Raw genomic sequence first — 253,052 nt, 5'->3', positions numbered from 1 at the left:
ATGATGGGTACAATATTTTTTAAACTATTTTTTAAATGCATGGCTGAACCTGGTAGAAAAGATGAAGTAATTGTAAGCGGCCGGAACCTATGAAAAGAAGATCATGCTATCCCCCCAGAGATCTATATATTAAACTGGATTCCCTGGTAAGGTGGGACTTAGGATTGTTTCCCCTGGGGAGGGTCAGTGTATGTATGTTCTTTGTGTGGTAAAACAGATACTCACTGATGAGAAGAACAGATTATGACAGAGGCAAGACTACATGGTCGCCAAACTATATTTTCTTTTCCTCTGGGGCACCAAACTATCCACATCTTCAAGCCTTCTTTGCAGCTAAATGTGGCCATGTGAGTGGGTTCTGGCCAATGGAATATGGGTAGAGTTGATGTAAACTGTCTCCAGGCATGGCCCATATTTAAAAATCTCCCACATGATCCTTCACTCTCTCTCTTCCTTTGTTTGCCAGGTACAGCAGACCCAGAGAACTCTGAGGTCCTAGGGGATGATAGACCTTCTAGAATGTAAGAAGTCTTGATCCCTGAGTGACTGTGAGGAGCAAAGTCTTCCCCCATCCCAATTTATAACCCATACTGGACTATGAGCAAGAAATAAGTAAGAGATATGTCTTTGTAGTGCTGAGCCACTAAGATTTTAAGTTTTTTTTTTATTCCATAGCTATTGGCTTATCCCAAAACTACAGCAATGCTAAACCAAACCATCCAAAGAATGAGAAAAGAAGAAACATATGTCAAGCCATCCTGTGATATCAAAACACAATAACAGTGCAATAGGGAAAATCCTAAAGTCAATCTCAACGACAGGTAGAACTGTTCAAGTCCCAATTGCAGACCCTAGTAACTTGTAGAAAGGAATGATAAATTCTAATTTAAGGATATTGTGGACATTTGAGAGTGGCAAGATGGCTTTTGAGAGGAACTACATGAGTAAATGCATGAAGGCTTCAAAGAGGAGCTTGAGTTTTGAGTTTGTTCTATAGGCAATCAGGACTTGGCACAGGTTTCCATAAGAACATCTTAGGATTAACTGTCTTATCCATTTGTTATAGTAAATATAAATTTCCCATCAAGTCTTAGTTAAATAAAAACCTCAGAGCATAATAATTCAATTCACTCAAATCTAAACTTAATAAAATGAGCAAATATTTTCTTTGTAATACATCATGAACTAAGCAGACAGAAAGCCACCTCATTTTACCCCTTAAAACGATAGTGCTGGGGCACTTGGGGGGCTCAAGTCAATTAAATGTCTGCCTTCAACTCAGGTCATAATCCCAGGGTCCTGGGATTGAGTCCTGCATGGGAATCTTTGATCAGTGGGGAATCTGCTTCTCCCTCTTTTTCCCCCTCCATAGCTCCTCCTGCTCCTGCTTTCTCTTTCTGTCAAATAAATAAATAAAATCTTTTTTTTAAAAAAATTGGTGCTTGGCTTATCACTGTTTAACTTATTGGCTCCTAAGTAAATAGCGGCTTAGTGAAATTTTTACATCTAAAAAGCAATGCACTCTTCATCTGAGAGTCTCATAAATCTCTGTGAGAGAATAAAATTGACTTTAATGTGCTTCTTATATCTAGCATCTAACCATTCTAAAGTGTCCGTTCCCAGGACACCTGTATGGCTCAATCATTTGAGCATCCGACTCTTGGTTTCAACTCAGGGGTCATGGAATGGAGCCCCTGAATTGGGCTCATGCTCTGCAGGGAATCTGCTTGGGATTCTCTCTCTCCCTCTCCATTTACCTCTCGCCATGCATGTGCTCTCTCTCTCTCTCTAAGATAAATGGATAAATCTTAAAAATAAATAAATAAATAAAATGCCTGTTCTCTAAAAAAAAAGAAAAAAGAAAAAGAAAAAAAGAAAAACCAAAACTGAGATCAACTAAAAGAGCGAGACTAAGGAGAATCCTTAAAAAGTGGATGGTGGTGAGACTCTGATAATCAGGTCTGACTGCACTTGAGCTAAGGGCTGCCAGTCATAGCTGTCTCGCCCAGTTGACAACACTGAACACTCCACCAACCAGAGTAGGAACACATGGGGCAGAATTCTAGGATACATGGGAGTTTTCAGAGAAGAAAACTTTAAGAAGTGAGAGTAGTCTGACTGTGACAGCTATCAACCTAATTAACCACCAGCCCTGATTAACCTTATCTACCCGGTCAGACAGCTTCCCTGCTGCCTCACTGATACCTCTTCAGATCTCCAGAAACTCTGACCTCAGAGAATAGCTTTCTCAGTTGGTTTCAGTTATAACTTTAATATAAAAAAATTTTTAGCCTGCTTTGAAAAAGGCTGACAGACAAGGATAGACTCCCGAAAATAAGAGTAGTGTCTAAATCTTATGCTACAAAAAAAAAAAAAAAAATTAGTATTGTTGTCTAGAAGTTAGTCAGTGTTAGGGGAAAGGACAGCAAAATCCATAGTATGGAACTCAAAACTTCCCCAAGGGTAAAAGTCATCTATAACATGCATACAAATAAGAAACGTAGTAATATGTAACTTTTTTTAAAGATCTTATTTATTTATTTGAGACAGAGTGCATGCGTGATAGAGAGCCTTCCAGTGGGGTAGGAGGGCAGAGGGAGAGGGAGAAGCAGACTCCCTGCTGAGTGGGGAGCCCAATGCGGGGCTCGATCCAGGGACTCTGGGATCATGACCTGAGCTGAAGGCAGATACTTAACCAACTGAGCCACCCAGGGGCCTCACTAATTCCTTTTTAATAGCTGAATTGTTGGGCAACTGGGTGGCTCAAGTCGGGCCCAGGTCATGATTCCAGGATCCTGAGATCAATTCCTGCATCAAGCTCTCTGCTCAGCAGGGAGTCTTCGTCTCCCTCTGCCCCTTCTTCATTCCCACTTGCGCTCTCATGCTCTTTCTCTCTCTCTCCCTTAAAAATAAATAAATAAAATCTTTTTTAAAAATAGCTGAATTGTTAGGTTATAATGTATTTAACTTGTCTCTACCAGTGGACATGTATGTAGTTAAAATTCTTTGCTTCCGTAAGTAATGCTTAAAATAAAATTAATTTTCTTCTACATATGTCTGTAAGTACATGTGCAGTTAAATAAAATTAATTTCTAGAAGTGGAGCTATTGAGTAAAAGAGTATTTGCATTCAAAATTTTTGTGTATGTTGCCATATGATGGTATTTTTCATGCCAAATTACTTCATGTGTCACTGTCTAGACTATGGATTGACTGGGTAAGAAATTGGATGTGGAAGAGAAATGTGGATATGGGAGCTCCTAGTTTTGGGGGTCTTTTCTCCTGTCCATAGACAGGAGAAAATTGATGTCCCAGCTCAAGAACAGACAAATAAAATTTGCCCCAACATCAGCTTTTTGTTCCATTTGGACCTTCAGTGGACTGGACAATGCCTGCCCACAGTGGTGAAGGCAGACCTTCTTTCCTCATCTATAGATTCAGATGCTGGTCTCTTCCTAAAGCATCCTCACAAACACACCCAAGAATAATCTGGTCTATCCTTAGCCCAGTCAGGTTCATATATGTAAAATTAACCATGTTAATTGACAGGGCTTGGGATGGCTGGAGACTCAATGTGGGGGTGCATGTTTGGAGTGAGGGGTGAGATCGAGCAGTTGACCATATCAGCATCCCTATGCAAGGAATGTCCTGGGACCCACATTCTCTGCAAGTACTATGGATACCACAGGGACTCTGTTTGAATTATTCAATGATATTTTAGATGCAGGGAAGTTAGGTCCTGTCTTGAATAGCCTAGAACATACGTAGAGAAAACCAGAAAACATATTCTTTGAAAGAATGAGGTTACTCCAGGCATAATCACGGGGCCAACTTAAAGCTACTTCAAGGTGAAGTTTCCTTAGGCAGGGTCAGAAGAAGAGTAGAGACCTGTGTGTTTAGTCAGCTTTGATTTTTTTATATTTGGAAAATTGCATTTTTAAAAACCAGTTTATTTGAATTTACCTGTTTGTTGATTTTTATAGCTATATTTTTAAAATGTCTAATCTGCAGAAATATAGTGAAAGAAGAGAAGATAAGGAAAGATTTTGAGCAAAGCAAGGCAACAGACCAAGGAAATAGAAAGCTGATTGTGTCCAGACATAACAGTGGCAGGAGCAACAAAACTTTGGGAGATTTGGAACACTTTGTGATACTGACTGGTTGGCATAGTGGTGAGTTAAATATTTAAGGATGAAGAGAGAAAATTGGGATTTGTTTCTCTCACACAAAAGTTTCTTAAACTCTCAGCAAGATACAATTTATTTTGCAACTGATGATCTTTAATTGGAGAGTGTTTAGGAAAAAAATACAATGATTTAATTTTATACATTCAGTTAGATGGAAATCTAAAATTTCTCTAAATAATGCTCAACAGTTTTCCATGTAGAACCCTCACATCGCTTTAGTTAGATTTATTCCTAGGTGTCTGATTTTTTTTTTCATGCTGTTATAAATGGCATCATCTTAAATACTTCATTTTCTAACTATTTTTTATTGTTGAATAGAAATGTAAACGGTTTTTTATGTTTGCTTATATCTAGTGATCTTAATAAACTTGGTTTTTAGTTCTAATTGTTTTTCTGTAAATCCTTTTGGATTTTCTATGTACACTGGATTTGTTTGAAGATCTTCCCATGGGGCGCTTGGGTGGCTCAGTTGTTGGGCGTCTGTCTTTGGCTTGAGTCATTATCCCAGGATCCTGGGATCGGGCCCCGCATAGGGCTCCCTGCTTGGTGGGAGGCCTGCTTCTCCCTCTCCCACTCCCCCTGCTTGTGTTCCCTCTCTTGCTGTATCTCTCTCTGTCACATAAATAAAAAATAAAATCTTAAAAAAAAAAAAAAAGATCTTCCCATAAATTCTCTTGAGACATCTCTCTTTGGGAGAGCCTAATTTCCCTCCATTGAGTGTGGACAGTACTTGGTAACCTGCTTTTCACAAAATAAAATGTAGAAATGACAGAGTGTGACATCCAAGGCAAAGTTAGAAAAGGCATTGTGGTTTCTATCTTGTCCTCTTTTAGAGCATTTGTTCTGGGAAGCAAGCTGCCAGACCTTGAAGACCACCAGGCAGCTCTATGGAAAGATCCACGTGGTAAGAACTGGGTGAGGCTTCCTGCCAGCAGCCAGCAAGAAACTGAAGGCACTCTTGGAAGTGGCTGCTCTCAGACTCCCAGGAGAGCCTTTGGATGACTGCAACCCTACCTGACGTCATACAATACCTTACACCAAAATCAACCAGCAAAGCCACACCTCAGTTCCTGGTCTGTAGAACCTGTGAGATAATAAAGCTTATTGCTTTAAGCGGCTAAGTTTGGTATAATTTCTTATGTAGAAATAAGTAACTAAAATATACACCATTATGCTTTGTTTTCTTATGGTAATAGTTTAATTTCTCTCTTCTCAATCCTTTTATTGTTTTATTCCTTGCCTTAGTAGGATAGGTAGGATCACCGGGCTACAGGCGGAAGTGATCATATTGTGCCTTCCTCATTTCGAAGAGATTTCCTGTATATGAAAACATATACAAACATAACCATTGTCTGATGGTTATGATAGGCTCTTTTGGTAAATGTCCCTCATCAAGGTAACAATAACCTTTTCTATTCTAAATTGCCAAGAGTTTACTTTTTATTTATTTTTAATTTTTTTTTTTTTAGAGAGAGAGAGAGAGAGCGTGCGTGAATGTGTGTGCACATGCGCACATGCAAGTGCATTAATGGAGGAGGAGGGGCAATGGGGGAGAGAGAGAGAAAGAATCCTAAGCAGGCTCCAAGCCCAGCCCAGAGCTGGCAAGGGGCTTCATCTCACCACCCTGATATCATGACCTGAGCTGACATCAAGAGCTGGACCTTTAACAGACTGAGCCACCCAGGTATCCCTACTTTCTCTTTTTTAAATAAAGAATAGGTGTTGAATTTAATTAATATAATCATATATGACTTATTTCCTTTATCTGGTTATGAGGTGAATTGATTTTAGAATGTTAAACCAACTTTGCACTCCTATAATAAATTCAACTTGATTTTGATGTGTTATATTTATACCTACTGCTATATTTGATTTGCCAGTATTGTATTTAGGTTTTTTTCCTTTTCATTCATAAGAATAAATGGACTATAACATTACCTTTTTTTTAAATTAACATATAATGTATTATTTGCCCTAGGGGTACAGGTCCGAGAATCGTCAGGCTTACTCGTTTCATAGCACTCACCATAGCACATACCCTCCCCAAAGTTCATAACCCAACCACCCTATCCCTACTCCCCCAACCCCAGCAACCCTCAGTTTGTTTTGTGAGATTAAGAATCTCTTATGGTTTGTCTCCCTCCCGATCCTTTTTGATAGTATCCTTATCAGGTTTTGATATCAAGATTATGCTGGCCTTATAGAACAAGCTGGAAAGTTTGTACTCATTTTCTATTTTCTGGAAGTTTATGTAAGGTTGGAGTTATTTTTCCTTAGTGTATAAATCATTCACTAATAAAGCTATCTGGAAAGGTTTAGTTATGGGTTTATATTTTTATTTTTTATAAAATATTTCATAATATTTTAATATTATATTAATAAAAATATAAAATATTTGTATTTGTGTTAAAGTCTCAGTAAGTTGCATTTTTAAGGAATTCTTTAATTATTTTTGCATTTTCAAATTTATAGACCAAAAACAACAGGCTAAATAAACAGGTTATTTTTTTCCGGTTTGGTAGCATGATCTATTCGTTAGATCACAGAACAATTTCAGTAAAGAGAATTGCCAGAGGAAAGGATGAGAAACAAGAACCAGGAAACAATGTAATGCAGGGAACTGAAAACCACTTCTAAATAAGTATTTAATCAGTTGTTTGGAATATAATGGGGTTTGTTCTAAGCAGGTGGAATTTTCTGCTATGATTATATTTATGTATTTAATAATATCTGCCTCCTTTAAAATTCTTTAAACTACATTCTAAAACCAGTTTTCTAAAAGAGGATTGAAATCTTAGTTCTCAACCATTCTTACTGGCTTAGTGCTATCTTGTAAGTCCTTTCTGGAAGCCTGTTTTTGTACTCCCACCAATTCAGATGGAAATCGTGGTAATGGTCAACAGAGTAAAGACAGAGTAAAAACAAAAGTTAGGGAGGAGTGCAATTTCACTGCATTGGCAAAACAGCAATGACTGCAAGTGACGCTCTTTGCTGTATTATTACTAATTTAACTTTCAGGTTTCCTTTTTGTTCTTGTTATTTTCTGCACCTTTCCAATATTATCTACCTTTAAAACAAAACAAAACAAAAAATCAAAACTTTCTTTAAAGATTTCATTTTTAAAAAAATATATTTCATTTACTTATTTGAGAGAGAGAGAAAATGCACACAAGCAGGGGGGAGGACAGAAGAAGAAGCAGGCTCTCCACTGAGCAGGAGCCCCATGTGGGACTCGTTCCCAGGACCCTGGGGTCATGACCTGAGCTGAAGGCAGACGCTTAACAACTGAGCCACCCAGTCATCCCCAAAATCAAACTTTCTAAAAGGATTTATTTATTTGAGAGAGAAACAGCACAGAAGGAAGGGACAGAAGGAGAGGGAGAGAGAGTCTCAAGCAGACTCCATGCGGCGTGCAGTTTGACCTGAGGCTTGATCTCAGGACCCTGAGATCTCGCCCTGAGCCAAAACCTGAGCCAAAACCAAGAGTCCGAGGCTTAGCCAACAGTGCCACCCAGGTTCCCCCCCAAAATAAAATTTTTAAAAATTTTCCTCTCACCTTCAGCCATAAAACCTTTTTGGTTCGTTTTTTGTTTTTTTTTATTTTTAAGTCAAATTCCTTTCTTTCTCTGATTGTCAGATGCCTTAGGATTTGGAGTCTAACCATTGTATCTGAGCATGTCATGACTGTTTGTCCACCCTTTTCCCAGTTCATCCCTAACTCTTGATTATTCATGCCTCCAATCCGCAAATCTAGGCTTTATACCTCCCACCACACAGATTGTCATTTTCCTTTGACATTATCTCAAGTTCAGCTAAATTGTCTAACTCTGTTACCAGTGGCCTGTGAGTTGACAAGTCACTCTGCTTGACCCTTTGTACTAGAGTAAGTATCCTTTGATGTCAGTAAGACTTTTCAATATACCAAGTTTGCTGGAGAATTGGTAAACATTTAAAGGAAGAGATAGAAACATGGGAAATCAGTTTGTCATTATTTCTATTTCATTTCCCTTATAATCTTACAGAAAAGTCTATAATCCTGTATTTATTATGAGACTATAACCATGTAGACTACTTTGAAGTTATGACTTCAAAAAGGTTTTCAACATCATGAGGTCTAACAGGGCAGAGAAGACTTACTTTATTATAAGTCTTATTTAATCAGCAAAGAACTCTGATAATTTACAAAGTTTCTAAACAAAATTATCTAAACATCTGGAAGCTATTAAAGAACTGAGGAAGTTATGCTACAGTTACATTTAGGAAGGCATTTTTATTATAAATTCCTTGTAAAGTAAGTCTGTGAAAAATAAAACTAAATTACCATTACCACTTTACTCAGATTTCTCATATTAATAAGACCTAGACATTTAAAAATATTATGATTGAAATGTAGGTTTATTCTTTGGGAGACCAGTGGCTAGCAATAATGTAAGATACCATTTACATACATTTGCATCTTAATCATATTAAAATATTAAAGAATTAGCTTTAAATTCCAACTCATCGCTTAATAGTTGCATGAACTCAGGCAAGGTTTATCAACTCAGAGCCATGATATTCTCCTCCATATGGCATAGAGATACCCTTTCAACACAAGATGATTAAATAATGTAATACCTGGAAGTGCCTAGCACAGCACCTAGCACTGGGTATATATGCTCGATAAATTTTCCCCCCTTGTTTTCCTTAGCTTCCGTTTTGCTGCCTTCTTCCTTTTACCACTGGTGTCAATATGGGACCTTGGCTTTTCATTTCAGAGTCTAAGGGGATGGTGCATAAGGGTTTTTTAAGAATTCTCTTATTCCAGGGGCGCCTGGGTGGCTCAGTGGGTTAAAGCCTCTGCCTTCAGCTCAGGTCATGATCCCAGGGTCCTGGAATCGAGCCCCACATCGGGCTCTCTGCTCAGCAGGGAGCCTGCTTCCCTCTCCCTCTCTCTGCCTGCCTCTCTGACTACTTGTGATCTCTGTCTGTCAAATAAATAAAAATCTTTAAAAAAAAAAAAAGAATTCTCTTTTTCTTTATATTTTCCCATTGTTACCAACTGCTTAAATACTGGAAATCCCCAAGAGGATTATGTGTTTATTTCAGGGATAGAAGTGCAGGGGAAAAGTATAGATCAAGGCAGAAAGATATTTTTCTACTGAGCCCTATTCTGAACCTTACAATACCTTAGATTTATAACACTGCCTCATTTTTACCCTACTAGTCAGGTCTAGCTGACTCTAAAATGCATGTTCTTTTTGCTCAAACATGCCTCCACTTGCTTTTATACATGTATCTAAGGGACAAATGATTCCCCACAGTAGTAGGAGGAAAATGCATGTTGAGTTTTAAACCGCTGACTTAGCAAATGGATGCAGAGGGCCAGGACAGATCTGAGGAGGGGGCTATTTAAAAACAAAAACTGAAAGGGGAAAACCCAAGGCATATATATAAATCAAGAGCAGTGTTGCCTGAGCAACTGTTCACCGATTCCCTGAACCGTGGAAAGGTTGATGAAAATAATAGCTGAGAATCAGAGCAAGGCCTGTGGCCAGGATGTACCAAATTCAAGGCAAAGGCCATCAACTTAGGCTGAGCTGTAAGTGGAAGATGCATTGAAAGGAAGTTGAAAATCTATCAAAGAACAGAGTGTGGGATGCATGATGCCAGGTGACTCATGCTTTAAAGCCCCAGAATACTGTGGAGCCTCCCCGAACTAGGGAGCACTCCTTCAAGACCATCAATTGAGCTGGGCAAATGGGGCTGAAAGGCAATACTTTCCTACTTACAGTCAGCTCCCGGTCGAGTCTCTGTTCTTTAAGGAGTGTTCCTGCTCCTGTGAGCCATGCTTATCAGCAGGGCACACTTTATTATATATTTGTTTTATGAATGATGACAGGGAACAGAAAGTATCAATTTCATAACTCAGTGTCTATAGTTGTCTTTCTCTTGGGTATATCTTTGCCATGACTCCTGCTATTAAAAAAAAAAAAATTAAGGGTAGGTAGCCAAGTGAAACTATCATTCTTATGTTTATCTAGAAAGTGTGTCACTAAATAGTGATGAGTAAAATTATGGATTCTGATCAGATAGATCTGGTTCAGGCCTTAGTTCTGCCTTTAACAAACTGAGTGACTTTAAGCAAATGACCTAACCTTTCTAAATTTCAGGTTTTTCATCTGTAAATATGAGTATTTTTTTTTAAAGATTTTATTTTATTTATTTGACAGAGAGAGAGATCACAAGTAGTCAGAGAGAGAGAGGGGGAAGCAAGCTCCCGGCTGAACAGAGAGCCCGATGTGGGGCTCAATCTCAGGATCCTGGGATCATGACCTGAGCAGAAGGCAGAGGCTTAACCCACTGAGCCACCCAGGTGCCCCAAATATGGGTATTTTTGATAGAAGCTATTCCAGTTGGAGGTTGACAAACTGAGATGTCAATATCAACCAGAACACTTCAGACCAAATCATCTAAACTCTACCTTTTACTTACCACTATCAAAACCAAGGGCATTGGCTTGTTGATTGTACCTTCACAATAGGTCCGGATACATTTGCTTTCAACGTCTCCACTACTCTTGGATTGGTCTAAACTACCATCACCTATCATTTGGGTTATTACAGTAACCTCCTCACTGGTTTCAATATTTCTACTCTTGCCTACGCCCCCTTCACAGTTTTCTCAATGTTGTATTCAGTACCCATCTTTTTTTTTTTTTTTTAAGATTTTATGTATTTGAGGGAGAGAGTGCATGAGTAGGGCCATGAGGGTGGGGCGTGGGGCCAGAGGGGCCAGAGAAGCAGACTCCCTGCTGAGCAGGGAGCTGGATGCTGGGCTGAATCCCAAAGGCCTGAGATCACGACCTGAGCAGAAGGTCTGAACTGATTGAATCACCCAAGCACCCCTCATACTAGCCTTTTGAAATAAAAGTCAGGGGCACCTGGGTGGCTCAGTTGGTTAAGCGTCTGCCCTCAGCTCACATCATGATCTCAGGGTCCTGGGATTGAGTCCTACATCAGGCTCCATGTTCAGTAGGGAGTCTGCTTCTCCCTCTCGCTCTCCCTCTCACTTTCCTTCTGCCCCTCCCTCTGCTTGTGCTCTTTCTCTCAGATAAATAAATAAAATATATTAAGAAAGAAAGAAAGAAAGAAAGAAAGAAAGAAAGAAAGAAAGAAGTCAAATCAGGTCAATCATCTGCTCAACACACCTTCCTCGGTGTCATTTCCTATGTTACTTAGAGAAGAACCATAGAATTTGGTCCAACTTGCTCTTCTCTGTCTTCACCCTCTGATGCTCTCCCATTTTCTTATTCCACTCTAGCTCTTCCTGGAACACATATTCATAACTACCTCATGTAGATAATTTGCATTTGCTACGCTCTCTGATTGGAATTTTTTTCCATCCGATATAGGTAAGCTTGACTCTTTCTCCTCTCTCAGATCTTTATTCAGAGGATACCTCCTCAGAGAGGACTTTTTTTCATTCCTTTACCTAATATTGCACAACTCCCTCCCCCGTCCCTCTCTGACCCATCCCCTCTCCTTCCTTCCCTTGTGCCTTCCCTTCCTTTCTCTACCTCCCTCCCTCGGTCCCTCCTCTGCTTGACTTTTTTTTTCTTGGCTCTTATCACCATCTAACATCCTAAATGTTTCACTAATTTATCTTTATTTTTAACTGTCCCCCCTAGAATATGAGTTCCACAAAAGCTGTGATTCTGAACTGTTTTATACCTTAGCCTATTGTATGCCTTTGGCAAATGGTGCTTGGTAAATAGCAGTTGCTCAATAAATAAATATAAAGTACGTGTTGAACCAGTAAGTGAATGATTAGGAAGCCAAGATGTGGCTCAGCCATGTATCTATCTATACTTATACCTGTTAGACATGCCTCCCTGGATGACATTGCTTTTAAGTGAAAGCTCATTCTGATGTTCAACTCTGGCTAATGAGAAAACACCTCTCCAAAATATAGCCCCCGCTATTGAGGTGAAGATTCTCTAAGGCTCAAAGAAAACAGGGAAGGAAAGAGAAGTTTCTAGAAGTTTTTAGTCAAGTCAGAAGATAGGTAGGAAATACTGGTTGTCAACCCTCCAACTTATACTCAAACACAAACAGAGCTGCTATTGGTAACCATAAATTGGGGAAGAAGAAGCCTCTCGTTTGCACCAACCAAGCATTTTGGGACCAGGAAATTCTGTCTGAGCAAAGAGAGAATATCACTCACAAAAGCCTCTTGACTCTGCCTCAAAATACTTGGATGTGGAAGAGAAATGTGGAAGGAAATTTCATCACAGGAAGACAGAAGGACTCCAAAACATTCTGTAAAATTCTTTATAAACTTGAATGTTTTAGACTATTTCTGTACCTTCTCTTTATTCATTCCTTCAACTCTAAAATTTTTACATAGCATAAAATCTCATGTGCAGGGAGAGATCGGTGAACAGCTTGGAGAAGCACTTATCAATGTCCCAACCATTTACATACCCTCCACAGCCTTTTACCATTCATCTGCAACCAAACAGTTGTTTGCAAGAAAATGCTAAAATCATGAGTTACTTTTTTCCTGCTACATTCATTATAAGTTCTCAGAATATGTTACCATGGAAGATTTCATGTAAGAGAAGGAGGCAGAGAAGTAAGCGAGCGAAAGGGAGGTGGGAGAAAGATTAATCAGGTTAATAGCAAGAAAAGAAAGGCATTATCCAAACTTGAAGGGAAAAAAATTCTGCAGAACTTGACAGGGATGAAAAAGGGAGCTGGTAACAGCTCATCTACAAGAAGGTCTTTGGTTCTAGAATTATCTTACTACAGTCACTTCTTAGACTGCCTCTAAAGGAACTAATTATGTGGTTGTCTTAGGTCTGAACAAATCCTTTTCTATACTGCTCTTTACGGCGGACTATAGCATGAGTCAGAAATTCCAAGAGCCTGATAATCTCTATCCTTTGTAGCACCTGCTCCAACTTTATGTTAATCATTGGTGGGTAATCTTTAAAGCTGAGAGCTACACACTTCCTACTGTTGTATCTAAAAATCGATAGTTAGGATACCAGATTCAGTGGATGAGATCATCATGATCTGTATTTTTAGACATTAATTTTGACTTCAATTTTTTCAGGAAAATAGATTCCAGGGAAAGCATTATTTTTCCTTTAAAAGTCTTGAACATACTTAATGATATAAAAAATTGAAAAAATGTCCTGCAAAGACAATCATTTTATAGCAACTTCAGGCTGCTGATACATTCTAATGATCTTTATTAAATAGGATTTCCTTTCACTGTGGTCAATTTATTTTTTTACTGTTAGTGGTGTTATAAGGCTGACAACTACAAAGCAGCTTAAATTTTTATTCAGAAGTATTACACCTAGAAAGAAGGGATTTTGTGTTGTTTTATTGTGGTAAAGTATAGAGAAAGTAAAATATTACCATTTTAGCTATTTTAAGTGTACACTTCAGTGGCATTAAGTATATTCACAATGTTATATAACTATCACCGCTTTTCATATCTAGAAATTTCTATCATCCTTAACAGAAACTCTGTACCTGCTAAGTACCAATTAACCATTCCCCTTGACCATCAACAAGTTCCTGGAAATTTCTTTCTTTTTTTTTTTTAAGATTTTATTTTATTCGACAGAGAGAGAAAGATCACAAGTAGGCAGAGAGGCCAGCAGAGAGAGTCGGGGGGAAGCAGGCTCCCTGCTGAACAGAGAGCCCAATGCGGGGCTTGATCCCAGGACCCCGAGACCATGACCCGAGCCGAAGGTAAAGGCTTAACCCACTGAGCCACCCAGGTATTCCAGTTCCTGGTAATTTCTAATCTACTTTCAGTCTCAATGATTTTGCCTGTTCTAGATATCTCTTAACAGTGGATTCACACAATATTGGTCTTTCTGTGTCTGGCTTATTTCACTTCGCGTATTTCATGTCATAGCATGTATCAGAATTTCATTGTTTATTAAGGCTTATTAATACTCTGTTGTATGCATATACCACTATTTGTTTATCCATTCATCAGCTAATGGACATCTGGGTTGTTTCCACCTTTTGGGAATTGTGAAGAATGCTCTTACCCACACTGATATACAATGTTTTGCTTTTATATATAATGATGTTTATTTTCTCCTAAGAGATTCAAAGAACTTTTTAAAAATTAACTATTGTTTGGCCTCTTGACAAATACACCCCCACATCAAACTTTTAGTTAAGATTATTTTCTTAAAGTTTTTCAATTATATGATTTCAATTATATGATTATATGAGAGAGAGAGAAAGTAAGCACAAGTGGGGGTGAGGGGAGCAGTGGGAGAGGAAGAAGCAGATACCCTGATGAGCAGGAAGCCTGATGTGGGACTCAATTCTAGGACCATGAGATCATGACCTGAGCTGGAGGCAGATGTTTAACTGACTAAGCCACCCAGGTGCCCCTATTTAATTTACTTATTTAGTAAGTCATTTAAAAAAGTCTCTGTTTATCAAAAGACAACATTCCCAGTGGATTACGGGCAATTCTGCCCATGTCCATGTGGGGCAGTAGCCTACACTTGGAGGCTGCATATTGGAACCAAAAAATACTGAAACTTCAATCCCTGCACTGCAAGAACAAAACTGGATTCTGTGGGTGGACTAAGACTTTGGTATTTTTCACACTCCTCTCTCGGGAGTAGGATGGGGGTGGGGGGAACTGAGAAGTCCAACTCTCTAATCACATGATCGATTCTCCTGACAACCAGCACCCACAACCCTCATCTTCAGGGGTTTTCTAAAAGTCACCTAATAAACTCCATTGTAGTTGAAAAGGGCTTATTATGAATAACAAGACATCCATTTCACCTGTATGGCTCAGAAGTGACTTCAGGAACTGAGGATAAGAGACCAAATATTATAATAAAAGATCCTTCTGTTTCTCTTATCAGAAAATTCCAAGGGCTTTGGGAGCTGTGTACCAGAAACAGGGACAAGTGTAAGATACGTATACATACAAATGTATATACATACATGCATTTAAAATCCCAAATGTGTTTATTGGGATGGTTTCCCACTTGTCTTGATTCAGGATGCTTTTATTTTATTTTTTAAAAAAGATTTTATTTATTTATTTGAAAGGCAGAGATCACAAGTAGGCAGAGAGGCAGGCAGAGAGAGAGGAAGGGAAGAAGACTCCCTGCTGAACAGAGAGCCCGATTCGGGGCTCGATCCCAGGACACTGGGACCATGACCCGAACCGAAGGTAGAGGCTTTAACCCACTGAGCCACCCAGGTGCCCCTCAGGGTGCTTTTAGTGCTGCTTTCATCTGAAGGGGCATCCTTCTGCAAGCCTTGCTTTTCCTACTGCAGGTTGGTAGAGGACACTGGAATAGCCAACACAAAACGACTGTTTGTGCATGGCTGAAGATGGTGGTCATTTGATACCATCCTGGGTATTTCACATCCATGACGTAGGACATGGGGTTTTGCAGCAGGTGCTTCTTGTGTTTCCTCTTCTTCTCTTCTAGAGAGGGATGAAGGAGATCCTCTGTGAGAAGCATGTTCTTGTGAGGGAAGTCATCACTGTTGGAGAATAGATTTTGTATTATAAATCACAATATCACACCTCCCCAATGTAGGAGGCCATCATACAGTCCCATTAAAGGCCTGGACAGAATTTAAGAGGGGACGAAGGGGAGACTTTTCTCCCACACACCCTGGCTCTTCTAGCTGGGCCATTGGTCTTCTGCTCCAAGGCTGAGACTTCCACCATTGACACTCCTGGTTTCTAGGTCTTCAGACTTGGACTTGGAGCTACATCACTGGCTCTCCTGGGTTTCCAGCCTGCTGAGTGAAGGTCATGGGAATTCTCAGCCTCCATAACTGCATGAAACAATTCCTTACTTTAAAAATCACATATATAGGGGTGCTTGACTGGCTTAGTCAGTAGAGCATGTGATCCTTGATCTCATGTTCATGAGCTAAATGCCATGTTGGGCATGGAGTCTACTTAAAAAAAAAAAAAAAAGAAAGAAAGAAATGTGGAATCTCAGGCCCCACCCTAGACCTTCAATTAAAAAAACTATATATTGATATAGAAATATGCTGCTATCAGTTCTGTTTCTCTGGAGAACCCTGATTAATATGCAGCTCAGTTATTCAGAACACAAAAATAAAAAGCAAAATTGGAGCCAGGGATAAGATAATAGTATGGGAAGCAATTCAACTTCCGGCAATATAAGGCTAAGAACCATAACCAATCTGAAGGTATTAAGTCTTTATTTTTCATCTTTTAGTATGCAGTCATTTGAATCACTTCTGTACTAGTTGCTGAAATTACTCATTTAAGGAGAGCTAAGTCTGCTCCATCTAAAAACAGAACCCACACAAGAGGAAAGATGGTAAAATCTTTCCAGCACTTGGTATGAAAATATTTTAAATATTTATCTTTTGGTTTTATACATGTATTTTAATATTTTATATACTGCCTGAATCCTTCATGCTCATCTACAACTGTGTACAACAGTAATTTCATTGATCACAGATGGACAAACTATGGTCCATGGATTGTGTTTAGATGGCCAAGGTAGAAATAGTTTTTACATTTCAAATGCTTTTTAAAAAATCAAAAGAATAATGTTTTGTGAGTCATGGAAATTACATGAAAGTCAAATTTCAGTGTCCATAAATAAAATTTTGTGGGAACACAGCCACATCCATTCATTTACATGTTATCTGTGGTTGCTTTTATACTAGGATGGGGCGTCAAGTAGCTGCAACAAAGTCCATATGGCGCCCTGTAAAGCCTAAAATATTTACAATCTGGCTGCTTACAGAAAAAGTTTGCTGACCTCGGTCCTAGATAGCAAAAGAGTGCTTGTTTCATCTCCTTTGTGCATTAATTGGCCTTTCTAATGAGGGCAATAATTCAGAAGTACCACTAACATAGGTTTTGACTAGGCCACTCAAAATCTCTTGGATAGGACTAGGTTTTACTAAGCTATTTTATAGTCCTCACAAATCTAGTCCATAGGGTGTGCATAATAAATATCTACCCACTAAATTAGTAAGTAAATAACTGGTGAATCAGAGAACACGTGGCCTCAGCAAGAAGCTAAAGAAAGGTGTACTTATTCCTGCTGCATGCCCACATGGAGCTCAATGGCACCTACTTCAAGAAGCATATCTGTATCTGATATGACAGCTCTTTTTTCCTCAACGGATTTATAGGACATTAAAGTCACGGGGTGGGAGGACACTTTGTTAACCAGAGACGCTATCCTAGAATCATAGATCTAGAAGGGCAACACTTCATACAGCTGTTGACTTGAAGCAGGACTAGGCTTGAATCACTCCCAAAAGATAAATTTGCTCTTTCATAATAATAAAAACGATCCAGAGAGATTTTATAACTTTCTGTGGTTGGAAAAAACAGAAGGTTGCAACTAAACTCTTAAAAGTACCTCCTATTCCTCAACTTAAGTCTGCATGTCGCAACGGAAGCATGTTTTTGAGGCCATTCATTCAATAACTTTATAAACCACATTGGCCATAAAGTTTTGATATTGTGTCTCCCTTCCGCTGGCCACCTTATTCTTAGTTTGGGGGCAGTGCTTGGTGCGTTTTTATGTGTTTAAAAGTTATCACTACTTGGGGTGCCTGGACGGCTCAGTCAGTTGAGACTCCCACTCTTGGGTTTTTTTTTTTTTTTTTTTTTGCTTAGATCATGATCTGAGGGTCCTGGGATCCAGCCACACACCAGGTTCTGTGCTTTGCGGGAAGTCTGCTTGAGATTCTCTCCCTTTCCCTCCCCACCGTACCCCCACCCCACTCTCCTTCTCCCTTTCCATCAAATAAATCATAAAAAAAAAAAATTGCCACTTCTGGTATCCTCGGTACGCGTAATGATGGGGATTAATAAATTGTGATAGTAAGAATATTAGATTTGGGGGTACCTGGGTGGCTCAGTTGGTCAAGCATCCAACTCTTGATCTCAGCTGAGGAGCTGAGGTGTTGATGTCAGGGTCGTGAGTTCAAGGCCCACGTGGGACTCCACTCTGAGCATGGAGTTTATTAAAAAAAAAAAAGAATATTAGATTTGGAGTCTACAAATCAAATGGCTTAAGATAGCATCTATAATATTGTGGATATTCAGTGAATATTTGTTCTCCTGTCCTTTTCTCTGGGAAGCTGGATGATTGGCAGACTCCGTAAGCAACAGTTTTCTTACCTACAAATTAGGAGATATGGAAATCCTATAAGACATTTTTAAAAACACTCGGTAACCCTATGAAGTATTATGTAATTGTGAATTATTATAAGGAAATGAGAATTCAAAAGTATAAGAAAAAGTTCTGTGAGGAGCAGTCCAAATTCAAAGGTCAGAGAGTCAACTTGGACATGTCTTTCCCCTACCCACTACCACACACCCACTACCAGATTTTGAGTTCAGAGAGATTGTTCGCTTGATAAACACAGACCTCAGGGTCTATATAGCAGACGAGCCTGGCTTCATTCCCATCAACTGGCACTTCATCAGTAATCCCCCAGTGATTTCTAAATGAGGGTCCTGACTTATGTTGAAATTTGCCTTGGAAGTTTTTCAGAACAAAGATTTTTTTTAATGTGTTTCATTAGAAGTTATAATGACTTATTGGTCAAATATTACAAATTACTTTGCCAAATGGTGTAAAGAATATATATAGATTTTTCTAAACAGGAACTTTTAAATTCAGAGGTTAAGAGAACAGCATCATTCTGGCTATTTTATACTAGACTAAGGAGGAAAGCCATTTAAATACACATTGATTACTTCAAATCTGAGGAAAAAAGTATTCAATTTTAACAATTATGAATACTCTTTCTTTCTTTCTTTATGTTTTTATTTAAAGGATTTTGCTTCTAAGTAATCTCTACACCCTACATCAGGCTCAGACGCACAAGCCTGAGATCAAGGGTCACACACTCCTTCAACCGAGCCAACCAGGTGCCCCTATAAATACATTTTAGTGTTTCTGTTTTATAAAGGGGCCATGGTTTTGTTCTAGAAGTAAAACTAATACTTTGTTTTATTTCTATCTCTCTTTGTCTGAGGGCAATATTTTGGCTGTTCAGCAAGGTCACTGTTCCAACTACTCAGTTTGCTGTTACAGGAAAGTAACCATAGATAATACGTAAATATGGGCAGGGCTGTGATCTCATACAACTGTGTTTAAAAAACAAAAGATGAGCCTAGAAGCTCTAGTTTTCGGACTCCTCTTTTCACGCTAATAAGTAAAGACCACCAGAAACAGCTTACTTTTACCCAGAAGAGTAACAGTACAGAAAGTCCTGTCCCAGGACTGTATCTGATCTCCAGCTTTCTGTCATCATCTGGCCCACAGGAAATCTGATAGTCTTGCCATCCCAAAGGACTTCACACTGGTCTACTACACTGATGATGTAATGATTAGAACAAGTGAGAATTCACAAGCACGCTTTATGATTCTCAAGGCACGTGCCGGAGGGCGGAAGATAAACTCTCAACAAGTTAAGGGCTTGCTGGTTTGGTCAAGTGCCTTGGAATCCAGTGGTTCAAGGCCTGTCAAATGTGGGTGGGGGAAGAGATTAAATTTCTGCATCTTGCATCCCCTACCACTAAGAAACATTCCTAACGCATACTGTATATAGTGTCAGAAAATTATCTGACTACCCTTGAGGATAATGAGTCATATGTTATTTGTTGGTACTAAACATCGTTTCTGTTCCCTTTATACTCTCCCTTTTATCACAGGGCCTGGACAAATGGGAACTACATTTCCCATAGTCCTTTGTCAGAACAGTTCTAAATACAGTTTAGATCCTGCCAATGAGATATATACACTCATGGATTAGAAGGCAGGAGAGAAGTAGAAGCCATTCTTCTTTCTCCCGCAGTGGTGGTGGAAATGTGAACTTAAGACAGGACTTTTTGCATCAATTTCCCTTCCTGCTTTTTATCCCGAGGCTGCAAGGCAACCGTGATCACTGATTTCCATCTCTTGCATTTTTTCTGATTTCTGCACAAAAGCAACAAATTTCAGATTCAGTTTTAGTGACTCTGGAAGCTGGGGGCAGTTCCCCAACTTTCACTCCTTAAGCCCCATCAGAAATTCTTAAGTACCTATTTCTCTGGCTTCAAACGCTTAAATTGGTTTCTACTTCTTTACAGAGCTTTGACCACAGAAGGAAACAAGATCTAATTCATTTTTGCAGTTTCTGTATTACCCAAGAAGATCTGTTAATGAAGTGCAGCAGGATGACTGAGTAGACCCATCGCACGCATATTCTAGTAATTTCGTCGTGAAGCCCTCTGTGGCATCATTCTATTTCTTACAATGGTGTGGATCATTATTGTGTGTGTCTAAATCTCAAGCAAATGAGTTCTCCTTAGGGATTAGTACAGCGTATTATCTCTCCCTGCCATCTGGCTGTCTGATATGAAGAAATAAACAAGATATTAGTTGAGATAAACAGTTTACTTGGGCACTATCTCTTAGTAAATAACTTCAAGAGCGCATATAATAGGAAAATGATATAAAATAATCAAGAAGTGGTGTGCTTTGAATATTTATGATCCTGGGTTTTTTTTTTTTTAATTAGCAGTTTATTGACATATATGTTCAATTCAACTAAATGCACAATTAAAGTGCAAAATTCAGTGGATTTTAGTACATTTACAGAGTTGTGCAACCATCACCACAATCTAATTTTAGAACATTTTCAATATTCCAAAAAGGAACTCTTTGAAACAAGGCCCCATAAAATTAATGAAGATAAGACTATTGGGAAATTCAAAGTTTATTTTGGAGAACTGTTTCTTCCTTATCAGCTCTCATTTCTTTTCAGACCCCACTAATAAGTCACTAGCTGTCTCCACAGAGGCCTAGACCGACACAAATGAAGGTCACTAATATGGTTCCAGCCTATAAATGAACAAGGCCATGTATTCCTTACCTGAGATAATGATCCCAAGACCCCATCTCCGAGCATGCCCATAGCCCCTCCCCCCGTCCTCCAGAAGACCTCCTAATGTCAGATGCCAATATTTGCCTCATTTTAATGTTAAGTCTCCACTCCAAAACAAACGTGGGATGTATATTACATATATGTTTGCTTAATGCACATTATCCATCTTTCCTCACCAATAGTGTAAATTCTCCTGCCCTTTTCATCAATATGTATGTAATCCCAAACCCTGTGATTATAAAAACTTATTCTAATCTGTTGGGGGAGCTACCTTTTTGTATCTTCATTTGGCTGCCTCTGGGATAAACCCTTTCCTTGCCACACACTCCATATCTCAGTAACTGGCTTTGCGCAAGTTCTTAGGTTCATTTGTACTTGTGACTATTCCAAGTTATCACCTTCTCCTCTCTAGCCATAGGCAACCACAAATCTACTTTTTGTTCCTATGACTATGCCGAGCCTGGAATTCCTAACTTTCCTACATCCTCCCCAATGTTTGCTATTGTCTATCTTTTTGACTATAGCCATCCTTGTGAGTATGAAGTATCTCACTGCAGTTTTGATTACATTTCCTTAATGAGTTATGAAGTGAAGGATCTTTTCATGTGCTTATTGGCCATTTGTATATTTTTGCTAAAATACCTGTTCAAATCATTTATCTGTCTTTTAATTTGGTTATTTTTTTAAAGTACTAATGAGTCAAAGGAGTTTTTGAAAAAAAAGTTTTCTAATTACAAGTCCCCAACCAGACATATGATTTGCAAATATTTTGTTCTATTGTGTGGGCTGCATTTTCACTTTCTTGGTAGTGCCCTTTGAAATTTAAAATTTTGATGCAGTCCAATTTATCTCCTTTTTTACTTTTGTCATTTGGGCTTCTGGTGTCATATTTAAGAAATCATCACAAGGCAAAAAGTTTGAATCCTGTGTTTTCTTCTAAGAACTTTACATTTACCATCATATTTAATATAACATATTTAAGTATTAGTTTCTATAATTTAATTTTCAATAATAGCTGGTCTTATTCACCAGGTCTCAGTTCCAGAAGTTTAATAATTTGTTCTTGCAATCTGGCATGAACCAACTTCAGCTCATCACTGGTACCAAGAGGGTACAGGGCTGTGTGGGTCTAGAATAAAAACAAGCTAAACTCTGATGTTAGGACTAGAATAAAAACAAGCTAAACTCTGATGTTAGGACTAATAGGAGAAAGAAGGTGCTGGGCATTCACGCAGGAAGGCTGGGGTCCCCAGGGAAATCTAACTTCATTCTGAAATCTGGTTTTCCTATAGGCAAGTAGAAAAACTAATCTAAGGCTAATCCAATGAGGGACCCCTGTGGTTCCAGAATCAGCAGTAAGAATGGGATTCCTTTGGACTAAATCAGAAGACAAGTTGAGGGGCGGTGGTGGCAGCATTCAAGCAATCATTGATTGACTTGTACTCTGTAAAACTCAAGAGATTAGTGACCAGGGAAGTGGGTTCTAATGAAAGAAGGAACACTGGTGGGAAATAAATGCAGCAGTGGCTCAAGTCATTAGACGGAATGCAGAGAAAGCTCCCACACTCTCACCAGACAGATCACTAGTCTTTGTGGAGTAGTTAAATGATACTAGCTACTCTGGACTGGACCCATTGACTGGTAAGGAATATGAAAACTTCAGAGAGTCAGAGGACACCAGATTTCAGAGTTAGCAAGAACAAAGGTTTGAAGGACATCTTGTTCTGATAGAGTGTCATTTCATGTATCTGAAGGACTCTCCCCTCACAACACTTTCTCCTTGATCCTTTGCTGCCACGACCAAGTAGAAATACTGGGTGAACTATGTAAAAATATCTTTAAGTATTTCATAGGGTTAGCAGAACAGTGAGGAAACTAAAGAAACAACAGCAACAAATAATTTAAAAAAAAAATAAAAAAGGGAAAAGAAAAGAAAAGGAAAAGAGTCCTGAAAGACAAATGATCTATAAAGCTGATTTTCACCCTTATGAGCAATGTAAGAGAGCTTTGAGTGTATATTTTGCGAACTACACAGTGTGCAGAAGGTAGCAGGTACAGCCAAGGGGCTATGCAAGATCATTCCATAGATTTGAGATTCTAATAGGCAACACCTCAGTATGAGTGAGCAAGAAATGAATGTACCCTAAAGAAAAAGATCTTGCATATTTACCTGTCTCAACCTTTGACCTGGGACAATGGGCAAAAAAAAATTCCCTGAGACTTCATAAGCTTAAGCAAGGTCTTATGTGGGTTTGAAGCCAGATTCAAGCTACCTATATGTAGGGTTGCCAGGTTTACCAAATAAAATAGAGAATGCCCAGTTAAACTTGATTTTCAGATAAACAATGAATAATTTTTTATTATAGCCATGTCCCAAGTATTGCACTAGAAAAGACTGTGTAGAAATAAATAGTGGTGGCCTTGAATGCGTAACTGAACTTATACTTAATTTGGTAGGCAATCCTAACTGTATGAAAAGTTAGCTGCAAAAGCTCATCACAGACAGCAAACCAGCTTTTAGAGTCCATGCTCTTAACTGTTTCACTAGGCTATGTATGGACAAGGATGTTTATTTACAGAATTCAGAGAGTTTTTGGCAAAATATTAGGCACTGGATAAATATTTGACTACTAGAAAAATTTCAGTGTTGCTAATGGTTTGAGAAGTACAACCGTAGGGTTACCTTGCTGGTTTAAGTAGGTAGAATGAGCTAGCTCTTGATTTTGGGTCATGAGTTCAAGCCTTATGTTGGGAACAGAACTTACTTTAAAAAAAAAGGGGGGGTGCTCCTGGGTGGCTCAGTGGGCTAAAGCCTCTGCCTTCAGCCAGGTCATGATCCCAGGGTCCTGGGATCGAGCCCCACCTTGGGCTCTCTGCTAAACAGGGAGCCTGCTTCCCTTCCTCTCTCTCTGCCTGTCTCTCTGTCTACTTGTGATCTCTGTCTGTCAAATAAATAAAATCTTTTAAAAAAAGTAGGGGAAGAAAAAAAAAGAATTACAACTGTAAGCACTTGAAAAGTACCAAATGGATAGTAAATCCAATATAGTGAGGGCTTTTGGGGAGCAGATGCCTTGCCTTTACACTACCTTTTTTGTTAACCTATAGAACAATCTGATATATTACTAATAGAAGTCATAAAGTCATACAAGTTTCTCTTAATCTGGTAAGTTTACTTTTGATGTATGCATCTCAAAAATTACAAATGAAAGGGGAGAAAAAGTCCAAGGATATTTTTAAATGCATTCTACTGGAAGGCAGTGTTGTAAAAGTGATAAAGATTTAGGGACTGGCATAATACCACAAAACATTATACCACAGTGCAAATTATACTATATATAAAAAAAACCTATTTGAAATAGCTATTGGAAAAATATTAAAGAAAAAGGTGGCACAAACTATTATATATTATTTATTTACACGGAAAAATAATGTTTAGAAATGTACTGTGTTACTACAAAGTGATAAAGTTTGAAAGTTAGAGGACCTTGGGTTGACAACTTATGATGAGGGAATATCTGCAGTTTTTGTTGATTATAATTATTGTGGCTTTCTATCATCACATAGCTAGATCAACAGAAAATAACAGATATTCTTTTATTTGAAACCACATAATATTTAAGCAAAGGGGTGTTAGGTAGTGAATATATTAAAACAGATGACTATCATTAAGGAAATCTTTTACTGTGTCAGGGAAAAAAGACTCAAGTTTCCTCCAACTCTGACTCTATTTCTTTCTGGTCCTTTTAAACTTTTTCTATTTTTCCCATTCCTTATATCATCTAATTCACACATGATTCAAAGAACACCATATAATCAATTGCCAACTATACTCCAATGGGCATGCAAATAAGATTAGTCTTGCCAGTACCATCTTGTGTAAAATTGTTTTAAATATCAATTATACAACTGAAAGATGAAGAATACTTATGCCAAGTAAACAATAAGGTGATTAAATTTGGAAAGGTGTGAAATATGATAACCCAGGTATTAATATCCTATTAATATAATCTGTTACTATGTTGCTGAAAAAGAATTATAACACACTTTAAAATGGACAAGGAGTAGTTCAAACATAAACCACATCAATACTTTCAAGCACGTTAAAAGGGCAATGAAATCAACAAATAATATTTAGCCCTGATGACCTACAAAGCAGAATCTGACATAGCTTGTAACAGTTTTATTTCAGTACTCAGAAGATCTTAGCAGGAAGTAACATCAAAATATTAGTGCAAAATGGTCTATTGGAAAGCATGGTGGTTGACATGATTTATATGATACAAAAAATAGCCAAGAAAGCATGTGGTTTTGAGCTAAATCTTATAGCATAAACTAACAAATGAGAAGCAAATCCCCACACTAATCACATTCAGGAAGCTTAATTAGAGCTGTTAAGCCTAATCTCACAATCTGGCATGTGACCAAAATGTGGTCAAAAGTACCAACTTCTTGAGTGTATAAAAATAGAGATTATCTTAAGACCAGCAACATTACTATCTCTAAATAATGATATAAACTAGTACATTCCTCTTAATGATTAAATGATCTCATTTTGTTTGAAGAAAAAGAATCACCTTCTTGATGAATATATATATTTTTTAAATTAACATATATTGTATTATTTGCTTCAGGGGTACAGGTTTGTGATTCATCAGTCTTACACAGTTCATAGTACTCACTATAGCACGTACCCTCCCCTGTGTCCATCACCCAGCCACCCCATCCCTCTCACCTCCCTCCAGCAACTCTCAATTTGTTTCCTGAGACCAAGAGTCTCCCTCTCTGGTTTCATCTTGCTTCGTTTTTCCCTCTCTTCCTCTATGATCCTCTGTCTTGTTTCTCAAATTCCTCAAATCAGTGAGATCATATGATAATCGCCCCTTTCTGATTGACTTATTTTGCTTAGTATAATACCCTCTAGTTCCATTGACATCATTGCAAATGGCAAGATTTTGTGGAGTTTTTTGATGGCTGCATAATAGTCCAATGTGTGTGTATGTGTGTGTGTATATATATGCATATGTATATATGTACATATATACATATGCATAGATAATCACATATATATAATACATATATATAATACACATATATGTGTGTATATATACATACCTAAGTATGTATGTATATATATATACATACCACATCTTCTTTATCCATTTATCTGTTGATGCACATCTAGATTCTTTCCATAGTTTGGCTATTGTGGACATTGCTTCTATAAACATTGGGGTGTACGTGCCCCTTCGGATCACTACATTTGTATTTTTGTGGTAAATACCCTGTAGTGCAATTGCTGGGTTGTAGGGTAACTCTATTTTCAACTTTTTGAGGAAACTCCATATTGTTTTCTATTGATGAATATATTCTTACGGAGGTTATTTCCTATTTTTACCTGGAAAGGAAGAAGTGTAATAAGTATGCAGTAATTCAGTCAGCTAATAAAATGAACTTAAAGAGAAAAAGATTCTGATTGTGATCATAACAATCATCCCAGAACTCCATACATTCTCCCTGGGCATCCTCAAACAAACCCCTAGTTTCAATGACCACTTGTACATCTCTAAAACTTCTAAATCACCAAGATTCTTCCTTCAGTGTCTTCTCCTCCCAGCAAATGACTCCAACACCCATTTTCATGACATGATTAGACACAGCCCTATCAGAAAACTTACCAGAACTACCAATCCTTCCTACTTCTCTTATCTAAGATCAATGCCCTCATCTTGTCCTGATGTTATACTTCCAATATAATTCAATCAGTTTTATTCCTTTACTGTACCTCTCTCTTCCCATGGACATTTAAAGGGAACAGAATTGAATGGCACTCTCACCCGTCAAGGCTCCAATTTTGGTGGCACAAGAAAGTCCAACCACCCATGTACAATTGCTGCAAATTCTCAGGCACTTTCAAGCATAGGACGCTCCCAGCCTCTAAGCACAGGTGTCCTTGTGTGCTCTGTGTTCTCAGCCTTCTCTTTGGTTTCCACAACAAAATCGTTCACGCTTAAAATTGGTGAATTTAGTTACTGATTTTTACCCTGAATGCCTGAGGCATGAGGAAAAAGGTTGCATTACCCCCCCCACACTTTCTGCCATCTTGCTCTCTCAACTTGCCCCTCTCCATCCTCTCACTTCTCTTCATTCCGCATTGAACATTCAACTCACCCCACTTCTAATGTCTTGGTGCCGGCCAACCAATTTCCTATTTCTCCACATGTTGGTTTGCTAAGTTTTGCCAGGGACTGTCTTGCCATCTCTTAAATCTAGAACTTCCATTTCATTTTTGGGCCAACACCTTAGTTCAAGTCTCTGCCTCGCATGCTTGGATGACTACAGTACGACAGTGAACTAAGTAGATGTGGGGCTTTGACCCTCTCTGCCTTCTCCAGTAAATCCTGCACAGACATGAAAGATGTGTCTTTCTAAAGCCATCACTCACCATGTCAGTTCCAAGGTCGGGGGTCTTTAACAAACCCCAGTTCTTACGTAATAATGTAACAATTGCTTATTCTGGCATTTAAGACCTTCTATAATCTGCTCCCAACCTAATTTTCCAGCCTTATCTCCTAGTCCTCTGAACCAGGCAAACTGGTAGACCCACTCTCTCTTGTATCTACTTGCACAGTCCTGACTTCCAGCTTGGAATGTGTTAGCCCCTGTGCTCTAACTCTCTTACTCCATTCATTTTCAGACCTGGTCTCAAATATTACCTCTTCTTCCAGCTTTTCCTGGCTCTCTCAGGAAATCTCTATCTTTTGGACACATTATTGCATTTCTTTTGATCTGTATTAGGGTGACATGGTCTCTGTTTGCTTGGGACTGAGGGTTTTCCTGGGACATGAGATTTTCAGTGTTAAAACTGAACAGTCCTTGGCAAATCAGGACAGTTGGTCACTCCATCCATAATATATGTGGTGAGGGTTCTTGGGAAGGAAGGGAAGGCAGTGACTTTTGTGGATACCTATTGTGGAAATCCAGATGTCAGGGCTGTCCACAAAAAACTCCAGGACAGGAAGGAAGGTGAGGACAGAAAGGAAGGTGAGGACACTTATTGACCCTAAAGATAGACCAAGTGGGGCTGAGACCTTTGGATAAACAAATAGCAAAAGGGATCCCATTTCTGCAGTTTCCTTCTATACACAAACACACACACATTAATTTATATATATATAATTAATAACTAATTAACTTTGAGGAATTAAGAAGAGCAAGGGTGAATACAAAGATACATTCCAAGTAAAGGGGTTTTATTTTATCTTTTTAAAATTTTTACTTTTTAAAGATTTGTTTATTTATTTATTTATTTAGAAGAGAGAGAGTGTGTGTGTGTAAATGAGCAGGGGCAGTGGGCAGAGGGAAAGGGAGAGAATCCTTAAGCAGACTCCCTGCTGAGCACAGAGTCTGATGAGGGGGCTTGATCCCAGGACCCTGAGATCATGACCTAAGCTGAAATCAAGAATCAGACATTCAAAAGACTGAGCCACCCAGGTGCCCCCACAATGAGTTTTAATAGGGAGCCAAGTGGGTGGGAAAAGTACAAATCTTAAAACCAAGAGGAGTATCTATACAGGTGAACAACCTTTTCCTTTTAGTGTTACCTTGGAAACAAAGTAGGAGCTATTCAGTGCTAGAATTAAATATAACCCAGAAGTTAAGGCTTTCTGGAGATTTTCTGATTCTGAATAGAAATCCAAGGTGAATTAGAATAATTTGCTAAAATGGCAGCAGATTAGACAGAGAATTGTGTTAGATCTGTTATAGAAGAATATTCAGATCTGTTAAGGAAAGAAAACCATTATAAGTGTTTCTTCTGTTCCAGAAGAAAAGATGAAATGAATGAATGAAGATATATTATATACAGATCAATGGTGAGTAAGGGAAGCCTGTATCTATTAAATATAGATGAATTATAAAAGGGATGGAAGGACCAAGAGGTATCTAATCATTATGAGGCATAAGGGGTACATGAGACAACTGTAGATAGGAGTACTTGTCTCTGTACCTTTCCAATAGAGCGAATATGTGTCAGCAACTTAGAGAACCTTCCAGGTATGGGCCTCCGGGCATGAACCTCAAGTGCTTGTCCTCAACACACATAAGCAGGGAAAGGTGATGGAGCAGCAGAGATAGGATGAATGAATATTGCATATTCCAGGAAACACATTTGTATAAAGATTTAATCTTCAACCACTGAAATTATGGTATAAAAGGATACGTAATGACTGAGAAGTTAGTCACAATATATTGCAAGAAAAAAGCAGGTTATAAAGCCAGATGCAATATCATTCTATTTTTATCAAGTATATACTTTAGCATGTGTGTGTGCACACGTGTAGGTGTGTATGTATATCTGAAGAGATACACTTCTGCTCGATGTATTATAGTTAACTTTAAATGTTATTCCATGAGTTCTTCTGAATTTAATACAATTTTTAAAAAGATTTTATTTATTTATTTGACAGAAAGATCACAAGTAGGCAGAGAGGCAGACAGAGAGAGAGAGGAGAAAACAGGCTCTCCACGGAGCAGAGAGCCCGATGTGGAGCTCGATCCCAGGATCCTGGGATTATGACCCAAGCCGAAGGCAGAGGCTTTAACCCACTGAGCCACCCAGGCGCCCCAGTTCTTCTGAATTTAAAAATTGTATAAGACAACACAAATTACTAACATAAATAGGTGGCTTCATTAAGCATCTGCCTTCGGCTTAGGTCATGATTCCGGGTTCTTGGGATCAAGGTCTGAATTGGGCTCCCTGCTCCGGAGAGAGCCTGCTTCTCCCTTTACCTTTGCCTGCTGTTCCCCTTGTTTATGCTATCTCTCTCTGTCAAATAAATAAATAAAATCTAAAAAAAAATTAGGAATTTGAAGTCAGAAATATTTAAAATAATTTAAAAGTTTACTTCTTGACATTTAAGATTTCCAGACCTTTTAATTGTGACTGGCTCCAGAAATAAATTTATTAATGGATGTTGTGATTTTTTTTTTCTTTTTTAGATTTTATTTTAGAGAGAGTACAAATAGGCAGAGCAGCAGGCAGACAGGGAGAAGCAGGCTCCCCGCTGAGCAGGGAGACTGATGCGGGGGTCGATCCCAGGACTCTGGGGATCATGACCTGAGCTGAAGGCAGCTGCTTAACCAACTGAGCCACCCAGGCACCCTGTGATTTTTTTTTTTTTAATGTAATAAACATGGTCTCCTTGTTTAATAAACATTCGCCCACTTTATTATTCTGTTTTATGTAATGAAGAGTGATTTTTTTAAACAAATATTATATTCAAACATTAACTTAAAAGCAGACATTTTTATTGTTAAACACATATTCGTCTTACAAAATGAAATGTCATCCTGAGTTGCCCTGGATGACCAAGGGCCGCAGTTGACTTTCTACTGATGTTTGGCCATGTCTTGTGGAACTGTGTGACTTCATTTCCCTGGTAACCGTTTGTAGGTGTAGTTTCTTGGAAAGACCAAGAACCTTCTAGGACAAAAACGAAAACAGCAACAACTGTTTTGGTACAAATGCATTTGGATGAGACCACAGCACAAAAGAGAACCGAGGGACCTGAAGAGAGGGCCTCCCATAGATTATGGAGTTGGCCAGATGCATGAGCCAATTCAGCAGCAGGCCCTGAAGGTCAGAGGGCGGTGGGAGCTCAGGAGTGTTGTTGTAGCTTGAACCTGAACCCTTCCAATCCAGTTCTCTCGGCGCTGTACATTGTCCTTGGAAAGAAAAAGGCTGAGTGTGTGTGCACTGTTAAAAGATAAGCTGAGGCATATTAAATTTTTAAGAGTTTATTTGAGCAAAAATTGATTTGAAGCTGGTCACATCTAATCTAGCCAAGGGGAAGGAGCTCTGGGTGGGGAGTTGTACAAAATGAAAGATGGTTATAAGCAGAAGGGATGGGGAACAAGGAGGTTGTATTAGGAACAAAAACTGTGTGGATTCTTGCACGGTTACTTTCCTTGAGGAGGTGGAAGGGGTTTATTAGGCAGATTCCTTAACTAGTGTTGATCAGGTGACTCCTGACTGGTTTAAGATTCCATTTCTAGGACAGTTGTAACTATAATTAAGTCTTGGTTTGGAGATGTGGGGCTTGACATAAATGACTCTGTTTGGGGCCTGTTGTCTTGTTTTTCACAAAAGGAACGTGCTAGCTCAATGAATTCTCTTTCAGAGGTCCAAATAATCTTCCGTGTCACTTATTTGTTGTCAAAAAACAAAATTCAACTGAAATACATTTAAAGATCAAAATGACTTTATTCAATGGTTCATGAAAGGGGCAGCATACCATCTAGCAAATAAGGAGGAGCTCTGAAAAACTGAACAAAATGTGAGACTTTTATAGTCTAAAGGGGGCAGGAACAAGGAAAGGACAGATTACATTATCTTTCTTTGGGGGATAGAAGATATCTGTCAGGTGGATTACCTCACTAGTGCTGACCAAGAAATTCCAGATTCACTGGTTTAAGATTACACTACTGGGAGAGGTTGAAATTGTCAACCTGGTTGTGCTGCTGGTTTACTGATGTGACACTTAGCAAAACTGACTCCATTTTGGGTCTGTTGTCTCTGTCTCTTTCTCGATACCACCAAGCAGACCGTAAAGCATGGGGAAAATTGGTGTACTCATTTGCAAGAGATTGTAACCCTGAGGACTGAGACGACCCACGTGGCCAGGTGAAACACCAATCAGCCGATGTCTCATGAGGACCGAAGGCTTCCTGGAAAGGAGACTGAACCGGAGAGGCTCAGCGAGGCAAAGGGATGGATGGCAGCCTGGAAGATTCACTAGTGATGTCAGACACTATTTAGAATCCCAGATGTATTTTGGAGGTATTTCACTAGGAGCTGGAGTTCTGGCAAGAGAAGGTAGGTTCATTTAGCAATTGACATTCATATGTTAATGTCCATGTCAACTGTTTTTTGCCTCAGGCATGAAGCTTTAGGACATTATTACTTATGACACTGTTTCTTTTTTATTAAATTTATTTGAGTGTGTTGCTTTCTTTTTTGACAATTCTGAGAACTTGAACAGATCCGATGCTATAAAAGTTTCATTCATTTCACAACTATTCATTGAGTAACCTCTCTGCACTTGGAAATACTAAAGACTGTCTCTGCTTTCAAGTAGGTGGTGACTAGGAAATGTCTGGTAAATCAAGATTGCCTAGTAAGGCTCATTATGCCGGAGTGAGTTACTCTTCTCTGCTTATAGGACGTCTACCTCTTCCCAAAGAGGGGAACATCTTTACAAACAGAAATTTATGTCACCTTCACAAAGTGAAATTTATGCTCTGCTTTCAGCATAAAGGTGGAGGGTAGAATTCTTTCAGTGTTGTTTCTCAATTGTTTCCAGCTCCACCAAATCTTAATGTCCAAGTGACATATTTTGGGGTAGCATATTCTCATTCCCTTCAATATAGGTGTGGGGTTCTTTCCTTTTTTTTTCTTTTATTCTTTTTTAGCTTTTAGTTTGCTACTTATTGCAGATACTATCGTTTCTCAGTTATTAGGTGACCAGTTCCTTAAGAAAAAGATGTCTTATTCACCTGCACAACCTCAGGGCAGCGAATGTAGGGGAATCCGTTGTATCTCTCTAATCAGTCCATAATTGCTATGAGTGCGCAAATCATATACTCAACTTGCTAGAATCATCTTAGAATCATAGTAACAAGCTTTATTACTTCCTGTATGGTCTTTATATCAACTGTTGTGGTTGTGCCAAGGTCGTCTTCCCTTCCATTCCTATTGTAGGATGCAGTCAAGATCAGTCAAGCGGTATTCACGAAATAGGCTACATTAATTTGAGGGGTGCAATTTTTCTTACCGCATGGCTTGTTTGCACTGAAAAATCCAGTAGAATTCTGTTGCAAGGTCAAGTCCCCCACTCTCCCACCCCCGCCAAATTAAGGTAGTTGTTTTCCCTCCCATTTTACTCATACCAGGGCTTTAATTTCAAAGACCAGTTACCTGGTTTCCATTTCTCGGCATAAAACCATTGTTAAAAATTCGAGACTCTGCCACGATTTGACTTTTATTTTAAAAACAACAACAAAATAAGACGTCTAATTATACAGATGGACATGGTCTCCTTCTTGTACATCTCGCTCTTTCCAAATATTTTCTCGTCAGAACTGTTTTGAAAGCTCTTTACTAGACACGGATCCTTAGAAGACCACGAGCCGTGGACGCTTGCAGGCAGGTCCCAATCTCCCTCTCATCTTAAACGTGGGGCGGGAAATAAGAGGCCCGCCAAAGGCCGCAGGAGGCCTCCTGGTCGGCAGACCGGCCGGGTACCGTGCGCCGCGAGGCAGAAAGGCGCCCCCAGCTCTCCGCGGCGTCCTCTCTGCCCTCCCCGCGCGGGGCTGGCGTCGCAGGCCCCAATCCGGGTACCGCCCGCTAGTCGGCCGGCCCCTTCCGCCGCCGCCGCCGCCGGGCGCCAGGTCTGACCATGCAGCTCCCCCGGGCGCTGCGGCTCTGGGGGCTCGGCGCCTCCGCCGGCCAGCTCGCCAGGGCCCGAGCCTCGGTCGCCCCCCGCGGCCACCGCCCCCCTCCCCGCCCCCGTCCCCGCCCCCGCGCTCCGCCCGCGCGTCCCCGGCCCCGCCCCGGTGTCCGCCTCCGCTTAGCGCCGGGCTTCGGGCGGCCGCACCTGGCCGCCGCCGCCGCCGCCAGCCCAGACGCGCAGTCCGCTAGCGCCGCCGCCATGGAGCGCTCCGGAGCCGGTGAGCCCGGGCTGCCGAGCGGGCCGGGTGGGGCGGCCGAAGCCGGGGCCCTGGGCCTCCCCGCTCAGCGCTCGGCCTCGGGGAGGGCCGGGCCTCGCCGCCCCGCCGGCGACTCCCCAGCGCGGGGCGCACGACCTCACGCCCGGCGCGCTCGAGGTGTCCTCTCCCTCCGTGCGGGCGGGACTCGGGGCCGCGCCGAGGAACCCCGCGCATTGCGACGTGCTCGGGGCTGCCCGGAGCCCAGCGTTCTGGCGCGCGCGCTTTTGGTGTGGCGGGAGGCGAGGGGTGCAAACCTGCCCCAAGTTTCACTTTTGTTTCCCCCTTTCTGATCTTGTGACCTTCACTTCTAGTTTCAAGGCCCCCCCACCGCGGTGTTTGTGTGGTCAACGAAACCCAGAAAAATCTCGGTTTTCATGGTCTGCCTCAGACCTTAAAGGTCTGAACCACCGCGCTGTTTCATTTAGAATTTTATTCTAGGTGTGGAAATGACCTCTTTTAAACTGGCGCCAAATCTGTAGGAGGGCCCAGAATTCATTTCCAGCTTAGGTCAGCATTACTGTGAACGGAACTATATGGGTAGAGCTAGTGAGGGGTTAGGCTTGGGGTGAAAGGGACCAAAAAACCAATTAGGGAAAAGACGCTCATCTGCGAGACTTTTTGTAATATAAATGCATTCAAAGAGAGCCTAAAAAATGTTGATATGTACGACATGATAGCCGCTAACGAATAGAAATATGTGTACAGTCATTATGGGAACGAATGATTAAGACTTGTGGGTGGGTGGGGAGGGCGTAGGGAGTGGGTGTGGGATTATCCGGGAGGAAGGAGATTCACATCCTGGCTCTGTGCTTCGTGTGTGGCCTTGAGTTCAGGATACTGGTAGCATTATCTAGGTCTTTTTCCCTCCTCATACTTGGTTGGCAAACTTTAAGATGTTTTTGGAGTTTACTGCCTTCCTATGTCGCTTTTCACCCAGTATTAACTTATTTTGTCCATTTCTTTCTAGTAGTGGATTGTATTTTTTGTTCTGTTTTTACGAAGAGGAAACCAAAGCTGACTTGTTGATTATCACAGAGCTCGACACTTAACCTAGATGTGATATGCTACTGTTTTTAGTGGCTAAGCCCGCACTAGCATGGGTGGTAGTGACCCTTTCCATTGGTTCTTGGAGAATACACCTATCAGATATACCTACTAGAGTGAACAGAAGAGTCTTGCTTAAGTCACAATTGTTATCCAAATAGGAAATTTGCATTTTATGTGACAAAAGGCAAAGTAACTGTCCTTTTTTTTTGGTCTGTTGGCCTGTCTTTAATAAAGTCATTTACTGAAGTGCACATATATTTGAATATGACTGTATACTTAATGTACATTTTTATAATGTTTTAAATGCATGCATTAATTATTTTTATGAAAGTAATATTCTATTTCAAATATTTGAATAGCAGAATGAGGAAAAATACAAATATATCGAGTTCAGCTACATCAGCATTCAGAAATAATTGATATCATTTAGGCTTTGTCTATATAACTGTAATGACAGAAGATACGCAGTATTTGCTTTTTGAAAAGTGAGCATTTGTTATAAACTATTTTTGGTTGCTACAGTCTTCATAGCCATTATTTGTAGTTGTCATCAGAGTGAGTATGCTTTATTTATTTCCCTGTTATTGGGCGTTTAAGTTGTTCCACCTTAAATAAAGCTGTGGTGAGTCTAGGTCAGCATATGTGATAGATACAGATATATTAGTAAGAGGAACATTTTCATAGCTCCTGACCTATTTCCAGTGTTTTTTTTGAAAGGATTCCCTGAGTTTATGCTTCATAAACTACGTATGTTGAGAGGCACTGGGACGTGTTGCCAGAAAAAGAAGTTTCGACAGTTGAGTGACAGGATGCAAATTTCAAACCCAAACTTAGTTATAACCTTGGGCAAGTTACTTTGGCTAGTCTGTAAAAACAGTAAGTTAATAGTACCTCCCTGATAGCATGGTTGTATGGATTAAATGAATCATTATCTATAAAGTGCTTCCAGCTCTGCCCATTGTTACTACATGCTCAGGTGTTAGCTGTTATTTTATTGGGAGTTGTGCAAAAGATGGAATTTTATTTTGACTATAGTTAGGCCACATTTTAAGTACTCAATATGACTATTTTATGGTTTAAATGCTTTATTTAAGAGTCAGTTATTTTAAGGCAGTTTTTCAAAAGCAAAATACTTCCAGCTTCTGTAGAAAGAAAGTATAGTTATGATGGATGTCTTTAAGTTGTGTCTGTCACCTTTGCCCAAACATTGGAGCTTAGAGACCTGGAGGAAGGCTTCCAGATTTGAACTCCATTGAGAAACATTGCTCTGGAGAATGACCAGCAATTTTTTGAAGAGTTATTTTGAAGTGACATTCTCTTTTTTTCCCGAGTTAATAATTCATATCTATAAAAATTATTTCTATTATTCTGTAGTTTCATGAAACAAAATTTGTATTTCAAGTTCTAGACTGTTGATTTTGACATAACATTGTATTCAAAAGTTTACATATGCTTTATTTCACAAGAGGGAGAATGATACTGAGCAAGTACTAGTACAATTCACTTTTAACTTTTTATGTCAAATGGAATAGTAGTACTGTATCTTCATCATCCTGTGAACATGAGATTCTGTGATGTGCTGAAGCTGCTATTTAAAACACCAAGAATTAGTTTTTCTTGGGATTAAGATAGCTGTACTGCAGTGTAACTTGAGTGATTATTATCCACTCTCAAATGTGTGCTTATTCAGTGCAAATGTATTGATCACCACCTGGGAGCTACACGCTACTAGGCATTGAGGAACCAAATGAAGATAAGACGTGGCACTTAAGGAGCTTAGAATGGGGGACCATACTTATCAGTGGGGGAGTGATTATGAAAGGCCCCCTTTCCCCTTGAGAAGTGTCCCAGATTGGGTGGTAAGTTATATGATCACTTTAACTTAGTGTCTGATGGAGAAGACTGACAAATGGATGGACACCTGCAACATGTGTTTGTGCTGTGACTGGAGGAAGCACTAGGTCCTGGGAAGGAGATGGGATTACCTCACTTTGCTCTGAGCTGGGGATCAGGAAAGTTTTCCCTAGCAAGAAACATTCGATCTGAGTTTTTACTTTTAAGTTGATTATTCTCAACTGTTAACATAATCTCTTGGTCTGGTGAAGAATCAAGATATGGAAGACATGAAAAGGGATCTTTGGGAGCATTGATTTTCAGACTTCCTTTGTGCATTAGAATCCCCCTGAGAGGCTTCAAGAAAATACCAGTAGCTGCCCTGATCTCCAGAGATTCCAATTTGATTGACTTGGAGTGGGACCCAGACATTGGTAATTTTAAAAAGCCCCAGATGATACTAAAGTGCAGCCAGGATTTAGAATTTTTCAGCTAGAACAACAATGTCATCTAGGAGAGGAGATAGGGAGTGGGGCCTGGAGAGTTCATATGAATTGCCTGGGATCACAGTTGGTGAGGTGTTGTGCAGTACACAATACTAACATATCTGCCTCTTAATTTCTGGCACCAAACCCTTTCTGTTAAACAGCCATCTTGCCTTGCATCATTATCCTGATGCCACTGTTGTCACCAATGACCATTGCCCCTTCATTGATTCTGCTTTTGGCATAACCAGAGTGACCCACCTAGCACTTGTTCTCTAACTATGGGTTAATGGAGCTCAAGATAAAGTATTTTAATAACTTTTTTTCATTTAAAAAATGACAAAATTTAATTCATCATGCCATTCAGGTCTCCCTTTTGCCTTCACAGAAGTCAGCCTCTTAGGCCATTCCATGTATTGCCAAGAGCCCAGTATGTTCCCAAGGGGCACAGGGACTTTAGAGCTCCAATTGAAATGTCGGTGGTAATGGGCCAGTTTCGTATCACTGAGTTCTTTTTTTCCCTCCAGTTTGACAAATAAAATTGCATATATTTAAAGTATACAGTGTGATGGTTTTATATAAGTATATGTTGTGAGATGATTATCACAGTTAATCACCTCACAGTTACTTTTTTTTTTTTGTGAGAATGCTTGAGGTCTACTTTCTCAGCACGTTTCAGGTGTATAGTACAGTATTAATTACAGTAACCATGCTGTGCATTAAATCTTAAGCACTTAGTAATAAGTAATAAGTTCTTAGATTAAGAATATAATAGAGAAAAACAGAAGTTGGGTTTATTTTATTTTCTGATTTTCATTCAGCTTTGTGCATATTTAACTGGCTAAATATTCTTTGTTGCTACCTTTTCAAATGTAAGCTTCATAAAGGTGTAAGCTTCGAAAGGTCATAAAGGTCAGTGTTGATTCTTTATGAATAGCTACAAGTGCCTGAAGGTACAAGATACATATTGATGTTTTAAAATTTTTGTTTAGGTATAAACTGCATTTATATTTTTCAGTGCAAACATAAAAATAGAAACATTTACTTGTTCTCACATATTTCAAATAGTTGTAATTCTGTGATTAGTCTTCTAGTAAACTAATATTTGTTGAACACTTATGTGCCAGGCACTCATACTTGATAAATAAGTAGTATCATTATTAAGAATGTACTGTTACTTTTTTGGTTTGTTTTGGTATGGAACATGACTAATTGATATATAAATCTTTTTGTTGTTTTTTTCTTGCTTTTATCTAGAAAATGTATTTGCGTGCGTGTGTGTGTGTGTGTGTGTGTGAGTATAGTTGAGATCACTCAAAAAGCAATAAAAATTTAGGTTTTTTGATATACATGTTAACTCTTACCTTTCATGATAGTTACTGTGTTGTAAGCCATATTCTTAATGGAATGTGATTTTTAGGTATTATGTTTGAAAATAGAGGGTTACAACAGAAGGAATTTTATGACTTCATTAATATCTTTAATGGTAAATTAGTCTTAGTGAATACATAGAGTAAAAATTATACAATTATCCCAAGATTTTGTTCAGTCCTAGTTTAGACAGCAATTATGTTCTTTCAATAAAAGCATGGAAAATAATGGTACTGGGACGACCACCTACTGATATATTTAGTAATTAATTTTATCAGTTTAAAAGACACCCTTGTTCCCTTAACCTCCACCCAAGGTATGTGACTGTTCCACCCATAACTAGAAAACAAAGGCCAAATTTGAAATATGACTTTAATATTAGCAAACGTCCTTAGGAAGGCTGTCAGGGAAACTGTAAAATCTTTTGCTTTTTAATCATTGACTTTCTAGGAAAGCATATTTAGAAGCATGCATAATTAGAGTCATGAATTTCCAATATTAATAATGGAGAGAAGAAATTTTAAAATCTTTATTGAAAAAAATAAAGGTCAGAACTTGTACAAATGAAAACATATATGTGATATTGTTAAAAATGTAAAGGAGATTGACAAAACTTTGTTGATTTGTTTTTTAAAAGTATGTGGAAAAAAGTAATAGTTTTAGAGTTAACAAAATATAGTTATAAAAATTCTTAGGGATTGTTGATTAACTCAGTGTTCATCTAATCCCAAGTTGAATACTGTGCTTCAGAAAATTATTAAAGCTGTTTAACATAAAAATACATTATAGAAATGTAGAATATGGTATAAATAATGTTTATATAGCTTTATAATATATTTGAATAGAAGTATCATTTCTCAACAGATGTTAATTTATATTGAATTCAGTTGACTTGTTTTAGTTTAGGATATAATTTTAAAAAATAAATAATATATTTTTCTTTTTGATAAAGGAGGAATAAATTCCAGTGAGTATGAAAATGTATCAAGAGAAAAGGAAACGTCAGAAGAACTTGAAGCTAACGCTATGGCTTCTCTGATAGACATGCCATTTGCCACTATAGACATTAAAGACGATTGTGGAAGTAAGTACTGAAAGTGAGACAGATGTGCCTATTATCCAGGTTACTTGTGAACAGAAAACAGGGAAAAACACCAATGTATTCTGCAAATGTTTACTGACTGTATGCTCTGTGCCACTTACTTTGCAGTCTTAGGAAAACCTTGCTATGATTTGAAAAAAGTTTTATCTTGACTAGGTTCTATAACTGGAGGAGCCATAAGAGATTAGTTCAGTCTCCCCCAGTGTGGGGTGCTGTCTTACAAGGAACATCTAGTCCAGGTGGCAGAGGGGGCTGGGCTGGCTGGGCTTCCAGGTCCCACACCTGCCTCCGTGGATCTAGACTCCATCTTTTTGGGGTCCTCATTTACTCTCAGTGTTAAGCTTGCATTTTGAGCAATAAAGCCTGGCGGTCGTTTGAAAAAAAAAATTAGTTCTATCTCTTCATTTCTAAGAAAATGATGAGACTCAAGAAGTTAATTAGGTAAATTTATGCAATTGCATCCGATTCCTGGTTTTGGCTCAGGTCATGATCTCAGGGTTGTGGGATCAAGCCCCCCTTTGGGTCAGCTCTCAGGGTGGAGTCGGCTTGAGAATCTGTCTCACCCTCTCCATCTGCCCCTCCCCCCCTTTGCACGCAAGTGCTCTCTCTCAAAAAAATCTATTTTTTTTTTTAAAGGAAAGAATTGCTTACAGAATCTGTGATTTCTTATTCATTAGTCCTCTGAACAGCTATGATCTTGGGAGACAAAGGCTGTACATGATGCTGTGGGCTCCCATGGGGAGAGGATGTATCAGAGAGGCATCTAGCCTGGGTATGGGGTGGTGGGTGTCCTAGAAGCCTTCCTGGAGGTTTGATAAGAATAAATGCCTGGCAGATAAGTATGAACTCTCCAAGGTTCTTTCCTCTATACTATCTGTCCTTATACTTAACTAATCCTCTGTATTTTCTATGGAATGATGAAAAAAGTACAGATTCTTTTATTTTGAGCGCATAAAATGAATATATCTATCAAACACAATCACTTCTTTCTGATTTCATTACTTTCTCTAATTTGGTTGTAAAATAAAGAAGACTTTTACTACATGCCTACGATGAGCCTTTCCCATCCACCCTTCCCGCCTCTGAGCCCCATTCCTATCTGAATCATTCCCATTGGAATGCTCTTAAGTTAAGCCGAAACAAGTGGTAAACTTGTTCACCGTGCCAGCCCTAGGTCCTTGGAACTTGACATACCTGATGCAGAGCTTATCTATTTGAACAGACCGCTTCTAATTGGGACTGACCACAAGCGACCCCAAGAATCCCAGGGAACAAATACTATTTCTGAAGTTGCTGTATTATAACTCCTCTGGTGAGGACAAACAGTGGCTACTACAACCAGGAAGAAGGAAGTGGGTGTGTTTGTGGCTCTGTACTCCTTTCCTGCTCTGAATGGTCTAGCTGCTGCTTCAGAGGATGGACATTGGGAAGATTGGCCAACCATGTATACAAATAGGATCTCTTCTCTGTAGTATAGGTTATATTTATTATTAAAGGGGTATTATCTGGAGTAAGTCTGGCTCAGGTCAGTCTGCACAAATCCATTTCTCGCTGTATGGTATACTACTTTTCCATAGTTCAGTCTTTTTTTTTTTTTTAAGATTTTATTTATTTATTTGAGAGACAGAATGAGTGAGAGCGAGAGTGTGAAAGGGGCCAGTGTCAGAGGGGGAAGCAGACTCCCTGCTGAGCAAGGATCCCAATGCAGGACCTGATCCTAGGATTCCAAGATCATGGCCTGAGCCAAAGACAGTCGCTTAACCAATTGAGCCACCCAGGTGCCCCAGTAGTTCAGTCTTTGTGAATAAGAGGTCTTTGTGTTTTAGTCTAGACTCCAAACCACGATGTACAATATTATTTTTGTGGGAAGATAGATTTCAAATTCCAAGCTCCAACTTATAGTCAGTATGGTATGAAAGAAACAGAAAACTTATGTTGTGAGTTTTGGTTATTTCATTTTCTACTCATGTAACCTTGGACACTTTAACGGTATGAGCTGGGCTTTTCAACTGTGAACCTGTGGGTAAGTTCCTCCTGTTTCTCCTGTTTACCTCAGATGAGAGGAGGTAATGTGTGTAAGAGGTCAATTAAAATGTAAAATAATGCACAAATGCTATTTATAAAAGCTTTGAAATATATCTCTTAGTTATTTGAGGACAACTTGTTCTGACTCATTTTTACAATAACATTTATTAAGACACGAGAAACAAATACTAAAATTTTTTGCCAACTAGAAGCTACTAACTAGTTTTTATGAAATGAGATTTTTTTTTTTAAAGATTTTATTTATTTATTTGACAGAGAGAGATGACAAGCAGGCAGAGAGGCAGGCAGAGAGAGAGGAGGAAGCAGGCTCCCTGCTGAGCAGAGAGCCCGATGCGGGGCTCAATCCCAGGACCCTGAGATCATAACCTGAGCCGAAGGCAGCGGCATAACCCACTGAGCCACCCAGGCACCCGTGAAATGAGATTTTTGTAGAAATGCACAGAAACTAGGAGGTTTTTTTTTTTTTTTTTTTAAGGATTTTATTTTTAAGGGTTTTATTTATTTATTTGACAGAGAGAGAGATCACAAGTAGGCGGAGAGGCAGGCAGAGAGAGGGGGAAGCAGGTTCCCTGCTGTACAGAGAACCCGACACGGGGCTCCATCCCAGGACCCTGAGATCATAACCTGAGCTGAAGGCAGAGGCTTAACCCACAGAGCAACCCAGGCACTCCAAAAACTGGGATTTTTGTTGTCAACCTTTAAACTTAAGAGAGAGATAGTGTTTGTATCCAAAACACAAGAGAACTGATTTGTGGCCTGAATGGACTTAATGTGGCTTTCTCTTACATTTAGTAACAAGGAATATTAATCAATTTAGTGGACTGTGGTGGACAACAACCTTAAAATTCTCAAGTTGCTGGTTGTTGCCTTTGGTTCTTTCAGTTTCCTTTGGTGGGTGGAAATTGTGAGTTAACTGCCAAGAAATACTTGCTGATAGAAACGCTGGCAGAGTGATGAGGAAAGTCGTGCTAACAAGAACGTCGTGGGAAGGCGAAGCCTTGCCAGTAAGAAAACTCCTCCCCAAATGCTTGGTTCCTAGTGTCTTAGTTGCCAACTGTGTTACCTTCAGTGTGGGTGCTGCATCATGATTAGGTGTGGTCTGGCTGGTTGAAATGGGTCTTTGCATTTTTTGTTAGTTTTGTTTTTGAGGAGAGACTATTTTATAGAATTATTTGTTAGAATATAAAATGTATTTGGGGTGCCTAGCTGGCTCATGCAGTTAAACATCTGACTCTTAATCTCAGGTCTTGATATCAAGGTTGGGAGTTCAAGCCCTGCATTGGACTCCCTGCTGGGCATGGAGCCTACTTAAAAAAAAAAAAAGAATATAAAATGTATTAGAATATTATGTTGAATTAAATATGTTATATTAGAATTATATATGCTGGAATATAAATAGACACACTGGAAATAAAGTATCCAAATTTGTACATGAAAAAATCTCTTTGAAATATTGAAGAAGCCATACAACCTGAGCCACATGTTCTGGCTCAATAGGTTGAACATGTTCTGGGGGAAAGTGTAATGTTTATGAGTTGTTGACCTTGGCCTGGATGGGTCTGTTCTCTTCACAAGGTGGAAGGGACATTGGTCAGTTGGTTAGAAACCTAGCCAGTCATCCAGAGAAATGCTTAGATTTGCTGTTAGTCTTACCTCTGAACATTGAATGAGAGTCTACAATGAAGAGTCATTCTCCTGCTGGTGGGAATACCTTAGTGTGCTTTTCATGGAGAATAAATCTGTGGAGAACTTTAGTTTAATTGACTCAGTTGTCTCCAGAGAATCATAGTCTTGATAATAGTGATCATGCCACATTTAAATCAAGATAGAAAATAAAATATTTGATTTTTTTTTAAGTCATATATGTGGAATTCAAGTCTTATATCATAGTTATAATTCTTATTTTACCTCATATAGAATTCTACCCTTGTAATTATTGGGGATTTTAAAAATGTGGAAGATTATTATTTTTTTACTTATTAGCTAATACCATTAAGTTGTATTTTAAAAAATAATTTAACTCTTAAATATTTTAAAATATCAACTGAAATCTACCTTTCCCTGAAAGATTTTTTTAGAGAAAAATGTATCAAATAAAGATTGAATCTCAATATCTGGTATAGTAAGTGATTATCCAGAGTCAGTTTCAACTTTTTTTTTTATTTATTTGAGGGAGAGAGTGCACATGTATATGTAGGGGGAGGGGCAGCAGGAAAGGGAAAGATTATCTCAAGCAGATTCCTGCTAAATGTGGTCCTTGATGCAGGGCTCAGACTCACAACCCTGAGATAATGACTTGAGGTTTAAAATCAAGAGTTGAATGCTTAACCAACGGAACTACCCCAGTGCCCCTGCTTTTTAAAATTAAAAAAAAAAATTTTTTTTATGTAATCTCTATACCCAACATGGGGCTTGAGTCCATGACCCCCAAGATCAAGAGTTGCTTGCTCTACCTACTGAGCCAGCCAGGCACCCCTCCTGAATCGATTTTAATAAAGGATAAATTGGGGGTGCCTGGCTGGCTCAGTTAGAAAAGCATGTGACTCTGATCTCAGGGTCATGGGTCTGATCCCTTTGTTGGGTGTAAAGATTACTAATAAAATAAACTTAAAGAAAGGTAAATTAGGGAACCTGGGTGGCTTAGTGGGTTAAGCCTCTGCCTTCGGCTCTGGTCATGATCTCAGGGTCCTGGGATCAAGCCCCGCATCGGGGTCCCTGCTCGGCAGGAACCTTGCTTCTCCCTATCCCACTCCCTCTGCTTGCGTTCCCTCTTTCACTGTGTCTCTCTCTGCCAAATAAATAAATAAAATCTTTTAAAAAAAAAGGTAAATTATATTCTATGTCCATCTCTGATTGGGGAAGCATGGAGTATGTAATCCAAATTTTTATGAAGAGGCTTAAGGCAAATATTTGTCTCAATACAAAGGTTTTATATCTTTTCCTTTAAACACATGTGTATACACACACAGGAAAACAAATAAAAAATTGGAAAAGCCCAATGAATACATTACTTCATTCAACATACATGTACTGAGTATCTGCTGTGTAGCAGTTACTCTTGGTGCTGGGTAAAGGAGGTAGAAGATCAAAATCAGTCAGTACATAGATATATGGAGAGTTATCCAACCTCAGAAGTATTAAAGGATCCATGTTAAAATATGATTGTAACTTATCAGATTGTCAGTATCTTTTTAAAACAATACTCAGTGATTTTAATGTCATGTCCACATTGTTTGTGACGATGTACTCTTTAAGTCCGTTTAGAATGGAGTTTGTTGGGGTTTCCAGCAATGTTCAAATGTGGGATAGATCCACTCAGGGATTCCCAATGTAAAAACATAGTCTTACATCCAGAAAAAATAATTATTCATAAATATATGTGTCACAGCGTCTTTTAAATAGTAAAAATAGGGGCACTTGGGTGGCTCACTGGGTTAAAGCCTCTTTCTTCGGCTCAGGTCATGATCTCAGGGTCCTGGGATCGAGCCCCGCATTGGGCTCTCTGCTCAGTGGGAAGCCTGCTTCCTCCTCTCTCTCTGCCTGCCTCTCTACCTCCTTGTGTTATCTGTCAAATAAATAAATAAAATCTTTTAGAAAATAGTAAAAATATTGGGAAAAATATCCCACATGTCCAAGATTAGCAAGTGAGTAAACCAGTTAGACTAGTGCCTTAAATCACGTTATGAAAAGAATTTTTCTGAAAACTATCCTACAAGAAATATTTCCTACCTAAAATACAAAGTGAAAAAGTGGGGGAAAAAAAGTATGGGTGTTTGTGTAAAATTGCATAAATACTCTATGTGATCTGTCACCAGAATTCATAGTGGTTGTGTTAATATAGTGGGTTTATGAGTAATTTTTGTTCCTTTCTCTAGTTTTCAAATTTTATGAATATTTTTTATTCTTCTTATGAAAAAAATAACAATTAGCCAAACTGTGGAAAGAGTCCAAATGTCCATCATCTTATGAATGGTTATGGAATGGAATGGATAAAGAAGATGTGATATGTATATATATGTATATACAGATATATGTACATAATGGAATATTACTCAACCATCAAAAAGAATGAAATCTTGCCATTTGTAATGATGTGGATGGAGCTATAGTGTATTATGCTAAGCGAAAGAAGTCAGAGAAAGATGAATACTGGGCTCCCGGCTTCTCCTTCTCCACTCCCCTGCTTGTGTTGCCTCTCTCACAGTGTGTCTCTCTGTCAAATGAATAGATAAAATCTTTAAAAAAGGAAGATGAATATGATTCCACTCATATGGGGAATTTAAGAAGCAAAACAGATGAACATATGGGAGAAGAAAAAAGAGAAGGAGGCAAACCATAAAAGAGACAAATTTTTAAAATATTTATTTGAGAGAGAGAGACAGAGAGAGAGAGCACACAAGCAGGAAGAGGGACAGAGGGACTAGCAGACTCGAAGCTGAGCAGGGAGCCCGAGTGAGGCTCAATCCCAGGACCCTGAGATCAGGACCTGAGCTAACACTGAATCAGACGCTTAAGTGACTGAGCCACCTAGGTGCCCCAGAGACTCTTAACTGTAGAGAACAAACTGAGGATTGATAATAGGAGGTGAGTGGAGGTTGGGCTAGGTGGGTGATGGGTGTTAAGGAGGGTACTTGTTACGACGAGCACTGGGTGTTCTATGTAAGTAATGAATTCCTGAGTTCTACTCCGGAAACCAAATTGTACTGTGTGTTAACTAATGAGTTAAATAAGTAAAAATTTGAAAAGAAAAAAAATGGTGGGGGTTGCCTGGGTGGCTCAGTTGGTTAAGCAACTGCCTTCAGCTCAGGTCATGATTCTGGAGTTCCCAGACTGAGTCCCACATCGGGCTCCCTGCTCAGTGGGGAGTATGCTTCTCTCTCTGACCTCTTCCCTCCCATGCTCTCTTTCTGTCATTCTCTCTCTCTCTCTCACAAATAAATAAATAAAATATTAAAAAAGAGAAAAACCTGGAAAAGAAAAAAATACAGTTAGAGTTTATAAATGTGCTTAAAAAACTTGTTTTTAAAGATGTAAGCTTCACTGATTCAGTAAATAGAGAGGTAGGTAAAATTCCTCTTTGATTTTGTCCACTAATGTTATTCCTAATAGTGTTGGACTGTGGTGGTTATAGCTACGGCTGTGGGGTCAGACTGGTAGGGTTTTACACTTTTTCTTAAAAAGGTTTTTTTGGGGTTATCTGGCTGGATCAGTTGGAAGAGCATATGACCATTGATCTCAGGGTTGTGAGTTCAAGCTCCAGGTTGGGTGTAGAGCTTACTTAAAGAAATAAACAGGGGCACCTGGGTGGCTCAGTGGGTTAAGCCACTGCCTTCAGCTCAGGTCATGATCTCAGGGTCCTGGGATCGAGTCCCAGATCGGGCTCTCTGCTCAGCAGAGGGCCTGCTTCCCTTCCTCTCTCTCTGCCTGCCTCTCTGCCTACTTGTGATCTCTCTCTGTCAAATAAATAAATAAAATCTAAAAAAAAAAAAAAAGAAATAAACAGACTTAAAAATGTTTTTTGGAACTATAATTAACATACAACATTTTATTACTTTCATGTGTACAACATACAGATTGAACAATTCTGTACATTATTCTGTGCTCATCATGGTACATGTAGTCACCATCTGTTACCATACAGCTTAATTACAATATTTTGATTCTGTTTCCTATGCTGTACTTTTCAATTCCATGACCTACTTATTTTATAACTGGAAGTTTGTACATCCTAATCATGTTTATCTGTTTCACCCATCCTCCCCTCCCCTCTGGCAGGCATCAGTTTGTTCTCTGTATTTAAGAGTCTGTTTTCCCTTTGTTTCTTTGTTCATTTGTTTTTTTACGTTTTTTTACGTTTTTATACATGTAAGTAAAATCATTATACATGTAAGCAAAAGTCTGTCTGACTTATTTCACTTAGCATAATATCCTCTAGGTCCATCCACGTGGTTGCACATGGCAAGATCTCATTCTTTTATAGGGCTGAGTAATATTCCAGCAGTGTGTGTGTGTGTGTGTGTGTGTGTGTGTGTGTGTGTGTGTGTGTGTGTATAACATCTTTTTTATCCATTCAGCTATCCATGGACACTTGGGTTGTTTTCAATTTTTGCTATTGTAAATAATGCTGCTGTAAACATAGGGGTGCATATATTTTTGTATTAGCATTTTCATTTTCTTTGGATAAACACCCTCTGGTATCTGCATGTGGATTGAATGGTATTTCTATTTTTAAATTTTTAACGAGCCTCCCCACTCTTTTACACAGTGGTTGCACCAATCTACATTCCTACCAACAGTGCACGAGGGATCCTTTTTCTCCACATCCTTGGCAACACTTCTTATTTTTTGCCATTTTGATTCTAACCTTCTGACAGGTGTGAGGTGATATCTCATTGTTGTTTTGATGTGTAGTTTCCTGATAGTGATCATGAGCATCCTTTCAAGTCTGTTGGCCTCCTCTTTGTCTTGGAAAAATGTCTCTTCAGGTCCTCTGCCCATGTTTTAATTTTTTTGTTGTTGTTGTTGGTCTTGAGTTGTTCATTGTATATTTTGGGTATTAACCCCTTACTGGATATATCATTTGCGGGTATCTTCTTCCATTTAGTGGGTTGATTTTTTCGTTTGTTGATGGTTTCCTTTGCTCTATGAAAGCTTTTTATTTTGCTGTGATCCCAGTGGTTTATTTTTGCTTTTGATTCCCTTGCCTGAGGAGGCATCTAGAAAAATGTTGCTAAAGCCAGTGTCAAAGAGGTTACTGCCCATGTTTTCTTTTAGTTTTATGTTTTCAGGTCTTACATTTAGGTCTTTAGTCCAGTTGAGTTTATTTTTGTGTATAGTGTGAGAAAGTGGTCCAATTTCATTCTTTTGCATGTAGGTGTCTAGTTTTCCCAGCACCATCCTCCTTCACTTTCTTATCGTGTCCTTTGAGCAAGTGTCTAAGCTCCATTTCATTGTTTATAAAATCAGCATAAAATTATAGCTATTTCAGGAGTTGAGTGGATTCAACTTGTCAATACATGTACACTTCTACTAATCTTACCCCAATTTTTTACCTAAGTGTACTTGCTAAATTGAATACTTAAACAAGTTTTCCTCTTGAGAGCAATATTTTATAATAACATTATTGAATGCTTTCAGCATATTGCTGACTGCTTTATATTTTCTTATTTAGTTCTCAGAGAAAATGAGGGAGGTAAAACTTTTAAAGAAAGTTTTAGTAATTTGCTATAAGGGAATATAATGATATGAAATGGATAGGTAATATTTTAAGTCACAAATTCAGGAGTTTTAAGAATAATTACTTCAAAGATTTTGATTGTTTACAGAACAAGGAAAAAGGAGAAGATTATCAAAACAAAGAATCTAGTTTGTTCCCAGCCTTTTGGCTAAGAGGAAATATGAAAACAATCAGCCCACAATAACAGATGGACTACCTAATTAATTTCTCCCATAATTCATTCTTGTGGGTTTTTTTGAAGTAATAAAACTTAAGGAAAAATTGGATAATTTGCATAAAATGACATGTGCTTTGGATAAAAAAACAAATGCATGGATCAGAAAACTGTAGCCTTTATTGACAAGACCAGATTAATTAGAGCACATTGAAATGGTTACTGAAATCATTATGAAAATTAACAATGTAATAAACTAAATTTATGAGATGAGGTTATGAGCTCTAATCCAGTGAAAGATCCAGGGCACATGGCCAAAGCATTCTCTGTTTTATTTTTGTGATTGCTGATCTTTAATACTTTTATATGTAAAATAGATAATTGTATGAATACTTTGGTCATTATTATTTTCATATAAAGTAAATTAAAAGAACAATAGCAAATTATACCAACTAAGCCAGCCAGGCACCCCACAAAAGAAAATTTTAGCTAATCCAATTGAAAAGAAAGTTAAATAGTTGTGGATAAAATTAGAGAAAGCTAAGGGAATTTAGAAAATCCCTCTACATCTTTATTTTTACCAAGAGATTTGTTTTTAAGAGGTTGTATTTTGAATTGGGATTTTACACTATGTCATTCTCATGATACCAGAGTTGTTTTTAAAAATTAATTAACAAATAAATTAATTTGAGAGTATAAACAGGGGAAGCAGGAGAGGGAGAGGCACGCTCCCTGTGGAGCAGGGGCTCAATCCCAGGACCCTGGGAACATGACCTGAGCTGAATGCAGAGCTCAATGGACTGAGCCACCCAAGTGCCCCAATATGAGAATTGTTAAGAGTTTTTAATATAACTATTATCTTCCAAGATTGATTTTCCTTTTCTGGATGTCTGTAAAATGGACTTATGGAATGTTTGAAATGGCAAAAATAAGTTGTTACAGGAAGAACATTTTAATTTTAAATAGATAACATATAAAACAACTTAAAAATGCTAAAAGCCTTGTGGTCTCTTAAATACTATGTTTTTAAGTCTGTTTATATTGAGTAAAACACAGCAGAAATGATTGTGTCTTATTTCACACTAAGGATACATTTTACATTGCCACCCAGTACACACGTGTATGCAGAAACCTTGAACTTCATGGAACAGTACTTTTATCTGACATTAGCAATGTACTGTCTATACTACTTGTATTCTATCCTACTCCGTGGTATTCTCTTACGTTCTCCATTTTATTCCAGTTCATTCCCTTCTGACCCAACCTATTCCATTCCATTCCATTCCATTCCATTTGTGGTTTTATTTTATTTATTTATTTATTTATTTATTTATTTATTTTTATAAAGATTTTACTTATTTATTTGACAGACAGAGATCACAAGTAGGCAGAGAGAGAGGAGGAAGCAAACTCCCTGTCAAGCAGAGAGCCCGATGCGGGGCTCGATCCCAGGACCCTGAGATCATGACCTGAGCCGAAAGCGACGCTTAACCCACTGAGCCACCCAGGCGCCCCTCATTCCTGGTTTTAAAAAGTGCTTTTAGATGATATTCTAAGTTGATTTCATAACCCACTAGTGGGTTGATACTAGCAGTTTGAAAAAAGAAAAACTAGACTATAGGTCTTTTTCTACTATATTAATTTTGAAATGAACTACAGGTGATAAAATCAGGCGTATTACTAATTTGGACACTCTTCTTTTTCTTTCTCTTCCTCTTCTTCAGGTTATTTATTTATTTATTTATTTGAGTACTCTGTACAGCCAACATAGGACTTCAGCCCATGACCCTGTGATCAGGAGTCACATGCTCTTCTAACTGATACCATTTTAAAAATCTAATTTCACCATGAAATATCCTAATTGGTACAGGTGTTAAATTACTACCTTTATCACAGAAGACAGAAAACTAGCTAGGAGAGACTCTAGATAGAGATTATCTAACTGTCCTACCCCTGTCCCTGCCCCTAGTTTTTGTTTATGTTTTTTATTTTATTTATTTATTTATTTATAAAAGATTTTATCCATTTATTGGACAGACAGAGATCACAAGTAGGCAGAGAGGCAGGCAGGGAGAGGAGGAAGCAGGCTCCCCGCTGAGCAGAGACCCCCTACTTGGGGCTCAATCCCAGGCCCCTGGGATCATGACCTGAGCCGAAGGCAGAGGCTTTAACCCACTGAACCACCCAGGTGCCCCATTTTTGTTTTTGTTTTTTAAAAAATATTTTATTATGGAAACTTTCAAACTTATTCAAAAGTAGAATAGTAGACTGAACCTCATCTCTTTGTCACTCTTCCTCACTGGATTATTTCGAAATATATTCCAGATATATTTTCTCTGTAAATACTTTAGTATGTGACTTTACAAGATAAGGGATCTTTTTAAAAAGAGCATATCCAAAATATCCTTCCCATGACAGAAAATAAGAGTAAATGTTAATGTCATCAAATATGCTGTCAGTATTCACATTTCTCTGTGACATAATTTTTTAAAAACTCTTTTGCATTAGGAAATAAAACCTATGCATTATATTTGATTGACAAATCTCTTCAGTTTTTTTTTTTTTTTCCATCTGTAGATCTCCCTTTGTGTGTGTGTGTGTGTTTATTGAAGAAATCAGTCTGTATATATGTACCTATATTATGGTCATTTAATGTATTTCTCTGTCCTTTATAGTTAAGTAAATTGGTAGATTAAAGAATCTTGGCTGAGTTTTGGAATTTGGCAAGAGAGCTGTAAAAATGCCTTGAATCTCCTACTGTGTGACATCAGGAAGCATATGGTGTTTGGTTGTCTTGCCTTTTTGTGATGTTAAGATTTATCAGTGGCTTCCTTCTTGTTACTTGATGTATCCATTACTAAAATTCCCCATCAGCTTTCTATTTAATGGATTATCCATTGATACCCTTTGGGCTGATCCATTGCTCTGTGAAGGGTTTCAAAATGGTGATGTTATAACTCTTGTCTTTTTGTATTTTTAGCTGAAAATTTCTATAAAAAAGAACTTTGCCTTTGTTAACTGTTTGATTACCTGTATGCATCTTTGCTATCAAGGAAAGGCAGGATAAATGCTTGATGTTTTTTTCTTTTATCACCAAATTCATAAAATAATAGTTCTTTAGACTAATCCAAAGATGACCTGTGAATTTTGGCTTTAACTTTTCCTTTGAGTATTACAATGAACTGAAGGATTTAAGCATAGTTGATGTCTCTCACACCACTGAAGTTATTATTCTATTTGATGCTGAAATTTTGCCATCTTTGGCCAGTGAGGGGACTTTCAGATTCACATGGTGCCGGAAGTCTTTGAAGATCCAGACTCTTCTGGTATATTTTATGCCTCAGACCTAGAATAAACTATTCTCTAAGGATTGGGAAACCTTCTAAGTTCTCAGGTAGAGAAATGAAGTGATTTGATGGAAGGATGCTTTGGGTCATTGCTCTTTTCGCTGTCTAGTGCTGCCTCTACAGGACTGAAACAGACAGTACCGGTTGCCTTGCCGTCAGCTGTTCCTCATCCTTTTCCTTTCGCAGATTACTTTTCCCTCATAGGGTTAGGTTGATAACTCACTATTCCAGCTTCCAGTGCTGGATGGGGTTAACCCTGTGTCCTGATTTGGACAATGGGATATAAAACGAAGGATACTGGGAACTTATTTAGAATTAGCCTGTGATTTTATCTTTAAGAAATGGCTGTTTTGCTTTAGAAATATTTTTCAGTGTTTTCTTTAATTTTTTAAAAACTGCTCAATAATGTTCTTCATTGTCCATAATAATGGAGAGTACAAGTGGCCTGGATGATGAAAAACAATGGATAGGTTATATTTCATCTTGGTTTCTTTTTGGAGTCTTCTAAATGATGCAGGTACACATTTATCTCCCTAATTCTGTTTTGCTTTGGGTAATATCTGATAATTATAATACCTAATGATAGTGCTAAGTTTGTACCAGGAAGTCGTCTAAGAGTGTACATGTATTAACTCACTCAAAAAATGACCCTGTGAGGTACCTATTATTATCATTATTCTCAAATTATAGAGGAGGAAACTGAAGTAAAGAGAGTTCATGTGACTAATCTATGATCTCACAGCTAGTAAGTGGGGGGGGCAGGAGTCCAACCCACAAACTCTGATCCAGACTATTAAAATTGGTTTCCATTTCTGGAGTACCGGTTTACTAAGAACAGATGGAGGTGGGCTAGAAATGTATTCAGACGTGGGTTTAAAATATATATGGTACTTTATTAGCATATTTTGTGGCTTCTGTTTAAAATTAGTAGATTTAGTTTGTTACTACAATCGAATGTAGGACTGTTTCTTAGATGTCTAAAATTACAAGCAGCTTGACAACATATTGCTTTCATTTTCCATATTTAAAGAATTGCATGGAAAATAAAACCCAGTGGCATCATATGAGGCAATTCAAATGATGCTCATGATACAGATGAGAATGCAGCAAACTTTTTCTTAGCAATAGAATTTACAAGGTTGTGACAAGCTTGCATATACACAGGAAGTCGATAATTTATATTTCAAATACATGTTCTGTTTGTGAGGATATACCATTTTAACCATATTAATCATCAGATCTATTGTTCAGAAATATAGCAGTGAAGTGGATGTGCAAATATACCAGATAATTTTGCCCTAACTCATAGTGATATAGTCAGACTCTTTACCCAGGTTACCTTGCTCTTAATTTACTCCTGCCTTGTAGATGTCACAAGTGTATGTTCCTCCTAGAATATGTTCCTCCTGTCTATTTCTATAGACTTTTAGTTTTTAAATTTTAAACATACTCTACTAATTTTCGTAGAAGTTAGTACTAAAACATTTGTGACATTTATTTAAAAAACATTTACTCTTTATTTTTTATTTTTAAAAAATCTTTTAAAGTTTATTTTTATTTTTATTTATTTATTTTAAAGAATTTATTTATTTATTTGACAGAGATCACAAGTAGGCAGAGAGGCAGGCAGAGACAGAGAGAGGGGGAAGCAGGCTCCCTGCTGAGCAGAGAGCCCGATGCGAGACTTGATCCCAGGACCCTGACCTGAGCCGAAGGCAGAGGCTTTAACCCACTGAGCCACCCGGGTGCCCCAAAAGTTTATTTAGTTTTAAATAATTGCTACACCTAATGTGAGGCTTGAATTCATGACCCCAAGATCACGAATCGCGTGCTCCTCTGACTGAGCTAGCCAGGTGCCCCACTGTTAATATTTTAAAGAACAGTAAGGGACCTGACTGGTCGAGTTGCTGAGGCAGGTGACTCTTGATCTCAGGGTTTTAACTTTAGCTCCATATTGGGTATAGAGATTACTTAAAATTTTTTTTTAAAAAATTAAAGAATAATAGAGTAAGAAAAATTACTTCTGCTCTGTGGTTTTGCAGACCTTCAACAGAGAAGCAGTTTGATCCAGTAGAAAATAAACTAGAAGGGGAAAGTTAAAGGGTCTAAATGCCAGATTTGACTCTCTGACATTGAGCAGTTTTTAGAGTTTTTTCTGCTCTTCTTTTTTCTCATGTATAATGAGTTCAGTTAGATCAGGACTGTGTAGACACACAAGCAGTGTGCTATTGGCTGAACTCAGACTTCCCATAGTCCTTTCCAAGGCATTGTGTCTCATGATCACCCAAGTCTCCTAGAATTGATCCCAAAGATGGAACCAGCCTCATGTGATTGAATGTAAATAAGGTGGTTTCTTCCTCCTACCTCTTTCTAAAATCATACCTCAGAATGTGCAATTATACTTGAATTTTTGCAGAGTCTCTATTAGGCACTCCATTTTGTGTCAAGAAGACACAGCCTTGAAAATTCAATCAGTGGTAGTTTTGCATACATAGGGGGAGTTCCCAATAGAGTCTGTGAAAAAGGAGACAGTGGCATTTCATACGGATTTGGTAATTATTTCTGGGGGCTTAGCTTCATAATTAGAATTGTTGGGCATTGTAAATGGGTCTTTTGAAGCTACTTTAGCGAGTAGCCTGCTTCTCGACAATCTGTGGTTAAGGACTAGTTTTTTTTTTTTTTTTTCAAGTTTTCTATTTGTTGCCAGCTGATACTTTTGTAAACTACAGTAAAAAAAAAAAAATGAACTATTAGAAAAATGAAAAAAAGAATACAAAATAGAAACCAACATTTTATAGACAAAATTACTTTGCCTACTTGCTGTGAAAGTTTCTAAAGCTGTCTTAATTTTTGCAAGTCTGTGGCATCACATTGACCACAAACCAAACTTCGAGTGCATTGCTCTAAGTGGTTATGTTGTGGAGGTGACAAATACATATATACAAGATGGATGCAAAAATTATCTTCCCTAGTATCATGAAAATTGTGGCATGGGGAAGAAGATAGTTGTTAGTTGTGCTTTAGATCGTGGGCTAAATCTCGCTAACTACCTGCTTTGTAAAGAAAGTTTTATTAGGGAGAGTAGAGTGGCTCATTTGGTTGGGCATCTGCCTTCAGCTCAGGTCATGATCCCAGGGTCCTGGGATCAAGTCCCACATGGGGCTCCCTGCTCAGGGGGGAGCCTCCTTCTCCCTCTCTCTCTAGTTCTCACTCTCTCTCAAATAAATAAGTCAAATTAAAACAAACAAACAAAAAGAAAGCTTTGTTGGAACACAGCTATACCTATCCTCTGTGTTTGTCTATAGCCGACTTGGTTAGTTTTGACTAAGACAATATGATCTGCAAAGCATAAAATATTTACTCTGAGGTCCTTTACAGAAGAGTTTGCTAGCTACTTCTTTAGATTTAAAAATGACTATAATGAATGATTGCTACTTATGTAGTGCTTGTTTCCTTTTGTTTTTTTTTGACTACAATATCTTTGTTTAAATACATTAGACATATTATTGTTTGACTTTTTCCCTCTAGTCACTGATGTACCTCACATAAATTTGGAGAGAAGTAAAGAAAATGAACGGATCAGTAAGGATCAAATAAAGAAGAGGAAAAAAAAGCAAAAAGATTATCAGCCCAACTATTTCCTATCCATTCCGATCACCAACAAAGAGGTGCTTTTCTTTAAATTGAAGTATAGTTGACATGAAATGTTACATTGATTTTAGTTGTATAACATAGTGATTTGACGATCTATATTGTGCTATGCTCGTGGTCACACTGACGGTGTAGCTTCCATCTGTCACCATGCAACACTATTAAAATACCATTGACTATATTCCCTATGCCTTTCATCCCTGTGACTTACTCATTCCATAACTACCTCTGTCTCCCCTTCCCCCCTTCTGCTCATCCACTTACCCCTTATCCCTCAGGCAGCCCAGTCAGTTCTTTCTATGTATGGATTTGTTTCTGCATTTTTGTTTGTTTATTCATTTGGTTTGTTTTTTAGAGGTGCTATTTTAAGAGAGAGAGGAAGGGAAGCAGGCTCTCTGGTGAGCAGAGAGCCCGACATGGGCCGCGATCCCAGGACCCTGGGATTAGGACCTGAGCTGAAGGCAGAGGCTTTAACCCACTGAGCCACCCAGGTGCCCCATGAGTAATTATTATGTTATATATTATATATTGTATAAAAATACCTCTGAGTTATTTGGACAAGTTTTCTTTGAAATTTAAGATCATCTGCTCATATAGGAGTTAGAAGAGAGTTGGAAGTCAGAGGTGACGGTACTTAACTGTGAAGTCAGAAGCCAGCTCTTTAGGACCCAGAATGTGAAACAGGCAAATCCCCATGCGGATACAGGATTTGTGACTGGAAGAGACCCCAGTTTTCTTATCTGGCTTTGTTGTGCAGGGTAGAAGTTTGGGAAGCACTTCTGCAAGTTGCCTTAATGAGGCCCTTCATGGAGTCTGTCTCTACTCCTCCGTCCGTGGCTCCCGTGGTGGTCTCAGCAGCAGCTCTGTGTCCTCTTCATGTCGGCCCTACCCCTTCTGGCCTCTTTGGCTTCCTGCCTCTTCCAGTGAAGATCAGTGGGGTGATATGGTGGGGAGGGACAGGATGGGGGAGGGGATGAAGATGAAAGGGGATGGAGCAATTCTTTCCTTCTGTTGAGTTCAGGATTTGGGCCACGGAAGTGCCTGGAGCAAGCGGAAGAGGGAGGATGGTCTGCGCCTCTTGGTTTTCACCCTGTAAGCTGCCGCAGCCTTTGTTTCTGCTTTTCACTTTCTGGGAGGTTGTGTAGAAAGTGGGGAGTGCCGCTTTGCAGTCCTACAGTCTTGTTTGAATACCGTCTGGGCTCTAAGCTCGCTGTGGATGTAGGTCAGGTGACTTCATTTCTGTAGTTTACATTTCTTTAGGTGTAATATGGAGGTGATAATTACTTTCTAAACCCAAATCTGGACATGTCACCCACCAGCTTATATACTTCACTATTTCCCTGGTGGTTTTAGGGCAGAGACAGAGGCTTTACTGTGTTCTGTGAGGATCTGCACGGTTCGGCTTTCTCCACTTTGGCACTTGTTCCTTCGGCTTGAACCCCTCTGGTCTTGAACTTGCCAGGTTTCCTCTGCCCCCCCACCCCCGCCCCCCCGAGAAAGCCTTTTCTGTCTGGGAGTTTTCTTTTGTCTCCTCTTGGTTTTGTTGAGGCCAAAATCTTAGTTCAAACCTCTTCACTGGTGACTGCTGCGCCTCCGTCACCCACACCCTGCCACCTCCAGGCTCCCATAGCTTTCCTTTTGTGATCTATCATCCTTGCAATCTGAACGAGCTCGCCTTCCACACAGAGTTCTTCGGTTCATTCCCAGTACCTAGAGCAGAGCTTGGCAGGGGTAGAAATACACACACACAAAATACTGTCATCTCAGGGCTGCAGATGTGTTTGTGGCATACCAAGTTATACCAAAACATTTACAATAATTAAAATAAGAAATACAGTGTTACAACTGGTGGTTTCATAATGCAGGTTTAATAGTCATCCTTTAAGGGTAGGGTGACTTAAGTTATGGGGAATGCAGGTTTCAAGTGACCTGGAAACCAAATAATTTAATGTTTCCCTCTAAAGAGACTTATTTGTAGATAATAGAATGCCTACATACAAATACAGGGAGGAGAGGTAGGATAGGACCTTAAGAGACACATTTTCCATCTTTTATATGAACATCTTTTCTGTTTGTTTTAAAGTATCAAGTGTTAATTTTCTTTTAAAACTACTTATGAGCTTTTGTGGGAAGGCCTGGGAAAAGAAGCAGCATTTATAACATTGTTTCAATGGGAGACTGTATTCCAAGTTCCAATTAAGTGACCTGCAAATAAGTTTGTAGAAGCTCGCACATTCACAATGAGTTGCTCTACTTTTGGCCTCTACTTGTTGGCATCTAGTTTTAAAGAAAAAAGTATTCAGACTTATATGGGTCTTTGATTTTTTAAATGTACTTTTAGGCTTTGAAATGTTTGAAATTCTTCATTAATGGAAATTCATGATTTCATACTTTTAAGAAATAGAATTAGAAAGTGCATTAGAAGGGCTGCATAAAAATATCCTAATTTCCAGTATATGAAAGTATGTGTTGCTCCATTACCTGCAACTATGCATTCATTCAAAAATAAAAATAAAGCAGGAAAAACTTAATGGGTTTATAATAAATCCTACATGTTTCTTAAGTGGCTAGAATTGTTTGTTAATCCTAGTTGGATTTACTCATTTGTTGGCTTTATGTGCTTTCTTTTGAGTGGTAATATTACAAGGTAAATCAGCGCTGAAAGAATGCAAGAGAACTAGAAACTGAATTCAGGAATGTATTAATTTTTTATAAGATGATTTTTTTATAATAATGGAAAAATATGATTTTCTTTGGGGGTTTTAAAAGGCATTTGTTGCATTTAATTCCATATTTCATCATTTTTTCATGAGAAAGTTGCTGGTCTTCTAAACATAATCAGAGTATTCACTTCTTTTCTGGGATATGTAATTGTAAAAGTCTGATATCCTGGTGTGTATATTAAGCACTTGGTAGATTTGGAAACTTCTCCTATTGGAGAATGATTTTTTACTTCAGTTTTGTTCTTTCATCAGTTTTTCAAGTTCTTTCCGTGGTTATAGACAAGCAAGAAAAATGAAAGTATTCAGCATTGAAGAAAAGTTACATAGCAAACTGAAGTGATAATTCTAGTAAATCTTAATGAGGCAGCAAATTTAGGAACAACATAAGTTAACAGCTTTGAAAAATTCTGAAAATAATGTCAAAAGATGGGGTCACAGATGTTCTCCTGCTCTATGCCGGAATGCAACTTCTCTTCCTTGTGCAGAAGCACTGTAACTTTAAGGCTTTTTCTCTGCACTCATATATGCCTTGAGTCAATTAGAAAGCTTGAAAAGATAGAAAAATGAATTTTCTTACTGAATTGTTTTTAGCCATATGGAATATGGCTTAGTGGTGAGATTTAACAGGTGGTTGGTTGTTCTTGTTCTCTAAACACAATACTCAATGAAATATTTAAGATTTTAATAATGCTCATATTTTTAAAAAATTTCTTTGAGTATCATATTTAAATATGATTCTGTAGTATTAGCTATTTTTTAGAATGTGCCTGTGCAGTACTGTCAATGGCTGGGGATTAGGGTGAGAAGCTTTGATGGCTTTATAGAATTTTAAACAGTGGCTGTAAAAATTAGTTTCCTTTGGCTTTTAATGACATTGGTACTTATGGAAGAAGATGCTGAAGGTTTTTTTCCTTTTTCTTATATGTTTTAAGAATATAATTAGGAAAAAGCGTTTAAAAACCTCTTAACATGATTTCAAGGAATATATAAATTAATCTGGAGCATCATTGGGAGGATCAAAGCATAGCTGTAAATATGTCATTGACTCAGGGCACATGGCTGGCTTAGTCGGAGGAGCATCTGACTCTTGATCTCAGAGTTGTGAGTTCAAGTCCCATGCTCAGTGTAGAGATTACTTAAATAAATAAAACTTTTAAAAAAGGAAATATATCACTTGATTAGGTTACATTTAGAATTTTGATAGGTTGAAGTTAATCCTGCATCATAAGTACTGTGTGACATTAGAGAATTAATGTTCAAAGTATTTTATTATTTTTAATTTTAAGTTTACAAGCTATTAGATAATTAAAAAATGTGAATGGTCTGAGACTATTTTAGCATGCTGGACATTGCACTAAAATGCTGAATACGTGAATGAATGCAATTTTTTGATCATTATCTTGAATTTACATATAATTAGTATTTGAGCCCAGAATGGAGTGTTTTTATGAAAATGTGGATACTCTACTCACTAGGTACAAGTAGCAAATCCCAGAGTGCCTGGGGGGCTCAGTCGGTTGAGCATCTGCCTGACTTTTATTTTCAGCTCAGGTCATCATCTCGGGCTCCTGGGATCGAGCCCTGTGATGGAATCCCTTGCTCAGTGGGGAGGCGGCCTCTCTCTCTCCCTCTTCCTTTGCCCCTCTTCCTACTGGCACACATGCATGCTCTCTCTCTCAAATAAATAAATAAGCCTTTAGAAGAACCAACCAACCAACCAACCAAACAAACAAACAAAAAACAAATAGCAAGTCCCCAGTTATGACATAAATATCTCCAAACATTGCCTAATGGTATCAGGGAGGCCAAGATGCATCAGCGGTAAAGAACCGCTGATTTTAATATTGGCAGTATTCCATACCTTTTATTAGGCAAATGATGTAGAGCTTACAAAGTATTTTTATGTAGCTTATCTACTTTGATCTATAACACAACACTCTAAGTTTGGCAATGCAGATTCTGTTACTCCTGTTCTACAACTGAAAAAACCAAGCATCCAGGAGAGGAGGTGACTTGGGTAGATTCACACCTGTGGTGGACTTGGGGTTAAAATCCAGAATTTCTGAGCCAAGTCCAGCACCCTTAATTTGCATCAGTCTGTTTATAAAACAGAGTTCTCATCCTGTGCTACTTATCATTTTCAGTTAAACCAGAATTACCATTTGTACCAGCTAAGATTTGGGGATGTAATTATATTGTTTAGAGGTATGACTTTTTTTTTTTTTTTTTGACTGAAGTATAGTTGACACACAGTGTTACGTTCGTTTCAGTTGTACAACATAGTGATTTCACCAGTCTGTGTACATTACTGCTATGCTCACCACGAGTGTAGTTGCCGTCTGCCACCACATAATGCTGTGGTGATACCACTGACCATATTCACTACGCAGCACCTTCCATCTCCATGACTTACTCATTCCATAACCAGGAGCCTGTATCTCACCTCTCCCCTTCACCCATTTTGAGCATCCCACCACCACCCACCCCTCTGTAACCACACGTTTGTTTTCTGTATCTGTGGGTCTCTTTCTGGATTTTTGTTTATATGTTCTGTTTTTTAGATTCCACATATAAGTGAAATCCTACAGTATTTCTCTTTCTCAGTCTGACTCCTTTCACTTAGCATACTCCTGTAGGTCTATCAATGTATTTTTTTGCAAATGACAAGATCTCTTCCCTTGTTATGCCTTAGTAAGATTCCATTTAATACACACACACACACACACACACACACACACAGATATATATATATACATATGTTTGTTTGTCCCCTCTTGAAAATAAACTAATTCTTTGTATTTTTCTCACGTGTTGTAATTTATCCTTAAATTTTCCTTTGCTATTTTGGGTATATGACTTTGGAGAGATTTTTTTTTTAGTCATCTGTTTTTCAATTTATTTTAATAGAGTTAATTCCCATATCTACAACATAGCAACACTCAGAGGCTTCAGTGAACCAGTATGTGTAAAATGCTTACTTTAGTATCTAGAACCTAGTGATCATGCCATAAAGGTTAGTTACTGCTACAGTTCTTCAAGTACAGTTTTTTTGTTTTGTTTTGTTTTGTTTTCTTTTTTTTTTTTTAAGATTATTTATTTATTTATTTTAGAGAGAGACAGTGAGAGAGATCATGAGTGAGGAGAAGGTCAGAGGGAGAAGCAGACTCCCCGTGGAGCTGGGAGCCCGATGTGGGACTTGATCCCGGGACTCCAGGATCATGACCTGAGCCGAAGGCAGTCATCCAACCAGCTGAGCTACCCAGGCGTCCCTTGTTTTGTTTTCATAATTAAAAGCTATTTTTTTTTTTTTTTTTTTTTTTTTTAAAGATTTTATTTATTTATTTGACAGACAGAGATCACAAGTAGGCAGAGAGGCAGGCAGAGAGAGAGGAGGAAGCAGGCTCCCTGCTGAGCAGAGAGCCCGATGCGGGACTCGATCCCAGGACCCTGAGATCATGACCTGAGCCGAAGGCAGCGGCTTAACCCACTGAGCCACCCAGGCACCCAATTAAAAGCTATTTTTTTTGAGAAAAAAACTTTATAAGTAATGGAGTAGATAATTAAATTGGCACCCTAGATTATTAAAATAAAAACGAAGATATTCTGTATATTTAATGATTTCGAAACTGTCTAATAAATTTTAGGTGAAAAACACGTTTTAGAATAATGTGAATTGACATTTACTGATATGTTCTCATGCTAGTTCTCTACTTTATTTTACTTTAATTCCAGCATAATTAATATACAGTGTTCTATTAGTTTCAGGTATACTTTTAAATATTGTTTTTATTATTGTTACTAGTCACCATGGTGAGAGGGTGGTTTCAGAATAATGAACACTGACCTTGAGGTGTTTATAATTTAGTTTTATTGATAGAGAATATAGCAAAGTGACTCTGTATGATCTTTGCACACTATTAGGTCAGGAGCGCTTTATGAAGCTATCAGTATTCTTTTGTTAGGTTTCATGGAAGTGACCTCTTGCCTTGGGAACTAGTATGTTAGGTGTTACTGCATAACTTCCTCCCAGAAAAAAACCATTTCCTGTGTCAGTGTCTTCCAGATGGCAAGGAGGGAAGAAATGCTGAGATTATTTTCAGTGACGCGGATTTATTGTAAAAATATATAGGAAGTCAGATCCTGGGACGGCATCTCATGATTTGTCCAGTCACATTCTGCAGATAATGGGGACATTGTTCAGGATAAAACAGCTACTCTAGTATCAGAACAGTCTGCTGTGCTCATGATTCCGTTGTTTCTTATCTCTGCTGTTTTTTAATGGACTCTGCTTCATTTGCCAGCCCCGTCTCCTTCCCCTTTTCTCTCTGACGAATTCTGCTGCTTCAGAGCTTCTGTGTGCTCTCTGTTCTCTGAGTGTTGCTCAGTTTGCTGTTTCACATTCAAACCAACTTCAGTACACGCACATGGAGAAGTTGACTGGGATTGTACCTAGCTGGAAGTGGAGGAGGGAAGAGCATCATTCCCCTGCTTGTTTCAGAGCAGAGACTGAGAGGGGACAGTCTGATGAGAGACGAGGCTCTCACCTCCACGCACACTGTAATCGTTTTTCTGACCTATGCGTTTGGATTTCTTTGCAACTCTCCCTCTGTGGTTACGTCCCTCCTCACACATCTGGAAGAATGACAATAGTCACTCCTGTTGAGATTATTGCTGTCCTAAAAAATTTTAAAGGCCATGAAGAATGGGTTCTCAGACACATTCATTTGGGGACAAATAAGTAATATTTCCAGCAGGAATGGAATGTTGTCTGCTGGTTTGACCTTTCTGTGGCAAGAATGAAACTTTTTTTTATTTACAGAAAGATCATAATTATCGTGAGTCATGCTGCATAGTCCAAGGACAAGTTTCTGAAAAGATGCCTGGTCACTGAGAGGTTGTCAACCAGTGGATCCAACCAGTGACCCAATTTGTAAAATAAGGGTCTTGGGCTTGATTTTTTTTTTTTAAAGATATATTTATTTATTTTAGAGAGGGAGAGAGGGAGAGCACAGAAGAAGAGAGAGAGAGAATCTTAAGCAGACTACATGTTGAGCACAGAACCCAGTATGGGGCTTAATCTTGGGACCCTGAGAGCATGACCTGAGCTGAAATCAAGAGTTTGATGCTTAACCGACTGTGCCACCCAGGCACCCCAGGCTTGATGTTTTTAAGATGGACAAGGATTGTGTAAGTTTTAAAAACTCATACATCATATTAAGCTTCCCAAGTCATTTTATCCAGGATATTTGAGAACAAGTAGGTAAGTAAGCATTGCTTGGTTGAAGAATCTTGACATAGTTCTAATTTTGATTGTTGCTTATTTTTCTTCTTGACTTTCAAATTGCCATAAGGAAATTGTGCTTGTCTAATCTCTTTTTTATGTGTATATGTGCGTATGTGTGATTAGATTATAAGAGGAATTAAGATTCTGCAAAACGCAATAATACAACAAGATAAGCAACTAGCCAAAGCAATGACCAGTGACGGCTCCTTTCATATTACCCTGCTCGTGATGCAATTATTGAATGAAGATGAAGTAAACATGTGAGTAATATGTCTTCCTTGAATGTCATCTTTCAGATTATTACTTCAGTATGAATAGGCATAGCAGAACCCAGAGGCATTGAGATTCTAAGGAATCATTCTTTGTTATAATTTATTCCAATTGATAGTCAATGTACAAAAAAAATAGTCAATGTACAGAATTAACAATTCAAGTATTCCTCCTAATCTAGACTTTTTTTTTTTTAAAGATTTTATTTATTTATTTGACAGAGAGAGATCACAAGTAGGCAGATAGGCAGGCAGAGAGAGAGAGAGGGAAGCAGGCTCCTTGCTGAGCAGAGAGCCCGATGCGGGACTCGATCCCAGGACCCTGAGATCATGACCCGAGCCGAAGGCAGTGGCTTAACCCACTGAGCCACTCAGGCACCCCCTAATCTAGACTTTTAAACTCTGTTATTGTTATCTAATAGTAGCCCTTAGTTAAGCAGTTGCTTTGCCCATGTTAATCATGTAAGCATCTAGAGACTGGCCGTTTAGGTTAGGATTCTTGGTAAAGATTATGGAACCATGGCACAACTATCTCTGAATAGAGACCTGATTTGAGGCCAGTTGTCCACTTTTTAAGTAAATGGGGAAAATAATAGTACCAGTACATGTAATAATAGCTCCTTGTATAGAGCCTGGCACACAGCAGGCAGCCGGTGTTATTAGTTATTAGAACAGCCATTCCTTAGGTCAGTAGACAATTACAATTTTACCTTACTCAATCTTAGAGTGCCTGTATAATACCCAATCCTAATTCTAGAGGTGTGCCATAAAGTTTGGGCATAAGTCATTGGCAGCTGCTTTCCAGCCTGGAGTGGAGAAACCTTGGTCTTCCCCCCAATTCTCTGGGATACTCTGTCTGTACCTTGTTATCATCTGTATAGTTCTCTGAATTAAGCTGGAGCTTTGTCTCTTTGGAAAACCAGGATCAGAATGTATTGCAGATTACTTCAGTTTTCTACCCTGACATATAGTTTCCCAAGGGAATGAAGAACAAGACTTGCATCAGGAAGAGGGTGAGGAAAAGGGAGAAAACAATGAAGTAGTAGCTCAAAATCTGAAGCCAAATTATGATTCTTGTAGTTATGTCTTTTAAACAGTAGACCCTCGTGTCTCTAGAAATTGGTCTTCTGATGTCTTCCAACCTGATCTACCCAAGAGCAGGTCTTGGGCCCCCTGCAATTGCAGAAAGGCCTAGAAGATTTTTTACTTGACTCACTTTCACTCTTCACTTTGCAAATGAGAAGACAAAATAAGTACTCTGATGCTCTTAAAGAAAAAGTAACCAAGGAAGATAAAACGGTGAGAAGATGAAAGCCTGAGAGAAGAGTAGTGCCCTGTGTGTGTTAGAACGGTGAATTAGTGTTCTCCAGAGACACAGAACCAATAGGATGTATATCTGCATAGATATCTAGATGTATTGTATCTTGACATGTCTGTATCTACACTTACATACAGAATTTATTTTAAGGAATTCGCTCATGTGACTGTGGAGGCTGACAAGTCCAAAATCCAGGGAAGTGTTGATGTAGTCTCAAGTCCAAAGGCAGTTTAGAGGCAGAATTCCTTCTTTCTTGGGGAACCTCAGTCTTTCCTCTTCATGAGCTGGTATAAGGGGTGGCAAGTAGGAGATATCGAACTAGCAACAAATTCAAAAGAACTTCACTGTGGTCAGTGAAAGCACAGACAACTTTGAGGTGGCTGCTCTGAGTCTTATTTCCTGGGTGGGAAGGACTCCACTGGGTGGAGTCAGTGAGGCATGGAGCACGGCACAACGTCCTGGCTCCTCTGTCGGGGTTGAGTGTTCTTTCCAACCCCGGCTCCCACCAGTGCTGAAGCAGAGAATTAGGAATGATAGAGACACTCACATTGGTTTCGGGTTCTCAGGGTATGGCCGGGGAACACTCAAGCTCTTTGGAGAAGTTCCCGTTCAACTAATGCTGGAAGAATGTGGTGTCACAAAGGTGGTAGATTAGAGTTGAGGAAGACCTCTAATGGGTGGACCTGGGGTCGTTCCTACAACTCCCCATTGTCTATCAAGACATAAAGATGGATGCAGAAGTTTCTTGTGCCTTGGTGGGTGGACTTGGAAGTCCAGCTCAGAAAGAATTTGTGAATCAGAAGGAACTGGGTAAGGGATGAGGACACTACTGAACATCCATGTTTCTTTCTTTTCTTTTTTTTTTTTTTAAGATTTTATTCATTTATTTGACAGAGAGAAATCACAAGTAGTCGAAGAGGCAGGCAGAGAGATAGAGAGGGAAGCAGGCTCCCCGCTGAGCAGAGAGCCCGATGCGGGACTTGATCCCAGGACCCTGAGACCATGACCCGAGCCGAAGGCAGCGGCTTAACCCACTGAGCCACCCAGGCGCCCCAACATCCATGTTTCTTGATCAGAGACTCTGGCAGGGATCTTGTGCTTTGGCAGTACCTGGTACAATGGCCAGAAGGAACAAGCATGCTGTCATGGACCCTGAAACAGGGCACCCAGGGATATGACCGGACCAGTCCCTCTGAAATGGGAATCTCTGAGGACTCAAACAGCAAGCAGTCCAGAGATCTTCCTGAGTTCTCTTAGAAGGGTATTCTGGATTCCTTGGGAAGAAGGAGGAGAGAGTGAAGGGATAAACTCCTGAAAGGAGGTTTGAATTAACTGAATAATTGTACCCCAAAAAGACTTTTTTAAACTAGAAAATATTGAATCACCACTGATCAGTAAGTGTAAGTTTATCTCTGTTTCAGAAGGGGGTTTTGGCCATGGCTTATGGCATGTCTACATCAGCCTCTGCTCCTCAGCTTCCATCCCCCGTACAAATACTATTTTCTTCGATTCTCTTAATGGTATTGGGAGGCAGCACAGAAATGCCATCTCTCTTATACATATGAAGAAGCAAGAGCCTGAGGAATTAAGCAAATCCTGGTCAGTTTAGTAGCCAGAACTAGTCAGTTCTCTTATTACTCCATGGGGTGTGCCTGTGAAAGGCGGGGAGATGCAAAGGGAAGGGGTGGGGTAGAGACAGGAGGGAGAGGATGAGCAAAGGGGCACGAGAGAAGTGGGAAAGATCAGTCTGTGCAGGTATGGATGGCTTCCTGTACCTCAGTGGCCTCCACTGATGAACTCGTGGTGTGCAGTGGGGGTGAGGTGAGGGGGCAGGTGTGCCTCCACTGTATCGTGCTGCCTACATTTCTCATTGGAGGCTGGACTGCCTGCTCCAGGAGGCTTTTAGAGATATTGGGGGAGGGGGGTATTTTGGTTGTCACGATTATTGAGGAGTGCTGTGGGCCCTTGATGGGTAGGAGTGACAGTCGCTAAGCCATCTGCAGTGCATGGGACCATTCTGAACAAGGCAGCAGCGTCTTGCCCTAAGTCATGGCATTTCACATCGAAAAATCCCTGTGCAGAGAGCATGGTGACACTCTGCATCATTCAGCCCCATGTTTTACCAGGACTTTTTTTTTTTTTTAAGATTTAAAAAAATATATATTTTTTAAATTTATGAGGGCTTTTTGCAAAGACTTTTAGTTCTGTGAAAAAAAAAAAAAAGAAATGTGTAGCCAGTTAGCTTTGTGTTTGAAGTGGCATCCCTCTGCAACTTTATGATACTGGGAATATTCTCTCTACTAGAAGATGGTGACCAGGTATTTGCAGTTTAGGAATTCTTCTTGACAAAGTTATAATGAAAAATCTAAGAAATAAATGAGGTTTGCTATCCAGACAAGATAATGTTTTGCCCCTCAACCAGTGTTATCAGTCACATGCAAGATACTGAACAGAGTGCTTTGGGGAGAATGAAGATCAATCAGGAATGGCTCTTATGCTCATGGATTATATGATTAAGTTGACTAGATACCATATGAACTCAAATTACTATAATAGAAAAATCTAAAAACTAGTATATTTCGTAAGATAAAAAGTATTAATGAAATTTCAAAGGAGTGAAGATTTGCTACTAGTTTGGGAAGCCAGGGAAGTGTCTGTGGCAGTGTTTTTATTATTTATTTATTTATATTGTTGAAAAATTTTATTTATTATTTGACACAGAGAGACATAGCGAGAAGGGAGCACAAGCAGGGGGAGTGGGAGAGAGAGAAGCAGGCTCCTCACCGAGCTGAGAGCCCTATGCAGGGCTTGATTCCGGGACTCTTGGGATCATGACCTGAGCCGAAGGCAGACACTTAATGACTGAGCCACCCAGGGACCCCTTTATTTTTTTTATTTTTTTATTTTTTTAAAGATTCATGTATTTATTTGAGAGAGAAAGCGTGAGCACGCACGTGGCAGGGGCAGAGGGAGAGGGAGAATCCTCCAGCAGACTTCCTGCTGAGTGGGAAGCCTAACACGGGGCTGGATCCCAGGATCCTGAGATCATGACCTGAGCTAAATCAAGAGTCAGCCACTCATTAAGTGGACCGAGCCACCTGGGCCCCCTAACAGTGTTAACTTTTAAATGAGGAACAGAATCAAGATGTGACTTCACTTTTGGTAGCTATATAGTGAGAGAGAAACTGGTTGAGTTTACTGGTAAAACATTATTTATACGAATCTTTTAATTTTACCTTTCATCCTCCACTGTATAGTATGCTGACATCTATGTTATCAGTTCCTTGTTCTGTGTTCCTACTTTTCAAAATCTAGTATCATTATTTAGTTGTTTAATGATACACTGATCAGTGGGTTGGGTATGGAGTATGCAGAAGCATTTTTTAAAAATCATGAATTTCTTCAAGGTGCCTGGCTGGCCTTGTCAGTAGAGCATGCGACTCTTGATCTCAGGGTTGTGAGTTTAAGCCTCACGGCGGGTGCAGAGATTACTTAAAAAAAATTTTTTTTTTAAATTGTGAATTTCTTTAGATATCACCTCTAGTCCTTTGCTCACAGTGTAGAAGAAAGGCACAGAAATTTGTAGGGCCAAACCCAGCTCCTGAGTTGAGAAGGTGGCTGTCCTGCCTTAATTTCAAATACATCTTTAGGTCTGAACTCTGGTTTCAGAGTGCTATTTCACGTGTGCATATGATTTTTATTCATTTTACCATAAAGAAGGCTTTCCATAAATCACTCTTGGAAAGATACTCTATTTAAAAGAACTTGAAAGTTAGTGATACTTAACAATAGACACTATGAGTTTTTCTTACTCTGTGATCAGTGATACCTCACTGGGAGTTATTTATTGGTTTATGCTCCTAGAGATCTGAAGAAAACAAACTGGACTGAGTTTAGATCATCTATATTTCTTTCTTTCCTTTTTTTGTTAAAGAGTTTATTTATTTATTTGACAGGCAGAGATCACAAGTAGGCAGAGAGAGAGGAAAGGAAGCAGGCTCCCTGCTGAGCAGAGAGCCCGATGCGGGGCTCGATCCCAGTACCCTGGGATCATGACCCAAGCCGGAGGAAGAGGCTTTAACCCACTGAGCCACCCAGGCGCCCCAAGATCATCTATATTTCTTTAATGAAAAAATGGCATCTAGAATTCACAGTCTATGAAAAGCCCTAACCTTTAGCATGGCCTGCTTTAGTACATAGTTACATTTAAAATGAGTATCTTGAATTCCCCAGTTTATGAAAGGTGAACCAGAAGTGGCCATTTGACTTTCACAAGCTCTAACTCCCAGCACACAGTGAAGGACAGTCTTGCAGTAGAAGTATGTACACTGTGTCTCTTTGGATGAACATAAATACAGTCAGGAAAGAGTGCATTCAATATGTGGGTTTGGAGGTACAATGAGAAATGTTGACCTTTCCAAAGGTATTTTGAAGTATTGTATACTTTTTATGGCATAGATGAGAATTGGAACTCAGTATGAAGTTATGGATGACATCAGTTACACACTTTATATGAAAACTAATTTAGAAAAATGAAAAGGCTAGAAAAATACCTAAATTTCTTTTCACACATTTGACATATAGTTACTGTTGAACAGATCACACTGATCAAGACAGTTTAAATTACTGATACTGCAGCAGGAGGGTGTTTTAAAAGCCCTCTCTACATTATGTAAGAATGTACCTATTTCTTTTTGGAGTAATTGCTGCCCTCTAGTGAGATTTTAATTTTTTTCTCATAGCAACATTCCTACACCAGAATTCTCTTAAAGGTAGAAATAACTTATCCTAATTTTCAAAATATTCCAAACCTGATAATGTTTAATTCACTTGTTATTATGAAGGAAAAAAAGTGTAGTCCTATAATAAAATAAAATAATAAATAAATAAATAAATAAATAATAAAATAAAAATAAGTAAACAAAGAAAAATGAAAGGTTCATCCTAAAATCACATAGTTTAAACAGAAATAAACTTACATAGTTGTAGTTGGCAAATATAAGCTTGTATTTTGTTTAATCCAGTTACAGTATTACCTCATTATGGAGGCTATTATAGTTTAAGAGATAATGAATATTAAGTTTTAGTAGAGTCATTTGCAGATAGTAAGTACTATATTAGTACTTTTAATAAGGGCCCAGAACTTTCCACATAATCTAATATAAGATCCTGTGGTATTAGACTTTTTAGAATATATTATCAGTAATATTTTTTGAGTTGTCCATGTAGTGTTTCCTTGAGTAAAAGCTTCTTGGTGACTTATAAAATAGTATTTTCTTTCATGTCTTTAATATAATACAAATTATAATTAAGTGAAGATTTAATACATTTCTTCTGTAACTTTTGTTTAAAAATCAGGGAGAGAGACAAACCATGTGAGACTTTGGACTCCGGAAACCAAACTGAGGGTTACAGAAGGGAGGGGTCAGGGGATGGGGTAAGTGGGTGATGGATATTAAGGAGGGCAGGTGTAGTGATGAACACTAGGTGTTATATGCAACTAATGAATCATTTAGCACTACAGCAAAAACTAATGATGTATGTTGGCTAACAGAACATTGTAAGAAAAATAAATAAAAGTTAAAAAAATAACTATTTTCATCATATGGATTAGGTTTTGAAGTTATTTTTGAGCTTCAACTAGAACAAATATTAAAATTTATCTAAAAATAAAAAAAATTTATCTAAAACTGATTATTTGTTTTGTTTTATATATTTTATTACTTAATATGTTACTGAAAATTGTATTTTCTCTTACCAGTGGTATTGGTGCTCTTTTGAAATTAAAACCATTCATAGAAGAAATCCTCCAAGGAAAACAATTGATTTTGCCCTTTCAAGGGATTGACACTTTTAGAAATCAGGTTGGATTTGTCAAGTTGGCAGAAGGAGATCATGTAAACTCACTTTTGGAGATAGCAGGTAAGATAAGTAGCAACACTTCTGTGTGAAATATAATCTGTTGGAAAAATCTCCTCCCCATCCCCAATTCTTGTAATAGAGATTTGAAATCTTTTAACTTTGGGGAGCCATTCTAATCTTACTTTATAAAGGAGCTGCTTTAGCATTTGCATGTATAGGTAAGAAACCAAATAACGTACCTGAAAGTTATTTTATTTATTTATTTATTTTTTTGAGTATGGTTGACATCAATGTTACATTAGTTTCAGGTGCACATAATGGTGATTTGACAAGTTTATACATTATGCTATGTTCACCACGAGTATAGCTACCATCTTACCCAATATGTAACTATTACCATATCACTGTATTCCTTATGTGGTAACTTTTATTCCCATGATTTTTTTTTTCTTTTTAAGATTTATTTATCCACTTCAGAGAGAGACAGAAAGAGAGCGAGCATGGAGTTGGGAGGGAGGGGCAGAGGAAAAGAATTTCAAGCAGACTCTCTGCTGAGCAGGGAATTTGATGTGGGGCTTGATCTCATGACCCATGAGACCATGACCTGAGATGAAACCAAGAGCGGGTCACTTAACTGACTAACCACCCATACACCCCTCCCATGACTTATTCCATAACTGGAAGCCTGTATCTCCCACTACCTTTCACCCATTTCCCCAACCCCCTACCCTTCTCCCTTACTGCAGCCATCATTTTGGTCTCTGTATTCATAGGTCTGATTCTGCTTTTTTGTTTGTTTATTCATTTGTTTTTTAGATTCTACTAATGAGTAGAATCATATGATATTTATCTCTGCCTGACTTATTTTACTTAGCATAATACCATGTAAGTCCATCCATGTTGTCTCAAATGGCATGATCTTATCCTTTTTTATAGTTGTGGAATACTCTGTTTTATATACACCACATCTTCCTTATCCATTTGTCTATTGATGGACTCTTGGGTTGCTTCCATATTTGGGCTACTATAAATAATGCTGTAATAAACATAGCAGTACATAGGTCTTTTTTGACATGATTGGTTTTGCTTTTGGGTAGGTACTCAAGAATTGAATTATCGGGGTGCCTGGGTGGCTCAGTGGGTTAAGCCGCTGCCTTCGGCTCGGGTCATGATCTCAGGGTCCTGGGATCGAGTCCCGCATCTGGCTCTCTGCTCAGTGGGGAGCCTGCTTCCTCCTCTCTCTCTCTCTGCCTGCCTCTATGCCTACTTGTGATCTCTCACTGTCAAATAAATAAATAAAATCTTAAAAAAAAAAAGAAATTGAATTATTGGATCATATGATGTTTCTGTTTTTACATTTTGGAGGAACCTCCATACTGTTTTCCACTGTGACTGTGTACTATCTTGATTCTTTGACCTGAGGATATGTTGATTCTGGGCTGTCTGGAACACGATGGGCTAGACATAAGAATCTGCTTGGACTGTCCTAATCATAAATCTGAAGGATTTTAGTGCTTTTCATGACATTTGACATATACTTAATAAGTATTGACAGTATGGATAAGAATCACCAATTGCCTATTCAGAGGCTTGTGGGCGTTTTCAGCCCCATTCCAGAGAGTCCATAGGTGAGACAGCAGCATTTTCCTCTGTGCTTTTTTTTTTGCTCCTTTCTGTTTAGGTACTACTCTCCTTGCAGAAGGTCCATTGATGATGTTAGAAAGTCTCACTGGTCACTTTGTGCAGCATAATTGAAAGTGTTTAGTAAAGTGGAAGAAGAAAATTACAGAATCTGGATGAATGACTTTTGAGTTGATCCAGAGATTGTAGCTTGGATGTTAATCCACATGTTGTAAAGAATTTTTGTTTCATGTCCTTTCATTTCAGGTTTAGTGATTTTTGGTTCATAATATACTCATCATTGGTCCATACTTGTTTTACTTGATTGATCTATCCTTCTGTCTATCTTAATCTGTCTATCTATCAACCATCCATCCATCTCTATTTTAAAATGGTATCATAATCACCTGGGAATCTGCCACCAAACAAAAAACACAAACAAAATCCATGAAACAAAAGCTAGGACACTGGTAATAATCTTTTTTTTTTTTTTTTTTTTGCACTATCATATTGTATTGTCATTACTTGCCTGTGTCCCTCACTCCCCACTGTAAACTTCTTTTGTTTTTTTTTAAAATTTTTTATTTTTTATAAACATATATTTTTATCCCCAGGTGTACAGGTCTGTGAATCGCCAGGTTTACACACTTCACAGCACTCACCAAAGCACATACCCTCCCCATTGTCCACAACCCCACCCCCCCCAACCTCCCTCCCCCCAGCAACCCTCAGTTTGTTCTGTGAGATCAAGGGTCACTTATGGTTTGTCTCCCTCCCAATCCCATCCTGTTTCATTTATTCTTCTCCTACCCACTTAAGCCCCCATGTTGCATCACCACTTCCTCATATCAGGGAGATCATATGATAGTTGTCTTTCTCCACTTGACTTATTTCGCTAAGCATAATACACTCTAGTTCCATCCATGTTGTCGCTAATGGCAAGATTTCATTTCTTTTGATGGCTGCATAGTATTCCATTGTGTATATATACCACATCTTCTTGATCCATTCATCTGTTGATGGACATCTAGGTTCTTTCCATAGTTTGGCTATTGTGGACATTGCTGCTATAAACATTCGGGTGCACATGTCCCTTCGGATCACTACGTTTGTATCTTTAGGGTAAATACCCAGTAGTGAAATTGCTGGGTCATAGGGCAGTTCTATTTTCAACATTTTGAGGAACCTCCATGCTGTTTTCCAGAGTGGTTGCACCAGCTTGCATTCCCACCAACAGTGTAGGAGGGTTCCCCTTTCTCCACATCCTCACCAGCATCTGTCATTTCCTGACTTGTTGATTTTAGCCATTCTGACTGGTGTGAGGTGATATCTCATTGTGGTTTTGATTTGTATTTCCCTGATGCCAAGTGATATGGAGCACTTTTTCATGTGTCTGTTGGCCATCTGGATGTCTTCTTTGCAGAAATGTCTGTTCATGTCCTCTGCCCATTTCTTGATTGGATTATTTGTTCTTTGGGTGTTGAGTTTGCTAAGTTCTTTATAGATTCTGGACACTAGTCCTTTATCTGATATGTTGTTTGCAAATATCTTCTCCCATTCTGTCAGTTGTCTTTTGATTTTGTTAACTGTTTCCTTTGCTGTGCAAAAGCTTTTGATCTTGTTGAAATCCTAATAGTTCACTTTTACCCTTGCTTCCCTTGCCTTTGGCGATGTTCCTAGGAAGATGTTGGGGCGGCTGAGGTTGAAGAGGTTGCTGCCTGTGTTCTCCTCAAGGATTTTGATGGATTCCTTTCTCACATTGAGGTCCATTATCCATTTTGAGTCTATTTTTGTGTGTGGTGTAAGGAAATGGTCCAATTTCATTTTTCTGCATGTGGCTGTCCAGTTTTCCCAACACCATTTATTGAAGAGGCTGTCTTTTTTCCATTGGACATTCTTTCCTGCTTTGTCGAAGATTAGTTGACCATAGAGTTGAGGGTCTATTTCTGGGCTCTCTATTCTGTTCCATTGATCTATGTGTCTGTTTTTGTGTCAGTACCATGCTGTCTTGACAGCTTTGTAATAGAGCTTGAAGTCCGGAATTGTGATGCCACCAACTTTGGCTTTCTTTTTCAATATCCCTTTGGCTATTCGAGGTCTTTTCTGGTTCCATATAAATTTTAGAATTATTTGTTCCATTTCTTTGAAAAAGATGGATGGTACTTTGATAGGAATTGCATTAAATGTGTAGATTGCTTTAGGTAGCATAGATATTTTCACAATATTTATTCTTCCAATCCAGGAGCATGGAACATTTTTCCATTTCTTTGTGTCTTCTTCAATTTCTTTCATGAGTACTTTATAGTTTTCTGACTACTGGTAATAATCTTAACTGTATTATGCTTTTCATTAATCCATCCCATGGCCATCCTTCATTTATGCTAACCATCATCCTGAAGTCAGTGTTTATTATTTCCTTATATTCTTCCAAAGAATATGTCTTTTTAAGTGATTTTAACCATAGCATATATATGAGTTTTTGAGACATAAACTTTTTAAAAAATATTTTATTTATTTATTTGACAGTGAGAGACACAGTGAGAGAGGGAACAAAAGGGGAATTGGGAGAGGGAGAAGCAGGCTTCCCACCAAGTAGGGAGCTTAATGCGGGGCTCCATTCCAGGACACGGGGACCATGACCTGAACCAAAGGCAGATGATTAACAACTGAGCCTCCCAGGTACCCCTAAACTTTTTTTTAAAACTTAGTATTAGATTGTCTTTATCTAGTTTTATAGTTACTCATTCAGAGGTTCATCTTTTGGGGTGCCTAACTGGCACAGTCCAAAAAGCATGTGACTCGATCTTGGGGTCATAAGTTTGAGCCCCATACTGGGCACAGAGCTTACTTAAATAAATAAATAATTTTAAAAACCCAGAAAAACAAAAAACAAAAGTGCTTCTTTTTGGGGTGAAGGGAGACATTGAGGATCAAGTTTCATTTCATTGTTTGTTAAGTTTTCTTTCATGGAGCAAAGAGCATATCAGCAAACATGCAAACAGTATTTATGAGTTGAGAAGTACTTAAAATTATTAGTTGGTCAAGAAAAAGGTGACTCTAATAGCTTTGATAACAAAGCATTTGGGAACCAGTGGCTGTAGTTAACAAACTTAATCTGTTCTTCAGGAGAAAATGCTAGATTTAGGTTTTTTCTTTAGGAATATAAATATCCCTGAGGTCAAGAAACATTTCTAATTAGTCATTCATTCATTGTTCTTTTAAATAATTCAATGGGTGCTTACAACATTGAGAATTCCATTCATTCTTAGCAAATATTCTCACAAAGGCAGTTTCCAGTATTGATGAAAGATCCATTGTGTGCTGAGGAATGTGAAATCTTGCCAGCTTTAGTATGACTATGAGCCCAGGGGTGTTGGTTTGTCATTTTAGGAAAGGCCACTGCCCCTGTAATTCTTTTTTTTTGATGCAAGAGACTGTTGCTTAAAAATATATATACTTTTCCAAAATTTAAACAAACATTACAAAACTGGAAAATAGAGGGAGAATAGCATTCTGTCCTCATATAATCACTGTTTGTTATGCTTGCTTTTAATCTTTTATGTGTAATTTGAACTGTTGCTTTTGATTACAGTTTTCATGAACTTTTTTTTTTTTAAAGATTTTATTTATTTATTTGACAGAGAGAAATCACAAGTAGTCGGAGAGGCAGGCAGAGAGAGAGAGAGGGAAGCAGGCTCCCTGCTGAGCAGAGGGCCCGATGCGGGACTCGATCCCAGGACCCCGAGATCATGACCTGAGCCGAAGGCAGCGGCTTAACCCACTGAGCCACCCAGGCGCCCCTTCATGAACTTTTATAAGAAAAATGTGTATATGGAAAATTTGCATTGTTGTTTAGTCAGTAAATGGACTGAGACTCCATATATATATATATAGTGTTCAGATAGAATGTTCAATACAGAGAATTTTTGTCAAAATTTCACTTCATTAAATTTATTTTGACAAGAATGCCTCAGGATTAGTATTGCTTTAGTTCAATAGTATTAGTAAATAATGTAATTTGTCTTTGTGCCACATTTTATAAACTACTTATTCAAATAATATATTCCTACTTTTAGAATTTACCAGAGTATTACATTTCTTAAAATTGTAATAAACTGTGTGTGTGTATATGCCAATACAAGGATATTATCTTATTTGTTCAAAATAGTGAAGGCAGAGCTAGATTGGCTTAATGGAGAGGAGAATTTTTAAAGAAAATAAATATAATTATTAAAGTATTGATAAAGAAGTTTAAGTACATATTATGAAGTAAAACTAACTTGAAAAGTTGTCAAAAATTATAACTCATGAATAGTCTGATTTATTTAATTTTCCTAGAGTTTTAACATTTATAAGTTAAAAGAAACAAATTCTTGAAATATTATATAGTTGTTTTGAAAAAAGAACCGAATTTTAGGCCCTAATATTTGAGTTCATTGCTGAAAAATTTCCCAATAAAGAATAATTTAGAATTTTTAATATGTAAAATTGAAGAAAATTCTTCTTCATTCATATTCAGACCAATACAGTCTGAATATATGTGCTTTTACCATCAGTAATTGAATTATGCATCCAGATGTGCTGCTGCTAACTGTTACTTCTGGTAGATGCATAATGGGCTGAAGAGAGCAAGCCCATCTTTGTACACCGTGTCCATGTAGGTTTATGGGATAGTTGCTTGAGGAAGTTAGTAAGGTACGTGGCATCAGAACTCTTGTGTCAGCTTCCTATCTTGACCTTGAGAGATCCTGTTTTTGCAGAATAAAACAGCACCTACTTTCTCCTTTCTTAGCAGTACATGGTAGCTCATAGAGCTAAGAAGATACTGAAAATGATGCATTTATATGCATTTCTCCACATCTTACAATGATGAAATTGTACTGTGAAGCTTTTTGTGTAGAAATGAATATGTGATTTCATTCATTTATTTAATTTAAGCAAAATGTAGTTTCGTAATTTTGTTAAGATGTGTATTAGAGAGGCACCCGGGTGGCTCAGTGGGTTAAAGCCTCTGCCTTTGGCTCAGGTCATGATCTCAGGGTCCTGGATTGAGCCCTGCATCAAGCTCTCTGCTCGTCGGGGATCCTACTTTACCCCCTTTCTCTTTACCTGCCTCTTTGCCTGCTTGTGATCTGTCTGCCAAATAAATAAATGGAATCTTTAAAAAAAAAAAAAAGATGTGTATTAGATTGAGAGATTGCTAAAAATTTAGCCTGCTAGAATTATAGTAGTTCTTGCAAATCTTTCTTTTTAATGAGGAATGTGCCCTTGGTTAGCATGATAAAAGATTCCAAGTGTATTTATCTCATATAAGGAAAAGTGAAAGGTTTTTAGGATGTTCATTTGAACATTACACTTTCTCTTATGTTGACTGTCATTTCCCCCAAAAGATAGGGAGCATGTGCCCTGTGTTTTCTGCTCCTTGTGGGGAATCTGTTTGGTTGCTAATATCTTTGGACCTTTCTAGGCTGCTCTGTGACAGAAGAAATATAATACTTCTATCACAGAAGATAGTAGAAGTCCTGGACTTCTTATCACCACAGGCAAATGAGCATCCTTCCCTTCATGGCCTAGATTAGGCTCTCTTCAGAAACATCAGAACATCTTCACCATACTTCATTTACAATAGGCAAAGACCTTGGGGTACCTGGGTGACTCAGTGGGTTAACCCTCTGCCTTCCGCTCAAGTCATGATCTCAGGATCCTGTCTGAGCCCCACATTGGGCTCTCTGTTCAGCCGGAGCCTGCTTTCCCACCCCCCTGCCTACTTGTGATCTCTTACTCTCTGTCAAATAAATAAAAATCTTAAAAAAAAAAAAGGAGGAAGAAGCAAAGACCACCTTTTCTCCCCCATCAGGATATCTAAATCACAACCCTGTACCACTGAGGACCTTCAGAGCCTCTTTTGCGTGCCCTGCTACTGTGTGCAGGATCCTCTAGGCAAAGGTCCCCCACACTTCCTGTCCTTTCACATGGCTCTTTTAGCCCTTTCTACTGTCCCAGTAGGGGAGGAAATGTGTTTTTCCTTCTACCCTCCTGGATTGTCCCCCAGAGACCCTGTAAAATTAGGCTGACAAAAGATTAACAGAAAACATGTATTAACAGAAAACATGTATTTATTAACATGTGCAGTACATATCTTGTAGAGAAGACTCTGTGAAGAGTAACTCAAAAGAGTGGTTAGAACTTGGGCTGATACACATCTTAATGGAAGAACAGTAACTTTATAGAGAAGTGATAAGATGAAGAAAAAGGTTTTAGGCTTTCTGGGGTGACAGATTGTAAGAAGGTAAAAATGTGGGAGGCTCTAACATAGTAAGGTTTGTACAGGTCCATCTTGGCCAAAAAACTTTCCTGGGTAAGAGGGTTTTGGGCAGTGTCATTTTTCAGAAGTATCTGCTTGTAGTCAGATAAGGGAAGATATGGGAAGATTTCTTTCTGCATCTACTGATTCTCATTTGCTCAAAATTCTTGTGCCAAAATGACATATTTTGGAGTGGTATATTATGGTTCCCTATATCCCTACTTTTATTTTACTTGATTTTCAGTCAAACACTTAAATGACACACTTACCTTGTGTCATTATTCTAATCATCTTACAAATATTAACTTATTTAATTTTAGCAACTCTATGAGATAGGAACCATTATTATCTTGTGCATCTTATAGATAGGGAACCTGAGGCAAAAAGAGGCTAAATAATTTGTTAGTAAGTTGTAGAGCCAGGACTCAAATCCAGGCAGTCTGTCTCTAAATTCTGTATGCCTTTTTAAAAAAATTATTACTATTATTCATTATAATATATGTGTGAAATATAATTACATAAAGAACAGCATTTGGTACAGAATAAATGCTCTCAAGTCAGCTATCATCATCACCATGAAATAGTTTACAAAAGCATTTTTACTGATTATATAATATTCCATTGCTTCCTAATTTATTTTACTGTTCCTTTGTTAGACATATTCTTTTACTGAGGTACAGTTGACCCATGACATTATATTAGTTCAGGCTTACAATGTAATGATTTGTTATTTATAAATAGTGAAATAAGTCTAGTTAATATCCATCACTTCACATAGTCACAAATTTTTTCCTTGTGATGAAAACTTTTAAGATTTACTCTTGTAGCACGTGGGTGGCTTGTTTGAGCACCTGATTCTTGGTTTTGCCTCTGCTCAGGTCCTGCTTCCAGGGGTTTGAGCCCTGTGTCCTGCTTGCGCTGAGCCTAGAGTCTTGCTTGTTCGTCCCGCCCCCAGTTTATCCCTGTTTGTGCATGAGCTCTCTTTTTCTCTCTCACTCAGATGAATACATAAATAAAATCTTAAAAAAAAATTTATTCTTTTAGCAACCTACAGATATGCAATACAGCATTATTAAGTACAGACACTGTGTTGTGCATTACATCCCCTGACTTATTTATAACTGGAAACTTATACTTTTGACTCCTACAGTCAGTTACACTGTAAATTAGCAAGTGGACTCCCAATTTTCAGGAGCATCCCCTTTACCTTCTTGCCTCCGCTGATCTATTTGCTAATCTGAGATCACAGCTCTTTCCACCAAAGCCTCACACCCAGGGGCACAGAGATGTCAACTGTGTTCTCTTAGTTCTATGCTGCTTTGTCCCTGTTCAGCCCTCACACACAGGCCTTTTCTTATTGGTAGTTCATGCTGTTAGAGTTTGGTTACCCTCTACCTCTCCTCTTTGCTGTTGTCCAAATATTTCCTCTCGCTTTTTGAACATTTTGTTTCCTCGCTCACATTGTGATGCTTTCTTGCAGCACCATGAACACAACCATCCAAACATCCTGGCTCAAAGTGAGCTGTGGCTGTGGAGTCTTTTGGAACTGCCATTGCATTTGGTTTCCTTATTTGTAGAATGAGCACAATAGTGAGTGTTCTCAAGATAAAATGAGATGACGTGTATGACGTGCTTAGCACAGTGTTTGGCACATATACAATGGTAAATAGATGGTAACTGTTATCATTAATAATAATGATAAGTCCTCACCACTCCCCCCGCTACCACCACAGCAATTGCTTTTCTTAAAATCCTTTGACTTCTTTGAAGATATACTCAAATACTCATACTCTGATCTAGCTGTTCATAAGCATGGTGAAACCTTTTGGCTATTCATCCTCCAGAACTATTCTACTTCCAAGACTGTAAATTGGATATAGCTACCTAGCACCCTAACTTACTACCGTTTGTGCTGTTTCATTTTATTTCCATTGCTACTCATGCTGTGGAACCTCACTGAGGTCTCTGGTCTCCTCTTCTTGCCAGCGTAGTTTATTCCTTCTTAAACTGGTCATGGCCTCATGGTGCATCACTCTGTTGGTGGTTCTTCTTGTCCTGTCTTCTTGTCTGTTTCACCAGGCTGGCAAACACCAAAGGTAGATCAATTCAGCCATTTGCTTTTTTACCCCAACACATGGGCAAAATAAACTCTGGACTCCTTGCTGTGGTCCATGGTGTCTCCGTCTGGGTCCCCGGCCCCTGTCTCCTGTGTCATCATGGTTCATCAGGGACTTAACAAGTTTGTTCTTGCCTTGAAACTTTTGCAAATGTCTGAGTAGAACCTTTATTTAGACCTTTTCATTCTTTTTTTTTTTTTTTTAAGATTTTTATTTATTTATTGACAGAGTTCACGAGTAGCCAGAGAGGCAGAGAGAGAGAGAGAGAGAGAGAAACAGATCTCCGCTGAGCAGGGAGCCGGATTCGGGGCTCCATCCCAGAACCCTGGGATCATGACCTGACCCGAAGGCAGAGGCTTAACCCACTGAGCCACCCAGGTGCCCTGACCTTTTCATTCTTTAGCTCAAATGTCACTATCTTGGAGAGCGTTTCCCTGTGCCCTGTAGAGTCTCCTCATATGTGAGTCCTCTTGTCACTGTACCTGGTGTGTCTCCTTCACAGGATCATCACAGGTTGTTAAGTGTGTAATTTTGTTTGACAGTGTTTCCTGGATGAAGCTCCATGATGGCAAGGATCAGGACTGTTTTGTTGACAATTGTTTACTTAGTACCTTCTAGAATGTGTGACATGTAACACATGTTAGTTAATGAGTCGTTTTATCAGATGCGTGAGAAAAATGAAGAAATCGTACAGTACTGTAGATTGGTTCTCTTGCAAGTATAAGTTTTCCAGACTCAGCAGCATCCTGTTCAGCTGTCCCACTGCTCCTCCTTTATTCTTTCCCTTGCCCCCTGTCACCGCTCCAGCCTTAAGTTCCCTTAACCTTCTCCTCTTCCCTCCACAGATAAAGCTGAGGCTGGGACCTGCTTCATTTGTTCCCTGTACATAGTAAACCTACTGCTAGCACATTTGGCTTTTTAAATCCCATGTAGTTTTAGGAAAAGAGATGTCTTCTGTCTATCAAAGACTAAATCTCTTCAGCTGTGTTCTTGATCTGACCTTGCAATCTGGATCTTGCTCTACTAGTTCCTTCTTCTCTTGCAGGTACTTCTGTATTTCCAGCTTTTCCTCTTCATCAGCTCATTTCCCCAACTTTGTTAGCTTGATTACGCCTTTCTTAGCCCTGAACAAATAAACAAACAAGAAACAATATAAAAAAGCCCAAGAAATAACAGAAAACTCTGTACTCCTTTGACCTTGAATTTCCTACAGTTCCTTCATTGAACCTCTCCTTCCCTTCGGAGCCAGAATCTGTAAAAGCCTAGCCTGTGGTATCTGTCTCCAGTTCTTGACGTGTGCTTACTCTCCTTTGTCTCAGCTCCTGCAGTCAGTGGGTAATAACCTACCATGTCACACCACAGGCCGCCAATGGCTTTCTAATACCTAAATCTAATAGATGCTCTAGAGTCACATAGCGGAGCACTCCCTTCTTTCTCTTTTTTGCTACTGAGAAACCACTTTCTTGGTTCTTTTTTAACCTCTCTTAAGATATATTATTCTTCTCAGTGTATTTTATTGACTTGCGTCTTTATTTCTTAAGTGTATATTCACGTTTCTGAACCTTCTTCTTCACTGCTTAACCTTGTTTCTGCTTTCGTATTTACTACTTTGTTAACCCTCTCCACCCTCCTACAAGGAACAACATGAGCCAGAAATGTAGGTGTTGTCCTAGAGCCCAGAGGTATTTTTGTTTGTTTGTTTGTTTTGTTTTGTTTTGATGGTAGTCATTCTAATGGGTCTGAAGTTATATCTCACTGTGACCTTGATCTTCATTCCCCTATTGAGAGTGATTTTGAGCATCTTTTTGTATGCTTGTTGACTTATTATCGTATACCTTCTTTGGAGAAATGTCTATTTGTTCTTCATTGATTTTTTAATGAGACTTTTTGTTTTTGTTGAGTTGTAGGAGTTCTTTATTTTTTTTTTAAGGTTTTATTTATTTGTCAGAAAGAGAGCACAAGCAGGGGGAGTGGCAGGCAGGGAAGGCAGAGGGAGAAGCAGGCTCCCCACCGAGTAAAGAGCCTGATGCGGGACTCAGTCCCAGGACCCTGGGATCATGACCTGAGCCGAAGGCAGATGCTTGACCAACTGAGCCACCCAAGCATCCTGAGTTGTAGCATTTCTTTATATATTCTGGATATTTATTCCTTATCAGATACATGATTTTCAGATATTTTCTCCCATTCTGTAGATTGCCTTTGCATTCTACAGATCATTTCCTTTGATGGACAGATTTGTTTTTCTTAAAGGGGTTCATGAATTTTATATATTTTAAAATATTTAAATGCAATTAATTAGCTCAATATTTATGAATCTTGTATTAATCACCAGTAATCTTACAGTAACTGGTACATTTGAAAACATTCAGAACTTACACTATCACTTATTTAAATAGAATGTATTTCTCTTCTGTCCAGCTTTAATTTTTGACTTTTTAGTTTTTAAATTTTTAACTTTTTAGAAGTTTTTAGTTTAGTCTAATTAATCTATTTTTATTTTTGTTGTCCGTGTTTTTGGAGTCATATCTAAGAAGTCATGGCTAAATCCACGATCATGAAGTTATGTATTCTTTTAAGGCTTTTATAGTTTTAGCTTCTATGTTTAGTTTAGTCTTTGATCCATTTTGAGCTAATTTTTGTATATGACATAAGGTGAAGGTTTAACTTCATTCTTTTACAGTGTGGTTATCCAGTTTTCCCAATACTCTTTGTTAAGAATGTCCTTTCCCCCTGAATGGTTTTGGCATTTTTGCTGAAAACCATTTGACCATATACAAGAGGGGTTTTTTTCTGTGCTCTTTTTCCTATTGCATTGGTTTATAGATTTGACTTTTTGTCAGTACCACACTGTTGTGTGTGGGTTTTTTTCAGTATAATTAATATACAATGTTATATTAATTTTAGGTATACAATATAATAATTCAGCAGCTCTATACATTACTCAGTGCTCATCAGGTTCAGTGCACTCTTTAATCCCCATCACCTGTTTCATCCATCCCCCACCAACCTCCCCTCTGGCAACCATCACTTTGTTCTCTAGAGTTAAGAGTCTTATTTCTTGGTTTGTCACTCTTGTTTTTATCTTTGTTCATTTGTTTTGTTTCTTAAATTCCACATTTGAGTGAAATCTTATGGTACTTGTCTTTCTCTGACTTATTTTGCTTAGTGTTAGACTCCCAGGTTCTATCCATGTTGTTGCAAATAGTAAGATTCCATTCTTTCTTATGGCTGTATAATATTCCACTGTATGTATGCCACATCTTCTTTATCTATTTACCTATTGATGGACACTTGGGCTGCTTCAATATCTTGGCTATCGTAAATAATGCTGCAATAATCATGGGATACATGTATCCCTCTTAGTGTTTTTTGCCTTTTTTGGATAAAGACTCAGTAGTGCAATTACGAGGCTGTAAGGTAGTTCTATTTTTAACTCTTTGAGAAGCCTCCATACTGTCTTGCACAGTAGCTGCCTTTTTGCCTTCCCACCAACAGTGTAAGAGGGTTGCTTTTCCTCTACATCCTCATCAACACTTGTTGTTTCTTGTGGTTTTGATTTTAGCCATTTTGACAGCTCTGAGCACACTGTTTTGATGCCTGTAGCTTTGTGGTAAATTTTGAAACAAGGAAGTGTGAGACTTCCAACCTTGTTCTTCTTTGTTAAGAGTTTTTTGGCTATTTAGGGTCCCTTGAGATTCCATATGAATTTTAGGATGATTTTTTTTTTCTATTTCTGCAAAAAGTGTCATTGGAACTTTGGTAGGAATTACATTAAATCTGTAGATGATTTTTGGTAGTATTGCCATCTTAGCAATATTAGGGCTTCTAGTCCCTGAACGTGAAATCTTTTCCATTTACTTGTGTCTTCTTCAATTTCTTCCAGTATTTTATTGTAGTTGTCAGTCCTTTTCCTCCTTGTTAAAGTTTATTCTAAGTATTTTATTATTTTTGGCACTATTGTCAATGGAATTATTTTCTTAATTTCTTTTTCAAACAGTATTGTTGATCTTTTATAAAACTCATTTCAAAGGTTACTTCCAAAATAAAGGCTTTTCTGATTTCTTCAAAATAGAAATGACCATTTTCTCCCCTAATCTCCCCCATAGTCTATAGATGGATATCCACTGTAGAAACTGTAATATTTCATTGCATTTGATTGTTTAGAAATTGACATTCCTCAACTAGAGTGAAAGCTCTTTGAGGGAATCTTTCATCTTTGTATCCCCAGAGCCTGCTATATAACAGAGGTTCAATAAATATCTTTTAAATGGATGTATAAACCAGTGAAAAATGTATGATGTAAACACGAAAGTATAATTGAAAGGACATTGAACCTTACATAGTCTTTCTTCCCTTATTTATGTTCATGTCTAAATCTTTGTATGGGGACGCCTGGGTGGCTCAGTTGGTTAAGCAGCTGCCTTCGGCTCAGGTCATGATCCCAGCATCCTGGGATCGAGTCCCACGTCAGGCTCCTTGCTCAGCAGGGAGCCTGCTTCTCCCTCTGCCTCTGCCTGCCACTCCGTCTGCCTGTGCTTACTCTCTCCCCACCTCTCTCTCTGATAAATAAATAAAATCTTAAAAAAAAAAATTTTTTAAAAATTAAAAAAAAAAAAATAAATCTTTGTATGATAGTAAAATCCAGTCCTGGTGTCTAGAATCCCTGATTGGGGTAGGGGCTGGATGGCTCAGTCATTTAAGCATCTGACTTCAGCTCAGGTCATGATCTTGGGGTCCTGGGATTGAGCCCTGCATGGGGCTCTGCACTTTGCAGGGACTCTATGTGTCCCTCTCCCTTTGTGCACCGCGCCACCACCCCCTGCCAACTCATGCTCTCTCTCTTTCAAATAAATAAAGAAATTCTTTAAAAAGAAATAGAAACCCTGATGGATGATGTACCAGCATTCTCTGACAGTTCATTTGGCCTGGGTGGTTGTTAGGATAAAAAGAGGGACTTGAGAGATCATTTGTAATGGCCTCATCACTTTTACTATCAAGGTTAAGTGACCTGTCCTAGAACCCAAGTTGAAAAATAGGAGAACTGGGCCAGTGTTAGACTGTTCCATCTGGATCTCTTTCCTCAATTGCAGTGGAACGAATGGGATGCCTCTGGCATCAAGGTGTAATTTTAAAGACTCACTTTTATGAGTGAAGCATTATAAAATTCTATTTGACAGTTTTACACAGTAATCAATTGGAAATATCTACTTAAAATGATGAGTATAAAAATTTTAAAATGAAGTTCATTTCAACATTATGCCAGCTGTTATGGTGAAGCATATAGTTCAGATGACTTACTAAGACCATCTAAAATGGAATAGTTTGAGTAGCATATGGAAACCAGAATCCTTTAAATTGTAGTAACAGAAAAGATAAAAACAGTTGTATGGCTTTTATTTAAAGTTTTTGATGGCTAAAAAGTGATTGTAAAATTTTAGTGAGATCTTTCATATTATATGTGACATAGTTTTATTGTAACTTACAATGGTATAAGAAAGTATCTTCCAGATGTAAAACAAGAAAAGACCTTATCATCTCCTTTTGTATGCTGTATTATCTTGTCACAGATCACTCTTCTTAAAATGAAAATCCAACTTATCACCTCTGTTGCATCTGAAATAGAATATGTTAAGCTTAAGAATATGTCAGGACTACCTAATTTACATTTTGTATTCTAGACTATTTTATTAATAAATTTCTTGGCCATACCTCAATTAAAAAAAAAACCTCTTTGTGAGTATTCTCAAATTACATTTCATGCTATCATATAACTATTCACACAATGTTAGAAACAGGAAAAAATAGCAAAAGAAAAGAAAAAAGTTTATAAGAACATGTATGTAATTGAAAAGATATGATTTTATTAAAATTGATCTGTCATAGTTTACTTTCAGACAACTTTTAGCAATTTCTTTACATCTAAGGTATAAATATATTGTTGCTCCATACTTAAGAGTTCACTTAAAGAAAATCTCCTGTGTAAAAATACGTATATTTAAAATTTAAAAAACGGAGAAAACTTCCCAGTACTTAACACACTCAATAAATGTTTGCTGAATAAAACAAACAAACTCACCTAAACAGATAAAACTCTACTGTATTTGTTAGGATTCCAAAATATTGTTTCTTTATTAAATTATTCATTTCAGTGTTCTTTTACATAGCCAAGTCTTCTAGTGTTTAAAATACATTTTAAGGAATTGTTCTTCAGACATTTTGCATCTTTAGCTATGAGGTAAATTATATTATTTAGGAAGCGTTTTCAGCTGACTTTTGAAGGATGTCTGATATATTTACTGTGCGATTTTCTATTTAGTGCTTGAAGGAATGTCTGTGGTACTAGGAGGAATTGAACAATTTCTTAAATTATTCATAAGCTTCTCCTCCAGAACATGAGTTAATGTAGATGAAAAACGACATGTGGTTTTCACACCAGCAAAAACTCTTCTTATCTCAAGAATGATGTTTCCATAACCAATACCCTGCAGTCTGGCTAAGCAATAGATTATATTGCTAATAGGAATAAAAAACCAGTACTAAGAAATATTTTTCCAAAAGAAGACAGCAATTTCTTTTTTCCCCTATTTTGGTCAACATAGAGAAAAATACATTAATAACAAATTATATGTGCTTTGTGACAAATATTATTTAAAACAGTATTGTGAATAGATATCCATCATCGAAGATTTCAGGCCCAGTGAATAATGAGAACTATTGGGTCAAAATTCAAAGTAACTGAAACCTTGGGGCTCTCGGATGGCTCACGATGGTTAAGCATCTGCCTTCGGCTCAGGTCATGATCCCAAGGCTCCTGGGATCGAGCCCTGCTCAGCAGGGTGTCTGCTTCTCCCTCTCCTTCTGCTGGCTGCTCCCCCTGCTTATTAAAAGTAAAATAAATAAAATCTTAAAAAAAAGTAACTGAAACCAGTAAATAGAAAAATATTAAATCTTTACATTTGATGAGTTTGTCATATCAAAATAATATGTGAGACTAATGTAGGTAGTAATGAATAATACAAATGCCTACTATTTTAACTTCTCTTAATGCTTCTTTCCTTATATCTTTTGTATATTTGGATAGTTCTGAACATTGCTGAGTCTTTTTCATTGGGCCCAGATCTGTCCCATGAGATGGTAAACTCTGTGAGAGCAGGGCCACGTTCGCTGTCATAAGCAGACTGTGTGTCTGGCACATGTGGGAAGTGCTCTGTAAATAAATGAAGAAATGAATTTTTGCTTTCACACCTTCATGCTGTTTTTATTTTCTGGGTTGGTATGAATATATTGCTGAGTAATATGAATATATTGCTGCTATCAGCAGTTCTTCTTTGTGATAAATTCTTCAAGTACTTGATGACCTAGAAATTATGCCCTGAATCCGTCAATCAGATCCTAGAAACTTAAGTAAGTGAACATCACTGTATATGTTAAGCCATCAGACATTGCCAGTATTTGACAACTTTTGACTCATAAAAATGATGGTTTTGCATGATTTTAACTCTAGGTCTATTTAAAACAGTTACAGGTATGCCATAATAGAGAGGACCAGAGCTGGGTTATGATGGTAGTTGAGGACAGATATACCTGCTTATAATTTACATGAGCCAAAAGTTGATAAGTTTTATTGTAATAGTAGTTGTTATGAATACACTATTATCTTTTTAAAATATGTACATTCTGGACTGTTGTCTTTCTTTTTTCGCTGCCCAGCCTCTGAACTCTTCCCCACTGTCTCCCATGTCATGTACATTCTTCCACAGTTTGCTTTGGTGCTAGGAACATGATCTTGCTTTAGTCTAGACTTTGAATCAGAAGCTAGCACCTTGAACAGAGAAGGACTGTGCAGTATCTGTTCTGGAGCTGGGTTATGTCATCAGTGGCGGCCACCACCAATGGCAGGCAGGTGGCAGCAGTTCTAGCCTGCTGTGTGCTGTAGATGGTCCCTGCGTTGCCAGCTGGAGGAGGGGGTGGTGCCGTGTACCTGTCCTTCACCATAGCTCTAGACACCTGTTCGGCTTCCTAGCCTTCCAGCCTGGTTTTCTAATCTTCCCAGTATTCTTTTCTTACTTTTTTTTTTTAAGGTTTATTTATTTGAGGGAGAGAGAGATAGAGAGAGAGAGAGAGAGAGAGAGAGAGCATGAGTAGAAGGGGCAGAGGGAGAGGGAGAGAATCTCATACTGACTCTAAGCTGAGTGTGGAGCCTGACAAAGGGCCCCTGACCCTGAGCCAAAACCCAGTCAGGTGCTCCACCAACTGCACCTCCCAGGTGACCCCTGCTGTTCTTTAGCTTAATTCAGCCAAAGTTGCCATTTGTTGTTTGTAACTAAGAACAGGGCCGTGATCGTATAGTGGTTAGTACTCTGCGTTGTGTAACTAAGAACAGTGTTGTGTTGTTTTTTTGGTTTGGTTTTTTTTTTTTTTTTTTATTTTTTTTAAATGGTCCATTGCTTGACTCTTTATTACCATAACAGGGAGAGGAAAAATCATTTGCTGCTAGTGACTAGCAGTGAAAGGTTTTAGGACATGCCCCAAATTTATAAATGGTGATCAAAATGTCACATTGAGCTCATATTAGCATTTAGTAGATATTATGAAAGTAAAATAACAAACTAAGATTTTGAAAATATGGGGATAATATTTTGAGATACTAAGTTTTCTCCTTGTATTTCTTGTATCCTTTGTTCTGTGCCTAGCCACCTCTGGGACGGTGGTACCCATGTTCTCAGAAGAGAGAATATAGCAAGAAAAATAGAGAAAAGGCTTTGGGATTTCAACACCTGAGCATAATGATACATTTTTCCCGCTTTGATGCTAGAAAAGATTCCCAGGGTCAGCAAGAAGAGAGCTGGAGGCTAAGGTAGAGTGTGAGTTCTTGCCCTTCCATCGTCTCCTGAACAGAACAGCAGAAACTTACGTCAGTCTGATAGCAGGAGTGACCCTATGCCTTGCTCCTGGGGTGTGTTCTTAGAGCCAATGAGCCAGAATTCACTGTGTTTCCAGAGTGGCAGTGGGGGTGAAGGAAGGGTGGTATTATGTAATGGATGGCCTTAGGAGGTTCTGACCCTTTTCACCTTGGCCCTGGGGGATTGTTATTTTTGTATGCCTAAGAGAAGCAAGAAGGTGGTAGAGGGCCTGAGACAGGTCCAGTGAGTTCCTGCTTGCCCTGGTATGGTGTGGTGACCAATAGAATGAAATCTTGCATACCGGAAAGGGCACAGAAGTGGCAGAGTCATTATATGGGAACGAGGGAGGGTCTAACTGCAAAAACCAAGCACGGCTTATGTCTCAGGAGATGCCAGATATTGACCCAAGAGCGAGGCGCTACACTCCCATCTAAACCACTGTGCACCCCATTAGCTACCTCCCCGTCAACTAAGATACGGTCCTAGGGAAAGAGGGGAACACTGTGAATTGCCTGAGGCAATTGAATCCACCAGGAAGAAATGTAAATTCTAGCTGAAATATAGACGAATAAAGAAAGTTACTCTCACACATGAATTTCCCTTGCTTAAAACTGTCAGCATTTCCCACCATACCGAGAATGAAATCTGAGGGTTTTGTCTTGCCCCATGATATTCCTGCGTACTTCTCTAAACCCATTCTGCCTCTTCCCCAAATGCTGACTCACCCTGCTCCAGGTATCCTGTCCTTTTTACTGTTTCTGGACCTACTAAACATTCTTTATAAGTACTTTCTTCTGCCTCGAGTCCTCTTCTCCGCGCAGCTGGGTAGCTTCTCAAACATCTCTTCAGAGTGGGATTCTCAGACCACCATATCTGACATAGCAACTCTTTTCTTCCACATCACTTTGTAGATCCTTCGTGTGCTTTATTTTTCTCCAGATCACTGATCAATACCTGACAATATATTTATGTATTTGTTTGTGGCCCCCAGCGTGTGTGGATGTTCCGCAAGGGCAGGGGATTTGTTCTGTGGGTTGCCGTGGTTCCCGCACCTGGAACAGTCTGTCAGCAATCATTTGCAGAACGAATGAACGGATGATGAGATCTGAGTTGGCCAACTGCTGTTCCTAAGTGCTGTACAAATTTTAAAATAACCTAACCAGATTTTCCCTTTTACTTAAATTTTCTTAGAGTGGTGCCTGGGTGGCTCACTTGGTTAAGCGTCTGCCTTCGGCTCAGGCCATGATCCTGGTGTCCTGGGATTGAGCCCCAGGTCGGCTTGCTACTGGCGGGGAGTCTGTGTCTTTCTCTCTTTCCCTCTGCCCCTCCCCTGCTCACACGCAGGCTTTTTCTCTCAAATAAATAAATGTGTAAATCTTAAAAACAAAAACAACCAACTTGGAGGGGAGAAAGAAGATTTTAGATTCTTTTTTTTTTTTTGAAGTTTATTTATTTTAATAATCTCTATACCAGTATGAGGCTTGAAGTCATGATCCTGAGATCAAGAGTTGCATGCTCTTCCACTTGAGTCAGTTATGCCCCCCCAAGATTGTCAATTCTTCACATAGAGGGCAGCATGAATGTTGTAGTCAGATAGAGTTGAGTTCAAATTCTATCCTCACCATGACGTAGGTCAGTGATCTCTGAGAAAGCTGTGAGCATTTCAGAGTCTCAGTTCCTTCATTTTTAGAAATGGGAATAATAACTTACCCCTTAGGGTTATCTGGAGGAGTACATGATCAAGAATTGCTAAAACACCTAGCACAAAGGTAATGCGCAATTCAAGCAGGTATTGTTGAATACGCACAGATACCGTCGAATACACACAGATGCTAAGCCTGTGCAGTCACACCTGTGGGTACTGAGCTCATTGACTCCCAAGTCTGCTCCAGGAGCTCCTCTCCTGGGAGTGAGGTCCTCTTCCCTCCTTTTTGTCCTTCCTGCCGCCCAGCATACTAGGAAGGTATCATTGATGCGGCTAATAATTATGTTGTTGGTAAAAAGAATGCGTCCATTTGAATTTTCTCCTGTGCAGGTATTTCTGTTTGGAAACTCTGCCCTTCTCTGTTATTTTTATTATTTTTGCGTGGACCAGTCATTACAGCAAACCCTTCTTTTTCTGAGAAAGTATAATATTGTATCTTTGTTTTGTTCACTCCCACATCTTTTTTGTTTCGGGTTCCCATTCCAAAAAAACTGAATACTTACACTATGTAAGAAATAATCAGACTGGATGGAAATATATTTGGTTTTGTTTTTAGCCAGGTATTTCTGGTTATAATTCTATGTATCATTAGTAATTTCCGGATTCCAACAGAATTGGTGGTTAAAACTAAAGCATTCTTATGACTGTAGTATTTAGTATTATATTAAAAACATCTTTTATTTTTTAGGACATGTTTTTTGGAAATATTAGGTAATCTTCCACTAGGTTCATGATTTTTAATTGTTAGAAAAATTAAAGCATATTTAACATTGCTAAGAAATAAATGAATTTAAAAGGAACAGTTCATTAAACATTTGGATAGGAGGTGGTTTTATTTTAGATTCAAAGACATTTTTTACCTTATATTTCATCAGTTTCTATTTTTTAATGGACACTGTTGGCAGGATTATTTTTACTGAAGGGACCCCTCTCTGTGTGTTTTTTTGAAGACTGATTTTTCGAACTTTGTTTTTGGGTAAATGTAGGAATTCTTTTAGAAAAGGGAAAGGTATTTAGAAGCTCATGTGTAAAAGAGGGGAGCTTCTCTGACTGAAACCAGTGTGTGTGTGGGCATGGTGGAAGGTGACAGAATGCCCTGCCTTACTCTTCCTCATTCAGTTGCTGGAGCAGCCTTTGTACCCTTCACTGACCCTGGCTTAAGCTGGGGTTTTAGCTCCCTTGAAACATGACCAGAGTAGAAGTGATGGCATCTGCATTCCAGTTCCTTCTTTACTACTAACAAAGAGGGTGAATTTGAGCATTGACTTCTTATGTTTTAGTTTTATTTATTTTTAAAATTAACTTGGGTATTAGCCCTACCTCATTTGGAGGCAGAAAGGACAAATGAGAAGTTGTTTACCAAAGATCTTTGAAAAGTATGAATTTTTCGTACATAAAGCAGAAAATTCTACTTGTGCATTCTACATTCTAGTATGATGCTTGTGTACTTGTAATAATATTATATTGCTAATGTCTAGGCAGTTATTCTGCTTATTTAATTTAAAAAAATTTTTTTATTCCGAAGTAATACATGCTCATTGTAACCACTCAAACAATATACAGGTGTGTAAAGAAAATGTTACTCATCTTTTCTATCTCTGTTCAATGTCAGCCCTCATCCTACAGTAATTTACACCATTTTTATGCTAATAAAACGTAGAGAATTTATCTTTTTTAAGTAAGCCATGGAATCACATTATTGGTACATTAACCATGCAACTTGCCTTTTTTGCTTAATAGACCATGGGCATCTTTTCTTATGGTAGTCCTTAGTATGCCATATGGTAATTTAACAACCATTTATTTATTGATGAGGTTGTTTATACTTTGTGTGTTTTTAAGAATTGATATCTTGAATCTTCTATATAGAATCTTGTGTGTTAAAAATTTTATTTTTGTGTATTTTCCTAGAACTGAATTTGCTGGTTCAAATACTTATGAAGTAAATTTAAAAAATCACTGCCCCATTCTATTGGTCAGAAGCATGTTCCTCTCACACTCAAGAAGAGGAGAGTATATGGGTGGGGACATAAGGTGGGAGGAGAAGACCATAGGTTCCGTCTTAGTATTTGCTTCTCACAGTAGGATTAAGTCATGTTCTTGTAATGACAAGTAAATCTTTAGGAGAGAATAAAAAGTCATTTTAAATCAGTGAAAAAAAAAGATTATTGCCTAGATTATTTTATGTCATGGTTGTGGCAACTCTCATTCCCCAGCAGGCATTATTTCTTCAAATAGTTCCTGTCTTCCTCCTGCCTCTTTTTTAGGGACTTAACTTATACATATATTAGACAACTTGCTGTTACCCCACATTTACTGCTGTTCCTTCTTTTTTCTTTTCTTTTCCCTTTTCCTTCATTGCCATCTCCCTTTCCCTTCCATTTCCCTTTTGTTTCCCTTTCCTTTCTTTCTCTTTTCTCTATATTTTATTTTGTGTGGCTTCTATTGCTATGTCTTCAAGTTCACTAATTTTTTGTTCTACAGTGTCTAATCTGTCATTAATTCTATCCAGTGTATTTTTCTCTAGACATTGCAATTTTCATCTCTGTAAATTTGATTTGGGTCTTTTTTATATCTTGCATGTCTCTACTTTTTGAACGTAAAGAATATAGTCATAATAACTATTTTGATACTTTTATCTTCTGACTCTAAATTTGTGTCCATTCCCTTTGATGAATTGATTTATCTCTTCATTGTAGGTCATATTTTCCTGTTCATTTGCATGCCTGGACATTTTTGATTAGATGCCAGACATTGTGAAATTACCTTGTTGGGTCTGGATAGTTTTGTATGCCTATAAATATTCTTGGGCTTTGTTCTAGGACATAATTAAGTTACTTGGAAACAGTTTTTTTGCTTTTGGATCTTGCTTCTAAGATATTTTAGATGGGACTAGAACAGTACCAGTTCAAAGCTAATTTTTCCCCACCGCTGAGGGGAAAAGTTCCCCACTGCTGTTCATTCTACCCAGTTTCCCACAAATCTCAAAGTTTTTCCAGTTTGGCTCATGGGAGCAGACAATTCTCCTGCCTCTGTATGAGCACTGGGCACCATTCCCTCTAATCCTTTCGAATGTATTTCCCCATCCTCAGGTAGCTTCCTAATATATTTGTGCAGGTCTATACTCAGCTGAATACTCTCGGGCAAGCCTTTGTAGATTTGTGGGATTTTCTCTCTGTACAGGTCTCGCTTTTCTAGGACTCTTGCCCGTGAGCTATGGATACCTTTGCCTCTCCTACTTTCAGCAGTTTTTACTCGACCCAGTGAGATGACTAAGCTCCCCCCAGTGAGGATGGTTTCTTCCAGCTGGGCAGTTGAAGGGCTCACCTTGTTTCTCATCTCTAAGGGATCATTGAGCTTCACTGCCTGATAAGTGGAGTGTCTTACAAACCATCATTTTATATACTTGGTCCTTTCATTGTTTCAGAGGGGAGGGTAAATCCAATTGCTGTTATTCCATCTTGGTCAGAAGTAGAAATTTTAGATATGGGTCATAGATAAACTAATCCTTTTCTATGCATCTAGCCACCACTAGGATATTCAGTGAAAATCAGCATCATATCAGACAAACACTTATTATATTTCTTAAATGTTTTCTTTTCAAATTGTTGCTTTTGTGTGCTTAAAGTGTGAAATTTATGCAGATTTAATAATATCTTGTCCTATGCAGTGTGGTTTTAATTCTCTCTTAGAAAGTATTCCATACAGGTATATAAAGTAATCTTCATTATAAAGTAATTTGTTATTTTTTGAATTGCCATTTAAAAAATAAAAGATAGCCATGTGTTACAGTAGCATTTTTGTATTTTTATTTTCTTTAGAAGCTGCAAAAAGGACATTTCAAGAAAAGGGCATCTTGGCAGGAGAAAACAGGAGTTTTAAGCCTCACTTGACTTTTATGAAATTGTCCAGAGCACCACAGCTCCGGAAGAAGGTGGGTAAACATTTTTGTTATAAGCCCCAGTTTAACAGCTGCACCAGTCTTACTAAGCATGCTTGGAGCACGTGTGAGCTTTGTAGTGGTTCTTGACACCCTACCACTCTGGGTCGTGGGATTCCAAGTCAGTTTGTTTCCCACTCCCAGGGAGGCTGAGTTGGCTTGTGAGACTCCATGCAGGCTCTTCCAGCTGTGCCCTCCTTTGCCACAGGGGCTCTTCTTCTGCACCCTCTGCCAACATTAGCTGCATACTTGGACCAACATTTCCTGATGCTGCTTCTCTTGCCAAATTTGCTTCCTCCCTTGAAGAGCACTGAGGCAGGGCCAAGTACCATTTTATTGCTTTCTCTGCTTTTGGTTGTTTACAGCCTGCTGCCCTCCAGGCTTCCTCCTCTGGCCTGCATGCCTGGTGCTGCTCACTGGAACTGGGTTCTTCATGGTGGGATGCACTTCTTTACCCCCCTTTATGCCACTCTTTCAAGATTTCCTGAAGATGGCCTTGTGGTTTTAGTAGTTGTCTCCATTGAAGGCTTGGAATAGCTATTCCATGGACTGGGCAGGAGGATAACTAAGGAGACCTGATCCCCCCATTACTTGAAAGTACTCCTCCCTGAGGATGGGCAGAAGTGACATGAGCTAAGGGATATGTCTCTTGACCTCCCACATCTTTCTACCTTCCCAAGCCACCCCGTCCTCCCTCAGTTTAGAGTAACTTTTGGTTTTCTTCTGGATTTATGAGCTTTTCTCCCGGAATCCTAAGGGCACCCTTCATTGTGTTTCCCATTTCAGCCTAGGGAGCTTCTCATGCAAATTTAGCCATTTGCTGACCTGCTCTAATATACCAGAGTTTTGGAGATGGGCATGCAGATTAATGTTTGTTCCTGCTCTCCATGACCCCTTGCTACAGTTAAGACTGATTTGCAGCTCTATAAATGAAAGTCATGTTTATTAGTAAGTGGATCTCTTTTCTAAATTGGACACATATTTAATGTCTCTTTGCACGGAAGATCTTTCTTTCTTTCTTATTTTTTTTAAAGATTTTATTTATTTATTTGACAGAGAGAAATCACAAGTAGTCAGAGAGGCAGGCAGAGAGAGAGAGAGGAGGAAGCAGGCTCCCTGCTGAGCAGAGAGCCCCATGTGGGACTCGATCCCAGGACCCTGAGATCATGACCTGAGCCGAAGGCAGCGGCTTAACCCACTGAGCCACCCAGGCGCCCTCTTTCTGATCTTTAAAACATGTATTTGGGTGATTGACCATCCTGTGGTTCTGAATTTTCTACAAATTGTTGTGAATACCTTTTCAAAAAGATACCTTGCGTGGTTTTCTTTTTTTTCTTTTGATTACTATGCCTCACATTCAATAATAACTAAATCAGGTGCCATTCCTGAATATTTAGGTAAAAACAATTTGTGTAAGAAACAGATTTAGACATTTGGATTAACAGCTGACAAAACTTGCAGACTGATGGTTAACTTCTTTACTCATTATCATTCTTGTTTTGCTTTCAAATGGATTGTCCTCTTCCCAGTGATTTCATACTTAATCACAGAATGACAAATCAGTGGTGAAGGTAATATTCACATTTTGAAGTGCTTCTTTCTCTGTTCGGTGTTAAATTTTACTTGAGAGCGCATGAGGACATTTATCAAAGGAGTGTTTAAACTACTCTAGAATATGAATTTTAATATTTTACACTAAATTTAAATGATTCCTTGGCAGTTAATTTCCCAGAATCTGCTCCCTTATGTTGTAGAATGGGAATACGAGTCTTACAAATATGAAGTGGCTGACGTGAGAACCCATTCTTCCTGTTGCCGAGCCCTGTGGGGAATCCATCTTAACCCTTTCCCAGGCCCAGATTCTTCTCTCCCACTGGCACATCTAGTTCATCCAAATTGATTTCTCTTGTCACATGAGGAACTCCCTGGCCCAAACCATACTAACTCAACAAATATTTACCACGCGCTTAATATGCACCAGACATGGGCTGCTGGGCCCAGAGTTATGATCAAAAGAGAAACATGGGGCACCTGGGTGGCTCAGTTGGTTAAACGGCTGCCTTTGGCTCAGGTCATGATTCCAGGGTCTTGGGATCGAGCCCCAAATCGGGCTCCCTGTTCTGCAGGAAGCTGCTTCTCCCTCTCCCTCGTCCTTTGCTTATGTTCCCTCTCTCATTGTGTCTTTCTCTCTGTCAAATAAATAAAATCTTTAAAAAATTTAAAAAAAAGAGAGAAACAGTCCCTGCCTGAATGGTATATAAAATCTAAATCAGATTGTATTTCATTTAGATTAGAAAACTTAATCTTTAGAAAATAAGGTATGACCTCACTGCCTTTCAGTAAGCCAAAAATTTTTTCTTTTCAATAATGGAATGACTCCATTCCTATGTACTACTACGATGTTCAGTGTTTCTGAATGTGTAAGAAAGTATACTTTAAACATTGGGATTCATGTGTCAACACCAAAGCTGCAGATTCCCACCCTCTAGCTTCAGATCTGGAGATGTACCTAAAGATTGTGACTTTTGATAATCCATCTGTGCCATGGGTGATTCTGATCCAGATTTTCCTAGAGCAGTGTATTCAGAGAGAGAGACCTGCAGGTTTAAATAAATAACCAACATTTTTTTTTTAAAATGCAGGAAGTCATTTGTTCCACTGTAAAAGTTAAAGCCAGTATGAAAAGGTAGCATGCATAAAAGTGCATTTTTATTATGCTTTGTGATTTGGAATACAGATGATTTGAAAATTTGTGGTTCTTCAATCTCTTTCTTCTTAACTTTTTACCTTTTCAACTGTCCTTTCTCAGCATTCGTTCTCTACACGGTTTTTATTCAGGTTCACTTATTTGTAAGGGAGTAGACATTGGTGAAATCAGTAGTGGAATGTATTGCTAGTATTCAGCGTTGTTTAGATTGACAAAATAAAAGGAGAAGGAGAGAGAGAGATAGGAAATAATAGGTTTTTATCACTCAAGTATTGAAAGTTTGTCTTATTTCAAGTACTTTCTTTTATTTTAAAAGTGATTTTAATTATTAAAGTATTAGGTGAATATTTGGTCATTGTAAATAGTCCAAATAGATGCAAATCTATAAAATGGAGTATACAATTTTTCCTTCAGCACCACCCTACTGCCCCCTTCTTCCCAATATAATTTCTCTCTCTGGAGGTTACCACTATCGGTATATTCTCCCGACTTTTTCCTTTACACTACAAATGTATATAGGTGCAAATACCTGCATATAGTTTCTTTAAAACAGAAATAAGTATACATTATTTTGATTTATCATAATTTATTCTCCACTTGATGAATAATTACATTAATTTCCATTTCTTTGCCAGCATAAAAATGCTGCAGTGAGATTCCATGTTCATTTTCCTTTGGGTAGACATGCCAATACATCAAAGAACCTATGGAGTGTCAAGGTCACAGGATATTATATATTTTAACTTTTCCAAAACACCATAAATTTCCTTTTAAAATAGTGGCCCCAATTTATACCTCCAGCCACACTGTATTAGAGGAACATTTGTTTGGGTAAACTTGAGATAGAAGGACCATCAAAGATTATGCATGGTGGCTTGGTATGGCCCTTTGAATTGTGAATTAAGAAATTCCTGTAAAAAAAAAATGCTGAAAATTCATATTCTTTAACTAAGAGGTTCATGCTGCTGGGATTATCCTAAACAAATAAGTTTTTAGTTGAGATAAAATTGATATGCAACATAGTGTAAGTTTCAGGTATATAACATAATGATTTAAGATATGACTATATTGCAAAATGATTACCATACTAAGGTTAATGAACACATCTATCACCTTATATAGTTACCTTTTGTTGTTGTTGTGGGGACTTTTAAGAACTTTCTTACTAACTTTCAAATATACAATATAGTATCTTTTTTTATAATATAGTATTTTTAATTATTATCACCATGTTGTATACCCAGGACTTATTTATTTTATAACTAAGAAATAATTTTAAAGAAGAAATTGTTTATGTATAAAAATGTTTACTGAGGAAATCATGTAATATAGGAAGTCCTATAATAGAGGAAAAGTTAGAAATAACTTCCTTTATGATGAGGGAATTTTTAAGTCAGTTATGCTAAATCATATCAATGATTTAAGAAGCTATTAAAATAGGCAATTTATAAGAATTGTGGAATGGATTAAAAATATAAACCATAATTAAAGTTGTATAAAGATAGTTTCCCTGGGTTTGCCTTCAACACAGCTTAATGTGCTTCCTTGAATTTTGGAGCTAAAATGTAGGCTCCCACAACTGCTCTTTTAGCCCTTATTTCTTCTGGTAGATCAGTGAATACAGCTGACCTTAATGTCACCTGGAATATAGTAAATTCCCCTTGACACACCCAGAATTTCTCTCTTGGTTGGTTGGGGCTTTGCTTAGGTTCTGAGGAAGAGTGGAGCCTTACAGGGTTGATCACAGAAATGGTGTTGGGCGAGTTAGAAGTCTCATGGCAACGGAGGGTAAAGGGAAGCCACAAGATGCAGGAAACTTGAAGGTTTTCCATTATCTGGAGGAGTGTTCTTTGAGTTTCTGGTATGGATGGTGATGCAAAGTGAGAGTATCTCGAAAAGAGCTGATGGTGTCTCCCACAAAGATGCTCTGTTTTGAAGGTTGGCGTACTCTCTATATTTCAGTCTGACCTGCCAGAAGGCCAACCAGAAATCATTCTTTGTAGTGAGGAGATAGATACTGGTGGACTCCGAAGATACTGGTGGTACTATTGTCAGGGTAGACGTGATAATTATTAGTGAAAAGGGGTGCTCTGGGTAGAAAAGTGCCCTGGATCATTACAGGCCAATTCCTAGATGGTTAAGATGATCCACTCATTATTATTTACAGGAGGTGTAACCAATTATTCTGTAACAATACCTCACGTGGTACTTTTTTTTTTTTTTTTTTAGTCATATACCGGTTATTTTTTATAGTCTAAAAAGCTGTTATCCATGCCAGTATAAAAAAATATTCAAAGTTGGAGTCATATCGGTCTGTTCATGAAGGTAAAACAGCTTGATATAAAAGGTGTGGACAGATGTCTGGCGCAGGGAATAAATGCTGACCTCCACTGGAATGGTCAGAAAGATCTAGTCTGAGGATTTCCCAGTGGTACTGAGTGTTGGCTTCAGAAGTCCCTAGGCTTCTGGGGTGCCAGCCTTTGGTAGTCTCCTATTTGTAGATAATACTATTCAGTAGAATTAACCAGAAGCCCCAGGGGATGACCAAAAGTTCTATAGATTGTGATCAGAATTTTGAAAGTACAGAAAACCCTTTCACATCTCCTGGTACAGACCTTCCTCTGCTACAGGCTGGTATTCTGGTTCCCAAGCTTAGACCTGAGCTTGACTTTAGATTCTGAGAAACTTAAGATTTTTCTTGGCATTGTCTATTTTCCTAACACTAGGAGGCATTTAGTCACTGTGTTTTGCATATTCTTAGTTGCATGAAATTCTAGTAGGGTATATTGCATAAGAGAATATCAAAAGTAGTTATTATATATTTTAAAGCGAGTTTGATTATCATTGTGCTTTCAGAGTTATGGTTTCATTAAATGAACGGAGCCTCAGAGAATCTTACTAAATTACCACATGTTTAAAATAGTAACTAAAATTCAAGAGTTTTTCTTGAAATATATTTGTTTTAGGTTGTTAGTCTGCAACTTGTTCACCTCTGCTTTTTATACTGCCCTTCTTTTAGATCTGTTTTTCTCATCGAGTGACCTTGTACTTCTCTGATTTAACCATTGCAAAAACTGGTTGGTTAGAAGTGTGTGCTAACACTTGGTGGCAGAAGAAGACCAGTTTCAAATCAGACATGTATCTTAATGCAGATCCAGATTTCTCAAGAAATAAATGTGATCGTGTCATGGATAAATCAGTTGTATTTAAGCATTAATTGTTTTCTGGCCTTTTTAGGTACATTTCCTGATTTGTGACTCTTTCAAATTACTCAGATAGCATTAAACTATTGAAGCTACAGTTTATTAATTGACTGACACTTCCTTTTATCAGCTCTTCACAGAATTAGACAATGAGATAACTTCAGAATGAAAGAAATGATCTCCTTTGAAACTGTTAGTTACTACTGTCACTTAGATGGGTTTGTTTTGAATGCAGAATTTGATATGCCCAAAGCATGGGCAGAGGGGTAGTGATTGGACCCTAAAATGATGAGGCTGAGGGGAAGTAGGGAGAAGGAAACAGAGAAGTGGAAAAGGAAAGCATATGGACGAAGGTTATGTTCTGATGGTGTAGGTAAGGGGGAAAACTTAGCCTCTGAATTGTTTGGGGATTCAATATATAGGACCAAGACTGTAACAGAAATTTTCTCAGTTTTTAAAAAAAGATTTATTTATTTATTTGAGAGAGAGCTCATAAGCAGGGAGGAGGGGCAGAGGAAGAAGCAGACTCCCTGCTGAGCAGGCAGCCTGATGCAGGACTTGATCCCAGGACCCTGAGATCATGACAGCTGAAGGCAGAGGCTTAACCCACTGAGCCACCCAAACACCCTTCAGGATTTTGTTAATTGTTAAGTGGGCTGGTATAAGTTAGTTACCCCTCACTTTCCTGGGTCTGCATCATAATGTGTCTTTAAAAGAGATTTTAAAACTCAGGAATACTAGTTTAGTTTAGGAATAGAAGACTATTCCTTCTTAAGGAGGTGTCTGTAATAAATTTGAAGGAACATGAGTTTTCTATTTTTAGCTTTGTTGTTTAGCATTGGACAAGTCTTATAACCTCTCTTGACCTTTGCTAATTCATACTTAAAGAAAGAGTTTAGTGTTACTGACTCCTGATTCCTGTGCTATTCTGAAATGTCTATAAGATGAGCATTTTAACGAAATAGGAAAATTTGGCTCTACATAGAGGTTTTTTTGGTGTTTTTGTTGTTGTTGTTTTTTAAACTTCAGATAGGTTTTCTTGTATGCAGAAAGGAGGAAAGTCTTTAAGTATAGGAAGATGGTAGCAACTTAGATTTGGCTCTTTCCTTTATCCTGGAAACTGCACAGAGCAGTAGAGACAATGGGGGAAACTATCACAAGCTGCATTTTCCATGCAAGTAGGACATAGAAGAATTTGTAAAAAGCAAATCATGTGCAAGTACGACTAGAAGCATCGGGGACCAGCAGGACTTTCATGAGAAGCTGCTTCAGGATGCGGAAGACTGTACAGGGAGGAACAGACCTCTAGGTGGCAGATGCAGAAATGATCAGGAAATTTTCACTCCCAGAGGGTGAGGACTGTACCCTAAGAAGGTAGAGAAATTGTGAAAGGGGACCCAGAGGAGGTGAATCTCAGGAAGCACTAGCTTCCAAAGAGGAGAGAGTCCCTCCCACAGCAGTGAAGTGTCTCAGGTCTTGCAGTGGAGAGGCAGTGCCCATATTCAACAGAGTCCCTCCCTGGAGCCAGTGGGGAAGAAGCCTTGAGCAGAGGAGCCTGCGGGACTGCCCCGCCACATCCTTTCCCCCTTCCCTGAAAGGGGGCGCTATAGGGATCCGCAAGCCTTTATTCTTCCAGACAAAAGCTTCTCTCAAAATTTCCTTGGTACTTATAAAAAATAAAAAATTAAAAAAAAAATTTCCTTGGTACAAGATAAAGCAGATTGCTTCAGTAAGCTAGTCCTGAATCTCCCAACAACGAATGACTTAATTCCTCATGGTTTTTGGTTGTTTTCGAATGTCTTCATATGACCAGGTGCACTTAGATCTGAGGTTAGAGTGGAGTTGGATTTTTCTTTTCTTTCTTTTTTTTTTTTTTAAAAGATTTTATTTATTTAACAGACAGAGATCACAAGTAGGCAGAGGTAGGCAGAGAGTCAGGAGGGAAGCAGGCTCCCCGCTGAGCAGAGAGCCCGATGCGGGGCTCGATCCCAGGACCCTGGGATCATGACCTGAGCTGAAGGCAGAGGCTTTAACCCACTGAGCCACCCAGGCGCCCCGGATTTTTCTTAATTAAAACTCAGTAAACAAACAGAACACAGCAACGCATCTCTTCATTTTAATGGTTTTTTAAAAACTAAAAATCCAGTGAAATCTGCCCTGAGATGGAATAATAAATTCTTCTGAGATATTCTAGGTGCCATTAGTCAACTGTGTCATCTACTGTGTGTCAAAGAGCACTATTTATAGCAAGTGACTTCACTTATATTACCAATGCATTTTTCAACTTCGTGTTGTTGTGTGGTCTTTCTCTTATATAAAAAAACCACACACTGAGTTTGCAATTATTTAACAATTGAAAATGGTACACAGGTAAACTGAATGTTTGTTTGAAACTGTTTATTACTTTATACATCTTTAAAATTGGAGCATATGGGAGAGTATAGACAGCTGAATTATTTAAGGGAGGATTCTAGGAATGGACTAATGTCAGAGAAACAAATGATGCCCTGGTTGGCCCTAATTCTGTTAGAGATTTTGAAAACTCTAGAAGAAATGACGCAGTCAACCTAATTTTAAGGCTGTGCAAAGTGGAATGGGGATTTGAAGCAAGTATTTTCATTAGTATGTCTTGAAATTTTTCTCACGGAATATCTCTCAGGGTTTTACGTGAGGCAAAGATTCTGTGATCAAGCAAATGTTAGCAGTGTTGGGTTAAATAAAGTTAATCTGATTCTCTATTCCAGCACTTCCTAGGAATTTTGAACCGCTGATATTTATCATGACTCTCAAGAGCTTACAGCAACAAAGACTGATCTTTTGCTCACAGATGTGGGTCAGGTGTGGCTTTGCTGTGCATTGTCTTTATGGAGGACCTGCGCTGAGCAGCCTCTGTGTAGGAACATGCTGGTCTTTTGGCAGAAGGAAAAGGGAGCTGGCAAATCCCAAGCTGATTCTTAAAGCTCACAAATGAGTCACATCATTCCTGCTCACATCTTACTGGCCAAGGCAAGACACATGGTTCCTTCTGAATTCAACAAAGCAGGATGTGTAATATACTTGCAATAAGGGACACTACAGGGAGGGGCAGTGAATATTTTGAACATTTAGTTCACCTCAGCATCATTTCCCAGATGTACTTGACTAGCAAGTCCTTTTTTCATTGACTGTCTTGTAGCACTAGTGTTTGGCAGAACATGGTTTAGGAAATGTTGATCTTGATAATTCAGGCCTAAATGATATGTTTGCTTCAAACATCCAGATTCAGTGGACATTTTTACTTATTTTCCAACATTTTTATTTGCAGACAATATTCTGACTTAAATGTAATTTAAGAAACAGAGTTTTAGAACTAGCGTTGAAATATGCAATAACAAAGTATTCAACGTAATTAGAATTGCATGGATTTGGCTTAACTGTATTAAAATATACATGTCCTATCTCGGCTATTACCATTAATGTTGGGAAAAAATTTTTTTTTTTTAAAGATTTTATTTATTTATTTGACAGAGAGAGATCATAAGTAGGCAGAGAGGCAGGCAGGCAGAGAGAGAGGAGGAAGCAAGCTCCCTGCTGAGCAGAGAGCCCGATGCAGGACTCGATCCCAGGACCCTGAGATCACGACCTGAGCTGAAGGCAGCGGCTTAACCCACTGAGCCACCCAGACGCCCAAGGGAAAATTTTTTTCTTAACAAGTCTTTTGTAGGCATTTTGAAACCTCTGTTAATTTCATTTTCCCAGTTAATGACTGACTGGAGTATAATGATCTTTTTTTTTTTTTTTTTTAAGATTTTGTTTATTTATTTGACAGAGAGAGATCACAAGTAGACAGAGAGGCAGGCAGAGAGAGAGAAAGGAGGAAGCAGGCTCCCTGCCAAGCAGAGAGCCCGATGCAGGACTTGATCCCAATACCCTGAGATTATGACCTGAGCCAAAGGCAGAGGCTTAACCCACTGAGCCACCCAGGCGATCCTGGAGCACAATGATCTTGTATGAAACTGGCAAGGACCGCAGTGGATTGATTATGGTTAAAGCAAAATAGAACACATGATCAAGAAAACTTAATCTTTATTCCCAAATAGTATTGATACAGAATCATTTTGTTTAGTTATAGTAGCTAATTTCTTACCCACTTGACTAGTCGCATAAAAACAAACCAGCTGGCATTATTTGGATGGTCGTAAGATTTTCTCTACTACTGGAGAGTGGTTATCCAGCTCTTGTGAATTTTAATTACTTGCATAAGAAAAGAAGATAAAGCTGTATGTTTTTCTTAAGAGCCTGAATTAGATTTGAGGGGAAACTAAGGTGGCAATCCAAGACTGTACGAGTTTACATTGGAATTATATTCCTAATCTGAGCTGATTACTTTTGACCACTCATTAGAATATTATTCTTTCAAAGAAAAGTACTGTTAAAAGCAGAGTAATAGTAGTTTGAATTACTAAATTGCTCAGTTCTCTTTCACGTGGTTACTCCAGTAAGTTAGAGACAAAAATGTTAGTTGCCTCTTTCCCAGGGTCAAACTTCATGTTTGTGTGATTGAAGACCTAACAAAACTTGCACATATCACCTAAGGGACTAGTCACTTGTGATGACAGGCACTCCAACTCAGTTCCTGCAGTAAGGGTTCATCCTCTAAAAACTACCTGATGGCACCATTTTTATTGTTGCCAAAACTGATACCATTTGGAGACCCATCTTTAAGGCTGTCCAAGTAGAACTGTGGTTGTACATTGCCCTCAAGTTGATGATGGGTATAAAGACTTTCTTCTTTAGCTACTGCTTTCCCCGCAGCTGAAGTTGATGGTCATAATTTGTTACATAACTTTATTTGGACCAGGACATTTCTTGCACAGTAATTTCATGTTTGGTCTCCAGCACTACTGTGAAATCTTACCAAGCCATTGCCTGGGAGAATGTTCTGTATGACCCCCTCTGGTGGCCTTCACCTTCAGCCACATCTCTCCCTGTGTATACTCATTGCACTGTTCAGGATTTGGTCCTCTTGGATTCTTACTTCTCACCCTCCCTGAGAATGATGGTAAGACAGAGAACTTTGTACTCTTGGACTTCCAGCACAACTGTCTCTAGAATTTAATTCGGTGGAATTAAGTGTGTGTGTTGGCGGGGGGAGTGGTCACGTGATAATAAACTGAATGGGTGTGGAAGTCGTGTCACATACCTGTCTCCGTCGGTTGTAACAGTCTATGACACAGATCCTGACCAGCAGGGGCTAAAACTGTAATCCCTGTTGGCGGGGTATGTGTGATGGGAAGAGGTGGATGTGTGGTAGGTACAGTGGATATGGAGGGAATGGTATCATGTGTGGTCAGTCTAGCTTTCTTGAGACCCAGCCCACCGTGATGGCAGAGACCAGGTATAGCCAAAATATACCAGTGCATGTAATTTTTTGCTTAGCATTATCCTAAGATAATCCCTTGCTTCTCCTTAACTTTTCCATTAAAAAAATGTTTTTTTTTTCCTACCAAACCACTGCTTATTTTATTAGTCTAGATTTGGTTTTTGAAATTTTGAAAAGATAATTAATTTATAAAATTTCTAAAAGAGAATATTGTATGAAAATTTCTGGTTAGTCTGGTATCCTTCTCTCTGTAATTTATTTTTGAAGCAATGTGTAATCTCATATTCATAGGTATATACTGACAGTGAGTCCATTAGGGAAACTATGTAATCTCTGTAATTCTATTTTTCAAAAGTATACCACAGGGAGATTTCACATTAAATGTGATTAAGTTTGAGATGAGGACAAAAGATTCCAATTGTATATTATATATAAAATTATTTTGCATAGCAATGTATATCATATTAAAAGAAGTCATTGGGCACATTTCTTGCTCTACCTGGAGAGAAATACTAATTTTGAAATTAGATTAAGAGGTATACATGATTCCCAGGTTTTATCTTTAGTGACTGTTTCATAAGTAACTATTTTTTTTTTTCTACCAAGTTCTCTTATATCTAAAATGATATTCAGGGAATGTTTCCAAGCAAGTAAAGTGAAAAGGCTTGTATCATTGAATACCTTTCAACCTCATTCCATTTCCTAACCTGTAGCACACTCAGTGTACATCTTAGTATTACTCTTTCTTTCCTGTTCTTTCACTCACTTCTCATCACATTCCTTTGTTGGGACACCTTCCTCTGGTAGGTAGGGATTTCCATCCTAAGTAGTGTGCACAGAATAGGCCTGGGCAAGTGAAGTATAGTGCTCTATTGAGAATGATGGGGAGGCAGCAGGAAGGAAGAGTGTTGATGGGAAAAAAAACCAAGGACATTCATTAATTCATAAGATAGTGGGAAAAGAAGCAAGTACTAGGTGCACTAGAAGTGTGAAGAGCTACAAACACGTTCTAGGTCTTTCTTGCTTAACGTTAGAAGGCTACAGTTAGTGATGTCTGTGCATGCATTAAACTGTTTTGTCAAATATATTACCCCCTTTAGGCACGTAACTCTCATTTGGATCACATCTGAGGCTACAGTTAGGTCTGGAGTTCTGTCTATAGACAATCTAACCAATTTAGGTGAATGATTTTGACCTCTAGGCTATAAAATCAGAACACATTCAACCATAATTTAAGTATGTTACAGTATATAAGCCAGTGTTAGAGGATAAATTATAACTGTTAGTATTTTCTGAACAGTTTTTTACTCTCCTGTTTGATTGCTGAGACCCTAAGAATTTTTTACACCAATGGCTTGCTGGCATTACTTCATGCTGGGAAGTATTGATTAGTAGGGAAAGCTATTGATTAAAGGAGAACATTTAAGATTAAGCTGTGAGTGAAGAGAGTTTGGTAGAATACTGTTGGTGGGAATGGAAAATTGGGCAGCCACTCTGGAAAACATCATGGAGGTTCCTCAAAAAGTTAAAAATAGAGGTACTCTGTGACCTAGCAATTGCACTATTAGGTATTTATCCAAAGGATACAAAAATACTGATTCGAAGGGATACCTGCACCCTAGTGTTTATAGCAGCAATGTCCACAATAGCCAAACTATGGGAAGAACCTAGATGTCTATCGATAAATGAATGGATAAAGAAGAAGTGCTATCTGTATACAATGGAGTATCGCTCAGCCATCAAAAATGAAATCTTACCATTTGCAATGATGTGAATGAAACTAGAGGGTATTATGCTAAGCAAAGAAGTCAATCAGAAAAAGACATATCCTGTGATTTCACTCGTATATGGAATTTAAGAAACAAAACAGATAAACATAGGGGAAGAGAGGGAAAAATAAAAGAAGATGAAATCAGAGAGGGAGACAAACCACAAGAGACTCTTAATCATAGGAAACAAACTGAGGGCTGCTGGAGGGGAGGGAGGTGGTGGGAGGATGGGGTCGCTGGGTGATGAGCATAAAGGAGGGCACGGGTTGTAATGAGCACTGGGTGTTACATGCAACTGATGAATCACTGACCTCTACCTCTGAAATTAATAATATGCAATATGTTAATTAATTGATTAAAAAAAGTTGTGAGTTAATAGACCACATATGGTGAGAAATTTTGAGGTGGGGTATTTTATGTTTTATCTTTAGTTTATAGAAATAAATGGCTAGGTTGGTGAATTCAGGAGAACAGGTTGTTATTTGTTCCAAACAGCAAAATATTCGGAAAACAGATGTGACAGGGAGGAGCAGGCTGCAGCTTGTTTACATCTAAGTGACCACAAGACTATGGTGAGCCAAGCACACAGCTGGTGTTGGACCAAGGGGAACTGAGAGTCCAGCTCAGACTGAGCCACAAAGGAAGCAGTCTTGGATGCCTCCCTTGCGAGATTCTTTCTTTGTTTCGGTGGAATGAGAAAAGCCACAGGCGAATATAATAGTCACATGGCCAAACAATGTATGCTCTCTCATGCTATCCTCAAGAAGGCTCGAGGAGGAACTAAGAGGTTTGCTACGTAGACAAAGAATAAGCATATGTAATTTTCCAGGGAGCTGGTGACCTTGAGAATGTCCTTGATACCATCAAACTGTTAGCTCTTTGGTTAATATGTCATTAGTATAAATGAACTAAATGTGGATTCTTCTGTTCTCTCTGACGCCAGCACCTTATGGAACCAGGCAGCATATTGTCTGGGTGATTTTGTGAAGTGGCTTGCACTATTAGGAATCAGACGCCATCTTCACTCTGTGCTGGCTTTCCCTGCCACTTGATGCCATCAAGAATCATTCAGCTCCCGCAAAGTGTTAAGATAGGTAGAAGGAGGTGTCAACAGTAGATTAAAGACATAGAGCCCAGACAATAGCTGGTTGTCTACTTATTGCTTGCTGACAGGTATAATATTATAAATATTAGATCTAATGCTAGGGCAAAGAGTTGCTACTGTTTATTTTCCGAAAGCCTCAAGATTAAACAAGGCAGAAGTGCTGAAAACAAATTTATAAATAGAGGGATTGAGGATTATCTAAAAACCACATGGTGATGCTCCATCATAAAGAAAAATGAAGAATTGAGAAATACTGTATACTCAAACAGCTGGTTTAATTAAAAATTGCAATCTCGGGGCACCTGAGTGGCTCAGTGGGTTAAAACCTCTGTCTTTGGCTTGGGTCATGATCTCAGGGTCCTGAGATCAAGCCCTGCATCAGGCTTTCTGTTCAGCAGGGGGCTTGCTTCCCCCCCCCTCTCTCTCTGCCTACTTGTGATCTGTCAAATAAATAAAATCTTAAAAAAAAAAGAAAATGTAATCTCTGCCAATATTTTACTTGATTATTTGGGTTTTGACAGTATAAGAAGAGTTCTTTTTACCCAAAACCATAAGATACCTAGGAATAAACCTAACCAAAGAGGCACAGAATCTATACTCAGAAAACTATAAAGTACTCATGAAAGAAATTGAGGAAGACACAAAGAAATGGAAAAATGTTCCATGCTCCTGGATTGGAAGAATAAATATTGTGAAAATGTCTATGCTACCTAAAGCAATATACACATTTAATGCAATTCCTATCAAAGTACCATCCATCTTTTTCAAAGAAATGGAACAAATAATTCTAAAATTTATATGGAACCAGAAAAGACCTCGAATAGCCAAAGGGATATTGAAAAAGAAAGCCAACGTTGGTGGCATCACAATTCCGGACTTCAAGCTCTATTACAAAGCTGTCATCATCAAGACAGCATGGTACTGGCACAAAAACAGACACATAGATCAATGGAACAGAATAGAGAGCCCAGAAATAGACCCTCAACTCTATGGTCAACTAATCTTCGACAAAGCAGGAAAGAATGTCCAATGGAAAAAAGACAGCCTCTTCAATAAATGGTGCTGGGAAAATTGGACAGCCACATGCAGAAAAATGAAATTGGACCATTTCCTTACACCACACACAAAAATAGACTCAAAATGGATGAAGGACCTCAATGTGAGAAAGGAATCCATCAAAATCCTTGAGGAGAACACAGGCAGCAACCTCTTCGACCTCAGCCGCAGCAACATCTTCCTAGGAACAACGCCAAAGGCAAGGGAAGCAAGGGCAAAAATGAACTATTGGGATTTCATCAAGATCAAAAGCTTTTGCACAGCAAAGGAAACAGTTAACAAAATCAAAAGACAACTGACAGAATGGGAGAAGATATTTGCAAACAACATGTCAGATAAAGGACTAGTGTCCAGAATCTATAAAGAACTTAGCAAACTCAACACCCAAAGAACAAATAATCCAATCAAGAAATGGGCAGAGGACATGAACAGACATTTCTGCAAAGAAGACATCCAGATGGCCAACAGACACATGAAAAAGTGCTCCATATCACTCGGCATCAGGGAAATACAAATCAAAACCACAATGAGATATCACCTCACACCAGTCAGAATGGCTAAAATCAACAAGTCAGGAAATGACAGATGCTGGCGAGGATGCGGAGAAAGGGGAACCCTCCTACACTGTTGGTGGGAATGCAAGCTGGTGCAGCCACTCTGGAAAACAGCTTGGAGATTCCTCAAAATGTTGAAAATAGAACTGCCCTATGGCCCAGCAATTGCACTATTGGGTATTTACCCTAAAGATACAAACGTAGTGATCCAAAGGGGCACGTGCACCCGAATGTTTATAGCAGCAATGTCCACAAGCCAAACTATTGAAAGAACCTAGATGTCCATCAACAGATGAATGGATCAAGAAGATGTGGTATATATACACAATGGAATACTATGCAGCCATCAAAAGAAATGAAATCTTGCCATTTGCGACAACATGGATGGAACTAGAGCGTATCATGCTTAGCGAAATAAGTCAAGCAGAGAAAGACAACTATCATATGATCTCCCTGATATGAGGAAGTGGTGATGCAACATGGGGGCTTAAGTGGGTAGGAGAAGAATAAATGAAACAAGATGGGATTGGGAGGGAGACAAACCATAAGTGACTCTTAATCTCACAAAACAAACTGAGGGTTGCTGGGGGGAGGGGTTTTGGGAGAAGGGGGTGGGATTATGGACATTGGGGAGGGTATGTGCTTTGGTGAGTGCTGTGAAGTGTGTAAACCTGGTGATTCACAGACCTGTACCCCTGGGGATAAAAATATATGTTTATAAAAAATAAAAAATTAAAAAAAAAAGAAGAGTTCTTTTTATAGGCTGGAATAGATCATTTTTTCCATGTATAAGTAACATTTGTGAATTCTTTCTCATTTTCCTCTATGAAATTCATTTGTTATGGACATACAATTATCACTTGATTTATTAATGTTAATGCAGCATGTTAAAGGTGGGTATTTTTAGAATGCTAGAGATTCCCAAAGTAATTTTCACATTGGTTTTAGAAATATGGTGGTATATATGATTATATATTACAAGTGATTAACAGCCTTAGAATTTAAATATTTTAAAGGAAATAATGAGCTTGAATATTATCATTATATTCTTTTCACTTTGTCTGTGCTCTCCACTTACCCTGAATCTGAATCACAGCACTTCTTACTAGCTATGTGTATTTTATATGTGACCTAATTTCTCTGTGACTTAGTATCCTTCTCTGGGGGTAATAATAGTACCAATCTCATAAAATTATTGTGATTATTAAATGATTTAATAAAAGTATTTAGAACAGAGCCTGTACATAGTATTATGTATTTTCTTTTTTAAGATTTTATTTATTTATTTGACAGACAGAGATCACATGTAGGCAGAGAGGCAGGCAGAAAGGAAGAGGGAAGCAGGCTCCCTGCTGAGCAGAGAGCCCGATGTGGGGCTCAATCCAAGGACTCTGAGATCGTGACCTGAGCTGAAGGCAGAGGCTTTAACCCACTGAGCCACCCAGGTGCCCCAGTATTACGTATTTTCTATTACTGTTGTTATACAGATGATAAAGCATCATTTGTATTCAGATTGGCTTCAAACAATGAGAAAAGTACCATTGCCTTTTCTGTTTTCCATCACTCCTACTTTATTATCTCTGAAGTTAGTGACAGGCACGAGGCAGGGTATCAGGACCTCACCCAGGCAGCAAATGGGCATACTGGAAAGGGGACCAAGGCAAAGCCCAGCCCTGAGGGGTGACCAGACAGGTAGGCGAGGACACAGGAAGGCATCCAGGCAGCTCTCACCCAGGGGTGCTGGATACAGGATCTGAAATCACCATGCTCTTTTAGAGCCCAGTAGCTCATGTGGTAAGGTTACTTTGTCTACCACCAACTCTATCAAGAACAGGCTTGAATGGAACAGAGCCTGAATGGAAAGCGACTGCAGTTCTGACTGAGAAGGGCTGAGGGAAGGCTGCAGCTGACAAGAAGGTAATCGTGGGGTCTGTATCAGGAGGAAGATGGAAATGAAACAATGCAAATAATGAAAAGTGTAGTTATGCCAAGACATGAAGGAAGGAGCCATTAAGAATTATAAAGTAAGATTTGCCTCGGAGAAGTCCCATGTCAATATATATATCCTTTTAGGGTACCTGCATGGCTCAGTTGGCTTCAACTCAGGTCATAATCCTGGGATCGAGTCCCGCATCAGGCTCCCTGCTCAGTGGGGAGTCTGTTTCTCCCTCTGACCCTCCCCCCATGCGCTCTCTCTCTCTCTCTTTCATTCTTTCTCTCCCTCCAATAAATAAATAAAATCTTTAAAAAAAAGTCCTTTTAATAACTTTGAATTGACAATATGTAATTTTCATTAGGGGCAGTGACCATTAGAAATGATTTTAGTTTTTTCACTAATGCTATACTACTACAGATTCATAAACATATCTAATTATGGAAATGAGTATAAAAGATTACTGTTCTTAGGGCCCCTGAATGGCTCAGTAGGTTAAGCATCTGACTCTTGATTTTGGCTCAGGTCACAATCTCAGGCTCCTGGGATCAAGTCCTGAGTCGGGCTCTGTGCTCAGCAGGGAGTCTGCTGGAGATCCTCTCTCTCCTCCTCCCTTTGCTCCTCCCCCTGCTTGTGCATGTGTGTATAAATGTGTGCTCACTCTCTCTCAAATAAATAAGTAAAATCTTTTTTTAAAAAAAGATTTTATTTATATTTGTCAGAGAGTGAGAGAGAGAACAAGCAGGGTGAAGGGCCCAGGGAGAAGCAGACTCCCCGCTAAGCAGGGAGCCCGATGCGGGACTCTCCCCTGGGACTGCAGGATCATGACCTGAGCTGAAGGCACGCTTAACTGACTGAACCACCCAGCTGCCCAATCAGTAAATCTTAAAAACAAACAAATAAATAAATAAATAAAAAGATTACCAATCTTTGACCAGCTGATCCCCAAATTGACAAAACCAGTTTTGTTTGGCTCTTCATTTATTTCTGAATTTTGGTTTCATGTCATTACGACAGGAAACATACTTTCCTTTATAGGCACTCAAAATAGGAGTAAACTATTAGAAAGCAAAGCAGAGCTCCAAGAACGTCAAGCTTACATCAGTAGGAGATATAATTCCTTTGTCTGATATGCAGCCCATTTGTTTTCATCATAGAAGTCATGATTATTGTAAGATAACAAGTTATGATCAGAAATTATCTGCTATTTGTTTAAAAATCTTAACCTTTTTAAAGAAACTGATTATTTCATTGTTCCTCTGATCACAATAACTTTGTCATAGAAATTAAATTAAATTTTATCTATCAGAACCTTAGAATGATTTTCATATTGAGATTGGAAGCTAAAGTGAATTTTCATACTTCATGGCTTTCTTTACTTCCATATTGAAAATAGAATTTGGTGTATAACATAAGTCTGAGTCTTCTTTGGTACATATTAAATTACACACATCATTTAGCTGAATGTAAGTGATACTGTGAATGCTTCTTGAGTAAATAGGTTCCATTATTCAGCAGATGCAGCTTCAGATGATTCTAAAAATACTCATCATGGTCTCAGTGGCATTTTTCCTGTATTGGCTGTTTTGGTGCCAAGTTACAGTCAAGAATGAAATTATCAGGGTTTCTTGGTACATTGTATCAAAGATTATCAAGTAGCTTTGAGCATCACTGATAATACTTCTTCAACTGTGCCTGAAACTAGGCTAAAGGAAAGTAAAACCTAATTAAGGCAGTCTTGAAAAATTTTTCTGTTTGATGTTTTTTGCTACTCATTTATTGTTTCAAAGTCAGGTATCTTGTATTTAACTTCCTATTTTGTCTTTCAGTGTTATGTTGCGTAATTGATATGTTGGTTGTATTGGGTAAAATTATAAATGAGAAACCCTTGAAAATATACCCTGTCGTGCTAGGTTCAAGGCAAAAATAATATTCAGGTTTAGTCCTAGGCAGTCACCAAGCATGTCCACAATTCTGGGGGTGCAACCCCCTTCATGTGGTTTGGTGGAAGTTAGCCTACACATTGTTTCCCTACCTTTGAAATAGTCCCCACTCTCTTAGCCTTTACAGGTCAAATGTTTCTGGTTTTAACCGCTTCTGTAATTTTCTCTGGGCTCTCCTGATGTGTTATACTTCCACTGATCCTTAAATGACAAGGTACCTGGGAAAGGGTTTGGCCTGTGCAGAAGGGGAGCAGAAAATAATGTGGGGGGGTCTAAAACATGAAACATGAAAATAATGAAATAATAATATTCATAATAATGCTAACCCAGTCTCTTTAGCTTAAACTAGACCCTTTCAGGGTGCTATCTCTGGGACTGTTTTGGCAACCCAGTGGATTTCTCCAGGAAATAGGAACCTTGAAGTGCCTGGCTGGTTCAGTTGGGTTAGCATCTAGTTCTTGGTTTCGATGTCAGGGTTGTGAGGTGGAGCCCTGCGTCGGGCTCTGTGTTCAGCGGGGAGTCTGCTTGAGATTCTCCTGCTCAAGCATGCATGTTCTCTCCCAAAGAAATACATTTTAAAAGAAAGAAAGAAGGAAAGAAAGAAAGAAAGAAAAGAAAAGAAAAGAAAAGAAAAGAAAAGAAAATAGGAGCCTCTTAGCCTTACCCTTAATGATTTGCAATTTTGATATGCTCATTTATTTTCTTAGAATGATAGTCCTTTCTTAAAAAAAAAACCCCAAAACAAAAAACACCACCACCTGCTGTAGCTGGGTGGTGAGACCAATTCAGATACATTTTATTAGAAAAGATACATATTTTTTATGGGGAAAAGAGCCTGAAAAAAAAAAAAAAAGAAGAAGAAATACATTGCCAAACAGAAAATCCCCTAGAGAACAAAGATCATGTTAAATATTATATATCAGACAGAGCAGAGTCTTATATATTTCTAGATTCTTTATCACTGAAGATGTTTTCTGTTCAGAACATAATTTCAGTGCCCCCAAGGCATGCCTTTTGAACCACAGTTCTCTCTGTAAATTATGACTTAAAGAATTAATTCCATTCCACTCTCTAATAAAAATTCTCTCCTTAAAGACTCATGTTGGAAGTCATCTGTGAAGAATTCTTGCAAAAATGGTTGGTCCTTTTTGCCAAAATTAAATAAGACTTGTGAATTGTCACTGTTATGTTTCCATTATTTCTTACTTTAAAGAAATAATGACACCTTATGAAACCAAAATGGAAATTATGGTGGCTAGCCAACACTGGCATAGATGTCTTGAAAACTGAAGTTCTTTTTTTTCCTGTGACATTATGACTAGTCTTCTGCTGCCTGGTCTAAGAGAATGACACCAGCCTGCCCTACGTCCCCCCTCCCCCACCCACCAACCAGCACATATGTACACTTGGAAAAAGCATTTAAAAGACAAACAAGAATTGTAAGTTTCCATTTACTGAGAACCTTTTTAAAACATTTTTGAAACCTTACCTCAACTGAAATTATTCCTTAAAATTCACTATTAATAAATATGTATGTTATATATTATATGTACATATAATATATGTATATTAATATGTAGCTATTACATATGTATATATATTATATGTAGATTGTTGTATATAACATATAATAGCATTTATCATGTAAATATGATAACCTTTACTATATTTCACTGTTATAAACAATTCTATAAGTTCATTTATTTAGTCCACCCAACTCTTTGAAGTAGGTTCCATTGTCAACTTCACTTTACAGATGAGGACTCTGAAGCAAAACCACACCTTAAAGAGTAGCAGAGCTCCTTTGGACGCACGTCAGCTCTGTCTGTCTCAGGGCTTCCTACTCCCCAAACCAAAAGAAACCCACTAGGTTTCACTCTTGCTGAACTTGCAGTGAGCAGCATTTGATGTCATCAACTACCCTTTTCTTGGAAACTCGAGCTTCTGCATTTGTGACAGTTATTTATTAAGCACACAGTTCTGTGTCACGCAGCGTGCTAGGCACAGGGAATATTTCAGTGAATACAAATCAGGCAGAATTCTTTTTCTGTGTGGAACGCAAATGCTAGTAGAGAGAGACAGATCATGACAGCCCGTGAAACATCAGCACAGTAAAGTAAATTTCACGATGCAGTGGGAGGTGGTACGTGCTATGGAGAAATGTCCGTAAATATTTATAAAGAGGGAAGGGTAGTGCATATTAAAGGGAGGTCAGGGGAAGTTCTTTTAAGAAAGCAGAATTCGAGCAAGGACTGCAAGGAGGTGGGAGACCAGTCATGAGGATATCTGGGGGAGGAGCATTTCCAGAAGGGGAAACCAGCAGTACACAGGCCTTGAAGTGGGTTTGCTCTGGTGTGATCGGGAGGCACAAGTGGAGAGGCTGAGGTAGGGAAGGGTGAAGGGGGAGGAGTCGAAGACAAGGCCCAGGAAGTTCTGAGCATGGTCGGAGCAGGACCTGGTGGGCTGTTCTGGGGAAGCTGGCTCTTCCTTTGAGAGAAATGGGAACCCTTTGGAGAATTTTGAGTAGAAGAGTGACGTGATGTGATGTATATTTTTGTAGGATAATTCTGGCTGTTGAGGACACAAGGGTGGGAAACAGGAGGCTGTTTGGATAATCCAGGTGAAAGAAACAGGGGAAACTTGGACAAAGGCTGCAAGGGTATGGGGAGAATTAGTCCCATGTTGAAGGTAGAGCCAACGTGATCGGCTTGGAGGCGACATTGTGAGAAAGAGGCGAATTCAGGATGACCCCAGGGTTTCAGCCTAATTAGCTGGAATAGAGTTTCTGTTAACTGAGGTGGGAAAGTCTGTGAATGGAGCTAAAGTAAGGAAAGTCTGTGAGTGGAGGTCAGTTTGGATACAGAACAAGAGCATATATCAACAAAAACATGTTAAATTCAATATTAAAAATTAAGGGCAACTTAAATGTCTAATAATAAATAATTGCATGAATAAATTAATGATGCTCCCATACAGTGGAGTACTATGGAGGCAAAAATATTCAAAATATTTTGCACATCTGTATATTATTTATTGCCATATTAACTGGAAAAAAAAGCTGATTGCTAAATAGTACTCATGACTCAACCACATTCCTATAAAGAAGAAGAAAGTACTTTGTTTTGTATAGGAAAAATAAAATACATAATAAAATTATAGTAGTTGCTGTGTAGGGCAACTTAATTTTAATTTTTTAAAAAAAATTTTTGTCAAAACTTTTTGTGAATAAAAAGGGAAAATATATATTCTACCTACATTTTAATAAGATTTATAGAAGTACAATCTAAATATAATATATGTATGCATAGAAAAAGCCCTGAAGAGGGCTGCCTGGGTGGCTCAGTCAGTTAAGCATCTGCCTTCGGCTCAGGTCATGATCTCAGGTTCTGGGGATCAAGCTCCACATCAGGCTTCTTCCTCAGCAGTGAGTCTGCTTCTCCCTCTCTCTCTGCCCCTCCACCCCTTCACCCCTCTCTGTTTGTATCTTGTGCTCTCTCTCTCTCTCTCAAATAAATAAATAAAATATTTAAAAAAAAGAGAGCGAGAGAGAAAGAAAAAGACCTGAAGGATATACCCACAGTGTTACTGTATTTTCTGTAAATGGCAGGCACGAGAATTTTTTTTTTTTTTTTAGATTCTTCATATATTTTTTTCTCTTTTAAAAGATTTTATTTTTTAGGTAAACTCTATACCTGGAGCTTGAAATCACAATCCCCAGATCGAGAGTTGCACATTCTACTGACTGAGCCAACCAGGTGACCCTAGATTCCTCATATTTTCTGATTTTTAAGAAATTACAAGTATTAAAAAACAAACAAGCAAGTATTACCAGGGTAAAAGTTTTAAAAAGTTATAAATTAAAAGGAAAACTTCACACATGGTCAGTCAGTAAACTTGGCCTGTAAAGTATTCTGTTGTCATCTTATGGACTGTGTTTGGGACTATGAGGCTGAGGGCAGGACCACTGCATGGGAACGGTGGGGGAGACCTTCATTTGCATGTTTTGGGAAACTACAGAAGTAGCAATGTCTTCCACTGTTATTTTTCACCTGTCAGCCCTCTTCCTGCTATGAAAGATACTGGAGGCAGATAGAGAAGGAAGATCCATGGACCCCCCCTTCTCTGATTCAAATAAACTTTCACTGTCTTCAAATGATTCTTAAGTAAGGAGTTTAAAACTCCATCTTATTAAAACATTCTATACACTATAAAATGTTAAGTTCTATATCACTTTTTAATAATTCGTCAATTTCTCCATTATTGTTGGAGATGATTACTCTTTTTTTGATACCTCAAACTTCAACTTGATATACTTCATTATTTCAGAAACTTAAAGTATATGAAGTTCTGAATGCTGCCAAATTTAAACCCCACACTCTAATGATTTTGGGTGGGGGGAGGTAATACAAATTATCCTAGACAGGGAGACTTTAAAAACAGCTTTACAACCATTTTGTGGTATCCATTTTCAAATGTCAGTAGGCAGAACTTTATACCAAAGTGTAATATCAGGTTCTAAGAAAGTGATATCAATATGAACTAGCTGCCGTGGTGGAAAGATCGAGTGATGTGATTTTGTTTTGTCGTTTCAAGGGAGTGAAAAAAATAGACCCCGAAGTCTATGAAAAATTTATCAGTCACAGATTTGGAGAAGAAATGGTACATCGCATAGATCTTTGCTCCATGCTAAAGAAAAAGCAAAGTAATGGTTATTATCACTGTGAGTCTTCGATTGTGATTGGTGAGTTCCATTTAAAGATTATGTGCTATCTTTAGTTTTTATTTCTCTAACATCATGTCTTTTGGCAGATATTTTGGGCTAGTTGTATATATTTTTCTCAATAACACGTTTTTATGTATATTTTATTTTGGCAATAATACATTGGAAATTTTATAGAACATATTTACTATTCATATTTATCAGTATTTTGGTACCTATGGTTTTTATACTTTCATGCTTCAAATATAATTATAATGAAGTCCTGAAATGTTGATTCAAAATTCATTCCAGTTTAATTTTATTTCATGAATATGAAAAAAGCATCTTCTCCTGTGAAGGCCTATATGAGCATACCATTCCACACCAAGCATTTTCATGTTTGCTGCTTTTAATTAGCAATTAGGAATAGAATATTCCAGGCCAAAAAGTTTCATTCTGAGAAGATAAAGTCTAGGTGGCCTGCAAAGATTGAAAACATGTCCTTCAATTTCTTCCCCAAAGGAAACCATGTTTTTCTGGGAAAAAAAAGATTCATGCATGAGTGCTTCTATCATCTTATCAGGGAGATTGCATGTGATTGAGACAGATTCATACACAATTATGTTTCCACGTGAAAAGTGTATGCATCAAGTGAAGACTTTTTTTAAAAACCAGAACAAGGCTGTTCTGCAGTGTGAATATATTCAAAGGAATCTTATCTGTTGAGATGCAAATGTGCTATTTCAAACCCAGGCATTATTCTTATAAAATTGTGAACTTCAAAAAAATTTAAAAAATAAAATACAGTTGTGAACATCAAGAGAATCTGATTTGTATACTTTTGAAGTAACAAAGAAGAAGTAATCAAAGAAGATAAATACTTGTATTTAAATATTTCAAGGTCTTCAACCAAGATAATTTCTGTCCGTATCAGCTTGAAGAAAACCTGTGGAAGTATACATCCTCAAAGAATCTTAATACTGAAGATTGTAAATGCATTAAAGAAAATGTTCCAGAGACACAATTTTATTTCCAAATTCTCACTAGATATTTTCAGAGAAGTCATCATTTTATCTTCCTAAGATCTTAGCTCTCTTAAACAGAAAATATTCTGTATATCATCTGAATTTATGTTCTCAAACATTTCATGTCTATTTCGAGGAGGATTTTTGTGTTTTCGGAATCTCTGGTGGAGAGCTATTTTCCATCAAAGTTTTGATGAGGGCCAAACAATTTCCATTTAGTAAGGTTAATAGCAGAGGACAAATTTAAGACTTTCTTGTGTAACACAGACGTTGGCTAGCTTTCCGTATGTTCTCTGTGTACTTACATTGGGCCAATGTTGAAGAACTCCATGCTCTTCCTTGCCTTTCCTGATCCTGTTTAAAAAACAAATAAATAAAAAAACCCCGAATCCTGTGTAGATTTTCCTGAAGATATCATGAGATTAACATCATCCAGCTTATGACACGTGTGACCTACATTGCCCTTAGACAGCTCTGTTCAGCTCACTCCAAACCAGATGTGTCAACCAGTGAGTTTTCTATTTTATTGCTCCTTTCAGCTTAGTCAATAAAATTCCCCTTATTCTAGGCAATATCTCCAGATTTCCCCCTCAGGCTTCTTTTTTTTTTTTTTTTATTTCCAGCATAACAGTATTCATTATTTTTGCACACACCCCGTGCTCCATGCAATCCGTGTCCTCTATAATACCCACCACCTGGTACCCCAACCTCCCACCCCCCGTCCCTTCAAAACCCTCAGATTGTTTTTCAGAGTCCACAGTCTCTCATGGTTCACCTCCCCTTCCAATTTCCCCCAACTCCCTTCTCCACTCTAAGTCCCCATGTCCTCCATGCTATTTGTTATGCTCCACAAATAAGTGAAACCATATGATAATTGACTCTCTCTGCTTGACTTATTTCACTCAGCATAATCTCTTCCAGTCCCGTCCATGTTGCTACAAAAGTTGGGTATTCATCCTTTCTGATGGAGGCATAATACTCTATCCCCAGGGGTACAGGTCTGTGAATCACCAGGTTTACACACTTCACAGCACTCACCAAAGCACATACCCTCCCCAATGTCCATAATCCCACCCCCTTCTCCCAAACCCCCTCCCCCCAGCAACCCTCAGTTTGTTTTGTGAGATTAAAAGTCACTTATGGTTTGTCTCCCTCCCAATCACATCTTGTTTCATTTATTCTTCTCCTACCCACTTAAGCCCCCATGTTGCATCACCACTTCCTCATATCAGGGAGATCATATGATAGTTGTCTTTCTCTGCTTGACTTATTTCACTAAGCATGATACGCTCTAGTTCCATCCATGTTGTCGCAAATGGCAAGATTTCATTTCTTTTGATGGCTGCATAGTATTCCATTGTGTATATATACCACATCTTCTTGATCCATTCATCTGTTGATGGACATCTAGGTTCTTTCCATAGTTTGGCTATTGTGGACATTGCTGCTATAAACATTCGGGTGCATGTGCCCCTTTGGATCACTACGTTTGTATCCTTAGGGTAAATACCCAATAGTGCAATTGCTGGGTCATAGGGCAGTTCTATTTTCAACATTTTGAGGAACCTCCATGCTGTTTTCCAGAGTGGCTGCACCAGCTTGCATTCCCACCAACAGTGTAGGAGGGTTCCCCTTTCTCCGCATCCTCGCCAGCATCTGTCATTTCCTGACTTGTTGATTTTAGCCATTCTGACTGGTGTGAGGTGATATCTCATTGTGGTTTTGATTTGTATTTCCCTGATGCCGAGTGATATGGAGCACTTTATCATGTGTCTGTTGGCCATCTGGATGTCTTCTTTGCAGAAATGTCTGTTCATGTCCTCTGCCCATTTCTTGATTGGATTATTTGTTCTTTGGGTGTTGAGTTTGCTAAGTTCTTTATAGATTCTGGACACTAGTCCTTTATCTGATATGTCATTTGCAAATATCTTCTCCCATTCTGTCAGTTGTCTTTTGATTTTGTTAACTGTTTCCTTTGCTGTGCAAAAGCTTTTGATCTTGATGAAATCCCAATAGTTCATTTTTGCCCTTGCTTCCCTTGCCTTTTGCGTTGTTCCTAGGAACTCTATGGTCAACTAATCTTCGACAAAGCAGGAAAGAATGTCCAATGGCAAAAAGACAGCCCCTCAGGCTTCTTTATCTATCATCTTTTCTAACTCAGAGGGATTTAGCTTCTTTTAAACTCCACCAATCTTGTGTCCCCATACTGATCATTTAACATTATATTAAAAAAATGGTTTTTGCCTGTTACAGATGCTCTTTTTGTCACATTTTGGGATGCCAAAATGAATTTTAAAATAATATTTGCATCGAAAGTGATAATTATTATGTTATAAGTAACCAATTTTAATACACACTAGAATTCCTTTATTTACTATGGATAGTTACTGATTTTCTCAGTCTTATTTTTACTTGAGTTTAACAGAATATTTAGGAAGATTCAGGACACTTTCTTTGTAAGTTTCATTTCTTGATCTGGTTTAATTGGCTTCTTTTTGATTTGATCCTAACTCAGATTTAAAGTCTGTTTCCTATACCTTGAACCTGTATTAATATTGTATTGTATTGTTAGAGTAGGGCATATTTCCATTCTTAAGATATTTTGCATTCAGAAATCTAGGGTGGAAGTTGGCTTTAAAGACTCTGGGAGTTGCTTATAAAACTTTGTATGTAGGTACAGAAGTGATTTTTCTGGGGAGGGAATTCATTAGATTTACATTATTTCCCGTGTCTTAATTTGTTAATAGTGAATTCTTGGAGAGTAGTATTTCTTTTCCATTTTGATTTCTCTTTTGGTTATCTAAATTATGCAATTTAGGGCATGTATATTATTTAAAAAATATCAATGATTATTGATATTTGGATTTCCAGTTGGTTCTTTTTCATATTTTCCTGTTCTATTCTTTACTTCATGGATGTATCTCTTTGAAGATTTCAATATAATTAATTATTAATGTTATTTTCATATATTTAAAAATATTTTATTTCACTTATCTTTTTAAAAATAAATTTGTTGTGTAACATTGTATAAATTTAAGGGGTACGAGGTGTTACTTTGATACATTTATATGTTGTGATATGCTTGCCAATGTAGCAGTATTTATCACTTTGCATAATTATAGTATAATATTTTTGTCTATATTCAGTATACTGTAAATTAGATCTTTATGGCTTATTTACTACTTAATATAAGTTTGTACACTTTGAAACAGCATTACTCTTACCCACCACCGGCATTTTCTGGTAACCACCATTTTACTATTTTTTACAGGTTTAACTTTCTTAGACTCCACTTATAAGTGGTATCATACACTACTCATTTTTCTCTGACTCTTCTTGCTTATCATAATATGCTCAAGGTCCATCCATGTTGCCACAAGTGGGAGGATATTCTCCTTTGTCATGGCTGAATAATACTCCATTGTGTGTACGTACCGTATCTTTTTATCCAGTCATCCATTGATGGATATTTGGATTTTTTTCAATACTTTGGCTATTGTGAATAATACTGTGATAAACATGGGAGTTCATGTATCTTGTTGAAATCCTATTCTCATTTCTTTGGGTTTATACCCAGTATAGAACTTCTGGATCGTGTGGTATTTCTAGTTTTAATTTTGGGGGGAACCTCCATACTCTTTCTTATAGTCATTGGACCAATTTACATTCCCACCAAAAGTGTGTATGGGTTCCATTTTTACCATATCTTTACTAGCACTTGTTGCCTCTTGTCTTTTTGATGACAGCCATTCTGACAATTGTGAGGTGATACTGTTGTTTTGATTGGTGTGTCCCTGATGATTAGTGACATTGAGCTTCTTTTCACGTGTCTGTTCGTCATTTTGAACAACAACAAAAAAACCCCAAATAATCTGACCTAAAGATGGGTAGAAGAGCTAAATAGACATTTTTCCAAACATGACTTTTCACATTTTTAAAATAACTCTAGTTCCTTGGGTATGAATTCTTCCATTTGTTGGCTCTTTTGTGGCACTCCTTTTCCTCTGGTATTTTTAGGTTTTGGAGAGCTCATTGTGTCATACTTGTGTGGTTTGGCAGATGTCTCAGACCTGGTCCCACAGGGAACACTGCTTTGAGTTGGATTAGGAGCTGGCAATAGCAAACCATCCTTGTCCATAAGAAGTTAGAATCTATACTTTTTATGTTTTTAATAAATTTCTGAGGGTTTTGTTTATTATGCTTTACTATTTTTTTGTAATAAAGACAATTAGCCCTTTGCTTTATTAGCTCAAATATTTTCCAGGATTTATTTTACATTTAATTTTGGTCACAAGTCATTTTTCACAATAAATCCTTTTAATTTTTGTTAAATTATAGATGAAAAATTCTTCTGTGGTTTTAAAAATTATTATAGAGTCATCTCTAAATCAAAGATCGGTAACATATTCATTTATATTTTCTTCAGTTTTTTTTGTTGTTGTTGCTTTTGCATTTGAGCTTTTAACCTACCTGATATGATCATTAATATAAGTACTCAGACCCAGAGGATTAATACAGAAATCTGGTTATTAATAGTGTGTGTGAAGTAGGGATTTTCTTTTAGAAATGTATTTTTATGATTTTTTTTATATCCCAACTCTGTTCCAGAGATCATAAATTAGCAGCTTTTCATTTTGTATTTCACTGGCACAGAGTTTTATTTTTTATTATTTTCTAATTTTAATAACTTGCCCACATTGGGGTAATTTTATGTAAAAAATCTGGGTTCCTGCTGCCTTCTGAGCAATCAGAAAATGTGACACTGGTTCTACATTTTTGCATGGTAGCAATTTCCTGGTTGGGGTAGTTGGCACACTGACCTTAGAAGTAGCTACCTTTTATCATCCCCCTTACTCTGATGTTCTTAACATAAATTTGCTGAGCATGTTTACTACGTGCTTGGTTCTGGAAGCCATCTGAATTTGGATTTCCCCTGCCAGTTATTGCTGTTCCCTTGCCTGCTTTCCATTTCCTTGCTGAGCATTTTCCTTTCTGTCTTCGACCGTCGTATACCTCCATGTGAGTTGAGTGTTAGGAGAGTTTGATAGTATATGGAGGCAACGTTCATATTTTCAGACACAAGAAAAGGTTCTGTATCTTAGTTCTTCCATAGTCCAAACTTCAGGTGATACTATAACTAGTTAATATTAGGCTGCTACTCCTTATCAACCAAACTGCAATAATCAGCCAAAATTCAAATCCAAAAAGAAGAAAAAGTTGAAACTAGGAATGAAATACGGCTTAGATATCCTGGAGTAGTAGAAGCTATTCTTAGTGAGCTACTTACTGGAGTTGAGTGAATTAATTTTTCTCAGGCAGCTATATTCCATTTATTTTTCCTTAGGGAAGGTAATTGACTAAATGACACCCTTTGTAAGATTGATGAGCAATTTAATGCTTGAGAAGACTAGTTTACTTTGTGCTCTCAGACGTATCTTAAAGGAGGCAATGGAAAATTTGGAAAGGTCTAGAGGTATTTTATTTTTTTGTTTTTGTAGGCCAGAATATTTCTTTATAATTTTTGCAAGTAAATGTGGAAACCATAATTTTCTAGGAACCTCAACTATCTTTTGATTTAATAATAATTATTCATCATTAATTTAATGAATGTTATTAAGTATGTACAATGTATGTGCACCTCTCTGGCATCATGAGATACAGAGTAGTATAAGACATAGTCCTTAAGAGTGATAGTCATTGGGCAATGAGAAATGGAGAGAAAGGAGGAATAGATGAACTGGAGTTTGCCCATAACAGTAGGAGTTTGCCCATAACAGTAGTGGGTTTTGTTAGGATGCAGGGGAAGAAGCTTATGATTTTACCTTCTAGGAGAGTGTTGAGGTGAGGAGAAACAGAGCTTGGAAGAATAGGATGAGACTGAGTAGGCAGATGGAGAGCAGGGATAAGATGATCTTCCAGGGGCAGCAGGTAGGATTTATGTGGGAGAGAAGCAGGCTGCAGGCAATATTAGTGACAGGAGGCACACTACAAAGACTGTAATGACTGAACCTATAGTCTAGTTAGCTGAGGAAGGGATAGCAGGGAGCTTGCTAGGTCTGTGTATATGAGAAGTACATGAAGGAGTAGGAAAGGAGATGTACACAGTCAAACATACTGAGGTGGTGTGTATGTAACAAAAAAGACTGAGTAGATAGATGTGGGATAAAAGGAGGTGAGGTTTAACACTTCACGTAATAACACAGAATTGGGGGACACCTGGGTGGCTCAGTGGGTTAAAGCCTCTGCCTTCAGCTCAGGTCGTGATCCCAGGGTCTGGGATCGAGCCCTACATCGGGCTCTCTGCTCTGCAGGGAGCCTGCTTCCTCCTCTCTCTCTGCCTGCCTCTCTGCCTACTTGTTATTTCTGTCTGTCAAATAAACAAATAAAATCTTTAAAAAAAGAGAGAGAAATGATTTAAAAAAAATAACACAGAATTGGATCCTAAAGTTAAGACATTGAATTAGTTTTAGGCTGTAACACAAAGGCAATGAAGGGGATAGGGCTGGGCTAACCTTGGCTCAAATAGAAGCATACAGGTGTGCACAGATAGAGTTATAGAAGAGGAAATGTGTCATAGGTAAATTAGAGTTGACGTGACTGTAATCAATTCAGTCTATATCCAATGCCCAATAGGTCAGAACAGAGAGATACCAGACTAAGACTGAAACACTATGAGAATTCTAAGTGGCATGAGTCAATTAATTAATTCTATCCAAATGCACCTTTTTTGAGAATCACCCTTTAGAGACCTGGACAGCTTAGACAATCCTATCAGTCTTAAAAGGTTTGACTTGGTCCACAGAGGGATTTCTAGTAGTTGTTTCTATGTGATGGGAGGAAAAGATTTTGGGGGGTACATTTGGGGAGACCCTCATCTCTGACTTTGTTGTCTTAATCTTCAGTGCTCCTTTCCCCTTAGAAGCTGTGATAGAGCTCCCAATGTGCTATCTGGATTTTGCCTACTTTAGTATGTAGGCATGAGGATCTTCTCTATGGAAGATAATATTGTCAATGTGATTGACCCATTGGTTGTTCAGGAAGAAGGTGGGTAGAGGAAGAAGGAAATCAACAATTTTTCTTCCTTGGGTGAAAGCTATAAGTAGAACAAAAACCTTAAAGCTTTCTAGAATTCTTTTTTTTAATTTATTTTTTATTTTCAGCATAACAGTATTCATTATTTTTGCACCGCACCCAGTGCTCCATGCAATCCGTGTCCTCTATAATACCCACCACCTGGTACCTGGACCTCCCACGCCCCACCCCTTCAAAACCCTCAGATTGTTTTTCAGAGTCCATAGTCTCTCATGGTTCACCTCCCCTTCCAATTTCTAGAATTCTTAAATATGAAACTTTAGATCAATGATAAATTACAAATTTTTAAGGTGTTTCATTTGAAAATATTTGTTTTGCTTGTATGACGTATTTTCTCTTGAAGGCCCACTTCGTGGGAAGGGGTACTGGCAATAGATATGTGCTTGAATGTTTATTTTTCCCATGTGAACTTTTGGCTATAGAAAAATGTGTTTCACTGTGCTTATCTAAGAATGATTTAATGTCCTAATAATTTACAGGCTTTGTTGGGTTTTGTGTTCTTTTTTTTTTTTTTTAAGTTTTATTTATTAAAGAAAGAGAGATGGGGAGGGAGTTGGAGGAGGGTCAGAGGGAAAGAGAGAATCTCATGCAGACTCCTTGCTGAGCACAGAGCCTGACAAAGGGCTCAGTCTGCTGCCCCTGAGGATCATGACCTGAGCTGAATGCAAGAGTCAGATGCCTAACCAACTGAGCCATGTAGGTGCCCCTGGATTTTAAATCCTTTAAAATGTACTAGTTCACATTTAAAAATGTACTAGTTCACAAAGTTTGGTCCATGGATCCCTGGTGGTCCCAAGGATACTTAAAATCTGTGAGGGCAAGCTATTTTTTTTTTTTAAAGATTTTATTTATTTATTTGACAGACAGATCACAAGTAGGCAGAGAGGCAGGCAGAGAGAGGGGAGGAAGCAGGCTCCCCACTGAGTAGAAGCACGATGTGGGGCTTGATCCCAGGACCCTGAGATCATGACCTGAGCTGAAGGCAGAGGCTTTAACCCACTGAGCCACCCAGGCACCCCAGGGGCAAACTATTTTTATGATAATGCTAAGACATTTGCCTTTTCCACTGAGTTAACATTTATACTAACAGTGCAAAAGCAATGGTGTGTGTGGCCAGAATGTCAAGGCAGCTGCAATTAAAAAAAAAAAAAAAAAGCCAATTGCATGTAAAAATGTTCTTGCTGAGTAGTAAAATCTATTATTTATATTTGATTTGTCTCTATATGTGTCTTTTTTAGTATTTTGTTAATGAAAATGAGAAGTGTGCATGAGCACTTCTGCATATAGAAGGAGGAGGAAAAGCACTAGTGTCATTGTTTAAGTTACAAGCTAAAGTAACCACATTCTTTTCAGGAACAGCATTTTTTTTTTTTTTTCCTTGAAAAATGACTCACAAGTTATCATTTTCACATTTGGGTATTGGGCTGGCATTTTCTTTAAAATACACTTGTCACATCAGGGGCATCTGACATTATTTTACTACTAATGATAAAATTCAAACTTTCGGGAAAAATAAGAATTTTGGAAAGCTCTAATTTGTTACCATGAGTTTGACAGTTTTTTTTTTTTTTTTAAAGCTTTGAGACTTTTCCCCACTTTTTATTATGGAAAATTTCATAGCCAAAATAGCACAGAGTAGAATAATGAACTCCATTTTCCTAGTTTCTTTTCTTTTGTCATACTACTTTTATTTTACTGAGGTACAAATTATATACAACACTGTACATATTTAAAGTGTATATTTTGATGAGTTTTTAACATAAAGGTACAACTGTGAAACCATTATCACCATCAAGATCCTGACCATTTCCATCACCCCTAGAAGTTTACTAGGGCCCCTTGTCAATCTATGGGTGATATTAATGATTGGCCCAATGTGGTTTTGTATTTGTTTTTAAGTAGGCTCCATGCCTAGCATGGAGCACAATATAGGGCTTGAACTCACAACCCTGGGATCAAGACCTGAGCCAAGATTAAGAGTCAGACACTCAACTGACTGAGCCACTCAGGCATCCCTAATGTGTTTTACTTTTGTTTTGTTTTGTTTTTTGATGTTGTGTTAAGAAGTGTGTTAAAATATGGAAAAGTTCCATAACTCTGTATTTTTTAAATGACCAGTATGTGTTACAAGACATGAATAGATAAAAGATCTACTGAAAGTTCAAGATACCAGAAGATTCAAGTGTAAAGAGTAAGAAAAGTCCAAAAATTTAAGATTTCATATTGCATTGCAACTAAACTTTAAGAAAATACAACTTGTGTTTTGCTATAATATCCATGATTATCTGAAAAAGCTATTATTCTCCCCTCCTTTTAAAGATTTGTGTCTAAAAAAAAAACTTGTATCTATGTGTGGCTAGATTTCCCTTAGGCTGGAAATGAAACCATATATTACAACAGATTGAATGCAGAATCAGACAAGAGGATAAAACTGTCTTTGATGGGGCACCTGGGTGGCTCAGTGGGTTAAGCCTCTGCCTTCGGCTCGGGTCATGATCTCAGGGTTCTGGGATTGAGCCGCGCATCAGGCTCTCTGCTCAGCGAGGAGCCTGCTTCCTCCTCTCTCTCTGCCTGCCTCTCTGACTGCCTCTCTGCCTACTTGTGATCTCTCTCTGTCAAATAAATAAATAAAATCTTTAAAAAAAAAACAAACAAAACAAAAAACAAAAACTGTCTTTGATTATGCCAGACATTAAAGGAAATTGCAAAAAAAGTAAATTAATGCCATTCTTCTCACTGTAAAAACTTTTACTTAAAATATAGTTGTCTCTCATACAAATGTTCTTAATGGTAATATTCTATTTCTTATCATAATCAGTTTGTGATGTTTTGAATTGAATTAGTAAATTTTCAGAAAATTCTGTTTTAATTTTGAACATAGTAAATACTGATAAACAGTAGCCCACATAAACTAAAGCTCTTTGAGTGGGAAGGAAGATGGGGAGATTATTAGAAATTTTTAAGAGTGGAAAGTGGTCCTGAAGCCAAAATGTATACAATTTACTGCTTCAGTTCATGGTCCAAGAAAACCATGAAAAGATTTAATCCTTAGACAACTCTCCAAGCTTAATTTATGTATATATGTATAAACATATATATATATAGAGAGAGAGCGCGAGCACAAGCGTGCAAGTGCGCACATGTGTATGCAAGCATGAACAATGGTGTTGGGGGTAGAGAGAGAAGGAGAGGGAAAGAGAGAGAGTCTTGAGCAGGCTCCACACTCGGTGCAGACGGAGCATGACACGGGGCTCTGGTGACACTGAGATCATAACCTGAGCCGGAATCAAGAGTTGGATGTTTAATGGACTGAGTCTCCCAGGCGCCCCTCTCCAAACTTAATTTTGATCAGCATTTCCAGCCTTTTCTTCGAACAAATTAATTTTGGTGGCTTCACAGTTACCTAGTTTTTTCTCCATTCCTCTTTAATTTCCATTTGAGCTTTCTGTGGTAAAAAGGTAAGAAGTACAAAAATACCCCAGACTGACAGTAGTGTATACGAATGACTCATTTAAAAGTCATTATTATGTGAAATTGATATTCTATAATATAAAAGGTCTCTTTTGTAGTGGGCAGGACCAAAGAGTTTGTCTTATTTTCTTTTGCTCAGACTGACAGGGAAGATGATTAAGAAAGTTTCATCTCTACTTAGACCAATTAAGATGAATCTATTTTGAGCATGTTAGGGGAAGGAGAAGTGAAGACAGTTTATCATCTGAGAAAACTGTACATTTTTTTTCACTTGAAAACTTTAACAGTTGGAAATTTCCTCTGTTCAGAATTATCAAGGAAATTAATAATTGCTGAGTACAGAGTATTATTAATTATTTACTTCCTGCCACAGAAATTGAGTGACCATATAGTTTATCATTTAAATGTACCCTTGTGAGTGTATTTAGGCTAGGATTTAAAAAAAAAGAAGAAGAAGAAAGCCAAGACTGTCCAGTTTTAACTGGGACTGTGTCATCCTGCCTAGAAAGCAGAAAGCTCTTGAAAAAGTAGAACCTTTGATGTGTTAAAATTACTCAGATGCCCATGTTGTTCCTTTTTGTAATCTAATTGTCGTCCCCTTAAATGTTTCTTTGGTGAAACATGTCTTCTAAAAGAAAGTGTTTGAGATTTCATTACTATATGCCCTTAGTGAAAATAAAAAGCACCTGATAATTGGAACTCTCAGCTCATTTCTTTATATTTGCCTGAGTTAGGAAGTCTCAGAATTAAGTAACTAGGAAATTAATCTTAGTGATGGCTTACTGTATTTTAACTGGTGTATCAGCTATTAATCTTGATGCTAACACAAAGTAGAAGCTGTGGCTCAGGCTATTTTGAAAATGCCTGATTTCAAACCTTATGATTTATATTAGATGCTGTAAGAACTTTACATACTAAAGGAGCAGTGCTCTGTGGTAAATTTAACGATCTGACAAATTAAGCATCAGTGCTAGCATGATACAATAGTAATTTATGTTATTTTATGATTTATTTGTAGAGCCTTTGGTGTATTTTAGGAAATATGAATATAAGGATGCCTGGGTGGCTCAGTCGGTTAAGTGTCTGCCTTCAGCTCAGGCCATGATCCCGGGGTCTTAGAATCGAGTCCCCCAGCGGGCTCCTTGCTCATCAGGGGGCCTGCTTCTTCCTCTGCCTGGCTCTTCCCCTGCTTGTGTGTGCTTTCTCTCTCTGTGTCAAATAAGTAAATAAAATCTCTTAAAAAAAGGAAATATGAAAGTAAATATTGAATTTCTAAGAAAAAAAACACTACATGAATGATAATATTGGAGTGCAAATCCAATCTTGTGGTCAAACAAAGGCATTAAGATGTACAATAAAACTAGTGTTAGGAGGCCCTTCTAGTTGCCAAAAGTCATGGTTAACTAACCCATCACATTGCCTAATTGACTCTGAATAAACTTTTCACCACATTAGTTAATACTCTAAAGGTGTTTAGCACAGTGCCTAACATAATAATCTTATAAAAATGTTAGTAACTCATATTAATAGCTGTGCTAGTCATATCAGAATACTTATAGCAATGGTATTCTTGAGTTTCTAACATCGGAACACCCACTTCAGGTAATTATAGACTTGTGTTACTCTTACTGCTTTCCTTTAATGGCCTGTGATTAATATTGGTGCACTTAAAAAATAAAAGTGCATGGATGTATATCATGTGCTTTTGATTTATGTATTTATGTAATATTTTACATTGCATATATATTTATATGTAATTTATATATGTAACTACAAAAATAGAAACTTTAATTTTATTTTTTCCTGGATTTAGGAAAAGCACAACAAAGTTGGCAGTCTCTGCTCTTTAATGTAATGTTATTTAGAAAAAACACAATTTGATGATGTGATGAAATCACAAGAGACAAATATGTAAAAACTCATGAAGTTCATCTCCATTTCAGTGAGGCACTAAGGAATTAAGATGCAGAACAGTGGAGAGACAGTGCACGTGCTACAAAGGGAAAGGCGCAGTGACCCAGAAGTTCCTCAAGTGAGACAGACCTTGTTGTAATGGTCACTGCCACTTCCCAGCTTGGTTTCCTTGCACACATTACTTCAGGACCCCAAACCCATCTGTGAGATGGGGTTAATAATGATGGTTAAATCATGAGGGCTGAATGAGATAATGCACGAAAAGCACTTAGTTAGCATGGTGCCTCACTCGATACTCAGCATTCACTCACTAGTATCCGTTATTATTGCTGTGTTTATTACAAAGTGTGTGTAGAATTATTATTATTTTTTTTTTAGATTTTATTTATTTTAGAGAGAGGAAGAGAGAGAGCAAGCAAGCAGGGGGCAGGGAAGGAGAGTCTTACTCAGACTCCACGCTGAGCACAGAGCCCGGTGTGGGGCTCAATCTCATGACCCCGAGATCACGAGCTGAATGGAAACCAGGAGTCAGTCACTAAACCAGCTGTTCTACCCAGGATTCTTAAGCCTCGGACAAAGAGGGCTAAAGAGTGACTTAAGGAAGGGTTAGTATAAGGAAAAAAAGTGATTTTCTTTTTAATCTTTACTGGGAATATACTATTTTAGGAATTAGAGAAACTTTGGACTCTAAAAGATTGATTGTTAAACACTGGGGCAGGGTGTTAAGGGATTTGTTAAATGTCTTTACTGACCCATCTTTTAAGGTGCAAGAGAGAGTATCATTTGTGAGTCATCTAAGCTGGAGGTCTGAACGAGCTCATGAAAATTTCTTCCATCGTTATCATTCCCAACTTCTCTATTTTATGTTAAATTGTTGTACTTTAGTTTTTGCCGGAGCTAAACTTTAATTATCATCGCATCTGACTAATAGGAAGACAGTAACGTTCTCATTGTCCAGCTCGGTCTAAAAATCTAGTTCCGCTATATTCTTTTGTTCTCTATTTACTCTTAAAACAGGAATTGGAAGGGAGGGGAGTATGACTGTGGTGAGTAAACGGCTCTTGGCTGTTGCACTATTGGTGGAGTGAACTTGGGATTCGATATTGCCTGAGCTATCAGGCTAGCTCCCTCGGGGCATTTGAAGAGCTGCTAGCTGTGCACACAAACACATTTTGTTGTATTTTATTTGTGCAATTTACTGAACAGATATTTATTGAACCTACCAAGCGCCAAGCATTATGTTATATATTGAAGATCAAAGGAGGGACAACAAGGACTGTACTCTCGGAGTTTACATTCCAGTGCCAAGTCAGGCAAACAATCACAATTGAAGGTGATAATGACTGTAAAGAAGTTAATGGGAACCAACTGAGTGTGCTTGTAATTCAGCCTCGGATTGTCAGGGAAGGCTGTACTCAGGGAAGGCTGCACTGAAGAGGGAAGGATAAAGGTGGAAAATGAGGTGTTTTCCAGGCTGAGGAGCTTCCCAGAGGAGTATAAGTAATGCATTCAGTGCATGTGAATTACCTATCCTGCAATCTTAATTCAGATCTAATTCTGTAAGAAATGGGAGCCTTCCAAAATTTTAGAGCTCCAAATGACACGCTCAGATTTGTGCCTTAGAAAGGCCACTCTATTAGTAGTATAAAAGCCCGATGGTGGGGAGAACAGGGGACTGAATCAGCAAGATGAGTGAGGAGACTGCGGCACTATGCTAGGCAGGTCCTGAAGATGGTGCGTAGTTAGCACTGGCAGGGGAGGTGGAGAAGGAGGGGTGTACTGCAGATCTGGGTAGGAGAAATCAGTCTCTTTTCAGGTTTGCAGCAGATTATGAAAGACAGGGGAGAGCTCTCGGATGGCTCCCGTATTTGGGGTTTGACAGCTAGGTCGACGGTAGTGCCCTCCACCAACATAAGGGACAAAAGAGAAAACATTTTGGTGACAGGGGGATGAGTTTGATTTTAGACATACTGAAACATCTGTGGCCCAGTCGAGTGACATTCCGGAGGGAGGTGTGAGACATAGATGACCTCTCTGAGAGAGAAATTTGGGATTCAGTGGCATTAGGATCACAGTTAAAGCTGCGGCCCTGAATGACGTAATTGAGGGATACTGGAAACCCGGGACTTCAGGCTAGTTTTGCAGCCAGTTACCCAAGAAAACTATTACAAAGGAAGGAAGGAGATCTGACATCAAGGGCCTCGAATAAATCGTGATGGACATTGGTTCAGCAAATATGATACATCTGATTATTATTTCATTGTAGTGTATGGAATCTGGACAACAATGGCAGAAAGGACAGGAAAGGAAAAACTTCCCGATGCAAGTTTCCTTCTTGTACTGAGCAACTTGTTCTGGTAAAAACAGGGACCAGGAGAGCTGAAGAAACTGAGTATACTCATTTCCCTTTATGAAATTGAAATTCTCTGTTTCTTTTCGTTAACCCATAAAGATCCTTGACTATTTTATTTAACTTGAAAACATTTTATATGAAGTACCTAGAACACTAGCTGTAGCTAACAGAACTACATTTTGTCATTTTATTCACTGTGGTTCTACTTGATCTTCTACTGACGAGGGTATCCAGGTGACTATTTTGACTTGCTTCTGGCTATGAGTAAAAGCAACTGCTTTTGATCATCATAAATTTTATATTTCCTACCAGGGAGCCATGGCTGCCAAAAATACTTTTCTTGCTAACAGCTCCGATCAAAGCAAAAGCTTTTATTTAAGAAGTCAATCTTAGATAGTAAGGTTGGGGAGAAAGGCAGTTAACGGTTTTGATACTGGTTCTCCCAACCACGCATTCAGTATATAAGTGTGCCATACGTTTATCCACAGATGATTGTTTTTGCTTTTCTGTTTGTTTTTTACTGGCATGGCATTCTTCTCAATTACTTACTTTTAAGGCTTTTTCCCTTTTCTGCTGTACGAAACTATTTATTGACCCTTTCGATAACTTTACTAATTTTAATTGACCACTGACAACACTAGTGGTTTGCCGGTTATGAATCCATTTTCTTGCCTTCCTCATTCTCTGTTGGCAGGGCCCTGCATTCCTCGCGAGGTGGCGAACTTCAGGGCATATGGGCCTGGCTTTGGGCCTGCTGGTGATTGGTTCTGTTCTTGCCAGTGATTAGTTTAGGAAGCGGCATGTGACCCATTTCTGATATCTGATGGGATATCTACATGAGAACTCAGAAAATAGTGTTTTGGCTGAGACTTAGAGATTCAGAGGGAAGAGAACATCCTCTTTTAGTTGGAAATTGTGATGTGATGCTAGGACTTAGTGGCCGTCTTAACCACGGGGACAGTAGGTGACTACAAACATACGTACACTGTATGGGAGACTAGAAAGGTGAATCTTTGATCTTGTTAAGCCACTGAATTAACTAACCCTAAAGTCATTCCATCTCTGATTATAGGAAATGATGAATCTCTTTATTTTTTGAACCATTTGGATCAAGAGTTTTTTGTTACTTGCTGCTGAGTGCCGCCCATTGGATACACATCTGGATTATGAAATAAACGTATTAACAGAAAATAGTCGTAGTGATGCGATGTTGGGGATTGGAAGTGAACGGTCAGGAAAGAAATCTCGAGATGTGGTTTTATTAAAGCACAGGGTTTATAAAAAGCTGGTTTTATTAAAGCACAGGATAGGACCTGTGGGCAGAAAGAGTGGCACTGGGATTGTGAGGAGCTATTGATTATATACTTCTAAGTGGGGAGGGGCAGAGATCAGGGAAGTTTCCAAAAGGATTTTCATGTGTTAAAAGAGGGTTTAAAGGATCCTGGAGGTCTGGCTAATGCCAAGGTTAGGTTCCTTTTTGCCTCTAGCAAAGCATTAACATTAAGGCAGTTGTGAGTTCCTTGAGGAATGTCGCTTTGCCATCTCAACTACTTGTCAGTGGGAGGTTGCAAAGCTGTAAGGACACTTAATTTTATCTACATTTTTTTGCCTTTGTTTTCTACATCATCAGTAATTTGGTTTTATGTGTATTTCAACTTTTTTTTTTTGGTTTAGTTTTGTTCATTGAGTGATTGATTTTAGTAATCTCTGTTCCCGGTATGGGGCTTAAACTCACCACCCCAAGATTGAGAGTCACCTGCTCTCTGGACTGAGCAGCCAGGCGCCCTGGTTTTATGGGCATTTAAATAACTATTGTCAAATGTTGTTAAAAGTGTCCATACACAGAATGAATACTGACACAGTCTATCAGATGAATGTTAACCCTGGGCCACGGTAGATCAGGACGGATACTGAGACCTACCAAAACCAGTCATGATTTCACTGTCTTTCATGTAGTATAAGTGAATTTTCTTTTTGTTATTTTGGGGATTTATTTTCATTCTTCCTCATCCCTTTCACTGTTACTAGAGGGAAAAAAAAAACCTTTCATAGTATTGCACTGAGTTATTAAAGCACCTTTCTTTTGAGGTCTTCCAGTCCTTTATATAGCAGGAAATGTGACTGTTGTCTCGTCCAAGGTCAAACACTGGAGCATTTTTGAGCTAAATACAGATTGGGGATTTCCCAGATAAAGAATAATTAGGAACTGTGAAAACCCCCAGTACATTAGAAAGTATACAACCAAATTTTTGTAGTTTACATTATTAAATTGCAAACAGAATCTACTCATTTGGTCCTATTAGCTTTTCTGAAATACATTTTTTTCCTGCTGTGAAGGATGATGCTTTCCCTCAGAAAGTCTAAGGCATTAAAGGATTAAAAGCAGTTGAATAAGAAGGCAGCCCTGTTAGATAATACAAATACTGGCCAGCAGATTAAGTACATTCTTTGCTTTTGCCTTTTTTTTTTTAAAAAGGTTTTAACATCCAATCATATAACTTGTCCTTGAGTTAAGTAATTCCTGTCGGTTTTTATGATTTCATTGTTAATACCTGAAAAGAAGGACAGAGTATAAAAGCAAGAATGAACGGCAGCTAACTAAAATCGATGACTGTTGTTGGCCTTTGTTCTCCTGTTCCTGCCTTGCCTTAATAAAACGGTCCAATGGGATTTACCAGAAGGTGATGCCCCCCCTGCCCCCATGAGCACATGCCTACAGATTTCTGCTGGCTACAGCTCTGGCCCTGGCTTTCTCTCTCACTTCCTTTGGTTGTACTTACTTGGGAGTACTCCTTGTACTCCAGTTTTTATGAGTTGTGTTTTCATGAACCTCACCTCTAGAGCCATTGTGATTATCATCTTTACACATACTAAGTGCTTAATAAATAGTGGCCAGAAGCAAACTGAATTGACTAAATGGTATAATATAAATCGGAGGGCTTCAAGCAAGTAATGTAACCCGTCAGCCCATCCTCCAGCCTCCTACCTCAAGAGCTCTACTGCTGTCTGTTCTCTGAGCAGGAAAATAAATTCTCCTCCCTAATTTATTTCTTACCAATTAAGGGAAGGGCCACAGTGACATACATTGTTGAAGGCTGGGCCATGCACATAGAAAATAACTGACCACGGGAGCCTGGGTAGTGTGGTCATTTGAGCATCAGGCTCTTGGTTTTGGCTCAGGTCATGGTCTCAGGGTCATGAGATCAAGGCCCGTGTCAGGCTGCGCACTCTGCAGAGAGTCTGCTTGAGATTCTCTCTCTCTTAACCTCTGCCCTTCCTGCTTGTGCTCCCCACCCACCCCCATCCAAAGAAGTAAATAAATCTTAAAAAAAAAAGAAGAAGAAGAAGAAGAAGAAGATGAGGAAAGGATCCTCATAATAAACATGGAGAAAGCATTTGAAAATTGGCACTAGGTAGACATGCACTGCAGAGATTTGGAAGAGACTATTACAAATTGGTCAAGAAGGACTCCTTTTGTAACTCTAGTTATCCGCTTGTTTCCTCCCCTTTCCTAAATGCGCATATGCTGTATATGGTACATTATGTTTTTCTCCTTGTGTTTTAAAAAACACATTTTCCCTTTAATTATATACTGAAATTCTATAGCATCTGGCAGTTTCAAATACAAATACCTCTAACTTTCAGTGTTAGAGAAAAACAAAACACTGGAAAGAGAAATAAAAAGTCTTTGTTGAAGTATGACTAATGGAGGAATAATGGTAAAAAATATTCTTGGTTCCCAAATTTCACAGTTAGATCAAGATTCTTTTACCTGGTAATTAAAAATAGGCCTTTACCAGTGAGATTTACAGATAATCATTGAAGTTTTTCAGTTATGACTTTCTCAGCCTCTTTTTCTTATAGACAGACATTCATAAGAACAACTTTCAAAGATCAATATTCAATCAGGTAGCTTCAGAACTTTGCCCTTTGGTTACAAAATGGCTGCAAAGATATAGCATTAGGTAGAGAGGAAAGGAGCATTTATTTGGTCTGGGTGATGGACACTTTGTGGATTGATTATTGAGAATTGAAATTTGGTTTTACAGGAACATAGACAGGATACAATATTGAGTATGTGCATCCAATGTTCTTAAGGCTCAGATAGATTGTCTTTGGTTCCCCGATGTCAACATAAAAAATTGGGATATATTCCAAAACAATCCAATTTTTATGAGTTGTGTTTTCATCAATTGTCAAGCATTTCGTGATCTTACATACATTTTCCCTGAAACTGTGACATTTCTTAGCATAACAGTTTCCATAAGCATGCCACCTGCTGTATAATGAAATCTAACTGAAGTGTGTCTCTTGTGCTTAAAAGCATATTTCCTAAGGGCTTGGTTCTAGAATTTGGAGAGATAAAGGATTTTTTCCATCTCTTTACACTTCATGATTTAATGCCCTCTTTCTCTCTACTCTTTTTAATAAAGGACTATTTGCTTTTTTCATTTCTTTCTCTTGTGTTTCTGTAAGTTGTCAAATGCAGATTTCCTTTTATTAATGAATTGGAGGTCTCAGAGGAGGCGGTAATCTGGACAGTATTACAGATTCAGAGTTTAGTGGGATTTGTTCTTTACGTTGAGTCAGACTTTTATATAGTGAGGTTGCTCCAAAATCCAAGTGTATGTGTTTTCAAATTGAAAATAATGCCACCCAGTGATACAGAGAATAGAGTTTTGGTCATAGTTAAGAATTCTTTTTTTCCCCTCAGGGGCAGTATTTTCAGAGCTGACCAAAGCATATGGAGAGGAGGCAGCAGTCACCCCTTCACACTGTTTAGCTTCCTTCCTCCTATTCTAACCATTATAACAAGGGTCCAAGCAACTGTAGCAGACAGGTGTCTGTCCCAACCATGATTTGTTCATAGTTAGGCCTGGGAGAAAAGAAAACATGAAGAGGTGATAGCTTTAAAGTTATAAACATGATATCATGTCAGGTTTTCTCATTCAGTTTAAGTTTTTTTTTCTTTCTAAAGATTTTATTTATTTGACAGAGATATAGCAAGAGAGAGAACACAAGCAAGGGGAGTGGGAAAGGGAGAAGCAGGCTTCCAGCTGAGCAGGGAGCCCAATGTGGAGCTGGATCCCAGGACCCTGGGATCATGACCTGAGCTGAAGGCAGATGCTTAATGACTGAATCCCCCAGACCCCTGCATGGGTTAACTTCTTTTAAAAATCTTCACCTAGTTATGGTAGGTCTCTCTATATGACTGAAAAGAGTCTGTTAATCCTCTAACCAAATCCCATTAATATTCTCAGGGATTCCTCACGACTGGTGTAATTGCTATTTTTCCTGGAAGGTGAATGCTTTCAGGGGCCATTCTGGCATTTCTGTGCCCTAGAGGAAGTCTGCCCCACAGCTTGGCAGGGAGCAGAGCTAGGCTCCAGCTCCTATAAGGGATCTGCCTTCATAGGGTTATATTACTCATACCCTATGAATAAGGGAATTTGGTGGCAAAATATGAGAAACCGAGACATTTAAACATATACCACTGATCTTTGTTAAATAGCTGTTTTTATGTGCATTATTCAATATTGTAGTAAGCTGTCTCGTAAGGTATATACCCGATATCACATACAAATAGTGTTTAATAATACAGAACTCTGGGCTGAGGAGCTCAGGGTCTGTACAGCCAGGCAAAGTGAGTTCACATCCCATTTTTGGCCCATATTCTCTGAGAGGTTTTGACTTAGTTTATTTTCTGAGCTCAACTTTTTCCATCAGTCAAAAGAGGGTAGAAATACCACTACCTCACAGAACTGTGGTAGGGATGAAATGAGAGTAAATACAAAGCACTTAGCAAGACCCTGGCTTATAGTAAGTTCCAGAAAATCTTAGCATTTATCCTTGTTCAGCTTACTACTTGATTGTTTTTGCGAGATAGGGGAGGGCGAGAAGGGGCTTGTATCTTGTGCTGTTCAAGTCAGTTACAGACTTTTGTATTCCCGAACAATTGGGTAAATGATGACTGCTCTCTAGGTCCTTCTGTATGGTAGCTATTCAACTTTGAGGAAGGGGGCATGTGATGGTGGGGGAAAAAATAATCACTTTTTCACCAGTATTCACAACCTATGTATGGTTTGTTTTTCAAACAAACAAACAAAAATCCAGACATATGAACGTTTCTGTTCTTTGGAGTTGAAAATTTGGGTATATGGAAACTCTTAAGAAATCTATAGAAGGGAAATTACATTTAATTGTATATTTAATGAATCATCTTTATTGAAAAAAACATAAAAATATGCAACGTGAAGACCATTCCTGGAAATCCTGGACTGAGACTAGCTGTGACCCAAGGTATGAAACTATAGCCTTCCATAACAGAGAGAGTTCTGAGTGAGAGGAAACCAGACTCCATCCTCTCCTTGAGGTTAAATGTTATGCTAATCATTTGCACAATTCAAAGCCAGTTTAAAAATTCCTGTCTCGAATTTTTCAGTTTTTTTCCTAATCTTGTATTATGGTTGGTTCATTCTTTTTTTTTTTTTTTTTTTCGGATTTTGTTTATTTATTTGACAAAGAGAGAGAGAGAGAGAGAGATCACAAGGAGGCAGAGAGGCAGGCAGAGGGGGAGGGGGAAAGCAGGCTCCCCGCTGAGCAGAGAGTCCTGAGATCCTGACCTGAGCCCAAGGCAGAGGCTTAACCCAGTGAGCCACACAGGCACCCCTGGTTGGTTCATTCTTAATGCTTATGAAAAAAAAAATCTTGGACATTACACATATGTATCTCTGATATTATGTATATATTTCCCCTTAGACTGCAGGATATCCCAAGGTAGATACTGTAACTGATATTCTTAATTGCATGTTGTTAGAAGTAGTGCTAGTAAGAATTAATTAATAAAGTGAAGCTGGTGTAGGGTTCATTACAGCATACTGTCCCCTGAGTGCTGCATGTCAGGGAGGGGCCTTTTGGCTCCGAGTCCACATGTATAAGCAGTAACTCAAGATGGCAGCCCAGAGGCAGGAGATTGCAACAGGAGGTGGAGAGATTCCTGGCTGGTGCTGAAAGACGGAGGTGCAAACAGCTATAGTAATCTGTTCTCTGCCTCTTTCCTTCCTCCCAAACACTATCTGCTTTGCAACAACAAGTTAAAAACTTTATAATGAACTTAACCTGATTTTCAGGTCTTACAGAGGAGGTTAACCCAAACTCTGACAAAGAGGTCATGATTTCAGAACTGCTAATACCTGGCAGATCTGGGATTCAAACCTCTGGCTTTCTTTTTCTAAAGGTTTTATGGCAACATCGACGTTGGTGATTAGGGAATGCTAGGACTTACTCGTTTTTTTCAATGAAGAGTGTTAACTACAAATATTTCTTTAATGCACAAAATAATGTTTAACATTAAAAAAATGGACAGCTTTTATTTTTCCAAACTGCATTCTCTTCTTGTTCAGAGGGAATGCAGGCAGGCATCCTGCATCCAGAACCACAGAAGGTTTTCACGATCACCCTTCCACCTCTTGGTTAATCGGTGTGTGTGTGCCTTGCTAGGAAGTAGAGGAGCACCGCAGGAATTTGGATGGTGTTTGTCTTTCATTCCTGTGGCGTCATAAAGTAAGGCTGTTCTCTAAGGGAACAGATTTGGAGCTGTTACTCAAAGTCATTTATCTCCTGTCATGAAGTTCAAATATTGTATTTTAAAATTAGTTGTTATGCTGTCCCTGAATTGGCTTACCCACCCCTTGGATTCATTCTGAAAGGTGCTTTTATCTCTGCTCTTTTTCTCAGTGGTGCTTCTAGATTTGGGGAATTTTCTGGGCTAACGACATACTTGATGCTCTGATTTCAAAATTCATAGTATTGATTTACTAGAAGAACACAGGAGTGTTTCAGAAAGCAGACATTTAACTCTAAAAGCTACACTGTAAAGTGCTGACAGCAGGACTGTCCCCCATTTTCCCTGTCATTCCTACAGTTGGTGCGGCTCGTGGATCATTAGTGGTACTTCATTCAAGTTGCTTTTTCAGTGTTCTGCCACGTCAGCTTCCTTATTCATAAAACAAAGAACCCCAAATCTCCTGGGGTAAAAGAAAGCTCTTCCTCTTTAAGTAGCAGGCAGAAAATGTAGGGATTTTTTTTTTTCCTCTGAATTTCTCTGTGTAATTACTATATTTGTCTGCAGGAGCGAGGACCACTCCTTGTGGTTTGTGCCTGATTATCTTTCTTGAAGGCACACAGTTCCCTAGGCTGTGCGCCTGGCAGGGAGCAGAGGCCGGGAGCTCTCAGCTGTGTGAGAACTGGGCGAGCATATGGCTACTTCTCTCCCCGAACGCTGGTCCCAGTGCAGTTGCCTCTGGCTGGAGGGCTGGGAGGTGGAGCCTTTCTGCTCACCGCCGCGAGTTCCCTTCTCCTTTCTCTCTACTGGCTGTGCATTGGCTCTTCGTGCTCTGAGTGGAATAGGCAGGGTGTGCTCACAGACCGCGGTGTAAACTGCAGTTTCTATTTGGGGTGCCCGGGGAGAAGAGCACCAGGAAGGAAAGACAGCACCAGTGCCATGGGCCAGCTTTGCTGCTTTCCTTTCTCAAGAGATGAGGAAAAAATCAGTAAGTGTGATTGTACCGTACAGGTCCTAAGTGCTTGTGTGGTTGTCTTCCAGGGCTAGTTTTGGGTTTTTTTTTTTTTCTTATGGGAACGATAACAGAAGAATGAGCTGTGATTTTCCTGTGCATTTCTTAAAAGAATTGGTAGGTATGTGGTTAATAATTAACTGGGGAAAGTACAGCAACTCAATAAATAAGCTATGTTAAAAATACAAAATCCTAAAAACTTATTTTTGATTTTCGTCTATTGCTATTCCTATAGCTCCTTCTTATCCCACTATCTAGAGTCAGAGTTTAGTTTTGACTTTCTTTAAATCACTGCATGCAATTTGCTATGTGGTATGAACCGGACTTCATCTTTCTTCTCTGAAATTGGGATATTTTCAGAGCAGGGCTCGAAAATAACACACAGAGAAGTCAAGCCGGCTCTGAAATGACGTATATTACACATTTGCAGATATTTTCACGTGTCCTCTGCTTTGTTCTCCACGGAGGGGACTCAGGTGTACCTGTAAGACAGCTCTCCACACAGGGGACGCTGCCCTGCTTCCCAGTGAAAACCTCATGCATATTTTTCAGCCGATGCCAGGCAGATTCAGCATCTGCTTATGGTTGGGAAAACAGAACTCAAACTGATGACACTTGCATGAAATTCTTTTCCTCCCTGGATTCTGTGTATTCACTTACATTTTGGCTTTGTTAAAGACAGGACTAGCATTTTAATTTGTATGCTGAATAGAACTGGCCTTACACTAGTTGCCCCCCAATACTGAGTTTTTTGTGCTTTTTCCATAAAATGCTTATAGTCATACTTACTAAATTTGCAGTCATATTTCTGTCACATCAGGGCTTTCTTTAAATAAATTTTAATCGGTCTCTGGAATCTCATGATATGTGCTTCAGATACCGAAGAGTCCACATCTGGCTTATATTTTCTGCTGTCGGTTCTTCAGGAAACTGGCCAGGGGCAGGTTTTTAAAAAAACTGACACACATCCTATACCTGTTCCCTTGGGAAATAAGGCAGTTTTTATAAGAAATCTTCGGGGAGTGCTTGGGAATAAATGTTGGGAGACTTTGGAGCATTTGATTATTAACAAGAACCAATAACTGTGCTCTCAGCTTTACTTGTGAAAACGATAGTGTACAATTCAGATGACTCTGAGTTCAAAGCCCGAGGTGAGTTTACAGCAGGATTGTTCATTTTTATTTTATTTTATTTATTTACTTTTTTTTTAACAATGAGCATCGACATTACTTTGGCAGCCTGAAACTTTTCAGGTATTTGTCAGGATGATTGATTTATAATTGCCAAGGGTTTTGGTTGATTGAGTCCTTGCTTGGCCACCATCTCTAGCTGGACAGACAGAAGCAGGGATGGTAACTCTCCCCTTCTCCCTCTTGACCCTTCACCACTTTCCGTTCCACTGCTCCCCGTTTTCCCCTGGAACCCTGGCTTTCCTTCTCTTCTGCTTCCCTCCTTCCTCGTGTGTCAGCAGTCTTCTTGGTGCTGACAGAAGTCAGGGTTCCCCTCATTGAGAAATTTGCTCTTCTCTGTTTTTCTTTATCTGGGATTGTGGGGTGCAAATTCTTGTGTTTTGTGCACAGTGCTTCTTCGTGTTAGTTGATAGGGAGTCATATAGACTGCCTTTTGGGGGTATTTCCTCAAGTTCCAAAAATTTTAAAAAGAATTGAAAGCATTACACTGTGTCTAAAGGGAAGCTTTAGTTCAGAAGTGCAAATGAAGGTTGGAATCTGTGCATCCGTCCTCCTTTCTTCTCCTCCACCCCCACTGGCTGCTGACCTTCCCCTGTCCCCTCACCATGCTTGCGATTGTCTTTGATTTTGACGTTGTTTCCCTGTTTTTCTACTCACAGTCTGCTCCACACTCCATCACACATCCCATCAGCTGTTTTCCGAATGCTGTGTTTAATGTCTCTGCTACCAGAGGGTCTAAAGAAGGGCGTCTCTGCCAGGTGCTGTAACACTGCTGGTAATACATGTCTAACAGCACTTACAAAGGGGACTTGAGAAAAAAGTGGCAGAGAATTCATTGGCCATGCCTCAAGAAACGTGTAAATGAGCATTAGCTATAGATAGCCAGTCTGTGAGTTGTGTTGGTTACAGGTAAAAGAATCCACAGGAGATGCTTGGGAGGGCCCAGCATTCTTCTGATCCTGCTGCTGGGTTGTACAGTAACCCCCCGGGTCTTGTTCATCGTTGCATCCCCACCTAGCAGCCTAGTTAGCCTGCTCTGAGCCACATGCTCAGTGGGGACCGACTAGAGGCAGAGTCCAAAAATGCGAGGGCCTGCACCCTTCAGTTCTGCTGTAAGGGATGATGGCTCGGGGATATACCTCCTCAAGAGCGGCTCAAATTAGGGAGCACTACATGAGGTTTGGGTGAGAGTTTAAATTTGTGGATGTCATTCTCAAAACACAGGTGAGTTGGAAAGCCCGTCCTCTACCGTCCTGCAGAGATACAGACAGGATATACCCAGCTGGCCAAGTGGTAAGATTTAGTAACTCCTTGTCCCCTCCCACTGCTGCTGTATCCTGCTTTGAGCCTTGGTGGTGGTGGTAGATGGAAAGTATTCCCATTTCATTCATTTGTTAGTGTTACTATTTTAATCTATTGATCGCAAACAAGATGATTGTTTAATCAACTAGTTGTGCAAGGGCCCTACGTTTGTGTGAAAAGTTAACTGCATGCATAGCCAGAAATCTTGTTAATGGGGTGAATTGTCAAATATAGTAGAACCCATCATGCCTTCTCAGTTAATGCCACACAAAGCAACTACACCCTTTTTGTTTAAATCCCAGCTGTAAGCATTTTCTTGAGCTGTATGCTTTGGGGCCACAATAAGCAGAACATGCTGATAATAAATGCATGTTTCTTGCAAGATTAATAAGTGCATTTATTGCAAGTTAAAACTCTTTCTATTGCTACACAGGAACATACTTAGTGTGAAACATTACTGTAGATATTGTAGGATTAACAGATATTGTAGATACTCTCAATCTAGTATTTCTTGGTGGATTCTTACATAGAATTTGTTTTCTTTGGATTATCTAATATCTCATAGTGAGCTTTCTGGAGGGAATGTCTAGGAACAGGAATGTTACTGCACAGGCTTACTGACCATTGTACTTCATAAGTCTCATGAAGTAGACCTCAAAAGAAAACTTAATAATGAAAGACAGAGACCTCTGTAATGAATTAGAAAACATTCCACTGGCTCTTCCACTTTTGCAAATGTTCCCATTTGGAAGTACATTGCTTTTATGTAGTATGAAATAGAGAAGTGTCCAAAGATGAACTAGACTGCCTTGTCAGCTAGTCAGGTTACTGTCACTGGAGGTTTTCAAACATAGAATGAGAAGCCATAACTAGGGGTGTGTAAGGGTGAATGGAACAGCTAATGAATGGATACACTGGTAACTTGGTTACTTTCTAACCCTGATATTTTGTGATGCTGAAAATAAAATAGTGTGTATTTCTGTAAGACCCAGATTTTAATTTTCCAAGTATGTGTCTTTTTATTGAAGTATAACTGACATACAAAAGCATGTTAATTTCGTGTGTACAGCATAGGGATTTGACATGTGTGTACTTTGGGATCATAACTACTGTTAAGTCTAGTTACCATTTGTCATCAGACAAAGTTAACACAGTATTAATCAATGGATTCCCCATGCTGTTTATTTTATTGGTAGAGTTTGGTACCTATTGGTACCCTTCACCCATTTTACTTCCCCATCCCCTCCTCTCTGGCAACCACCAATCAGTCTGTTTTCTGTATCTGTTGAGTCTGGGTTTTGTTTTGTTGGTTGATTTTAGCTTCCACGTGTAAGGGAAATCAGCAGTATTTATCTTTCTCTGTGTGGTTTATTTCACAGGCGTAACACCCTCAAGGGCTGTCCATGGTGTTGCAAATGGTACTGTTTTGTTCTTTTTTGTGGCTAAGTAGTATTCCGTGTGTGTGTGTGTGTGTGTGTGTGTGCGCGCGCGCCACATTTTCTTTATCTTTTCATCATCAGCAGATACTCAGGTTGTTTCTGAAGCTTGACTATTATAAATAATGCTTCAGTGAACATAAACATGCATGTGTTTTATCAAATGTGTGTTTTTATGTATTTTGTTAGATACTCAGAAGTGGAATTGCTGGATCATACGATAATTCTATTTTTAATTTTCTGAGGAAACTTCATACTTCACACCCTCACCGAAACTTTTTATTTCTTGTCTTTTTGGTAATAGCCAGTTTGGCAAGTATGAAGTGATATCTCATTGTGGTTTTGATTTGCTTCCCCCTGATGATTAGTGATGTTGAACATCTTTCAAATGCTTATTGGCCATCTGTGTGCCTTCTTTGGAAGAGTGTCTATTCAGATCCTTTACCCATTTTTAAAAAAGATTTTGTTGTTATTACTGAATTGTATGAGTTCTCTATATATTTTGGTTATTAACCCCTATGGTATATGTAATTGGCAAATATCTTCACCCATTCAGTAGATTGCCTTTTAATTTTGTTGACTGTGCAGAAGCTTCTTTTCTTTTCTTTTCTTTTTTTTAGAGGCTTTTTAAGTTTGATATAGTCCCATTTGTTTATTTATTTATTTATTTTGTCCTGGCCTTTGGAGTCAAACCCAAAACCACATCACTAATGTAATTGTCAAGGAGCTTACCACTTAAGGTTTCTTCTAGGAGTTTTATGGCTTTAGGTCTCACATTTGAGTCTAATTCATTTTGAGGTAATTTTTGTATATGGTGCAAGATAGGGGTTCACTTTTTTCCTTTGCATGTCACTGTCCAATTTCTCAATACCATTTATTGACGATACTGTCCTTTCTTTATTGTATGTTCTTGCCTCCTTTATCATAAATTAATTGACCACATATGCATGGGTTTGTTTCTACTCTCTTCTGTTCTGTTAATCTGTGTGTCTGCTTTCATGGCAATATCATATGGTTTTTATTACCATAGCTTTGTAGTCTAGTTTGAAATCAGGAAGTGTGATGCCTCTAACTTTGTTCTTTTTTCCCAAGATTACTTTGGCTATTTGGGGTATTTTGTGGTTCCATATACTTATTAGAATTAGATGATTTGTTCTAGTTTGTGAGAAATGCCCTTGGAATTTTTATAAGGATTGCATTGAATCCATAAATTTCTTTGGATAGTGTGGACATTTTAACAATAATAATTCTTTCAGTCCACGACTGTGGAATATCTTTACATTTATTTGTGTTGCTTTCAGTTTTTTGGTTTTTTTTTCATCAACATCTTAGAGTTTTCACTGTACATACAGGTCTTTCACCTTCTTAGTTCAGTTTATTTTTAGGGTTTTTTTTTGGATCTAATTATAAATGAGATTTTTTTCTTGATTTCTCTTTCTCATAGTTCGTTACCAGTGTATAGAAATGCAACAGATTGTTGTATTTGAATTTTGTATACTGTAACTTTATTGAATTAATTTATTAGTTTTAACAGTTTGGGGTATCCATTTTTGTTTTTTCTCTATATAATGTTGTGTCATCTGTTAAAACAGTGACAGTTTCAGTCTTTTCTTAGCAAATTGGATACCATTTATTTCTTCTTTATGTCTTGTCTGATTGCTGTGGCTAGGACTTCCAAAACTGTAGAGTTGGCATCCTAGTCTTGTGAGTTTGTCATATATCATCTTTATTATGTTGAGGTATATTTCCTTTATACCCAGTTTTTTTCATAAATGGATGTTGAATTTTGCCAAATGCTTTTTCTGCATCTGTTGAGATGATCATATGATTTTTACCTTTCGTTTCATTAATGTCACATTATTTGATGTTGAACCACCCTTGCATCCCTGAAATAAATCTCACTTAATGTTGATAGATGATCCTTTTAATGGATTGTTGAATTCCCTTTGTTAATACTCTGTTGTAGATTTTTGCATCTATGTTCATCAGGGATATTGACCTGTAATTTTCTGTTTTTATGGTGTTCTTGTCTGGTTTTAGCCTCAGGGTAATGCTGACCTCATAAAATGAGTTTGTAAGCTTTCCCTGCTCCTCGATTTTTTGGAAGACTTTGAGAAAGATAGGTATTAAATCTTCTTGGAATGTCTAGTAGAGTTCACCAGTGAAGCCATCCAGACCTGGACTTTTGTTTGTTGGAAGGTTATAAATGTGTGTTTTAACAATATGTACATATTTTACTTTTATATAAGAAATATTTCTCAATATAGTTTTTTTGTTTGACATGAGTTACCAGGATAGTATTTGTTTCATAAATATGAGCCAATCTCAAGATGGTTTCTTTCTGATGATTTGGAATTTGGTGCTACAACATTAATATATTAATTGAGATAAACATTGTTAATTTCATGTCTGGTGACTAATATTTTTGAACCTTAATTACCATGGTGGATATTGTTTAGTTACACTCAAAATTTAGATTTTTCTAATCCTCTGGAAGCTTCCTGGAAATCCTATAACTTTATCCTTTGCTCCTCTCATTTGTATTTAGATACACCGACTTTGAGGTTCTCTTTCCTATGTGCATTCTATCTCCTCACAGATTTCAAGTGCTGCACATGCAGGACCCATGTTCTAGACCTCTCTTCATAGCTTCAGAGGCTAACATAGTGTGTTACCAAAAGGAGGCGTGTTCTAAATGTTTGTTAGTGAAGAGAATGAGACACATTTTCTGTTACAAGTATGCGGGAATGGGAGTCTGTCTGACATCAGTCTGTCAGAGGACAGAACTTGGAATGATTCTGGTTAATACCATAACCTATAAAGAACTTTGGATTTTAATATGTTCTCACTTAGATGTTCCAGCAGGTGTCCCAGGAAATGTGTGATAGGGAAACTGCCACCAGCGGACAACAATGTTCACCCTCCTTCCTGGCCTGTAGAAATGCTTTTGGACACAGGGACACAGGGGAACTCCTGTTCTGCTGCTGCCTGTTGAAAACATATGGCCTGTCTCTTGGCATGAAGTTTTTACTATAGAAAGAGCACAGGACTGGGCATAAGGAGAAGTGGGCGAGAAACTCAGCTCTGCTCTTAACAGTCTGACACTGGGGAAATTACCAGCCTCTGTGGGCCTTGCTTCCTCATTTTTAAGAAGCAGAGCTTGAACTACCATGATCTTGAAAGTTTATCGAGCTTCTCCCCATTTGTCCCTTCAGACTAAGACTCAAAGAAAGAAATATGATAGATAGAATGCAGCTCTTTCTTCTTCCTGCTCTTCCTCCCTCCTTCTTCTGTCCCCCTTTCTTCTTTTTAACTTACTGAACGCTTCCTGTGTGTCAGGTACTATACCAGGTAGATCATTCAGAAAACTGCTTATGAAGAGAAACAGTTAAAAAATAAATGCTTCCTAACTGCCCCAGTTAAGAGGGGGAAGTTTGGAGGAGTTCTCGGATACATTTGTCCAGAGGTGCTGGGGGACCAAGAGCTGGCAGTAGCCTGGGACTCCCCTGCCCCCTTTCTGAAGCAGGAAAGCACAGTGAAGCCAACCGTGCTCTGTGTAACCAGAGACTCCATTTTGTGTAAGATTCCTGTGGGTAACACTGTGGCGGCACCAGTAATGGTGTGTGATAGAAAGCATTTAACCACAGTCACTAAAGATTAGATTTTTCCTTTACTAAATAATGTCTACCCAAGAGGTTTATGTTTTTAAAATTAAGTGGAGGAAAATTAGTGCAAATTCTCATAGTTACCATTCCTGTCTTCACTCCCTGATTCCCTTTGCTAATTCATAGGCCATCTAGTAACTGTATTGCTTTTTGTTACTGTTATCAGACCTCTTTACAGTTTTCCTCGATTGTCTGATCAAATGCTGAGTAATTTTCATTGGGAGTACAGAGGTTGTAGAATTTTTCCCAGCCTCTGGTGCATCACTGGCTGCTGTGAGCTCTGCCCAGATGTCCTGTTGAGCAGTGTGATGTGGCCTGTCCCTATGTCTTCCTTCCTGGGTGAGGGCCAAAGGAAAAAGGACTGGAGAATCTGATGTACATAAAGGTTTTGGCGAATAGAAGAATGCTTCCTGTATTACCCCTTCCTGGGGCATTTGCATTTGAGCAAGGCTCATTATCCCAAGTGCTCTTGGGAAGTATTTGTAGTAAAATAATAAAATAAATTAAGCAGCAGTAATGACTAAGTCCAAAATAATCTCTAGCGGAGAAATTTCAGGCAACTAGTAAAACTCTTTCAGGGCATCTGATAAATCACTTTCTATAGATAATTGCCTTCCTTTTAATTAAGTTGGCCTTGCCTAATATGTAGGTCTTTCAGCTTTCATCCGCAAATTTCTGATACTCACAGTAAAGAAACTCAAAAGAGCCCTGAAACTCTCAGTGCTGAAACAAAGGAATTTTGAGGGCAGATAGACTCAGCTTACATCTTTGGTTCTAAAATCTGCTATGTAACCTCTCTCAGCCTCTGTACCTTTGTCTTAAATATCTACACATTATGAGAATTAAATAAGCTAACATATATAAAAATGTCTGACACTGTCGTTGGCATGTAATAGACCCAGTAAATATCATTTCTCTGTAACAAATGAGAGTATACTGTATAATTATAGTCATTTTAGAAGTCAGCTTGGCAGAACCATGGTTTTATTTCTGTCATGCCCAGAAGGAGAAAAAAAGGACTTATAATTTCAAGCCTTGAATTGTTGAGTAGACTTATCGGTGTGGCATTTTTTCCCTTGGGACACTCCCTTGCCTTCTCATTGGGGTCTGTCCATCAGGATGCCTAAATCTCTGTTTTAGGAAAGATGTGTGGTCCAAACAGAGTCCACTGGGAGTCTTCCCTAAGACTTTATAGAAGGTCTGTCTTCCTTTTGGGTAGTGAGTGGAAAAGATGTAAACACAAGATTGCCAAATGGTAGGGAGTCAGTGGGAGTCTTCCTGAGAATGAAACCAGCAAGAAGAAAGGAGGCCAGAGAAAGAGCAAGAGCCAGTCCTCATGATAATATTTGAGCCTCTGAGTTCTGCTATGATGAAGGCCTTCTTCATTAGAGCATGAAGCATTACATCCTCCTCTTTCTTTGCTTAAACTTGCTTGAGTTAAATTTCTGTCACCTTCAACCAAGAGGCTTCAGATACTATTATAGAGGACACTCTGTATCTATAAGAGTAGACCCATTCTGGAAAAAATATTTACAAATCTGGTGAAGAAGTAAAACTCAAAAAGAAGAAGAAGTAAAAACTCTGATTTCTTCAGAACTTTCATGTTGTATTTTAATGGCAATGAAATTTAGCTTCAAACAAGAGCTGTTATGAAGAGTAATTCCATCCACTTCAACTAATATTGTTAAGCATCATACATTTTCAAAGCTCTGAGCCAGGTGTTAGGGAAGGTGCAATGATGATGCGTGGTCCCTATTGTTGGAGGATTTCTTTTTTTTTTTTTAGTTTTTTTTTTAATTATTTTTTTTTTAGTTTCTCTTCAGTGTTCTAGAATTCGTTGTTTATGTACCACATATTCATTCATTATTTATGTACCAAGCCCAGTGCTCCATGCAACACGTGCCCTCCATAATACCCACCACTAGGCTCACCCAACCTCCCACCCCACCCATTCAAAACCCTCTGTTTGTTTCTCAGAGTCCACAGTCTCTCATGGTTCGTCTCCCCCTCCGATTTCCCCCAACTCCCTTCTCCTCTCCATCTCCCCATGTTCTCTGCGTTATTTCTTATGCTGGAGGATTTCTTTTTAATTTTCATGGCTTTTTAAAAAGACGTTTGTTGAATCCCAGTGTTTATTGTGGCCTGAGTGGAAAAAGCCAAGATAAAAAGTCTTGGTGTTCTCGATCAAACAAGCAAAGTCACACCCCTTCCATACCAGGGAAGTTACGTGGCAGTGTCTGCCAAGTCCAGGGAGAACAAGTTAATTGCCGCTGAGAGTAGGGGTTGCCTCCAACCCCTGTCACAGGCAGTGGTTACAGCTTGATGCAGGCAAACACCATTCCTACAAAAAAACATTTTAGAAAATAAAGTTTTCTATGACAAACATTTATACTGCCAGAGGTACAAGTTAACAGGACTTGGAATTATTAAAACCAGCCTTTCCATTATATAGTCAAGTTCTCTGCTCTTAGGAAGTAGTCATAGACAAAAACTGTATGATGAAAATAAAAAGAGCAAGCATAGTTTTAGCTTAAAGTCTGTGGAAACTGGGATATAAAGAATGTTAATTTTCCTAAAGGCTGAGTCAAAAACTTATTATTTGAAGTTTATAATTTTGTTTCTACATACTGCCCCCAAAACTTGTGAGTTTATTCAAGTACATTTGTAAGCCTAATATATATATATATATATATATATAGAGAGAGAGAGAGAGAGAGAGAGAGAGAAATTGTAGTGCCTGAGAGAAAGTGCCATGAAAACAGGATGCTTGGAGTAGATGGAGAGAAGGTTTCGCATTCCCACAAGAGACAGAACCACCCAGTTGGTAATGAAGTTGGTAATGAAGAAGGGATCCAATGGAAAAGGGTGACCCACTTTTTTACATGATCCTATAACCCCTCCCTACCACCTCTCCTTTGTCTTGTGGTTAGAATATTGGTGTTGACATATGCCATGTAAATTACTGCAAGTTTCACTGTGATGTCTTACATCTGACTGTTAGAGCAAAAATAAAATTCACACTTTCCAAGCATTTAAAACATTCAGCTCAAGTTAGCTGTGAAGCTCAGCTTGTTCAGAGTTTTGACTGATGTTTATGATAGCTAATAAAATGGCAAGCAAATGATCTGTTCATCTAAGACCTTCTCTCTGGATCTGTACCAGTTGCATTCTGACACGTGGGAGTGTGTCCTGAGGAGGGAGGCCAGGTTGGTGAAGAGCCTGGAAACCACATCCTAAGAGGAAGGCTGAGGGACTATGGCTGCTGAGCTAGGAGGAAAGAAGGCAGATGAACTAGTTGTCTTGAAATATTTGGAGGACTCTTTAACATGGAAGGAAAGGAATTATTATGGTTCCAGCAGGGCAGAATTAGGACAGTGGGTGTATGTTCTCACACATTTTCTTTTGGTGATTTTAGATATATAAAACCCACTAGTATTTTAATTATGTTTGGAATAACTCTAGTTTTTTTTTTTTTTCTGATACAGCTACGTATATTTATAGATGTGTATCTCTACAGAAATACATATGCAAATATATAAACATAGGAAGAATTTAAAAATAAATAGTAGGAGGATTCTAGCGCTCATAAGTTGACCTTTGAACAACACAGGGGTTAGGAGTGGTGACCCCTTGTGCAAAGATCTGTATATAGTTGGGTTTTTTTGAGATTTTATTTATTTATTTGACAGAGAGATCACAAGTAGGCAGAGAAGCAGGCAGAGAGAGGGGGGGAAGCAGGCTTCCCGCTGAGCAGAGAGCCTGATATGGGGCTCGATCCCAGAACCCTGGGATCATGACCTGAGCTGAAGGCAGTGGCTTAACCCACTGAGCCACACAGGTGCCCCTGTATATAGTTTTTGACTCCCAAAAAACTTAACTACTAATAGCCTATTGTTTCCAGAATCCTTACTGATAATATAAACAGTTGATTAACACATAGTTTGTACATTATATGCATTATAAACTGTATTCTTATAATAACATAAGCTAGAGAAAAGGAAATGTTATTAACAAAACCATAAGGAAAATATACTTACAGTACAGTATATATATTTATGGGGAAAAAAATCTGCATATAAGCTAGATCTGCTCAGTTCGTACCCATGTTGCTCAAGGGTCAACTTAGCAGTAACTCTAGTTTTAAATAATGAAAATACTGAAATGGAGTCCAAAAACACAGAGAAATTATCATAGTCAGATTTTGCATTAGGAAATCCTTTTTTGAAAGATATATTTATATATTTATTTATTTGAGAGAGAGCGAACACAAGTGGAAGGGGCAGAGGGACAGGGAGAGAGAATCTCAAGCAGACTGTGCTGAGCGCAGAGGTCCACAGGGGCTCAGTCTCCCAACACTGAGGTCACAACCTGAGCTGAAATCAAGTGTCAGATGTTTAACTAGCTGTACCATCCAGCGCCCTTGGATTAATAATTATTAATTTAAAGCCACCTTAAATGGAGGATCAAAGTTTTGGTGAAAAAAAATGTATGTTTCTTTGTTATTTTTTTTATAATACCCATTAAATGACTATTTTAAACTCATTTCTTTAGGATCAGGACACTTGCCTTAAAAGAAATGTAAGGGCACCTGGGTGGCTCAGTCAGATAAGCCTTGAACTCTCATTTTTGAGATCAGTCCCTGCATTGGCTCTGTGCTGAGCGTGGAGCCTGCTTGGGATTCTCCCTCTGCCCCTCCCCACCCACTCCCCATACTTTCTTACTCTCTCTCAAATAAATAAATAAATGAATACTAAAGTTGAAATGTAATATGCAACTTTGGGTTCTTATCTAGATGTGTTTTTGTATTACCTATACACAACATTAAATATTGAATTCAGTAGTAACTTTGAGCAGTCGGTATCAATAAATCCTAGAGACAACAAGTGAAGGTGCATTGCCTATTGTCTTTATAAATGAAATTTTTATGAAAAAATTTTGTCCAAATTTAGACGCTATGTTAATTTTCTCTAATATGAGTATGGGAAATTTAAGATAACAATTCATTGTGATGCTATTGTGTACCACTACTGTGTACTGTACACTCTACATTACTTAATCTGCTATGTAAAATTAGATTTACAGGTTTGTAGGTTTCATGGAACCTAAAAATGTATCCATAAAACTATATGAAATTTGAATATTAAATTCAAAGGCATAATAAATTGTTTTATGGGGAAGCAAGTTCATGAAATATGCAGTTTTTCTTAAAAAAAAAAAAAAATCAGCCTTACAGCTGCTCCAGACTTGGTACTGTTTGCTCTTATCGTTCGTGTGTTAGTCCTCTGTAAATACCACGCTGTCAAGCGAAGAGACAGAAACAGTTGTGGCAGTTAGGATCCAGTCCAGCAAATACACCGGTTATTTTAACAGAGAGAATTTAACGTAGGGGATTAAGTAAACAAATTTTGGAGGAATAAAGAGTAAAAGGCAATACTGAAGGAAAACATAGGTAGTGACTTTCAGGCTAGGGTCACTTGGGGGAAGGACCCTAGGGAGCTGAGCCTCAGGCCTTGGAGGAGGGGCTGCTGTCTCCCAGGAGGTACCTTTGAGCACACAGCCAGGCCCTGCAAGGCTAGGGTGCTGGCCTTGAAGGAGGGGACACTGGCCTGCTTTGCTTTTCTTTCTGAGGGAAGGCAGGGAGGCTGATTCCAGGAGAGAGGAAATAAATGAAAACTGGAAGCAACTGGAAGGAGTGGCTGCCAGCAGGGGGACAAGCCATAGCTGGGGCAACCCCATGGGAACAGTGAGCAAACAGCCAAGGGAAGGTTCCTTTCCTCCTTGTATAGCTGTCCATTGTCCCTCTGGACCTTCTTGGAAGAACCATGTATAAAAGCTGTGGAAGGTACGGGTTGTAGACTGTACAACCTTGGAGGGACTATGCATAGCATGCATATATGTAGCTGGCAAAGGAGAATCTGTTTGCTGAGTCCAGCTGAATAAGGAAGGTGGGTTCAGAGCTGAGAGGCAGTCGTTCAGTAACTGGCACACAGTGGTTGTCTGTGTTTTAACATTATCTTCTATTTTCAGTGTTCCAAGATAAGCATTCAGTTTGTCAATTTGTGGTCCTTATTTCTTTGGGGACAAGAATAATAATCATATTAAATAATGATGTATAATATACCACAAGTATTTATAAATTATGCAGATATGTGACTATTTTAAAAAATACATTTTAAAAATAGGTAGTAGTAATCAAACAAATTGTTAAGATGTTTCTAAGGAAATCCATCACCTGGATCAATTTAGTAAACTTAGAAAAAAATTTTTTAAAACTAATTCATAAACAGTTTATGAAATCCTTTAAAAATAATTTCTCTTTTAAAGTTTAAGTATGTGTTCTGCAGTGTTACCAATCTTACTTACACTGTGATTTTTTTGGTGAATATGTCTCTTTTTTTCCAGTTTTATTGAGATATAATTGACATATGATTTTGACGTCTCTAGTTCTCTCATTCCAAATTAATGATGTTCACTGTGAACACTTGATAGAGGGACAAGCAGTGAATTAGACGGTGGGGGTTACACCTACAGCCAGGCAGAGGTTAGTGTTTGGAATGATAAGCAATGCTCTCCATGGCTTTGGAAAATTAAAGGGAACCAAATGCTCAGGTGCCAGGCGGCCAGGCCAGTCTGTGGAATGTTCTGAAAAGTCTGAGGAATCCTTAAAAGGATCTGGGATCAGTCAGTCAGAACAGAAATAGAAAAGGGCAGTCAAAAGAGTCAAGCAGTTAGAGGTTAGATGCCAGGAAGTCACAGACATCAAGGCAAATTTATTCTTTTTTTTTTTTTTTTATTAAAAGGGAGAACTTACTGGCTCATACACAAACAAGAAGGGTAGAGTTGACCTTGAAGCTGACTGACAGGCATGGTCAGCCCTCCGTCTCCTCCAGCAGCATCTGTGTTCTCAACCTCCCAGACTTCATTCTGTGGTGGAGATGACTTCTAGTTGCCCTTGGGAACATTTTTACCTGTCCACTTTTGAGCAGAATGGGTTTCTGAAGGAAGTTACAGGTTGTAAACTACACAACCCTGAAGGGTACTATACATATTAAAGACTGTAATTTATGTATTATGGTATGAAGTACTTTTATATACCAGTAAATGCTGTATATTGTGAAAGAAAAATTTTTAAGAGATAGAGATGAAGTGTTTTGAGGAGAAAGCACTTCAAAAAATTTACGCAGGGCACAATATGGACCAGTGTTGCTCCGGTAGACCAACAGCCTCGCTGGAGTCATGTGGAATATGAGATGAGCAGTTAACTGAAGGGGAGAAGTGAAGTGGGTGCTCTTATCAGAAATGGTGGGTGATAAATGAAGAAAGGATTTGGGCCAATTATTATAAAATGGATGTGGCCTGGAACCCTGTGGGGGTGGTTAGCAGTGGCACAGTCAGTCACAGAGCCTGAAAGAACCATGGTGTGCTCTTTAGTTCTTGACAAGGAGAACCACCGTGCATCCCCCTTCATTCTAAACATTGAGAAGCGCAGAATCCAACTCATGGATCTCATGACCTGCACTTCTGTGATCTACACTTCCCTCTGTTCTTTACTTGCTGTTATAACTTGTGTTTTTTCTTGGTGTCGATTTTACTTTTTACTTATAGTGTATTTTTTACTGGATATATTTTTTGCCACTAATTATCTCACATCTTCTTGAGATTGGATGACAAACAAACAAATGATGGAAAGAAGCATGTGGCTCAAGGGATAGAAGGGCCCTACTAGGAAAACAAGACTCAGAGGCTGTGAAGGATTTTGACTTTCAGCTGCGATCTGTTCCTATGTCTGCTGAAGTGTTCATATGCAAGACTAATTAGCAGTAGTTCTTCTTTGTACCTGAGAAGGAGTGTCATTCAGTTGAAGAGCATAGATGCAAGCTCTAAAGAACAATGCATAAATTTCTTTTTTGCATCACTCCAACATTGTTTTAAGGAACATACTCTATAAAGTGAGTGGCTTACTCATATCATATTTGCTTACAGAAATGTATAGCAAGGGGATCATTAACAAATAGCCTTGTAACCTTGTAAGTTGAAAGCTTTCACTTAAAACAGTAAGAATAGCTAGTTGTATTGAATTCTTACTACAACGGGATACTGTACTGAGGGCTTTGTGTTGTTATCTTACTTAATTTTCACAACAGCCCTGTGGGATAGAACTACTGTTATTCCTGTTTCTCAGATAAAGAAAGTGAACCTCGGAAGGGTTAAGCAGATTTCAGGGGTACAGAGCTAGTAAATGGAGGAGCTAGGATTCTAGTCCTGGTATTCTGACCCTATAGCTTAACAGGAAGCATCATAAATGTTTTCTAGTTGGAAGTCTCATTGCAGTGCTAAAGACATCACAGGAAGTATCATGGAATAATTTCCCATTATCAGATAAGGAGCAGCAGTGTGAGATGGCGAAAGTGTCCTGACTTTGCCATATTTAGTTGCATGGACTTGGGCAAGTCTCTTGGCTTTTCTGACCCCTGGTTTTCCTCATAGGTAAAATAGTGATAATAATAGTAAGCTTTTGATTTAAATGTGTGGGGGAAAAAAAGGCAGACACATAATAGGCACTTAATATTAGATAGGCTTATTAGTATTAAAAGGTGCCACAAATAGGATTGTTACAACTAAGTAAAGTAATGTTAGGTGTTATGAAAACACGAGTATGTAGAGTCTTGGGACCCCAGACGCAGACACTAGGTCTTCGAAGGAGCTGGTGATGAGGAGGATGGCTCCTCATCCTCTGAGGCTCCTGAGAAGAGACTCTAAGCAGCTATAGGAGGGACAGGCTCTGGTTTACTCTTCAGAGAAAAACACTGGACAAGACCAGTCTCATCTCTGATCTCCTCCTTCTAACTGTGTGTTTGGTGCCCTGCTTTCCCCGGGGACATCAGGCTTGCCATGGGGGTAGCCCGGTGAGGAAGCCCAGTGTGACACCGATTGTTCTTTGTCCACCCTGGGACCCGTAGGCTGGTTTCTTACCCAGACCTGAGACTCCTTTGCTGGAAAGAGTTCTTCCATACTTGAAGATCAAGATCTTGGGAAACAAACATCAACTGACATAAGAAATTAGTTAATTTACATTTACATGCTATTAGTGCATTATTCAATAAGTGTAAATGCCAGTTTAATTTCCTATTGTAAGAATTCATATATTCAAAGAACTTTAAAAGATTTTATGTATTTATTTGAGAGAGAGATAGAGAAAGGAAGAGACGAGCACAGAGGGAGGCGTAGAGGGAGAAGCTGTCTTCCCACTGAGCAGAGAGCCCGATGTGGGACTCGATCCCAGGACCCTGAGATCATGACCTGAGCCAAAGGCAGAGGCTTAACCAACTGAGCCATCGAGGTGCCCCTCAAAGAACTTTAATGAATAGTAGATATCACCAAAGAGAACTTCAAAATCATTTCATTTTCATCTGAGTGCTTTCTGGAAGCCTCTAGTAAATTGATAGTGATAGGTCATTGAGAAAAGAAAAGTATATCCTAAATTACTTTCTTCAGTCATTCTTCCTAAAGCTAAAGCAATAAATGCGTGAATTCACCAAGCTTCAGTTTGTTTGTTTGTTTACATGAGTAATGAGACTATTTTAATGAACACAAGTTGGCAGTAAGGCAAGGCGTGTGTGAGGAAGTGGGGGTGGCTAGGGCTGGCTTGGTCAGGAGGTGAGGATAAGTGGAGACATCGCTTCTTGGCACCTCTCTCTCTTTAGGAATTCACACTGTCCCCTGGGAGCCTCTCAACAGTCTGTGGGGACAGCAGAGCAGGATGCCTGGCCCCTTTCACAGTTGGAGAAACAGGGTCCAGTGCTCAGAACTCAGTGCTCACCAGTATGCTGTTTTTTTATTCATTTTGTTATATGCCCTGAATAATGGCTAAGGATTACTTTAAATTGTATTTTCTCTTGATTTTATTTATTTTATTTTATTTTTAAAGTTTTTTTTAAAGTAGAGTCCACACTGGGCATGGAGCCCAATGTGGGACTTCAACTCACAACACTGAGATCAAGACCTGAGCTGAGATCAGGAATCAGACGCTTAACGGACTGAGCCACCCAGGCACTCCTCTGATTTTATTGTAATGATCAATCATTTTCAAGTTTTCTTTTGGATCACATATTCTCTGACCGACTATTGTTGCTTTTACAATACCTGATAGATAGGGTCCACAGATTGGTCAGTATTTACAAGCAAAATACACTGACCAGATAGTTTTGTATACCTGAATTTTTATCGGTAAGACTTTAAAAACTAGGTTTTGGAAGCCATCAAAGAAAAAAAACAGTGGCAATTTGACCTGTGTGTGACCTTATGTGCTAGCTTGTTGAGTAATCAGATTGAAAATCTTGTAGTATAAAATGCATTCTACAGTCTCATCCAAAAAGGGTTTGGTTTGGGATTAGGCAGCTGAGTTAAAAGGAACTATATGTTGAATAATTTTAAAAAAATATTATTTATTTAATTCTATCATATTGAAGTATTTATGATGCCCTTGTCTCACTGAACTTAAGGGCTAGTTATTTGCATTGAACCTAAAACAAAATGAAGTATAATCGTAGGTTAGTGGCATAGCTGTTGTTTTCCTATAAAATAATAGGGACATTCTTAGACCCAAGTTTATAGTTTTAAATATCAGCAGAAATGCAAAGATCTAATTATCTTTAACATTATACCTCATAGGTTAAAATAAGGAATTCCTTCAAGACAAGACTAAATGAATTGTGTAGAAATAAATGATGGGATGCCCGGCAGGAGTCTTCATAGTGTTTCCCCGGGGTCTGTTTCCGGCTTCACCATTCTCCTTCCCTCCTACTAACCAGTCACTTGATGCTCGCCCAAGTGCAGCAGTTACCTGAGCAAGCTGGTTTATTTCCCACTTCTCCCGCCGTCATGTCGTTTCTTCCCTGGCCCTGCTGAGAAATGCTTCGAAGATCCAGCTCAGGCATCCTTCCTTGTGATATTTTTCACGATTTAGAATTGCCTGCACTCCGTGTCCCCACTCTATATTGTACACCTCTCCTTGTGAGCATTCACGATCTCCTCTTTATCTCTGAACACGTGCTTCTACTGCTGCTCCACGGCAGGTCTCCTAAAGGCAGGGCCCGTGTTGGAGGAATTTCTGTGTTCATAGCAGCAAAGGCGTATTACACATAGAGTTCATGGAACCGTGTGGGGAAGGGGAGATGAGAGGAAGGAGGAAGGAAGGACGGGAGGTGGAAGGAAGGACGGGAGGTGGAAGGAAGGACGGGAGGTGGAAGGAAGGAATTATGCCACATTCATCAATATCCATTCTTTAGTATCAAAATCTTAATCTGAGAGTGAAATTTTGTAAATTTCTTGGTTTTGTTTTTGTTTTTGTTTTTTCTTCCAACTAACCAACCATTAAATTATGTGCTGTTTCTCTCCCGTGTACCATTCCTTCCCTGGGGTGTGAGTGCGCCCGAGAGCTGGGGGAAATCTGCCTGGGGGCGGGTGCCCTGGATGAACTCATCTACCTGACTCTGAGTGAGAATGTCACATTTTTGTCACTTCTACTCTATGATCTTAGTTTGTGTAACCTCTTGTGTCTCATTGTTCTTGCTTGTAATTTGGGAAGAATAGCACTTATTTTACCTCAAGAGGTTCCTTGGAGAACCAGATGCAACAATGTTTCTGAAAGCACTTTGAAAAGTGAATGAAGGGAGGGAAGCATTCCTGACAGGCCCAGTGGGGATTTGCTCACTCTGGGGGACCTTTGATCCGGGTGTGTCCTGATTGCTTGTAAAAGAGGGAAAGTGGTATCTAGAGTTACAAGTTATTTCACCAGATTAGATCCAGGGCAACATTTATGCTGCTGATCTGCCTTGGTGAGCGTTGCGTCTAGATCAGGAAAGCGGCCTTTATTCCTGCTTAAATGGCACTTCCCAATCAGTTTTGCACAAAATGATGTATAGTGGTCCTTGAGCAAAATAGGGATATTGAGAACTCCTTACATTCCAATATAAGAATCAAAATTCAGGGAGAAAAAAGCCCATGGTCTCTATATAATAGAGAGCATTTTGTGATAGGGAACAGCTTAGAAACAATACAAGGCAAAATAAGTGAACAAAACAACCCACAATGTGTCCTGTGTCCCTTGGATACAGATGTCAACAACAGAGTGACAGTGATCACTTGTCAATCAGGAGCTGGTTGCCACATGAGTTTGTTCTCTCTGAGCAGATTGGACCAAATGATACATGTTGTGTTTACTGAAGGGGAAAATTAAAATGATTTGGGTTTCATTCATGCTCAGAAACCACCCCTGTTCATTACACTGGAAATTATTTTTCAAATTTTGATATTGAGCACAACAGAAAAAAATGATTCAGGAGGAAGGCAATGGAGAATCTGAGGCATGCAGCCATGAGAGATTTCAGGTAGTACGGGGGAAATGCCTTACCTTAAAGCAGAGAGAGGAGCTGAGGAAATCATTCATGTTACCAGCTACGTACTAACTGCCAACAGGGACCTGGCACTGGGATTTCCTTATTGCTGAGTCCACATGGTGACCCCAGTAGACCCCAACATTGTCCCTCATCATGAGGAAGAAATTGTTCTCCTTAGTGTTGTTTAAAATTGAGGTGTCATTGACATATAACATAATTCACTCTTTGTGTGTGTTGTATACAGTTTGGGGAGTTGAAATCAACATGTAGGGTCATATAACCACTACCACAATCAAGACCAGGAAGTTCCCTTATCCCCCTAGTCCTTTAGTGCCCATTTAAAGTCAACCCCTGCCCTCTCCCCAGCAAGTTTCAATACTGATGGTTTTGCCTTTTCCAGAATATCATGAAAGTGAAATCCTACATTATGAGGTCTACTGTGACTTCTTTCACTTAGTATAAGGGATTTTAGATTCATCTGTGTTGTTGATGTATCAGAATTCATTCCTTTTTATTGCTGAGTACTGTTCTGTTGTGTGGCTGTACCACAGCCTCTTGGTTCATTCACCAGCTGAAGGATATATTTGGGTGGTTTTGGGGAAATTAGGAGTAAAGCTAGTACAAACATTTATATATAGGTTTTTGTGTAACCATATGCTTTCATTTCATTTATTTTCATTTCTATCTAGCACTGAGATTGCTGGTTACATGGCAAGAATATGGCCTACTTTCATCAGAACAATTTTTATCAGAAATTTCCAAACTGGGAGCATCTGGGTGGCTCAGTCGGTTAAGCATCTGCCTTCAGCTCAGGTCATCAGCTCAGGTCATGATCCCAGGTCCTGGGATGGAGCCCCACATCAGGCTCCCTGCTCTGTGGGCAGTCTGCTTCTTCCTCTCTCTCTGATGCCCCCCTATCTGTGCTCTCTCTCTCTCTCAAATAAATAAGTAAAATAATAATAATTTTTTTAAAAAGAAATTTCCAAACTGTTTTTACAAACTGCTATGCCATTTTTGCATTTCCACCAACAGGAAGGAGTTCCAGTTGCTTTATATCCTCACCAACACTTACAGTGTTAAGTCTTTAATTTTAATTTTAGTGGGTGAGTGATGATATCTCTTTGTGATTTTAATTTGCCTTTCCCTGATGGCTAATGATGTTATTCATTTTCACATGTTTATTGTCCATCTGTATATCTTTTGTGAAACAACTCTTCAATTCTTTTGGCCATTTAAAATTTTTTTTTTTTGTCTTCTTACTAAGTTATGAGACTTCTTTTGGTATTCTGGATACACATTTTTTAATGGCTATAACTTGCAAGGATTTTCTCCCATCCTGTGGTTTGCCTTTTTCCTCTTAACGATGTCTTAAGAAGAGAAAAGGTTTTACATTTTGATGAAGTCCAAGTTATCCCCCTTTTGTTTTTTTGGTAAATTTTTGTTTTTGAGATCCTATTTAAGAATCTTTGCCTAATCCAAGGTCACTTAAAAAGTTCTGTATTTTCCTCTAGAAACTTTGTACTTTTAGCTCTTAAATTAGTTCTGTGGTTCATTATGAGTTCATTTTTATATATAGTGTAAGATAAGGGGCAAGTTTCTCTTTTAAAGCATACGCCTATACCATGGTCCTAGCACATTTTTTAACATTTTATTTATTTGAGAGAGAGTGAGATAGCATGAGGTGATTGGAGAGAGGCAGAGAGAGAGAGAGAGAGAAAAGCAGACTCTACACTGAGCAGAGAGCCTGACCAGCAGGGCTCCATCTCAGGATCTTGACATCATGACCTGAACTGAAGGCAGGCGCTTAACCCACTGAGCCACCCAGGAGCCCCCAGCACCATTTTTTGGAAAATATTATTCTCTCTGTGTTGAATTATCTTGTCACCTTTGTGGAAAATCAGTTGGCCATACGTTTGTGAGCCTATTTCCGGATTTTTTGTTTTGTTTCATTAATCTATGTATCTGTCTTTATATCAATACCCACACTGTCTCTGTTTCTATAGCTTCATAATAGGTCTGAAATCAGGTAATATAAGATTTCCAACTTTGCTCTTTAAAAAAAAATGTTTTGACTATTCTAGTATCTTTTATATCTTCATGATACATTTTCATATACATTAGAATTACTTTGTCAATTTCTTTGAAAAATCCTGTTGGGGTTATATTGATATAGCTTTGCATCTGTAGAACAATAGAAGATGAGTTGACATCTGAACACTATTTTATCTTTTGATCAATGAGTATATTTTGTTTCTCCCTTTATTTGGGTCTTACTTAATTTTTTTTGAAAGATTTTATTTTTTTTATTTGAGAGAGACAATGAGAGAGAGCATGAGCGAGGAGAAGGTCAGAGAGATTAGCAGACTCCCCATGGAGCTGGGAGCCCTATGCGGGACTTGATCCTGTGACTCCAGGATCATGACCTGAGCCGAAGGCAGTTGTCCAACCAACTGAGCCATCCAGGTGTCCCGGGTCTTACTTAATTTTTCTCAGGAAATTTTGTGGTGTATATAAAGTGTATTTTGTTGAATTATCCCTAAGTGTTTTACATTTTATGCTATTAAAAATATTTTTAAAATTTTCAATTTTCAGTTGTTTGTGGCTAGTATATAGAAATACAATTGGCTTTTAAAAATATAGTCCTTGTATCCTATGACCTTGCTGAACATAATTTTGTAGATTCTTTAGGATTTCTAGATAGATGATCATATACACTGAGAATGAAGACAATTTTACTACTTCTTTTTCAGTTAAGAGGCTTTTTACTTGTTTCTGTTGTTGTTTTGTCTGATTGCATTGGCCACGACCTGTAGTAGAACACTGAGTAGTACTAGAGAGAGCAGATCTTTTATATTGTGCCTGACCTCAGGGGAAAATCATTGCATTTTACCAGTAAGTATGACTTTGCTATAGGTTTTCAAGCCCTTTTAAGCCTAAGAATATTTCCTTCTACATTTAGTTTGCTAAGAGTGTTTATCATGATGTTTATAATGAGTGAGTATTAAATATTGTTAAATTCTTTTTCTGACTATATTGAGATGATTGTATTTTGAGATGATTGTCTGTTAGTATGGTGAATTATTCTGATTTTCAAATGTTAACTCAATCTTGCATTTCTGGAATAAACTCCTCTTAGTTCTGATATATTATCTTTTCCATGCATTGCTATATTTGATATGGCAGTATTTTTGCAAAGGTTTTTGTGTCTCTATTTGTGAGAGGTAGTATCCTATAGTTTTCTTTTCTCACAGTGTCTGGCTTAGATATCAATGAATGGATTGGGAGTTGTTCTATTTCTCCTATTTTCCAGAAGATTTTGTGAATTGGTTAAATTTCTACCTTAAATACATGGTAGAATTTACCAACAGTGGGACCATCTGTTGAAAGATATTTTGGAAAGATTTTATTTATTTGTGAGAGAGAGAGAGAGAGAGAGAGAGAGAGAATGAGCGGGGGAGGGGCAGTGGAAGAGGGACAAGCAGACTCCCTACTGAGCAGAGACTCCCCAGATCTGGGGCTGGATCCCAGGGTCCTGAGCCAAAGGCAGACAGTTAACTGACTGAGCCACCCATGAGCCCCAAAAGATTTTTTTTTTCACTATAATTTCAATTTCTTTAACAGAGCTATTTAACTTACCTGTTTCTCCTTGAACAATCAGGTAATTTGTTTCTTTTTTTTAATTGTTAATTTTTAAATTTTTTATAAACATATAATATATTTTTATCCCCAGGGGTACAGCTCTGTGAATCGCCAGGTTTACACACTTCACAGCACTCACCAAAGCACATATCCTCCCCAATGTCCATAACCCCACCCCCCTTCTCCCAACGCCCCTCCCCCCAGCAACCCTCAGTTTGTTTTGTGAGATTAAGAGTCACTTATGGTTTGTCTCCCTCCCAATCCCATCTTGTTTCATTTATTCTTCTCCTTAGCGAAATAAGTCAAGCAGAGAAAGACAACTATCATATGATCTCCATGCAACAGGTAGTTTGTTTCTTTTAAGGGACTTGCTCATTCCATCTAGTTTGTTGCATCTGTTGTCATAAAATTGTTCATAGTATTTCCTTATTATCCTCTTAATGTTTGTACAGTTGATGGTGGTATTCCCTCACCCATTCCTGATATTGGTAATACATACCTTCTGGTTTTTTGTTCTTGATCAGTTTGGGTAGAGTTCTCAATCTTATCGATTTTTTTTTTCCCCCAAAGAGCCTTTGGTTTTTTTGCTTTTTCACTATTGTGTATTTTTTTTTTTTTAAATTCATTCTACTATTATCTTTATTATTTCTTTCTCTCTGTTTACCTGGGGTTAATTTGCTTTTCTTTCCCTGTGTTTTTAATGTGGCAGCTTTGATCACCAATTTGAGACTAACCTTTCTTATTTTCTTATCTAAGCATAAAATGGTATAAATTTCCCTAAGTACAGTTTTAGCTGTCTATAAGTTTGATGTGTTTTAATTTTTATTCAGTTCAGAATATTTTCTAATTTCTTCTTTACTCCATGGATTGTTTAGAATTGTGTTGTTTAACTTCTAAATAATTGGGGACTTTCAAGATATCTGTGTCTTTCTGTTAGTGATTTCTCATTTGATTCCACTGTGGTTTGGGAACATGCATTGGATGAGCTGGTAATTTTAAATCCATCAAGACTTGTTTTATGGCTCAGAATATGATCTCCTTTTGTAAAGGTTTTCTGTGTACTAAAAAGAATGTGCGCCCTGTGGTTGTTGGGTGGAGTGTTTTATAATTGTCAGTTTGATGGATTTGGTTGCTAGTGTTCAAGGCTTCTATATTTTTATTGAACTTCTCTCTCTCTATTCTATCAATGTAAGAGTGGTCTCAAAATCTCTAACTCTGTGGACTATCCATTATCCTTTCAGTTCTATCTGGTTTTACTTCAAGTACTTTGAAGCTCCTGCTATTAGTTGCATGCACATTTAGGATTTTTATAATCTCTCGATAAATTGATTTCCTTAAGATTATAAAATGTCCCTCTTTATCTCAGGTAATACTCTTTTTTTCTGAAATCTGCTCTGTTTGATTAATTCTCTAGCTTCCTTTCGTGTAGCATTAGCATGATATATAATTTCCCATCCTTTTACTTTTAACCTTTCTGTATTTTTATATTTGAAGTAGATTTTTGGTAGACATCATAGCTGATTCTTAATTGTTATCCAAATTAACAAGCCTTAACATTTTACTGGAATGTTTAGACCATTCTATGTTTTATGTGATTAGCAATATGGGTGAATTTAAACACCCCACCTTGTTTGTGCTTTTCCTATCTCCTTATTGTTCCTTTTCCTTCTCTTTTATGGCCTTATTTTGTATTAAGAATTTAGTATTCCACCTGTGTTTATTATTGGTTTATTAGCTGTGCTAATTTTTATGTTTACTTTAGTGGTTGCTCTAAGGTTTTAAAATATACATTCTTAACTTAGGACGGTGTGCCTGCAAATGATACTATGCCACTTCACATTTTACAAAAGAATCTTACAACACTTACTTCCATTTTCCTGCCCAGTCTTGGTGCTATTGCTGCTGTGTACTTTATATCTACGTATTTTATAAACTCCATTTTAAACATTTTTTTTGTTTGTTTGTTTTTGTTTTTGAGAGAGAGAGAGAGAGCAAGGCTGGGATAGACATGAGAAAAAAGAGAGAGAGAGAGAGAGAGAGAGAGAATCTCAAGCAGGCTCCACACCCAGCGCAGAGCTCAACATAGAGCCCAAACCCACAACCCCAAAACCATCACCTGAGCAGAAATCAAGAGTCAGACCCGGGACACCTGGGTGTCTCAGTCGGTTAAGTGTCTGCCTCTGCCTCAGGTCATGATCCCACAGTCCTGGGATCAAGTCCCACATCAGGCTTCTTGCTCAGCAGGGAACCTGGGTCTCCCTCTGCTTGCCACTCCTCTTGCTTGTGCTTTCTCTCTCTCTGACAAATAAATAAATAAAATATTTTTTAAAAATTTTTAAAAAGTTGGACACTCAACCAAGTGTGAGCCACCCAGGTGCCCCAAAACATTTGTCTTTTAAAGAGATTAAGAATGAGGAAAAAGGGGCGCCTGGATGGCTCAGTGGGTTAAAGCCTCTGCCTTTGGTTCAGGTCGTGATCCCAGGGTCCTGGGATAGAGCCCCAGAGAGCGTCGGGCTCTCTGCTCAGCGGGGAGCCTGCTTCCTCCTCTCTCTCTGCCTGCCTCTCTGCCTACTTGTGATCTCTGTCTGTCAAATAAATAAATAAAATCTTAAAAAAAAAAAAAAAAGAATGAGGAAAAAATCTTTAATTTTTACCTACATATGTACCATATATACAGTTTTTAGTTCTTTCTTGTCTTTGAGTAGATCCAAATTTCCATCTGGTATCATTTTTTTTTTCCTGCTTCAAGTTTTCCTTTAATATCTCTTCTAATGCTGGTTGGCTGATGATTAACTCAGCACCTGTATGTCTGAAAAAATCTTTCTTTTTCTCTCATTTTTGAAAGATAATCGGTTGGATTAAGAGTTCTTTGTTGCCTTTTCTTTATCTTTTAGTACTTTAAACAGGTTGTACTCATGTCTTTTGGCTTGCATTGTTTCTTGTGAGTAAGTCTACTATCATCCTTCTCTTTGTTCCTCTGCGTTAATACATCAATTTTCTTTTGGCTGCTTTTATGATTTTCTCTTAATATTGGTTTTAGCAGCTTGATCATGATGTTCCTTGGTATGATTTTCTTCACATATCTTAAATTTGGTATTTTTGAGCTTTTTGAGCTTAGAGTTTAAGTTTTTATTGAATTTCAAACATTTTTGACCATATTTCTTCATATATATATATTTTATACCCCACTTCTTCTTTCCTTAAAATCCTTTCCTAATTAAATTGGCTCTCTGACCCAATATTCCTTCCTGTTTCTTAACTGTGTCTCTACCATAGTTCATGTTCTCATTGTTTCTCTTTTTGTCTACTGTAAAAACTTGTCTCTATTTTTACCCCTTTCAAATACTTCTTCCATATTCCATATCGCTATTACAGTGAATTTCCTAAAATATGTTATCCTTAAAATTCTGCAATAAGTGTCTATTGCCTATAGAATGAACTTAGACTCCATAGCATGGTGTGTAAGTCCTTTCATCTGTACTTGCTCTCCAGACTTCTTTCCTCCTACACCTCCCCCCATCCTCTCCGTGACACTCTGAACTCTTTATGCCATGGAAGTACCTCTAGTTCCTCACCTGCATCATGGATTTTCATTCTTCTTAGCACATACTCGTGCCTTTGTTATGTCTAGGAAAACCTTCCTACTACCTCTACCCCCATGCCTGAAACTCCTATTCACTGAGCTGAAATACCTCCTCTGTGAAAATTAACCTTGTTATTCCTTCCCAGTTCCTTGGGACCTTGAACATATTCTATCATAGCCCTTAACCTGTTGTTTTACAATCATTGTTTATTGGTCGTCTTCCTAGACTAACTTCTTTGTGGTCAGAGACTAGATTTTATTTATTTGTTTATTTGCGAGAGAGCAAGCGAGAGACAGAGGGACAGAGGAAGAGGGAGAGAGGGAGTGTTGAGAGAGGCTCCATGCTCAGTGTGGAATCTGATGAGGGGCTTGATCTCACGACGCTGAGATCATGACCTGAACTGAAATCAAGAGTTGGATGCTTAATCAACTGAGCCACTCAGGCACTGTGATTTTATTTATTTTTAAATACTTAATGATGACACATAGTAGGCACTAAATAAAATGTTTGAGTGAATTAATGATTGGCTTATAGTAAGTATTGAGCTCATCCTTCTTAAATTGAACTCAGATCTAATCATAATACATGTGTAACATGTACTAATAAAATACCTACCATATTTTGAGAGCCTACTATGTTCTAGGTGCAATGTTAGGCACTTTCCATACCTTATCTTTAATGCTTTCAACAACAATGCAAGCTATATTATCCTCACGAGTGGCCTATTGAAGGGAAATTTAGGTTTAGAGAGATTGTGAACAAGCCTGTGCAGTTAGAAAATAGCAAAACTCATATATATATATATATATATATATACTCATACATATATATTTTTCTCTCCTTACACACATATTAGGAGTTCTATCACATCACTACCCTTAATTCTAGCTCATCACCAAGGCTTCCAATAAGAAATGATAGCATTACAGTAGAAATTGTATAGAGAACAGTGTAGATCAAAATAAGGACTCAGAGAATGGATGTTAAGATAGAAGAAGATGAAAAAGAGAAATCTCTACAAGAGATGGTTATTACATGATGTCTGGAAAGATTTCTTTGGTAGGCTGCTTGACCTACAAACCTCCAGCAAATGTGTCTTATCACTTCTCTGATATTACTGCATGAAGAGTGGTCTTAGGAGCACAAATCATAGAAAGCATCCTAAGCCATGTGATTTGGAGTCTTTGCAAGAATCCTGTAAGGTTCTTACAGGGATATGTGGATCAAGGGGTTGGCTTCAGGCTATGACTTGGGCAACAATGGAGGGAAGTGAAGACTCTGGAGCGCCAGCACTAGCTGTGGTAACAAAAGGCCCGAGAGCCTCGTAACACTTTTTCATTATGACAGTTTTGGCCGAGGCTGTGTGGGTCATGTCCTGGCCCACTCAGGCTCTAGGGCAACTGCCCGTTGGGACCTTATCCCCACTTTGTTTCCCCTCAGATCTATTAGTGATATTCAGTGTAACTGCTTGCTATCTGCCCCCTCCAATTTAAAAATTGCTAGAGTGGGGCACATGGAGGGACCTACAATGTAGTGATCTCCAGGATCCCTTGTGGGGTGGTGAGGATTGTCCATTTTTCACACAGCATCATCTGTGCTACTGAACCCAGAATAAAACTTACAAGGGCTTCCCCCCCCTTTTTGAAATTTATGTTATAGAAAGAATTTAAAATACAGTTTTGGTATTTTTGTTTCTAAAATTTTCTGGTGTGTGTATGTTGGAGGTGGGAAGGAATTTTGGTATTCGGCAAGAGGAGGGGAGCTTTATTTACAGGAACTCTGTTTCCTGGGTTGTTAACAGCTAATATTTTGGGTGGATAAGTGCCCAAGGACAGTGTGAGTTTAAATGTCCTGTTGGGAACAATTCTTGATCTGTCCCTTGTCACAGATAAGTTGCAAGTGGTGTGCAAGAAATTGAGTGTGCCACCCCAGTTTTTAGAATAACCTACAGATCTCTATTAGCGTTTCTTTTTATCTGGGTAGATGAAAAGAAAAGGTAAGCTCAGTCAAAAAGAGAAAAAATCCACTGCTAAGAGGGACACAATTATGCTGCAGGAATGGTGCAAGTGATGAGAAGGTGCTTAGGAAGCCTTTGTTCAGATACCACGTGAAGTTCCTAAGAGTTGGGATGTGAGCTAACAAGAACTTTTTCTTTAATTTAGACTTTATTATATTATGTTTTTATAGAAGAGTTTTAGGTTCACAGAAAACCTGAGAGGAAGATACAGAGATTTCCTGTACACTCTCTGTCCCCCACATATGCATAGTTTCCCCACCATCAATATCTCTCACCAGAGTGATACTTTGTTACAATTGATGAAGCTACACTGACACATCATTACCAACGACAGCATCCTTCACTTTATGGTTCATTCTAGGTATTGTACATGCTCTGGGCTGAGCCCAGTATATAATGCCATGTATCTATCCTTATGGTATCATACAGAATATTTTCACTTTCCCAGTGATATATTTATCTATTCTTTTGTCCATACCAGACTATCTTTTTAGAGTTTTATAGCTAGTCTTGAAGTTGAAAGGTGTCAGTCATCCAACTTTGTTCTTCTTCTTCAGTATTACATTAGCTATTATGTTATTTTTTCCTCTCCATAGAAACTTCAGAATCAGTTTGTTGATATTCATAAAATAATACGCTGAGATTTTGATTGGGACAATTGAGTACTTTGAATGTGGTTGTACTTTCTCCCTTGGACTTACATGGGATTGTAAGCAAGATTTCTTTTGTTCTCTTTTAGAACATCTTAGCATGATTTATTCTATTCTATTTTATTTTATTTTATTTCTTTTCAATGTTCCAAAATTCATTGTTTATGCACCACACCCAGTGCTCCATGCAATACGTGCCCTCCATAATACCCACCATCAGGCTCACCCAAACCCCCACACCCCTCCCCTCCAAAACCCTCTGTTTGTTTCTGAGTCCACAGTATCACATGGTTCATCTCCCGCTCCAATTTCCCCCGACTCAGATCTTTATTTGAGAGAGAAAGGAGAGCGTGTGAGTGGGTGGAGGAGCAGAGGTGAGAAAGGGGGAGAGAATGGCAAGCAGACTCCACACAGAGCCAGTCGTAGGGCTCAGTCAAATGACCCTGAGCTCATGACCTGAGCTATAACCAAGAGTCAGATGCTGAACAGACTGAACCACCCAGGCAGTCCTAGCACGATTCATTGTTGTCAAAACAAATAGATATTTATGGTGGGTGGGGAATGGTGATGGTTCCTGAAGCCCACTATGTGACATCAATGAAGAAGTTAACTCACACAGAAGGACAGCTGCACCATATTCATGTTGATCTTAAATGATCCTAGTAGGTAGAACATATTTTTGTTACAAAGGAATTAACTTCTTTTTTTTTTAACCACGAAAATAAATTTTCTCTCTACATTGTATTGGTATCAGAGATCTCAGGTGTTATAAACAAAAACAGAATCATGGGTACATACAGTGGGTTAATGATGTTCGAATTCTTAAAGTGTGAAATTGCTTACTTGAAATTTGTTGAAAGTTTAGGTCTTCTTTTAGGGAAAAATAGTATTTGGTGGGTTTAACAGAGTTTCCCATTGCCTTTCTTTTATATTTTTAGTATTCTCCCAAGAAATTGATTGAAGATTATTCTGGAGGAGACTTCTAAAATAACAGTGTCAAAGACAAAGGTTAATCTGTCACTTTAAGTAGGTATGATATTAAATAGCCCAACCTGACCAAGAAAGAAAATTTTATCAATAATTTGCTTCATAGGTTGAGAATATTTTTTGTGTGTACCTTTGTTGAAATTTCAAAAGATAGTTTGTGTACCTTGCAATGGCATGTTGAAATGCTGTTTTAAACTATCCTTCAGGTTATACTAAAGTAGCTATTTATCTTAGCAGTCAGTATGGAGACATATATTTATTCAAGTAGTAAGCAGAAGAAAAATCAGTATAACTTTAATCTTAAGATGCCTCTTGTTAATTAAGTTGAACTAAGTCTGTTGAAAGTGGGACTACAAATAAGATCTTACTGGAATGGAGATACATGTTTTTTTAATTGCTGCACACTTTCAGGGCTCTGTGATGAACCTTCTGGTAGGATCTTCCTTGAGGTGACGTAAAGAGCCCTAAGGGTGCTTTGTGGAAATCCTAAGGTGGGATTCAGGATAGATCTGGAGAATTCATTTATAAATTTCTTTGCTTTTTTGGTTGATTGGTTAGTTATTGTAGATGGTTAATATTTGTCCAATAGGCTGGATATTTTGTCATATTGACTTGGTTTACCAAGCCAGGTGGTTAGAGATTTTCACATGACTATTTGGGTTACTCTTCTCTGCTTTTGCTTTAAATGAATACTGAATGTAAATTTCTGGCCAAGGTGTGCTATCCTTATAGCAAGATAGGAATACTTACAGTCCTTTAAGGACTTTAATCCATAGTTCATTGAACTGAAAAATACTTGTTGAGCCTTCATGATTGAGGGGTGTCCGAGAAGCCTAGGACATGGTTTCTTTACTCAGGACCGGATCTTTAGCAGAGCAGACACTCAATCAGTAGCTGTTGAGTAAATACGTTAATAAACAAGGCTCATACTTTGTGAAGAAAATAAGAAAGGAAAACCAATAGGACTTTGTGCTATTCTCTGCTGTGTCCCCATGGGCTAGAATAGCCAGGTATCTTGTAGGTCCTTAGTGCTTATGTGAATGAATGACCAAATGACCATGTACTCTCCCTGCAGCCCGAGTTCCTGGAGCCACTTCTGGCTGTGTTAGTCAGGGAAGGCTTCATGGAGCAGTGGGATTTTCATTAGAGAAAGGGAGGGCCATCTAGAAATAGAGGGCGATGTTGAGGCTCCTCAGGAGACGGTGGAAGCTCACAGCAGAAGCACAGCCATGTGGGGATCACCAAAGGTCAGTTCTAGAAAGCTTAGGAAGACCAGTTTAAATTTTCCCATAGAGACATTGGAGACTAAAAGGGACATTTTAGAAATAGTAATCTAGAGGTATGTACCAGATGCATTTAAAGAGAGGAGAAATTGTGAAAAGCACATTGCTGGGGCTTGGCGATTAAATGGGTTGATGAGGGAAATGAAGCTGTTAGAGATGGTGACGTTAGAGCTTGGTTGACTTGGATAATGATAAATGCATAATCAGAAATAGGAAACTCAGAAGGGAAAATTAGCTTTTTGTGGGAAGGTTTTTGTGTTTTTAATCTCTGAAGTAGTGGAAACACTTCATAGCAGACCCAGAAAAATCTCAGAAACACACATTTTTTTTTGACCTGAGGCATCTTAGAGAATGAGTTATGATTAAACTCCAAAACAGCCCAGCTGTCTTACTGAGGATCAATGATATCATGACTGACATTAAAGCTGTGGAGGGTAGGAGACAGCCCGGAGGAACAGGTTCTTTGGTCTAGGCACACAGCATCAGTAGGATGATGGTTGTAGTCATTTCTGGTGTTTTGGAGGGTACTTAGAGTTTCCTTCATTTGCAGCTTGATTTTCCGTTTTTAAGTGTTTTTATATTTTTTGTTTTTTGGGTTTTGTGTGTGTGTGTGTGTGTGTGTGTGAGAGAGAGAGAGAGAGAGAGAGAGCGCATGAGCATAAAATGGCAGGTGTGGGGCTAAGAGTGAGAGAGAGAATCTCAAGCTGACTCACTGCTGAGCGTGGACTCCGATGCAAGGCTCAATGTCACCACCCTGAGATCATGATCTGAGCCTAAATCACTGAGCCACCCAGGCACCCCACCCTCTTAAGTTTGAAGAGCCATTATACAAATAGTTCCAGATAGGAAACACATTTGGAGGTATCAGCAATATAGTATAAACACTATCTTGTAAGATTAAGGTAAAACCCTTTCAGTATTACACAATATATTCGTTCATTCTTACTAATAAAAATGACCTTAAATTACCCCCAAATGTGTTATCAGTAATGAATTTCTTTATCTTCCTTTTGATAATATCCTTACATATTTATGTTCAGTAACTTCTATGTAGATATTATGGAGTTGAAGCTTACTCAATTCTAAGCATATTTTGCACCACAGATGTTCTTTCTAGAACTTTTAATGATGGATCTGGAGTGCCATATTGCTGCTTTTGAGGGGAAAGCAGTTGTTAAGGACTCCCCTTCGTAGCAGGTCTAGATGAATCTTTAGACTCTCTCCCATCTTCCTGGGTGTTGCTAGGAATGATGGTTATAAACAGAGTTGGTCCTGGACATGTGTTAAACAGAAATGCTGGGGCTCAGAAGGAGGGTTGGAGACCAGTTCTCACCCTGAGCATATGTGCTTCTGTAGTTCAATCCTTGTCATGTAAGAATAGAAAATAATTATCCATCCTCCAGCTTATACCCTTAGTAACCACCTGTCCCAGACCTAAGGATACAAGTGCAACACTGGACATTTGCCTTCCAGAGTCCTTGGGTGATATTCTAAAACTGAGCTGACCCTTATGTGTGAGCAATCTCATTGCTTCTTTTTCTTCCCTAGGTTTCTTGAGATATAATTGTCATATAACATTGTGTAAATTTAATGATGATTTGACACAGTTATATATGCAAAATGTTTGCCACAAAGACATTAGTGAACACATCCTTTACCTCACATAATTCTATTTTGTTACTGGTATAGTGAGAACGTTAAAGCTCTACCTTCTTGCAGCATTCACGTGTATGATACAGTGTTGTTAACTATAATGCCATGCTCTCCATTAGATCCCCAGAACTTATTGATCTTATAACTGAAATCTGCTCCCTTTGACCAACATTCCTCATTTTTCAGCCCTGCTCAGTCTCTTGCAACCACCATTCTACTTTCTGTTACTTTAGTTCAGTGTTTTTAGATTCCACATATAAATGAGATCACACGGTATTTGTCTTTCTCCTTTCACTTAGCATAATGCCCTCAAGTTCCATCCATGTTGTCACAGATGGCGGGATGTCCTTCTTTTTATGGCTTTTTTTTTTAATGTCCTTCATTTTACATAAATACCTCATTTCATTTTCTTTATCTATTCATCGTTGTACGCTTAGGTTGTTTTCTTGTCTTAGCTCTTGTGAGATATATTGTGATTAACAGGGGAGCTCAGAGAGCTTGTTGAGATTGTCATTTCATCTTCTTCAGATATATACCTAGAAGTGGGATCACTGGATCATAGGGTAATTCTATTTTTAAATTTTTGAGGAAATGCCGTACTGTTTTCAGTAATAGCTACACCAATTTAGATTTCCATCAACAGTCCCTGTTTTCCGCATCCTTGACAGTATTTGTTACCTCTTATTTTTTTGACACTAAATATTTAATAGGTGTGGGGGGATAGCTCACTGTGGTTTTGATTTGCATTTCCCTGATGATTAGATACTGAGATGATTAGATGATTAGATACTGAGCACTTTTCATGTACGTGTGAACCATTTGTATGTCTTACTTGGAAAAATGTCTATTCACGTCCTCTGCCAATTTTTAAGTTAGATTGTGTTTTTGCTATTGAGTTAAATAAGTTCCTTATGTACTTTGAATATTAACCCCTTATCAGATACATGATTTGCAAATATTTCCTCCTGTTCTGTAGATTGCTTTTCATTTTGTTGATTATTTCTTTTGCTGTGGAGGAGATTTTTTAATTTGAGATAGTCCCACTTGCTGATTTTTACTTTCATTGCTTGTTCTTTGGTGTCATCCAAAAAAATCACCCAAAACCAGTATCAAGTAGTTTTTTTTCCTTTGTTTTCTTCTCAAAGTTTTCTGGGTTTAGGTCTTATTTTAAGTCCTTATTCCATTTCCAGTTAATGTTTGTGAGTGTGCATGAGACAGGAGTCCCGTTTCATTATTTTGCATGTGGATGTCCAGTCTTTCAAGCACCATTTATCGAAGAGCGTATCCTTTGGCCATTGTTTTTTTTTGGCGGGGGGCGGGGGCTCCATTGTCAAATATTAGTTGACGATATTTGCATGAGCTTATTTCTGGGCTCTAGATTGTGCTCCACTGGTCTTTGTTTCTGTTTTTATTCTAATACCATACTGTTATGGTATGTTATGGATGTTCTGTGTATTATGTATATTATATTTTAGGTCCATTTAGTTTAAAGTACAGTTCAAGCCCAGTTGGTTTTTTGTCTGAATGATCTATTCATTGCTGAAAGTAGAATATTGAAGTCCCATACTGTTGCTCTATCGCTGTCTGTCACTCACTTGAGATCTGTTAGTATTTGTTTATCATTTTTTAGGTGCTCAAATGTCTTTGCTTCCAGTCATCTATTTTCTGGGGTTAGCAACTCGGTAGAAGGAAATGAGGGACTGAATGGCATGAGAGATGAGCTCCTTGTGTTTTTTTCCCAGTTAACGGAGACAAGGAAGAGAGGGAGTGGGAAATGTCTAGCACAGGAGAAATAGATGAAAACCAGCCATTTTACAGTATAATGAAAGATGGAATAATTAAACCTTCATCATAACTAGCAGGAAAATAAAATTGCCATAAAGAAATTTTCAAAGATTTCATTTCTTTATTTATTTGAGAGGGAGCGAGAAAGAGAGAGAACAAGAGCAAGGGAGGGTAGAAGCAGGCTCCCCGCCGAACAGGGAGCCCAGTGTGGGACTTGATCCCACGACCTTGCGATCATGACCTGAGCAGAAGACACACGCTTAACCAACTGAGCCACCCAAGTGGCCTGTGGCCATAAAGTATTAACATCTAGTAATTTACGATTGTCATCCTAACTCTGGACAAGTTTCTTATTTCTTAAATTGCAGTGATAGCACTGAGAATAAAAGGAGTATTAGTTTTTACAAGCTTATCTGAAATAGTTCCTAGCAGTAGTAACAGCCTTTGTCTTCCTGGGAGTGATGAGAGTTTATTAACAACCAACCTATGGGCCAGACGTTTAAAAAACTAGGGATTTAAGTAGTTAGTTGATTGGGAAATCTTGATCGCCTGACATTTGGTGGTGACGAAGGGCAAGCAGACGCAGATCTAGTTGGTGAATTCACATGCCTGAGGCTTCAGGTGGTGGGCACATGGACTTTTACAGTAGCAAATAACCTTGGATGAGAGAAGAACAAAAATTCTAGAAACGGGAAACTTCCAGCATGGCAAGGTGGTGTATTTTTAGATTGGGGTTAACAAACTACTTTTCGATCTGAAATCTTCGGGAATGGGCCATTTCCTGTTTCTGCAAATACCAAATGAAAAGCCACGCCAGTGTTCTTGGATTTATAGATCCAAATGACAGATTGAAAGGATGCTTGCGCTCTTTAACTAAGCGAAGTAGCGGCCCCTGCATGCCGAGTGTCTGTGGCACTATGACCTCAGTGACCTCTCTTCTCTATTGTGGAATGTAGGTGATAAGAATGGAGGTGAGCCCGATGATGCTGAACTGGTAAGGCTCAGTAAGAGGCTGGTGGAGAACGCGGTGCTCAAGGCTGTCCAGCAGTATCTGGAAGAAACACAGAACAAAAGCAAGCCAGGGGATGGGAGCTCTGTGAAAACTCAAGAGGCTGGTAGGAATGGCACTGAGAGTGACAACAACAGGAAATGAGAGCCCAATGCAGGCAGGCCCCGCGGCTCCGTGAGAAGCATCCCGCTCCCCTCTGCTGAGTCAACGGATTAATTTGCATTGTGCTGTTTCGGTGTCTCTTGTCCAATCCGTGGAGATTGCCTACGACTTTCATGATCAGTATGTTTGCATTTCTGAAACACAACAGAAGAGAAGTGCTGGGACTAGCAGAGGAAATTAACTTCCAGAAGAATGGCCTGGGTTTCACTTGCCTTCCACCATGGCCGAGGGAGAGGGGACTTGGGGTTATGCCTCGTGGACTCAAATTAGAGGCCATGGAAGGGGCCTGGCCGTCGCTGGAATACTGCCATTTATATTGCTTAACAGGGCACTTGACCACTTTATCTGAGGCCAAAACACACACACAGCTAACAAGTGCTAAGAGTAAAATAATCCCTGTTGAATTCGTTGTCCATGCTGTTGGTCCATAATGTCTCATGTCTGTCATCCGTCTGCTATGGCTATGCAGTGATTTTTATTTACAGTAAATTGGTTTCACGCAAATGATATATTTTTGGCAAAATGCAGCCTTTTCTATGAAACGTGGGCAACATCTTAAAGGTTTCTTTTAACCTTCTTTTGATAAGTCAGTGTGCCATATTTCATATTTTTCACTGGCATTTGTTTGTAAAATGTATTACATAATTTTTTTTTTCCCTAGGCAAGAAACCTATTGGACTCCGGGACTTAATTAATGAAGCTTTGCACCGAGAAAGGATGAGTCTGAAGGCCAAAGTGAAACAGATAAAGGAACTTTTGTTAAAGCCTGAGACTCAGGCCAGGATTAGGAGGGAGCTTTTTGAAGGAATATCTGTTAACAACAGTAATCAAGGAAACCAGGTTGATTTCATTGCAAATTTGACATAAGCTCTGCATTGCTATCATGGTACCCTAGTCCATGAAATGTCGTGAGATTATTTCATAGCTCTTTGGTAAATACCAAAGAAGTGTCCTGATAGTGTCTACACAAAAGGAAACCAACATTTGGTAAGGAATTAACAATTTCTTGCCAAAGAAAACGGATTAAACTTGGTTATTTTTAAAGCTAAACTTGTGTTTTAGCATGTTTGTTTCTGTAATATCGAGTTATTTTATAGAAAGGACTTAATTAGCTGTCGTGAGATGTTCCTTGGGTTCTCACAGATAACACATATAGACTGTGAAAAATCATTTACATACAAAAAAAACCACTGTATTTTAAGGGTCACTTGCCTTCTGTTGATGTGATTTTTGTCGTTATTAAATCAGAAGTAGTAATTGTCCACACAAGTCTATACCTAGTGTTACTTTTAATGGGAATTAGAATGTTTATTGAATACACTAGTACTTGAATGAACATTTCTAAGTGTAATTATTATAACTGGTTAAGAATGTTTTATAATATCCATATGTATTATTTTTCAATGATCAAAATGTAGTTTGCTTTTTCATTTCTTAATGAATAAATGTTTGGGATTTTTATTTTCTACTCTTCTGAAGATAAGCCCTAGGACTTACTGTATCCCTTATAATCTGAATTTGTTTGCACTGGTTCATTTTTAAAGACAATTCTTGAAAAATTTCCCCCCATATGAAAATCTCGGTAACAGCTTTTTCTATAGCCATTGCAAAATTGCTGCTACTAAGACATCACAATGGAGGGGAAATTGGAGATCAAATATGTAATCATTTCAAATGTAAAATCCAGTTCACTCATGGATTTTAGCTATTTTTTCACTGGGTAAATTCGACATTTATTTATAAATGAGTTTATGCATTTTCATGCCTCTTAATAAATGTATGGTTTTCCCTTGTTGCCTCTCCTCACTTTTTTCCTCCTTCTTGGAAGTTGTTGGCTTTGTGCTGGTAGAAGGAAGCCATAAACAGGCGCTTGGGTGGTTGTAGTGTTTCTTCATCTTTATTCATGACCTTCTCCTTCATGCTCAGATAGCAGTTGCCGGAACACCTTCAACTGCAGATTTTTTAAATCACCTCAAGTCAGTCAGCTTCACAGAGAATCAACAACAGAATGTTGAATGCAAAGAAAATCTAAATAGCCTCCCCCAAACTGCTAATCACGTGTCAGTGAAGTGACAGCAGGAGCAAAGGTGAAAGGAGCGGATCCTTCCCACGTAAGACAGCAGCTGCTTCCCATGAAATCCCTTGGTGGTGGAGGCCTCTCCTGCTGGAAGACAGCTTCCTTAAACAAACCCGTAAGATGGGAAGCAAAGATATTTTGGGGCTTGCTTTGTTTTTCAAATAAAGATACGAACTCGAGGAGACTGAGTGTCTAATTTCAAGGCCACTGTGAGCGACCCGGGACCCCATCTCAATGTCCCAGGGCTATCTTCACTGTCCCCTAGTCCAGGGTTAACAGGATTTCAAGATAAATAGCTCTTCTCAGTCTCTATCCATAGAGATCTTTATTCTAAAGGAGCTGTTCCAATCTTTCCAAACAATTTGAAAGACAGTGTCCTTTTTTGCCATCTGTGGTCACAGGTCTTGAGTTAAGAATCATCGCTTCCATTGGTTCCATGCCTGTGTGCTGGATGATTCGGGCCCATTGTGACATTTCTTCCCTTTGGTGACCCTGCTGGGAAGTTGCTAGGAGCGTCTGACAGATTATGAAACTGTGCTAACTGGGGCCATAAATGGTGACATGGCCATAAAGCTCTTTATAAAGAGGCCATAGGCTCTTTATAAAGCTATTAAAAGGCAGGGGTAAACTTAAACTTGGGTCTTCTACTTCAAAGCCACGGTCTTTCCACAATGCAGCACTTCCTCTCTCTCTCTACCAAGTGTAGTACATTTCATGAGTTAAAGATCGGTAACAAAGGGTGTCGCTTTCTTTTGACCAAGCCAGCTCCCTCGCAGCCCTGAAGTTCCATGAGTTTTATGAGAGACTGTCAGCCAATAGGATGGAACTTAGGAAGGAACTGGCAGGGGTGGGGTGGGCGTGGGCAGAGGGAAACTCAGGTACTTAAGTTAGGGATTAAAGATTCTAATCCTTAACAATGAAATCTTCATTTAAGCACGTTTACAAAAATAATGAGAAATACACAATAAAACATGTTTTCTTGCTAGATCCATTCTTCAAAACCAAATAAGAATTCGTAAAAATCTAAGTTTGGGATCTGAAATATTCCAAACAACCTCTTCCCCACTAATCAGAGTCCTAGAATAACCATTTGTTGGGTCGCATCACGAGAGTATGTTGTCCTAAAATGGTAGTAGTCGGTCTTGATTTGGTCGAGGAGATGCACTGTGGCTTCTAGACCTTCCACCACTGAAAAGTGATCTTTGATTGATTGATGTTGACTCCACACCCAACCTGGAGCCCAGTGCAGGGCTTGAATTCACAACCCTGAGACCAGGACTTCAGCTGAAATCAAGAGTTAGGTGCTTTACATTCTGTTCTATTTGTGGTAGTTCTCATCTTGAGGCGGGGAAACTGCTATGGTACATACCCACATTTATGACAAAATTCCAGCATGTTTCAGTCACTGGAAAAATAGTAGATCCTATGTGAATATTTTAAGGGATGTTAAAAAGTAGTATTTTCAACAGTAGGACAAGATTCTACCAGCTTTGAACTTGGTCCTATTTATAGAATCATATTTTATTAATCTACTTTTCAGTCTAGACTGACTAGAGCCATTGAGATACACTAGATTTATAGAGAGAGCATACTTAAGATACAAACTGTTCACTCAGAATCCCAAGTGTGTCTCCCCCCGTTTTTCCAGTAGCCAGATGTCCTCCTAAAGAGGTAAACAAAGCAGTTTTAACTTCATATTCTAGATACCATTTCAGACCTATGACCAATAAGATATGTTTGTACTCCTGCACTCAGTCACAGATACATAAACCAGCTACCACATTATGTGACAAATTAAGATTTATTTCATTATATAGTTAAAGACAACAAACCTGTAGTACATCCAAACAGAACTTGAATGGATACTCTGTTGTCAGCTATTGTCTTTATCAGGCTCAAAAACTCTTTTATAATATTTTTTTCTTTGAACAAAGTTCAGATGCGTTTCTGAATTCCAATTTTTCTCAGGTAAAGAGAATCCATATAAAAAATAAAATTGACCCAGTTCACTTAAAAAAAAAAAAAGTTTCCAAGTCCCTGCATGGGTTTGATAGGTGCACACATGCTAACAAGACAAAGGCTTGGATTATTTCATTCACACTAAAAATGAATATTAAAGAAATTCACTTTGAGTCAGCAAATTTAAAATTCTGATACAGTACTTTCCCCCCTGGTTCCCTGTTCTGGGAGTAAAAAGGCAAGGTGAGAGCTGAAGGAAGGTGTTATTATCATCACCCGTGCAATCCCCTCAAAACTACTTATCTGCACCTGTTAAGCACAACTGATAAATTTAAGCAGTTTGGGATGATTTTAAAACGTACACTGCAGTAGTTATTCCTCTTTATATTCTACCATTAGTCACTTATTGGAAGGCCATTAAGTTCTGTTATAGCATAAAGTTAGGAATAATACAACTGAGCAATCAATTCATGCCTTCCAGTAACTTCAGTTGCTTTCCCTTTTGTGGTTCAAGTTATTTCTGAAAAGCCACTCTCTGACGCCACCGCCCAGTTCTGTTCTGCGGTATCTTCTGACCCACCTGCTTGCGGTCCTGTCAGCTCAAGCAACTCTATGGCCTCCGGGGATCTCGATCTTAAGTAATCTCGCAGTGACCTGGCCGGGCTCTTCCGACGACTTCCCACACCTCCCGCCAACAACCACGTGGGCAAAAGCTGCCATGACAATGGCTTTGAATCCAAGCGCACTGCCCCTTTCTCTGCTTATTCTTTAAACCCCGTAGATGGTAACTTATCCATAATTTTAAAAAATCTTTTCTTTTTTCTTTTGTCTTTTTTTGGTAAATGCTTGTGTGGGATCTATAAAGCTGTAGGCGGTGAGAGGACAAAGAGTAAGTCTCGGAGCTGGACAGGAATTACAGTGCCGAGAAAGGAAACAGAAGCGATATGTATGCACCACTCCAGAGAGTATCTGATATGGTAATTGAGGCAGAGAAAATAGAATGAATATGGAACAGTGGAGAGAAACTAAGTATATCTTTTTAAGACTCTGGAAGGCAAATTTGGAAGCTATTTTTGTCAGGTTCATGCTTGAGAAATATCCTTATGGCAGGGCATGTGATAAGGGCTTTGAACAATTTCATGGAAGTGTGTCCCGGTGATTTCCCAGCCTCTTTCCCCCCCCCCCCCACCCCCCCAGCCTCTTTTGAACACCTTCCTATTTAGGGGGCACTTCCTACACCTTATGAGCCCTGTTTTCCCAGGGAAGAGGGGCTGAGGTAGAGGCCAGGAACTCACCTTCTCGGCCTTCTTTGTCACTGGGGTTCAGACCTGAGCTGACCTGGGCCGATGACCCCGGGCTCCACCAAGCCAGAGTTTGACTGTGCATGGAATCAACCCATTCTGGAAAGGATGGTGGGGGGACATCCAGCTCTTAGAAACAGTAGGGGCAAAGATGCCCTCCGAAGACTGTGGGGGTACACAGTGGCAGAGGGTAGTGGCCACAGGGTTGCCCCGGAGCAGCTGGCAGTGTAATGGAACCTTTTTCCTGGTGTTTGGCCACCCAGCCTGATTCTCTGGACCTTCTGAGGATGCTGTGAGCTACTGAATATCTTTTGCTATCAAGTTCCATTTCCACTTAAGCTAGATAAAGTTGGTTTTCTTGCTTTCAACTAAATCTGCTACTTAAAACCAGGTATACTCCATGGAATCAGTGTTTCAATACAAAGCACAAATGGCATTTTGAATTGAACACTTCTCTGTGGGATGGTCCTGGGCATGGTAAGAAGGTGCCATTCCTGGCTCCCGGGCAGTAAATATTAGCAGGCTTTAGTTATTGTGACAACGGAATATGCCCCATACATTTCCCAAATCCTCTCCAAATGGGGGCAACATCTGTGAGTGCTCTCTTAGTAGCAGAAAAGAGTCAGGTTTCCTTTTCATGCCCATTCTTTCAACAAGGAATTTAAAGAGGACATGCTCACAGGGACTCTGCCCACACTTTATCAGATATCTGGATAGAAACAGAAAAATAAAACCACCTGCACATTTTATGTGACATGGATCAAAAGACCTAGTTGCTGTACATGGAAAATGGCAGAAAGGATCAACTGTGATGGCAGTGGTGTCATTGTTGAAAGAATTTTAATGGTTTATATAATTTGGAGGCAGACTTAAAATTCTAAGATGATATCACATGATGGGTAATAAAATAATAGAGCTATTTTTTATTCATTTCATAAAAACATAAACATTTTACATTGTGTGCTTAAGAGAAAAAGTTTATAATAAACAGACGTAGGGGCATTTTAATATAATAAATTAGAGATACGTTAGAAGTAGAGAAAAGCTTTAATATATGAAAAGTATTAATTTTCTCTGGGAGGATGCTGGAAAGATTTCAGCCTTAGAAATGGGAAAAAGCGATTTCTGGGGGCTCCACTGAAACCCAGAGGTGGCTTCCTGAGTCAAATAACATGCATGGAGAAGGTGCTGGCCAGCAGAGGTGGGAGGCTGAGGAAAGAGAATGGGCCCACTCAGAGCAGACCCGTATCTGCTGGATCAAGGGAGGGCCTAGCAGGAACCCCCAGGAGCCCACAAAGAAAAAGGAAACCTACATCACGTTTTCTCCCTCATGGATGCCTGTGAGAACCAAGTGTCAGGTCCTGAGAGCACAAAGTCACCAGGCCAAGGAAGTAGTGTTGCTTCCCCTCATGTCCCCTCTGGGCCTGAGCTACCACCTTGGGAGGGAAAGGGAGGTGAGGCAGGACAGTGCAGGGCAGGAGGACCATCGCCTTCCCACTGCAAGCTCTTGGTCCCAAGGAGCTTGAGGAGGAGCACGTAAATTGCCCCCCCCAACCCCCGCTGGGCACTCACAGGACTGCACGGGTGAAGAGAGACCAATATAGTGTGTGCTACTTCAAGTTGCTGGTGGAATACATATTACACAAAAGAAGAAACACAAAATCCAAAGGCCTGCCAGAATTGTGTCCTGGTGAAGGAGAAGATTACCTGCACCAAATAAAGCTTAAAGGGGTGGGGAAAACAAAAACAAAGCTGTATTTGGCTAATGTCACAAGTCCTGTTTGCTCAACGAACTGGTCACAGCAAGATGGCTGCATCAGACTCCCATCACCTCTGCCTGTGCCCCAGGACAGCGTCCACCCTGGGAATGGTGGGGGGAGGCCTGTCTGTTGTGGAGGGAGCAGCTGGGCTTGTGTCCTCCGTTCCTTCCCCGTGTTGCTCCGGACAGTTGTTTGGGTGAGGCTGGGCCTCTTCCTACATCTGAGTTTGGGGGGATCTGAGAGTAGGGCACTTCTCTGCATCTTTTCTGATGGGGATGCCAGAGGGGTGACCAGCTTAGGACAGAAATGCCTCTTCTGTGGCTGTCCTGGAGGTCATCTGTAAGAGTAAAAATGGTGTCGGGGCTTGTTTAGGCCAGAAGAAGCACAAGAGAGCACCTGCCTCCAATTCATGATGAATTTTCTGAGGACTTGGGGTGCCATGAGAGATCCTCCTCTAGCCCAGAATGGGAAAAAACTATAGTTCACAGAAGAAGTTACAAATTGGCAAAACCATGTATCATATACAAGGATATGGACCTCACCAATAATTAAAACAAAACAATAATGAGGTACCTTTTTTAAACCTATAAGAGCATAGAGAGTTAAGTAAAGGTTTAAAAGTTTGATAATATACGAGGTTGGTGAAGTTGTGTTAATCAGAAACTCTTGAATCGTTTTGGTAGGAATAGGAACAGGTATGTCATTTTAGGAGGACGGTTTGGTGAAATTGATGGAGACAGATAAACTGAAAATGTTTACCCAGACATTGGTTCCACTGCAAAAATTTTTCTAAAATTATATTCGCATGTTTCTGTAAAAATACAAGTGCAAGGATGTTCATTACACCGTAGCTTATGATGGCAACCACAGGGGAAAAAAAAGAAAAAAGGTAACTGAAATTCAATCAATATAGGTTTGATTAATAAGTTGTAGTAGATACCAAGTATGCCCCTGTTAAAAAGAATAAAATGGATATAGATATTTTGAAATATAAAGACCAGTATGTACATCAAGCAAAATGCAAAGCACAAGAAAATACCAATAATATGCTCCTCTTCGGGAAAGCTCTGGAAGGATACCCAAGAAATTATTGAAGATGCTTCTTTTGGAGATTATGACTGAGGGTCTGGAAGAACATTGGGATTTACTTTCCATCAGGGTACACTGGGAAATGTAAGCAACTCTTAGACCAAGGGCCTTAACTCATGTCAGGGAGTAGGAAACTGGAAGATGGAATTTAGAACAGCAAAGCATTCAAGAAAAGTTCAGTCTTTAATGTAGGAAATAATTGGAGTCACCTGCTGGACAAGGACAAGAGAGCAGGGGATGGAGGGCAAAGGAGGAGAGGTAGGAGCACAGCTTTCTCAAGGGTAGACACACAGCTATTAAGCCAGTAATGATACATGTCCTGAGATCCTTAGTGACAGACCCTATGTTACACCACGAGAGGGGAGTTTCTTCTCCCAAGGTCTACCTCAGGGATTTGCTACTAGTATAGGATTTGAAGGACTCGGCTTATAAATGGAAGAGACGGCATGGATGCTCCTGTTCCCAGAAACACAGCAACATAGAAAATGCTCACCCAGGAAGGGTTTTCAGGTGGAGGCCCTAGAAAACGTGTGGACATCTGAAGCCACAGTCACCTGATTCTGATGCTGGGTTTGAAGGCAATAGGGCAATGGCCTGTCTTCAAACTTCAAGGACCAGACGAGGGCTCTTTAGCAACTTGTACATGAACGAATGTAATTGTTTATATTTAAAAGTGCACGATGTGGTGATTTGATATGCATACGCGTTGCGGAGTGATTACCAAAGTCAAGATAATTAGCATACCCACCACCTCACGTAACTGTGTGTGTGTGAGTGAGACGGTGGTAAGATCTGTTCTGAACAAATCTCAGGTGTACAGTGCTGTAGTCTGAACTATAGTCACCACACTGCACATTAGATCCTCAGAATGTGTTCCTCTTACAGCTCCAAGTCTGTACCTTTGACTCACATCTTCCCATTCCCCACCACCAACCCCCTCAACTACCACTCTATTCTTCATGTTAATGAATGACATTGGCCTTTAAAAACAACAGATTCCGCATGTAAGTGATAACACAGTATTTGTCTTTCCCATTTCACTTAGCATAACGAACCTCCAGGCTCCTCTGTCCTGGCATCACTAATCCCCAGTTACAGAGCAAGCCACTTTTCCAAAATGTGCAACTAGTAAAATTTTCTTACAGTTTCTGGTTTTTCTTTTAAAGAAGGAAGATGGGCGCCTAGATGGCTCGGTGTGTTAAGCCTCTGCCTTCGGCTCAAGTCATGATCTCAGGGTCCCGGGATAGAGCCCGGCATTGAGCTCTTCGCTCAGCGGAGAACCTACTACCCCCACCCCCACCCCACCCCCCATCTCTGCCTGCCTCTCTGCCTACTTGTGATCTCTCTGTCAAATAAATAAATAAAATCTTAAAAAAAGAAAACAAGAAAAGAAGGAAGGGAGGGAAGGAAACATTAAGAGAATTTGTGGAGAGGCACGCCTTGATGGTGTAACAAGAACATCCTGTTCTTGATTTATCTTGTTAGTTATGTATTTTGCTACTTGTGTATTTAAGAATAATGCCCAGAGGGGCACCTGGATGGCTGAGTCGCTGGACATCTGCCGTGGGCTTGGGTCACGGTCTCAGAGTCCTGGGATCGAGCCCCCGTCGGGCTCCCTGCTCATCAGGAAGCCTTCTCCCTCTCCCACTCCCTCTGCTTGTGTTCCCTCTCTTGCTGTGTCCCTTACTGTCAAACAAATGAATAAAATCTTTAAAAAAAATAACAATGCCCAGAACTAGAGACACAAAGCGAAAGTGAGGGAAATGGGAGAAGTGGGTGCTTCACACCCACAATCAATTACTCTATTTCGAGTTGTATCACTTAGGCAGGCAGCTTAGAACGCTTAGGTGATACGAAGTAACCATGTTGTAATGATGTTGGAGATAAGAATGCTGTAATAATGTTTTAATGATGCTCAAGTAAGAAGGCTATAATGGCACTGATTAAGACTGCAGATGAGATTCTGAAAACCCAGCATCATTATAAGAAGGAGAGACTCATTGTTGCGTGGTACAGAATAAGCACTCACGTAATTTCTAAACCAACTCAAACATTTCTGTGCAGCAAAGTTCTTTTCTTTTCTTTCTTTCTTTCTTTCTTTCTTTTTTTTTTTTTGGTGTAACAGTTTTATGAGTTTTTATGCATGCATGGATTCTTGTAACCACCACCATGGGCAAGATCCAGAAAAATGTTCGCATCTTGAAGAAGACCTTTAAGCTGCCCTTTTGTATTCAGACCCTCCCTCCACCCCGAGCCCCAGGCACCACTTATCTGTTCCCTGTTCCTACATTTTTGCCTTTTCCAAAATGTGACATAAATGGAATGATACAGTATGCATCCATCTGAGCTGAGTTCTTTCACTTAACATAATACATATGCAATTTTTAAAAATTTTTTTAAAAGAATGTTTATCTTTGCTGAAGACTAGATAAAGGACTACAAGAGAGAATCAAGTTACTGTAGGGCTTACATGGATGGTATCTTGACATCTTAAAAAAAATGCAGAAGTCACTCAGTGCAGACTGTTTTCCTTCATCTGTAACAAGAGCTTCATCTATTTAAAGTCTATGTATTCTGATTTGCCTTTCCTATTTTGGGCATGCTCAAATATATGTCCTCTAGAGGCATAATGGCAGAAAACTCACCTCCCTCCAGACTTGCCTTAGTCTCTGCAGGTCGACACCCAAATACTCAGCTTTTAATTAAATTTTTTAGTTAGTTGGACACTTGATCTTATTCTGTTGCTGGCAAGATAATCTTTTGCAGCAGATTTCCTTGTTCCCTGGAAAACTGCTGACCTTCCAAGCTGTCATAGGTTTATTCAGCACAGGCTGTGCCGCCGAGCACAATTATAGGCAACACAGAATTGAGTTGGAGCTGTAAGAGGTGAGAAGGGCCAAAGCTTGAATTTTATGGCCTGAGGGGTGTTTCCAGCTTCCATCAATGTGCTCCCACTTCCATTATAAGCAATACGTTCTTTCTGCTGCTGAGTGCTGCTTTATCATATGATGGGAACTGTTATTTAGGGAGGGAAATAATAATGTGCTTTGGAATTCCCATTGCAATGAACATATTTAACAGATACTGAATTTACTACCTGCTGAGTAGTTAAAAACAGCAGCCTCCACTTCCAGCTCTCCACACACACACACACACACACACACACACACACACACACACTCACACTCCTTTGTGTTGTGGGGGATGGGGAATGGTGGCTTTCAGGGAGCAGTCTACATTGCAAACTGGTTTGCTGTGGAATTTGTAATGATACATTGCCATAAGGAAGCAGAGGGGCTGTGGGATGTCTAAGGTGGAGTAGAGCCTAGAGAACGGCTATATGAAAACTTGCCTTATTTCTTCATACGGTTAATATCGGCGATTTGAAATTGATCTTTTCCAATGAGCTTGGTTCTGTACTTCCGAGGATTTTCTTTTAAAATGTGTGTTAATTACAAGTGGATTTGTTTTCCATCTCAATTGTTGACTTCATTGTTTCCTTTGAGGTTCTCTATTTATTTAAAAAGCTGTTTAAATTAAGAAAATTTTGTGGTCAAGAAACAGAGTTTAAAATTAGGAAAAGTTTGTGATCAAGAAACAGAGTAGTTCAATAACAAAGCACAGGATCTAAATATTTCTATTTTTATCACCCCTGTGGTGCTGATCAGACCGGGAGACCCTTCACTGGTTTGTCTTTCACACTGGAGAAAGATAAAGCACTGTAGCAGAGAGTAAAAATGAGTAGACCATTGTTTATACATACTTTATTGGGAAAATTGAATTGACTCCATTTCTTCTGGCTGGGTTACCCTCTTTTGAATTAAGGAATGTTATAATGAAAACTCTGTTTTGAACTGTATATGTTTGGCTGTCATCCAAACAGCAGTAAATGCTGCTACTTTGTGCGCTCATTACACATTGAACATACTCATAATTATTGGCTTAATGCAGCTGTGTTCCCTTCAGGTGTCTTGGAGGACTTCCATGACAGGGACTTTTCCTTTGTACACATAAAATCTCAATAAATATTTTTGACTACATACTTATGTATTGAGAATTATATTTTTTCCATTGTTTCTGGACCTAAAAGACAACGTACCAACTTTGGAAATGAAAGTTTTTAGAGATCTAAAATATTCTGTAAAAAATTAGTCAGTCATTTTCCAGGTCATTTCTCCCTCTATTGTAAGAATATCCAAGAAGACTCATCAAGTATTTTCTGCCTTAGGTGCTGCTTACTGCTATTCTTCTGCCACGGAGCTGCCCAAATATTAGCTTCTGAAGCTTTATCATTAACTCCCTATGCTCTGCCATGTATGCCTCTGTTGCCTCTTCAGAAGAACACTGTCCAGACCAGAGTGGTGTTCTTTACTCCATCCCAAAGGTAGAAACACTGAGATGACAGTGTGATACTGCCTTCCCTTCAGTCCTTACTGGATAAAGCCATAATTATTCCTCACAGAAATGGAAAATATTCCCCTCACTTCAATATTGGGCACACTATATCATCTGGACTTTTAAACACACTGCCTAGTCTTACAATGTCATTCATGAAAAATGACTTCAAACTTCCACTCTTGGCCATGATGAAATATCAATGACTGGAGATAATTTCTCCCTACAAACAACTTGAAAACTAGACAAAATATATAACACAACTGTTTTTAGATTTTAGAAAACAAGCAAAATAATGTGGTCTTTGAGAGAAAAGAAACAAGTTCTACATGTCTCAGCTTTTACCCAAAGGCAAAATCCAGACTGGGAAGGGAGCCCTCCCAAAACACAGGTGGCCTTACAGAGTTAAAGGTGGAGATCAGTATTCAGGGAAGCTGTGATGCCTGGAAGTTGTGGATCAGAGTTCTGGGAAAGGGGAGCTACACATAAGAAGACTTGCAGGAATCTGTATGGGGGTCCTCTTGGATCTTTGCTAAATGTTAGGCCATGCATGTATAGCATGAAACAAAGAAAGTCAAGTTTAGCTTGTTTTGTTACAAGCAAAACAATTCCCAGAGTTCACACAGTATAGGGAGATGTTTCAACTACCTAGGCAAAGTGAAAATTCCTCAGTTATCATCTGAGACATCTAATGGAGATCTCAGAGTGATGATGCCTTAGTAGTAGAGCTAAACTGTCTTTTGAATGAAGTTTAAACTAGTACCATTCTAGCAAAGCTTAAAACAAAGCTTGTTTTTGTTTGTTCCAAGGGATCAAACTACCCTACTAACTTTAGGACAAAAACCACTGATCTTTAGTGGAAGGCAGCAAACTCCACAGATACTCAACACTTCATAAGGACAAAGTCCAGCATCCAATAAAACAAATCAAAACAAAAACAGCAAAAACAAAATAAACGCACTACTCCATATCCAAAAAAAGCAGGAAATGTGACCCATGACAATGAGAAAAATTGTCAAGAGAAATAGACGTCCAAATGATGAAATTAGTAGATAATATTGTTAGAATAGGAATGATAAGTATATAAAGTACATAAAGGAAAACACAAAACACCATAATGAGAAGAGAAGGAAAAGGTTAAAAACAGAACTTCCAGAGATCCAAAATAAAATATCTGAAATGAAACTTTCACTGGATAAGATTAAGAGTAGATCACATACTGCAGAAGAAAAAATTAGTGAGATTGAAGACATGGCAATAAAATTAGCCAAAATGAAATAGACAAAAAACATTGGAAAACAAACAAACAAACCAGAGACTCAGTGACCTATGAGATGGTATCAAAGAGTTTGGCATACTTATAATTGGGATCCAAGAAGAAGAGTTGCATGAGGGATTAAAAAAAAAAAAATAGAAGACATAACGCCTAAAAGAATTCCAAATTTGATAACAATTATAAATAAAAAAGCTCAATAAATCTAAGGATAAATACCCACATATACACACTTTCATCTACCCAATTCCATACTGGCAAATCATATCTTTCTAAAAACTAGCTGTAAGAATAAGAGCAGACTTTGGGGCATGAACTGTATAAACCCACCTTTAAAGTGCCAAAAGAAAACTATATTAACCCAGAATTATATAGCTAGCAAAAAATTCTCCAAAAATTAAAGTAAGAAGAGAATTTCTCCAAGACAAAACCTGAGAAAATTAGTTGCCTGTACACTTTCATTATAAGGAATGTTGAAGAAAAATTTTCAGTTGGAAGGAATATGATACTAATAAATAAAAGTTAATTTTTCCAGTTAAAAGGTGAGTATTCTTAAACTGGATAAAAAGCAAGACTCAATTGTATGCTATATACAAGAAGTATACTTAAATTATAAAGATGTACATTAAAAATAAACAGATGAGAAAATATATACCATGCAAATACTAAGTATAAGAAAGCTGGTGTGGATATGTTAATATCAGTAAAGGTGACTTCAGGAGGAAGACTGTCAAGGATAAATTGTGTCATTTCATAACAACAAAGAGGAAAATTAATTCATCCAGAAGACAAAACAATAACAAATATATATAAATCCAATAACAGAGATCCAAAATACATGAATCAAAAATGAGGAGGACTAAAGTAACACTGTCAACCAACTTGACCTAACTGACCTTTATAGAATATTCCACTCAAATAAACATTCATTCCAGAGAGGAATTAAGATAGAAATAAGAGAAAGACTTCTGGAAAATGTTTGAACATTTGGAAACTAAGCAACAAATGTGCAAATAATCCATGGATCAAAGAAGAAATTACAAGGGCAGTTATAAATTATTTCAGCAGTGAAAATAAAAACAAAGCATATTAAAAACTGTGGATGGAGCTCAAGTAGTAATTAGAGGAAAATTTAGAGTTTTAAATGTTAAAATGTTTAAATGTTGAAACATTGATCTAAGCTTCTATCTTAAGAAGCCGGAAAAAAAGGGAAAAAATTAAATACAAAGTAAGTAGAAGGAAACAATAAAACAAGAACAGAAATCAGTGAGATAGAAAATAGAGAAATAATTGGGAATTTTTTTTTTAAAAAACAACAAATCCTTATTCTATGAAAGAAAAACAATGAAATAAACAAGCCTCTTAACAGACCAATCGAGAGAGTGTGTATTAAAAATCTAGAAGAACTAATAAATGAGCTTTAGTGGAGTCATAGGATATAAGACCAATAGAAAATTGTAATTGCATCTTTAATATATTAGCAATGACAATTAGATACTAAAATTGTAAAGTATCATTTATTATAGCATCACCAAACATGAAATACCTAGCAATAATTTTAATAAAATATGTATAAGATCAGTATAGTGCAAACTACAAAACTGAGAGAAATTTAAAAAAATTAATAAATGGAGAGATACATCATGTTAATGAATCAAAGGACTCATTGTTCAGATGTCAGTTCTCCCCACATAGATCTACAGATTCAATACAATCTTTATAACTAGTGTTTGCTTTCACTTTAGGCAGGGGGAGTTTTCCCTTTGACCTAGTTCATCTGTGTGTTTCATGAGCTGGAATGCCAGTATTGATCTCAGTCTCTGGAGTTTGTGCTGCATGTATAACATGATATATTTTTTTACTTATTCTTCCATTAAATTTGCTATCTTGGAAATATGCTGGAGTGGATGGAATGTTTTCTCTGGCAGCAAAGGTGATACTATCTCAAAATTAAATTTTGTAAGATTTTCTCATTTTAAATTAGTTCTCCATAGAAACCATTCAAGAAATAAAAAGGGTGAATGAATTGATAATAAGTATCCTCCTTTTCATAAAACAAGTTTAATAACTGGGGTCTCAGTTGGCAGTGGTTAACTTCACTGTGATTTAAGAATTGAGAGATTGTCATTGGAAATGAAGTTGACAGCAATTACCTTTTCTTATTCTTTATTGCCTTACCTCTCAAAGGACAGTCCATGGACCAAGAAAATGGACAAGCCCAGGATGCATTTTAGAAATGCAGAACCTTACACCCCCCACCAGGATAGATTTAATCAGAATCTATATTTTAACATGATTCATAGGTGATTTTGTGTAAATTAAAATTTTAGAAGTGCTGCACATTTATTCTCCATTACAAAACCCCCAGCTAATCTGAGCCGGCATATTTCCTCTTGGAGAGGAATGATGTAGCAGTGCTATCACCAAAACATATTATAATCTCACTAGGACAACTGTTCTCAAACTTAGCACTTGAAATCTCTCATAATTTTGATTCACTATATTCTCTGACAAGACTTTGATCAAAAAGTTAACTATGAATATTTAGACAGCTTCATGGAACGGAAAATCAGAATTACAAAATGCTTTAACCTGTCAAGTACTGTAGGAATTAAAATGAGAAACACTTCAGTAGTTTCCTCAAGATGGTTGGTGGGGGTGGGGTTTGCAAAAACCCATGGGGAAATATTTGAAAGGATAATGTCAGTGACTTCAAAAATCACTTGTGAATTTTTTCAAAAGCAAAACAAAACAAAACAAAAACCTCGTGCTTAGTAAGTAAACAAATGCAAGGACTATTAGAGCAGACGTCTAATCAGCAATCAGCCACTGCCTTATCTTAATGTATTTGACAGTTTCAGTTTCTACTTAATCAACTGAAGGATGCTACTTTATATACAAAATAACATCGTTTCCAAGCACCTCTAAAAGTGTTTACCTTCACTCAGTGATCAGATATATTTATGGATCACCTACTGCATGCCAGGTATGCTACACTTGGACACAAGGCTGGTTATGACACAGTTCTTCCCTTTGTTGAGTTAGAAATGTAATAAATAGTAACGTAACCCACAGCCACAGAGCTAGAAGAACGGAGAGGAACGAGAGAGTCATCTTGCCTTGGGATTTAGGGAATACTTTGCAGAGTAGGTGACATTTGAGATAGGCTTTTAAAGTTTGACTCAATCCTATTGCTCTATAATTTCTCCTGATTCACCTGTGGGATTTAGATTTATTTTCAATTTTTAAAAAATTTTGAGCTTCCTTATAGATCAAGTATAACAAGGAGCTAAACAAAGGAAGATGAGATTGAAAATGAAAATTTGACTACTATAGTTTAGCAGATTACTGAACATCAAAAGAAGTGATGTAAAGCTTTGAGTGAATGTAAAAATCTAATTATATATTATGTGGTGACAGCTCCTCTTTATTATTATTATTATTATTATTATTATTATTATTATTGTAGAAAGAACCCTTAACATGAGATCTATCCTCTTAACATATTTTTCAAAAGAGTTTATTTATTTATTTATTTGACAGAGATAGGGAGAAAGCACAAGCAGAGGGAGAAGGAGAAGCAGGCTCCCTTCTGAGGAGGGGACCCAACTCCAGACTCAGTTCCGGGATTCTGGGATCATGACCTGAGCCAAAGGCAGACACTTAACCAACTGAGCCACCCAGACCACCCCCTTAATACATTTTTAAGTGTACAGTACAGTGTTGTTAACTATAGGTATGATATTGTACAGCAGTACAATATTGATATCTAGAATTAACTCATTTTGCAAAACTAAAGCTTTATACCCTTTGTGCAGCAACTTGCCATTTTCCTTTCCCTCCAGACCCTGGAAAACACCATTCAACTCTATTTCTATGAGTTTAGCTACATGAGATACCTCCTATAAAGGAAATCATACCAAAAAAAAAAAAAAAAAAAGATCTTGAATCATAAGAAATTATTCTCAATTAATGTATCATTGAACTTTTGCAAGCATTATATTTTGGGTTTGACTACATAAGGAATTTAAAATTACATATGCTTTAATGAGGTCTGCACATATAATTGGGATATACATAATGAAAACAATTTTATGATTTGCCTCCTAATTTAGAAAGAGGCCATTTAAAATTTTTTTGTGTGTACATCTTAGGTAGCGGTTCATTCATTCATTCATTCATCCATATGTTCCTTCACTCATTCCTTTTTTATCTACTCAGTGCTTATAGCGTTACCTGGTACTGTACTAAATGCCAGTTATATGAAGTGGGATTAAATTTGGTCCCCACCTTCATGAAGGTAACAACAACTGGGGGGTAAGGAAGTGTCATAAGCATTGGGTGCCTGTGACTGAGGCATTTCTGGGGTCTAGGGACTAAAGAGAAATTCCACCTTGTGGAAGCAGTGTTTAGGAGGGGCTCAAAAAGGGAGATACAGCTTGAGTTGACTGTTGAAAAAATGCTTTGGCGAGGGGTCAAAGTAGAAGGCAGGTGACTGTTTTTTAAAAAGCAAATATTGTTAAAAATAAACCAACAAACCATATGTTGTGAAAGTCTACTCACATGATATACTATATGTGTGTGTGGAGGGAGCATGTGAGGGGCTTTATAGGCATAAAGAGATTCAAGAAAAGACGGCCATCAAAATGTTGATGGCGCTGTTGCATGGGGTGGGCATTCCAAGGGAAAATGAGTAGACCCAGAAGTAAAACACTTCTCCTTTCAAGGACAGATTAATTTCTTTTTGTTTCGTAATACTTAACAGTTTTATTCCCTTTTAAAGCATTCCAAACATTACTTTTCTTGATTTTCATGTCAACCCTATGAGTCTGTTAGCATAAGCATTATTACTTTTATTTTTCAGATGGGAGGACAGAGGCGCAGAGACTCGTAGATAATAAATGAAAGGAACCTGTAGTCTCCTGAAACTCAACCTAGATTTTCCTCTATGAGCAGTCCCTGACTCGTAGTTAGCAAAGTCTTTGAAAGTTAGTTCTAACAACATCCTACAGGGAAGCAGGATATGGTATGGAATAGTACATGAATGTGCTTATGAGAAAGTAAAGACCACTTTACCTACATTATAGCAATTCTGTAAAATAGTTTATTATTAACCATGTTTTATGGAAGTGGTTAAGGGACTGGCCTAAAGGATGCAAGGTAAGTGTGCGACCACCATGGGAGCCAGTTTTCTCACGCTCTTTCTGTCATGCCATGGTTAAGATTTCATTGACCACATTCAGGTGCAGTTTTATTTTATTCATTTAAATTATTCACCAACACGATGAATAGTTTAGGATGAATAAATTTCAGTGTGTAGTTTTGCCTTCTTTCTTAGGATTGCCTCTCCTTTCTTCTTCACTCTTTTCCTTTGGCCCTTTGGATTACATGCTCATTGACATCCTAAAGTGTACAAATTCCTTTTCCCCTCTAGACAGCATCTCACACATCATTGCAGCCAACACCATGCCCTGCAAATACAAAGTGCTCAAGAGAGGGCTATGAAGTGAACAACCCAGTGGAAGAAAGAACGGGAGGATGACAACTGTGGTAATATGCCCAAGGTCACATGGAGAGAACAGAGTGAAGCGAAAGCAGAATGGAAGCTCTTGGCTGTGGTTCTGGAGATAACCCAGTGCTGCTCAGTTTAATAGCAAAATCTTGAGATCCTTTCCAACAAAGGGCACCAGAGAACCAAATTGCCTGGCTCTTGCTTTGTGGATAACACCTGGATTATTCCATATTTGGAATTCCATTTCCATACAGAATTGAACTTTGATGAAGTTTGAAATCCAAGCAGTCAAAGAAAATGCTCAGTAACTGCAATGTTTGTGCCATTCCCCTGTCCTAGAGGTCTGTCCCCAGGATGTCATCGTCAGGTCTGTGCATGTCGCAAACAGCCCTAGCTGGACAGCTGGGGTCTAGCCTCAGCTCTGCCATCCAATATCTACCAGACCGTATGTAATCTAGTGAACATTTCCAGACCTTAGTATTCTCTAGAGCTAACCAATGATGTTGTGTGGCATGTGGGTTGTATTGATAGCCAATTGGCGTTTTCAATCTTGAGGATTTGTGCTCTTACCTTGCCATGCATAACCACCATTCTCTTTTCAATTGCTCAAAAAAACACCTTTTCTTAAATTTCCCATGCAGCTACAAAGGTGGGTTGCAGAGATTGAAGAGTTGCGAACAAAGAAATTATTCCTCAAAGAAATAATGCTAGAATAATGCCTCTTGCCACAAATGTTATAACTTAAAATATTTATTCAACAAATACATACTGAACATCTCTGGTGTGCCAGGCGCTGGGGGTATGGGATGAACAAAACAATTATGCATGAACAGTTATCATTAAATAGGGTTTGGTTTTAGCAACATCGTAGAGCTTAAGTGAGGCCATCTGGAAAAATGGTGGGGTGGCAGCTATGGCAGGGAAGACAGAAGATTGTCCAGGAGATGAGGCCACAGATGTAGTAAGAACAAGCACCATTTTGAGAAATTTGGTTATGGAAAGAAAGAGAGAGAGAAATAGATGTGGTGGGATGGGGAACTCTTTGATTTTTTGTTTATTTTTAGTGAGAGAAGGCAGGAGGGAGAGGCAGAGGTTGAAGACACAGGAAGGAGAAGGGGTGGGACCCTCGCTCGTTGAGATACTTGTTGAGGTACAGGACATGAAGCACATGTAGAATTTGTTTTTGGTGAAGGGGAACACTCTTCTGACCAGATTATGAGAAGGGGATGGGATTCTGAGCTTTTCCTAGAACACCCCAGAAGGAATGGGCTCCCGAGATGCCAGTGATGAACTGCATGGTCTGCATGACCCACCAAACCAACCAAAAACTGTGAGACTATGCTAGAGATCCTCTGAGTCCACACTGCAAAGAATGTTGGGAAATACCCATGTGATACTCCAGGAAGCTGGAATCTTGGTTGACATAGTTTTTCTTCTATAGAACACAAAATATTTTATTAGTTACCAGTCTCCACTAGTCTGGAGACTAATACACTGTGGGCAAAGATTTTGTAGTAGGTTCTACAGTAAGATGTAATTATTGATTGTCTAGTCTCAAGCAAATGGGACTATCAAAACTCAGGTAACTTGTAAGAGAGGTCTTCAGTCCAGACAATACAGGTCTATATCCTATGATGAGTTGAAGAAGATGTATTGAGTTTCAAAGATCATCTTTCTGCCAACTTCCTCATTCCTACTGGATGCTCCCAATGACCCCTGATTTTCCTTTTCCCAGGGATGCTCCTTCCTGCTCCCTTTGGATTCAAGTGTCTGTTGGATCCTTCTTGTCCATATGCTTGGGCTAATAAATTTGATCTCATTTCATCTTATTCTTAGATCTAGCCCAGTCTGTGCTAAGGTATTCAAAGACTTTTCAGAGAACTGAGTAACTCCGCCTACCATTACTATTAGTTATAAAATGTTAGGGTGGCATAATTTTCTTTGTCATCAGAAACCTTCCAAAATGTTGACAACATCTGCTTCTCTTATAGAGTGTATGCTTTCTATAGTGATTCAGTTACCCAGAGTGGATTGGCAGCAGAAGTTCCTCAGTGTCTGGGTGATGCTGAAGATCATGTTTGACCAGTCCTTGGAAGGCTTCAGAGGCCTTCCAAATGCTTTCTTAGCTCTCCCCACTGACTCCTTTAATCATGGGTGAGACCTGGATTTTATTAGATTTATCAGGGACTGGATATGAAATCCTGCACCAGGCACACAGTTATAATAATTTACTTAGTTATAATTTCATTTACTTAGAATTCTGCTGTTTGTCCAATCTGGTTATCAATTCTCTTTTTCAAGACTGATAACAATGGAAAGAACAGATTCAGATGTCCCCCTTCTCTGAGTCATTCATACCGTGTTTACAAAAGAAACAAGTAGTTTTTCCATTTCTTTTGTTAAACCTCTGAATATTTTGACAACAGGTTCCTCAATAAGATATCAAAATTATGTGAGTACATGAATACAATTCACAATCATTGAATATATACCAGGTACCATAGGTTTTAATGGAATATACTTTAGCACAGGCTCAAAAGGATTAGTACTAGGACTGAACACCAAATGTAGGTTTCTTCTGTGCTACAGTAATTAACAAATGCCAGTGAAAGTTTGGCCACCTGGATATCCCAGTCTTTATGTTGCTTTCCTTTTCATAGTATGAGACCACATTGGCTTGTTTCAACAAAATTTATTTTAACTATTTTAAACAATAGTCTTTCCAGTTTTTTTTTTTAAGGATTTTATTTTTATTTATTTGACAGAGAGAGAGATCACAGATAGGCAGAGAGACAGGAAGCGAGAGCAGGAGAAGCAGGCTCCCCACTGAGAAGAGAGCCCGATATGGGGTTCGATCCCAGGACCCTGAGATCATGACCTGAGTTGAAGGCAGAGGCTTAACCCACTGAGCCACCCAGGTGCCCGTCCAATTGTTTTTTCTTATAGTCACAGAAGAAAAATGAAATATCTATAAACACCATCAGACTACATTTAAATGTAAAGGCTTAAAAATACTTTTTAAGCATTAGGAAGTCCAAAAGAGTTCAGACTTGTCATTCTATCTTTCCCCACCCCCAACTCACTTTTTAAATCAAAGCATAATTTACATATTGTAAAAGTCACCAATTTTAAGAGTATATTTTGGGTCTTTGTATTTTAACAAAAATAAAAATAAGTTAAAAAGTAAAACCACTTACTTTTTTTTTAAAAAATTGCACAAAACAAGAATATGTAATAAATTCAGAAAGCTGTCAATATTCCTCCAAAGACTCTAAACTTGGACTGATTTATAAGTGTACTGCTTCCTGCTTTCCAGGATTAATTTATTCCCAGGTTCTAGAAATGAATTTGGAATAGAGAAAAATATTAAATACTGCTAACTTCATTTTAAGAAATAAACAGAATCCACAGAATCCCAATATCAAATAGATACGGATGAGATGCCATAGCCAATCTTACTTAATGATTTATATGTGAAAATTTATTAACCAAGGATCTAATAGAATTTAGTAGTATGTAAGATAATAACATATCCCCTGTGTAATGGAGTTTATTTTAGGAATACAATTTGCAGTTAAATCTAATATCAGGAAATGTACTGAAACAATCTGAATGAATAAGAATGGAATATGTTCAACTTGAAGTAGGTTATATAAGTATTTGAGAGAATCCTCTCATTTTTTGTTTAAATAAAATAAAACAAACTTCTTTGTGATGTAAAAATGGAAGGAGCATTCCTTAACGTGATAAACCATATTAATTTGAAATCAATGGCCTAGAGTTATTTATTGCTGAAACTCAAAAATATTCCCCTGAAAGTCAGAAATACATTAGATGATCCTTTATCTAAATCAGCATTTAATAACCATCTAGAATTTCTGGTCAGTGCTGTCAGATGTAAAATTTGATTAATAGAAAGATATATTAGAAAGGAAGTCTTAACATGGTTATTTTTGGATGACATTATCCTGTATTTATCATATATCATCATACATAGACAATTTGACAGAAAAATTCTAGGAATTAATTGTAAAGTTCAATGAAATGGCAGGATATCTGATAATGACACCAAAAGTCAACCTTTAAGCCAGAAATGAGTTTAGATATAATGAAAAAAGAATAGGCACTCACAATGGCAACCAATATTTAAATTACACACTGAAAACTTTAATAGAAAGGATTAAAAATATTCACAAAAATAATCTCAAGAGAAATAGTTTAGAAGAAGCATAGACTGTCCTAGGAATGAGCCCTAAAACAGGAACGAGTGTGTAAGGAGTATACAACTTCCTTAACATGAATTTATAAGAAGTACAAAACCAAATTTTTTCTAGGGGGTCTCTGAGTATTCATCAAGGCATTTCAAAGTTATAATCGTGCCTACACGTAATTAGGTGAAAGCAGTCTAGGGGCTAATAATATATGTTAGATGTAGGGTTATCTTATGGTCTGGCTTGATTCAGAGACAGCTTAGAATGAAAGCAGCACAGAATTGTCCTGGGACTAATGGCTGCTGGGATTGGGTGATGTGCACGTGTGGGTTTATGATACTCTTCTACTTATTCTGGTCTACTCTTGTGTGTTTGAGATTCTCTATAAGAAAAGTTTAAAAAGCAAACTTAAAACAGAAGCTTTTAATACAGGCTCAATGACCCAGAGAGGGATTTCAGTGTTTCAGTCATCCTCCTGGACTTACACAAGAAACGTTGTCTATATGAATGAATGAAAATTTTTCTTTTTCCTAGGGAGGAGGTCCAAAACTCTGATCACGTCCTTAGGAGTCTATTTTGCTAAGATAATAACAATTGGAGTAAATAGCTTTCCTAACTTTTGGCCAGCCCTCCCTGAGGATTATTTCTTGCAACTATTGTTTTGACTAGGAATTAAGAAATAGAGATTGAGGGCACCTGGGTGGCTCAGTTGGTTAAGCATCTGACTCATGGGTTTGGCTCATGTCATGATCTCAGAGTCATGGGACCGAGCCCTGAGTCAGGCTCTGCACTCAGCATGGAGTCTGCCAGTCCCTCTCCTTCTGCTTCGCTACCCCCTCCACTCACTCTCTCTCTGTCTCTCTAAAATAAAATAAAATAAAATAAAAAGAAAGAAATAGAGATAGTAAGGCTATGCTCTTTTGCACAGACCCTGAGGTACAAATGGGACTTGCCAAAGTGAGGGTTCTTGGAATCTTTGTGAAGGAAGAATTCATGATTTAGGAACCTAAGACTTGAAGGGAAAAGAGAGTTGGGTGGGAATTGAGGTTGCAAGTGAAGTCCAGAAAGCTATTATATTAGGCTGTCAACCTATTAAAACAACATAAATGGGGCAACTTGTTAAATAAAGCCAGCAAAAGTGACATTTCATAAATCCTAAAAAAGTTAATTACGGGCATTACAAAATTAATTCCCATTTACCATTTCTAACTCTGCAGAACTTATTCATCATCCCCTATTGAGCTGCTTTCAAATCCATTCTGCTTTGCTGCTGCTAATATGTATTCTAAAGAGCTCTCCTCCTCCCTGCCTCCCACTGTCTAGTTAGTTTCATTCTTGGTCCCAATGTTTAAGGCCTTTTAAGTTTTGTCACTAGAAGATGTTGATGCCCGCCTCCCAGGCCCACGATGTTCTAGAGACAAATAGAGTGAATAAGAGTAAGAATGTTCCAGTGCCCTCTTTTAAAAAAGACTCAGCCCCGTAAGGATTTTTTTCCCTCAACTTCCAAATTATCACATATGGTTTCATATGTGATATGAAAACTCCTACTCTGTCATCTACTTTGTCTCCTTTCCTTTTATAAGTAAAGGTTTTTAATTAATGAATAAAACCTGAAAGTCCAGCTGTGATGGCGATGATGCTGATGGAGATGATGGAGATGATGGCGATGATGCTGATGGAGATGATGGAGATGATGGCGATGATGATGATGGAGATGATGGAGATGATGGCGATGATGATGATGGAGATGATGGAGATGATGGCGATGATGATGATGGTGATGATGCCACTTTTCTCTGTGCTTTGCCTGTCTTAATATGTGAAATTCTCATGTCAGACCGACAAGGTAGTGTCTGAAACATTACCTGAAACTTAGTAATAGGGAAAAGAGATAAGTGGCTGTCTTTCCAGGGCACGGCTGGGCTTGCAACTTGTCTTGATTTTCTATTTCCTTGACGGACTATTTTGCAACTTGGCAGAGGCAGAGGTTAACTTGTAGATTTTGTTGAGGCAGGAAGAATTTCTCCTGGGTTGGTGGGCCAGGGATGGGGGCGTGGTAATCCCAAAGATTATTGTTCATGGCCCTCTTGGACCTGAACTTGTTATGTTTCTAACATTGCAATTCTATCTGAACTTTTGTTTATTATATCGCCTATACATGTCTATCCTCTCAAATGCTCGTTGGGCCAGCTTTATCATCTTACTTTTCCCTCATTAACTAATGATTTAAATAAAACCCATGAAACAATCATTTTTTTAACCTTTTGAAAATCATACTCTCAACGCTAAGTGTGTTGCATCATAACTTCTTAATGATTGTACACTCTTCTATTGTGTGGACTTCAATTTACTCAACTGATTCCCCCATTGTAGGGTACTGAGGTTATTTCCAATACTTTTCCTTTGAAGAAAAAACAATGCTTTATGAAATATTTAGTGACTAGACAATTACAGTTGTTCAATTATAACCACACAAATGAAAAATTTCATACCAGTTTATATTCAACAGAAGATGAGAATACCCACTTCCATATTTCACATCTCTTTTCCCTGAGAGATTCTCAACAGGAGTGACTCATACACATAAATTAAAAAGGAGGGATTGATGAAAATGTGTAACTAAAATTTTGAGGAAAGAGAATTTAGAATTGGGGACAATTTACTGCACTGTGTATTAAGGGCAAATTCTATTATTTGAAAATCAATGAGTAGGTTTGACAATAAAGTTATTTTCCAACTAATGTTCTTTTTTTAAAAAACATTTTATTTATTTATTTGAAAGAGACAGAGATAGCAATAGAGATCACAAGCGAGCAGGGAGGAGAAGCAGGCTTCCTGTGGGATTCGATCCCAGGACCCTGAGATCATGACCTGAGCGGAAGCAGTTGCTTAACTGACTGAGCCACCCAGGTGCCCATTTTCTAACTAATCTAACATTGGTGCCTGGATGGCTGCCTACAGATAGAGCAGTGGATTATTCGTAGACAGAATCAACTTCTTTTCCTCCTTCAGTTTTTTCCCTTCCTTCTTTTCCTTCTTCCCTCCCTGCCCTCCATCCCCCATCACAAAACATTTCTAGATATTCTACAAAACAATGGGTAAAAAACACCCACAAATTTCTGTGTCATCAAGGAAAACAACAGTAATTTCAGTGTGGAAAATACAATATTATGAACACCTAACTATGTATGGATTTGCACAAATAAACTGAAGAATACCTTATTTTTAAAAAGATTTTATTTATTTTGAGAGAGAGAGTAGGGATGGAGGGGCAAAGAGAGAGAAACTCAAGCAGACTTCACACGGAGCATGGAACCCACGGGGGGCCAGATCTCATGACCTTGAGACCATGACCTGAACTTAAGTCAAGAGTCAGATGCTTAATCAACTGAGCTACTCCGGCACCCTAAGAGTACTTAATTTTAAGCCATATTGTTTCATTCACATCAGCATAATCTATTTTATAGTGGAAGTTAAAACTTATTTCCTAACGTTAAAAGGAGAAAAAAAGCTAAGTGAATTTTAAAAGATTTTAGTAAATACATGCTTTGAAGTACATAGAACATGGCAATTTCCACTATCTCATCTATCTAGAACTTAATTTTATTTTTAAGGCATCAGAAATGCAAATTCTTTAAGCTTGTAGTTTTCTTAAAGTCAACAGTGAGAGCAAGTCCCCAAACATTGCTATCACTATGTTCACTTTACAAACATTTAGTGCTTTATGAATATTTGTTTTACTATTTAGTGAGCGATGTCACTAAGCCCAAACAAAGAGTGGGTTACCAGAAATCTATATCAGGCTCAAAGAACTAAGACGAGGAAGAGAGGCAGATGCAAGGAAGAGAACCCAGTGCTTCCAGAAACAAGCCGAATGTGTTGTCTTCTGGCTACTGAAGAATTTCTAATAGAGGGAAAGCATTGATGATTTGTCTTGAACACCTCACAGTTGCCCTTTTAGTTCTAGAGTGATCTGGAGTTGGGAGGGAAATATATGTACATTAATTAATTTAAACTCACTGACAGACTTACTCTTGAACATGAAACAACCTAAGGATCTGAAGGTAAAATTAGGGAGACTTTGCCCCCCGCCCTCCCAGTCTCTGAGATTCCCCAGGCAGGCGACAACCATGCAGAGAGAGGAGAAGACAAGCAGTCCATCGCTGAAGAACCAGAGACCGCAGGAGGCGATGTTCCCATCATACCAAATTGCTAACCTGGTATCAGACCAGGGTTTGGGAAGAAAAAATAAAACACTTTCTTGGCATGCTATGCTGGGAACTGTGTGTTATTCTTCTTTTGCGTGTTTACTGAATTTCCTCTAAAAGCACTTAGCTCCTACTGGTCCTTAAACACGATCTGGGTTTTCATAACCATTAAGGTGAACAACAACAAAAGGGCTGCCAAAGTTGTTAGCCTCAGTGATCAACTATCCAGATGTCGGGGGATGTTTACCAGAAATCTTCCCTAATGAGCCAGACCATTTGGCACAGGTTATGGGCGTTGCTAGAAAGGCTTTCTTGGAAATTAGTTCAGGCATATCCTCTTTGACGAAAGGGCTGGACCTCAGGCCTGAGAAGTTAAAGATTTATTTCTAATTGAGACCTTTTCAAGATTAAAAGACAAACTAAAATTGAGTCCAGAGCAAGGTAGAGTTTGAAGGATTGGGTTTTTCTGCCAGCTCTAACATATAGTTTTAGGACACATAAGAGGGCTTTTAATGCATTGAACAGACTAGGTCAGTAAATAAATATGCATTGATCTCTAGAATTCATACTTTCCCCTACACGCTAATTGCAATTACTCTGCTTACCTATAGTCCTATGAAAAATATTTTAACTAAAGAAAGGGGGAGGGTAGCATAATGATTTTTCCAAGCTTCTCTGTTTGATTTCCTTGAGGAAATCTGTGTTCTCTGAAGTTCGGTATTCACCAGAATCTGCCCGATATGGCACTGCTTACGTCTCCACCCCGCAAAGACCAGCCATGGGGTCCAGCCCAGGTATGACAGATCCTGGGGTGCCATGGAAATCCTAGAGCTGCCACAGTTTGGGGTCTCCTGGGTGTTGCTATTGTAGTACTGGGCTGAAGAAGAATTGTAGGAGAGCCGTAAGAAGGTAGGTTTTAGGGGAGACACTGGGCCAATCCGGATGCCTGAGGGCTTTTTCTGAATGGGATTAAGTATAATGTGTTTGTACCCTCTGGGTATTGGAAATGGAGTTATTTCTCCTAGGATGAGGTAAGGGTGGGATTTGCCTCTGTGAGAGAGGAGGTAAAAATTGAGATGACTTGTTTCAAAACAAGGATCCGAGAATGTTTTCTCCTGGGTCAGACACTGGATTTAAACTTACTGTCAGACAGTCGGACAGTTAACTTAATTTCGTGGTTGATTTACATCTTCCTGCCTTTCGGGTAACAGAGAAAATGAGTGTGAGGGTCGCAAAAGGAAGTTAAGTGGTGCTTCTCCAACTGGGTGCTCGAGAAGAGGACTATGGCTGAGGGGTGTTGTCAGGAGTGCTGGGAAGTCACAGAAGAGCCCTGCTCAGTGTTGGGGATGGGGGGGTGGGGACTGTCCCTGTTCTGCGCGCTGGGCGGCAGCCTTGCATCTCTTCCAGTAACACCAACTGAGACAGACCTTCATCTCTGGGCCCTTCCCAAAAGTCTTCTCTTCAACCTTCCCAGATCTGATGTGAGACTCAGAAGAAAGGGCCAAAGATGTTTTCTTGTGAGAGGAGGGCTGGATCCAGGGGACACTTTGGGACATCCTTAGAAAACTGTAATATTAAAAAAAGTCTGAGACCCACCGTGTCCAAATCATGTAATCTGTAAGGTATGCTCTGAAGTGACAAGGCCCAGAGAAGGAGTGGTTTTCCAAATGGAAGTACCCTGCCTTTCGAGAAGCATCATCACGAAACCTAATTTGATTTTTCTGCATGTTCCCTGTGTTCTTTTCATTTCTCAGAAACCAATTTTGGAGGCAAATAGCTGCCTGTCAACTTCGCAAATTAAACAAATGTCATATAATTGTATAATTCTTCACTATTTCCCAATTCTTCTTCTTCTTATGCCTCAGACTGCTGGAGGAGAGATTTATCCATGATATTAGCTTGTTGATCTAAATCCTAGGCAAGCTAGTTTCCAAAGAAATTGACATTTATATTACTTTAATATGATACTGCAAATGGGAGGCTAATATTTATTGTGGAAATAAGTATTTCAAACACATGGGTTTATTTCCAATATCCTTTCTTCTCATTATTTCTTATTTTTATTCTGATGTCTCCAGATCATTGCAGACTTTCTTTTAAAACTCTTCTCAAGTTTAAGTACGTTCTGTGATGATTTCTAATCTTGGTCAGAAACACCAGATGAAATAGGTTTCAGGCCTTGTTTGCTTACATCGTATTTAAATATGAAGACCAGTGAACATATCTTTTTCTCCCAGTTCCAAACAAGCACTAATAAACTCAGCTTTAAAATGTATATTATTAGTTACAAACTCCTAAGATTTGAAAAATGTTGTTGAAATTGTTAGGTGGATTGCACAGCTGAATGCCAACAATAGCCATAAAAGCTTTAAGCTGAAATAACCTCTTTGCACGAATTCTTTCATTTAATCTTCACAATGCCTCGTGAAGTAGGTGTTACAAATAAGGAAACTGATGTTTAGAAATTAGGCAGTTTATCTCAATCACTCAGCTAATAGGGAGCAGATTCAAAGTTTGAATTCAGGTTTTTGGTACCAATGGTTTATACTCCCAGGAAGTCTCCTTAGCCAGAGTTAGAATAATTCATAGAGAAAGACAGTCATACCTTTCCTTAAGATTCATTAGATTTTCTTGTTTGGTTTTCAAAATTTTTTGATTTATTTAAAATTTTGTCTATATGAATTACCATATATGATGATACTTAGCATCAAGAAATAGACAGACAGATGGTGTGAGTACTCAACCTGATATCCATAACTGTTTAAATAAGTACATAAAGGGGCACCTGGATGGCTCAGTAGGAAGAGCACATGATTCTTGATCTCAGAGTCATGGGTTCGAGCCCCATGTTGGGTGTAGAGGTCGCTAAATAAAATATAAATAAATAAATAACTTTAAAAAAAGATTTTAAAGAAATTCATAAAATTTGTCTTCCCAGTATACCTAAGTTCTAACGTGTGATTGTAACAGCATGATTAGAAATGAAGCTACACTGTGTCTACTATCATCTCCCTATTGTTTTTTTTTCTAACTCTGTATTTCCAGATGGTGTACATTTCTTTGTCTTATGCCTGAATTTTTCCTAGGTAATTTTATGCAAAAGCCCAGGCATTTTTCATGTCTTTGAAATCCGATCTAGTTTAAAGCCCCCTGACCTTACTAGCTTATTCAGTGAATGACACACCCCATCTACTTACAGAAAGGTAGGTAGGTACCAGGCCTCCTGAATTCATTGTTGGCACAAACCGCCAAAGGTAACACAGCTTTCTCACTCTTTTCTTTTCATGCCATTGTGTTATTCCATTCTGGGTGTGTATATAACTTCTCTGGGATTAAACATTTGATTGTGCCATTCTTTAGTTTTATTTGTCAGCCACTGAATGATCTCATTTATGACAAATTATGATTCTAATTAGTTAATGGGATAGTATATATTTTTATTTTTATTTTTATATTTTTTTATTTCTAATTTTATTGTTTTCTATTTTTATTTTTTATTTCTAATTTTGGCCCAGAAAGAGAATTTAATGTTCAGAAGAGTAAAATTACCTCAACCAATGTTCAGTGCACAACACATTAACCATTACAGTTTCTTTGGCTGCTTTGAAGTTCTTTGGATTTGTACGTAGTGGATTTTGCTTTCTCACTTGCCACGAAGATCTGGGCTCATGCTGTTGAATCAAATAACCATTGTAGAAATTTAAAAGATGACCCTTGGACTTTCTATTGTATTTTATGTTATCGTTGTGCAATAAAGTTTATTTAACAGAAAAGCTAATATAGAAAAGAACCCACAGGGGAGTATATCAGAATTAAATCTCATGTTCTTTGCAATTTCCCCAAGGCTAGTTTCCAACCTGCATTGTTTTCACAATAAAGCAGCTGATTTCACATAATATCTGTCGCTATGGTGACAATAGGACAATGATAGCTGGAAAAGCTAATAGTGTTATTCTAACTTGCCTCCTGGAATGTGTAGCAGACATAAAAGCAGCAACAAAGTGATTCCTGCAGGGTGAGGTCAGCGATGAGCCCATCCAGTGAGGCGTTGTCTCTTGTCCAAATCAAGGAGGACACGAGCCTTTGCCAACCAATCCTTTCACGTTTCTGCTCAAGTGTCCAGCATTTCACCTGTTCGCCTGAATTTTTTGAGAAGAAATCTAAAGAATAACAGTAAACAATGCTAGGAAGTGCATGATGGAAGGATGGAAGGAAGGATGGAGAGATGAAAACCTAAGTAGCACAGTCATGGCTCCAAATGATCTGAAGTAAGCCCAGGGAGAGGGGGAGAACAGAGGGAGGGTCGCATCAAAGGGTAAATGGGGAAGCAGAGAAGCAGGCATGGAAAGCAGTGGCGGGTTACAGCCTGTGTGACTAACAAGTTTAAAAGCATTAGCTTTTTATATGGTAAGCCACATGTGCCTCTGGCTGTGTCGCGTTATCTGAGCACAGATGGAAATACGGAAGGATACACGGTTACGTGTGAGCCGTTAGCATGGGTTACCTTGGAGATGGGGTGCATGTGGTGGAAGGCGAGAAGAGAGGCCAGTGGGTGCCAAGAAAAAATAAGATGAAGCATGTATGTGATCACAGTGTTGAAGGTCTCTAAGATTATAAAAAGATGTAGGAAGAAATGAACTCTCCTTCAGACTCTGGAGGCGCTCACTTGGCATGGACGAATCCGTGGCACTTGGTGAAAGGTGTTTTGCCCGGCCATGTCAAGGGAGGGGCTGCTGTGGACTGAAAGACAGGATGTAGGCTGTTCTAAGGCGTTCCTGGTACTCAGCTGTAGATTCCTTCCTCACAATATTCTTATGCTTTTTCTGGGGAACTGGGGTGTGGGGCTTGAAGGTAAGGTAAGGAAACCTTGGTGAGGTAATTTTCTGGAAATGTAGCAGAGCCAGCTTGTATCTAAAGTGAAAATAAAGAAACAAACAAACATCACTGAGTGATTTGAAGAACTTATAAAAGCACTCTATTTGATAATATCTTACTTATAAATGCCAAAAATATCACGTACAGTTAGGTTAGGGGTGGTGAGTAGGTTTCTGTTCAAGGGCATCTCCATTCCATTGGTCGTCTCCGTCTACTGTGGAGACATTATAATTATATATTGCTGTCTGTCAAGCCATCCCAGAACTCAGGGGCTTCAGAAGAAAATAGACGTTTATTATGACTTGGCTTCTGTAGGTCAGGAATTCAGGAAGGGCTCATGTGAATGTCTCCTATGAAGGAAAGTCAGACAGTGATGAGGGCAGAGGGGTCCTGAGCAGCTGAGGACTAGAATGGAATCTCTCTCTCTCTTTTTATATCTATCTAAGTCTATCAATTTATCAACTGATTTATCCATAGATAGTCTCTCTACAAGGCTTCCTCATAGCACAGTGGTCTCAGGGTAATCGCGTGACTGAAGGCTTCAAGGACATGTATCCCACCTTTAAGAGCGAGCGTTTCTGCTGAGAAGACAGAAACTGTGTCATCTCTTATGACTTAAACTTGGAAGACCACCAGAGTGGCTTCTGGTACATTCTGCAGATTACAAGTGAACCACAAGCCTACCCAGACTCACAAGGAGAGGGATTAGACTCCACCTCTTAGTTGGGAGGCAATAAGATGCTGGAAAGGTCATAGGAAGGGAAGACACAGTTGTGGCCATCTTTGAGAAACACCATCTGCTAACGGTGCTTTATTGAGAAAGGTTTCAGGCCACACCCATGGTGCATGGAAGTGCTGGAGTGTTGTAGCGTAAGGCAGTGGGTGTGTGTAGCAGGTGCTGAGGAGCCAAAGCAGCCTGTGTCACGTTCTTGCCCTCCTGGCATTATGTACTTTCTTCTCTCCAGGCCTTTTGTCAAACAAAAGTGCCCTTGCTAATAATATTCCCATATATTTTCTTTTTTATTATTATTATTTTTAATGTTTACATTTAAACAAACAAAAGGAAATCAAGATTCCTTTCCCCTAATCTTTTAAGATAGGGCATTTCTTTGGTGTAGGATGTAAATGCTCAACTGTCCCTACTCCAGAAGGGATCCCGAAAACTTGAATCCTGGAGAGGCAGCACCCTGACGTGTGGCCTTCATTTTCTTTCACGAAGTCCGCTTCTTCAGGACTTTGTTGATTTGGTTTGGTTTTGCTGGGTTGTGAGATATTTTGGCAAGGACTGAAGAGTAGGAGGCACAGTGAAATGGTTGGAAAAAAAAAATGTGGGTTTTATTTGGATCACATAAGCCCACTGTGCCCACCACAGAGCCAGGGCAGCGGTTCTTCAAATCCATTACTTAAAAATGGGAACAAAATGACCCAAACTGGAACACATGCGAACTATAAATATTCCTGCCTATGTAGATGTTGCCTCCCAACTTCCTTGACACTAAATCACTTAACTTTAAATAATACGTAGGATTTCAGAGCTTCTCTTAGAGAAGGGGACTGCATGTTAAGCTGTTCAGTCCTGAGGATGGGGGTCTCCTACTGCCATCCCCTCTGCTTCTGATATGAAGCAGATTTTATTCACTGTTGTTATTCTGGTTGTTACACTGCTTTAGTGCAGATGGGGCCGGGGAAAACGAGAGGTTGCTTGATGGGAGGGTTTTTCCAATCCGGTCTACTCATGGATGTCAGCCCTCCACTCTGGGGCATGATGGGCTAGGGGGCCCTGAGGCTTTGAGCAGGCGGAGGCCAGGCATGTTGATGACTGGCTGTCATGCAGCCCAGGTTTGGGAAGTTGAACTCTTTGCCAGCCTCTTTAGTCTACTGTGGGCCTTTGCCTACTCTGTCACCATCTACTTCAAAGCTCTAGCCACAGTACTGAGGACACAAGCAGCAGAGTCCAGCAGGACTGAATGTGACTTGGGTCCAAAGAGAAGCATCTCCATGCAAGACCACCGCCCTGGTTGCTGTGGGTCTGAGGAGGCTAGAGATGGCCTGCAGGGCCTCCCACACAGTGCCTGGATCTGTGCTGTGTTTAAGCACCAGCCCCATGCCCTGTGCCCCTCAGAGGTGGCCCACAGTGACCAGCCTCTTTTCCCACCTTCTGCCACTTCACGGCAAACTCACTATGAGTCTGTTTCCACTCCATGCTGAGCCCCCATTGGCTCATTCACATATCCTGGGACTCCAAACCTTCACCACCATGCTATCCACTGGGAATTCTCCACCAATCTTCTGTACAGAAGCCAAATGACATTTTCCTGATGGGAAAAGAACATGGACAGCCAATGGCCTGAAGCAGTCTGCTCCTGAAACCATCCAAGGATTGCCAACAGGGACTGACTGTGTCCTTCCTCAGAGTTCTGCTGCTGAGCAACTCAGCAAGGACACCGAAGTCAAGGAGCTGACCCCTCACAATTGTATCTTGTGACTAAACACTTGTGACTAAATTGTATCTTGTGGCTAAACACTTCCTTAGAACGTTTTTTTCCAGTATGTTATCCAGCATGTGCAGAGGGTTTCTGGCTTTTTCTTTGCCTGTGTAAAAAAAAAAAATTTTTTTTTTTTTTGTTATTTCCCCCAAACCCAGCATAAATAAGAAATCACTGGGAATTTACACCTGACTACCATAGGTTCATTCTCCCATACTGCGAAGTTCAAAGTCACAAGGAAGAAGAGTAAGTATTTGCAGTGTGGGTGTTTTGTTAGTCTTGTTTAAAAGTTAAGTGTTACTCTTCTGAGAAAGTTGCGAGAATCATACTCTCTCAAATTCAGAAGCTTACCAGCACAGTTTAAAGTCAGATATTATTTCTAACCAAATTATACTCTTTTTGTCTGCCAAGATATCTTGACAGTCTTAATATCTGAAGGCAGGCCTATGTGATAATCCCAGCAGTATTCTGGGGATAAGATTTTAGTGGGTTTGTTGAGAAAGAAATACTTATTTAGGTGGCTTTCATCATGCCACTTGGCTTCTATGTCATTTTTCTTGTCCTGGAGGATTCCCTTTAAGCACTCCTGGGTGATGTTTAGGACCTGAATGGGTGTGCCTCCCAAAATGGCTGCGTGGTAATAAAAATCCCCTTGGCCGAATGGAATGTAGGCTGCAGACTCCTTCCGCCTCTCGTAGGTAAACTTGTTGGGGTCTGCCTTGTACCACCAGGCCTGCAGCTGAGCCACTGAGTGGCCCAGCGTCTCCACTCCAAAGCTACCTTGGAAGACCTGGTCCATGTCCATGCAGAAGAGGAAGTCCACTTCATGTTGGATGTGGGCCACAATGTGCTCCCCAATGGTTTTCATACGCATCATGCTGATGTCCTGCCACCTCTCCTCAGGCTTGATCTCAAACACTTTGAAGAAACGCAGAGGACCCAGCTCTATCAAGGGCATCCTGGAGACGTCGTCCACCATGATGTAAACTATGACTTTGTGGCCAACCATGAAGTACCTATTGGCAGATACTAAGAACTCCTCCAAGTAATGCTCAATGTATCTTCCAACAGCAAAAACTGTCAAACCCACGGTAATTTTCTGTTTGGCATAATAATTTTCTAGGATGGTGCTGTTGTAAGTGCCTTCCCACACGACCGGCGCCTTCCATCTGGTCACCGTCACCACCTCTGGACGTTTCTGTGGGTTAAACCAGTCTGATAGCTGAAGCTCTCCGTTGTTTTCCTCTCGTTCATCTTCATCTGTGTCCTCCACTTCTTGGTAAATGTGGGTCCCTTTGTTAAACCAACTCGGAAACCACCAGTGCTTCTGACTTACGCTGTTACCAACTTCTGGGTTTTGGTAGTACGACCGTGATGGGACCTTTTCCCTCTCTGAATCTTGGTTTTCTCCTTCTGAATGATATATCCACAAGAAAGAGCCTTCTGGGCTGTGGATATATTCCCAAAACACAACAATCACAGTGGAGACAACCAGCATTAACAGAATCACTTTTCCTTTGACATTCATTATTTTCTCCTCATCGTCTGCTTCTCTCCCCGCAGAGTAAAAGGCAAAACAACAAAGTTCTGTTGAGCTCCGCTCTGCAGAAGGAGGCAGGGCTGGGAGGAAGGGAAGGTTCAGCCTTCCGAAGCCTGATCCGAAGAGTCCGGGCGCGCGGGGGAGCTGCACCGCACCTCGGCCCCTGGCCCTGCGGCGCCCTTGGCCGCCCGCACAGTCGCTGCCGCGCCGCCTCTGCCGGACCCCTGCGGGGCGTGCCGGGGCGGGGTGTGCAGCCTGCGCTCCGGCAGCCGGCCGCGGGGCGCTGCCCCCGGGCGGCGGGCTGCGGGCAGGGGCACGCGTGGGACATATTTTCTTCTTTGACAGAACAGATTAAGTCTGCAGACAAAAAAGGGGAAAACAAACAAGAAAACTCCCCACAAAATCCAGGGTGACTTAGAGAATGCAGCATGGCAAGAGAGTATGTACAAAGGGCTTGGGAAAAAAAAAAAATCTAAATATCTGGAAGAGGTCATAGGAACCTACAGTTGTAAGGCTACGGAATGCAGAGAATACCTGTGTATTTTTCGGGTATGGATTTCAATGGAGTAAACTTCTTAGACAGGAAAAAAAGAATAAGTAATAAAATTTGAAGGAACTTTATACTGATATCGAAATCTTCAGTATGACAAAAAAACACATTAAAAAGTCAGAAGACAATCAGACTGGAGGAAAAGAATGATTGCAATACACATAACAAAGGATTATATTTCAAAGAACTTCTAGCAAATGTGCAGGCAAATTAAAAACAGCCCAATAAAAATATGGCCTAAGGATATCAAAAGGCAGTCCACAGAAAAGAAAGAGAAAATGTCCAATAAACATAAACTTTGTGACCTGGAAATACAAATTGAAACAAGATTGAGCTACCATTTTTTTAATGCTTTTTATATTCTTTTTTTTCCAATTTTTAAAATTTTTTTATAAACCTATAATGTATTATTAGCCCCAGGGGTACAGATCTGTGAATCGCCAGGTTTACACACTTCACAGTACTCACCGGAGCACATACCTTCCCCAATGTCCATAACCCCACCACTCCCTCCCTACACCTCTCCCCTCAGCAACCCTCAGTTTGTTTTGTGACATTAAGAGTCTCTTTTTGTTTGTCTCCCTCCCGATCCCATCTTGTTTCATTTATTCTTTTTCTACCCCCCCGCCCCTGTTCCATGTCCACTTCCTCATATCAGGGAGATCATATGATAGTTGTCTTTCCCCGACTGACTTATTTCACTAAGCATAATACCCTCTAGTTCCATCCACATCATCGCAAATGGCAAGATTTCATTTCTTTTGATGGCTGCGTAGTATTCCATTGTATATATATACCACATCTTCTTTATCCATTCATCTGTTGATGGACATCTAGGTTCTTTCCATAGTTTGGCTATTGTGGACATTGCTGCTATAAACATTCAGGTGCACGTGCCCCTTTGGAGCACCATGTTTGTATCTTTAGGGTAAATACCCGGTAGTAAAGTTGCTGGGTCGTAAGGTATGAGCTACTGTTTTTAACCACTAGCTTCCAATATTAAAAATAATGACAATATTGGGGTACCTGGGTCACTCAGTCAGTTGAGCATCCAACTCTTGATTTCAGCTCGTGTTGTGGCCTCAGGGTTGTGGGTTCTAGCCCTGTGTCTGGCTCAGTGCAGGGCCTGCTTCAGAGTCTCTCTCTCCATCCCCCTCTCTTCCCTCCCCTTGCTCATTCTCGCTCTCAAATAAATAAATAAATAAATAAATATTATCTTTAAAAAATCATGACAATATCACGTGTTGGCTAGGGTATGAGGAACTCACTTGCATTGCTGGTGTGATTGTAAACTGCCAGAACTTACACAAAAGTAATGTGGTATTTTTATTAGAATTGAAAATTCGTATGTCTTTACACAGCAATGTACACCTTTGAGAATATATTCAGCAGGAAAAAAATTTGCATTTCACATTTAATACATACATTAAAGAATGTTTATTATGACAGTTTTCTTATTTACAAAAGCCAGAAAAAAAATTAAAGGCTTGTCAAGAAGGTAGTGACTGAATTTTTTTAATTATGGAATTTTAGTCTACAGAATGCTAGGAATCCAAGTAAAATATTGAGGTACATCTCTACATATGTCTTAAACATATATCTATATAGAGTAAAGTTAAAAAGTTACAGAGTAATATGTATTTATAGATTCTATAGTTCATAATATGCATAACATAAAGAAAATGATAAATATATGTACATACGATTAGTTAAATAAAGGAACTACAGAGGGACTCACTTGAAATTGTTAGTGGGATTAACAAAGGGTTGTTAATGCCCATTTGGGGAGACAGGAAGAGAAACAATTTTCCCTTATAAACATCTTGATCTTTGGAAATGTTTCGGAAGCATGTATTGCTGTTTGATCCAAAACACTAAACAAAAGGAATGACCATTACATGTGTAGGCTAGCTTAGCTCCAGTGCAAATAACTATCTGTTGAATGAATAAACAAATTTCTTGGATCCATCCTTTCATTTATGTAAGTCTGTTTTCTGCTTAGAGGGAGCCTGGGATCTCTACACTGACATTCCCCCCTCTTTTTTTTTTTTTTTAATCGTATGGGGAACCTGCTTATCTCAGGCAGTTAAGCATTTCCTTTGGCTGAGGTCATGATGTTGGGGTCCTGGGATCGAGCCCCAAGTCGGGCTTTCTGCTCAGTGGGAAGTCTGCTATTCCTGTTCTCTCTGTGTTCTCTCTCTCTCAAATAAATAAATAAAATCTTAAAAAAAGCAATAAATCATAGTGATAATAACCTTTTATTTTTCCTGTGTGGAAGGTTATTCCAGTAAATTAAGTTTCTATTTTGATAATTCAGGCCTACATCGTTTTGTCAAAATAATTCTAGCAAAACAAAAAATGCACAAAACAAATGTAAATGGCTCTGCTGCTCCTGTATTTAGAGGATCAAAGATTTGTGGCATAGATTTTTCCAACTTGATTCAGTCCTCTGCCCAAATTAACTAGAAAATGCTCATTTCATGCAATTATAGATCTTTATTGCTTTTCATTATAGAATGTTTTCCTTAAGGAATAGACCATTTTTGAGAAAGTCTAATTTTCTGCAGTGATTAAAAAAATTATAAAAACTCATCTTTTTGAGAATTGAATTTGAACTAAATCCAAGAACAGTTTAAAATTCAATTTCCTGCCTTAGAGAATCCATCAATACCTACCATGTACCCAGTAAAAGTCTATGTTTCTACTTATTGTGTTTCAATCACCTGGTTACAACAATGGCTTAGTTTTTGATTAAAAAAAAATCTCATTTTTTTCTACCCACACAGTTATCTCTATGTGAACCTGATGGTGACTACCTACACTTGTTCTTTAATGGCGGAGGGCTGGGGTGGTGCCTTCTTCAATATTATTGCCTCTTTCTTAGTTCCTATTACTAATGTCCCTGGATCAGGAGTTCTTTACCACTCACCCAGCAAGGAGCAAGATCTTCTCTGCAGATAATATACGGATCTGTGCCTCACCCCTAGGCTGCTCTGGGAAGGCAGAACAACCACCAGACGCGCAAGCGTCCCGTAAGCTTCTGCCTCCCCAATTTCTAGGAACCTGGTCTGGATACACTGAGGAAAGGCTGCATCCCTTCAGGCAGGGAGAATTCCCTTTATTCTCCACCTGCAGACAGGGTCGGAGGGCCCTGACAGTGTAACTCAGGTGGCTTTGAGAGTGATCGGTGGCAGAAAATGTGATAAAAATGCAAGGTGGTTATGGGTGTGTGTGTGTGTGTGTGTAAGGAATTTATCCAGGGAGGGGGGTTTAATTTAGGAGGTCTTCACAGCTGCCAGATTGAGGAGACACGCAGCCCTCCTGTGACAGTGACAGGCAGCCTGTAGGAGGCTCAGAGCCAAGGGGCAGACTGGGAGCTGCACATTTTTCTCTGGGGACAGACTTTTCTCAGAGTGATCGCGACTCAGAGGGAACTACTTTAATTCTGTGTAATTAGGGAGTGAGATGGAGCACAGAAATCCAACCGATGCCATTTCAGAGTATAAGACCCAGACTTGGAGCAACTATGGGAAGCCTGAAGATGTCAGGATGCTGGTATCAAGTGTCGTCTCATGAGGAAATGACCACTCCAATGAGACCAGCATGAAATAGAAGACGCACAGGGCACAACGCAGGTACCTGACAAAGAAAGACAATCCAGGTCAGATCATGAAAAAGATAATTCCTTGAACCGTATCTGACTAATGATTTTCCTGATTCCAAATGAGAAGGGATTAAAAGTTAATAGAAAAACCACAGGATATTTAAACTGTAGTTTTAATATATTAGCATATATCTTCATGCCTGAACTACTTTTTTAAAATAAGCTTTACATAATTCTCCATTTTTGATGTGGAATTATGCATTGGTATCTCCCTCGTCAGGTGTAGATAAAACAGAGCCTGTCACAGTTGAGAAAGTCCCGTGGGTACTGAACTCCTAGAGGAATCACAGCATCATACACATTTGTTCTACAACAGACTGCTGGCCTCACCCACACCGGGCCCTTGGCACTGCCCAGTGTTCCTCTCAAATCTGGTCACTATGAAGTCCCCTCGTCCATTCCTGACCTACGTGTACGGGCTGGAGAATATAGAGAAGTGATGAAATCACAGACAATTACTAGCCAGACCATACTGACTGATCCACTGAGGAAATAAGTCATAAAATTCAATTCGAATCACATTATACATTCTCTAAGGCCAGATCGCAAAGACCCACTCTTGGAAATTGCAGATTCCCATTCAGTAGTAATGGGAGTCTGCAGTGGGAAACAGAGATGAGCCTCTTACATAAGAATCTCGGGGGACTCTGATAGGGGTGGTCCATGGCCCATCATTTGAGAAATGCTGCCTGCAGGAAATTCTGCTTCCTGAGCTAAGCAATTTGCGTATCTATTAGCGAGCGAACAATTAAAATTTCATGGCAGCTATTTGCAGTGTATGTGTGTAGAAATGAGCTGAGATACAGGTGTTGGCAAGAAGCAGAGTATTTGGGTGCAGCTGGCCTGTCACTCTTCAGACTGCTGTAAGCATTTCCCATGCCCTATATTGCTTTCCTTCTTGGAGATGCTAAATCAGACTGCTATAAATACGGAAAAGAAAAAAAGGAAGTTTCTTTATGCACATGAAAAATAATGTCCCAAGTCGACTCCACCAAACCAAGTAAACCAATGAAAATAAAATCTACAGTAGGCAGAAAAGTGTGTCACTGTATAGTAAAAAGAGGCTATGGGAATAATATTAATGTCAGCAAAAATTCATGTAGAAAAAGAAGGGTTAGGCTTCCGGGCTTTGTAATAATCTGAAGGTCCACAGGAGTCCATTTTCTCTATGGGTAAATTCCTATTTTGGCCACTCAAGTTAACATCATATATAAGTACTTGTGTGTTAATTTTCTCCTGCATATATACTTAAAATTGAGAAAAAAATTTCTTGAGTGCGCTTGTAGAGGCCTGAAATCCTAGCTTTTCTGAAGAGACGATAAATGGACCCGAGGCAGGATACTTTTTGGAGATCATGCTTCTCCTGGGGCTTCCCTACAATGGGAATGAAGGAGATGTATTCTCCTCGGCCTCTAGGTTTAAGACAAATATTTTTAAATTGGCATGTCCTTAAAACAAGGTGATTTAAAGCTGATTTTAAAGCTCTTCTCCCACCTTCCAATTTTGTTAGAGTAGGCAGTTAGACATGAGCAGGAGGGGAAAAAGGAGGGTAACTCTGGGACAATTGCCAGTGACCACCCATCCCCCGTCCAGAGACCGTCCCATCTCCCTCGGGCCAACCCTTTCTGCCTTTTAGCTGAGACAAAAAGCAGAGGCTACGGGCTACAGAGACTGGCCCAGCTTTGGAGCACACGCACTTAAGAAAGACTGTGTCTGCTAGAAACCCCAAGGATATTATAATATCATTTGCATTGCCATTTGGGCCCTCTGTGGATTGTTCCTAGGCACTCATGGCAAGATGACTACCACAGACTTGCGCAAAGAGCTCGAGGGGAGGAAACCAAGGCTGACACAGGGGTGGGGTGATAAGAATAAGACGGGAGGAAGGGTACCCAATAAACCCCGATAAAAGAACACAGTGAGAAACTCTGGGCTGCCGCGCATCCTCGGGTCAGCCTCTCCTCCGTCTCCAAGTGTGCCTTCCCTTTGCAAAGAGAAACCCTTTGCTGCTTTCACTCTATGAAGTCGGTCGACCAGATTCTCTTCTTCAAGGCCCGAGGAGTTCCACAACCCACCAGCCAGGAACCTCATTCTTGGGCAGACCAACTCTTGACGGTTATGGGAACTGTGACCTGGCTTAGTGAAATCACAGAGCTGTGTTGATTTGTTACCGACGGGGCTTCGTTTGAACTTCATCTTCTCTCTTCACTCTTCCATGATGATGCTGGTAAGCCAAGAGGATCGAGGTACAACTAAAATGAGGTAGTGGAGCATTGGTGGAGAAGACACAAGAAATCCTAGTTCTGTTTTCTTTTTTTTTTTTTTTTCTAAGATTTATTTATTTAATTGAGAAAGAGAGAGAGAGGTAGAGAGAGAGAGAGAATGGGGGAGGGGCAAAGGGAGAGAATCTTCAAGCAGACTCCCCCCCTGAGTTCAGAGCCCCAACAGGGCTTAATCTGAGCACCCGAGAGCATGATCTGAGCTGAAACCAAGAGTCTGATGTTTAATGGAGTGAGCCACCCAAAATCCTAGTTCTTGACCCTGAGGATCCTGATGCTGTGCCTAAGGTATCCCCCCATCCCCTCACTTCACATCTACATTGAGGGAGGTCATTGCTGGGTACTAATGGTAGACCCTTCCTAAATATTGCTTGGAAGTCAGCACGTACTCTATGAGTAATAAGTAATAATAGAATTAATATCCATCTTTCCTTTTAATCTACCCCATCTTAGTTTGTGATCATTTCACATCACTTATTTTTTCTGAGCCTCAGTTTCCTTATCCATTAAATGGAAACAATGTCTACTTTGATGCTTGCCCTAGGATCACATGAAAAAGGATTGCCAGATTTAGCAAATAAAAATAATGCCAAAAGGTGGTGCAATTGGTTAAGCATCTGACTCTTGGTTTTGGTTCAGGTCCTGACCTCAGGGTTGTGAGATTGAGCCCTGTGTCAGGCTCCACACTCAGTGGGGAGTCTGCTTGATTCTCTCCCTCTCCCCCCAACTCTCCCCCTCTACTAAAATAAATAAATCTTTTAAAAAATGGAGTGTTAATATAAGTGTGCCCATGCAATATTTGGAACATACTAATACTGAAAAAATTATTTGTTATATATCTGAAATGAAAATTCACTTCATGTCCTGTATTTTTCTGTCATTCTTAGAAATAATAGGTGATAATAGTAGCCATTTGTTCAGTGTCTGTCATGTGCCAGGCACTACTAGGTACTTCGATTATACTGGCTCTATGCTGACGGCTGTCGAAGGCAGTTATTACTAACCCCATTTTCCATCTAGAATGTGGAAGTTTTCCAAAATCAAATAGTCAGTAAATAACAGTGTTAAGATTCAAATCCACCATTTCCTGCTGCTTCTTTAGTTGATGAAAGCATTTTGAAATTGGAGAATACCCAAGTGTTTATTATTACAAATGGGCTCTGGTCATTACTTCTATCCTGGGTATAGCAGAAGGGACTGGAGACAGTAATGGGACTATGGAGATTAAGAGATGCCACTGAGTGTAGGAAAAAGCCTGTATTTTCTTCTCAACTTACAGGGTGATGGTCTTGTGCCGGGGAATCTGTGTTTCTAGGGATACCAAGGCAAGGGCGTAGGGGCTCTCTAACAACATCACAGTGCCTGATGCAACACGAGATTATCTACTGTCAAACCTATGCTAAAGCAGAGATTTATTGACTAGCTGGACTTAAAATAAATTAGTTATGCAAGCAACCATATTGCCATTTTTACCTTCTCAGTGACCTTTCATATAACCAGATTACCCAAAATAACAGCTACCTTTGTCTATTGCAAATGACAACTAAACAAAGCGGCCGTGAGGGATTTTCTCATTCTTCCCTTAGCCTCCCCCACCAACCAATGATCTCCAATCTTTCAAGTACAGTCAGAACTTCATTCATTCATTCATTCAGCACTTACATAGCACTTTCCAGATACTATCCTGGATTTTTGAGGTGGGTCCAATGTAATCCTATTAGTCCTTAAAAGCAAAAAACTCTCTCTGACTGGAGACAAATAGACGCAGAAGGAGAGATCAGGGACAAGAAGCATGAACGGGACTTGATGCACCACTGAGGGTCCCAAGATGGAAGTCGCTGCATGGTGAGTAGGACAGCCGGCCTTAGGTGGCTGACAGGGGCTCCCCATTGACAACTAGTGAGGAAACTAGAAACTCAGATCTGCACCCACGAGGAGCAGAGAGGTGCCAACTACCTGAGTGAGTTTGGAAGCAGATTCTCCTAGACAAGGGAGCTTCAGGTGAGAGCTTCAGATGAGTGCTTCAGATGAGAGCTTCAGATGAGATGGGCTGGCTTCCCGAGACACAGAGCAGAGAGAGCCGTTGAGCTCCTGTGACCTGGCTAAGAAAGGTGAGATAATACATTTTCATTGCTTAAGCCACTAAGTTTGTGGTAATTTTTACAACAGCAAAGAAAATTAATATAGAGGTATCATTTTAGGGTACAGCATTTTACATTTTAATATGGTAGCCATATCATCCTCAGTTGACCGGAGTGTTTAATTAGTAGAATATTTCATTTGATAATGATTGTGCTAACCAAGTGTTCTTTGTATTGTGCAATTGAAGAGGCTTGGCTTACTCTTCCTCAGATAATGAATCCCTCCCCACCCATTTCTTGGACTCAGTCCCTGCATTATGGAATTGCTTAGAAGGGGAATTGAGTTCAGAGGAAACTCTATAGAATGGAAAAGGGAAATGTTCTTGAAATGTTGAATCAGGAATGACAGCAGAGTAAGGGAATTTAGAGCAGAGATTCTCATCCTGAGTCTGGCTTTAAACTCGGGCTTGATGACCTACTAGCTCTGTGACCTTGGGAAAGTTAGCTAACATCTCTGTGTTTGGGTTTATCTTCAAAATGTGGGTGACAAGAGTAGTACCTAGGGTTGTTCACAATTTAATGAGTTAATATAGAGAGAGAGCTCTTGAAATAAGGCCTCAGAATACGCACAGATGATCTAGGGTTAGCTGTACCACGAATCTTTGTTGCAGAAGGCAAGGTGCAGTTGGAACTACACCAGATAAAGAAAAGCTCACAAAGATTTGTAACCAGAGAACTGGAAATCAAAATAACAGGGAGCTATCACTTTAAACAAATTAGACAAGCACAAATGAGAGAGCTGGCTAATGCCAGTGTTGGGGAGGATGTGGAACATGGGTACCACCCTCACCACTGCTGTTGGGAGTGAGATCTGTGCAGTCATTCTGGTGAACAACCAGCTACTACTTAGTCAAGGTAAATAAACACACCCCCTATGTCTTAGCTGGGGTTCTTCCAGAAATAGACCCCAAGATGAGGATTTGAAGGGAGGTGATTTGAGAGATGAGTCCAAGAAACCCTGGGAGGGGAGAAGAAAAATAGGGTAGAAAAGGAAAGGCAGTCCATAAAAGGCTTGATTTCAAGCAAGTTACCACTGTGGGTTCGTGGAGCTTGACTTGGGGAGTCCAGGAGCCCGTGTAGAACGAGAGCCTCCCAGTTTGGCCACCAGAGGGATTTCACTTGGTTGAGGACTGCTGAGAAAGCCCACAGGCAAGGAGATGCAGAATCTGGCAGTGGGCAGTTGAGGAGGCCTGTGTCTGTGTACATGGGAGTGCACACACAGTACGGAGACCAAGGAGATAGGGGTATGGCACCCAGAGAGACTCATGAGGATGGCTCAGAATTCCACTCCTGAGTGTAAGCTTAAAGGAACGATTACCAACCTCCATATGGGACATGGATGTTCCTTGCAGTATTACTTGTGTTGGAAAGTTCTAGACAAGCTGAGTCATCATCACTAGGAGAGTAAATAGACACAATGCGGAGAATGGGCACAGGGAGCATTATGCAGTAGTTAAAAGTAACAGATTGGGTTGACATAACAGCTTAATCAATCTTAAAAATAAGCTGAGGTCAGAAGATAAATAGAATGAGATCTGTAACACACACACACACACACACACACACACACACACACACCAATGAGCATTTATAGCAACACACTTAATCAAAAAAATACACGCAGCATGTTACAACTGTTTTCTACAGGGGAGTTGAGGAAATGGAACTGGCCATGAGAACAAGATAGTAAATAAATAATTGATATAATTAATTTTTTTATAACACAAAAAAGGAACATTGTATAGATGGTGGATGATAATGTGAATATTTCAACAACCAGCCCCAGACACCCGAAAGACAGAATGTACATCAGCAATTTCTGATCATCTCCATTTCTCTGATCCAAAGTGCTTGTGTGTTGGTCTCCCGGACTCTGTCTCTTCAATGGTGAGGCCATGGCATGAGGATGGGGACCTGGGAGAGGACAACAGAGACCGCAGGACTGAAGGGAAAGGGCAGGGAATCCTTACAGCGACAGAAGTCAGTTTGGGGTGGAGGGGTTGCCTGCATAGCCTAGCTGAGGGCTAGAACGTGAGTCAGGCTAAGCCTAAAGAAGCCAGAGGATAGGGGCGCCTGGGTGGCTCAGTGGGTTAAGCCGCTGCCTTCGGCTCAGGTCATGATCTCAGGGTCCTGGGATCGAGTCCCGCATCGGGCTCTCTGCTCGGCGGGGAGCCTGCTTCCCTATCTCTCTCTCTCTCTGGCTGCCTCTCCATCTACTTGTGATTTCTCTCTGTCAAATTAATAAATAAAATCTTAAAAAAAAAAAAAAAAAAGCCAGAGGATAGGAGGGAGGTGGGTTGCCAAGGGGAGGAGAGAGCCAGGAAGGAGCGGTGGGTGATAGGCAGGCAATGTTTTCACGAAGTGGAGTCCTAAGGCAGCGTCAGGTGGAAGACATCTCAAAGGCAACCTTTGCCTGGTTGTATCTGCCACTGCCAGATACTGTGACAGACTGTCGCCCCTAATGAAACTGTTAGGAGTATTGGAAGTTATGTAAAATACTAAATACAGTTTGAAGGGGCTTATGCGAAAGATGGTTCTGATTCAGTCGATTTTAATATAGTCTGTATACAAAGAGTGGGCTTGAGTTCCAGAAAGGGGATACTTTTTTCACTTTAAAAAATCTGTTTGTGGGGTGCCTGGGTGGCTCAGTGGGTTAAGCCTCTGCCTTTGGCTCAGGTCATGATCTGGGATTGAGGCCTTCTGCTTAGCGGAGGGCTTGCTTCCCCCTCTCTCTCTGCCTGCCTCTCTGCCTACTTGTGATCTCTCTCTCTCTGTCAAATAAATAAAATCTTTAAGAAAAAAAAAAAACAAAACTGTTCGTATGAGTCAAGAATAACTCCCTCATCTCTTGTGATCTCCAGCAATCACGGTGCAAATATTTAATAAATACGTACTATGAAGTAGACCGTTTTGCCCAGGATGCATGGGAAATTTGTGGACTTTAATTTGAAACCATAATGAATTTGAGGTATCATTCCCAATACCGTTGTGTAGATAAAGATGAAAAAAGTATGGTCTATCAATTCAATCTCTGTTGGAGGTACCTTATACTGTTGTAAGTCAGTGTTCTAGAAAGAAGGCGAATGAAATTTCCAAGAAGGTGGCTGTTTTTTATATCACACTTTAAAAGGAGTTTAGAAATAGAGCTTTTGCTCTAAATGGTTTGACTGAGGACTTGGAAAAATTAACAGTGTTTTCAGTTGGTACAAGTGCCTTATCTTCTATCACGGCCTGCTTAGCACTCTGGAGCTGAATTCATAAAGCGTTCTGGCTGATTTGCTTAGCTAGATTGGGCAGTTAGATTATTTCTGCCTTCTTAGCCACGTGACAGTGGCTCTGATCGATTGAAATGGTCCGCTGTTGGTGTAATGCCTTCTTGTTGCCAATGCAAAGAATCCCATTTAACGGCAAATTATAAAATCTCTGAGTAGCTCCCAGCTAAAATAGTTTGTTTGTATTCTCCGTAATAAATGCTTCCTTTGGAGCAGCTGCTATTTCAGAGGCGATTGTAGGCATATAAAAAATCTGGGTCACTCCTCATGCATTGCAGAAAGGAATATGTGATAGACTAAGGCCTAAGGACCCATCTGTAGTTATGCGGGAACTCTGCAAGGTTGTAAATAAAGCTGGTGGGGGGCCCAGAGCAGCTTTCAAACCTTGACCCTCAGCCGTGAGATTGCCAAATACTGAAAAGTGCAGATGATGAAAACAAAAAAAAAAAAAAGGAAAAATGGAGTCTTTATGTAAACACATAATTAGAATGCTTATCATATTCACATTAATGATGAGGATTTTAATATTGAAAAAAGGACAGCAAAAGAATGGGGTTACATGGGAGGATCACCGAAACTCCGCCCATAATGATACCTCTTTCCTGACCACTGGTCACTCTTAAAAGGAATAGTTACGTTAACCTCTTTTTGGCTAAAAAAAAAAAAAAAAGTCACATTGATATTTGTTAGAGCTTCTGACAGGAACTTCTGGTTGGTAAAGATTTCAAGTGGCAGAAGGTAGGAGGTTTCCTTTCTAGTTTACCAAGGTCACACAAGCACACACACACAGATACTCCTAGTACTTTGTACTTGTAAAAATGTTTTTTAAAGTATTTTCTAAATATCTTGTGATTGAAGCATTGTTTGGTGGGGCAGTGTGGAATAATGGGTAAGGAGGCAGATGTTGGAGCTAGACTCATAGTTTTAAGTCTACCAGTTACTGACTGTGTGACCTGGGGGAAATTATCTTGCCTCTCTGTGCCTCATCTATTTATCTGTGCAAGGGGTTTTATGTTGAGGATATAAGTAGAATGTAGTTTAGGGGCACCTGGGTGGCTCAGTCTTTAAGCATCTGCTTTTGGCTCAGGTCATGATCCCAGGATTCTTGGGATTGAGCCCTGCATCGGGCTCCCTGCTCCATGGGAAGCCTGCTTCTCCCTCTCCCACTCTCCCTGGTTGTGTTCCCTCTGTTTTTCTCTCTCTGTAAAATAATACATAAAATCTTTTTTTTTTTTTTTAAAAGATGCTGTTTATAGTCACATTAACAATGCATACTTTAATATTTTAATATTGATAAGGTTGTCGGTGAGCAGTAGATCAGTTTACTATAGCAAGGTAACAGCATCTAGCGTCTTAAAACCTTCAGTAGGTGTTGGCTATAGTGAATTCTTGCTTAGTAATGTGAAAAGAGAGTTGTGCTCTCTGTATCAGAAATGTTAGTATTGCTTGCTGATTATGATCATCAGTGAGCATTGCCAAAGTCCTATCATTCCATAGTTTCTAGAAGGTTATTTCCTTACCAACGTGGGTAATAAGGGGTTTCTGAGCTCTGACCCTTTGCCTCATAAGCTCACAGGCTGGGTACAACTGGGTCAGTCTGACGATGCCCTGAACTTCGATGTTGCTGACTTAGATGTGTATTCGTTTGCTAGGGCTGCCATAACAAACACCCAGATGGGTGGTTTAAGCAACAGAAACTTATTTCCTCATGTTTCTGGAGGCCAGTAGCCCAAGGTCAAGGTGTCCAGAGGGTTGATTTCTTCTAAGGGTCTTTTCCCGTGGCTTGTAGATGGATGTCTTCTGTGTCTTCACGCAGTTTACTCTCTATATTCATCTGTCCGTGTCCTAATTTCTTCTTCTTTCGATTCTGTTGGATTAGGGCTTACCTGTATGACCTCATTTTACCTTCATGACCACTTTGAAGGCCCAAATACAGTCACGTTCTGACTTCAACACGTTAAGACTTCAACATAAGAATTTTCAGAGGAGGGAGCATGGTTCAGTTCATAACAAGTAGTTTTGCTTTCTAGCTGGAAAGTGGAAGAGAAAGATAAGGGAATTGCAGTCGCCTGCCAGACTCGGCTCAACCTTGCCTCAAGACTTGGCATCAATCCTGTTCTCCCTCAGAGGCTTTGATAAAGTTCTAGTTCAATAGCTCAAGTGATGACTGACCTCATATCACTCTTCCTATAAGTCATTCTCTGGCTTTCTAATCTTGTGCTCATAACAATAGCAACTACCTCGTCTAGAGGGCTTACTGAGTGCCAGGCACCGCACTGCGTCTTTTACTTGTATTTTCGTTTCCTTCTTAATGAGTCTCTGAGTCCCTAGACCCAGTCTTAAGGTAGTGTTACATGTATATACTGTATAATATGTATATAGAATATTACACTCCAACAGTGTCATCAGGGCTCTGTCATTGCCTCCCTCCGTGGGTGTCTCCATTTATCAGCCAAGATAGTTGTCTGTGTAAAACTCCAGACTAATATCCTACCCTATTCACAACAAAAGTACAGTATTCCCCCCAAACTCCGAAACAGACCATTCTGGGAAGGAGTCTGTTGAGCTAGCCCTTGTCTGTGGTGGAAGAGGGTAGAGTACCGTAACAGACAGGTTCACTGGGCCCACCCACATGCTAAGTTGGGCATGTGAATGTCACAAGAAGAGTAGGGTGCTGCTACCAGAAGAAAGAAGTAGGGACACCTGACAGTCCAAACCAGGAGGTGTCTACCCAAAAAGCTTGTCTACCAACACAGGTGTTTTAAAGGAAGATCTACACTGGCAACCATGTGGGGCTCTGGTCCTCCAAAGATGGTGCTCCCCATCTTCCTCTGGCTTCAACTCTGAGCGTCATTCAGCACGTGGGAATTTCACCCCTTCCCGACAAGCTGTCTCTTCGTGGGTCATGTCATCAGATTTATCTGGTTTCCCCCGACCACTCATTCCCTCCTTCTCATTCTTCTTTGCCAGCTTTTTCTCTCTCAGCCCCGAGCCTTCATCTTTATTTATAATCTCGAATGAATGATCTAGGTCATCGTAATCTAGCCCCAGATAATAAATAATTTAATAGTAATAATAATGATAATGGTGATCATGGTGATAGTTGTGAAAAAAGATATCTTTCTACCACTATATGTTACGTACTCTTTGAGCACTCTGCCTATATTCAATAATTTAATCTACCACAGCCCCTATGAGGTAGGTGGGTTTTTTTCTTTCATTTTCTTTATTTTTATTTTTATTGAAGTACAGTTGACACACAACATTATATTAGTTTCAGGTGTACAATATAGTGATTCTACAGTTTTATACATTCTACAGTTTTATGCCATGATAAGCATAGTTACCACGTGTCACCATACAAAGTCATTACAATATTATTGACGAAGTTCTCCATGCTGTTCATCCCTATGATTTATTTTATAATCGGAAGTATGTACCTCTTAACCCCCTTCATGTGTTTCATCCATCCTCCACCCCCTTCCCTCCTGGCAACCTCCAGTTCTTCCTCTGTATTTATGAGTCTGTTTCTGTTTGTTTCTTCATTTGTTTTGCTTTTTAGATTCCACACATAAGTGAGATCATATGGCATTTGACTTTCCCTGTCTGGTTTATTTCACTTAGCATAACACCCTCTAGGTTTACAATGTCATTGCAAATGGCAAGATACCGTTCTTTTTTATGGCGGAGTGATACCCCATTGTCCATCTACCACGACCTTCTTTATCAAATTCATTTGTCAATGGACACTTTGCTTCCGTATCTTGACCGTTGAAATAATGCTGCAGTAGACAGGGGGTGCCTATGTCTTTTTGAATTAGTGTTTTCATTTTCTTTGAGTAAATAAACTAACAGTGGAATTATTGGTTCATACTGCTATTTCTATTTTTAACGTTTTGAGGAATGAAGCAGGTAGCGTTATGCTGAATTTTGTGTCAGCTGACTGGCCATGAAATGCCCTGATCCAACATTGTTTCTGGGCATGTCTGTTAACGTGTTTCTGGGTAAGATTAGCATTTGGATTGGTGGACTCAGTAAAGCAGATGGCCCTCCCCCATGTAGCCGGGCATCATCCAATTTGTTGAGGTCTTGAATAGAACAAAAGGAGGAGAAAAGAGAATTCACCCCATTTTTAATTCCTGCCTGCTTGCTTGAGCTGGGACATCAGTCTTCTCCCGCCCTTGCACTAGGATTTGCACCCATTAGCACTCTGGTTCTCTGGCCTTTGGACTTGGACTGTATTACACCCCTAGCTTCTCCTGGGGTCCCAGCTTGTAGCTGACTTTTTGTTCTCCATAATGGGAGCACATGCCTCATAATCTCTCTCTCTGTCTCTCATCTATGTATCTATGTATCTATCTATCTTATTGGTTCTGTTTTTCTGGACAACCCTGGATAATACAATCCCAATTTGACAAGTGAGGAAGCTAAGAGAGATTCAGTTATATGTGACCACTGGGATTCATGTGCAGATGCTCCAGCTTTTATGGTCTTAAAAGGATGTTGCAGACATGGTCAGTGGCCCTCCCACATCCCTCAGATCTTCCAGGGAAGCTTGGTCAACTTCCATGTACCAGCACCTGCAACTCTGGGTCTTAAACCATGGAATCTGGTCCACTTATGCATGGGGCAAGCCAGGAGGACATCCTTGACCATTGACTTTTGCAAATTAGCGTTGATGGGAGGATCTTCAATGCTGTGTTTTGTACTTTTACCCAGACTTTCCTGGTCACCTCCTACTTGGGTAACTGGCTGCTACTGCCTCTTTAAGTGGTTACCTTCCCTTGCCTGAACCCCTTCCCATTTTCCCTGCTACTGTTTCCTGCACTTCCTAAATAATCTATTTGTAGCCAAGTTCCTGCCTTAGTGTCTGTTTCTGGCAGAACCTACACGATGAAAAGTGGCAACTGTCCATGCAGGTCACTAATCAGTGTCTCCAGCCCAGACATCTCTCCTGAGCTCCGGATTCATACACCCAACTTCCTGCTTGAATGTGCATTTATTTATTTTTTTTAAGTTTTTATTTATTTATTCAACAGAGAGAGGTCACAAGTAGGCAGAGAGGCAGGCAGAGAGAGAGAGGAGGAAGAAGGCTCCCCACCAAGGAGAGAGCCTGATGTGGGGCTCGATCCCAGAACCCTGGGATCATGACCTGAGCCAAAGGCAGAGGCTTTAACCCTCTGAGCCACCCAGGCATCCCTTGAATGTGCATTTAAATGTTTGCAAACAGCCCAGTCTGAACAGGGAATATTAGAGTGCTGGGATCTTCTTAACTGTTTCTCTCCAAGTTCTTCTGAGTATATTCTTATGATGTGGAGTATAACATACAAGTCCTTACAAGTCCTTGCTGTGATTTGAAGGGTCCTAGTCATCTCAGTTGCTCACCTCTCTGGACCACTGTGCTCCCTGGGCTCTAGGGCATTGGTATCTTTTGGGCTGCCCAACAGGTCATGCTTGTTCTCTCCAGGGGCCCTGCACTTTGGACCCCGGCCCCCCTCGCCTGGAAGTGTTATCATGCTCTCCAGGGCCCAGCTTAGGAGCTGCCTCCTCTAAGAGGCCTTCCCTGAACCCCCTCGCTGAAGGTGCTTCTCTCCTAGTTTTGCCGCAAACATCACTCTTTTATTTTCTCCATGGTCCTTAGCACCCCCTGAGGTGATCCTACTTATTTGTTTATATGTATGTCTTCAGGCTTCCCCATGATCAGAGCAGGAACTTGCTGTCCTGTCACCAGTCACTTCCCAAGAGTGATACTGGGCTGGCACAGAGTAGACAGACTGTCCACGAATACCTGTTTGCACTTACTGGAATGAGATTTTTAAACATATAACATCCAGAATTTCTGTGAATATATTTCACTTCCTATTACATTTCCTTCACTTTCAACATTGACCTGTCTTTATGGGAAACTTAATTGAAATGTTTTACGTTTTTACCTCAACTGTTTTAAAAGAGATTTGACCACCTGTTTTTTTTAAAACTCTCATTTGATTTTTCTCCTGTAAGAATTCCAAAGTGTTTTTCTTATGAAAGTGCCCAAATGTGAGGACCTGAATATATATTTTTTAGTGTCACCAAACACATCTTTCTGAATTTGCCATTTTTAAAATAAGATAATCCTTGTGGTACACAAGAAATGATGCAGAATTATACAATCTATAACACTATAGAAGAATTAGACTGTAGATTTAGTGACTGTTATCCTGGATTCTCTACTTAAAATAGAACAAAATATATTAAATATGTTACAACTAAACTAAAAGGTCCTGGTAGCCATTATTTTCAGTTCAAGATGTATTACTGAAGATTTCAAAGTTTAATCCATTAGTTCAATTATAGAACTTAAACAAAGAAGGCACTGAGCACAATTCTGAAGCCCTTTATCTCATTCTGTTGCTACTCTTCTAAAGATGACTTTGATCTTTAAAGCACATAGTAGCTTCTTCTAAACTGGACAAGGTATAGGCGATAATATGAAATAAGTCTGAAGTAATCATTATCTGTGACTCAGTTTCGAAACAAGTCAGGGTCACTTAATAAACAACAGGATAATGATATTTCAGCAGCTTTCGCTCTGCTCAGGTAAAGGATAATTTTAGCCAGACAGTCTACAGAGCTGGGCACATGGCCGACACATAGCAGATCACAGAGATTTTGGTAAAGGGTGAGAAAGATAATTTATTGCGTTTACTCTAACTGAAAAGGGGAAAGGGAGAGAGAAATCCAAACAGATGGCTTAGGCTGAGACTAGATTATGTGAAAAGGCCCACAATGGGGTTGAAAACATTTTGAAAACTTATAGTAACTATTCTTCAACTTAAGGTTATTTATAAAGTGGTTTGACAAATTGGCTTTTTGAATGCTCAAAATGGGTCAAATCTTTTACTTCCAAGAGGATGGGATACACATAATTCCCCCCATTCCTCCTGCTAAGTGCAACTAAAAGTTCTGGACATTATCTATAAAACAAACATAAGCAGACCTGAGAGGCAGAGAGAAGGAAGCAGATTTCTCAAGACCTCAGATGGAGTGGGGAGTCTGGATTCCCAGCCTTATTAGGCTGTAACATCCCACCCCCCACCAAGCCAAGATGGTGTCAGAAAATGCTGATTAGGGCAGCAAAACTTGGTGGTAGCAAGAACCACTTGTCCCCCGGGATCTGTGAAGACCACGTGGAGACCCCAGTCTTCCACCCCAAACCAGCAGTGAAGAGGCATCCCGTGCTCTCCCTGCTAGAGTGATGGCAGAGGAGGCCTATGAAGAGGTGGGCCTTTTCTACCGCCCAGCGATGACAGGACCACCCCTTTCCCCATACAGTAAAGCCACCTGAGGAGCAATAACAAGGCACTCTGACCCTGCCAGCTAGAGGAAATACTAGTAGAGACCTAGGGGGCAGCTGGATCTCTTAGCACTGGCCAGAAGTGAAGAGACTCCTCAGGTGTCAATGGAGGCCAAACAGAAAACTTGGACCTTTCCTCCCATCTGGCAGGAACAAGAGGGTACCTCCCTTTCCCATGCTGGGGTGGTGTCCTATGAAGGCCAGGTAAAGCAGAAAGTATATATAGGGTCTGGAGTCTCGTAACAGGGGAGATAAATGCATATTAATACTTTAAGTTAATATTCACACATTATACCAAGAACTAGGAAGATCTCAAAATTAATGAAAAAAGACAACAGATGCTGTATTAGTTTGGTACTGCTGTCAGGACAAAATGTCAGAGAGTGGGTGGCTCACACAACCAAAATTCATTTCTCAAAGCTCTGAAGACTGGTAATTGGCAGATTTGGGTTTCCCTGAGGCCTCTCTTCTTGGCCTGTAGGTGGATACCTTCTCATTGTGTCCCCATACAGTCTTTCCTCTATGCCTATCCATCCCTGCTAGCTCTTCTGGTTCTTATAAGGACACCATATACTGGACTAGGGACCCATCCTATTGGTCTTGTTTTGACTTAATCACCCCTGGTTTGAAGGCTCCATGTCTAAATAGTCACATAATTCAGGGCCCACTCATATGACCCCATTTAACCTCAATTACCTCCTGAAAGGTTCCATTTCCAAATATGGTTACGTTCTGAGGTTTTGGAGGTTGGGACTTCAACAAATGAATTTGAGGGGGACACAATTCACCCCGTAACAAGTGCCAACATCAAGATGTCAGAAATTTTAGAATTATTGGCAAAAATTAAAATGTAGCCTCATAAAAATGCTTCAGTGAGAAATTATGAACACACTTGAAACAACTGAAAAAAAAAATAAAGTCTCAGCAAAGATATAAAAGCCTCAGCAGAACATGAGAAGGTATAAAGAAGAACCAGCTGGCAATGATAGAACTGTGAAATATAATCAACAAAACAAAAAAACTCAGCGGATGAGTTCATCAGCAGAATGGAGGGGGCAGAGGAAAGAATCTTACAAACTGGAAGACAGAACAATAGAAATTACCTAATCTGAACAACAGAGGAGAAAAAGCTTGAAAAAAAAACCCAAAAATATCCTGCAGGGACCTGTGGGACTCTAACAGAAGACTTAACATTTTTTACCCTGGAAGTCTGGAAGAAGAGAAAGGGGGGCGGGGTCAGAAAAGTACCAAGAGAAATAACGGTGGTAAGGTCCCCAAATTTGGCCAAAGACATAAATCCATCAATTCCAGAAGCTGAGTAAACTTCAGACAGGCTAAAGAAATCCACACTAAGTCACAGTCAGACTTCTGAATGTACCACAGTTAGGAAATGGTGGACTGTGCCCTTTTGTACACTTTGTAGGAGGGCGGCAATGTAGTGTTTAGAAAACATGTAAACAAAGGTCAGAGGGACTTGCGTTTGAACCTGGGATCTGCTACAGCAACATATTCATTCTGGAGCCAATCTCCTCAAATTTCAGATTTCTCATTGAAAAAATGGAATATAACATGCCTCCCCCAGCCCCAGGGAACATTGTCCAGATTTAATGACAAAATACATGTAAAGCCCTTAGCACACAGCAAGTGCTCAGATGTTATTGTCTGTCCTCTTCCATACCCCTGACCTCTCTCAACCAATGAGAAGCCGTGAGCACTAAAGACCTGGAATGCAAAAACTTCTGGACTAGATTAGCGGAGTTTGGCCCCGAACTCCAGAAGATCCATTACGTTTTCTAATTTCCTTGCACTTAAAATGTGTTATTTTCCCTTCAGTTGCTTTCTCAGCAGATTTTTTTTTTCTTTCTAGGGAGACAGTTTTAGCATCATGGTTAAGAAGCTAAGTTCTGGAGTTAGGCAGTGTAGGTCTAGACCCTTGGTCCACAATTAGATGGCAATCTACTTGGGTTCTTTGAGGCTCATTTTCCTCATTCGTGCCATCCTATAACCCCATTAGGGTTGCTCTCCTGGTGGATGATTTATTGTATGTAAAGAGCCTAGAACTGTGTCTCGCCTTTAAAAAGTACTCAGCAAGAACCATAGCTGTTTGTTGGACATAGATGTATGGATTACCTTGTTGCGTGGGGGAGGTCCCTAGGGGCTCCCTCTTCTTAAGAAAATTCTCCTTGGTCTCTGATCCTCAAACAGAATTTGCTGCTTTCAAATCTTGCCTTCCCCACTTTCTACCCCACACTCTTCCATTGGTACCGTGGTCTTCCTTAATGTCCTGACAGGCAGGACTCCTGGAGTATTAGTTCAAATTGAATTGGTTAGACTTACAGTGTATCTAGGGTTCTCCAGAGAAACAGAACCAATAGTTGTGTGTGTGTGTGTGTGTGTGTGTGTGTCTATCTCACAGCACTTCACATATGTATACACACGTTATATATATGCACATTATATTTATAAATTATATATAAAATACATTTTTTTACATATATATGAGAAGTAGAGAGAAGGAGATCGGAGGGAGATTTATTTTCAGGAACTGGCTTGTGCTATTGTGGGAGCTGGCATGTCTGCAATCTGTAAAGCAAGCCAGCAGTTTGGAAATTCAAAGACTTGGGATTGCAGTCTCGAGTCTAAAATCTACAGGCTGGAAACTCAGTCAGGGTTTCTAAGCAATTCTTCCAAACCCGTCAACCCTCTGGGGGCATAGTAAATTGCCCCAAATCGGAATATTAATATTAGAGATTCACTTCCATGGATAGCATAGCATTGCCTACTATTATCTTTTAGAAGCTCAGCCATCTAGCTCTGTTGACCTCACTTGAAGGGTTGGTGGGCTGGCCTGGTGTGACCGTGGGGCCCACAGGGCGTGGCAGATACAGAGCAAGATTCCTCGGTGTGTGATTTTCTTTTTCCTCACATAAATGCATTGTCCATTTCAGTTCTGATGGAGCCAATTTTCGTCTCTCTGGGTATTCAAGGAGGGAAGAGGGGAGCCTGAGGTGAAGGCATATTTAAATGGATTTGGAGATGATTTAAGGTTGTTGATAGATCAATATCCTGGGCAGGTCCTAGGCTAACATGGCTGGCAGCCTGACTCTGTTATAATACACTAGGTGGGCAAGTCTGGCTAAAATCCAGGGGGAAAGGTGACCACTGCCTGAGGGGCTGCTATGCAGTCCTCTCCTCTGAGGAGGAGTACCTCTGAACTCGAATCATATCTGATCCCTTTCACACACATCCCGGCACCTGGCCTGGGCAGAGGGAAAGGCTTTTCCTTCCTTTCAGGAGACTCTGAGAACAATACTTTATGTTTTCCTCTAAGATACAGAAAAAAACTTTAACAAATCCGTGTTAAGTAATTTTAGTGCAAATTGACCCAGTGACAAAAACTTATAAGAAAACCAAATCATAAAATAATATAAATGGATCAATTTTTATGTGGCACACATCAGAGCGTTTTCATCGTTAATTAATAGATGTGGGAGCATGTCAGAGTCACCTAACCTGGTCTCTTTGTTCTTGGATGATGAAGCCAAGCCTAGAAAGGTACTGTGTTTGCCAATTAATTCATTAATTGCTAGACAGTGGCCAAATCAAGACAAAAACCAAGCATCATGGCTTCCTGCCCAGGACTCCTTCTACTACATGCAATGTGAAATTATTCTTCAATACTTTTAGCTTGTTTCTTTATTCCTGTAAGAATTCCCTTTATAAAAATTCAGTTTTGCTTCAAATTATAACTGTTGATGGAGGGCAGGAACGTACCAACAAAACTCAGATACTTGTATTTGTACATCACTGCCTTTCTCCACATGTTTTTATCCTTGTGGTGGTCTGGGAGCTCCCACAAGATCCCTCCACCCTGTTAGTGCCCACCGAGCCTCTGCAGCCCCGTCCCCAAACTCACTCAGCCAACCAAGTCTCAACCTTGTGCCAAGCAGTATGCCTAGTACTGGGACCACAGAGACAAATAAGAAATGATTTTCCCTGAAGGGGGTTTCATTTAGCTGGAGAAAAGCACAGGCAATCAGACACAATACAAAGATGAGGCAGTAAGTGCTGGAATCGAAGGCCCTGGACTCTCAGTGAAACACCCGTAGCTTCAAGAGTTCAAGAGTCTCTTGAAAAGGTACCATTTGAAATAGTCTGTGAGGATGAGAGGAGTTTATCAGGCAATGGAGGGAGAGGCTGCAAAGGATGTGGAAGGGCCCGCTGGGGAGGTGTGCATGGCGTGGGAGAGGAGAGGAAGGGGAGGTGGGAGAAGAGGGTGGAGAGGGAGACTGGGGTCAGCTCAGGAGGGATCTGAGGTCAGGTGCTGAGGAGTGTTTCCGCCATGGAGGATTTCACCACAACACCACAAAGGTTAAAATACGTGTAATACAATGTCCCATCACAGAGATTTTCAAAACCAGAGAATGGGGTTTGACATAGATGTATTCTTCTGAGAGGGAATGCTGGTCTTCATTTACCTGACACAGGAACCAGAGGCACTGCTCCTGACATGGTGTGTGTTGTAAGAATCACATGGGGTGTGTGAAAGCGCTTGGTAAATTGTGCCGCAAGGTGTAGAGGTGAAATCATTTTTCATGTCACATGATGATAACGTCAGATGGTGAAACTCTTGTCAGGGCGAATGCTGGGCGGACAGCTCACTTCTGAGCTTCAGGGCCCTCCGGAGATTGAACCTTGAGGGTATTTCCAGCAGATTCTGCAGCTTGCACTTCAGCACCGAGGCCTCTCTCAAAATCGCCTTCTCGAAATTGCATACTCATCTTCTACCCTTGGCTTTTGATGAGGGTCCCCACAAGAAGCAGCATCGAAACCCTCCTCAAGAACTTTGGTCATTAAATATCTCACTGTTGTCCATGAGTCAATTAATTAATTCATTATCCTACATCATGATCATAATTATTAAGGAATGAATGAATGAATGAATGCCAACTAAAGAAAATAAGAGAGGGTGCCCAGGAAGATTTATATACTAGAATGTTCCCTCAAATATTATTTATAATAAGAAAAAAAAAATCAGAAACGACTTTGAATTCTCTCGAAAGTGGGGAGAAGCAAATAAACTGTGGTCTGCCTCCAGGGTGCAGTATTTTGTAACCATCAAAAATGATTTCAAACATCATGATATGAAAAAGTGTTCATAATACTAAGTGAAAAAAATTGTAGGGCATACCATTTGCTCTCTATTTGGGGATGAAAAAAAAATAGTAGTCCTGCCCCAAAATGACTGAAAATAATAGATCAAATTGTAATACTCGGTTTTTTATGCATAAAATTATTATGAATATTTCTTTCTTTCTTTTTTTTTTTAAGATTTGATTTATTTATTTGAAAGAGAACGGGCATGTGCATGTGTGAGAGAACACTATTGGCAGGAGGTGGGGCAGAGGGAGAGGGAAAGGGAGAAGCAAATTACCACTGAGTAGGGAGCCCGGACTCTGGGTTCAATCCTAGGACCCTGAGATCATGACCTGAGCCAAAGGCAGATGCTTAAGCTTAACCGACTAAGCCACACAGTGGCTTTTTAAACAGAAACTCTTTTCTTTTTAAACAGATTTCCAAAATTAAAAGAATTGCTACTTAATTCAATAGTGAGGAAAAACTAATGTTAAGAAAAGATTTATATTAAGTAATCTTGTGCTAAGAAATTATTATCCTATGGCTTATGCTTTTATATTTTTGAAGGAATCTCTGGTCCAACTATTAGTACCAGTCTGAGAGATTTTATTCTAATAACTAGAAGTTTCTGAGTTCCTCAACCTCCTTTTCTCTGAGAGAGATGGAAAACCACTTTACTTTCTCACCAGTCTATTTTCAATTGCTTTGTTAATAAAAAAAAAAAAAGTATCTTTATTTCAAAAACATTTCCATCTGGCCAACCAAAATATTCTGAGTGATATAAAGCAAACATGCTAAGGACACAAAAGAAGTTTAAAGACTTATTTCTGTACAGAAACAGCTTATGATTTATGTGGGAGGATGAGACAAATGCAGGGAACAACTAAGACATAAGAATCATAGTGATTTCATAAGAGTAACAGTGATTTTCCAAGATTAGACCATCATTTTGATTTGATAGATGAAGATAAAGAAGCTAAGAGACAGTGGCTTTTCTAATGCCACACAAAGATCCAGGAATCCTGGTTCCACTGCACTGTAAAAATGCAGGATAATACTTGAAATCCAAGAGGAAACCAAGGTCAGCAGCCTCTATGAAAGAGTTAAAGAAAGAAGGGATTGGGGGTGGGAGGTAGTTAATAACCATCCCCTGGGCTTTGACTTCTTAAACAGGCATTAGGGCTATGGGCCTTCAACCACTGAGACTATCTCATTGACGATATCCTGTTGAGTAGATGGGCAGTTGTCTTCCCTTATCCATGGGGGATACATTCCAAGACTCCCAGAGGATGCCTGACACTGCAGATAGTACCAAACACTGTTATGGTTTTTCTGATACATATATACCTATGATAAAGTTTAATTTATAAATTAAGCACAGGAAGAGTTTAACAGTAGCTCATAATAAATAGAACAATTATAACAATACACCATAATGGAAGTTAAGTCAATGTAAGCTCTCTCGCAAAATATCTTATCGTACTGTTCTCACCCTTCCTCTTCTTGTGAAGTTGTAAGATGATAAAATGCCTACAAGAAGAGAAGTGATGATCTAGGCACTGTTAAGTAGTGTTAGGATACTGCTGACCTTATGACAATAAGTCTTCCATTGACCATGGGTATCTGAAAGTGGAAAATGAAATCATGGATGGAGGGGCCTACTGTGTTTCTATGGCATCACACACTAGACTTCTGATGTGTTTCACTTTCACAGAGATAAAAATCAAATGTTCAGTTGGGCTGCAAATTAGGATGCTTTTAATTGCAAATGACATAAACTCAAACCATAACAAAATAAATAAATTAGAGGTAGAGGAGTAATTTATTGAAACATAACCTGGATGTAGTAGTCTTTAAGATTGGCCAAGTTTCGAGTTCAGATATTGTTAAGGCTCTTGTTCACCCTTTCTTTCTTTTCTCCTCTCCTCTCTCACTCACTCTCTCTTTCTTTCTTTCTTTCTTTCTTTCTTTCTTTCTTTCTTTCTTTCTTTCTTTCTTTCTTATTTTATGAATTCATTTGCCAGGGAGAGAGAGAGCACAAGCAAGGGGAGCAGAGGCAGAGTGAGAAGGAGAAGCAGGCTCCCTGCTGAGCAGGAAGTCCAATGTGGGCCTCAGTCCCAGGACCCCGGGATAATGACCTGAGCCGAAGGCAGCCACTTAACCAACTGAGCCACCCAGGCATCCCTTGTTCACTCTTTCTATTTCACTTTGTCTCTGCTTGGATTCATTCCTTAGGCAGGTGTTCCTCAGATCATTGGCAAGATGGCTGCCAGAAATCAAGGTTCACACATACTGTTTAGGAACGCCCTGAAAATGTTTCCCTCGAAAGCTCTAGCAGAAAAGTCCTTGGGAAGACACTTATTCCCCAGGCTTTGCCATGTGTCTGTCCCTAAGCCCATCACTGTCGTAAGGGGATCTGGTTTGTTAGAGATTCAGTCCCATCCTAACCACCGGACTATCACTCTCCTTAGTGAAGAGGTGTCCTATTAATAGTTGACGTGTTGGCAGAAGGGGAGGGATTGCCCATCACATGTCCACTGTGGAAGGTGCTGTCAATAATCTGAGTATTAACTGTGTAATGTACATGACAAATACAGAGGGAGAGCAAGGAATAATAATGGGATTACTAGTGCAGTTTTCCCAGAGAAGATAGGTGATGACACATGCTAGGATAATATACAATTCTGTTCATAATAGACTAAATCAAGCCTAATTGGAAAGTAAATCTCCTCTTAAGAACACTCACAGTATACTCACAGAGAAAAACATGTTTTTATGACATAGGCTTTTAGGAGTAATTGCAGTGACTAGAGCAGTCCAACCGGCAGCTCTTAGGAATCAGATTATGCTTTTGAACAAACATTTAGTCTGGAGTCTAAAAGGTAGAATTGAAATAGCAATATCTCCTTAGGTAATGAATTCAGAGATTAATCACTCATACAGCTAATAGAGCTGTTCACTAGGCAGCCTAATTTCTGAAAACAATGGAGGAAGAGAACCCCAGCATTACCCGTTTGCAAGAGTGAACTCTCCTCACCAGTGTGGTGGGTGCAGCGTTTATCACCACAATAATTCCTCCTGACATTTGTCTTCTGATTTATACTGCCATATATTAACTCAGTTGATCTTTATAACATTCCCGGGAAACAGGCACTACTGTAATCACCAACACTGTAGAGATAAGAAAACCGAGGCATAAAGAGATCGCAGAATTAATGAGAGGTGGACTCTGCTTCTCCCACCGTGTTTTTCCATAGCTCTTACCTGAGGCGCGCATGTTTGCTGACAGAGAATGGAGTTTGAATCTTGCCTCCACCACCCACTACCTCTGTTACTGTGCCCTTTTGTCCCTCATTGTCTCAGTTGTAAAGAAGTGATAATCATTATCTAATACAATGGTATAATGCTGAAGACTGTCTCTTTTCTTAGGTTCTGCTATGGGGTCCCTCCCCGGCTCTCCAGACACCATTCAGCTTAGCCTCGAGGATGGAGCAGGGAAGAAGGAAGGGTCACAGCCTATTTTCTGGGCCAGGAGCCTCATAAAAGAACCTACCCACAGGACGGGGAAGTAAAAATGCAGCCAGAAGCTTCTGGCCGTGGGCATGAATTCAAGGGGAAGGAATGTGGGTGGACCCAACAGAAGGTCTTCTGGCTCCATGTGTATTCATATGGGAAGGCAGGTCCGCCTCGGTCCCTCATCTCACCCAGGTCTGTCCTGAGTAGTTTTATCAAAATCTTGCTGCATGGCGGCCTCATTAAGCAAAACAACGGACCTAATTTAACAACCCTGAGTGGCCCTGGCAGGGTGAGGCCTGGCTGGGAATTTGCTAGTGTCCCCAAAACTGAGAGCTCCAGATGAACAGAAGGTACCCAGAAGATTTGGGAGTCCAGAGTTGGAGATTTTGATTTGAAAATAGTAAGTCTGACTGAATGTTTTTACTTTTCCCTGTGAAAATACATTTCTGTCTTTATAGTGAATTTAGCAACCAAGGTTTTCTTTCACAAATGTACTTTGAGGCCATTATCTCTTCATTCTGAAAGCAAGGCATTTCGTAATGTCCTTCAGAAGTATTAATTAGCATGGAGCAAATACTAGGTTATAAGCCAGAATAAAGCTTCATGTTTTTAAGAGAAATACTGCATCTCATTTAATATTGCGACCTCATTTAAACATGAAATTAAAAAAAAAAGAAAAAAAAAAACAACTCATAGAAACAGAGAACAGATTGGTGGTTGCCAGAGGCAGGGAAGGGGGTGGGCAGGCAGGCGGTGGGTGGGTGAAATGGTTGGAAGTGGTCAAAAGGTACCAACTTCCAGTTATAAGATAAGTAAGTCCTGGAGATACAACATACAACAAGGAGTCTAGAGTTAACAATACTGTGTTTACATTAGGAAGTTGTTAAGAGAGTAGATTTTGAAAGTTTTCATTACAGGGGAAGAAAGTGTGTAGCTATGTGTGGTGATGGATGGTGGCTATACTTAGGTACTGTGGTGGTCATTCTGCAGTTTATACACACATCAAATCATTACGTTCTATACCTTCAACTATCACAATAGGTCAGTTACATCTCTGTGAAACTGGAATAACCGAATACGTGTTTTTACAACCAACTTTCGTGTTTATTTGCTTGTGGACGACTAAGGGCTGTTGTTTCAAATGAAACCCAGTCATCCTGCCACTACCGCGTGCTTCTGTGGCTCTGTGGTTCGCTCTGAGGGCTGATGCACCCAGGTCCTGGAGGGCATGGTCTTCAGGGACTTTCAGAGTCACTGGCACAAAGATCCAGACCATTACCAGCAGCATTAATCTTGACACACCATGTAAGCATCGGCTGGCAGACAATATTGCACATGTGTATTTCTTTGCAGACGTCCTCTTAACACAGGGTGGTCTCTGTCAGACATGGTCATTCACAGAAACAGAACACTCTCCTTCTTTTAGACATCTTTCTCCTCTCGCTACATGTTGAGGGAGGGCAGAGTTTCTCAACCTTTTATGATGGCCATTTGTGCCAGATGATCTTTCCTTGTAAGGAGCTCGTCTATACGTGGTGGAATGTTTAATAACATCACTGGCCATACTCACTAGACACTTACTGGCAACAATCAAAGTATCTCCAGACATGGCCAAATGTCCCCTGGCCTGGGTTGGGTGGGTGGAGGAAAAAATCCCTTCTAGTCAAGAATCGTGGTGTACAGGGTGACCCTTGCAGGCTCTTGGTCTACATGTAGTTCACTGGCTATCATCTCTGCTGGGGGACCCACCCCTAGCCCACCACGGGCCCTGCCGCAAGCCCTTGTGCAGATTCAGCCAGTAAATCAGGGGAGCTTGGATAGTGGTGGCTGTGGGTGTAGATGCCTGTGAGGGGTTAAGTGGGCAAGTGGGTAGCTCCCTAGCATATAGCAAAGTCTATATTTGCTTCATTTTCTGCAGAATTTAGTTAATTCTTAGTAAAATTACTGTGATAATCAGGAACTTTCTTTTTACCTCAGTTAGCCTGAAAACATGACCCCATCTATGCTTGTTAATGTGCACCATGACATAAATAAGTTTAGGGAAATGCTATGCTAGCAATTTAGAAGGATGTTCCTAAAAACAGAGGAGCTCCCCTCAGGGGTTTCTCCACATCGTTTCTAGTGGACCACTTGCTTATGAGAAGAAAGAAAATCATTTCCTAGTTCCTCCTCTGTCAGCTGGAGGGCTTCATTATTTCCTGATTAAAATCCCCAAAGATGGGGACTCCTACCCAGAAATGACATTTTGGTTATGCGACTGAATCCCCCCCTTCTCCCAGAGCCAATGGAGGGAAATGAATGGAGGCCATATCCATCTGCTGCATTCTTTTCCCCCTCGAAAATCCATGAGCTTGACCCAACTAATTAAAAGTGAGAACTGAAACAAACAGCTGGATTCATTTAATACGGTGCCTTTTCCTTTCAACTTGAAATAAACTTTTCAGCAGATTGCCTTTGTGGCAGTTGAAGGCCAACATAAATTTAAGCAGCGGGTCGCTTGCCTTTAAGAGTCCAGGACTCCCTGGCTCTTCGGCCAACAAAGCCTTGGCTGGGGGTTGGCAGGCAGCCTCGAGGCACCAGGCTGTCAGCTTCTCACGCAGAAGTGGGGGCATCTGCTCTAGGGGAAGATGTGCCCACTTCAAATACGACCTGGCAGGGGGACCCTGATGATGGGCTCACAAGTCGTCAACCGATATCATAGCCTGCTATTCAACAGGGTCCCCTGCCCAGGTCCTGGTCGATTCTCTCTGTGGCATCCCTCCTGCTCAGGCGGTAGAAGATTGCTAATTTTCCAAAGAGGGAAAAAGCGACAGCATGCTGTGAAAATCTCTGTTGACTGTGCGAAAGTAGTGTTTGTCCTCATTTCTCCAGCTTCAGCTTTTGTTCACGTTTGTCATTTCTCAGAGGGAACGGAGGCTGCTGATTACCAGAGGATTTTTTGCTCTGCATTGAATGCAGGTCTGCTGGGGGCATATGTATCAGTACCAACCAACAAAGGGGGATGAGACAGTATGGATGGGCAAGGTCAGAGTTTCATTTGTTAACTCATTCAACAAATACGTGCACTGAGTATCAATTACATGCCATACTCTGCTGTGTGCGGGAGACACAACGGCAAACAGACTTCGTTGGGCTCATCTACATTATTTAGATAATCATTCAGGAAAGGAGGGGGTGGGAATGGAAATGTGGGAGGACTTGTTAGGGGTTTGGCCAGAGCAGGGCTCAGATTACGGAAGTTCACGTTTAGCGTTAGGCCTTTGTCTATGAGCATTGAGCATATCACCGATGGGTGGACTAGGTGTGTGATACAACCAATTTGTTTTAGATCGCTCTGCGCTTATGAACCGAAACCGAGGTCAACTTCACCACGTGGTATTGGGCACACATTTGAATGCAGAAGGTATTCTCGCCAGTGCTTTAGTTAATTTACCTGTCTGGAGTTGAGAAAGTATGGCAAAAAAGCCCTTTAAAAAATAAAAATCAGAAATGCTGACAGCCAAGAAGTGGAGTTCTCTTCTTAATCTCAGCAGACGAGTGAATTTAAGTTGTTAACTCAGATTCAGGAAATTGCTTGGATCTTGGCTTAATCACAACTAAACACACAAGCTAATGAAGTTGTTTCGTGGGCTGTAGAGGGTGGAGGAGTGCCCTCCCAGCATTCATGTCTTCCCAACATTTTGGAATGTGACCTTATTGGAAATAGGATCTTTGTAGATGTAATTAACTAAGGATCTTCAGAGGAAATCATCCTGGGTTTAAGGTGGGCCTTAAATCCAGGGATTGGGATCTTTTAACAGAAAGGAAGGGAGATTTGAACACAGAGACACAGACGGAAGGGTACTAAAGACAGAGGCAGGGCGCCTGGGTGGCTCAGTGGGTTAAGCCTCTGCCTTCAGCTCAGGTCATGATCCCAGGGTCCTGGGATCGAGCCCCACATCAGGCTCTCTGCTCAGCGGGGAGCCTGCTCCCCCCCCACCCCGCCTGCCTCTCTGCCTGCCTCTCTGTGTGCTTGTGATCTCTCTCTCTCTGTCAAATGTGAATAAATAAAATCTTAAAAAAAAAAAAAAAAAAAGACAGAGGCAGAGATTATGTTGCCACAAGCCAGGGAACACCAAAAGGTACCAGAAGCTGAAGGAGCTAAGGAAAGAGCTTCTTTTAGGAGGGGAGGCCTACTGAAACTTTGATTTCAAACTTCTGGACTCCAGAACTGTGAGCGAAAACATTTCTGCTGTTTTAAGCCACCGAGTCTGTGGTAATTTGTTGTGACAGCCTTAGGAAATTAATACATGGGCGCTTACAGGCTTCCCACCCTCCCAAATCACACAGTAATGATTGAAGAATTATAAGCTGGCCCTGCCACATGATAAAATTGCTTTGTTGCACCAATTTTTGCACTTGTTTTCTTGTCTCATTTTTCAAAAAAGGTAAACCAATGGGAAATTTCTCATGGTTCTTATTACCTGCTTTCGCAGCCTAAAAAAACCAGATTTTAATCTATTATAATCGATTCTTTAAAAAAAATAACTTGTTTATTCGTTGTAAACTTAAGTTATGGACAACTTTTGGTTCAAATTAGCACAGGGTAAATTAAAATAAATTGCATTGCATTAACCGACATGAATGTTTTTCTGAAAGCTTGGTTATACTGATGTAAATCTTAGTAAAGAACAAAAGCACAACCGAGTGAAAACAACAAAGGTCATTTGGGCTACTGTGGGAAGAACAGACTGAAAGGAGCCAAGACTGGAGAGGTAGCCCTTCACTGGAAGGGGCAGAAGTTTTCATGGTGTGCAGGTTAGGGGATGGGGGATTCTGGTTCCGTGTGCATGGAGAACCCCAGGTAGGGAGGCATGGGTCCTGAATACTGAGTCCTCAACCCGTCTGTGTACGTGAACAAGATCCTCACAGCCAGGGCCTGGAGAGAGCAGGGCTGCCCCATGTATATGCACCAATGGGCTGGGACAGAGAGCTACCTCACGGGATCACGGTAGCCTGGAGAGCAGAAAGTCTTTTTTGAGTTTTGTCAAACATTGTGTGAAGAGGGGTCTTGTGACAATGACAGATCTCAGGCACCATCCTCTAGGCTCAAGGGCCAATTTAGTTTAGAAAAAGAAAACAAAATGATTGGCACATATCCAACATTATAGAGCAAAATCATCCCTGCTACCCCAAGTTTCTTTGCAAAATTTACACTTTTTGGATGAGGTTCTGCATGAACTTTGTAGCACAGATGCACCTATAAGAGGATCCAAATCACACTTTGAGCCTCTGCAACATTGTCTATTTTGCTCCAGTCAGAAATACTTCTGTTTTTGTTTTTGTTTTCCAGGTGCACATGACAGAATTCCTTCTGCTTGTCCTCACTTCACTTTCTCTGGGCTCCCTGGTGCTTTGTTGTAAATCTGCCGTGCCTCCAGATGGCCAGTTCCCTCAGAGCAAGTTGTAACATTGCTGATCACTGTCCTGGCAGTCACCTTTCTAAACCTGGAGTCTGCTAACAAGTTAAATCTGCACCGCCTAAACGCCCAGATGCCTGTCGTCACACGGCACACCCCAGAAGGGTACACCAGCCACCAGCAGCATCGCGTCTGGAGCCGTCTGGCCGGAGACGAGGGCAAAATGGATGTCTTGTTTCACTCTGTCTCTTTTTGAATATTTAAAACGTTTCAATATATTTCTATTGCTACTACTCCAGAAAAAAAAAATTAAGCAAATAAAACTACCATTTAAGTGCAGAAATTAATTCCATGCTTCAATCAGGTGTTCCAAATTCTTATAACTTTTCCATAAAGCATCACTTCCCAACCGTTGTATATACCTCCATTGCTTTAGTCCTTACAGCAACCGCATTTGGTGAGTGTTATTTCTACTCCGGGTTTACAGATGAGGAAACTGAGGTACACAAAGATCACTTCACTTGCCGAAGGCTGCAGAGCTATTACAACAAGATGAGAGCTTGGAGAATGGCATCTAGACCCCACGTTTCCAGCCTGTGCACTGCCTTGCCCATGAGTGCTGTGGGTAGCATGCCCTCCTCCTGTGGCTTTCCTTTCTCCCTCCATTCCATCCTTGGGAATGTCTCCATAAGCCTGGTGGAGTGTATTTTACCGGAGGGACCACGGGTCTTCTTGAGAAAGATCACACAGTAGGGGAAGAAAGAACCAAGCCAGATCAAGGACAGCTTGACATCTCTCTCATCTGTCCTCCAGGCCAGTTCCTGCGGCACCAAGGCTGAGACCTAGGGTGAGCAGGGAGAAGGGTTGTGTGAGAAAAAGCACCAGTTGCAGGAGATGGTGACAGGTTAGGGAGATGGTGCCCTCAAGACAGGAGTCTCCCTGCTCGGCGCTGGCCCCGATTGCTTTGACTGGGGTGGGGTGGGCACCCACAGAGGAGCCGTGGTTGTGACTTTTACTGTCAACAGTGACAAGCCCCTTCGCTGTTATGAAGTGGGACAGGCAGGAGGAAGGTGACAACTGTCATTGCTTAGAGAATTCAGCTTGGGAAACATATGAGATACTCCTGGAACCTTCTGGAAATATTTGGAAGGAATTCCAGGAGGACTGAAATGACTGCAGAACAAGCCGCCGTGCAATCAGGAAAACTCTCTTTTGGGTCTAATCTTTTTTTTTTTTTTTTTAAAGATTTTATTTATTAGAGAGAGATTACAAGTAGACAGAGAGACAGGCAGAGAGAGAGAGAGAGAGAGAGAGGAAAGCAGGCTCCCTGCTGAGCAGAGAGCCC

At 39.2% G+C, this 253,052-nt stretch overlaps 2 protein-coding genes and 1 pseudogene across 6 annotated transcripts; 1 reads left to right on the top strand and 2 right to left on the bottom strand.

The window, feature by feature from the left end:
* Nucleotides 1-15,448: 15,448 nt before the first annotated feature.
* Nucleotides 15,449-15,715, bottom strand: LOC116587781 (annotated as a pseudogene).
* Nucleotides 15,716-33,550: 17,835 nt separating this feature from the next.
* AKAP7 (A-kinase anchoring protein 7) lies at nucleotides 33,551-183,522 on the top strand. 5 transcript variants are annotated; one of them, XR_004284946.1, is made up of 10 exons: nucleotides 33,551-33,849; nucleotides 39,577-39,708; nucleotides 56,039-56,178; nucleotides 64,292-64,428; nucleotides 71,517-71,677; nucleotides 96,088-96,200; nucleotides 120,432-120,579; nucleotides 147,383-147,451; nucleotides 181,514-181,848; nucleotides 182,390-182,499. XR_004284946.1 is itself a non-coding variant. In XM_032339511.1 (9 exons), the coding sequence occupies exons 1-9, from the start codon at nucleotides 33,579-33,581 to the stop codon at nucleotides 181,708-181,710; spliced, it is 1,368 nt and encodes a 455-aa protein (XP_032195402.1). In that variant the 5' UTR covers nucleotides 33,551-33,578; the 3' UTR covers nucleotides 181,711-182,482. The 5 variants fall into 5 exon arrangements, 4 of the variants coding, with proteins under 4 accessions (XP_032195402.1, XP_032195406.1, XP_032195405.1 ...); XM_032339511.1 differs by having other exon boundaries at nucleotides 181,514-182,482; XM_032339515.1 differs by lacking the exon at nucleotides 147,383-147,451 and having other exon boundaries at nucleotides 33,553-33,849; nucleotides 181,514-182,482.
* Nucleotides 183,523-217,262: 33,740 nt separating this feature from the next.
* LOC116587780 (N-acetyllactosaminide alpha-1,3-galactosyltransferase-like) lies at nucleotides 217,263-218,536 on the bottom strand. The gene has a single exon (XM_032338341.1). The coding sequence runs from the start codon at nucleotides 218,400-218,402 to the stop codon at nucleotides 217,263-217,265; it is 1,140 nt and encodes a 379-aa protein (XP_032194232.1). The 5' UTR covers nucleotides 218,403-218,536.
* Nucleotides 218,537-253,052: the final 34,516 nt, after the last annotated feature.

Source organism: Mustela erminea, chromosome 4 (assembly GCF_009829155.1).
Source record: "Mustela erminea isolate mMusErm1 chromosome 4, mMusErm1.Pri, whole genome shotgun sequence".
Lineage (NCBI taxonomy): Eukaryota > Metazoa > Chordata > Mammalia > Carnivora > Mustelidae > Mustela > Mustela erminea.
The sequence above is the reverse complement of the archived record's forward strand: the minus strand, read 5'-3'. Positions and strand labels throughout refer to the sequence as shown.

Excerpts from the sequence above, each read along its gene's own strand:
- LOC116587780 (XM_032338341.1), bottom strand. The coding sequence starts at position 218,402 with ATGAATGTCAAAGGAAAAGTGATTCTGTTAATGCTGGTTGTCTCCACT.
- AKAP7 (XM_032339511.1), top strand. The coding sequence starts at position 33,579 with ATGCAGCTCCCCCGGGCGCTGCGGCTCTGGGGGCTCGGCGCCTCCGCC. Across the intron at positions 64,429-71,516 it reads AATGAAGATGAAGTAAACAT|TGGTATTGGTGCTCTTTTGA; the intron begins GTGAGTAATATG and ends TTCTCTTACCAG. Across the intron at positions 120,580-147,382 it reads TGAGTCTTCGATTGTGATTG|GTGAGTTGGAAAGCCCGTCC; the intron begins GTGAGTTCCATT and ends CTCAAAACACAG.